The following is a 243793-nucleotide window of genomic DNA, read 5'->3' on the forward strand; positions in this document are numbered from 1 at the left end:
AACGTCAATCCCAGCATCGTTCGCTTCACCAGTGGGGATCGTCAAGGTTATCGAAATCGAAACTGGGCTACGTATATGTTAAAGCGATTTGGAAATGAAGGCTTCTGATGCAAAATGAAGAAAACATTTTTGAAGCAAGCATTGCTGGAGGAATAATTGTTGATGGAAAGTTTTAAACAACAGAAGTAAATGAACGTTTACAAAAACTGTTTGCAGTGTGTAAGAGCTATAGTCTAAGAATTCATCGAAACCCGAAACACTATAACTATAAGATTTATAATATAAGATTTACTATAGAACATCATATACACAAGCTAACAAATGTCGGTCAGACCTTAAAGAACCTGGTGATACCTTCAGGGTGACTTCGGCCAGGACCAGGGATGGAAAATGTCGTGGAATTTCATGAATAAGATGACATTGATTGATTTGTCTTTATTTGAGAGACTTTCAGCCCTTGGCTGGTTCGTCTCTCCAATAAGATGACATGACATTTTTCCATTTACACCACTTTCGATGTAAATTTCTGTTCATACGCATCATCTGTCCATAAACGCTGATTACAGTAGATGTTCGATAAATGCAACGTGTTTACTTTTCAGTTACCGAATGTAATTCGTAAACTGTTACAACTGACAACGTCAAATTGCTGTCACTTGGTGTTGAACGCAGCCAAAATCCCTTCAGAAATACAACAATGCAACTGAAAATGCATGAGAATCCCAATTTGTTTTTTTTTTGACAGCGGTGCGATAACTGCAAAATTGGTGCACTTACTGGACTTGCAGTTGAAAAGAATTGTAGTTAAACCGTTTGCACCGATCGAACGTCTACTGTAGTTATGGATAATCAATGATGTCGTCGATTAACATTTCCGACTAAGTGAAGTGAAATTCGCAAAATAACGCAATGACATTTTTATGACATTTCCCATCCTTGGTCAGGAATTTGGGAGGAAAAAGACTTCAAAAAATCGTCAACAATAGTTTAAGTTGTAGGCAGTACAGAAAAGTCTATCACACAGTTCAGCCCGTACATAACAGTGTTTCTAACTGTCAAATCTTACATGGGATGGGAAATGTCATAAAAATGTAATTTCGTTATTTGCTAATTTCACTGCACTTAGTTGGAAATGTTAGTCGACGACATCATTGATTATCCATAACTAATCAGTGTTATGGACAGTTGATGCGTATGAACAGAAATACACATTTAATGTTGTGTGAATAGAAAAATGTCATGACATTTTTTTCATGAAATTCCGCGACATTTTCCATCCCTGCATGGGTCTGAGATTAAGTATAGAAGGAATAGGTTTATTGAACCGGTATAGATCGATATATACGAAGGTAAGAGGATTTAAAGGATCAAACATACAGTTTTCATACTTCAATTACTTTAGAAAACCTTTAATATCTGCAATACAAAATCCCAATTTTCAATAAGAAATCCTTAGGTTAAACTTTCACTTTTAACCACTTCCACTTGTAGTAATCAAGCGTCTCAGAATACTAACCGATGATAACCACATCGGCACTTTCCGGTAAGCTCGATCCCGACGACAAACTGCGCTTGGCAAGTTCACTACTAATCCTGTCAACCAACGCCCTCTGGCCACCGATCTGTTCTTTAAACTTTGCGACACTTTGCTTCCCTAACCGAAACATTTTCTACCGTTTAGTCGACTATTTTCACTTTTCTTTAGAGGCAGCAACAACCAATCTTCGCGAAACTCAATCTTGAACTGACTGGACGTCGACTCGCGGCCGCAGTTCTTGAAAACCGTTGCCTCTTTTTTGATAAGCCTCTTCTCGTCGTGCGCCATGGCATTCGCGAACGTCTTCTAGCATGCCTATCTCCAGCTGATAGACCAGCAAGACGTGGCCGCAGACCCTAGTATGTACGTACATGATGTTCTTTCTTCTTCGGGTGAGGTAAAGAGGTTATCCGAGTTGATGAACCTTTCTGGAGCGATGCGAGGATGTGAAGCAACGTAACATACGTACGTATATTGGGATGACCTGAATGATTTGAATTGTTCAAACTCAACACTCAACAGTTGATACATTGAACTTTCTTGTTTACGTGAGTCGCACTTTTTGGCAATGCAGTTTTGCAATTTCATCGACAGATGACCTCATTTCTTGCTATATAAGGTACAAAATCTCATGACGCCAAGGACAAAGTACACTGCGTCTTTTATCTGCATGTATACATTGCACATTGTACCAGGTATTACGGCTATACCCTATTGATGAAAAACAACACCAACAAATTCGCAAAATTGTTGGACAAAGAGTAAATCACAGAATAAAATTCACAACACCAAGCAGATAAAAAAGGTGTTATCTTCCTCTATCATACTTGCATTTTTTTTTAAGTTTGTGCTCTTTTATAACTGTTTAAGGCTCAAGTTTTGCGCTGTAATTAACAAACAGCGTTACAGGGGATTCTAAGGGGTTTCATACACTCAGATAAATTAACATATTGAATTTAAGCGCCATGCACTTAGATTGTGACCAATTGCTTTTGCACTTCAAAAATAAGTGCAGGTTTATCGAAACTTCGCCAAGTCAGTCAAGATGAATTTTAAGTGCAAGCCTTTTGCTTTATAAAAGTCAAATGATGGCATTTTAATCGTGAGGCGTATAGTTCCTATTAATGAGAATGATAACATTATTTTCATTACGAATTGGGTTTGAAATGAAAACAAAGTAAAGTTTTGAATATTCTGATTGTTGAAAAATAAGTTTTATTCATTAGTCATTGTGCACAGGAAGTTCCAGCTCGCGTGGGCCAAATCATGATGATGAACGAGCAGAGTGTGTCCAAGTCGCGACTTTTTTCGGGTCCACCGGTCGAGCGCTGTGTTTAGCTGGACAATTCACACCGCTTACGCTACTAGCTAACGAAATGATGGTCCAGATGATCCGCTGATGCCACGACCGACAAAGTTGGTGGTCCAAGGAGCTCCGCTAGGATCGATTCTATTCGCGTATCTCAGCGCTCTTCCGGTACCTCCGCGTCGTCCAGCAGCTCCCACCCAAATTGTTCGTCCTTGGTGACGGTGGAGAAGCGGTCGACGTCCCGTGCAATTCTAGAAAACACAAAAGATATGTACGTAGCTTATGAAGCCTTTAAAAGTTTGAATAATAAGTACTACTTACCTTCAAAAACAGCCAATGCCACTCGATGCCAACCAAGTTGCAAATTTAATGCTTTGAGCATCATGTTCGAAAACGAAATTCCACAATTTTCTGCGACAACATGTGTGTCTCCAGCGCGCCATGTCCGTTTCTCGTTTGTTATGTTTATGCTTGGATTTTATGTTGACAGGGTTAATTTTTATGTTGCAGCACTCTAAATTTATGACAGCAAAAATACAATTTAATAAAGTAACATTTAATTTTTATTAGTTGCACTTAGAATGATTTTTTTCTCTCCTGTTCGCAATCCATGTGCTTTCTGCACTTAGATTCTATCAGTAAATTAATTTGAGTGTAGGGTTTCGTAGGCGTTGCAGGGAATCTTAGAAACCTTTCAGCATGTTTCAGTGGCGTTTCGCTGCGAATTCTCTGAAACCCCCTTCATTCTGAAGGAATGAAGTCTGTATCTGGAGGCATTTCTGGGGCCATTTCTGGCCTCAGAAATGCCTCCAGATACACTTTTTTTTTTTTTTTTTTAAAAAGACACGGACACGTTCAATGCTTCCAGTGAGGTATTTGCTCTTTGAAGGAAGCACGACACTAGACAACGGACTAGCATGCAACGCCCAGTGGCACAGCCGAAAACTTTTCCTGACAGCTGCGGCGGGAATCGAACCCACGCTCCTTAGCACGATGCGACTAAAGGCTTGGTGACCTTAGCCGCACGACCACGAAGCCACATTTTATTCATTCAGATCAAGCTTGATAATTTTTCTCAAAATCAAAAGAGTTTTGCAACATGCTCTAGAGCGGTATTTTGCTTCTGCCTCGTCGCGAGGGAGCGAACGAACCCCAAACACAGAGGCAAAAAAAAAATTGAGCGAGGAAGAGGGGAACGAAAAAAGAGCCGATGGTGATTTCGGATAAAAGAGTGCGTTTTTTCCTCGAGAGTATTTCTTTGTATGGGAGTGGAACTCGCGAGAGCTTTTTGAGTGTGAATGGACGTGCACCCTAAAATCGATCAGCACAAAAGTGCATAATTTTCAGACTACACCAAAAATGTGTAACCCTTACACATTCACAAAATCAGCTCCTGCGTCCACAAAATCGTGAAATTTAAAAAAAATATTGACATTTCGCATCTAGAAGAGTGTACGAGCTGTTTTTGTAAATATGTTACTGTTACACTGCACAGTGGGAAAAATTGAACCCGAAACACGACTAAATTCATTTTCTCAGCTGGGTAACGGGTTCTGCCAACGGCTGAGACCATTTTCGCTTGGAAAAAGTGTGCTGAATCGATTGGTGGGGGTCTCATTGGCCGGCGGCCTCACCCTGGCCAGCTAGAGGGCCGGAATCAACCCGAGTTCCTTACGGAAAGCAAAATCATTGTCATCCAAGAATATTTTCGCACCCGATATTTATTCGGAAGCCGCAAATCAGAAGTCAACCGCACTCCGGATAATATCAGTTGCATATTATGGCTTACTTATTTCGACTAGTAGATCGATTTCCATTTGGGAAATCATATCCCAGAGAGATTTTTAAAAATTAGCCCCACCCTAATGTTCCGGGTTGTCCCGGATTGTTCCGGAACCACAATTGGACCATAATATGCAACTGATATTATCCGGTGTGCGGTTGACTTCTGATTTGCGGCTTCCGAATAAATATCGGGTGCGAAAGTATTCTTGGATGACAATGATTTTGCTTTCCGTAAGGAACTCGGGTTGATTCCGGCCCTCTAGCTGGCCAAGGTGAGGCCGCCGGCCAATGAGACCCCCACCAATCGATTCAGCACACTTTTTCCAAGCGAAAATGGTCTCAGCCGTTGGCAGAACCCGTTACCCAGCTGAGAAAATGAATTTAGTCGTGTTTCGGGTTCAATTTTTCCCACTGTGCACTGTTACGCTGTAACCCCCATGACATCCTGAACCGCTAAAACCCCTTGAAACACTTTTAACGTCCCTGTAACCCACTCTTACCAACAAAAGTGCTTTTGAGAACTCACTGAAACCTCCTGAACCTTCCTTTATCTCCCCTGAAAACCCCTAGAACCCCTTTTGAACCTCCTGTAACGCCCCTGAAACCCCTTTTTCTCTCGCTCGGAAAGTTAGTTGAAAATAAAGACTAGATAAAGACTAGATCTTTTTAAGCAATGTCGGCGGGGTACCCGGCTACCCAACGAAATTGAAATGATATCTCCTTCAATTATTCATCGATTTTAGATGTTTTTCTTTAATGAATACATAGCTGAAAAGTTAAAACAAACTGTGGTCAGCTATAAATCTAGGGAAGCCACTCCTGTTCAAATATCACTAAATTACCTAAACCTAAGCTAACTCCATTCTCAACTAGGTACAATTTTTTTAGGTTTCTTTGAAATTTACAATAGGGGTAAATATTCACTAAACAGATCCAATAACTGCGTAAGCCATGATTATCTGATTATTGAAATGTTTCATGAAATAGCGTATGAAATAATCCAAGATTGCGTGATTGCGATGTTTGCGTGATTGCGATTCCGCGTTTTATTTCTATGTACATGTGATATATTTCAATGGAAATTGCACAACATTCTTTGTTTATGTTGGGGCTGTAAGATATAAATGCCTTATATCATTTTACAACTGTAACATAGATCTCTAGGTTATCCAAAACGTCCAGAAGTTGTGGACTTTGTTTACTGAATAATTATGTTCTAGGCAACTTAAAATAGCTCTGGAGTTCCGACTGTAAGGCCTTTACCTGTAATAGTATATCAAACTAATGCATGCATGCCAGAACTGAATTCATTAGGTCCATACACATAAATCAGAGTATGAAGGACTAACTGCACGTCAAGGGCGATACCTTAGGCCATCCAAATCATTCTGGAGTTAAGGCCTTTATATCTACACGCGTAATAATGCATCGTGTGCATTTCAAACTTGGTATAGTGCGTTTTGGTAGTCATAGAAGGTCAGTTGAATCATATGATACTTTTATACACATCATAGAGGCATCCTGGATCATCTGAACTATTCTGAAGTTGAGAAATATGGGTTGAGTTTGAAATGGTATATGAACAGAAGTGCACAAACATCAGAATTTGCCCATTTGATTCAAACGCATAATGAAAGCCATGGGAGAAAAGTTCCGAGAGCATCAGAGATATCTGAGGTCACCCTTCAGCATTATGTGGTTAAGGCCTTCAGATCTACACTCGTAACAAAGTATCCTGCACGTTCAATACTTGGTGTAGTGTTTTTAGTAGACATAGATGATAAGATTGACAAATTATTGTATATACCTGGAATGAATAAAGAGTGTAGCGGTTGCTGATTGAGGTATCAGTCGGCAGCCGTCTAGTTTGATGGAAGGTGTCTTGCGTTATTTTTTCATTGTAATTTAGAAACATGTTAAAATTGAATAATTAAAGTACTTGCCGCTACTTGGAATTGAACTCCCGATCTCCGTATCCACTGGTCCCGATGATGTCCTCGCTGCCACACTGCTATATATAAATAACATAAAAAATAGCCCGTTTTGTTTTACTCCAGACAAGGCTTCATAATTGTGCCACAAGAAACCTTACCCAACTTCATCTTGCTGTAAAAGCTTGTGAAACGTCAAACGCAATAATGTTTACATTGAACAAGCTGTGTGGTTGCGCCAACAGATTCTTCTTCACAGCTTCTAGCTGAAAGAGTGTTCTTTAAACGGCTACGAAGCGCTGCAGTTTTGTGTTTTGGCAACATTTCAAAACGTACTGTATAAAAGCAGCTGTTGTATTGGCTGGGACTCTTACTAGATTTGCACATCTTCCGGCATTAAATTAAAGTGCAATAAAAGCAACCCAAATAATTTCACAGCACATACCCGGATAGCTGTAAAAAATTTGTGTAGTAGCTATATATCCCGTTTGTTTTGACAATAATGTTTATAACCGACAAGCCGTGTTGGTAAACCAACAGTTTCTTTATTACAGCTTCTAGCCGTAATGAAATCGCATAACGGCCTTTAAAGCGCTGCTGGTTTGGGGATTTGTCAGTATAATGAATTGTACTGTATAGTAGCAGCTATTTTGTTAGTGGGGACTCCTATTCGATGTGTTCAAGTTTTCACATCTTCCTGGAAATCTCCCGGAGTTGGAATAGGGTGGAGTAAAGGCAGCCCCAGTGACAAGTAATGGATTTCTGAAAACCGAGTTTGGTAGCTGTATGGTGCTTGTTTTGCAGTCGTGTATTAGCTTATGATTTATATTTGACTAGCTTTCCTTTTATTCAGCGTTGACTGCTGTTACTCGATGGTTACACAACAGAAAGCAAATGACTGAAGCTTATAGCGCTGAAAATGTTAGTTGGGTAATCTAAACGTCATATATCTCGCGTTCTGGACCACTTAGAAGGATATTGTCTTCGACAAAGTTACTCAGAAGGCTAAGAGCTTTCACATAGAAAACAATTTAGTTCGAGAATTACTCACACCGTCGCGCTAGCGCACTTGAGAGCTTATAGTTTAGTCTAATCGTGGTATATCTCGCGTTCTGGACCACTTAGAAGGATACTGTCGCCGGAAAAAATGCTCAGAAGACTAAGAGATTTCACATAGAAAACAATTTAGTTCGAGTTGAGGTTCCAGTTTAGTTAAAATGTCGTATATCGTTGTGAACCACTTAGAATACTGTCTTTGGTAAAGTTGATCAGAAAACTGAGAGCTTTCACATAGAAAACAATTTAGTTCCAGAATCACGCACTACGTGGTGCTAGCGCTCTCATGAGTTTCCAGTTTATTCTCAACGTCATATATCTCGCGTTCTGGACCACTTAGACGGATACTGTCTTTGGCAAGGTTGCTCAGAAGACCGAGAGCTTTCACATAGTAAACAATTTAGTTAAAAAATCACTCACTACGTGGCGCCAATGCTCATGGCAGCTTCCAGTTTAATCTAAACGTCCTATATCTTGCTTTCTGGATCACTTAGAAGGATACGTTCTTCGGCAATGTTACTCAGAAGACTATAAACTTTCGCATAGAAAACAAGTTAGTTCGAGAATCACTCACTACGTGGCGCTAGTGTTCTTATAAGCTCCAGTTTAGTCTAAACGTCGTATTTTTCGCATTCCGAACCATTTAGAAGGATTGGCTTCGGCAAAGTTGCAGACGACTTTCTTCAAGAAAGCAATTTAGTTCGAGATTTACTCACTATATTGGCTTAGTGTTGTTATGACCTACGAGGTTATACTAAGTATCGTATATCTCACGTTCTGAACCATTTCAAAGAATACTGACTTAAGAAGATATACTCAAAAGAATAAACGCATTTGAATTTTTATAGCCGAATTTCCATTCTCCAGAAATCTCTATGGGAGCTCCTATGGAAAATTCCCAGACACTTGATAGTAAGCTTTCTAGGAGTTCGATTGGATTTTTTCAACAATTCCTTTGAAAACCATTCTGCATTTCATTTGAAAACTCGTTCATATTTTTTATTTTTTCGGAAAGTATTTTGAGAAATTTTCATGGATTTTTTTTTTTTTGATAACACCTGCGGGAATTTCTTCTCAATTTGTTTGGAAATCCTTTAGAAAACTCTTTTAGAATTTTATTTGGATTTTTTTATTGCTTCAGTAATTCCTTCCATATTTCTCTCCGCAAATACTTTGTTTTTATATCTGCTTTTTTATACATACATATTTCATTTGAGAGTTTGTTATGGAAATTCATCACAAAATTTCTTTGAGAATTTATTTGACAAATACTTGAAAATTTCAGCTGACAATTTCTTATTGATTTCTTATTGATTTCTTCAATTCCTTTAGAAATTTCTCAGGAAATTCCTTTTTGAAATTGTGTTTGATGATTTAAGTCGATAAATGAATTATTCTAGGAAATTGACTTTTAATCCACTTTAACGCAAAGGGGTGGGGATTGTGATGACGTAATGTCCTGGCAATCTTTAAGGATCATTCCCAAGGACATTTGCTGCAAATCCTGTGGACTGAACATTGAGCCATTTAATTTTCGGCGATGTGTTTGATGAAATAAGTCGAAAAATAAATTATTCTAGAATATTAGCTTTTAATCCACTTTAAACAAAGGGTGGGGGATTGTGACGACGTAGTGTCCTGACGATCCTTTGGGATCATTCCTAAGGACATTTTCTGCAAATTCTGTGCACGTAAACAGCTTATATTCTAGAATAATTTATTTTTCGACTTATTTCATCAAACTTATCACCGAAAAATAAAATGTCTCAATATTCAGTCCACAGGATTTGCCGCAAATGTCCTTGGGAATGATCCTTAACGATTGCCAGGACACTACGTCGTCACAATCCCCCACCCTTTGCGTTGAAGTGGTTGAAGAACACAAATTTGTTAAATGAGTTATCTCGTTATTAATGTTTCTAAGGAGGGATATGTCCTAATAATAGGGCCATTTACTCTATATAGGGTAGTTTACCCTAATTTCCAACCCATTTGGATTCACTTAGCGTTGGGCAATTTTGAAACGATGTTCGCAACATCAATGTTTTTGTTCCGATTAATCGATTTTTTGAATCGATGTTGAAGCCCCACAAAATCGACCGGATCGATTTTTCACATTCGATTTTTTTTTTCGATTTAAAAATACAAAATTATTTTTTATCAGAATCCACTGTAGAATTTAACCATTATCGAGGTTTCGGAGGCGAATGACTTTTTGTTAAAACCTCTTTAATAAATAAATAATAATAATTATCGAGGTAAAATGCTCATAAAATCGAAGTTCATAAAATCGAGGTTCTATATAATCTAGGGTGAGTGAATCGAGGCATACCTGTATATCTCAGGTTTCTTTGGCAATCCCTCCCAAGAGCCTAAGTTAATCTTTCTCAGGATGCTAAAGGATTTCTCCTTGTGGCCTAGAGTGACCCTTTCATGGTTCTAGCGCATCCTTCTCAGGAACCTACCCGAATAAAAAAATACAGTAGAAAAAACGAACGTTGTATTGTAACAGTACTATTTAGAACCATATTTTTACAATAGACACCACTGTAAAAATAAAAATACAAAAACAATAAGATGCAATATAGACACCATACCGTGAATTTTAAATAAGATTTTTACAATATATTATACAGGTTGTTAAGTATCGTAACAATATAAAAAAATATTTTTCTCTATATATATATATTTTTTTGCAAAACCATACATTTTATTGTTAATGAATTAACCGTACTTAAATATACCGTACATTGTAAGGTACGTGAATGGTTTCAAACAATAAAATAAACCGTAAGTAAATTGTTTTTAATTGTAATTTTACTACTGGTTATACATTTAATCAAATGGTTTTGGAATGGTTCTCTTTTGTTACGATGTATTGTTTTACATTTTATAAAGCACATAATGTTATATTATCTTGCCATTTTCCTCCTGTTAATGGCATCTTAGGCTTACTCGATTTAATAGAAAGCGCTCTGGGAATTCTCCAGAGCGTTTTGGATAACCCTTCATATATAGGATCGCCCACGTCCAAGTCTGAGTAGTCTCTGATTGCATTATTCTCAATTTAGTTGAAAATCGGAGTTTTCGACTAGCGAAGTTGGATTTTTCTTCAAATCCGTGCGTTGGACCTAACTTCGGAAGTGGTGCATTGTATAGTAAACCAGGTCCGCTATACAGCGCACCACTTCCGAAGTAAGGTCCGACGCACGGATTTGGGGCTATATGTTTCAAGATTCTTGGGCACGTTTTTTAGAAATATTAATTATTGAAGAATATCTCACGAGATTCTTGGCAGAATTCTCTAAAAAAAATGATTTTGGAGAATTCCTCGCATAGCAAGGATGGAAGAAAATCACTTCAAGCGATAAATGATACAGGATACGAATAATTCAAGGTAGGGGAGTCCTTTCAAAGATTCTGGGGGAATGTCTTTCAGGAATCTGAGGTAATTTTTCTGTTTTATGTGGGAATACTTCTCAGAATTCCAGAGAATCCTTTTCAAGATGCTGGGGAAGTCCATTTTAGATGTTTTCGTAATCCCTTCCAGGAAGAATCAAGATCAGATTTTTGGAAAAATGCAAGAAAAATGCTTCTTAGATTTCTACATATATTTCTCTTAAGAATCTGGAAGAACCCCTCATTTGATCTGTCTCAGGATTCTTGGGGAATTACTCGTAGAATTCTGGGGAATACCTTTCGAGATTCTGGCAGAATTATTTTCTGCATTCTAAAGGATTCTTCCCAGGATTTTAGGGGAATTCTGGGAGAATACTTAAAAGGTTTCTGGAAGAATTCATCTCAGGTTTCTTTGGCAATCCTGCCCAGTATTTCGAGGGAATCTTTTTCAGGAATCTGGAGTATTCCTTCTTAGGATTCAAAGCTACCCTTCTGGTTCTGGGAAAATTCATCTTAGGATTCTGGGATAATCCATCTTTGGATTCTGGAACATTTTGGGAGAATCTCAAGGGGAAGCTTCTCTTAGGATTCTGACGTTGAGCACATAGTGGCTGAGGTGCGATGCAAAGAGATAAGAGATCGGATAAGCGTCGAAGCACACTCTGTGGAAACTATATGCAGAACGCATGAACCGTACATAGTAGATGAGTTGCGATGAGTGCGGAGATGCGATGGAGCTGCTTCGACGCATGTGATCGCAAGAGAACGCAAGAGAATGCTTGTCGGGTATGGATTTTATGATGGCGCTCGTTGTGTATGTAAAGCAATGCGGATTTCATGTGTTGGGAATGCTAGTAGGTAATATAAAATGCGTTAATATGTTGTTGTTTTTAAACATAACTCATTGCTTTTTGACATGACATGCATTTTGATGGACCGGACGTAATAAAAATTTATCATATTGTCTATCGATCACCATGTAAAATAACATATTTCATTGCATATAAAATAGTATTCCATCAAATCGTTTAAGTTTTTTACAGCATAATTTTGTTATTATATGTGTATAAGAAAACATTTTATTTTCTCTGTTCGGGATTTGAATCAAGTGAACAATGTTTGAAATGGTCGTTTGTTCAGTGCATGTTATTCATGTGCAAGTTAGAAATTTTGAGGTTTTATGGTATTCAACTTAATTGCTAAAAGGATTCTGATTGAAAAGTACTGCTTTTTTCTTTGTCAGGAAAAATTAGAAAATAGTGTGACATCAATTTTGATTGATACTCTTTTACCCAATATAAGGACTGTATCGTTAATTATGAGTACACCTGAAAATTGCTGAATCTGAAAACGTCTTATTTGTTTTGTAAATAAGGCAATCCATGAGACAGATGCGATCAGCTGATTTTCTTTGTTTACCATGTATTTTTGACATTCGTCGATCGGGGTGACAGTTGAACACAAAGAAATTTGTTCAGCACCGAGAACACTCGACGAAAATTTGGTAAGCTATACATACACTGTGTTTATAATTTAAGCTGTCACCCCCATCGCGATATGTCGTCATGGATTGCCTTATTAAATTCAATTACATTGTTTATTGACCATCATAAAAGCCCATGGTATCATCACAGAGAAACAGACGTCACACTCTCATCGCTTCCCATCGATCACCTTTTTAACGGTTGATTCAAATATTCAGTAGTAGGTCGATTGACCACTCGCGGCGTTGGTATTGTTTTTGCTCCTGTTTGACGTTTGCTCATTACCGCCATCTAGTGGCGGCCCAGCCAAACACAGTACGTTTAGCATTGGGCGATTATGTTTTCGTGACGATGTTTTTTAATGAAATTTGTTTCAAGTGTTACGTCTGTTTCTCTGTGGTATCATTTTATATTTAATTTTTCGTGGATCTTGCCAGCTCTCGCACCTTTTTCTTGGTGTTCTTCATAAGGTTTTGAACAACCGTTCCGTTGATGTTTTTGCTTGGGTTGGCCCAGTTTTTATTGAATTTGATGACGTCCTCTGCTCCTCTATCCTTTTGCCGTAGTTTCCTCTTTCATCAAAGCCAAATACCCTAATTTGCGGGCAATTTGAAGGGTTCATTGCCTTTTCCACAAATTGGACATTGTTTTCTACATACCAGTCAAAGGTGTCACGCGCATAGTGGCAGGATGTCATATCCGATCAACATAATGTAGGACCTTTGTGCTTTCAGATGAGTGGCAGAATTGGTTTCTGGAGGCATTCCTTCATGTATATTTCGACATTCATACTTGGGACGGTGAAGAAAGGTGACGATTTCATACCACTTTGACAAATTGCTTGCCAAACTAATACATTTTCCCAACTTTTTTGCAAAAAATCGATTTCTCCAAATTCGGAACATCAGTGCCACGCTTCACAGTGAAATACTGTGCCCCTGGAAGTGCCTTGTTGTCCAATATGACATACGTTTCATCATCCATGATTATGCACATGTAATTTTTGCTCGAAACATCGTCGTACAGTTTCTGAGCCCGAGTTTTCACATAATCCGCCAGAATTTGACTGTTTTTTGGACATTTCTGTTTTGGGTATTAGTCTTCAGGGAATTACGCTCCTTGGCGCGCTGAACCATACCAATAGTCGTTCCACACTTTTTTGCGCAATCTATGATGAATACCAGCGTGTTATGCATACCGTATCGTTTGACAGCATTTTGGACAGAAAAAACGCTAACACCTCCAACTTTTGCTAATTTTCTTAGCGATAATCATTTTTCATAGCAGTACCTGGTCACAATCGATTTTCGCTTCTCATCCGTAAACACTCGCGTTGCTCCACTTGAGGAAAAACTTTAACTTTTAATGAAGGTTATCTTTTGTTTACAACGCTAGCAACACATAAACACACAGCAGTTGTCAAAATAAGACTTAGTCTTTTTAATACAGGGCCTCAAAAATGTACTCATAATTAACGATACAGTCCTTATGATGAATATTGTGTACTTATTTGAGACATCTTTTCTCGTTGATATCGCCGAAAATTTTGTAATAAAAAAACCTATACCCTTAAATAATACATACTTCGAATTTTTGTTTCTTTTTGCCGAGGTCAGCACAATCAGGTAATGCTTTAATGCCGAAAACCAGTATAACAGTCTCATATTGATTCAAATTGAAATCAACACTCAGATAGCCCAGTTCGGAAAGTAAAAATATGTGTATACATAAAGACATCGCTCACGCGGATATGATTACATGTTATACATTCTTTTCTCAAATAATTAATACAATAATCTCAATCTTGTACAGTTACACCAGATTATTTTTTTTGGAACTGGTCGGTTTTTGCTATTGCAACAGGATCAAAACTGACAGGATCAAAACTGAGTTATAGCAAAAAAAAACGACCCGCGCAAAACTAAAAGCGGGTGCATTTTATCTCTCCGCTCTTATAGATGAAACGATCATTTCACTACCCACATCCAAAGAAGCGCTTCAACATATAAGCGACTTCATCGATCAAATCACGCGAGTCGTTGATGCGCACGAAATAGGCGAAAAAGGATGTGAAAACAACATGCGCACCCTCATTGAAAACCTCATGCACTATGGCCTATCAAACATCCCTCTTCTCACCTCATAACTTATCGCATCCGATCGCATCTCACCTTACCCACTATGGTCACAGCCTGAAACATTCTATCACATGATTCTGAGAGAATTCTTCTCGGGACTTTGAGACAATCCGTCTCATAGATATGGAGTAATCTCTTCCAAGATTCTAGGGAAATCCTTAATAGAACTCAGAGAGAATCCCTATCAAGATACCGGAAGAGTCTTGCTTTCTTTTCTAAATAATATCGCTCAGGATTCTGGAGTAATCAATTTCAGCATTCTGAAGGAATCTCTCTCATAATTCTAGAGGAACTCCTTTCAGAATTCTAGAGGAGTCTCTTTACAGATTCTAGGGGAATTTCTATCAGAAATCTGCGGGAATTTATCTCAGCACTATATGGAAATACTTCTCGGAGTTCTGGGGAATATCAGGATCGTTATATCCATTATCCATTCCATTATCCACTGTCTCATCGTTATATCCATTATCGAATCAGAGTCGCTAATTGTTGGATATGCAATTTCAAATTTTGATATTGAACTTTATTTAGACAAATAAAACATACTATGAACTTGAACTACATGCAGCAAACGAATCATTTTAAAGTTCTGTAATATTTTAAAATCGAATCGATGTGAAAACATCGATTCAAAGCATTCGATTAAATCGGTGAATCGTTTCTGCTGATCCGATTCGAATCGATTCACAAAAAACGATGTCTCAGCCAGATTTGCCCAATGCCAGATTCACTACAGCACTAACATAACAATAATTAACCCTTGAAGTTCCAATATATGTTGCTGAGCGGAATACGCCTAAATGTATGTGTTGGGTGTGAATAATGATTAGTGATATTCCCCTTGCGTGTCCTTCCCCTAGTTCTAGTAAGCATCGGTGACAGCATTCATCATGACGAGACAGTGAGTGTGTAGCTGCCTCATTGAGGAGTGGAGCTTTGGCGGAGCCAGTCGCCTGTATTGCGAGGTCCCGTATCATGCCAAGTGATTCTACTGCAGTTTGCTAAGAATGTCGGAAACGGATTGTTATAGTGAGTTGCGTAATATTCACAGTATGTAATTCCGTCATGGGTGGAATAGCCACAGGGAAACAAAACCGATTCGAACGAACTAGAGTGTTTACAGTCGACAGTCGGGATTGAACTTTGTAGGTTGAATTCAAACTGATCATCGCTTTGAAGTTCTCACATTCTAAGTGGTCGCCTTTTATGTGAGTGGGCTGATTACCTCTTCCTTTCACTCCTCTGTTAGCTCTTCAATTTCCCAGATCCTGACTATAGCGCTATCAACCGGTGCTGGCAGATGTGCAACATTTATGAGCCCAACATGATGAGTATATCTTCAGTACCATCCTTACCGGCTGCTGTGTGTGTTTTGAGATGGTGAATGACTTTCTTAACCTCCCTAAGCGTGGGAGTTGGATCATTTTCGTCCTCTGCTGCACTGGAGAAATCGTTCTTCGTTGGCATGGTTTCCCGTGCTTAGGTTCACCACGCCATTCACGTGCTTATCGAAATGCTGCTTCCACCTTTCGATCACCTCACGTCCGTCCGTCTACAGGCCTCCGTCTGAACAGTTGCTCTCAGAGAAACAGACGTAACACTTGAAACAAATTTCATTAAAAAACATCGTCACGAAAACATAATCGCCCAATGCTAAACGTACTGTGTTTGGCCGGGCCGCCACTAGATGGCGGTAATGAGCAAACGTCAAACAGGAGCAAAAACAATACCAACGCCACGAGTGGTCAATCGACCTACTACTGAATATTTGAATCAACCATTAAAAAGGTGATCGATGGGAAGCGATGAGAGTGTGACGTCTGTTTCTCTGTGAGTTGCTGTTGGAACAAAAAGGCGTGGAACGTAGATAACATGGTGACTGTTCCAAGGGAAGTGTCAAGCCAGAAAAAATCAGCACCAAATCAAAAAGGAGAAATAATGAGCAATGAAAGAACTTCACAAAAATAATAAAATAAAAACTTTATTCGCCTGATTTATTTGATCTCCACACCACATCTTCAATCCACGGTAGATGTTGCTCCACGTTGATGGCCTCCGCTGTCTTCGATTGCTGGCTGGAATATTCCAAAGGTTGACAATCCAGCTCAGCATCCAACACGCCCACCACACGGAAAAACTCTTCGCCATCCTCTTGTACAACTAGTGGATCGCCGGTGCTTGTGAAGCGACCTTCACTCAAATAGTTCCTACAATAGTACTGTACCTTCAACGGCTCGTCGATCCGGTATTGAACGTGTATTCTTTCCAGTCCGACGTACCAATCCGTATGCGCTATTCGCGTGACGTATGCAAATGGCTTCGGGGTAACTCGCGAGTAAAGGCGACCTATTATTCCTGAGTTCGCACTGAAATGGAAGTTATTGTGCATTTGCAATGGAATGCATTGATGCAGGTCACTCTTATAAGTTTGATGAAGTTTATGGAGATGTATATTAAACGTAGAAAATATAGATCGATGGAAGTATGAATAGACCGAACTAATCTGGTAACCGAAACGTCCAATGAACGATATGTGCCTATCAATCAAAAGTTTTTTGCAAAGTCGTTACATACCTCACAACGCGATCGAGTGCGATCAACGCCAGCCTTCCAGATGTGGACACGTTTTTCACAGTGAACCAATCGAAGCTTCGCCTGTCATCATACTGTATGAAGATCTTTTCTGAAAAAAAAAATCCGTTGTTTTAGTTGACAATTATGAATCGAATAGTTTGTGATCATCGTGTGAACGTCGTTAAGAACCATACGAAACTTGTAACATAAATAACTTACTTGCTGTCAATGCACATCGCGATGTTGTTAGAATGTATCGAGGGCTGATCACGGTTCCGTGGCACATGGTACGTAAAGAATTTTCCTCGCTATCCACTAGTTTTACCATGGGATAAACCCACTCGAATGGTAGGTTTCCATTACTTACGTATGAACGACAATCTGTAAACGAAATAATCCAGTTGAAAGTTATATATTTTAAAGCACTCAGCTGTGTTACTTATTTCACTCAAGGGCATGCTTTCCGAGTAATGTGCCAGCACCCTCCTTGTCCAAGTCAAATGTCTTTCCAAAAGAACTCCACCAATGTAGGTAATGTGGGCCTCAGATGGACCGGTAGCATACATCGCAATTCCCACCAGGTGCCAGCTGGAATTATGTTCGACGTACAGTCCACTTCCAGCGCTTCGGTGATATTTATGCGTTTCTGGATTAAAAAAAAACAATAATTTTATCGCAAATTCGTTTAAATTTATCACCAACGTACTTTCGAATTGTCCCAGACAGATGGCGTCCGTGTACACCATCCCGAACAAAGTTTTGGCATTGGCGAGACACGTGGCTTCATCATTGGTTGTAAGTATTGCTTCGTTCAATAATGGCGTATGCACATCCTGTGGAAGAACCGTGAACGGATCTGGTATGCTGATGGGCGTCACCAGCTCGTTAAACATAACTTCCCGATCAAGCAGGAGCAGTACGAAGTCGTTGTTCAGCCATTCCACATCAAATGGTTCCGGTTGGAATGTTCGAATGATCGAACGGTGTTGGCCATCGGCCAGAAGGATTATCAGTTGACTCTTATCAAGTCGGTCACCATTCAGATTGTACAGACAGTGCGCTGCCGTAGCCACGAAAAGTTTGTTCAGAAGAGTTCCGCTGCATTGGAAGGTTTGCGCTGGGGCTTGCTGAATATGCACAAGTTGCACGTGCCACTTCCAGTCCGTGCCTAGATCGGCCGATGCTAACAGTACAACATTAAAAACAGCACTAATCCACAGCAAGAACGACTTCATTGCGTTATCAGTGGCAACGCAGAATCTGTACTAACAGCAGCTCGAAGTTTTCGCAAAAGGAAACATTGAATCCTACTGTTGGTCAGCTTGCTGTACCGTTCAATCAAATATTTTTTTTCCTGCTCAAATTATTGAGCTGATAAAGATGTTATTGGTACGCATTGAAAAGCTTTTTTAATTACTTTTGCAGCTTGAGCTTCAGAAACACCTTCAAGGATTCCTTATTCTGAAATTGTTTCATGTATTCTTCCAAGACTTCCTCTACTTACTTACATTTAGTACTGAGCACCCCCGGTGGTGCAGAGGGCCGAATTGAAAGATTTCCATCCTGGGCGATTGCCAGCCATCGCCTTGACCTGTGGCCAGGTCAAATGACTGTCGACTTGCTTGATTTCGTTGTTGAGGCTGCACCACCATGAGCCTCTGGGTTTGCCTCTGCTGCGATGTCCTGCTGGGTTCCGTGTTTACGTCCAATGGTTTGGTCTTGTTGACGTTGATGGTAAGACCTGCTGCTGAGGAGCGATTGACAAGATCATCGAGCTTGCTCTGCATATCAGAGCGCCGTTGAGCTAGGGGAGCAACGTCATCAGCCAGTTCGAAGACATTTAGGTGCTCCATGGTAATGGGCTGCCACATGGTAATGGGCTGCCCTGTACTGTGCTTTAATGAGGCCGATGATTTTCTCAGGGAGACCCTTGCGCCTGAGGGCTTCCCACATGTTTTCGTGATTAAGACGGTCGAAAGCTTTTTCATAATCAATGAACACCAGGTAGAGAGACTCTTGAAATTCATTGGTTTGCTCCAGAATGATACGAAGCGTGACAATATGGTCCACATAGAATTGTCCGGCACGGAATCCCGCTTGCTGCCGCCGGAGAGTTGCGTCAATCTTCTCATGTATCCAGTTTATCACTTTACAGAGGACTTTGAGAACGATACACAGTAACATGATGCCCCGCCAATAATCGCAAGTCAGGTCACCCTTCCTCAGACGCCTTGCATCCAGTCGGCAGGAAATGTCGCGGTTTCCCATATATTCCAGCAGAATAATTTATGCAGTAGTTGTGCGGATAAAGCTTTGAGCATCTCAGCTGATATGCGATCGACTCCTGGGGCCCTGTTCGATTTCGTGCTACGGATGGCTGTTTCTATCTCCTTAACTGATGGAGCTTCGGTGTTGACGCGGGTAATGTGTCGAACCCTTGGCGGATCATGCTGAGGTGTTGATGGCGAGGCCGACACTTGAAAAAGGTTTACAAAGTGTTCGAACCAGCGTTTCAACTGGCCAGCCGGGTCAGTCAGTAACTGTCCAGACGTGTCTTTCACGGGCGGCATCGTAGCATTCATCTTAGTCTCACTAAGGTGGCGTGAAACATCGTAGAGGAGACGGATGTCGCCAGTGTTTGCGGCTTTCTCGCCTTCGTCGGCTAGAGAGTCCGTCCACGCTCTTTTGTCCCGTCTACATGAGCGTTTCACTTCCTTCTCGAGAGCCGAATAGCGCTGACGGGCTACGGCTTTGGCTTCTCGTATTTTCGCTCGCTCTATCGCGGCTTTGACGTTCCTTCGCTCCTCTACCTTCTTCCAGGTATCATCTGTGATCCACTCAGTGAACCGGGGTTTTGGAGAGTCGAATGTGCGTTACATGGGGTCCGAGGGGGTTTAAGGGGGATTTCGGAGGCATTCCAAGAAGCTTCAGAGCAAGCTAGAAGCTTCAGAAACGTTACGGAGACGTTACATGCTATTTTTGGGGGTTTCGGATAGTCTAAAGTGGGGATAGTCGAAAGGGAATTTTGGCGGCATGCCAAGAAGCTTCAGAGCGTTTTGAGCGGGTTTCAGAAACGTTACGGGGGCGTTACATGGCGTTTTCGGGGAACCAAGGAGCGTTACATGGGATTCCAGGGTATTGAAGGAGGATTTCAGAGGCATTCCAAGAAGCTTCAGAGTATTATTGGCGGATTTCAGAAACGTTACAGAGGCGTTACATGGCATTTTTGTGGGTTTCGGAGGGTCTAAGGTGCGTTACATAGGGTTTCTGAGGGCTTAAGGGGGATTTTAGAGACATTCCAAGAAGCTTCAGAGCATTTTCAGCGGATTTGATTTCAGAGTCTTACAGAGGCGTGATTTTGGAAATCCCCTGTAGTGCCTTTATATTGTCCCCGAAACCACATTTAATTCCAAAATGGCATAGGATATCGGGTTTTAACATCAACTCTATTGACCATCAAACGCAAAGCTAAATTGCGCAGGTGGCGCTTTTCTAAATCAGTGAATTACGAACCCTAGACTGAATTACTAATGATACAAATGGAAGAAAAGTGAAATTATTGCAGATTCTCATAACTTTCATTCATTGTATTGACAAGAAATATGTTATTTTTGCTTCCAAAGTTGAAAATTTTGCGTTACCTAACCTCACATTTGATCGCCAATAAGCCAGATCCTAAAATATCCGTATGGCAATGAATCTTTTGAAACGTCTTATGACCCCGGGAGTTCTCGTCGTCCCCGACGGGGACTAACCAAAGCCCCAAGCGGCTGGTCACAGCCACGGCCGCTTCCGAGGTGAGCACTCAAGGCCTCTTTTCTCCCAGGTCCCAGGGCGTATCAGAGGTGGGGAAGTTTCGGATGTGGGAAGCCTAACTATTTAAACTTGACTTACGTTTGTTTATTGCGGTGATCAGGGTTTTGCGGCGGGTACGGGAAACACTGCTAGTCGCGAAGATCTACATCTCGAAATCCGATCGACACGTGGCCGCTCGATCGTAGGGTACTGGTTGGTTGATGGTGGCAGCTTCTTCCATGGCGGTACGTGGCCGGAACGTGGCCAAGGGACCCCTGGCTGGCGCCAGCACCCACCCACGGGCCGCTTGCACGGGTAGTAGGAGGTTGTAGGACTTGCCGGTTTCCGTCGGGCGATGAAGCACGAGAACTTGGCTGACCGGACCCGTAGCAGGATACGAATTGGCCACTTAATTGTCGGTGGCGAAGAAGGGGGGGGGGCAGAACGTTCCCGTTGCCGTCACAGTCCCGATGCGATGGTCGGAAAGTTGCCGGTTTCCGTCCAGCGTTAGATGGCTTCGTCCGACTTTTTCACGTGGCTACACACTGGTCGGTAACCCGTTGATTGGTCACGGGGAGGGGGGGGGCGGGTGTAGCGTTCCTTGTCTGCTAGCTGAATTCTTCACGGGCACCGGTGTTCTCGGCGATGGAACCCACCTGCGGTCAACGACGTTGGTCTGGACTTCGTCTACAATCCGCGGCAGACTCGGACTGGCGAGCGGTCCACCTGCTAGGTCTTTCTCCTTCTGCCTTTGCACACCGACTGCCTAATCGCTCTTCGTGACCCTTCTTCGTACGATCGACACTCATAGCCCGAAGCAACGACACTCAATCCAGTTTCCGCATCATTGCAGCCGACTTCAGTGTGGCTGCACTCATCGACTACACGCATGTCGTTTTGTTTTTCGCCCGCCCCACCACACCATTCAAATGAGTCGTTGAAAAACTGAACATCATGTTGCCCTACCGTCCCACATCAACATTTACAAACAAAATGTTACTGTTCGGTAACACTTTTTGATTTGTTAGACGTGGGCCGTAACTAATCAATTGGGAGCCGCTGACTTTTGTTCCCCTGCTCCATTGGTGGTTAGGACCCTCGGAACGCACAATCCGAAAATCTTTGTCTCCGCTTCTTCACACTTGCGGTTCCTAAGTTCCCGCTCGCAGTTTTCGGAACCACTGGGATGTTATTTGTAACCGTTTGGTTACTTACAGATTGTTGATTTTTGTTTTTTATTATGTGTTGTTTGTCGGACCCTTCACGTTTCTTGTGTAAAAACAGTAGGAAATTACCACAGAAGTGAAAGGGTCAAGTACCGCTGTAACTGTGTTGTCGCTACCAAGTAGGCTTACCAGATTTGTCCCGTTTCAATACGGGACACATTTCGGAAACTCAACAAAAAGCACATCAATGTCCAAAAACAGAACTACATTTTGTTAATCCTTCGGCCCCTTCAATATCTTCAGTATTGCTATGCAGATGTGTATGTTATTTATATTTTTGTTCTTGAATCTAGAGTGGTAATGAAATTCAGTCTTTACTGTTAAGCGGAACTGCATGCAGAGATAGGATGGATATACATACATACATACATACATACATAAATACATACATGAATCCATATGGTGAATAGAGTTAATAAACTATAGAGGACGAATGTCGCTGCTGTTCCCTTTGTTCTCGCTCGCAAACATGTCGGGTATCTATCTGTCAAACTGCATACTTTTTCGCTTTGACACTTATTGCCCGGCCTATCTCCGCCAGCAAGAGATGTTTCGGCAGCGACGCCAGCGACATTCTTCCTCTATAGTTTATTATTATGCGTTGCGCGAAAATTTTTGAGCGCGAGTGCCCGTATACCTCCGCCAGTACGGTAAATCGTGTTGGTGTTTTCGGCGCAGTATTCTTTGGCCCATTCGCGCACTTATTGTAAAAGACACCATAACGATTAAACGTACGAGCGGAGGTCTATTAGTGATTTTGCACCATTTTCGCTCTCTATTTTCTTGCAACGGATAATACCTCTATTATATGGTGGGACCGATGCACGATCTGCAACTTTATGTTACTTTATGAACGCGTCATTACCAACTAATCATAGCGAAGCCTCTACAGAAATATTAAAGGCTGTACGCTCAATATGCAGGCAGCTCAAATATAGGCCAGATGAAGCTCTGTCAGTTCATTAATCAGCGTAGAAACGAAGCAATGTGTGCTTAATTTACGGTATATTGAATGGTTATGTAGTATGAGATAGAGGACCGACCGCAAGATTTAATACTTCAATCCCCCAAAACTACGAGGCGCGACCAGTATGAAATCTGCGTTGCAACTGATAACGCGATGAAGACGTTCTTGCTTTCGATTTATGGTGTGTTTTGTTTTGTACTCTCTACAATTGCAATTCAAAGCGATTCGTGCGGACAAAAGATCTCCGGCGCTGGTTGGAAGTGGCACGTGCAACTCCTGCATATCCGGCAAGCACCGGCGCAAGCCTTCCAGTGCAGTGGAACCCTGCTTAATCAGCTGTTTGTGACTACCGCAGCGCACTGTCTGTACGATCTAAATGGTGACCCACTTGATAAGAGTCAACTGGAAATACTACTAGCGGATGGAGAAAACCGTTCCATTATTCGAACATTCCAACCGGAACCATTCGATGTTGAAAGGTTGAGCAACGATTTCGCCCTGCTGTTGCTTGATCGGGCAGTGGTCTTTAACGAGTTGGTGGCGCCAATCTGCCTACCCGAACCGTACACGGTTCTTCCGCAGATTGTACATACGCCAGCACTGGACGGTAAAACTCTTCCAGTCAACAGCGGAGTCACATGTTTGCACGACGCCCAGACTTTGTTCGGGATGATGTACGCGGACGCCATTTGTCTGGGACAGTTCGAAAGTAGTTTAATGATAATTTTGTAAATTTTTGAAATGGTTGATTAATGTATTGTTTTTCAGAAACACACACATATCATCGGAATGCTGGGGGTGGGCTGTACGTTGATCATAATTCCAGCTGGCACCTGGTGGGAATTGTAATGTATGCTACCGGCCCTTCTAGGGTTCACATCGCTTACATTGGCGGAGTTCTGTTGGAAAGGCATTTGAATTGGACCAGGAGAGTGATGATGCATTATACCGAAAGCATACCTTTGAGTGAAACAAGTATGTATGTGAAGCCATTTTAAATTCTCATAGAATACTGGCCAGATTTCCATTGACCACACTTTTGACGACTATTTCAAATCCTCATAGCAATTTTCACAACTAGAGACGCTCTTATTGTTTCTGGCTTGATGCAATCTATAGATCGGCGAAAACAACCCTCAGCCAGCATACGCGATTTGATCTTCCCGCAAGTAAGACCTTAACAGCTAGCACACAGAAGGACTTGCCGACATGTGGCCAACACCTGCCCGCCACCTTTCCGTGTACCCCGACACCAGGACAGCGACTCTACCGGGATGTTCTCAGTGCGGCCATTTGTTCGATAGCAGGGTCGAGTCCGACCGCAGGGTCTGGTATGATCTGCGTAGCCGACTGCGAACCCTTGGTTGAACCACCTCTTAATTAGCGCACTAGCCATTCCTCGAGTCCACGTGCCACCTCCTCAAGCAGCTCCGAGTTTCGAAGTCCTAGACTATTTGGGCAATGAGCGATGAAACGGAATTCCAGACAAGCTTTTCTGTACACATCCTCTGCCCAAGACTATCCGGAGTTATGTCCCCTCCATACATGTAGCAAGCATGTGGTCACGCATTGTGTGAAACCGAGGGCACACGAGCAAAACGTGTTCCACCGTTCTCTCTAAACCTGCACGTACCTGGCATTTGGGAAAACATGCATGACCGAAACGCAACCATGGCTCGAAAGGACCTGGGTTAAGTGGAACGTTACTTTCCCATGGCATCTGTCTGGCAACTATCTACCCTCGGAATCAACCTATGGGTCCACCTTCCTTTGGTGGAACTGTCCCACACGTGCTGCCATTTGACCCTCAGGCACATCAGCCTATAAGTACTTTCCAGCTTACCATGGTAGCTTTCGGTACTTAGCGCCGTGCCCCACGCCGGTCCGCCATAACTTAGTGTGGACGTAGCGACACTAGCCAGAAGATTGCGCTTACTGACGTACACCACAGAGCTTTTGGACATCATCTGGGACAGTGCCATTATAGCTGTGAAGGCTCTTTTCAGCCGTAATCAACATGATAAATCTGCTCAACAGACACCATAACAGGAAGGTTAGGGTAGTGTGGGGTTAAGGCCGTCTTCTACAACACTAGTAAAAGCCAGGACTACTCTCTCCTCGACCCACTAAAACACATTCCTATGGTCGCCAAACCCTACGTCTCTCCGGAACCACCAAGAAGGTATTGCTTCAGAGAGGGGCTAGTGCACATCGCACCCTCAAGGTTAGCTTCCGTAGCCTAGCAGCAACGAACATCGATGACTCGCTCTGGAGAGTCCATCACGGTAGCATGCTGGCGCTTAGCCAGTTTCCCGAGTGGTCCTCGCCACTCCCTTTGTCCTCGGAAGGCGGGCAGGATCAACCCCGCCCGCGCCCAACTGCTTGGCAGACATCAAGAACTGATGCCCACGTGCAACCCGATCTGACCTGCCCGTAAGGAAGGGTATCACTACCCTTCAGGCCCTATCAGATGCACCCGAAGGATGCAGACAGCAGGGTCTCACCTACCCCGACCCTTGCCGGGGACCCCTTTCCAACCGCGGGCTCGGATCCAACCCAGTAGACCGACGCCACGACAGCACCGCTACCGGGACTTCCTCTCCGCGGCCACTTAATCGCTGTAAGGGTCGATCTCGACCGCAGGGCACCGGTATGACTTACGAAGCCGACTTCAAACCCCTGGACCACCTCTTGCACTGCATCTGGACTAGCCATTCTCCGAGTCCACGCGCCACCTCCTCTGTAGCTCCCAGACGATATGGGTGATAGCCGTTGAAACGGCATTCCAGCTAACCTCATCCCTACACATCCTCTGGACCAAGTTGTCCGGAGTTGTGTCCTCCCCGCATGTGGCAAGCATGCGGTCACGCATTGTGCGAAAACGCGGGCACACGAACAAAACGTGTTCCGCCGTTTCCTCTAAACCATTGCACACTGGGCATTCGGGAGAATCCGCATGCCCGAAACGGTGTAGATACTGTCGGAAGCAACCATGACCTGTAAGGACCTGAGTCAGGTGGAATGTAACTTCCCCATGGCGCCTATTAATCCAACTATCTACCCTCGGTATCAACCTATGGGTCCACCTTCCTTTGGTGGAACTGTCCCACGCGCGCTGCCATTTGACCATAGAGGCCATCCTGACAGTCCTGCGTATGCCTCTTGTGCCGCGCATTTCGAAGCACTCCATGTCCTCACTGATAAGAATGCTGATAGGCAACATACCAGTAATGACGCAGAGAGCGTTGTGTGACACGGTACGGTACGGTACGCGCTCGCAACCCTCGGACACATAAGACTATAAGTACTTTCCAGCTTCCGTCGGTAGCATTCAGTACTTAGCGCGGTACCCTACGCCGGGCCGCCATACCTAAGTATGGACGTAGCAACACTAGCCAGAAGCTTGCGCTTACTGGCGTACACCGCTGAGCTATTGGACATCATCCGGGACAGTGCCGCAATAGCTGTGGAGGCTCTTTTACAGGCATAATCGACGTGGCTACCGAAGGTAAGCTTATCGTCGATCATCACGCCCAAGTGTTTGACAGAGCGCTTTAACAGGATAGTGTACTCTCCTACACTGATCTCCGTCTGCTGCGCCGACTGCATGTTGTTAACAACCGTCACCTCTGTTTTGTGGTGAGCCAGCTCCAGTTTCCTGGACCGCATCCACGCCTCCACAACCTTGATCGAGTGGTTGGTAGTCAACTTTACCTCCTCGATCGTTTCACCGTAGACTTCGAGCGTAATATCGTCGGCAAATCCGACAATCACTACTCCCACTGGGTACTCTAACCTCAACATCTCGTCGTACATGACATTCCATAACACCGGACCCAGGATGGAACCTTGCGGGACTCCTGAGGTTATGTGAAAGCACTTCCGAGCCACCTTCGTGTCGTAAACTAGTACGCGATTCTGAAAGTAGCTTCCGAGAATCTTGTACAAGTACTCCGGTATCCCCAGACGCAAGAGCGCATCCGCAATAGCAGCCCAACTGGCGCTATTAAATGCATTCCTTTCATCCAGAGTCACTACCCCGCAGAAGCGAATTCCCCTCCTCATAGGATCGAGTGCTTTCTCGGCGGTTTTTGTAACCGATAAGACCGGCTTTGGCAATATAACCAGGCTTTGCCGCTTCCAAACTTCTGGGAAGACTCCCTCGTCCAGGCATTTCTGCATAGCTGACCTGAACATCTCGGGAGCCTCTGCAATAGCTACTTTTCAGGCCAGGTTCGGAACTCCGTCCGGACCTGGGGCCTTACCTACGCTAAGGGACTTTTTTTTATCCCCGCAAGTTCCACATCGGTGACCCTCTCCTTATCGCCAACCCCAGTCCCCGACTGTCCTACGAAAGGAGGCCAAGGACTAGGATCATGACGCGGCAATGCCCCTCGATGATCCCCGCCAACATCTCTGGTGATGATTCCTCTGTAGGAGCCATTACACTTCTCGTCTTGACCATCACGATCCTGTAGGCATCACCTCACGGATTCGCATTGGCACTCTGACAGAGAGCCCCGAAACAGGCCTTTTGCTTGCCCTTATCTCGGTCTTCACCGCGGCTTTTGCAGCGGCGAACACCACCCGCTGTTCGTTTCGCTTTTCCTCAGATCGTGCTCGCTGCGTATCCCCCACCTAGCTCGTAGGCAGGAGCGGCGCAGGTCCGCATGCCTTCTTGGTTTGGCGTTCCTGATCTCTTCGATCTGCGGTTTTTTTCTTCTTCCTCTTCCGCACGACTTTCGTCCAAGGGGGTCGTCCCCTTGGTTTACCCTTCTCTGAGGTTGCTGGGGGCCTAACAACGGTCGCAACCCCCTGTTCATCGAATTACGAAGTCGCAGCAGGGCCGTTTTCAGGTCCTTACTTATGCTGAACTTCGTGGACGCATAGTCGATGATCTTGCCAAGCTGCCGCTCATCCACCTCAATCGCGGACAGCCCTTCTCGCTCTCCGTCCAAAATAGCTCCACCGGCAGACTAGCCGGGGAATGGATCGGAGCCTCCACGTTGGAACTGCGTGCGCAGTTTCCCGCTCCTGACTCCTCACTTCTCCTTAACGGAGACCTCGCCAACCCACTTCTTGCGAAGGGGTTAGCTTCGCCATTACTACTAGCTCCTGATTGATTTGTTTTATTTAAATTATTCTTCATACTTAATCGAACGAGTTGCACGGGAAAGGACATCTACCACGCCAGAGCCCTGCATTAACGCGATAAGGGACGAAATACAGTGGGGGATGTCCTCCAGGCTTCGTTAACGATCGAACATATTTTTCACCTCGATCGCTCATTTCTCGGCACGGGTCGCTTGACTCCTTGAATTGGGGTTAGTAGTCCTATTCTTAGCCGGAGACTACGCTGCTGAGGGGGTTCTACAGCCCCGAAACTGTAATCCCTGCTGCCTCTAGAAGTTATGTATGGAGCGTGGTAAATAAGGGTCATTACAAGATGGGCTTTCTGCCATGGAAGTCACTACGCAGCTTGGCTCCATCATTGGTTGACTTTGCTATTTTGAAGTCGAACATCAATCATCAAGGACCTCAGGCAGGTCTCGTTGATACTTCTTAAGTTAAAAATGGCGGTAAAGCAGGATCATGAAAAACTCATGGCAACTGGGGCAACAGCAGACCCCGCGGTACCGAAGTCTAATCAGTCTGGGGCCTTCGCATTCATGGGTAGCCCGAAAGATACACCGGACGCGATTGCTTCCGACTAGCCGTCTAGGCCGTCAGATGGCGAGCTACCAGGCGGCGCTTGTAAGCTAAGGTTGTTAACCCCGAAAGCGAAGTAAGACCACGGCCACGCGTCAGGGAAATCTGAGAAAGGTGGGCCTGAAAAGGCCGGCCCTTCCCGGATCTAAGGCAATATATGTCCTCAGCCACCATAGGTTACGGTAGGCCATGGGGAGGACGCCCCTTGGATCCTAGTGGATTAGCAGGAGAAGAAGAGGAAAAAGAATAAGAAACAGGAGCACAGGGTGCCAAGCCCGGGAAGGGTGATGCCTTCGTCATTAAGATGAACGGTGTACGAGTCTAAGTATACTTAGAGGTCTTGAGGCTATGAGGAACGATGCCAAGCTCGTGAATCTTGGAGGCGACGCACGTAGTATTCATATTCAACGTACTCTTTGAAGCAAAATCATCCCCAAGCTTAAGTTTAAACCTGAAATGGCGCCACCTACAAAAATGATTGGCTGTGAAGTTCCTTGGTATGGGCTCTCACCTCTAAAGTTTAAGCCTGGGCGAAATCACGGACGCGGAACTGCCAAAAGAGTACCGGGACACAAGTCGTGGGACTGTATAGTCCCTAACAGAAGCAAGCTTCGTAGGGGATGTGGAGGCGAAGACTAGAAGGCACAAAGCTGCACAAACCCTGCAAAGTGCTTTATTAGCTCCGGGAAATCCGCGATCAGCAAGCACCCGACGGAAGGTCCAAGAGGCTCAACTGACAAGTCACAGTACAGATAACGCAAGCTAACCTTGAACCACTGTGACTAAGTTGAGCAACTGCTGTGTAAGGCAGTCGCTTAGTGGGAAACGTATATCGTCATTATTAGTGAAACCAAAGAGAGTACTCGGGTAACTGCAACCAGATCGCGGATGGATTCAAAATGGCGGAGATACGGACAACGAGTTGATTGATACTCACTACCCAGTTCAGAAGTTGGTGTCTACATTTAGTGGTACCAGTGAATCAAAATTCAACCATCGCGCAAAAATAATGACAATGTCGCAACCTGTATTTGTTGCGACAATCCACCCAATGCGACATAGGTTTGTCCCAACTTGAGCAGAATAGGATAAACATCGTTCACCATGAGCTTAGAGATTTTTAAGCCTTGCATTTCGATTTTCGAACGGTAACTTCGAATCGGTAAACACTGCAACTCTGTTGAAGATTTATCATCAAACAATACGAGTCGAAAAGTACGCAACAAATACAAATTCCGTTTTGTCTGCAACAAAAAAATTCGAGACCATGTCATTATCTGTCACCGGTTGGGATAAAAAGTAATCGTCGCGCCTTCTTTGTTGCTTGCTTTGTGCCTATTTTGTCTGACAATTCTCTTCACTGAGTGGTACCGTAATCCGGGATCAAATTGATCACTTCAAAACAACTTTTGCGGATAACGTTAGTGGCAATTCAAAAATTAACAAAAGAATTTCTGGAAAATCAACACCCAGTGGATCTCCATGAAACCATGTGACAGAATTTTGTTCAACAAATTTAAACTTTTAGTTAAATTAGGGCGAAATTGATCAATATACAAATTATCATCTGTTAAAAAGAAAAAAAAAATCCTTATCCACTTAATTTTGCTCTTCTAAACCCGAATAACGCGTTAAAACTCTTACAACTAGTGAAATTAACGCCAAAAGGTAGGCAATTTCCTTTGAAGTAAGTGATTTCTGTTACGTAAAAAACTTCATAACTTTCCAACCAAGGTTCCAGAAAAATGTTGAAACAAAAAAATACGGGAAGTCCTAGGGGCAATCGATTGTTTAGAAGTAATGATTTCAGCTAAGTGAGAAATACAATGCAAATTCCTAAATAAAAGAGTAAAACTGACATTTTTTTTCTAAAAAAATGAAAGTCTTAACTTATCCCTAGACATTTATGAACTAGATGAGGTAAGAAGTTTGAGTGAGATCATTGCGACGCTTAGAAGTTCCTGGTATGCAATTACAATGTATTACCCAAATGATCAATTTGACCCCAGCCCAACTAACAATCACTCATTTAACAGGCACCATTATGACGAATTAATTCAGCATAATGTTCAATAACATTTGAATTATTTTCACGTACAACCTTTGTTCGGGTTTTGTTCACACAAATTTGGAGAAATTATAAAGCATCATGTTGTGCACCGACTTAATTTTTTGTTGTTCAAACCGTTTTACAAATGTACAAGAAAGTTGTTATTAAGCTTTGGCAAAAATGACTGAAAATAAATAAAATGCAAAAATGTTGAACTCTCACGAGAGTAATTATTTGGAACACCTATTATGAAATAAGAATTACATATAAAATTACCTAAATCCGGATTAGAACTCGAGACCAGTCGATTGCCAGCCACATGCCTTCCTATCTGCGCCATCCTAAAGATGGTGAAATGCAGCACCCAAAGCAAAACATAATCTTCCCATGACTCAATAATGATCACTCCTGAACTTGTGTTCAGCAGTGGTGAATTAGCACAGCACGTGGTAATCAACTGAACAACGCCTTATACTTCACAGCTGTTCAGCTCAAAACACGTGTCAGTATTTTTGTCGCACGGTGAGAAAACTTGTATCGAATGCGGCCAGAAAGTGTTGGTCCTTATTGAAGATATTGTTTTCAGCCGAACTAGTTGCGATATGAATATGTTTTTATTTTTATTATTAAATATCGGTCTTTAAAAATGTATGGCAATATGTGGTACGGTATGGTCTTGGATATGGTGCATTCACAGCATCTGTTCAGGTAATCTACTCATGCTCAGTCGAAGATCCGTTAAGCATTTTTTTATTTATGCTTTTGTCATGGAATCTCGATATTATGTTCAATAAATAGTGCATAAGAATGTTTCGGGATACTTGAAATGTGTCGATTTACGAATGCTGTTTGGTTAACTAGGTGACTGCGGGAACAATGTTCAGTAAACACGACAGCACTGAAATGTCAAATGCATTAATCCAAGCGTCTCGTACAATCGAACTGCTGCGGAAGATAAAAAATATAATAATCATGGTATAAGATATCTTGTTACAGACTAATAATAATAAATAAATGCCTCATTTTTACGTTGATTACGTCTCTTGGCACTCTATGTTAAACTACATAATTCTATTCTGTTTTATTTTATGTGTTTCGTTTAAAATTTTGGTTCTTTAATAACTTGGTTGTCTAAACAGTTTTAGCCATGATTTATCCCATTATCCGAACAAAGTTCCGAGTCAAACTATGACGGGCAGAAGGCGTTTATTTTACAAGTGAAAGGCACACATTGTTCAGGAGCATATGCTTATCTATTCATCAGCTTAATAAGATGCAGACAAATGTTTTGTTAAACTCTTTTGTTAAGGAATCAATGCTTGTCGAATAAATTTCTTGTTAAACTTTTGAAAAGTGTTTTAATTTATCATTGTTGATATCGATGAGGAAAATCGAACATTGACTATTTTCTCAATTGAAAAATCACTTAAACAGTAATGTGTAGAGCATAATTTTAGTTCAGCTATCATTACCATTATTAAGCAACAATTCAGCAGCTTGCTTGTTTGTGACTTGCAATTATTAGTTGGCAGTTTACGGTAGTCGAAAATATAATTCTAAGGGTAATTATTAATTCTTATTGTTTAGGGAAATGATTATTGTTTTACAACAAAATATTACATCATTTTAAAGTTAATCTATGCATTTTTTTCTGGAAACGCACATACCTAGAAACAGTCGTTAAAGTAAGTCGTGCGAAGGAGAGTGTTAAGGGGCAAGGATTCCTTTCATTCAAAATCGAAGTTAATGAAAAGGCTATCACTGCCCCAGTACGAAAAAAAACTATGAATTTTTAACTTTCCAGATTGTAAAACATACGTAGGTGATGCCAATCTACCGTTCGAAGAGTACCATCCAATAGTGAATATTGTGGACACAGATGAAAACATATCTGCACGTACCATTTGCCACGGAACCTTGGTCAGTCCTCGGTACGTTCTAACAACAGGGCGATGTGCATTGAGAGCTAGTGAGATATTCAACTAAATGGTCTTTGCGCCAAATAAGTAACGATTCATTTTTCAACCTCAGAAAGAATCTTCATACACTACGGAGGTGAGGGCAATTTGGATTGGTTTAGAGTGAAAGATTTCACCTCCTCTGGACGGCTGTCGTTGATTGCGCTAGACCACGATGCTAGGTAAGGCCCGAAGTACACAGGGTCAAATATTTGACAAGGAAATAACTCAAGAAACAACATCAGTTTGACATGAGAATTCGATTGAGTCAAACCGAATGTTTCAGTATTGGCTTCTTTTGGGAAAAAATATTTGACCCTGTATACTAACAGCTTAATTGTCTCAATCTATTTCTAATACACTATCGTATTCAATTAAATTCCCATTTCAGAAAACAATCCGGAGTACTAACTTGCCTGTACTGGCGTACTACACCGACACAATTCAACTATACCACTCGGATAGCGCATACGGATTCGTTTGTCCGTCTAGAAGGAATACAGGTCCAATATCGGGTGGACGAACCTCTGAAGGTGCAGTACTATTGTTCCCGCTATCTCTACCATGGTCACTTCACCAGCCCGGGTGATGCACTGGCCGTCAAAGAAGCTGGTGAATCATTCTACCGAGTGGTGGGCATTCTGGACGATACGCTAGGATGTGAACCGTTCGATTATTTCTACGAGCGACCGAAAACTGTCGAGGCCATCAATGTCGAGCTATATCTACCGTGGATCGAAGATACTGTATGGGGCTGTTCATAAACCAGGTAGACCAGACCCCCCCCTCCTCCCTCGTAGACTTTTGTCCATACCAAAATTTGAAAATTTGTATGGAGCGTAGACTTGAGTCAGACCCCCCCTCCCCCCAAAAAGTCTACGTGGTTTATGAACGGCCCCTATGGGGAGTGAAATAAACCTATTGAAAAAAAAGCCCTAATTAATCCACCTACACTGAAATAAATTTTGTTGTAGTTACTACCGAATCCATGGTTTTTCTGAGACGCCCAACATTCAAGTCGACGTGGTCAAAATAACAATGCCAAAATAGTAGCATCAAGAATGTTTTCAGTCAACGGTACCGCACGCATGGTAATATTGACAATGTTTCAGTATACCCAAGCAACCAAAAGTTCGGATAAAATAGCATGTTTGGGCTTAATCAGCTATTCGAAGGTATATGAATAGCATTCTATTCAGCTCACTTTTTAAGTAATTAACCGAACTTCAGTTCACAAAAAGTACACTTGTGTCGCTGAAAGGAACGCTATTCAGCTTAAAAATAAACTTCGAAAATAATGAAAAAAAAAATGTTTAGTCCTCAAAGTAATTTATTAATAAGAACCATTAGTTCATGTGGAATCCAAATTGACTAATACCTTGAAATAATGTTTGATGTTTTTTACTTACTGAGATTTGAACTCGGGATCTCCTCGTTGAAAGTCGGTGCCTAACCACTACTCCATATATGTGTTGTTATGCACTGTGGGATTTTACTCAATGTGCTGATATCATATAGTAGAGCTCAATCAGGTTCGCGTGTGAACTTTCCCTGAACTTGGAATAGTTTTTGAAGTCGAAAGTTCGAAAGAAGTTCACGTGGAACTTCTTGTGAACTTACGCAGTTTGACATTTTCAGTTTGTTGTGGTTCGCAGTGCAAAGCAATAAATTAAGGCCAGTGTATCGACTTCAAGAAAAAATTATAAGTTTTCAGCTTGGTTTTCAGTGAATACGATTGCGTCGATTACCGGTGCGCTGCAGTGACAAGTGAGACGGGAGTGAAAACATCCAGCAAAGCTGGAAAATTTTTGTGCGCAGCCGAAAAACCCCCGGCGGCATCCTGGGGGGAACAGTTTTCCGCTGCGGGAGCAGCCTTTGATCCACACAATACGGATCCTTTGCGTTGATTACAAGTAAGTACGTTCAAATATTATAGCGGAACAAAGTGTACTTGTGGAATTAACACAAGCTGTGGCTGCTGGGCTCGATTTCCGAGTGATTTAATTGAATGAGAACTTTTCCCCGGCCCCGCTGTCGCCGAAGTTCAAGTGAAGTTCACTTTTGGTACGGTTAATATTTATCCGAACTTTCAGTAGTAAGTTCAAAACAAGTTCGAAACAAGTTCGGAACGGATGATTTCAAGTTGTTGGAATATGTTCAAATGAACTATATTTGAATTTTAAAGGCACGTAAAAGTTCAACATGAGTTCGGTTAATATTTGATTGAACTCTGTTTTAAAGTTCAACATAAGTTCTTTTTGAACCTTTTTTCGACTTAAATGTCGTTTTGAAGAGAAGTCAAAAGCTTGTACATGTACTTCCAAGTTCATAAACAATACAAGAGTAACTTTTTGGAGAATTAAGTTCAACGAAACCTGGAATTGAACCGAACTTGAACTTCTGAGTTCGTTCTTCAAGTGGAATCCGAACTTTTGGTTGCTTGGGTAATTAACAGAATTTTGCATTCGGTTGAAAATCGTTGGTGGAGTTCTTAATTTTACCATGGATTCGGTAGTAACTACAACAAAATTTATCTCAGTGTAGCGGTGATGGTGCCTTTTTTGTGCCTTCTAAACCACATTTCAATCAAACTTAGGTGACATGTTGATGAATATCGCAATATGGGTATACCTAGAGTGACTGGAAGGGAGTGTGGCGTCATGTTCCAATTTTGACAGGTCTCCTGCTCGTTTGGAACGGGAATTTATATGGGTTTGACAGATGATCGCTGTTCCAATTTTGACATTGACGCCACTCTCCCTTCCAGTCACTCTAGGTATACCCATATGATTGTATTCCATACTTTAGTCAAACGGGTGCCTCAAATGTTGCAATAATGGTTAAGCACGCTGTAATGTTACTTATGTACCTCGTCACCCACTTCATGCAACTATTCGCATAGTCGATGTAAGTGCCACTGTACTTTTCAACATGCTTTTGGAATTTTAACAATGAATAAATATAAATATCCAGATATTTACCACGTCGACAACTACGAAGGGTTAGATCTTGTGATCTATTAAATAAATCTGGTCACAAATATGCACATGCGTTAGATATTAGCTTTTGTACGGTGGCATTGCCAGTGGTGGTTACGACTATGCGAATATGGGCAGATTAGTGGTCTAATAACACTTAGCGCGCTCGGCATAAAGCCTGTATCCGCAATAATCGGGACACAGAAATGCAGCTGTAACTCTGCAATAGCTACATTGAAATTGCTAAAATTTGACCTAATAACATCTTAAGATGTGTTCATTTCACCTACAAAATGTCATGTGGATCGGTGCAGTACTTTTTGTTGTAGTAATGAAAAAGTAGAATTTGCGCCATTGAATTTTGTACAGCCGCTGGTTTTGCTTGCCATTGCTGTAACTTTTGAATTTGGCAATGGAAATGGCTGAAATTTTGAACACAAACCTCTCAATCTACATTTGTTGCAGAGGCAAAATTAAAAAAAAAAATCGATGCACTCTCAACAATTTTATAGTCGAAACATGTATTGGGACTGAACGTGATTTTAGCCCCTCAGACAGCAATTAGTTAGCACCCTTTATTGTTTTGATTGTCCTATTCAAAGTACTATACCAATAATAATTAGAAGGAAGTTGATTGTGTATATATTATTCCTGCGAGATTTGATGATTGATTTTTAGAATCTTGTACACTTATTCTAAAAATGGTTTGGGTTATAACTTTATTGTTAGTGTGTCAAAACGTCTGAAAATTTGACTATAAGTTTTCAACATAATAAATATTAAAGGGTGAAATTTTCATCAAAATCGGTTGAGTACTTATTTTTAAATAATTCAAAACTAAAACCACTTCAAAGTGAATTTTAGGCACTTCTTAACAATTTAAAGGTCAGTTTGCACTATTTCGCCTGTAAAACTGTCAATACTGCTGCGATTCTCAATAAAATTGGACAGTGTTCCTAAGCTAACTGGCAACGCTGAAGGTCTCATACTTCGGCCCTGCGAGAACCACTCACACCAACCGACGTGACAATGCGATACCTGCAGTTTCTATAGCATCGCAAGATCAAAACAAAACCGATAACGAAACCTCAGATGAATGCGAGCCCTGAAAGCATGGTGAAGTGAATGTGCATTATAATTACTATTTAGATATCGAAAAACCGTGAATTTCTACATTATATACCCATTAAACTATCCCTTATCTAAGTGAATTTCGAGCGATAGTGAAGTGTAAGCCCGTTTATTGTCTAAGTAATTATAAAATTAATTATCTAATGTTGACCCTCACTAGGTGAATCATCACAATCGATTCATGCGAAAGGAAATTATAAAAGAGTAATTTACCTAAATTAGTTGTCTATAACGAGTGAGTTTGGTCAGATTATTCCGTAAATATGTATAAGATTGCTAAATTGATTTGTAATTCCAGTAACTACTACTTTCCAAGACGGAATTGAGCCTACACTGAACCTAACCTAAATTCTATAAGCCTACACCAAATTGTGAGTAGATACGTTCAGATTTGTTGAATTTTTCTAATATGAAATATATTTTAGCTTGAGCTGATCTGGAACTAAGCGTTTCAACTGCTAAAAGAAGTGTGGCTACTTGTAGTTTTTAACAGACAGTGTTATCCTAATATAATAACATGTTTTCAATCAAATTTTGAGCCATTTTGGCTTGACACTTTCAAAGTTAGAAAGCTTTGAATGTCACGAAACAATAAAACGTTTTTGCTTATTGCAACTTTTGGCTACATATACAACCAAAACTTTTTATCCATTTGACCAAATCGAATGAAATTTTAAAACAATATACCGCATTTAGTTCACTACTGGACTGCGAACTGCGACATTACAAGTGCGAAAACGTAAATAAAAGTGCGCGATTGCATCAAATCAGGTTGATGTCTTCGGCGCACTATTCCTTCAATCTATGGAGAACAAGTGCTCTGAAGACACCGAGTTGATTTGATGCAATCGCGCACTTTTATTAGCGTTTTCGCACTCGTGAAAACTAGTGCGATAGTCCAGTGGTGAACTAAATGCGCTATATTTCTACATATATACTCCACCTACAGAAAAAAAATCATTGTACCGTCAAGGCACCATTCACCGTGGATCTAAGAGGATTCTGGGCAAATAAGGGCTGTCATTTGACACCAGTCTCATAAACATTGTTGGTGCCACTTTTAATTGCCTTCATTATAGGTTAAAATTAAAGCAATATCCACAGAAGTAGACAATTTTTCACAAAATTTGGTGATATTGTACAATTAGTAAAGGGTAGTAGGGTCGCCTAATTCCGTGGTAGGTCACCATTCACCGTGGTAGTAGGGACCCATTCACCGTGTATGAGAAATTTAATTCTACTTTGTTTAAAAATGATCAAAACAACCCAGCCAAGGGAATTTTCTTCGTTTAAATTCATTTCAAGTAATAACTTGCAAGATTTTATTAGAAAAACGAATGTTCAAATTTTCGATTTATTCTAGATATATGGGACAATATGGGGCACGGTGAATGGAGACCATTGATTTTTAGGGTACCCATTTACCGTGCCTTTTTGTTTCAATTAAAAAGTACGAGTAATCGTACTTTCTTGTTAAACTTACTTCGGTAATGCAAAATACATACAGTAGACGTTCGGTCGGTGCAAACGGTTTAACTGCAATGCTTTTTAACTGCATGTCCGGTAAGTGCAACAAATTTGCAGTTATCGCACCGCCAAACGTCAAAATGGTGCGCCATGTTAGCCCTAATGAACAGTCGAATGAATTTTTCGTTCATTTAACGTCAATTGACGGCTTGTTGACACTGTCAGGCGTTGCAGTTATCGAATTTTCGTTCGCTAAGTGAAACGTAAACATGTTGCAGTTATCGAACGTCTACTGTACCTTATATATGAATTTAATTGCTTCTTGGGGGAATAAAAACGTTACTACATTTAGTTTATCGCTTAAATCACCTTATACTTATGACACACATGTGATACAAGAATCACTGTACAATTGCGCTTGAAATGAGTGCCATACTGAAAATTCTCTCAGTTCAAGTCAGTCTTGTTAGAATTTTCTTGACACTGCGTACCGTTGTACAGGAATCACACTCGTATCACATGTCTGTCTGGGGTATTAGCGCAGTTTTCGTTTTTTCACTATGAATGCAGTGAACGAGCAGAAACCCGCTTCATGTAAACACACTTTAGTGTCAAAATGATACTTTTAAATGTTTCTAATGAGCGTTTCGACATGGTAACAATACATTAGTGTTGTATTGGTGAAATTGAAGGGAAAATGTCATATCATTCAATCATAATATGGAAATAATGACAAAATATTCGAAGGCACACGGTGAATGGAGCCCCCACGGTGAATGGCGCCTTGACGGTAATCGGTTAATTATTTCTGACACCAGCGTTACATATACGTAAATTATTTGTTATTTCTATTCTTTGTTTGTACAAGATTACCAAAATCTAAATGTCTCGTGTCGAAGATATCTCTATAAATACTAAACCGATTCTAATGAAATTTTGATGGCATCATCTACACATAATAGACTGTTGCTGGTAAAAAAAATCAGCCATTTTGATGCATCCGTGGTGCAATTTGATTCGGGACACCCTTTAGAAGTTCAAACTGAAAAATGAACCCCGTTGGTTTGCCTGAGGTGTCGCTCAAACCATCGGGGGTAGACGGTATTCGAGAATTTTATTAGGGATTTTCGCACCAGAGATTCTTTCTGGAATTTCTTCAGAAATTTATTCAAGCATTTCTCCATTTATTCCTTCAGGAATTCACCCTCGTATTTATTATGTCTTCAGGAATTCCTCTGGATTTTTTTCAAGGAATTTGTCCAGAATTTTTTCAAAATATTGCTTATGAAATTCCTCCTCCTAGGACTCCTGTGAATATTCTTCAAGAATTCCTTTAGATATCCGGTTGAAAATTCCACTAGGGATTTCTTTTGGAATCCTCCCAGTGATTCGATCGTGAATATCTGTCAAAGTTCTTCCAGGGAGGGAATTGCTTCTGGAATTCCTCCGGGGCGTCCTTCACTTACACCTTCAGACATTTTTTTTTTGAATTTTCTTCAGGGATCTCTTCGGGCATTTCTGTAGGGATTCCTTGAAATATTCTTCCAGGGTTTTTTCAAGAAATAGCTAAAGAATTCATACAGTAATTTTTCCAGAAATTCGGAAATTTCTTCAAAATTCCTTCAAAAAATGTTTGATATTTTGTTAGAGATTGCTTTGCAAATGTCTCCAAAAATTCCTTGGAAGATCCATTCTTCAGCAATTTCTTTGCCAAATTCATTTAGGGATTCTATCGGGAATTCCTCTAGTGATTTTTTGAGAATTCTTTAAGCGGTCCTTTCTGGATTATTCCGAAATATTCTGCAGCCAGATTTTTTTTGTAATATTTTTGCTAAAACTTGTATAAATCATCATTATGAGAATATCTCGGGGTCTCCAGTTAGCCTAGTGGTTAAGGCTATGGGTCGCCAATCCGGAGACGGCGGGTTCGATTCCCGTTGCGGTCGGGCAAATTTTCTCGTTCGTACCTTTATATCTGGCTTCAATCTTGGGATATATATATTATGATATGATAACACCAAAGTCGTATCGGAAGTGACTATGTACGCTAGCGCCACGTGGTGGTGAAATTCGGAACTATGCTCTTCATGATCTGGAAGTGCTCGTAGTCCTGAACAACTTTGCCGAAGATTGTACCTTCCTATCTGGCTTCAATCTCGTGGTATATCTCTCCAAAGTCGTACCGTACCAAAGTCTACATACACTCCATACAAATTTACACATTTTTGTACAGATAAAAGTCTACGAGGTGGTAAGGGGAGGGGTGGAGGGGTGTTTTCTGAGGTGGCCAAAATTTGGTCTACATAGTTTATGAACAGGCCCTATTGTGAAATCTCCTAGAACGCCCCTGCAAGTCCCTGAGACCCCTAGAACATCCCCGGAACAATCATGAAACCTCCCGGAACCCCATGAAAAGCTACTGGAAATTTTCTGAAAGCGCTTGAAAATCTTTGGAACGTTCTTGACCCATCAGAAACTGTTTGAGATGCCCTGAACGCTCTGAAACACCCGTTAAACCCATTGAAAACGCACCCGTGGTACGCTTTTGAAATCCTCAGGAACAACCCTGAAACGACCCTGAAGCTGAAACCCCCTGGAATGCCACTGAATCACATGGAACGCCCCAAAAATGCCCTGGAACATCCTGAAGCCCCCTAAACCTCCTGGAATTTCTGAAGCCAGCGCAACCCTGCAAAGAATGTGTTCGCAAGGAATCCGGATGGAACAAGATTACGTGAAGTCCAGCGAGGCGGACAAGGTGGATTGACCTGGTCAAGAGTGATTTGGCGCACATAGGTCGTTCCAGATGTTGGAGAGAAACAGAAAACCGAAATGTATGACACTATACGTGTATTATACGCTTAGAGCTTGCTAAGTGTAGAATTATTGACTCTGTCTTATCTATGTATACATAAAGATGTAGGAAATTCCTAATAAGTGCAGCAATATTATTCAATTAAATAGTTCAAACTCATCCAGTCTATCAGGTGATGCATACATTCTAACTCCAACTAAGTAAAAAAGAAAACTACGATTACAGTAAATTTCCTCAACCATCTTATCAATGGTATTTATTAGTACAATGATCGATCCGTACCTCATCAGTTGTGATTCAGTTATTGAAGTAGACGCATCCACTCAATCGAGGAAACAGCATAATGAAATTGGTAAGTTCTAGATCGTTATCAGTTGCAATCGAATACATGGGTTATGTACATCTTAAGTCTGAAGATTTTTAAAATCTATTTTTTTTCTGATCAAATTACAGACAATTTTCTTCACCCTGCTCATGCTACTGCTCGGAGCGGTCTTCGCATTTCCATCTGAGGGAACAGACCCTGCTACAGACGTAAAGGTAAAGCTTATGTAATACTTACAACGTAATTCACTCTCTTTTCGGATTCAAGTTTTTACTTAGCTGATAACCGAAAGCATTTACTGTACTATTTATTTTAAATTGAATGTAACTAAAATATGGCGATGAACTTTTCGTACTAATAAGGATCTTTTTCTCCTCAGTTGGCGGAGACGCAGAATGCTGCTGTGGAAACCGTTCAACACAAGTCTTCTGAAGATTCGGACTCGAATGAGGACAGCAAAGAGCACAAATCGTGTCACAAGCCAAATGCTTAAATCAGTTTTTTTCTGTAGGTATAACCCGATGGCATCAGCTCAGGTACAGCTGAAATTTGATCTAAACCAGTTATAAAATTAACGAAAATAAACTTCGTGGGAACCTAAAAACTAGGTTGACAGTTTTTTCTTATGATTGAAAAGTCCCAAAATTGTCATAATCAACCACCATGCGCTATAGTGGCATTAGAGTGGCTTCAACGCTTCAGTTGAGAGGATCAGATTTTTCGTAATTTCAAAACACTAAACTGATCTGAGCGCTGACCGGCTTTGAAATTTGAATATAATTGGCGAAAATTTGGATCCATTTTACCAAATGCCGTAATTTGGTTTGGCACTGTTTGGCCGAAAAAATAATGATGAACTCAAATGATCATGCCACGGTTCTTCACATTATTACATATAACTCTTAAGAAAAAAAAACAAGAAGCGGAAATCTCTGATGAAATATTGACATATTGACACTTTTGTTGGCGCTATCCGCGCTATCCCTGAATAATAAAACTTGAAATCCCACTCCCGAAAAACTCACAAAATGTGGGTTCTTCCTTCGGAAGGGAAGTAAAGCGTGGGTCCCGAAATGAACTAGCCTAGGGCTAAAAATCTCCTTAATACATATAAAAAAAACTAGAAAAAAAATCCATAGCTAAAAGAAGGAAATATTTCTAATGATCATATTGGCACTTTGGCAGCTAAATTGCAAAAAGTTCCAATAATTGATAATAATTCGGCCACCCTTTTTTTTTTTTATAGAATGAGAAAATCTGCAACAGATACCCAAGAGGTGGTTCCTCGGGATATGTGGGGATCGACCCACTAAAAACTCATTCTCTCTCTTCCTTACCTTCGCGGTACGCCCGTTAGGGATGACTTCGAGAAGGGGGGGACCGTACATGAGTACACTCTAATAGTAAGCGTTCCACCAGCTACCGCCTTAAGTTGTTCAGTCTCCCCTGGAGGCTCGGGTCCTGGCTAGTACTTAGACTACCCGTTGAACTCAAGCTCCTGGATGGGGAAGGGGGGGCCAACTCAACTCCCAAGTAACAAAATTAATTTTATAATGCTTTTGAAGTATTCTTCAACACCTGTTCTTTAAAACCATGCATAAACCAAACTGCTCTGCAACACGACATCAACTCAACCATAAACCCGCCATAAGACCAAAGAGGCCCATCCTAAGATGCTCTTGGAGAGTTGTTTTTAAATTTCTCTTAAAACTTGTTGTACTTCCCAAGTTGTCCTCAAGGCGAATTGCTCTCTCCTTGTAGAATTCTTCAAGTGCACGATAAAACGATAATAAATTTGTCAGTGTTGTTGCTGATGCAGCTTTTATGTCAACAGAAAAGTTTGGTGAATAAAATTGAAATTAAAAACACAATGAAAATGACACATTATTGTAATCGGGATTAATTTATTACACAAATTGGAAATATTTCCGTGGTGTAACAAGGATGCCAAATGCCAAGCGAAATTCATCGTATATATGATGCAAGATACTTCCAAAAATTGCAACGCGCTTCCATTATAACGCTCTAATAAAATATTTAAAAATATTATTCCTGGTCATGCAAACATTGCTCATGAGTTTTCTCAACATGGCTTCCATTGAAATCTAGGCCGGTGGTCGGTCCATCATCGATGGTTTTAATCAACATCACCATAAGATCGTCTTAAATTTCTTTCAACTCATGCCAGAGCTAAAAGCATAACTCAAGAATACTAGGATTTATAACGTTCTCAATGCAGCCTAGTTGGCCTCCATCCAGAACGCCTTAAATTTATTTCATCTTATGCAAGGGTAAGAAGTATTACTCAAGAGTACTCTGGTTTATAACGTTCTTGATATAGGTTTATGCAAACTCCGTCAAGAACGTCATAAAACATGTACGCCAAATTGTAAACAAACAATAAATTATCGCACCGCGGTGGATTTTGTGAATCTCGTCCGATGAATTTATTTATCAGTCCGGTACCGTTGCCAACCAGGCAGACCTTTTTCGATAACCGGCCTTGATGCGGTGCAGTGCCTCATTTCTCCGGTCAGCACTTCCAACAGGTAAGTAGTTGTTGATTTTGAAGATCGATGATTGGAACCCCGATTGCACGGGAAACGACGTCCTAGATGACCAATGACCATACCCACCTCATTTCGAATGCTGCAACCGGAGGAACTTGGCACTGCACCGCGTTGCGGTTGGGTTTCCGGGTAGGTGTTCTTGATTGGCAGCAATAATGGAACGATGAGAATCAAAATCTGATGCTTGAGTTTTTTCTTGTATTTTTCATGTACCAAACTGTTCTTATGCGAGAACAGTTACTCTTGATCAAGAACGGATGATTGAAGATAACTACAAGAACCTTATAAAACTGAAAATAAGTTCAACAGTTCTTGTTGTGTTTATGGTTTTATGAACTGAACCTCAAGTATTCTTGGAGGTGTTTTTAAAACCACATATTCACGAAGAATAGTTGTGCTCAGCTGAGACTCCGATAAGATCAACTAGAATATGCAATGTTCCGATAAAACTATCATAAAAACAAATAAAACCAAAAAGAATTAAGATTGTTACTTGGGCTAGCTGTTGTTCGGCTCGCCATTTACTCTGTAGTTCAAGTACGATTCGAGAAACCGTGGAAGTAACGGAGTCCCACTTGTCCGCCCCCATACACATCCTTTCAACAATGTTGTCAGGCGTGATATCTCTACCGCATACCTCCTGCATACTCGACTTTTGTTCCACGAAACGTGGACATTCAAAGAGCTCATGCTCCGCGGTCTCGTCGCAGTCTGCACACTCCGGACATGCGGGGGAGCCTGCGTGTCCGAATTTGTGCAGATACCACCTAAAGCACCCATGGCCTGACAGAAATGGAGGCAAGTGAAAATTCACCTCGCCATGGGGCCTGCTCGTCCACTTGGACACGCTGGGTATGAGCCTGTGTGTCCATCTACCCTTGCTGGAGGAATCCCATTCGCTCTGCCACTTCAGCATAGACGAGGTTCTGGCGATACGCCTCGCACCTCTTATGCCGCGTCGCTCGAAGCATTCTTCATCCTCTGCCACCACTAAAGCTATGGGCATCATGCCCGCTAGCACACATACCGCGTCCTTTGAGACCGTGCGGTATGCGCTCACCACCCTAAGGCACATCAGCCTGTGGGTACTCTCAAGTCGCTTCACGTTTCGGTTAACCACTAGCGCTTTCGACCATGCAGCGGCGCCATACCGTAGTATGGAGACCGCTACTGCCGCGAGCAGCTTACGCTTACTCGAGACTATTGCCGAGCTGTTTGACATTATCTTTGACAATGCCATTATCGCCATACTTGCCCTTTTGCAGGCATATTCTGCGTGGCTTCCGAATTTCAGCTTATCGTCGATCATGACCCCCAATTGCTTCAGTGAGCGCTTAGAGTTGATCGTGCATCCACCTGTGGTGACCACTGCCTGCTGTTCAGACTTGCGGTTGTTTACCACCACCACCTCCGTTTTGTGGTGCGCGAGTACCAAATGTCTCGGCCACCCTGTTGTCTTGCTTATTCATGTAGTTTGATATGTAACAAGTAGGGCCCATATAGCCGAGGCGGTAAACGCACGGGTATTCAGCATGACCATGCTGAGGGTGACGGGTTCGATTCCCGGTCGGTCCAGGATCTTTTCGTGAAGGAAATTTCCTTGACTTCCTTGGGCATAGAGTATCTTCGTGCCTGCCACACGATATACACATGTAAAATGGTCATTGGCAGAGGAAGCTCTCAGTTAATAACTGTGGAAGTGCTCATTGAACACTAAGCTGAGAAGCAGGCTTTGTCCCAGTGAGGACGTTACGCCAAGAAGAGGAGAGAGAGGAGAGAGGAGGATATGTAACAAACCAGGTTCTATAACCGATTCAAAAATGGCCACATCCATGGGGGCATAAGGTTTTCGAAACATCTGGAGAAGTGCATCCGACATCTCTAGGAACGTGTTCCAATACTCTTGTTTTGCAAAATCACGAATTTTGGAATATCCCAAGCTACCCATAAACCAAAAGAAAATTCCCTAAGTTTTCCAGGTTTTTCCAGGAGGGAATTATAAATATTTATACCGTAATCTGGGGGGAAGTTGTTCACTTTTCCTCTATTCTTTTCGATAAAATCAGGTTCCCGCTGATCACCTACCCCCCAGATTCTGGTAATTCAAAAATTATCCCGATAACATGTTTATATTTCAAAAAGCTTTACAAAAATATCCTCAAAACTTAGGTAAAATTTTTAAGGAAAAATGCACAAGATTTATTATTCAAGAGATTCCACCAGATCGCTGAATCCTTTCAAAAACTTTCCAGAAGAAATTGCATACATAAATGTTTGTTTTCTGTGCTGGTGGTGTAGGAATGTTGAGATTTCGAAAATCTATCCATGATTCTGCTTTCAAATCCTTCCGGAATTCCTCCTTTAAGGCGAAACTGGACGGATTTCCTCATATCAGGGCTGGTAGCAGGAACAGAGGGTCAAAATAGTTATTTTAGTGACCAAAATCTCTGAAATAGTGACCAAATAGTGACTTTCAGATAACAAAAAAGTGGCTAAATAGTGACTTTTGGCACAAAAATATGCTTAGTGAGGAAAGATTGTAGAACGAATTTGATTCAGAAAACCCTGGAGTACCGCATAATGAAAATGTTCAAGAAAAGCTTTAATCTTCCATTCCTAAAATTGTACAAAGCTGCATGTATTTACAATTTTATAGAATATATTGTGCAGAACTAGATAAGCATGGCATGAAAATTCTGTCAAGAAATAATAAATAAATTATGAAACTCTTGGAAAACTTGTTAGATGTTTTCTGTCATGAATTTCACCTTGATGGAAACTTAGATAGACAAATGCTTAAAAATGTGCGAATGAATTTGATTAAGAATTTTTTTAAATATGATTTCTTGAATATTTTTGCAAAAATTCTCTCAAAATAAAATAAAATGAATAACAGAAAGTAATTAAGTAATTTTGATGTAATACTTGAAATATTTCTCTACGTATCCCCTTGGAAATTTTTAGAAGAATTACAAGAAGAAAACAACGGTTTTTTTTTGAATAGCCTATGAAAATGTAATAGAACTCTTAATTTTTTCAAAATGTCCCATATTTACTAATTTATTTGAATTGTCTCATAGTTTCTGGTTAAATTTTCATAATATGTAGTTACAAGCATTCTGGGAGAAGTTGTTAATTTTATTTGGGGACTTAAAATAATGACCAAGCCACTAAATAGCGACTTGCTATTAGGCCTGCACTCTCACCGACGCACCATGGGGCGGCCCCATACAAAATATGTTTGCGTTAGTTTATAAAACTCTCCAAACTTTATGGAACTCAGTCTTCCAATATATATAAAAGTTGTTTCGATACACCGTACAGTGATTGGATTCCATTGATGTTGTTTTTTTTAAGGCATATATTTTGAAGATTTATATAACAGTTTTACTACTTTTAGTTCTACATATGATCTAGGTCGTCCCAAAATTCCATGAAATATAGGTGCATGATCTACAAGTAAAACTAGTATTATACGAATGACTATTCTATACGCCTCAGACCAATGACCCTTCTAACAAGTAAATGGAGTATTATATTGAACTGTATACATGGTACAGATCTTACAAGATCTCCATGGAATATAAGCCTTTGTGTCCAGTCCACAAAACAACCAGTGCTTGTGCAGGTCTGTGAAGGTCCGTAATTTAATAATGTCCGCGAAGGAATTTAGAGGTCCACAAAGCGCTGTAATGGTCTTTAAAGATTATTCAAGGCCGTGCATGGTTCACTCTCATTATTTAAGGTGTTGTAAACTTTTGAATAAACAATTTTACCACAACAGTTTCAACACTATGAAATTACAAGGGCATTGCCGACTTTTGGGCGTTTATCTGTGCATGAAGATGGCTGTTCCAGTTTACAAAATAGATTCCAATTCGTAAAAACACGATTCACTAAGAAATCTAATACCAGATTTAGATTCTGCAATGATTGATCTACCGCACGATCTACCGAGAAAAGCGGTCATGATGACCAAATGTTTCCTCAGAGGTATTTAATGGTTAATATGGTAATTTTCTGTTGGAATATTTCAATCATCGCCGACAATTTGATTGAAATTGCAGGATAGGAGTAAGTAGTAGCCAATTTTCTTTCAATGTCTCCCATGGTTCCTAAAGAAAGACATAAAAGTAGTTGCGAAGCGATTTTTTTGTATGGAACGGTTTGTATAGAGAAAATTAGACTTTTTAATGTGGCATCATTTGATGGTTTAACATTTTTGAATATTTTTCAATCCGTATTTTATCAATTTCCCAAAAAAGTTGAAAAAAGTGACTTTTTAGGTGAAAATAGTGACTTTAGTGACCTGACCTTGAAAAAAGAGACTTTTTAGTGACCAACCCAAAAAAAGTGACTAAGTCACTAAAAAGTGACTTGCTACCAGCCCTGTCATATATGTATTGGTTTTTATTTATTTATTTTTTTTAATAAATAACGAAGTAATATTTTCAAAATCGGTTTTCGTAAACATATAGAGTATGGATCAAGGTCTACTGTTTTTTCTGGTGGCAAATGTTTTTCGTTTTTGCAGAAACTATTGTCGAACAAAACTTCACAAATATTTACATTTTCCACCACGAAAAAAAAACCGAAGATACCTTGATCTATACTCTACGTGTACGCAAACCGATTTTGAAAATAATGCATCTGGATTCCTCCCGGATATCTTTCCAAAATTGTTTCAAAGTTCTTCCAGGAATATCTCTTAGTGGTTTCATGATAGTTTTCTGGAGATTTTTCTCGTGAATTCCCTTACGCGATTTCGCACGTAGCTTCTCCCGGTATTTCTCGTAGAGATTTCCAGAGTTCCTCCCTAAATATCTTCGATATTTCTGTTAGGATTACTCCATGGATTACTTCCAGAACTTTTTCTCCGAAATGTCCCTGTTTTTCTACGGATTTCTTTCGAGATTTCTCTCAACATTTCTCCAATAAGTCTTTGGGGATTTTATTTTTGCCAAATTTGACCGGAATTCTTTCAGATATTTCATCAAGAATTTCTTAAAACTTGTAAGTTATTCCAGGAGATGTTTCAAGAAAAAAAACTCTGAAAAATTCCTGCAAGAACTCCGGGGGCAATTATTGAAGAAATTACAAAACATCCAGAATAACTTCTAGTAGAGACTCCAAGAAGAGCTTTTTTATATCTGGAAAACGCTCCATGATACTCCATGATAAATATTAGCAGTAGCTCTGCAGAAATCCCAGAAGACCCTCCAAAAAATCTTAGGAGAAAGTCCAGGATAAATTCTGAAAAACTCTGAGAGACATCCCAGGATCAACCAGGAAGGATTCTTCTGCGAGAAGTTCCGAGAGAAATCTCAGATAAAACTCAAAAGATATCCCGCGAGAACCTTTGGGAAACATACCAGATGGAACTTCTGTAGAAACCCAAGGAAGAAAGATATTGGAAATTTCTTGAAGAAATTACAGGAAAACTTCGGAAGAAAACAAGGAAGGAATTCGTGCATAAAAATAATGAAAAACTCCTTCAAACCTTTGTAGGAGCTTTAGTAGAAATCCCAGGAATAACTCCCGGGAGCAGCGCTGCGAAAAATCCCGGGAAGATCTCCTGGTGTGATCCCAAGAGGAAGGCACATAAATGTTAACTTATAGCCGCCCAGCGTCCTATTTATAGGACAGTACTTTTACATACTGTTTTCGGGATTCCTCCAGGATTTTCCAGGAATTTCTCCCGGGACTCCTTCAGAAGTTTGTTACAGGCTTCCTTCAGGATTTCTCCCCAGATTTTTTTCATTGGTACCTTCCAGGTTTTCGTGATTTATTTTTACCGGGTTTCTGTATTCCTCTCAACACTCATATAGGAATTCTTTCAAAGGATTCTTCCGGAGACTCTTTCAAAGATTTTCCCGGGATTCCTTCCGACTTTCCATCATTGATTTCTCCGTGGCTTCCTTTAGAGATTTCTCTCGGGACTCCTTCCGGCATTCTTTCGGGAATTTCTCTCGATAATCGTTTGGAATTGCTCCTGGATGTTTTCAGGGATTTCGACATTGATTTTTCACATAATTCCTTTGTTAATTTAAAAATAAATTTCTCCTGATTTCCTGATGATTAGAAATTTCTTCTGCATTTTTTCCTGGATTTCGTCTGAAATAACATACTTCATTGATTTCTCCAGACATGTTCCTGGATTTCTTTCATTTTTTTCGGGATTGCTTCAGCGATTCCCTACAAGATTCTTTCCTGGATTCATTCATTGATCCTTCTTGAAATTTCTTTAGGGTTTCTCCTAAAATTCTTTCGGGCATTAGGGGCTGTCCATTTATTACGTAAGGCAATTTTCACGGTTTTTCGACACCCCCAAGTTTTTTTGTATGACAATCCAAATATTTTTGTATGGCGCGTAAGATTTCTCAAGCCCCCCTCCCCCCCCATTAACTCTTACGTAATTAGTGGACGGCCCCTTATTAGAGGATAATTCTGTCAAGATTTCTTCCAAGAATTTCTTCTGGAATTCCGATGGCAATTCCTTTCGGGAACCCTTTACCGATTCCTCCCAAGAGTCCTTAAAGAATTTCTCCCGGGATCCCATCATTGAGTTTTTTTCAGGTTTGTTGGTTCCCTAAATTCACAGGCTTGTTAATACTCCACAAAATCAAATGAGTTTTGCAACAGAGCGGTAGTGGCTTCTGCCTTGTCGGGAGGGAGTGAACGAACCTCGAACAGTGAGGTAATAAAACGAATAACGTTTTCGGAGCTGTTGAGGTTTGCGTTGTGATTTCTGATGACTGATGAATACCAAATCTCTAAAAAATAGGTGCCAAAAACTGTGAAAGATGATCAATTTCACCCGAAATTACGGTACATGATTGTGGATAGAGACAGAGGCATGCTTTGGCGCTGAGGCAGTAATTGTTGGGGATGTGTTCGGGGTTGTTGAAGAATTTATGTATATTGTTATGCTTGTTATGACGTTTCCCGTGGAGTAGAAAGGCGAATTGCAGCTGCGAATAAGACCTTGTCAACAAGTTTCTAAGTTTTCTAACGATCGGTTGCATACCTACCTTGATACCTTGTTGGCTACAAAGTAACTTTACTCCAACGCCGAGCGTATAGTAGAGCACCATCTTCGTCGGTCTTGGGCGATGTTCCTCCAGTTTCCCCAAACGTGTAGGGATCGTAGATCTTCTTCAACCGCGTGCAGCCAGCGAGTTCGCGGCCGCCCACGAAGTCGCCTACCTCTACCGGATTCTCTGCTGAATATTGTTTTCGCTATCCTTTCTTCCGACATTTGCACTACGTGACCAGCCCACTAAAGTCTGCCGTATTTTATACGTTTCACAATATATGGTACAACTCGTGATTCATGCGTCTGCGCCACACTCCATTTTCTTGTTTCCCACCGAGAATTGTCCGCAGCACATTGCGCTCAAAAACTCCAAAAGCTTTGCGGTCTACCTCCTTTACGTCCACGCTTCGTGACCGTAGAGGGCAACCGGAAGAATCAGTGTCTTATACAGAGCGAATTTTGTTTGCGTTTGCAAGTTACGGGACCTAAGCTGGCTACGCAATCCGTAAAAGGCCCTATTCGCAGCTGCAATACGTCTTTTCACTTCACGGGAAACGTCATTGTCACATGTCACAAGTGTTCCAAGATAAACAAATTCTTCAACAACTTCAAACACTTCCCCATCAATCACTACCTCAGCACTAACACCACTAGACCTGCTTCTGTCTCTACCCGCTATCATGTACTTCGTCTTGGTAGAGTTAATCGTCAAGCCTATCCTCGCTGTCTCTCTCTTCAGAGGAGCATAAGCTTCCTCCACTGCCCTACGATCGATGCCGATGAGATCAATATCGTCCGCAAAACCGAGGAGCATGTGCGACCGTGTGATGATTGAGCCATTCCTCTGCACGCCTGATCTCTTAATCGCTTCCTCGAGTGCAATGTTGAACAATAAATTTGAAAGAGCATCCCCCTGCTTCAATCCATCCAAGGTCACAAACGACGTAGACACTTCGTCCGCGATCCGAATACTTGATTTTGATCCATCCAGCGTTGCGCGTATCAGCCTAATTAGTTTCGCCGGAAAACCATGTTCTGACATTATCTGCCAAAGCTCATTTCTTTTCACTGAATCGTACGCTGCTTTAAAATCAATGAACAGATGGTGAGTCTGCAAGTTATATTCCCGAAATTTATCTAGGATCATCCGCAGGGTAAACATTTGATCCGTCGTTGATCGGCCCTCACGAAAACCAGCCTGGTATTCGCCGACGAAGGACTCCTCAAGAGGTCGCAGTCTGTTGAATAGGACACGCGACAGTATCTTATACGCCGAATTTAAAAGGGTAATCCCTCTGTAATTGGCACACTCCAGTCTGTGCCCTTTCTTGTAGATTGGGCATATGAAGCCATCCAACCAACTGGTGGGCAATTCTTCATCCTCCCAAATCTTTGTAATAATCTGGTGGATTGATTGATGTAGCTGCTCGCTTCCGTGTTTAAGAAGTTCGACCGGGATCTCGTCCTTCCCAGCAGCCTTGCTGTTTTTCAGCTCCTTAAGGGTCTTTTTAACCTCATCCAGTGTTGGTGGTTCCACTGCTTGACTGTCATCCATTATGTTAATCCTGTTCCTGGGTGCTCCTTCGCTGCTACCATTCAACAAATCTTCGAAGTGCTGCTTCCACCTGGCTGCCACCATTGTTATGTCTGTCAGCAAATTTCCTTCCTGGTCATTGCACATGGCGGGCACTGACGCAGTCCTGTGCCGCGCGCCATTGACAGTTGCATAAAACCTCCGCATATCGTTCCTGTCCATACTTTCCTGCGCTTCAGTAATAACACTCTTCGTGTTGCCGTTTTTTCCTACGGTGGATTCGTTTCTCTTCTGCTCTTGCAACCCTGTACCGCTCTCTGTTCTGCCGGGTACCGGCCACTAGCATTCGACTGCTGGCGGCATTCTTTTCGTTCGTCACTCGTTGGCAGTCCTCGTCGAACCAACCATTACGTTGGCTTCGCTGAGCGGTACCAATCACCTCTTGCGCTGTTGTTGTCACTGCTTCGTGGATAATTCCCCATAAGCTGTTGACATCTCCAGATCCGTTGGTTTCTCCTATCCTCTCGTCTAGCTTCTGATGGTACTGTGCAGCAACCCCTTCGGCTGACAAGCGCTGGATATTGAAACGCATCGTCCTGTTGTTTCTTGAACTCGTGACGCTGGATAATCGCGCCCGAATTTTTGCGGCTACAAGATAATGATCCGAGTCAATGTTCGGGCCTCTGTAGGACCTCACATCTATGACGTCTGAAAAATGTCGCCCGTCGACCAGCACGTGGTCTATCTGGGAGCAAGTGTCACCACTCGGGTGTCGCCAGGTGTGTTTTCGGATATTCTTACGTGCGAAGTAGGTACTGCTGATTGCCATCCCTCTAGCAGCAGCGAATGTCAAAAGGCGCAGACCATTATCGTTGGTAACAGAATGAATGCTTTCCGTTCCAATGACAGGCCGAAAGAAACTTTCTCTGCTGATCTGCGCATTTGCATCTCCGATGACTATTATGACATCTTGTTTTGGGCACTCTCCGTAGGCCTTATCAAGGCCCTCATAGAACTCATCCTTCATGTCATCGGGTTTGTCGTTCGTTGGCGCATAGATGCTGATCAGGCTGTAGTTGAAGAACTTGCCCTTCATCCTCAACACACAGATTCGGTCGCTTATCGGCTTCCACCGAATAACTCGCTCCATCTGCTTCCCGATCACTATAAAGCCTGAAACTCGCTGGCTCAGCGGGATGGGGATCTTCAGGGTCGTTTATGGAATTTCATTGACCCAATACTCAGGCAGAGGATGATTCATCCGAGCAGGAGCCGAATTTAAGAAGGCTCTTCACAGAAAGGCTGGTATGTACAGAACAGGCAAACATATAATAAGGGGGGGGGGCCGACTAACTACAACTGTGATCCAAGCAAGACGAGGCTTGACGGTTCCGTTGTGAACCCGGAGAAACGCAACAATTGAAGATTGGTGAAAGGCCTTATAAACCCAGGGCTGTTCTTTCTTTCTACTGTTAGGCTACACCTGAGGCAATTTCAATCTAACAATATATTCGTGACGTCACAATTTGGGGTGTCTTACTTGCATGCTTTGTAGGATTTTCTCACGGATCCGGAGTGGGGTTGATGGCGTTCGTAGGGGGGGGCGTTCCTGGTGTTCGGCCGTTCGAAGGTGGCCGGAATCTTGACAGGCGATGGCGATGGAGCTACTCTCCGTGGTCGGAAACAATGGCGGAATGGCACCTGGGCACAAACTATCCACCTGCCATATCGTCAGGATCAGGGTTGCCGGAGTCACGTTCACTCACTCGATCTTCTCCGGGAACCGCCCACGGCACTGCCCTAGCGACGATCTTGATAAAAGATAGGAAAGAAAAAGCTCCCTTGACGTGGACCTTTTTCTTATTGTGGTAGACAGCTCAAACCATACGTACGTTCTACAACTCTGTATGTGCCGCATGTGTATTGGTGATACATTCATGCTGCCGACGGTTCGACTAACCGTATGCATTCAGTTTGATACTTGGACGCATGTGCTTCGGTTCTCGGTACCACAAGTTGGCGACGAGGGTGAAAAAAAAAATTGTTTGGGAGTGAAAAAAAAAGGTTTCGAGTGCAAATAAATCGATGAAAACACGAGAAGAATTTTGTGTGTCTGGGCAATAAATAATAAATGAAAGTGAAAATGAAGAAATAAGCCCAAAACAAGCAAGTGATTCTAGTTGACCACGCTCGCGACCGGCCATATTTGAAAAAGTGAAAAAAATATGAAAGAAAAAAAATATAGGTCTATGTGAAAAAAAAAGTGATGGAAAATGGAAGAAAATGCTCGCTTGTTTGTGATATGAATGAAAGTAATGGCGACTGAAGCTTGTTTTGTGAAGTGGTTAATGGGGTTGGATGCAGAGGGGCGCAGGCGGCTGTTCGGAGTCAGCGCAATTTTTAATTGTTACTTTGTGGTGGATGTTCTGGTAAGCTGGTTCAAGACTATGAGAGTGTTGAGCGATGCTTGGAGATTTTGAGGTATGTACCCTTTTTTACTTCGTATTTGACGGCGGCACATAGCGAAAGTTTTCCTTCGTGGCGTCATTTCTGAGGAATGAGAGAGGAATGGCGTTCCATTCTTTAGCCATAGATCGAGACGATGGACAGTGTGTGAATGGGAATAGATAAGGTATTGGTGACCATTAGCCTCTCTATCGGACTTCAAACGCACCTATTCACTCGCGTATGCGTCTGCATGAGTCCATGCGCGCGCCCAGCCCATGCTGCCTGGCAACGTGTTGGTATGCGGTGCTGCTATCGCTGCTAAGCGTACATCGATAGCCACCTACTGGTATTGCTGCTCGGTGGGTGGGCGAGAAGCCGACAGAGAAACGGTCGAAAGCAGAGACGAGAGTTTCGAATGGGTGCGTGTGATTCCGTCATCGCACTGTACTGGCGAGACCAAGCGCTCGACACTGGGAAAGCAAATCGAATTGGAACGAAAGATGCGGTTTTGAGGAGCATCGTGATTGAATTCACTGTGGTGAGAGAAGGAAAAAGATAGAGTTGCGCAGATGTCATGGTGCGTGTTAGCCTTGAATGTGCAGTACACTGAAGTTTTTTTTTACGACGGTAATGGTCCCGCGTAAAAAAAAACCGCGTAAAAAAAAACCGCGTTATTTCAAGACCCGTCGTAAAAAAAAACCGCGTTATTTCAAGACCCGTCGTAAAAAAAACCGCGTTATTTCAAGACCCGTCGTAAAAAAAGTCAAGTCACGTTAGATGTGGTGCTGTCTATTTTACGCGTGTTTTTGAAAAAACGCGGATTTTTTTTACGACGGTTTTTGAAATAACGCGGTTTTTTTTTACGACGGGTCTTGAAATAACGCGGTTTTTTTTTAGGACGGACCGCGTAAAAAAAACCGCGTAAAAAAAAACCGCGTAAAAAAAACCGCGTAAAAAAAAACTTCAGTGTATTCGCTACACGGAAAAATATTAAAACCCAAAGAATAAGTTTTAAAAACTCAAATTTGACTAAACTGCTTTTAGTTTCAACTCAAAGTTGGGTTGTTTTCTCCCTCGCCCCACCGCAATTGACCAATCCAAATTCCTATGTGGTAGTGGTTTGTGTTCAGATTTCCCGTGTTAATCTATCTGTAAGAACTTTGTAAACATCTTTTGTTCTCACGTATACGGATAGGCTTGCATTAGGTTTCGTGAGACATTTTTTGGACAACTCAATGTTGTCGAAAACAAAGAGAGAAGCACCGACGCATCCGCTGCTCTTCCGTGGAAGAAGCCAAATTTGGGTTTTCTTGAGTTAACCCAAATTTGCGTCATTTGAGGCCTCCGTTGGGTGAAAATAACTTACCAGTGGGTTATTTTTTTTGCTGCTCTCAAACGAGAACTACTCACTCACCACTTTCGCTGTTCGACGCAAATTTGAGTTATTCCACGGAAGACCGGGATTGCGTCAAAACAACTTAAATTTGGGTTGTTTTTTAGTTCCGTGTAGTATGCATGTAAATCCTAATGGCTAGTTTCCACTTCGTACGTAACTGTGCAAAAAGATAGGACAAGTAATGATTCCGCTTCAAAATTACTTGAACAGTTCGCAGATGGCAAAAAAGTATAACACTCGTAAAGTGTCCCACACAATGCATACGTTTGCGTGTGCGTGACAGTAGTTTGACACATTTCCCATGGGGAAACTGTCAAAAAAACGCAAACCTCGACGGAACGGACGCTATGTGTTCCAGGCTTAACGCCTCCCGTGCGAATCAAATGGAGCTGTCACTTTTCCTTGCGGAAAAAATAGCCCGTGTCCTCCCATACTGGATCAGTTGTCAAAATTACTTGCGGAAAAAGGTGGAATTTTACTTGAGCGCTTTACGTGGCAACAGGAAACTTAGCTTAAACATGTAGTGGGAAGACAAACTTCTGCTTTGCTTTTACCATTCTGTGCCCTGTGCGTTCATATTTCTCTGTGGTCATCATAACAGTCGAAGGACTAAGTTGAGTTTTCCTCAATTCTATGCTTCAGTTTATGTTGGAGCGATACGCAAGAATGGGCCTTTTCATTTGACGTCTAAAATCAGCTGATTTTGGGGGTCTTTGATGGTTCTCCTATGAAACTGACAATTCAGCGTTTGCGCCTTTGTTCGACAGTTGTAAACAGTGGCATACACGGACCTGTCACCTGAAAAGGCCTATAAGGTTGACGTTCCAAACATACAACATGTTTATGTTTTGTACTTTTCGAAAAAATAAGAAGTATTAAATGTTAATATTCTTGATTCACCGGTCATTTAGTCGTTTCCACTTTTAATGGCGTTGTTTTGGAACTGTTGGCCGTCTACTGTGTAGTGATTCAATTCACTGACGTATTTGAGGTAACGTGATTTGATTCACTGACATGTATAAGAAAGATAATGTGATTAAATTCACTAAGGTATGTGGCAAAGTGATTGGATTCATTGAACGAGCATGAAAAAAATGAGATACTTAAGCAAGGAAGTGCAAACGTGATTAAATTCACTAGTTCAATAGATGATGTCCTATGTCGGTGTCTTGAGTTGGGGTACGAAATTGGGTTACCTAAGTTTCTTGTGTTCATTCTGATTCTTGTGGTTTTCATTGAATGGATTTGACGTTCTACCGACACCCGTTTTCAGTTCGACATTCTACAATCCACCGCAGGTCATATTCACTCTTTTTTCGCTTTCTGATGTATAAAATATTTTAGTTAATTGGATTCAACGGTTCGAACGCAGGGAATATCAGCTATCGAAAAATCAAAGCTCAAGTGCTGGTATGGGAGGAATGGAGTTAATACAAAGGTTGTTTTTACGGTACTCATGGCAGCCATAATCCGAGTAACATGCGACTTTCTGAACATGTTTTTATTTCTCCAAGAAACATAGGGATTTTGAGCGGTTTTAATCATGATCGATGTCTGCAGCAGATGATGAACCCATGAAAGGCTTCCTGTTAAGAGTGCAGCAGAGGGATGAAATGTTTTTTGCTTGAGGCGAGCAACGATGCTGTAGAGCTGCAGTCGGGGACGAGGTTATTCAGGGTTCTCTGAAACGAGCGCGTCACAACCTTGATGAGGTTATAAGATTATCTACATTATTGCAGAGATAGCAGATTTCTGACTCAGAAGGCGGAATGTTGATTTCATCAGCCAGTGGTAGATGTCCCGCTTAGGATAGAATTTGTCATCGTTGTCACATATTGTGTAGGTCTGGTGCAGAATGGGGAAGTACTTGCCATATGAACGGTAATCCTGCATCAAGAGACCAGGAACGTGGAGATGTATTGAAAAGCCCATAAGGACGACGAGGCTAAATTGGAAGAGGTTCTGGTCCACAACATTGCAGGCGACAGGGAAGTATTCAATTTATTTCCCGTAGCAGGAGCGGATTTGTAGTTAAAGCTACAACTTGATCGACGTTGCAATCTTGGTACCACAGATTGACTTGTACTCCACTTGTACTCTTTTCTGTTAACTTTCCATCGTTCATCTTTTTGGCAGTTAGTTCAAATACTCAGAGGTTTGTAGATCGCTCGCTCACAGCGCTCGCACCGTTTTTGCTTCAACGTTTGCTCACTACCGCATAATTGGTGCTTTGTGAAACATAAGGCACTAATACACACGAAAAAAATACAAACCAATGCACCAGTATTTGGTTTGACTAGATCGAGTTTTCATCAGTGTTAAACTGATGTTTGTGCTTGAGTTCATTCCTTGTCAAATGATTGACCCCATGTACTCCATGCCATAGAATGATTGACATTGGACGGTTATGTTTTCGTGATCATGAATCTTGTGTGTCTGTGTTGGAACTTGTTACCCGGCGGGTCAGATGGACCTGCCCTAGCACGAGAGACTCTTAGGGTCGGCGTGAGCTCGTCAAGGGTTCAAGGAAACGCACTCTTCTTTCTTTAATTAGTTTTATTTGACTTACGAGGTGTGTGAGTGTGGGAGGTGTGGCGTGTAACTCGTCTCGATGAGGCCGGCCGGCGGAAATGCAGCACGTGGAGCGGTTCTTGACGATCTGGCGGGGCTTCGGACTGTCCACGGGTCCAGGACGTCCTCGTAGGATTCCGGAGGTCTTCGGAGGGCTCCAAACGGTCGTCCGGGAGGCGCGTTGACGGACGAGGCCAATGTTTGCGGTGTACCGGGGTCTTCCGGGGTTACACCAGGGTTCCGGACCGTTTCGGACTCTCGAACGGATCGACGTGCGGGACACTGGGTAGACGGAGGCCCTAAAGCGGACCTTCTAGGCTGCTCTCAGTGGTTCGCCACGGAATTTGGCGGCTCGTGGGAGACCTTTAGCAGGCCAACGCTAATGGGTCCTAATAGGGGATAGGATTATATTTGGAATTAGGGGGGCTACTGGGTTTTTGTAGGAACTCCTTAAAATGGTTATCCTTCGGTTACCATACCTGATTCCAATGTAGAACTCCACTCAGGTGGGTTATTAAAACTTTTCAAGCACCAACTAAACTGTAACGGTCACTTTGGATTTTCGGTTAGATTTCCGTGTCTGTTCGCTTTGAGCTCAAGATCTGAATAGGCTTTAGCTTTAGCGCTATTCGACCCAGTAGCCTTCTCCCCCTTTCCCTTCCTTTTCCCTCATTGGACTCTTCTATTTCTCTTTTTGACGTGGCTTATACATATGGCAACTCTCTTATTCCCTTTTTTCGAACCCTCCGTGCTTTTAGGTGTTAGGTGTGTTCAATGTGTTTTCGTGTTTTAACAATTTTTGTCCCTAGCTCTATCGGAGTGATTATACATTACTAACAATATTTAACAATTATTAACAAACAAATAACAATTTTACTAACAATTAACAAGAACAACTAACCAACAGTCATATACTTCATTTTATTTTTAACTATCATTACTAACATTACTAACATCAAATGTAACAATATTCTAAAAAATACAAATAAACAAACGCAGATCATCGCAACGGTAACACCACCTTCTATCTCCCCCCAAAATTAATTGTATAATTTATTATCAATTAATTTTAATAAAGTTTACCTAACGAAATATCATACCAGGGTTGAGATGCACCTTTCATGCATTCGAATTTCTCAAAAACCGACATTGTTGCGTGTAATCACCAAATAGTTCATTCCTTACATGCCCGGAATGCTATTTGCACAGCCTCAAATTCCCGATTCTGATAATTGGCCTTCTCATCTTCCAAAATACTAAAACAGTGATGTTTCGCGAAAGATGAACCAAAACAAAAACAAGTCTTGCGAAATTACTTGATGCAAATCGATCGAATGGATGGATACTTTTTCCTGCATTCTGGTTATTTTAGATGGACTTTTGAGTTATTTGGATGGACGAGTATGATTTGATGTAACGGATGTCATTATTTTGAACCATAGTGCAGATTAAACCGGTTAATAATCTACATTATCACGATGAAGAATTTTGGTCACTACAAGTCGTATTACATTGGTCGGTGGTATTCTTCACTCGCAAGCTACGATTCCTCAAAACAACATTCTATTGAAAATTGGAAGTTCTACTTTTGTTGGACAGAGATAGATTGACTACAGAAAAAAACGTACCTACATTCATTTACATCAACTTCGCTCACTCTAACAAATTTTGCTCTTCACAAACAATACGATCATGATCTTCTACATTACTATCGAGGGACGCGGACACGTTGAGTACGGTAGGGTTGATAAGCTCTCGAAACTAGTGATTTCTGGTTCCCTAATTACCTAAAATAGGACTAAACAGTGGAGATTTCTGTGCTCATTATTCTACAATACCGGGCTTAATGTCGGCAGCTGAGATATGCCTAGATTTTTGCCGGTTGCGTCGGCAAGCTCGTATGAGCTAGCACCTCTCTTTGAGACAATGGTGCATGGCACATACGCTGGACCAAGTTTGGCATTATAATTGTCTACAGCAGACGATTGGGCAAAATTTCTTTTATAAACCTGTTGACCAATTTGGTACACAGGAGCGGGTTTATTGAAACGAAGGTTATACGCTCTAGCACTTCGTTCGTGGGCCTTCTCTAAATTTTTGCGCACTAGATCATAAACAGAACTGTCGACTTTTAACCGTTGTTCATTTCGTTCTTTTTCAGAAATGTCGGTCGTATCTGGATCTCTTCGATGATCGTCGCCAGTGGTGATAATTTCATGGCCGAATAGGACGCGATATGGAGTGAAACTTGTGGAAGAGTGCATAGTGTTGTTGATCGTATGTTCGATCGAAGAAATCTTGGTGTCCCATTGACGCTGATCGGTTTTCACATAAGTGCGTATACACGCATTTATGCTCCGATTCAATCGCTCAACAGGATTCGCCTGTGAGTGATGACGCGAATTAGCCCAATGTTTCACCCCATATTTTGTCAAAAAGTTCTTGAAATGATGACTCAAGAAACTTGTGGCATTACCTGTGATAATGATCTCGGGAACTGAGTAGCGCCTGAATCAATGTTCCTCGAGGATCTTAACAATAAGCTCCGTTGAAATTTTCTTGACAGGGACTAGCACTGTCCATTTAGAAAACAGATCGAGCAGAACGAATAAGTGCATATTACCGGATTTTGATCGCGGTAACGATTGAATGAAGTCTACCGCCAATATTTGAAACGGTTTCGATGCTAGTCGCGGATTCCCCATAGCTGGGTGCTGGGATACCGAACTGGGCTTGCATTCTTTGCACACCTGGCATCTACCTACATACTTTTTTGCACACTCTGCCATTTTGGGCCAGAAGTATCGCGATCGCAGTTTATCGAGCAGCTTGTCGTAGCCGATATGCAACGACTCATCGTGCTCCTGCTGGAGAACATGTTCTCGATCGCTCTCAGGAATACACAACTTCCATTCATGCCGATAATCGAGCACTTCGGTTTTATTCGGAACTAGTTTCAGCAATTGCTGATTCTCGATTTTGTAATCTAAAAAAGCTTCTGGTGTGCTTTCCACCTTTTTGAATAGATCGGCATACCACGCATTCTGATCGGTGAGAACCTCGGCTAATTCTATGGAACGGGACAGAGCATCGGGAATGACATTGTCCTTCCCCCGCCTATGTCGTATTTCCATGTCGTATCCTTGTAATTCGATGCTCCATCTGCTCAATCTGGAGGATGTGCGCCACTTACCCTTCATGATGTGAGTCAGAGCTGAGGCATCTGTGACCACAGTAAAATGTGATCCTTCTATGTATGGCCGGAATTTTTCAATGGCACAGAGGACTGCCAACCCTTCTTTTTCAGAAGCTGCGTAGGCTTTTTGGGCAGGTGAGAGCTTCTGAGAAAAATAAGCAATTATTTTCTCGCCCTCATCGTGCTGTTGGGTCAGTATTGCTGCGATGGCGCTATCGCTTGCATCTGACTGAATTTGAAAGGGAAGGTCAAAATTGGGGTTTGCCAGTACGGGTGAAGCAATCAAACTTTCTTTGAGATTCAAGAAAGCCTGTTCTGCTTTCGGGTTCCAAATCAGGGTTTTGGGCTTTTTCTTCAGGAGATCCGTGAGAGGCACTGAGAGCTCACTGAATCCTGGGATGAATCGCCTATAATAATTGGCCATCCCCAGAAATCGGCGCAGTGATTTGAGAGACGCCGGTCTCTCGTAATTAACGATCGCTTCGATACGATCGGGGTTGGGTTTCAGGCCTTCGGGAGAGAGTATATACCCAAGATAGGGCAATTCTCTCAAACAAAATCGAGATTTGTCGAGGTTGATGGACAGATTAGCTGTCTTCAACCGACGAGCGACTTCTGTTAGGGTTTGAATGTGGGCTTCAAATGTGTCGAATGTCAATTTCTTGATTTTGCTTTGGCTGACCAAGCCATGTGGGAAATTACACTGTTGAAAATGCTTTGACATCCATGTGCACAACAGAACATGTGCTCGATGAACAAATTGAGATTTGAAATTATGAAAAGAAATCCACGTACTCCGGTGAGACTCGAACTCACGACTCCCAATTCGCTAGACGGGCGCTTCTATTCCTTCAAGCTACGGAGTCACTCGACTATCTCCGTCGCCAGCAGGCCTAGAACTGAACTCGATTCCACAATCGCACATGGTTATCTTCTTTTCACAATCCAAACCCCCTTCGGATGGGATTAGATGAACATCTAACACATTGTCTGTTGTGCACATGTATGTCAAAGCGGGAGAGGAAGTTATTTTTAATTGTCGAGAGCTTCGGGCACTGCCTTCCAATCACTTATTGGTATGGCAATTAGTGTGCAGTCGGACTCTCGACGGGTCGGTCCTCGGCCGACCGAATACGGTAAGGGTGACCGTAGCACCTTACAAATGTCAATTTCTTGATTTTGCTTTGGCTGACCAAGCCATGTGGGAAATTACACTGTTGAAAATGCTTTGACATCCATGTGCACAACAGAACATGTGCTCGATGAACAAATTGAGATTTGAAATTATGAAAAGAAATCCACGTACTCCGGTGAGACTCGAACTCACGACTCCCAATTCGCTAGACGGGCGCTTCTATTCCTTCAAGCTACGGAGTCACTCGACTATCTCCGTCGCCAGCAGGCCTAGAACTGAACTCGATTCCACAATCGCACATGGTTATCTTCTTTTCACAATCCAAACCCCCTTCGGATGGGATTAGATGAACATCTAACACATTGTCTGTTGTGCACATGTATGTCAAAGCGGGAGAGGAAGTTATTTTTAATTGTCGAGAGCTTCGGGCACTGCCTTCCAATCACTTATTGGTATGGCAATTAGTGTGCAGTCGGACTCTCGACGGGTCGGTCCTCGGCCGACCGAATACGGTAAGGGTGACCGTAGCACCTTACAAATGTCAATTTCTTGATTTTGCTTTGGCTGACCAAGCCATGTGGGAAATTACACTGTTGAAAATGCTTTGACATCCATGTGCACAACAGAACATGTGCTCGATGAACAAATTGAGATTTGAAATTATGAAAAGAAATCCACGTACTCCGGTGAGACTCGAACTCACGACTCCCAATTCGCTAGACGGGCGCTTCTATTCCTTCAAGCTACGGAGTCACTCGACTATCTCCGTCGCCAGCAGGCCTAGAACTGAACTCGATTCCACAATCGCACATGGTTTCTTTTCATAATTTCAAATCTCAATTTGTTCATCGAGCACATGTTCTGTTGTGCACATGGATGTCAAAGCATTTTCAACAGTGTAATTTCCCACATGGCTTGGTCAGCCAAAGCAAAATCAAGAAATTGACATTTGTAAGGTGCTACGGTCACCCTTACCGTATTCGGTCGGCCGAGGACCGACCCGTCGAGAGTCCGACTGCACACTAATTGCCATACCAATAAGTGATTGGAAGGCAGTGCCCGAAGCTCTCGACAATTAAAAATAACTTCCTCTCCCGCTTTGACATACATGTGCACAACAGACAATGTGTTAGATGTTCATCTAATCCCATCCGAAGGGGGTTTGGATTGTGAAAAGAAGATAACCATGTGCGATTGTGGAATCGAGTTCAGTTCTAGGCCTGCTGGCGACGGAGATAGTCGAGTGACTCCGTAGCTTGAAGGAATAGAAGCGCCCGTCTAGCGAATTGGGAGTCGTGAGTTCGAGTCTCACCGGAGTACGTGGATTTCTTTTCATAATTTCAAATCTCAATTTGTTCATCGAGCACATGTTCTGTTGTGCACATGGATGTCAAAGCATTTTCAACAGTTCAAATGTGTCGTTTACCACGACAATGTCGTCGAGGTACACGAACACATTTGGTTCCAGTTCACCATGACCCAGGACGTCATCCATCAGTCTAGCCAATGTGGCTGGACTATTGACTAGCCCAAATGGAAGCCTGGTGAACTGGAACAATCCTCTCCCTAACACCGAAAAGGCAGTATATTTGCGGGAGTTTTGGTGCAGCGGTATTTGTAAAAAGGCCTTCGTCAAATCAATAGTAGTTAAATACCTGCTGGCACCCAATCGGCTCAATATTCTGTCTTGGTGTGGGAGTGGATAAGCGTCGCGTTTGGTTCTTTCATTGAGCCGTCTTGCATCTAGACACAACCGTACGTCCCCAGTTGGTTTAATGACTGGGACGGTGCTCTGAGACCACTCACTTTTGCTGGGCTCTATGACTTGTTGTTTTAGCATGTTGTCGAGTTCTAAATTGATGCGTTTTTGCATCTCAGGGGATGTCGGATATGGATTTATCCTGATAGGGGGTGCATTTTTAAACTCATCCTTGAGCTCTATTTTATGAGTCGCGAGAGGAGTAACATCTAAAATTTGTCCCTCTATTGCAATTTTAAATTGGAGCTTGACCTCCTCTAACTGGGCTTTTTGCGTCTCGCTTAGATCTCCCTCCTTTTCCCCTCCTTCATTCCACTCCAACTCCTCCACTTTCAAGTTTTCAACCAACTCTTTTTCCCTTCTTCGAGACTCTCGACTTAAGACAACGGGTTGTATTTTAAAAGCTCTCCAGAAATCATTAAATCCTAAAATCAATCTACGTTTGAGTTTGGGCGCCACGAGAGTCTTAATAATGCGGTTTTCATTGTTGAAAGTGATGGGCAAATACACAAAACCTTCAACTTCAATTGAGGAGCCTGATGCAGTCTGTACCTGTACATCAGAAGGAAAAATTTTCAATTTTAGCAAATTGATGAGCTTTTTGCACCCTGCTCCTAAGACTGAGCGGTGAGCTCCACTGTCTAAAAGACCGATGATTTCCCTTCCAAGCACACTCACTTTTACAAACGGCCGAGTGTCTCCATCGACCCGAACGAAAAGCTCTTCCACGCTGGAGACGGGAGAGTAATCGTTCTCAGAGACGGGTTCAAATCCATTGACTGCAAGTTCCTCAGTGACACGATCATATTGTGGAGGGTTTTGGCGACCAACTTCAGCTTGCCTCCTCAAGCTGAATCCGCCTCGTTTTTTTGGCACACTGGACAAGCGGGAGTAATTACATCCGCAAACCCACATATTCTACAAAATTTGCCCTTTGGTTTGGGGCAATCTGCATAATGATGCCCACTCAATCTGCAGTTATAGCACACCCCGAAAGGCGGCCGTCGATAATTTTCAGCCATCGCTATCAGAGTCCCTTTCGACGAACCCTCCATCGGGTCCGCAGGCTTTTCTCCCTTCTTCTCTCCTACATTTTTCGTCTCCGATAATGGTTTGGTTTTCTCTGTGGGTTCATTTCTAGGCTTGCTGCGAGTGAAGACACGTGTCGTAGTGCTCGAATTTTGAGGGAAAGCTTTGGACTTAGCCGGATCCGATGCAGAAACTTCATTGACCTGAGCATTTCTACCCCGGGTCATATTGTCGTGAGATTTATGGAACATCGACCAAAAATTCTCATCAATAATGCGTCCGTACTTTTTCAGCTTGGATAACGATCTAACTCCTGCACCGGTCATGGCGTTTTTATAATCGAAGCGGAGATTACGCCAGATGATGTCGAACTTCCTACGATCTGAGATTGGCCGGGTCATCGAGTGGAAAATTTTCATCATATCATGAAGATAATCAGTAAATTTCTCACCCCTGGCCTGACGTCTTTCTGTGGCTTGTACCTCAAGCTGGAAATCCAAATCGGGAGGCAAAAATTCCCGTTTTAGTTCCCTTTTTAGCTCATGCCAGTTCCGAAAATCTTTATTTTCAACTCCCTCAATGAACCAGTCTTTCGCGCGACCTGAGAAGAGATGAATGGCACTCCTAAATAACTCTTTCTCTGAGATGTCCTCGGAAATACATCTCATTTTAATTTCCTTCAAAAATTCGGACAACTTTCGACCCTGATCCTTCCCATCGTACTTCAATCTCCACTCAGCAACAGGCATTCTCTTCAGCTCTCTGTTTCTCCTACTTTCCCTCCTTCCTCTTCCCTTTCTCCTGTGTTCTGAATCGGTATCCGTACCTGAACCTGAACTACTTCGCGAACTAGAAAACTCGGAGCTTTCTGTTACGGACGTTGTGCTAGAAGTCGACGAATAGCTCGGTTTACGATGTCGCTTCTTCTTTCCTCGTTTCGACGAGCTATTTCCCTTCTTGACTGATTTACGCTCTTTCCTATGTTTCGACTTCTCTCTACTCTCATCGGAACTGTCCTGTCCGCAATCATCTGAATCGTGTTTGAAACTAATCATTTTCTTCCCCTGATTTCTATCCTCTAACTGAACCTTTGCTTCCTCCTGCTCTATACTTTTCACTGGGCTTTTCTCAGCAGAACCATCTGGCTCTTTTTTGAGACGATCATTCAAACTGATCAGCACTTTTTCTAATCTCTTTTTCCGTTCCATGCTATCTTTTGCTTCTTTCATTTTTCTTTCCTCTTCTACGATTTGCTTTTCTCTCATCTGCCTTTGCTGCTCGGTGGTTTGTCGCACAAAAGTTTTGAAAACCGCGATGAGCTCCATCGGATTTTCTTTCTTTCCTTCCTCATACTCTGACAACACTTTCAAAATATCTTCTGCCCGCTTAAGGGAGTCATTCATTTCCTTCTTCTTCAACTCTAATACCTGGCTCGTCGCTGCTACCTGTTCTAACTCTTCCTCTATCTCTTTTCCCGACGCGGTTGTTTCGTTCAGAACTTCTATTTCACTTCTCACTTCTTCTAGCACATTATTCAAGTCTGTTTCTAGCCGTTCGGAATCTTCTGAATGGACGCCAGCTTCATTCACTTCTGGGAAAAATCGCCCGAACAGTTCCGTCGCTTGACGTCCCACTTTAACTATTTCGTTTCTGAATTTGTCTGCGCCTTTAGCTTTGGATAAAATGTAGTTTCGAACACGGTAGTGAACTAAACGCGTTTTTAACTTCTGACGTTGCCTAGCATCGGTTTTAGGATTCTCGAGTAAACCACCAATGACCTTAAGCTTTGAACTTATAGTGACTAACTCTTCATCCAAATTTCGCCACGGTTGTGAAAAAGCAAACGACTTCGTTTCTTTCTCACTTTTCAATTTGTCCTTGAGTTTTCTTCTCTTGATACTTTCATGCTCATCGAAGTGGAACAAAATGTTCCTAATCAATAACTCGTATTCTACCTCATCGACCGAAAGATGGGAGACATCCATGGACGCGTACATTGTTTGCATGTCCATTGTTCTGTTGAATGGCGCTATTCATGTAATGAATGCAGGCTATTGTGACGATGTTCGCTTTATTCATACACAATATCCGATCGAAAAAATACTTTCAATTGAAAAATTCACTATTAAGGATTTTTAGGCGAATCAAGACCCATTAACAAAAAAAAAACTTCAACCAATTCAATTCGTTTCCTAATTTTTCGCTATTTGGTGCATACACAGCAACACTGCGAGCTTTTGTGAGGGTACGCGCACTAGTAGTATGCTATTTAGAAAATTTTCACTTTACGGGCAAGAACTATTTGGTGCTACCGGCTCGATTTCACTGCTTTTGCAAATCTGATTCTATAGAACACTATAATTTGATAACCTAATTTTCTGTTCACTCCGGGAGAGTGGTTGCTTGAATCCTTGATCAGAGCTTTTTCAGTTGGGCGTCAATTGTTACCCGGCGGGTCAGATGGACCTGCCCTAGCACGAGAGACTCTTAGGGTCGGCGTGAGCTCGTCAAGGGTTCAAGGAAACGCACTCTTCTTTCTTTAATTAGTTTTATTTGACTTACGAGGTGTGTGAGTGTGGGAGGTGTGGCGTGTAACTCGTCTCGATGAGGCCGGCCGGCGGAAATGCAGCACGTGGAGCGGTTCTTGACGATCTGGCGGGGCTTCGGACTGTCCACGGGTCCAGGACGTCCTCGTAGGATTCCGGAGGTCTTCGGAGGGCTCCAAACGGTCGTCCGGGAGGCGCGTTGACGGACGAGGCCAATGTTTGCGGTGTACCGGGGTCTTCCGGGGTTACACCAGGGTTCCGGACCGTTTCGGACTCTCGAACGGATCGACGTGCGGGACACTGGGTAGACGGAGGCCCTAAAGCGGACCTTCTAGGCTGCTCTCAGTGGTTCACCACGGAATTTGGCGGCTCGTGGGAGACCTTTAGCAGGCCAACGCTAATGGGTCCTAATAGGGGATAGGATTATATTTGGAATTAGGGGGGCTACTGGGTTTTTGTAGGAACTCCTTAAAATGGTTATCCTTCGGTTACCATACCTGATTCCAATGTAGAACTCCACTCAGGTGGGTTATTAAAACTTTTCAAGCACCAACTAAACTGTAACGGTCACTTTGGATTTTCGGTTAGATTTCCGTGTCTGTTCGCTTTGAGCTCAAGATCTGAATAGGCTTTAGCTTTAGCGCTATTCGACCCAGTAGCCTTCTCCCCCTTTCCCTTCCTTTTCCCTCATTGGACTCTTCTATTTCTCTTTTTGACGTGGCTTATACATATTCCCTTTTTTCGAACCCTCCGTGCTTTTAGGTGTTAGGTGTGTTCAATGTGTTTTCGTGTTTTAACAATTTTTGTCCCTAGCTCTATCGGAGTGATTATACATTACTAACAATATTTAACAATTATTAACAAACAAATAACAATTTTACTAACAATTAACAAAAACAACTAACCAACAGTCATATACTTCATTTTATTTTTAACTATCATTACTAACATTACTAACATCAAATGTAACAATATTCTAAAAAAATACAAATAAACAAACGCAGATCATCGCAACGGTAACAAACTCTTGAAGATGCCTGGTTGCAAACATGAGAAGAGGCATGGCGCAGAGTCTCTACTTTGTGGTTTCCATAGACTAGATTTGAATTTGTGGTGCGACAGAGGAACATGTAAGAGTGATGAAACATACACTGGACGTTGTCGGCCCGTCTTTCTACGTCAGCGTCAGCGGATGCAAAGGTGAGCACTAGGAGGTACAGCACCATGCACATTGTCTAAAAATGGGATTTCTCGTTCAATCAGAGTGCCGATCACCGAGGATTAGGGAAGAACTCTACAGTATTCTCACGCTTATCACGAATGATTCTCGCATCGTTTCAAACTTTTCAACCAAAAGCTGAAAAAAACTACCAACGGCTGCCGCAGCGTGACAGCGGTTTCGAGATCTTGCGAAACACAGACTTGGAATGTCTTTTGCATCTAAGATGTTGTTATCCACAAGATCAAACAATGTTGGTAGCTTGAAACATTAGGGCGATGCTGCTACAGTTGAAGGATAGTCTGCCTCGTATCATCAGCAATGGTTGTAGGCTACTTGATTGCGCTGCAGGTGTTCGGATTCAGTGTTGTTTGTAAAAAGCGGTCATTGGGAAATCCTGATGAAATGTCTCGTATAGCCTCATCAATCGTTTCTAAATGGTGATCGTGAAATATTCATTGGGGTGTAATTCAACGCTGGCCGAAATTCCGGAAATGAAAGCTGAGGCTGTTATGACCAGGACGTCGGATACGCTGTTCGCTCTTGAAAAAATATCTGCTGTAAATTGGCATTTCTGAGGCTGTTGAGGCCACTTAGAGTGAGCTTACTATATTCTGTCTAGGTGGTACTAGACGTCGGTTAAGGTGGAGTCGTGTTCTGCCTACTTCTATAATGGTCTCTCGTATGCACGCCTATATCAATAACATTGAGTGACAGTAGAGACATTTTCGTTAGATCAACACATTTTGGGGCCATTATAACAAAAGAGATGTTGACAACAATGCCTGCCAATGGCAGCTCGTGTGCAACAGCCTTGTCCTCTGAGGTTTATTTTTTTGTTTGGTCGGCCTTTAAATGCATATGGTAGTAGCAGTAGAGTTTAAAAAGAGTTTGCTAGACAGATGTTGGTGCCAAGCATAGATTAGAAGACGGCGTAAGTGTTAAGAGGTATGAAAGATTCGAATGCGCAATAGTAAAGTAAAACTGGAAGCTGCTTTTTCATGTTGGAGTGCTGGTAAAGGCGTTAAACTGCTGAACACGAGAAACGTGGTAACAGAGTAAAGTCATAGTGAAGGCTACGCTGCAGAGTCGGAGATGTCGCTCGTTCGTGATTCATTTGTTGGCCACATGTATGGCGGTGACACCTGAACGTGTCCAATTGAAACTAAAATGTACACTACGGGTGGAAATGCCAGTCAGTAAAGAGAGAAAAGAAGATAACAGCACGAAATTGGTATGGTGGTACGATGGATTCTCCGTTGCAACGAACCCAGAAGAGGAGCATGGGTATTGTAATCTTGTTCGTAGTTTGCAACTTCTCGACCCAGCGTGAATGTCGCTGCGATGCGAAGTGGGTACAAGTCAGCGAGTTGTCCATTCAAGGAGGGTTATTTGCCTTAAACGTGGTGATGCCATATCTCAGATGAATAATCTTTGGATTTCTTGTTATTCTCACTCGATCACCGGTAAAGCAACGAATAAACAGCTTGAAAGTTATAAACCTCGTTTGAAGTTTCTAGAGTTACTTTTACAGGAGTCTCTTCTACGCATTTCGTTAACTGAAAAAAAAGTCCAGAAAAGAGCGTGGAATGCCAGCAACGCAGCGGAGCTGAGTGATATTGTGCTTGTTATCCAGTGGGAACTTTCTAACGCATGACCGTAATGGTTCTAAAATTAGACAAAGATCATTGGATACGGGAGGATTGTACAAAATAAATAAACGTTACTTGAAGAAGATTTAGGAGTCAGTGATGAACATCGAAGAAACCGAGTTTGCCTGTAAACCTTAGATGATGAAGCTTCTAAGCTTTGGAGAGATTGTGAAAGTTGGTTAAAGGAAGGTAAAAGATTTCATGTAATTTAAGTGCGTTATAAAGTTGAACTTACAAGTTTCAAATTCCAATAAGTATTAGATGTTTAGATTGAAATAATAGTCTTTTGTTTATAAAAAGGGGGATGTGGTAGACAGCTCAAACCATACGTACGTTCTACAACTCTGTATGTGCCGCATGTGTATTGGTGATACATTCATGCTGCCGACGGTTCGACTAACCGTATGCATTCAGTTTGATACTTGGACGCATGTGCTTCGGTTCTCGGTACCACACTTATAATCGTTATAATCTCGTTTCACTCGTTTGTTGTAATCGTTTGTTTGTAGCACTTTTTCCTTGCATGTTACGTACTAACAGATTTTTATCGAACAAATTTGCATCTAACGTTTACTAACATTTTTACACTTACCTTTAAACAAATCATTTACTATTTACACGCGCGCGCACTACTACTTCTTACAAGGATCACAATTGGCACAAAAAGAGCGATTTTTGGCATTCAACCAATTCTTTTATATAATGCCATTCAACATAAGAAGGCGGAATGGCCTCTATGCTATCGTTTTATGCTTGCCCATCCTGTTGCAAGCAGCACCCTCTGTGAGCGAGCAAGATAACAACAGGGCTGTGCTAGTTTTTTTTGCCTGAGCTCTAACTGCTCGAACTCTCTCGCATCTTACCCTACGTCTCCACTAGACAGAAATGTCTTGCCATTTTGCTGCCAGAAAGAGAAAACGTAACAGAAATGATCAATACCGCTGCTTTCCACGCAAACAGCGAGAGAACATTTCTGTCATGACACATCTGTCCAGCAAAATGGCAAGACATTTCTGTCTAGTGGAGACGTGGGGTTATCTGGCCTGGCATGGCATCAATGACGAACACGCACTCACTCGCGATTCCTCGACCAGTGAGCGTGACTGTTCTTGATTGCCTTATGAAAAGATCTTATTTCGGGAAAAGTTACTTGAGGTGGAGCCTTCAAGTTCAAATTGGAACCGAACGGTTACAAGCCAACTCCGCGTTCTGCCTTATCGCCGCCGCTGTAATAGATGTGGTACTTGAATGAAGTGTTGGCGATGGAATCCAGCGCTCGGAATTCGCGTTCTCCCGTTTTGGGCCAGCGTATCTCCTGGATAGCGGCCACATTAACGCCGACATTCTGCAGTTCACAAGCCAAGAGCCCAACACGTGCGGGTTCATTCAAAGTTCTCACGTTCCAAGATCCGACTTTCCAATCGTTGTCCTTTATTCGTTGCCGGGTCTGTTGCCGTCGAATCAATCCGTTTACTCTACTATTGCTTTTTTGGGTGTTTGAAGGTTTTCAGCAGGCTACCTTACCGGGGCCGCGCTGCCTACATTGCGTTGAAGGGGCTGCCTTCTTAGGTATAGCTGACGCAATACAGCATTTCATACTCCGCCGCTGGATGCCAGAACAGACGCTGTTTGAGCCGCACCTCCTTGGTGAACAGACGCTCGGGACGTACCTCCTCAATCTAGCTGAAGTCAGAAGGACAACAGTGTCCAGGCTGCATCGATTGCATATTTCCAAGGAAATGTGATATCAATTTCAGCAAGTCTCATCTTTATACAAATATAGAATATTTATTCCCAAGAATAGGCAAAATTTCGTACAGAAGCACAAACATATCTTCAAAATTACCTGATTCGGAAAAATGCTATCGAGTGCAAAAAAAACCTACCAATCGTCAACAAATATTTTCGTTTAATTCTTTTTGAATGCAACAAACGGTGATCGAAACTATTTGATTAGAACAATCTTTCTTCAGTGGTTAAAACAATATATTTTTCTCATTTTTTGGTCTTCCTAGAAAATAGTTCAGCATAAAAAAAACAACAGAAAACATTTACCCTTAGCTATAAGAATTTTGCAGTTCATAAGTTAGGTTTCAAATTCTTCTCAAACTCTGAGCATATGTCGCTTTAGTTACACGGGGAAACAGGTAGAACTGGAATATTATTTACGGTAGTAGCTAGATCCCTTACCCTGGTCTTATAGCGCGTGTAAATTCTTGCTTAAAAAACGTAAACTAGTCAAAATGGATAAAATGTATGAACGTTATCGATGTCGATTTCCTGCCTTTGGCGGTGTTGTCTGGAAAGCATTGGCTCCGGCTTTAGTTGTGTGTGTGTGACGGTGTTCGAATGTGAAAATGTGTGCAGCAAATTAGTATATTGGTGATGCACCTTGACAACACACATTTTTCCCGGTTCAAGCTGTCGTAGATTTTGTTTTTTGTTTGGAATGAAGAAAAAAAACTTTCGGCACGGTTACGTAGAGGATTTCCCTCCGAGGACATGACACCGTTTGGCTGTTCCATACACTACTTACTGGGTGGCAGGTTACTGAGTAAAGTAGAACCGGTAGATGATGGTTGCCAGGAGTCCAAGGATCAGCGGCACGATCCACGATTTCAGGGAGCTGAAATAGGCGCAGAAGAGGGAAAAGCATTGATAGTAAATAGTTGTTGTTGTCAACATACTGCGATTTTAAAGCATAACTTTTTATATCTAGATTAGGTTACTCATTATCAAACCAGTTCCTTGCCTAGGAACTGAAGTTTCTGGACTTATCTATTAAGAATCTTTGACATTCTAGCAGATAATAAGATCAAAATTATTTCCTTCTTTAACCCTTTGGAGCCGGAGGGGTCATATATGATCGAAACATAGAAACAGCTGTAAAAATTCACCCGATGAAACAGAATACTGTCTTCGGCAAAGTTATTGCAAATTGATTCCTCTATTAGGGAAAATGGGGATATTTGTATTTGGGACTTCATTGATAACCTAGAACATCCTGAGCACCATGATATTTGGAAAAACGAAATTGACATACCAGTTGTTCTAAAAGCTGAACTTGGATGTGGGTTATGTTCTTATGTATTCATTTAGCCCTTGTCAAGAATATCAAAAGGTGTTTTATATTCTGGGATATTCTAGGTGTTCCAAACTGTCCTTTAGTGAAGTCCTTCAAATCTACAAGAATAATTTTAGGTATTTTCGCCACAAATAATAGCATTGCATAACCTACTGGGATCCGTGAAGCTCTTGACATCTACAATGTCATTTAGAGACACTATAGGGATATTCCTGGTCAGCCAAACTACCTTGGAGTTCAGAACTTCAGGTCTACACTCGTAACGGTAGCCATATCTGTTATACTGAGTAACGTTGCATAATCAACCGCAGTTACTGTAACAATCTGAAGTCTGCTAGCTTATTATGAACCTTTGGGACATTTAGAGTCATCCAAACTGTTCTATAATGAAGTCCTTCATATCTACAAGAATAACTTAATGTATTTTCACCACAAATAATCGTATTGTATAATCTACTGGGGTTCGTGAAGCTCTTGAAATCTCAAAAGTCATTTAGAGACACTTCAGGGATATTCCCGGCCAGCCAAACTACTTTTGAGTTCAGGACTTCACGTCTTCACTCATAACAGTAGCCATATCTGTTATACTGAGTGACGTTGCATAATCAACCGCAGTTACTGGACAAATCTGAAGTCTTCTTTTTTATTATAAGCCTATAATGATGCCCTTCAAATCTACAAGAATAACTGTATGTGTTTTTACCATGAATAATAGTATTACATAATCTTCTGGAAAGGGCCCATATAGCCGAGGCGGTAAACGCACGGGTATTCAGCATGACCATGCTGAGGGTGACGGGTTCGATTCCCGGTCGGTCCAGGATCTTTTCGTAAAGGAAATTTCCTTGACTTCCTTGGGCATAGAGTATCTTCGTGCCTGCCACACGATATACACATGCAAAATGGTCATTGACAGAGGAAGCTCTCAGTTAAAAACTGTGGAAGTGCTCATTGAACACTAAGCTGAGAAGCAGGCTTTGTCCCAGTGAGGACGTTACGCCAACAAGAGGAGGAATCTTCTGGAATCCACGAAGCTCTTGAAATTTCAAATGTCATTTAGAGACACTACAGGGATATTCCAGGTCAGCCAAACTACCTTGGAGTTCAGGACAACAGGTCTACACTCGTAACAGTAGCCATATCTGTTATACTGAGTAACGTTGCATAATCAACCACAGTTACTGGAGCAAACTGAAGTCTTCTTTTTTTTATTATAAACCTTTGGAACATCTAGGGTCGTCCAAACTGTTCTATAATGATGTGCTTCAAATCTACAAGAATAACTTTATGTGTTTTCACCATGAATAATAGTATTGCATAATCTGCTGGGATTCGCGAAGTTCTTGAAATCTCGAATGTCATTAAGAGACAGTTCAGGGATGTTCCAGGCCAGCCAAACTTCTTTGGAGTTCAGGACTTCAGGTCTACACTTGTAACAACAGCTATATTTGCTACACTGAGTAACGTTGCATATTTATCCGTGGTTACTGGACCAATCTGATCTACTTTTTTATTTAAACATTCATGCTCGTCCAAACTGTTCTATAATGAAGTCCTTCATACATACAAGAATAACTTTATGTGTTTTCACCATGAATAATAATAGTATTGCATAATCTGCTGCGATCTGCGAAGTTCTTGAAATCTCAAATATCATTTAGAGCCACTACAGCACGCACTACAGGGATATTCCAGGTTAGCCAAACTACTTTGAAGTTCAGGACTCCAGGTCTACACTTGTAACAACAGCTATACCTGCTATACTGAGTAACGTTGCATATTTATCCGTGGTTACTGGACCAATCTGAAGTATACTTTTTTATTATAAACCTTTGGGACATTCAGGTTCGTCCAAACTGTTCTATAATAAAGTCCTTCAAATCTACAAGAAAAACTTTGTGTTTTCACCATAAATAATAGCATAGCATAATCTGCTGTGCAGCTTTTGAAATCTCAAATGTCACTAAAAGGGAGTGTTCTAGGTCAGCCAAACTATCTATGGATTCAGAACTTCAGGTCTACACTCGTAACATCAGCTATATCTGACATACTGAGTAACGTTTGATAATCAATCGCGGTGACTGGACCAACTTTGAGTCTACTATATATTATTATGAACCTTTGGGACATTGAGAGACGTCCAAACTATCCTGAAGTTTAGCTCTTGACAGTATCAATAGTTAGTCTCACAATGAACTTTGGACTGAAATCTGTAATCCCCCTTGCATATCATGAGTCATTTCAAGATAGTTTTGAGATAAACCAGATGAACAACGATACTCCGAAGACCATAGCTTCAGGTTTACACTTGTGATAATAGCTTTTGCCACTACGTTAAATAGTGTTATATAATCCAATGCACTTAACAAACTAGTTGGAGGAACAATAAGCGTTGTTATATTTTTTAGGATATCATGGGCTCCCTTACTGTTATGAAGCTTAGTTGATAAAAACAACCACTGTTACTTTCAGAAGACTAACTAGCTTTTAATGGAAGGAGTTACCGTTATACCCGTAGACTTCAGGATCTAAACTCAAGCACACTTTAAATAACCTAGGTCATCCCGACTGATCTGATACTGCCTATTAATCTTTCAGAAGACTTACTGGACATGATAGATTACAAATCGTAGCTTTGTATAATGGAAGAAGTTACAGTTACACCCACAGACTTAAGGATCTAAACTCAAGTATAGTTTGGATGACCTAGGATATCCAGAAAAAAATATTCCGCATAATATTCTACCGTTTGTATACTATTGACTACCAAAACTACAGAAAAATTCCGGCTTCAAAGTGTTAACCCGAAGGGTATTCATTTTAGTTCTACCATTAAGAGATTAGTTGGCATCGAAACTGCCAATATATAATCAGAGATCCTTGTCAGAAATCTTAGAGGGTACTCTGGTGAAATTCCTTGGGAAGGTCCAGTAGAAGTTTTTGGAATTCCTGGAGGGATTCTTGGAAGACTTGTCTTGAAGGAATTGCTGGCTGAATTCTTGGAGAAATTCCTTGAGGAATTTGGGGGAGTTCCTGGAGATATTATAAGAGGAATTCTGGAGGACTACCTGAAGGAATTTCCGGAGAAATTTCTGGGGGTATTTCAGGAGGAAACTCTGGAGGAGTTCCTGGAGATATAAGAGGAATTTTTGGATGACTTCCTAAAAATATTCCGGAGAAATTTGTGGGGGTATTTCAGGAGGAAACTCTGGAGGAATCCCTGGAGGAATTTCTGGAAGGATCCCTGAAGAAACCCCTGAATTAGTTGTTGGAGGAAATCTTGGATGAATGAGGAATCCATGGAGGAATTCTCAAAGGAATCCCTGGAAGTATTCCTGAAGTAATCCCTGAAGGAATCCTTTATGAAATCCCTGGAAGAATTTCTAGATAAATCGCTGGAAATTTTTCCAAAATTCCTGGAAAACTTCCTGGAGGAACTCTTGGTATAATTTCCTTGAGGAGTTTTAAGGGAACGCATGGAGAAATCTTTGGGGGACTCCCGTGGAATCCTCGGGGAATTTCCGGAGGAATTCTTGAGAATCTTTCGGAGGAATTCCCGAGGAAAGGTTTTTAAAATAATTCCTGAGGAACTCCTGAAGGAATCCCAACATAGCTTCTGAATAAATTTTCGAGAAACTGCTGGGAAACTCCTGAAAAATTTCACGGGAAGTCCTCAGGCATTCCCTAGGAACTCGTAGAGGTATTCTCGGAGAACATCACGATGAATTTATGAGGGACTCTTAAGGGCCCATATAGCCGAGGCGGTAAACGCACGGGTATTCAGCATGACCATGCTGAGGGTGACGGGTTCGATTCCCGGTCGGTCCAGGATCTTTTCGTAAAGGAAATTTCCTTGACTTCCTTGGGCATAGAGTATCTTCGTGCCTGCCACACGATATACGCATGCAAAATGGTCATTGGCAGAGGAAGCTCTCAGTTAATAACTGTGGAAGTGCTCATAGAACACTAAGCTGAGAAGCAGGCTTTGTCCCAATGAGGACGTTACGCCAAGAAGAAAAAAATTATGAGGGACTCTTAGAGGAATTTCCGAGGAACGCCTGGAGGAATTCTTGGGTAAATTTTGACACTTCAAAATTCCATAGAGATCATTTGTATGTCAGTGGATGCATATGCACAAGTAACACAAAGAAATTTTCAAAATATTATGAGATACAACAGAGGTAATCGTAATAGAATTACATCGATAAAGTAAAGAGATACAAGAGTAGAGCTTGTAGAGCTTGAAGATCTTAATTCCAGATTAGTTTGGATGACCTAGATCACCAAGTGAATGTTATTAGATTTGCATTCTAGGGTTTCAAGATTAGCGTATATTATATTCCGCGAGTATTCGCTACAATAAAAATATCCTAAGAATTACAAATATTGCAAATAAACAGACACAATCGTGAAAGAATTATGCCGATAGAGTAAAAAAAAAACAAGAGTAGAGCCTGTAGACCTTGGAGTTCTTAATTCCAGAATAGTTTGGAAAGCCTGGAATATCCCATGAATGTACCAAAAGCATTATACATAGAGTAAGGTGGGGCAAAAGTTCAACCTTAGTTGAAAATTCCACTTTTTCAAGAAATCGATGCAGATTAAAACAAATCAATACCGTGGGGTGATTCTACCATCCATGAGCTAACAAAGTTATGCCAAATGTCTTTTCAACCCTAATTTGGGTAAAATCTAGATCGAACTTTAAAGTGTATCTCAGTTCCAACATCAAATATTAATTGGTATTAGGTATTCAGATTACCGAAGCGTCGAAATAGTGTGCTACGGTGAACGAAATTCCACAAACACTAGATTCGAACTTTTGCTCCAGTGGTGGGGCAAGAGTTCGAATTAGACACACACATACAAAAAGTGTTGTAACTCAAAATTGAAAAGACATTTGGCGTAACTTTGTTCAGCAAATTTTTAGCTCATGGATGGTAGAATCACTACTCGGTATTGATTTATTTTTATCTGCTACGATTTCTTGAAAAAAAAGTGGTATTTTTAACTAAGGTCGAACTTTTGCCCCACCTTACTCTATTATATTTTTTTTTTGATCATTTTGTCATAACTTTTTGAAGTATTGACCAATTTTCATAATTTTTGGAGTGAAAGACTCTTTTTCAAAAAGGATTCGAACAACCTTGACACCCGAAAGAAATAATTTGAATTGATCTCAAAAACTTCAAAAGAAACTCTTGTCCCACTCAAACTTTTGCCCCACTTTACTCTAGATGTGCACTGAAGTTCGCTCAGCAGTATAGACTACATTCCACGAAAAATTTTCACAATCAAAGCATGTTACAGTATGTAGATATCGTAACCCAAACTTCAAAGTGTATTGGAGACCATGTGTGTTTCACAGAATGTCCAACTACCATAATATCAAGTTGCTCATAGCATAGCTCGGTCTAATGGACATCAACGTGACTAAATGTCTTGGACAGAGTGAACACAAACGATGGTAGATGTTTTAGTTCTTGAAAAAAAGTAATTCCAAAGTAGTTTGGATGACCAAGATCTCCCAATTCATGGCGGGGGATTAGGGGCATAATGGACACCTGGGGCGAAATGGACACCCCTGTTTTTGCCGAAACCGTTGACTTTTATGTAAAACTTTCAATGCATATGTGTAAAGGGACAAGTCATGGTTCTATTTTTCAAAAGTATCATTTATATTGCGCATTGCGCAGTTAAAAGTGCGACGAGGAAGTGCGGAATCTCAAATAAAAGTGCGATTTGGTGTCAGATCGTTTCAGTGTCTTCACCGCACTTATTCATTAGCTCATGATGAATAAGTGCGGTGAAGACACCGGAACGATTTGATGCAATATCGCACTTTTATTTAAGATTCCGCACTCTGTCGCAGTCCAGTTAGCAATGCAATAAACTATATTGCTTCAAAATAACCAAAATATCATTGAAATTGAAATATGTTTTGCATATGGTGAAATTCTTTTAATTTCGAAGCAGCATCAAATAAGGTATTACGAGTGTTGGAGTGTGTCCACCATAAAAACAAATGAATTGTTACCGTATCTACATGTATGTGAAGGTTTAGCAATGGATGAAGTATTTTATTTTTGATCAGAATTTACTTAAATTAGCAATTTTAATGTTGTAGTCGATTCGGGGCGAAATGAACACTGGCAATTACGGATGGATATACGCGCATTGCATACTGTTAGGCGTTTTAAAGAGTTTGGAAAAAATCAACCCGATTATTTTAGCCTAAAGTTTATTTTATTAACTTTGATGTTATGTAAATTCGTCTAAGACGGAGTATTATATCTTTTGTATTGATCTCCGTAGGCAAATTACTTAACTGGTCAATGTAACCAAAGAATTAGCATAAAATATGCAGGGGTGTTCATTATGCCCCGATGGGTGTCCATTTCGCCCCGTACCTTTCCTTCCAGCCCTGAAAAACACACGGTTTACAATTCATTATTTCTTCACAATAAATACATTCTACTTACTGTGAATGATTGTAAGACCTAGGAAACAAGTTAAAGTTGAAATTCAACTGATAATATGATAACTTTTACTCTGTTTTACAGGCCTAACGTACTCATTTGCTTAGGGTGTCCATTATGCCCCTAATACCCCAACCATGAATTTTCTAGGGGTGTTTTGAGGCGGTGTTTTGAGGCTTTTTGAGTACCATAGACTATGTTCTGTGATCATTAATTGTGTATAAAACTTGGTCGAGAATGTTGGAATTGTGTAACCAATTTTGGAGTACTTTGGAGGCCTTAGAATAGCTCTGGAATCAAAACTTCAACAGACTATGATGGGTAGTAATACATTGCATGTCAAGGATCAGTAAAAACTATTGATGATAAGCAAAACGATGAAATTTGAGCAAAAACATACATGTAGAATTCATAAAAAATACAAAAAGCACGTATTTTCGGCTACTAGCAAAAGGGGGGAGGGTGCAAAGAGGGGAGGTACCATGCATTTCTTAGCACAACTATTTCCCTTGACTATAAAAAAACTCCGGGGTAAAGGCATTTCTGCCAAAAGTAGATCGTCCCGGGTGCTTACGGGTTAAATCATAGGCAGTTCTTTCGAGTTATACACTGCCCTTATTCGCATATCAGTCCCATTTGACTTTTTATCATTTTTGAGTTAACGTAATGAAACGTTGCGGATTTTTATGTCAATGTACGAAAAAAGTACTCATGATTTGGTCTCATCCCAAATTGAAAGTACCCGCATAACAGTCCCATCATGAATTTGTGTACCCTGTAACACAAAACTGAACAATTTTGTAGCAAACGTAATATTTTTCACAGTTATGTATTGAACTGCAAAGCAGATAATCCACATATTTTTCAAAGTTTCTATGGAAACGAGTTGTCAATCTTTTAACGCTGTTATCTCAATTCCTACTTTTTACTAATGGGACTGTTATGCAAGTGGGGGCAGTGTCCATAAACTACGTAGACTCAATTTTAGAAATCTGAGATCCCCCTTGCCCGTCGTAGACTTTTGTTCATACAAAATTTTCAAAATTTGTAAGAACCGTATACTTTGGTCAGAAACCCCCCTCCCCCAGATGTTTGAACATTGATTTGCATTCGGTCAAACATTTGACCCTGTGTACTAAGCATCTGAAGTAGTAGGTACTTACTTCTCATCCTTCTGCTCGGTGCTCCAGTCGGGTTCCTTCTTGACGGGCACTTGCTTCCGCTCGGATTCGATCAGTTCGCCGACCTTGAACTTCTTCATCATCTCGCGGGCGTCTGTGCTGTGGCCAACATCTTCGAACGCCTCCGTGGCTTCCTTTCCGGCTTGCTCCAGCAGCACTTCCTCCCCACCGGGATGCTACGGGATGAGGGAGAGGAAAGGATTGTATCAGATGTGAATAATAATATGATGAATTTGCACATTTTTTTTCTGCGCTTATTACAAGTGCTATCGACGGAGATAAGCATTTATGGGCAAAGGTGTGAAGGTACGTGTTGGTCTTAACAGAAACCAGTAGGTAACAGTGACGAAACATGTTTTTGTCTTATCAGTTCGAATGATATCTGGAACTCTGGAAGCGTCGATAAGCATTTAAGGGGAGATGGCCAAACCTTATACGGTAAATCACAATTATTGTTGGCGCTGGAAGATAATGGAGCGTGTGCTATACACAATCTTGCGTGACTTGCCTGTTCTCTCGTAGCGGGACGTGATCGGGTATTCAGGGCCCATTTTTGCAAGTTGGCATTATAACTAGCCGGTATAATGTGGACAAACTAATACCTCAATGAAACACTAGCTTAGGTGCTATCCATCAATTACATAAGAGTTATGGAGGAATGGTGATTTCACAAATCTCACACGTATTTCAAATATATCTGGATATCAGCACAAAACTTGAAAATTGTCTTCACTCATAAATACACAGCTATGAAAAGTGTTTGCAAAGATTTTTTTTTCAATTTATCGCCGAGGTTGTATGGCACTAATAAATATCATTTGCGGCCACTAAATAATATACAATTCACGGTTGATCATGGGTCTAGCCAGATTCTTTTTTTTTCTCCAAGAAATCCGTCAAGAAGTTATCCATGGATTTCTTCAGGAACTCCTCTAGGGTTTTTTTTTTCATGGAATTTCCCCAGAAATTTCCCCGAGAATGCCTCGAGGGTTTTCTCCAACAATTGTTTTAGGACTTTATTCTTCAGGAATTCATCCCGGGATTTCCTTCCGACATTAGTGTAGGAATTGCTCTAGAAATTTCTCTCGGAATTTTTTCAGGGATTTCTTCGATAATCCCCCAGAAGTTTCTTCAAAATTTTACGCAGGGATTCTAGAAGTTGAAATTAAAAATGAATCCCGATGGTTTGCATGAGGTGTCGTTCAAACCAACGGGGGTAGACGGTATACGTAATGATTGAATTATTGAAACAGTTTGCATCACTCAAAACCAAGTCTAAACAAATGAAATAAAATATGCAAACCTGTTACCGCTCAACAGTTTAATTGTGCTGGTTCGTCACGAAAAAGATATGAGTATCTCTAGAAAATTCTTTGAAAAATTTTTCAGGGATCCTCTTTAGGAAGTTCTACAGAGATACATTCCTTCAAGAAGTCTTCCAAGGATTCTTCCGGGAATACGTCAATTAACATTTCTATACATTTATGCTCTGAGATGAATAGTATATGCAGTATATGAGTATATATTAACTGTATTTAGGAAAAAATCGGCAAGGACGTACTCGGAACAATACAAGTGAAGGTTTATTCTTAAATGAATACAGATTCAGGACATTCCAAGTGTTATGTTCTCATGATATTCGAAGTGAGATAAGAGTCTAGTTTCTTGCTGGATGGATCACGGACCGAAATGCTTCTTTTCTTCGTCAGCCGCTGCGTTGATGGTTGGTCACTATCGTACAATCTCGAAGGCCCAGCAACATCCAAAAACGATTGCAGCCGAACTTAACTGGCTGGGAGAGCGAGTTATCGTTTGCTTCTGGTAAAACCTCCTGTTGACTCTATCGTCTTCTAGAATGGGTTGGAATGGGTTCTGTGACTGAAAACTCGTCCAGCAGTATTTGCAACGGAATCGTATTATCTTCAATCGCAGGGCTGGTAGCAAAAACTGATGGTTAAAATAGTTATTTTAGTGACCAAGTTCACGAAAATAGTGACCAAATAGTGACTTACAAATGGCAAAAAAGTGACTAAATAGTGACTTTTGGCAAAAAAATATAGTTAGCGGCCAAAAATTGTGAGCCGCACTAGATTCAGAAAACCTTGAGGTATAGCATAATAAACACTTTCAGAAAATTCTTCTCCACCAAAAGTTATAAAAAATGCATATGAAAACAATTGTTAGCAGATATTGTACAGAACAAGATGGATATTAAGTCAATGAACAAAAATGGATGTTGGTACCTACAGCTTCTCTTTATTTGGTTCCAGTAGAACCTCAGTGGGGAAACATTGGTGCAAGTTCCTCATATTTTTTAGGTAAAGCTGATGTTATCCTGAAGAATTTTGAACAAATTCCTAAATATATTTATATGAAAATTATAGCAGATATTTCAGGGAAAAATTCTTGATCCTTATTTGAAAGAGCATTCGGCCCAATTCGTGGATTTACTGCGGGAAAAAAATCATGGAATGGTGTTTGCTAAAATTTCTGGAGAAAATTATGTTTTCCTGGTAGGGAATGACGATGCTTCGAAGAATTTGTTTGAGTTTTTTCCTGGAAATTTTTTTTATGAAAATCATCTAGACAGCATAGATAGACAAATGCATATAATACAATACAAATTTATGTAAGAATTTCTTACATTTCTTTGAAGTTATTTGTGAGGATTGAGGGGTTAAGGAGGTGAAAATTAAACAGAAATAATAAACGTTGATAGCTATCGTTTCCAACAAGCTTCATAAATGTCAAAAACAAAGCAAGCAAAAAGAACAGTTGAAAACAAAATAGTCAAAACAGTATTTGGCGATATTTCCAAAAAAAAAACTCTTGTCAAAAGTAGTGCACAATTTTTGAAAATTACTGGAAGATATCATTTCGAAGAGTTCTTTTCCAAACATTTGTCAAAGAATTTTATCAGGAAGCTTTTCCAGGCGTTGAACTAGAATACCACACCTACAGAAATTCAGACAAATACTTTTGCTAAAGACAAAATTTCATAAGTAATATTCAGTGATTTTCGCCACAATCCTGCATGAATTCATGCAGAAATTGTCATAGTGGTCATACAGGAGCATATTCCATCGATAATTGAAACGTTATTTCCACCGAGAATCTCGTCAAGAGATCTGGCAAATATTTCCACAAATTCCTATTTAAAAACCTCTACTTTCTATTTCCGAAAGTGCCATTACAAGTTTATTCAGATTTTTCACCAATATTTGTTTCGATAACATTCATATCTTTACTGTAGAATGAGCAAGAAACTTCAATGAGAATGAATGCTTTTTGGTATAGTCGAATAATTCTTGTCCAAAAAGACAACACTTTCACTAAATAGATGAAACAGTTCCGGACTGGAAATCTCTCTGATAGAGACACCTAACTTAACTTAACAATACTACGAATCAAAATCAGTCACTCTACATAGGCGATTGATATATTTGCTAACACAGCTACTCAACATGTAATTGTCTCCAGTACTTGATTCAATCTTGATTTTCACTTTTTATAACTCCAAATATTTTTTTTTTCGCTGTTTAGATTATCATTTGCCACAAAACATTGAAAATAGTTGAAAATAGTGACATTTCAACAGAAAAAGTGACTTTAGTTGAAACATCTTGGAAATAGTGACTTTTTAGTGACTGACCCGAAAATAGTGACCAAGTCACTAAATAGTGACTCGCTACCAGGCCTGCAATCGCTGCAGTTTCCGATAATGTTCGTCGTCGTAGTGTATTTGAATGGTATCGAACAAACCTCTTCTAAAAGGCGCCGTCCACAAATTACGTAACGCTCTAGGGGGAGGGGGGGGAGTACAGCTGAGCGTTACGGGCCATACAAAAATTTTAGGATTTTCATACAAAAAAGCGTTACGGAGGGGGGAGGGGGGGTCGAAAAATGTCGATTTTAGCGTTACGTAATAAATGGATGCTGCCAAAGAACGTTGTACACCACATCTCATGTTTCCTCGATGATCACTCTTTCGGCCCAGTATTTCTAATTCCGTATGTGGATTACTCGCTCACCGATCACGAGACTACGATGCTTGGCTCCATGTTGAATTAAGCATTTTGTTTCTCAATGCTGTGTATTACATCACCTGCTGTTAAGACTGTCCGAACTTTTCCTCCGAGTAATTCCTAAGCCGGTGATTCACTGTCCGGTAGAGAAGGATTCTACCACATTTTTCCCCCATCTTCGATAGAGCGGGCTTCAAAGTATCCACAAATCTCGCACAGCCTGACCGTTGGATTGTGGATGAAACGGTGGAGTTCGCACATGTTCGATGCCAAAGCTTTTGCAAAATTGCTTGAAAATTTCCGAATCGAATTGAGTGTCGTTGTCGATAACTACTACTAAGTCTTGAGAACAGCCAAAACGTGCGTTGCATTCGTGAAGTTTTCTTGTGGTCGTTGTTGCCGTTGAACTAGTAGTAGCGAATATTTCAGGCCATTTTGAATGAGCATCCAATATCACCAGAAAATACCGTCCTTGAATTGGTCCAGCGTAGTCCAAATGTAGCCTGGTCCACGGTTGAGATGGTATAGGCCTTGCTGATAGAGTAGTCTTTACTGGAGATTTTGAAGCTGCTGCGCAATCACTACACTTGCGTACGTAGTCCTCAATGTGAGCGTCAATGTAGGCCAGTAGATGAAGCTTCTTGCTATGGCTTTCTATCTCTGCATTTCGGGGTGCCCTGCGTGCAATTATTTGAGGACTGCATTTTGCAAAGACAATGGTACTACCATACGATCCAGGAACATGAAGCATCTGTTTGCTTCACACAACGATTCGCGCCGTTTGAAGAAACACTGAAGTTCATTGGCTTCTGGTGGTTGTCCAGTTGTTCCGAAGATGTCGCATTACGGATTGGAGAGTGTTATCCTGCTTCGTTTTTTGCTGAATCATCTGGTAGGTTACTGGAAATACTGCAGCAGGTTCAGCTTGCATACTTTTGATATCTTCTTCTAAATGAACACTAGCGATAATGTAGTTCTCATCTGGCTTGGAATGTTCACCGATCAATCGTCACAGGACATCAGCATACCCAAAACTGTCAGTAGACTTGAATTCCAGCTTGAAATCGTACTGCAAGAGAGTTAACGCCCACCTTTGCTGTCTGTTTGCTGTTTGAACTGGTATTCCTATTCTTGATCCAAATAGTCCCAATACAGTAGACGTTCGCTCGGTGCAAACACTTTAACTGCAAAGTTTTTTGCAGACGACAGCAGCATAGCGATGCACTTTTTGAATGAATTTTAGATCACTTTCGGACAAACTGACAAGACTTTGACATCTGTCAGTCGTGGCAGTTAACGAAAACGAATTTCATTCGGTAGGATAAACGTAAACATGTTGCAGTTATCGAACGTCTACTGTAGTGGCTTATGGTCTATGTGTAGTGTGAAACGCCGTCCAATAATCATGCGATGGAACTTGGTGCAGGCAAATACAAGAGCAAGTCCTTCTTTTTCACCTTGTGCGTAGTTCCTCTCAGCATTGATCAACGTCCGGGAAGCGTGGCAAACAGCCTTAACGGTGCCTTCAGGAAAGCGATGAAGAAGAACAGCACCCAGGCCATTCTGTGACGCGTTTGCTGCTACTATCATCTCCAGTTGCGGATTATAGTGGGTCAGCATCAGGTCCGATTGAAGGGTTTGCTTGAACTTCCTGGCACGCTTGACTCCAGTTCCATTTCACGTCTTTCTTGAGTAGAGCATCAAGTGGTTGACGTAGCTCATTCATGGACCTTACAAACTTGCCGTAGTACCTAGTTTATTGCTCCCATGAACGAACGTAATGTTTGAACATCATGAAGCGCCGGCATCTTAACAATTGCCTTGATCTTTTCTGGATAAGATCGAAGTCTCTCTTCATCAGCGATTAGTCCAGGGTACTTGATTTGCTTCTTAAAAAAGTTACTCATCTCAATTTTTAGATGGATGCCGTATTCTCAATTCGTGCGAACAACCGGTCTAGTTATTCTATGTGCTCTTCAAGGTGTCACTTGCTACCATGATGTCATCGAGATATCCGCTAACGTCCTTCAAATCCGCTATCATATTGTCCACGATATGCTGGAACTCGCCGGGGCCGTCTTGACACCAGAGGAAAACCGGTTGAATTGGAATAAGCCTTTGTGAGTGTTGATTGATAGTATCTTCTTGGACTCTTCTGCGACATCTACTTGTAGATAAGCATCGGATAAATCGAATTGAGTGAAGTACTTCTTGCCCGCCAGCTTCGCAAACAGGTCCTGTGGTAACGGTAACGAATTCTGATTCGGTTCCAAGGCTGCATTTAGTCCGGTGGAAAAGTCCGCGCAAGTTCTCACTTTGCCGTTCAGGTTTCGTACAGCAACGATGGGAGCTGCCTACTCGGAGTATGGAATTGGCGAAATGATTCCCAAACTTTGTAGATGATCCAGCTCGGCTTCAATCTTCTCTGTTGATGCATACGGAACTGGACGCTTCGGACGAAATACGGGCTTGACTGATAACGATTCTTGGTGCACAATCCAAGGTCTTCACTGAACACGTTCTTGAACTTGTATCGTAGACAGTGGACAAGTTCTTCGAATTTTGGATGTGATTTTGAAGAGACATGATTGCAGACTGCGTTGAACGGAATATCCCACAATTCAAACAGCTCGATCCACTCGGTGCCGAACAAGTTGAGATTGTCCACGTGTGTGACGTAACATCTTCCTTGCTGTACGACGTCGTTCAAAGTAACGGTACATTGAAATTCGGCTATGGGACCCATGTCATCACCTGATGCGTTAACAACGTTGATGGATGCTGAACTCACAACGGTGCTGCCTATTTGTTTGTACACGTCCGATGCAATCACAGTGATGTCTGCTGCGCTGTCTAGTTGTAGTCGTACTGGATGTCCGTTGATCTCCAGGTTCACGAACTTGTCTGGCTGTGAACTGACGTGCTTGATGGTACACAGTCCTTGTGCCTTAGCCATAGCGTGGTTCTTGAATCGTCACTTCTTTTTCCTATCCTTTTGCTTGAAACAGGCGCAATACCCTTCCTTATGTCCAGTTTTCTTGCAGGATTTACACTCATGCTGGAGGTAGGGGCGATTCTTCGAATAATGTATGTCACCGCATCTCCAACATGGTGTGTTCGGAATTTCGGTTTGATTTCCTCCGGTCTTCTCGATCATAGCGGTGTCTCGTTTCAGATTCAGCGTAGGTGAAGTAGTCTTCGGTCGGATCCTTCTTGAGCTGGTAACGTTGATTAAAAAGCGATGGTACGGTCACATTTTGGCCATACATTTTTTTTCATAACTTTAGATTACGTACACCAAAATAGTTGATTTTTGGACCAGTAATGGTACATTGTATGTAGCTTATACCCAAGCTTATACCATAAAATTTTCATCAAAATCGGTTTAGTATTTGCGGAGATATTGTTGAATCCTGAGATCTGCAATTTTAAAGTTTTGTACAAAGAGGATTAAAAAATAAGAACACAATTTTACTGTTTTATTTATATAGCCAGAAAAAGTTAACCGATTTTGATGAAAATTTCCCTGTTTGCAAAGTATGCATGTCCAAATGTTGTGTAAAAATTTCATTCAATTTTATCTAGCCATTACAAAGTTATATTTTCTTAAGTGGCACCCGGTCAGTTTTTTTTTCATATTCAAGCTGCTACAACTTTGAAAGTATTCATACAAAATGGCTCAAAATTTAACTAAGAACATATGTTTATAATAGTATTAAACTGTAAAATTTTCATAAGAATCGGAGCAGTATTGGAAGTTCTGTAATCAAAATTGTGCTTTACTGTCCTTAAATTGCCAAAAAATACTATGGAGCGCATTGCACAAAATTTTAAAAAGGCAGGTCGTTGGTTTTATTTATATATCAACCAATACTTGATTTTGATGAAAATTTTATGGTGTGTAGATGCACCATTACTGGTCCAAAAATAAGCTGTTTTGGTGTACGCAGTCTAAAGTTATAAAAAAATTGTGTGACCAAATTTTGGCTGTACCACCCTTTACTAACGGAAATTATATTGTTTTTCAAACCAGGAACGTAAAGCACATCTTTCAGTCTTATCTTGGTTGCCTGCCCATCGTCACCCATGCTAAAAATGATACCGTTACCAATTCCGGATGATTCCAAGGTGTTTCCATCTACAATCTCAATCACATCCCTCTGTCTTTTGATACTGGTGAAAAACTTTCGATCCGATGTCACGAGGCGCCAGAATCTATCCCCTATTGCTGATGCACGTGCTGATCGCATTCAACTACAGAAAAACAAACCGAACGACCAGTCTCATGGGTTGCAACTTTCGCATTAGAAACTCTTCGCTGAATCCGTCCAGCTCCTTCGCATTCATCCTTGTGTTGTTCTTTTTCGAGTCTCGACAGGTATTCGTTGCAGCCTTTCCGTATGTGTCCGGCCTTCCCACACTCGCAGCAAACCCTTTGTTCGTTCGACAATACTAACCTAGGTCCAGACACTCTTCGGTTTTGATGAGCTGCTCTCGGAGCTGCTCTCATCGCTGTCTCCTCCTTGCCCGAAAACTTTTGCTGACGTTTGTAGAACTCGTTCAAAAGCTTCAATTTCAGCGATTTCATTGAGTATCCTCCCAAGTAACCATGAAGCCGTATACAAGTGCACCAATTTTGCCATATATTGATAATTAAAATTGTGAATATAATGCTGCATTACTTTAAACACTTCATTAAAGTAATATTAAAGTCGAAAAGGGCCCCACTAAAATCCAATTAGTGCCACATATTGCAGCACGCTGACAGCCATTGCTAAAGTAACATAAATGCATGTGCTGTACATTTGCATTTGCACATGCTTGATACGTGCAACTAGAAAAACCAAAACAAAAATCTATTTTTAGCACCGGTTTCGTTATCGACGGTACTGATGCCCACGTGAATGTTTTGACCATTACTTTTTTGTCGCCGGGTCGGGAGTCGAACCAGAATTGTTGAAGACCGCTAGATGAGTTCCAAACGCGCTGGTGCTTGGACCGTTTCTGCTGCAGTGATAACAACAGATATTTCATTAACTCAAAGGAAACTGTTCTTCTGTCTCAATCATTGCAGTAGAGGGCAAAACGACTATGTCATATGTAATAGAATACAGTAATTTATCACAATCTGATAAATTACTGATAAATACATAATGCATTTTCGAAGATTAAAACACCCTTCGCTTCGCATACTGCTCATATGCCAATTGTGGTTTCCATCATTATTGGCATGTGATAGCAGCCTACAGAAAAGAGAAAAGGTCATCTTTAAAAAGGTTTTGCTGTCGTCGATCGGTGGCTCAAACGGGGATTAAGTTGGCCGGGAGTCGAACCAGAAACGTTGAAGACCGCTTGAGTTGACCGTTGTTCAATCTTCTTGATTTCATTTGTTTACCATTAGAGTCAAGCTTTTAAAATTGTATTGTTAGAGCAAACTTTGCTAGTTTGTGCATTGCATTTGTTCAGTTTTTGCAGTGTTGAATTATTGAAGTATCTTATATCACCATTTAATGAACCCTAATGTAAAGAAAAATGCAATGCATCATTACATTGATAATGCCAATCTAAAGGATTATTGCATGACAAGTGTGGAATTACTGCATTTCGCATTGCAAAGGTTGATATTCAGTCTAATTCATGCAATGATATAATGCTTGTGGTTACTTGGGCTCCATCCAATCCTGCCACAAAACCATCATACGAATCTGGCAAGCTCGCTAATATGAAGCTTCCTTTCAATTCATCCGCTATTTCACAGCCTATTTCTGCCAACTTGTCGAACATTGCATCCATTGCGATCAAATGCTCTTCGACATTCCCGTCCTCCAGTTCCAAACGACTCATACGTTTCAACAAACCCACTCGACCAGCCGATGATTGCTTTACATGATAGTCACGCAGGATGTTCCATGATTCTTGGGCTGTTGTGGCATTCTTGATGAGTTGCAACTGACTACTTTCGACCAAGTACTCAATAGTGGCAGCAGCACGCTCGTCTTTATCAATTCATGTTTCAGTTCTATCCGGTTTAGCCGGAAGATCATTCACAACTACACGCCACAGTCCCTCTCGGATGAGAATTTGCTTGGTCCTCTCTTTCCACAGGTCATAGTAACCGAAATTCAACCGAACAGCTCCAGTTTTCAGCTCCATGTCCATTTCGCTTTCTTCGACGTCGCAGAATCAAACTAGCTTCGACTCACTGTTCCTATCGGAAATCTCTTGAAGTGCAAGCAGAGTACCGTTCTTACACAGTTTTCACTTTTGGGCCCAAAGCCTGTTGGACAGAACTTGGAAGCACTTCTTTATTTGTGGAAATTGTAAACAGGAATGAAAAAATATGACATGTCAATGGTTACTATGGCTACTTATTACATACTAGACTACTGCGGTATAAGTAAAACTATTCAACTAGGTATAACATCATTGAAATCATCATTAATTCTACACATACTACTTTTGTGGAGCCTCGTATCCCCGTGCGGTTAGGATCACCAAGCTTCTAATCGCACCATGCTATAGGATGAGGGTTCGATTCCCGCTACGAGCGATGAAACTTTTCGTGAGAATTCTCCGTATCCACTAGTGCATGCTGTGTCCTTTGTCTAGCGTTAACCCTCGAGCAGTCGCGTCTTTCACTACCTGCAGCGACGCCGCGCTCGCGCTGTGTACCACATGAGTGCATTTTTCATGGTGCGTGTACTCAGTACACGACGCGACCGCTCCCGGGTTAAGTTTCATTCAGTCTGTACAGCCTCTGGCTGAAGGTGGTGTCCGCATCTTTTTCTTATGCGACCAAGTTGGCAGGACGCTGCCCATATACCCATTTCTTAACTGAAGAACAAGGTCTTAAGTTTCTTAAATGAGTTACAACTCATGTAGGCCAATGAGTCAAAATCGTGCCAGGTGATCGAACACATCTTTGTGAATAGCAGCTGTTAATGATCTCTATTCTCGACAAAATTCGTAATCTACAATGGGTAATTTGAGAACGCTCAGCCTAAGATGTAAATATGTAATTTACATCTGGCAAAAATGATTATCACTCAACGACGACATTGATTATGATCGTCCGTCATGATCAACAATCAAACGCCAAAAGTAGCGAACGAACATGACAAAGAGAAAACTTGGAACAAAATCACCGCTTGCACGCGATCATCATCAACACCGCGCGCCAGCCGCTAATGCAAGTTAATGACGGTAATGACCTTGAACTTTGTACATACACAAAAAAGTACGCGATGCGGGGTGCTATGAATGTGGATGTGTTTCGAGCTAACCACCGCCTTCGGTCCAGAATGTCCAGCCATCATCCAACACCAAGTGAGTGACTGATGATCGAAGCAAATTGATTTTATTTTTAGGTTTGTCAATTGAATGCTTTGCAAAATGACGAATATAACGAAAGAAGAGCAAATATTACATATTTTTTGATCTTTTTCCCTGTGTGTATTGGTGATTAAAACCATTCAGAAAGAAAGCAAGACGACATATTGAACAGCAAAAAAACAAGAAAATTATGTATTCTCCCATTACATAATGTACCCGTTTTGGAAGCCCCCTATCGGGTGCATCGAAAGTACCCCAACTGGAAAAATTAGCTTATCTCCGGATAGCGAGCGATCCACTCATTATCGGGGCGTATAGAAAAAACAGCTCTCAAGACTGTAATCTCATTCATCCACCCCTCCTGCCTAGTCCCCCCACGCCCCGCTAGACAAGACGTGAAAATTCCACGTCAGGTATGGCTCGCAAACGCTCCACTCGCCCTGCCTAGTGTGTAGGGTGAAGTGATTTGCTTCAGCTTCGCTAGTAAGGGTACCAACCTCGTTCAGGAATTCCGTCACGTCGTAGATATTGTTGTGAATCACGATCCAGGTGGACTTATTGGTGTTGTGGGCTTTGATTTCCGCCAGCGAGTAGGTCTTCACTTCCGACATTATGAAGTTGGTTTGGTTATTTGAGCGGGGTTTCTTCTGAAGCACTATCAAGCACAATCGATGGCTGCAAATCTAATCCGTATGGGACGATGACTGGGCACTAATATGGAGTGTTACTTTTGTATGATGTCTCACTGTATTTTAATAATTCGGAAAACACACTGCACTCGCGAAACTTTCCCTTTTCCAGAAGACGTTTCTCCTCGCTGACATCCAGTGCGGAACTGAAGAAAATGACCAGTCGAAAAGGCGTTTTTGGGGAACTGCGCCGATGAGTCCGCTGCGCGGTGACGTTTTCAATGTCGACTGGTTAAACATTGTCGCCGATAATTTATTTTAAGTGGGGGCAAGCAGAACATCACACGCTAAAAGTTTCTCAACAATAAGTGAGATTCACACAAATCTGGGGCTAAAATTTTTGCTTAATGCGAGCACAGAGAAAGACATCCAAGTCCAGTTCCGAAACTGTGTAAGGAATTTAACGGCCATTTGAAATCAGCAACACAAGTGGCAACAGCGTGGCGCTGCAATCGGTTATTTTCCCATACTAATTTAACTCACCACTTGAAATGTTTCAATTCACCACTGACTGTGGCAATATGGTGTTTGGTGGCGTTAGTGTTGTCATCGTGTATTGGTTTGCAACCTTACTCAAGTAAAGATTCAAATCCTTACACAACTTTCCGTATGAAATTTGTTCTAGCCTGGATGTCTGTTCTCTGTGATGCGAGGCATGCACTTCAAACGGAATCGCTCAAGTAAAAAATACTTCGAAGAATACAAAATACACTGAAAATACGAATAGGCCTTTATTTAATACACAATAATACAAAAATACATGTAATACGCTAGCTGTCAAAGCTGCAAAATACACCTTTTCAGTACGTGAAGGTGAATCCAAAATACGCAAGTTCACAGTCCCTTGGGTTCGATATGTACACGGAGAAACTGAAAAACTCAAAATTACGTACTTTTAAACTCAATTTTGAGTTATTTTTCATCTCCCTTTTCATGCGCTCTTTCTATTGTTGTCAGAGAGTGAAGAGAGAAACAACCCAACTTTTGCAGTTCCGTGCGTCAAGCCAACACTGAGTTTCTAGCACAGTACCATAGACTAATTTCAAGACCTCGATGTACCGAAGAAAACCATTAAATTTTCCGTGTCCAGTCCGGTACCCAATAAATCAGGCCAAACATTTCAATAGGTCCTATCTGCATTTGAGAGGCTCTCTTTGTTCACTTTCTCTTTCAATTATTGCAATAAAATGGTACACTTTTCAACTATTTTTGCAGTACAAATCAAAAGACAATTTTTTTGACTATCGTTCAATGCAAGGAGACTATCATAATACAAATAAACAGCAGAGATATTAACAAAAGAGAGGAAAACCAAAGAGAGCCTCTCTTCTGCAGATAGGACCTTTAGACATGTTTGGCCTGAAATATTCATTACCGTGTATTTTTTTCCGTGTAAATTATATTTAGCGTGTTACACCGATCTGACAGCTCTGACAGTAAGGGACTAAACATAAATTACGTAAAGTGGGTACCGAGGATTGTTCACAATCTGCGAACTTGACTGCGGAAAAAATCGCGACCATGACGCCGCTGACAGTACTCAAATTTGAGTGAATATTGCCCGTTCTGAAAATTTATAGATTCCGACGTAAATAAATTATTAGGCTCATTTTCAGCGTATGTGCATTATAAATGTTTGTTTACAATGCAAAACTATCACCAAATGTGTACCTAACAACACAGCGTAAAATATTCGCCAGGACGAGGTCTGGTTTTATATCTGTGGGCCAACGCAAGAAAAATCCACGCAACTAATTTTCGCGCAGCAGTCTAAGCAGGTGAAATCTCCGCAATAGTGGTAATCACGTTCAAATGTATGCGTGTCTCTTTTGTAGGTGTAGTTGTGAAACTTGAGGGAAAATATATGCACTCTTACCCCGGTTGTTAGTTTTATCATAATTTAGCAGTTTTACCCAAATCAATTGGGTAATATTTTCATATGCAATCTGAATGGCCTTTGAATTGGCGTGCATTTTTGTGTATGGAAAAATTCAAGCTAGTGTACGTGTGTTGAAATGTCACTTATCTCTATACAGCCTAGTCAAAATTTCGATTTGGTGGAAAAAACTTAAAATTAGGTATTTTTTTTCACATGGAAGCAAGCGGGAGCAACCCAACAAAAACATCGATTCCATCAACTCAAAATTGGCTTGACGCACGCAACCCCGAAGTTGGGTGGAAAGAACTCACTTTTGGGTAGTTTCGTCTCTCCGTGTAGGGTCTCCAAGTGTAGTGGCTGTCTGCCTGGGACGTCGGAATTTGAGGCTTAGCTCATAAGCTCCTACACACTAAGATTCAGATGTTCCAGCTCAGTAATTTTTTCACTGAGTTCAGTATTTTTTCCATCTTTTTACTGAATTTTCAACAGCAGATTTATTTCGGTACACTCGGTTATCGTATTTACCGTTCACCAGTAACGATATTTACCGTGTATCAGTAACTTTTGACAGTTTGTTATCTGAGCTCGGTAACTCATTTACAGAATATCCGCAAAAGAAACAACCGAGCGTACCGAGTTAAATCTGCTGTTGAGAACTCAGTAAAAAGATGGAAAAAATACCGAGCTGGTCTTAGTGTGTAGGCGGCAGCCAACGTAAAACACAACAACTGGAGCTAAACGGTGCTAGTTGGCCAGAAAAAAAGAAGAAGAATGATGATTTCTCTGGATAAGCCATACTCAAAACAGAAAAAAGCGCAAATTTTTGATATTTAACTGTGTGGTAATCGCGTGCGGCAAGTCCGAATGTGCATCAAAGACTAAATGCTACACTGAGAAAAATATCCATATTAGTAGTATGTGTCAGCTGCTATAGATTTTTGCAATTAGATTTTACAAATGGTGAGCATGTGTTTTACACATACCCTCAGATGAACTATCAACTTATCAACAGTATGTGTAGCCCATATTAAATTCATGTCTATGGTATTTACTTTGTATTGCTCATGACTAATTCATTCTATTTAGGCAATTTAATGAATTTTCTACTGACTGTAGGAGTTTTCGATTTAGTTTTTGATTTTTTCAAAAAGTTTAATGAAACCTCATTGAATTTATTTTATTCACATATCAAAATATACATCAATCAGATCTATGGACATGAACTAGGATAAGATTGTAAAATAACGCAGCTAGTGTTGACGTCGTTTGCCGGATGTACTTGCATCGGAAGAACGGTTGTTTTTGGGCCGCTTGTGGCGTTGAGAATGCTGGTGGTTCCGTCGTATGGGGATTGACAGACGGATACTTGCCAATGGTCTAGTCAACTGCAATATTTATTCTGTTTAGATGAGATTTTTAAGAAGATAATACAACTTACAACTTCTCACGCGACGACGAAGTGCCGCACAGCATTTTCGCTGTGTTATCATGGTCTCTCTGTGTTTTACATTGAGATGCCCACTGTCCATATTTGGATCCTATTCGTCATCCTGAAATAAGACTAAGTAATGTAATGTTACAGTATTAAATACAATTTCAAAGGTTGAATACTTACCCGCACAAGTTTTCAGTCTCCACCTCGTCCATCTTGAAAAAATGAAGTACAACAACAAAGTTCACGTGAGCCGCGGGTTCATTTGTGAAATATTGCAATTATGTGTGATGCTTTATACAATTTCACCATAAGGAATAACTAATAGAAGTCTACTGAACTCACAAACAAAATTTATGTGTGGCGTTTATAAACGTCGGAATGAACTTTATCAGTCGACTATGTGTTACCACACATAAATAAAATCATTGCTTTTTTTGTAGTGTACACTGCCGCGGAGCAGTGTGTATGCCGGCTGTCGCACCATCACTCAGGTGCGTATGCGTAGGAGTGTAGTGAACAATGTTGATTCTACATAAACACATTTATGAGTAAGGCACTCGTCACCACAAACTGAGAAGAAAGCTAGTCAGTTCGTCAAAATAATCTTACTCACTTTTGACAGTTTTTGTCAAAGTATTAAAGTGAGTCGAGAACGACTCTCTTTTGAGTAGATTTCAACGAGAGTGTTTATCGAAGACTTCAATCGACTGATGTCGACCAAGACCTGTCGACATAATCTAGAAAAGAAAGCCTTTTGGTCGCAGAGACCCACCGTGGTCAGCCCTCAACTTGTTTTTGTTTACATGTGCACTTTTTTGAAACCGCAGATCGCAGTTCTAGATCTGTTATCGTGATTTTATTTCTAAAATTCCCGTGAGTGTTCCAATATTTTTACAATCCTGCTAGTGATTTAGTGCTCTGTTGTGTGCCCTCCGAAATGGATCGGATCCAGTTGACGTACAATTTCGACAACAGCTGTTACTATGACGAGGAGAAGAAAATCCGCTTCGAACCACCGGTCTACGAGCAGCGGTACCTGATAGTTCTGCGGCTGCTGGAGCTGGACTTTTGGCAGAGTTCGTTCAAGAAAGTAAGTTTGTTGTTTGTTTTATTTTAATATTAATTACTTTTAATTATTTGATAAATTATTGAATTTAAAATTAATAATTTTAGGTCGTCGAATTTGGCTGTGCCGAAATGAAGTTTTTCACATTGCTAAAAACATTGCCTTCTGTTGAACAGATACTGCAGGTAAGTGCATTCAAAGATTTTTTTCTATCTGTATTAACGAGATTTTTAGCCTCATGGGCTAGTTCATCTCGGGAGCACTCAAAGAAATTGGTCTCAAAGAACGCAAGGATTTGCGGAATACTTGTTACTACATTAAACACTTGGATAAACATGATTGATTGAACTGCCTTTGAAATATATGATTTATATCAGTTTCTAAATAACACTGTCTACATTCATTACCACTGAAAATTGCAGTTTTTTTTTTGTAATTTGTAATTTATTAGTAACATCACGACACCCTGTTGGACAGGCCATATATCAGGTCAAGGAAAATCATACATACCTATAGATATTTAACATTGGAGGCTAGTACTAAACTACAGTTAGGTACAAGGATACTGTAGCTTTCATTTGGTGCTGGTGGTGGTCTCAGGGTAGCCACCGAACCGGGAAAACCGGGAAAAAGGCGGGAATTCGGAACGACCGAAAAAAGCGGGAAACGTTTCTCATTCTGTAGATTACTATAAAAAATTGTCAATTAACCATTTTTCAAACTGTCCGAGATAACAGTAAGCTAACCATACCATGATACCATGTACAGATTTGCCAGTTTGACAAATGGTGTTCGGATGATCAAACCAATTTCTGTAGCAGCTTTACTTCAGTAGCAGCTCAAACTGAAAATTAAGTTTTTATTCATTTTAATTCAGTTTAACTAAATTCACCACAACTTACAATATTTGGTTTACATTCCTCCTAAACTTCTCAATCCGCCAATCTACTGCCGCCGTTATTTATCCATCCAAGAAACTCCTAATTAAATTCAAATAATAATAGATTTATACAACGTTTAACTTAACTTGCGTACCTACTTCCAAATACGTATTCCAAATGTTGAATTCACTTTTAATTTTCAAATAAACGTCCTAAATATTCTGAATTTACTACAAACTCTCGCTATCTTTTCTGCTTGTTTTTGTTTTCGATAATTGCAACTCATCAAAGCATAGTCTACTTTACGAGCCGATTTTATGAATGAATTTTGACAGGAGGTAGTGTCCAATAACCCGTGAAAACCAATATTATCATCAACATTGTTGTCACTTCGTAAAATGGCTTATTCGTTCGGTCGATGAAACACCGACACACTACCATTCGAATGCTGACCGCCAGTTAAGCCGGTCGTGCTGTTCTGCGTTGCCACAACAAATGGTAATCGGCCAAATAACAGTATGTGCAATAGGCGGTTAAGATAGGTTACCATAAAAAATCGCTCGTTTTCCCGAACAAATTTTTCGCAAAACAGTATAGGATATGGTCAATTTATTATCCAGATTTCCAGACAATTCACTGCATGGCAAATGGTTAGAGAACAGTAAAACAATAAATCTGGAAGGAAACCGTGCACTGTATGGGGTATTATTGATTTATGGGTTTTCATAATATTTTATGCTTATGATATATGGTTCTGCTATATTTGAACCGTTTAAAATAAGAAAGCGGTTAGTCTTTGTTGCAAATCATAGCAATCGTGTGCAGAGCCGTAGCGTGGGGTTGGCCAGGTTGGCCCCCGCCAAGGGCGCCAGCCTCAGAGGGGCACCAAATTGGCCAAAGGCTGGAAGGAATGCTAATGCACTGTATCTCAGAAACACACATATTTTCACACCCCACAGTTATCATGTTTTTGCTGTTGTAGCATTTTTCCATATACAGATTTGTTCAGACTTTCTTTTGAATGTTTACAATAGTAGTTTTTCCTGGGAATTCATACCCCTTTTAAGATATTATTCTATATTTTTCCCAATTTAATCTTAAAAAATAAGAAATAAAAATAGGAAGCTTTGTGTAAATTTTCAGAAAATCACAATTTCTGTAGAAGTTTTATTAAATCCATCAGCATTCTCACTATGTCTCAAGTTATCGTCCAAATATATTTTCAACCGCATCAACCATTTCAAAAAATCTTGAGCATTGCATTTTAAAACTTGATCTCTTCAATAAATATGGTTCCTGTGAAAATCTAGCTAGTTGTTTGTCTTAGTTATGTTTTTTAAATAATTTATTGGCTATTCCAAGCGTTCTTTCCATAGTCCGTGCCCCCCGAATGTTGATGAAAGTTAAGGTTGATAAGATAGATTTTGTTATAAGAGCAACTAATTCGAAAAACAGCCCCTACCAATCTCAATTGTTTTTGCAATTAACTACTACAGATCTACTTATGAAATATTTCGATTTAATATCTTGAAAATTTCATAAAGCACCTGTGGTACGCACAAAGCTGAATGAACTTTTCACGGAAATATAAGAATGGATCATGTGAGGCTTCTTCGAGGACTCCAGGATAGTTATAAACTTTAGGAAGTATGCTGTTAAAAAAGCTATTGAAGTTGTGCTGAAAAGTGATATAAAAAACTGAATGAATTCCTAATAAAACATGTGAAACAGTTTGGTAGAAATAGACAGATGAATGTCTAAATATCTCAAAAAATATAACGTTGAAAATACAACAAATTAAATACAATGCTTTCATAACAGTTTTTAATGGAAATTCGAAACAAATATGAAATTCTGGAGAAAAAAATATTTTTTCTCAAAAAATGTCACCATTCATCAAAACAAAACAACTTTTGAAGAAATTTTATAAAAATGAAATCAATAGACATTACTATGGGGCGCAAATCAGGATGCTTGCCAAGGGCGCCGTGGAACCACGCTACGGCTCTGATCGTGTGATGCATTTGAATTCCATCATAGTACATAAGGCTAATGTCGGTTGCTATGTACATAATAAATAACAACTGCATGGCAACCGTTGGGGTATAAATATCGCTCTGGTCCCTGGGAGCAACTCAGTTTCTTTTCCACCTAATAAACCACCAGTTCTAGTGCTCTTGTAAAACGTGTTTCTCTTCAGGTTATTGGCCCAGTCACGCCAACCTAAGAGCAAAAAGTGAAAAATTCTCAAGCCCGTTCCAGAAATCAGGATGTCCAGTGCGAAGAAGGCAGGAATCGTGCAGTTTGCCGGCGAAGGCTACGACACGTGGAAGTTTCGAGTGGAGACTCAGCTTTCGGCGCACGGAGTGAAGGAAGCCATCACGAACGACCCCCCGGAGGAAGGCGCAGCGAAGGTGGCGTTTCTGGAGAAGGACGAGAAGGCGAAAGCGCTGCTGGTGGCGTACATTGCGGACAGCCACCTGGAGTATATTCGCGACAAGCTAACCGCGAAAGCGATGTGGACGTCGTTGGCAAATACTTTCGCGAAAAAAGGTTTTGCTGCCCAGACGTACATCCGGCGGTCAATGGCGTTGTTGCGAATGGAGGAAGGAACACCACTGGCGGACCATTTCCGTTGGTTCGATGAGCTGGGACGACAGCTGAGGGATGCCGGTGCCACGGTGACGGAGCTCGACATGAGCCAGCTCGGTGAGCCAGCTGTTTATTTCGTTGCCACCTAGTTACGATGTGGTTACCACGGCAAAGGAAAATTTGGACGACCAACAGTTAAACCTCGGGACTGTCAAAGCACGCCTTCTAGCGGAGGAGCAAAAGCGTTCTGGACGAGATTCCGGTACGAGTGCAGCGAGTGGTTCGAATGGAGTGGTGTTGGCGGCCAAGTCCGGAAATCGGCGTGGGAAGTCAACGAAATTCCCAGGAAAATGCTACCATTGCGGAGAAGTGGGGCATAAGAAGTTTGCCTGTCCCAAGGTGAAAAATCATCCGGATCGGGCGCAGGTAGCGAGACTCCTGATCGACAAGGAAGTGGCCCTTGTTTCCGGAGCGACGGTGTCCCTCGAGCAGGACGAAATCGAGTGGGTGCTGGACTCGGGTGCAAGTTGCCACATGGTCAGCGACGAAGGATATTTCCAGGAGATCCATGTGCTACGGGAACCACTTCACATCGACAGCGCGAAGGATGGTGAGGTTCTGGTAGCATCCAAGGAAGGAACCGTGAAAGGTAAGTCACTCGTTGGAGAGCACCGATACACGTTGTCATTCAGCCACGTGTTGCTTGTCAAGCAGCTGAAGTATAACCTGCTGTCGTTGGCGCGGCTACTGAAAGCGGGTGTGCACGTCGAATTCAAGCCGGATTGTGCCGTTCTGACGAAGGACGGCGATACTATCGGTGTGGCGAGAGCGAAAGGTAATCTCTTTTACCTGCGGATGAACCGGCTACCCAATGGAACGGCGTTGGCGGCGGATAGCACTCCGGACCTGGGGCTGTGGCACAAGCGGTATGCGCATCTCAGCTTCAAGAATGTGCTCAAATTGAAGAATGCCAAGATGGTGACTGGACTGGATGGTATCCATGGTGACGCAAAGTTTTGTGACACATGCGCGGAAAGCAACATGGTGAGGCTGCCATTCAACGGAACGAGACCGCAGACTCGAAGACCATTGGAGCGTGTGCACACGGACGTGTGTGGATAAATCACACCGACGACGGCGGATGGTTACCACTATTTCATATCGTTTGTGGACGATTACACGCACTTCGGAGTCGTTTACCTGTTGAAAAGAAAGGATCAGGTATTCGATTATTTCAAGGTCTACGAAGCGATGGCGACGGCTAAATTTGGAACAAAAATAGCAAGCTTGCGGTGTGATCTTGGACGTGAGTATTTCTCAAATCAGCAACTGGCCTACTACGAGGAAAAAGGCACAGACAAACAGACGTAACACCTTGAACGATTTTCATGGAAATCCATCGCCCAGTTCACACTACCATCACCTGGTGGAAAAGTTGCACGATTCACTGTGTTGTGCAATATCGTCAACAGAAGGCGCTAGCGTGAAACGTCAAACGCATAGAAAAACGATGCTCGCGCCTCTGGTTGTGAAAGCCACAACTATGAAAATTTAAAATGTTCGTTAAAAGCGTGGTCGATGGAAATTTCGCAAGTGTTACGTCTGTTTGTCTGTGAAAAAGGGATCCAAGTGGAGTCAACGGTCGGGTACACCCCGCAGCATAATGGTGTGGCGGAACGCTTTAACCGCACCATAGTGGAGAAAATGCGAGCAATGCTGACGGAGTCGGGTGCACCGAAATACAGGGGTTACTCAAAATAACTGGGACAGGTAAACTTTTCACTTTTCAAAAAATGTTCAACTCGCTGTAACTTTTCGAAAAGTGCATCAAATATTCTCAATTTTTTACTGTAAGTTCATCAACTAGTTGTGTATCAGTAGTCCAATTTTGGAGAAGATCGGACCATTGTCCACGGAGTTATAAAGATTCTAGAAAAAGGTAAAATTATCCGATACCCAACTTTGAGCTGTTATATCTCCGGATTCAATGAACCGAATGCAATGAAATTTTGACCATTCATGACTTGTATAATGTGCTATGAAAAACCTTTGACTTAACTTAAAATTCTTAACACGGAAGAAAATTATAACGATTAGATTATTTTTCTAATAAAACACCAAATTATTAAAAACTTCAACATCGTTTCAAAATTCAAGATGCAAATTATAGTTCAATTAATTTCCCTCTAAATGACTTATATATAAATGTGTTTTGAAGGAAAGTTACAACATAGCCGCTAATAAATTGAGAAAATAATGGGATGCATATTAGAAATTGATGAATTTACTAAAAAATCGTGAAATGAATGAAATCGTTATAACTTTTTCTCTTGTTAAAAATTTAAAGTTAAGTTAAACGATTTTAAGAGTTCATCATACAAGTCATGAATGGTCAAAATTTCATTGCAATCAGTTCATTGAATCCGGAGATATAAAAGCTCAAAGTTGGCTATCGAATAATTATACCCTTTTCTAGAATCTTTATATCTTCGTGAAGAATAGCCCGATCTTTTCCAAATTTTAACCACTGATACACAACTAGTTGATGAACTTACAGTAAAAATTTGAGAATATTTGATGCCCTTTTCAAAAAGTTACAGCGAGTTGAACATTTTTTGAAAAGTGAAAATTTTACCTGTCCCAGTTATTTTGAATATCCCCTGTACCTTTGGGGAGAAGCGGTCCTGAATGCTGTCTACGTTGCCAACAGAAGTCCGACTGAAGCAATCAAGAGAAACCAAACGCCTGCGGAACGATGGCACGGGGAGAAGCCGGATGTCACCAAGCTGAGAGTGTTCGGATGCCAAGCGTTTTCCTGGATACCGAAACAGAAGAGAGGTAAGCTGGATCCAACCGGACGGAAGTGTGTATTTGTCGGGTACGCACCGGCTGGATATCGCCTCTGGGATCAAGATTCCCGGAAAATGTTCGTGGCCCGTGATGTCCGCTGCAATGAGGCAGCATTTCCATTCAAGTCACCAAGTGAAGACATCGATCGTCGACTGGTTATTCCGGAGGAAGTATCACCGATTCCCGAGCAAGAGGGGGAAAATGAAGATGCTGGACCAGACGACAATGCTCAGGACGATGACTATGTCTCCGGTGGTTATTCCACTGCTGGAGAGGAGGACGACAACGAGGAAGGCGCAGCCGCACTCCCGCCACAATCAGAAAGGAACGCACCACGTGATGATGTTCCGAGGTCCAGTGGTCGGGAGTGCAGGAGACCAGGTTGGTTTTCTGATTTTATTCCGTATAGAGTGCTTTCTGCTGGTGTAAATTCCATACAGGTTCCCGAACGTTATTCCGATGTCGATGGTCATCCGCACGAGCCTGAGTGGAGGCAAGCGATCGATGAAGAGCTGGCAGCGTTGCAGAAAAACCGCACATGGACCGTGGTTCGATGTCCCGCCGAGGTACAGCCTGTACCGTGCAAGTGGGTGTTCAACGTGAAGACCGATGCTGACGGACGTCCTACGCGTTACAAGGCGCGGCTGGTAGCTAAGGGCTACGCACAGAAGAAGCACATCGACTACGAGGAGACGTTTGCGCCGGTGGCGCGGCTAGCTACCATCCGAACTCTCCTGGCAGTAGCAACGACGAACGGACTGAAGATTCACCAGCTTGATGTCAAGACCGCTTTTCTAGATGGGAAGCTCAACGAGAAGGTGTACATGCAGTGTCCAGAGGGGGTGGTCCTACGGCCTGGAGAAGTCTGCCTACTACATCGAGCGCTTTATGGTCTGAAGCAGTCGCCGAGGTGCTGGAACAGCCATCTGAACGAGTTCCTGACAACGTTGGGATTTACGCGATCGAAGTACGACTATTGCCTGTATGTTCGGATTACTGACGACAACACGGTGTTCATCGTAGTATACGTGGATGACCTTCTGATTGCTGCCAGGAACGAAGTCGAAATCAAGCGAGTAAAGAATATGCTGATGCGGAAGTTTGAAATGACGGACATGAAGGAGCTGCACCACTTCTTGGGAATTAAGATCACTCGGGATCTGGATCGAGGAGTGACGAAGCTGTCCCAGTCGGGGCATATCGACAAGATTATTGCTCGTTTTGGCATGGAAAACTGCAATCCCGCCAAGGGTTCATTCAAATATTACGTAACGCAAAATTTGCCAATTTTAGACCCCCTCCCTCCCCCACGTAACAACTTTTGTATGGAAAATTTTGAAATTTTGTATGAAGCGTAACACAGCGCTGGACCCCCTCCCTCCCCCCTTAGCGTTACGTAATATTTGAACGAACCCCAAGACTCCAGCAGAACCCAAACTGCAGCTGAAGCGAGGAGATGGAAGATGTCCGTATCCCTACCGCGAGCTGGTCGGTAGTCTCATGTACATCATGATGGGCTCTCAACCGGACCTTTGTTTCATCGTTGGCTACTTGGCGAGGTTTCAGGATGCTGCTGGTGAAGAACACTGGAAGCATGCCAACGAAAAACATGGAGTTAGTCTACCGAAGAAATCCAAGAGAACCGATGGTCGCTGCCTACGCAGATGCAGACTACGCAAGCGATGAATCCGATCGCAAGTGCGTCTCTGGCTTTCTGCTGAAGGTTCATGGAAACACAGTTGCCTGGTCATCGAAGAAGCAGTCTACTGTGGCAATGTCTTCTACCGAAGCCGAGTACGTTGCCATGAGTTCCTGCGTGAGTGAGACGATGTGGTTGGCCGGTTTGATGGCCGACCTTCAGCCGGATGCCCTGCTGTATCCGGTATCGATATATGAGGACAACCAAGGAGCGATTGCAATGGCTGAACGAGAGGAAACGAAGCGAGTCAAACACATTGACGTGAAGTACCATTTCATCCGAAATGTTGTTGCCGACGGTAAGGTGAAGTTGGTATACGTTCCGACTCGGAAGCAGCAAGCCGACATCCTCACGAAGTCCCTGCCCGCTCCAACGTTCGTAGCTTTTAGGAATAAGTTAGGAATAGAAGGAATCAATTGAGAGGGGGTGTTGCAAATCATAGCAATCGTGTGATGCATTTGAATTCCATCATAGTACATAAGGCTAATGTCGGTTGCTATGTACATAATAAATAACAACTGCATGGCAACCGTTGGGGTACAGTAGACGTTCGATAACTGCAACATGTTTACGTTTCACTTACCGAATGAAATTCGTTAACTGCAACGACTGACAGACGTCAACGACTTGTCAGTTGGTCTGAAAGTGATCTAAAATGCATTCGAAAGTGCATCGCTATGCAGCTGTCATCTGCTCTGATAGAAATTTGACGGATTGCGGTGCGATAACTGCAAAATTGTTGCACTTACCGAACTTTCAGTTAAAAAGCATTGCAGTTAAAGCGTTTGCACCGAGCGAACGTCTACTGTATAAATATCGCTCTGGGCCCTGGGAGCAACTCAGTTTCTTTTCCACCTAATAAACCACCAGTTATAGTGCTCTTGTAAAACGTGTTTCTCTTCAGTCTTTCATCGGATATTTTTATTCACAATTTCAACGGCCTATGCTGGGCTTGGTAGCACCTGTGATAATTAAAACTAATTGTAGACTTTTCTCCGGTGGGGGCTAATGTCTAACCGCAGGGAACACTGAATATCCGTCCACAGTAGGACAAATTCTTCGAATTGCAAACTGCAAAGTTCGATTGCGGTACAGATACCAATGAAAGCTACTGTTTGGCAAACTGTTGAATTTAAGTGGCATACAGTGAAATGCACATGTGTAAGTGTGTTGCGCAAATATAATCACAAACCGTTTGAGAAACGGTCATTCTATATTGCCACCATATCTCCCGAGTTTCCATCCATATACTATTTGACCATTTCTGTACAATGTGATATGTTGTTACAACTTGGAATGGGCTACATAAACCGTTCTTTACAATCGAATGTTTCGAGCTTCATAGTTACAACAGAAAAGCGCCTGTTCGTGGTACAGTAACAGTAACAGATAAAGAAGACATACTGTGTGGGCTGTAATACAAATTGTATTTCACTATGCGGGTTACTACTACCTAGTAAACCATGTAAAAACAATTGAAGTTAAAAGTGATTTTAAGTTTCAGAACTTACTACTACGTAGTAGTAAGTTCTGAAACTCAAAATCACTTTTAACTTCAATTGTTTTTACATGACCCGGTTTGTCGAGGAAACGTATCAGTATTCACTAGCTAATCGCTTACCAGAATGACATTCTTTTTTACATGGTAAATTTTTCAAGTAATACAAGTATTGGGAGTTACATACCCACCCTAAAAATGTGTACTTTGACAGGGTGGCCACTCAACCGGGAATACCGGGAAAAACCGGGAATTTGCTTAGAACAGCAACCTTCCTTGGTATTGAAAGTTCAGCATAATCTCATCTATGAGCACTATTGTATTTTTTCTAAAACATTACCCATATTAGTGTGATAATTATACCAGGTCGTGATTGTTTCTCTATATTTTTTTTTGTAGTAAACGGATTTCAAGACTTATTTCTAAAAAATCCTAATACGACATATCCGTAAGAATTGTTTTGAAATCATTGATTTCTTTTCTAGTTGTATTTTTGAGAGTTACAAGATAATGAAATGCACTCTCTAATATTTTGTGTTGCTTACTGCCAAATTTTTTAAGACTTATTGATGTTTTCGCTCTTTAAACGATAATATTTTTCAATCTGATAATTAAATATTCCAGTTGCGCTAGGATTAGTTAGGACAGGTAGTACATGTACTACGCACAGCCATTTCTTGGTAGGACAGTCAATGTATTATCCTACCTAACCTATGAAAATTTTTCATGATGCTGAAAATCCTTCAGATGATTTGATCGTCTACAAGAATTTCATAACGAATTTGTCCATGCACTACACTTGGACATGTTCTCCAGATAGTATACCATCGATTATGCAAGTTAGCCTAGCATTTCTTTTGGCGTTTATCCAAGACGTTCCCCATAGATTTTCCCAGATTTTTGTTCCAAAAATACCTCGAAAAACTTTACTAGACATTTCTTCAGGGTTTGCTCGAAACATTCTTCAAGTAAGTTTTTCATAAACTACAATAAGACATTTTCGAACAATTCAAAACCTACAGTTTTCAAAAATGTTTTTTACGAAACATTTTGAGTTTTTTACGAAATTTTTCAATGATTTCTAAAAAAAAATATTTGAGATTTCTAACAATATGTTCACCCTTCTAAGAATGGCTTTCTTTAGGAGTCATCTCAGTTATTTTATTAGTATTCTGTCAAAGAAACCAACAGTGAACAGTAGCAAGTATTCCTCCAATAATTTTTCTAAAGATTCCACGAACAACTTTTAAATCTCAGATTACCTTCACAAATTTCTTCAAAAGATTTTTCCAAAAATCCTCCAGAGATTCCCCATGGATTGCTCCAGATTCTCAAGAAATTTATTCAATGATTCCTAAACAGTTTTATCCCACAAATTTATCATTTGGCATTTCCATAAGAAATCCCTACCATAATTTTAGTAAGATATTATACAATATTTCTGTCAGACTTTTCTTCACACGAAAACTCGGTTATAATCTGACTACAAGTAGAACTTTTTATTTTCAGGAACTCAACTACCTAGAATATTTCCCCAGAGTTATACCTGGAATTCCCGCAATAACCTTTTGTACCCTTTAAGGAGAATACCCTCTTTGAATTTTCGAACATTCTAAGCAGAATACTCTATTTCAATAAGTGTTTTGTACCTTTAATTTCCCCTCTAATGCTTATTCTTTGACAGATATGCGTTTTTCGACTACCACTAAGTCTTGTAGTCTTTCTTAGTTTAAGTTATCCACTTTTTCAGAAATTAAATTCAGAAAAGTAAGAAAATTGAAAATAGTATTGTCAGAGTTCCTATTTTACCATATAAATAAGTTTTTATAAAACCGGGAAAAAATTTTGAGGAACCTGAAAAAAAGGAAAATAACCGGGAATTTGTTTTAGGAAGTTGAGTGGCTACCCTGTGGTCTGATTCGTATGCAGAAGGTCATGGGTTCAATCCCTGGCCCGTCCCTTTCATCATACTTTGTATCTTTCTATCCACTTTATCTCTCTCTCTCTCTCGTTTCTCTGCATATACAACTCTTGTATATTCATATGTTCATAGCCATCGCTAGAACCAGAAACGAATTGCAAAAATTCGTTTCCCTTCCTTCCAACTTCCACAGCACAGTGCACATATAACGCCTACAAGTTATGCAACCAAAACGAGCTGTGCCGCTTGTCCTTCATAGTAATCACCACACAATCTATCACCTTACGAACACTATAAATATCCCCTACCCATGGATCGCATCACCGACCCAACGGTGACTCCCAGATTTCCCATCCTTTCCATCTAGCAAATACTCCAGTCCGTGCTAGTTGTCGGGATGCAGAGGTCATCACGGTCTTTAGTAGCAACAACCAGCACACTCTAACATTCCTTTCCCTTCCCAACTGACTATAAGGACGTGGCCGGCGACGTTATTGATCAAAATGTATGAGCTGCTTAAATTGCACTTTGAGAATAAGTGGAGTGTCCCAGCCCTTATTCATTTGGATCTCAGTGCAATTGGTACCAGCTCAGATCAATCACGGAGGAGCAACCATTGACATGTATAGTCAGATTTGATCGTTATCGATGATCGTTATCTGTTGGCAATGGTGACCGAAGGAATAAGATACTGCACCGCATCAAGGCCGGTTCTCGGGAAAGGTGTATCGGGTTGGCACTTGGGTTGGCAACGAAGTTTGCATAAACCTGTATCAAGAACGTTATAAATCTGAGTATTCATGAGTTACACATCTCACCCTTGCTTATGGATGGAGGCTAAGCAGGCTGCATTGAGAACGTTATAAATCTTAGTGCTCTTAGAGCACCTTTAACGGTGCGCTTCTATAGCCCGTTTGGCAGCCCTCCATCATTGCAGCAAACTTTACCGGTCGCTGCTGGATGCGCTCGCAAAATAGTAGCGCTATGGGTGGGTGACCAAATATAGTAGCGGGACAGTTGCGCTGCTAAAAATTCTATGCGAATATGACAGCCCTCCCGATACGAATCAGGGTGATTAATTTGATTGCTACCGATGTGGAAAAGGGTGGTTAAGTCAAAATGGTAGCGCTGCGCGGGTTGCTCGAATAGTAGCCGCCGTTAAGCTTAGTACTCAGATCGCAAGAAATGAGGTCAAGGAAAAAAGTGCATTTTTACCAAAGTAATTTTGACAGTCGATCTTGAGAGAGAAAAAAGAAAAAAAAATCGACGAAACTCTTTGTTTACCAATCTGACTGACTTGGAATGGAACCGGGACAATCGGCAAGAACAAGCGAACTCCCCTCCCAGGAGCAGGCATGAATCTACTGATCTGGACCACAGCAAACTGGAAGATTGACCAGCAATTCGAAACGCTCCAGCTCTATTTGACCGGTGATATTCTGAGCGGGCCAACTGGCTGTTTGCTGCAACCAGACACGATTTGTTTTAGAAAATATCGCGCTGCTGGAAAAATGTGATTTTGAATTCGAAAAGGAATTGCTTCGGGTATTCGGAAAATCCACCGGAGCCTCCTCCAGGGATTCCTCCAGGAATTCCGTAGAGGATTCTTCCCAGAAATTCCTTCGGTGATTCCTCCAGCAATTTGTGCAGATATAACTCCAGGAATTCTTCCGGGGATTTATCCTTAAAATCCTTCTAAACTTCCTCCAGGGGTTCTTCCGGGAATTCCTCCGAGGATTCTTTCAGAAATTTATCTGAAGACTCCTTCAGAAATTCCTCCAGGAATTTCATCGGTGATTCCTCCAGGAATTCCCCGGGGATTCATCCATGAAATCCTTCTAAGATTCCTCCTGGGATTCTTCCGGGGATTCCTTCAGGAATTTCTCCAAGGATTCCTTCGGAGATTCCTCCAGGAATCCCTTCGGAGATTCATCTGTGAATTCCTTCGAAGATTCATCCGTGAATTCCTCCGGAGATTCCTTCAGAAATTCCATCGGAGATTCCTCCGGGGTTTCTTCCAGAGATTCATCCATGGAAGCCTTCTAGGATTCCTCCAAGACTTTTTCCGGGGATTCCTTCAGAAATTGCTCCGGGGATGCCTTCAGAAATTCTTCCCTTCAGAGATTCCTCCGAAAATTGCATCGAAGATTCTTCCGGGAATTCCATCGGAGATTCCTCCGGGGTTTCCTCCAGGAGTTCCTCCGGGGATTCCTCCAGGAATTTCTGCGGAGATTCCTCCAGGAATTCCTGCGGAGATACCTCTAGGAATTCCTCCGGGGATTCCTCCAGGGATTTCTCCAGGAATTCCTCCGGGGATTCCTCTAGGAATTCCTCCGGGAATTCCTCCGGGGATTCCTCCAGGAATTCCTCCGGGGATTCCTCCAGGAATTCCTCCGGGGATTCCTCCAGGAATTCCTCCGGGGATTCCTCCAGGAATTCCTCCGGGGATTCCTCCAGGAATTCCTCCGGGGATTCCTCCAGGAATTCCTCCGGGGATTGCTCCAGGAATTCCTCCGGGGATTCCTCCAGGAATTCCTCCGGGGATTCCTCCAGGAATTCCTCCGGGGATTCCTCCAGGAATTCCTCCGGGGATTCCTCCAGGAATTCCTCCGGGGATTCCTCCAGGAATTCCTCCGGGGATTCCTCCAGGAATTCCTCCGGGGATTCCTCCAGGAATTCCTCCGGGGATTCCTCCAGGAATTCCTCCGGGGATTCCTCCAGGAATTCCTTCGGGGATTCCTCCAGGAATTCCTCCGGGGATTCCTCCAGGAATTCCTCCGGGGATTCCTCCAGGAATTCCTCCGGGGATTCCTCCAGGGATTCCTCCAGGAATTCCTCCAGGGATTCCTCCAGGAATCCCTCCGGGGATTCCTCCAGGAATTCCTCCGGGGATTCCTCCAGGAATTCCTCCGGGGATTCCTCCAGGAATTCCTCCGGGGATTCCTCCAGGAATTCCTCCGGGGATTCCTCCAGGAATTCCTCCGGGGATTCCTCCAGGAATTCCTCCGGGGATTCCTCCAGGAATTCCTCCGGGGATTCCTCCAGGAATTCCTCCGGGGATTCCTGCAGGGATTCCTCCAGGAATTCCTCCAGGGATTCTCCCAGGAATTTCTCCATGGATTCCTCCAGGAATTCTTCCAGGGATTCCTCCAGGAATTCCTCCAGGGATTCCTCCAAGGATTCCTTAGGTAGTTCCTCCATGAATTCCTTTAGGAATTTCACCACGATTTCTTCCGGTAATTTCTCCAGAAATTCCTTCGAGAATTCCTCCAGGGATCCCTCCATGAATTCCTGCAGGGTTTCTCCCAAGAATTTATTCGGGGATTCCTCCAAGTAATTTCTCCATGAATTCATTCGGGAATTTCACCAGGAATTCTTTCGGGAATTTCTCCAGGAATTCCTCCAGGGATTTCCCCCAGGATTCCTCCCGGAATTCCTCCAGAGATTCTTCCAAGAATTCCTCCAAGTATTCCTCCAGGGATTTTTCCAGGATTTCCTTTAGAGATTTCTCTAGGAATTCTACGGATTTCTCCAGGAATTCCTCTAGAGATTTCTCCAGGAATTTCTTTTGGGATTTTTCCAGGAATTTCTCTAGGGATTTCTTCAGGAATTCCTCTAGAGATTTCTCCAGGAATTCCTGAAGAAATCCCTCATGGAATTCCTCGAGGAAGTCTCCCAGAAATTCTTTCCGGAATTTCTCCAGGGAATCCTCCCTTAATTCTTCCAGGGATTTGTCAAAGAATTCCTCTAGGGATTCTTCAAGAGATTCCTCCAGGTATTCCATAAGAAATCCCTCATGGGATTCTTGCAGGAAGTCCTCAAGGGATTCCTCCCGGAATTCCTCCAGGGATTCCTTAGGAATTTCTCCGGGGATTCTCAAGGGAATACCTCCAAGGATTTTTCCAGGATTATTCCTCCAGAGATTCCTTAAAGAATCCTTAATGGGATTCTCTCGGGAAGTTTTCCAGGGAATTCTCCAGAAATTCCTCAAGGGAATCATCTATCAATTCCTTCAGGAATTTATCCTGGTATTTCTCTTGGGATTCCTCAGGGCTGGATCTAAGGGGGCCGGGCCCCACATCCGGGCCTCCACAATCCTTAATCCTGGCCTGAATTCTACCAGGACTTCTGCCTGATATTCCTCCATGATTTCTGCGTGGATTTTTTCCAGTTTGTTATCCTGGCATTCCAAACTATTTGTAAAATTCACCGATGGAAATCCTTGAAGAAATTTCTGAAGAAATCCCGAAAGGAGTACCTAAAGAAATCCAGAAGGAAATTTCTTTGAAAACGCCAGAAGCAATTTCTGGAGAAATCCCAGAAGCGATTTCTGCAGAAATCCCAAAAGGAATTCCAGAAAACATCCTGGAAGAGATTTCTGGAAGAATCCCCGAAAGAATTTCTGGAACAATCCCCGCAGGAATTCCTGGAGGATTCGCAGAAGGAATTTCTGGAGGATTCCCAGAAGGATTTACTTGAGATACTTCCGATGGAATTCCCTGAACAACGGAAGAATTATTTGAGGCGTCTCCAAAGAAATTCGGTGAGAAATCCCGAAAGGAATTCCTGGAGGAATACCCGAAGGAATTCCTGGACGAATCTCCGAAGAAATTGGATTTTGAGAAATTCGTTGAGAAATCCCTATAGGAATTCCTGGGGGAATACTCGAAGCAATTCCTGGAGGAGTCTCCGGAGGAATTCCTGGAGGAAACCCCGGAGGAATCTCCGATGGAATTCCCGGAAGAATCTCCGATGCAATTTTCGGAGGAATCTCCGAAGGGATCCTGGAAGAATTTCTGAAGGCATCCCCGGAAGAATTTCTGAAGGAATCCCCGGAAGAAGTCCTGGAGGAATCCTAGAAGGTTTCTATAGATGAATCTCTGTAAGAAACCCCGCAGGAATCTCCGATGGAATTCCTGAAGGAATCCCCGGAGAAATACCTGGAGGAATCCCCGGAGGAATTCCTGAAAGAATTCCTGGAGGAACTCCTGGAAGAATTCCTGGAAGAATTCCTTGAGGAATTCCTGGAGGAATTGCTGGATAAATTCCTGGAGGAATTGCTGGAAGAATTCCTGGATGAATTCCTGAACGATTTCCCGGAGGAATTCCTGGAGGAATCCCCGAAAGGAATTCCTGAAGGAAACCCCGAAGGAATTCCTGGAAAAATCTCCGAAGGAATTTCTGGAGGAATCCCCGAAGGAATTCCTGGAGGAATTCCTCAAGGAATTCTTCCAGGAGTTCCTCCAGGAATTTTTCCAGGAATTCCTCCAGTAATTCTTCCAGAAATTCCTCCAGGAATTCCTCCAGGAATTCCTTCGGGGATTCCTCCAGAAATTCCTTCGGAGATTTTTCCAGGAATTCCTTCGGGGTTTCCTTCAGGAATTCCTTTCGGGGATTCCTCCAGGTATTCCTCCGGGAAATCGTTCAGGAATTCATCCAGGAATTCTTCCAGCAATTCCTCCAGGAATTTATCCAGCAATTCCTCCAGGAATTCCTCAAGGAATTCTTCCTGGAATTCTTTCTGGAGTTCCTCCAGGAATTCTTTCAGGAATTCGTCCGGGGATTCCTCCAGGTATTTCTCCGGGGATTCCTCCAGGAATTCCATCGGAGATTCCTCCGGGGTTCCTTCCAGAGATTCATCTATAGAAACCTTCTAGGATTCCTCCAGGACTTCTTCCGGGGATTCCTTCAGAAATTCTTCCGGGGATGCCTTCAGAAATTCTTCCAGGATCCCTTCGGAGATTCCTCCGAAAATTGCATCGGAGATTCTTCCGGGAATTCCATCGGAGATTCCTCCGGGGTTTCCTCCAGGAATTCCTCCGGAGACTCCTCCAGGAATTTCTTCGAGTATTCCCCCAGGAATTCCTTTAGGGATTTCTCAACGAATTTCTCAAAATCCAATTTCTTCGGAGATTCGTCCAGGAATTCCTTCGGGTATTCCTCCAGGAATTCCTTTCGGGATTTCTCACCGAATTTCTTTGGAGACGCCTCAAATAATTCTTCCGTTGTTCAGGGAATTCCATCGGAAGTATCTCAAGTAATGTCTTCTGGGAATCCTCCAGAAATTCCTTCTGCGAATCCTCCAGGAATTCCTGCGGGGATTGTTCCAGAAATTCTTTCGGGGATTCTTCCAGAAATCTCTTCCAGGATGTTTTCTGGAATTCTTTTTGGGATTTCTGCAGAAATCGCTTCTTGGATTTCTCCAGAAATTGCTTCTGGCGTTTTTAAAGAAATTTCTTTCTGGATTTCTTTAGGTACTCCTTTCGGGATTTCTTCAGAAATTTCTTCAAGGATTTCCATCGGTGAATTTTACAAATAGTTTGGAATGCCAGGATAACAAACTGGAAAAAATCCACGCAGAAATCATGGATGAATATCAGGCAGAAGTCCTGGTTGAATTCAGGCCAGGATTAAGGATTGTGGAGGCCCGGATGTGGGGCCCGGCCCCCTTAGATCCAGCCCTGAGGAATCCCAAGAGAAATACCAGGATAAATTCCTGAAGGAATTGATAGATGATTCCCTTGAGGAATTTCTGGAGAATTCCCTGGAAAACTTCCCGAGAGAATCCCATTAAGGATTCTTTAAGGAATCTCTGGAGGAATAATCCTGGAAAAATCCTTGGAGGTATTCCCTTGAGAATCCCCGGAGAAATTCCTAAGGAATCCCTGGAGGAATTCCGGGAGGAATCCCTTGAGGACTTCCTGCAAGAATCCCATGAGGGATTTCTTATGGAATACCTGGAGGAATCTCTTGAAGAATCCCTAGAGGAATTCTTTGACAAATCCCTGGAAGAATTAAGGGAGAATTCCCTGGAGAAATTCCGGAAAGAATTTCTGGAAGACTTCCTCGAGGAATTCCATGAGGGATTTCTTCAGGAATTCCTGGAGAAATCTCTAGAGGAATTCCTGAAGAAATCCCTAGAGGAATTCCTGGAAAAATCCCAAAAGAATTTCCTGGAGAAATCCCTAGAGGAATTCCTAGAGAAATCCGTAGAGGAATTCCTGGAGAAATCGCTAGAAGAATTCCTGGAGAAATCCCTGGAGAAATTCCTGGAGAAATCCCTAGAAGAATTCCTAGAGAAATCTCTAAAGGAAATCCTGGAAAAATCCCTGGAGGAATACTTGGAGGAATTCTTGGAAGGATCTCTGGAGGAATTCCGGGAGGAATCCTGGGGGAAATCCCTGGAGGAATTCCTGGAGAAATTTCTGGAGGAACTCCTGGAGGAATCTCTGGAGGAATTCCTGGAGAAATTCCCGAAAGAATTCCTGGTGAAATTCCCGAATGAATTCATGGAGAAATTACTTAGAGGAATCCCCGAATAAATTCTTGGGAGAAACCCTGCAGGAATTCATGGAGGGATCCCTGGAGGAATTCTCGAAGGAATTCCTGGAGAAATTACCGGAAGAAATCGTGGTGAAATTCCTAAAGGAATTCATGGAGGAACTACCTAAGGAATCCTTGGAGGAATCCCTGGAGGAATTCCTGGAGGAATCCCTGGAGGAATCCCTGGAAGAATTCCTGGAGGAATCCCCGGAGGAATTCCTGGAGGAATCCCCGGAGGAATTCCTGGAGGAATCCCCGGAGGAATTCCTGGAGGAATCCCCGGAGGAATTCCTGGAGGAATCCCCGGAGGAATTCCTGGAGGAATCCCCGGAGGAATTCCTGGAGGAATCCCCGGAGGAATTCCTGGAGGAATTCCTGGAGGAATCCCCGGAGGAATTCCTGGAGGAATTCCCGGAGGAATTCCTGGAGGAATTCCCGGAGGAATTCCTGGAGGAATTCCCGGAGGAATTCCTGGAGGAATTCCCGGAGGAATTCCTGGAGGAATTCCCGGAGGAATTCCTGGAGGAATTCCCGGAGGAATTCCTGGAGGAATTCCCGGAGGAATTCCTGGAGGAATTCCCGGAGGAATTCCTGGAGGAATTCCCGGAGGAATTCCTGGAGGAATTCCCGGAGGAATTCCTGGAGGAATTCCCGGAGGAATTCCTGGAGGAATCCCCGGAGGAATTCCTGGAGGAATCCCCGGAGGAATTTCTGGAGGAATCCCCGGAGGAATTCCTGGAGGAATCCCCGGAGGAATTCCTGGAGGAATCCCCGGAGGAATTCCTGGAGGAATCCCCGGAGGAATTCCTGGAGGAATCCCCGGAGGAATTCCTGGAGGAATCCCCGGAGGAATTCCTGGAGGAATCCCCGGAGGAATTCCTGGAGGAATCCCCGGAGGAATTCCTGGAGGAATCCCCGGAGGAATTCCTGGAGGAATCCCCGGAGGAATTCCTGGAGGAATCCCCGGAGGAATTCCTGGAGGAATCCCCGGAGGAATTCCTGGAGGAATCCCCGGAGGAATTCCTGGAGGAATCCCCGGAGGAATTCCTGGAGGAATCCCCGGAGGAATTCCTGGAGGAATCCCCGGAGGAATTCCTGGAGGAATCCCCGGAGGAATTCCTGGAGGAATCCCCGGAGGAATTCCTGGAGGAATCCCCGGAGGAATTCCTGGAGGAATCCCCGGAGGAATTCCTGGAGGAATCCCCGGAGGAATTCCTGGAGGAATCCCCGGAGGAATTCCTGGAGGAATCCCCGGAGGAATTCCTGGAGGAATCCCCGGAGGAATTCCTGGAGGAATCCCCGGAGGAATTCCTGGAGGAATCCCCGGAGGAATTCCTGGAGGAATCCCCGGAGGAATTCCTGGAGGAATCCCCGGAGGAATTCCTGGAGGAATCCCCGAAGAAATTCCTGGAGGAATTCCTGGAAGAATTTCTGGAGGAATTCTTGGAAGAATTCCTGGAAGAATTCCTGAAGGAGCTCCTGGAAGAGTTCCTGAAGGAATTCCTGGAAGAATTCCTGGAGGAATTCCTGGAAGAATTCCTGGAGGAATTCCTGGAAGAATTCCTGGAGGAATTCCTGGAAGAATTCCTGGAGGAATTCCTGGAAGAATTCCTGGAGGAATTCCTGGAAGAATTCCTGGAGGAATTCCTGGAAGAATTCCTGGAGGAATTCCTGGAAGAATTCCTGGAGGAATTCCTGGAAGAATTCCGGGAGGAATTCCTGGAAGAATTCCTGGAGGAATTCCTGGAAGAATTCCTGGAGGAATTCCTGGAAGAATTCCTGGAGGAATTCCTGGAAGAATTCCTGGAGGAATTCCTGGAAGAATTCCTGGAGGAATTCCTGGAAGAATTCCGGGAGGAATTCCTGGAAGAATTCCTGGAGGAATTCCTGGAAGAATTCCTGGAGGAATTCCTGGAAGAATTCCTGGAGGAATTCCTGGAAGAATTCCTGGAGGAATTCCTGGAAGTATTCCTGGAGGAATTCCTGGAAGAATTCCTGAAGGAACCCCCGAAGGAATTCCTGAAGGAACCCCCGAAGGAATTCCTGGAGGAATCTCCGAAGGAATTCCTGGAAGAATCCCCGAAGGAATTCCTGGAGGAATTTATGGAGGAATTCCTGGAAGAATTCCTGGAGAAATTCCTGGAAGAATTCCTGGAGAAATTCCTGGAAGAATTCCTGGATGAATTCCTGGAAGAATTCTTGGAAGAATTCCTGGAGGAACTCCGGGAAGAATTCCTGGAGGAACTCCTGGAAGAATTTCTGGAGAAACTCCTGGAAGAATTCCTGGGGGAACTCCTGAAAGAATTCCTAGAGGAACTCCTGGAAGAATTCCTGGAAGAATTCCTTGAGGAATTCCTGGATGAATTCCTGGAGGAATTGCTGGATGAATTGCTGGAAGAATTCCTGGAGGAATTGCTGGAAGAATTCCTGGATGAATTCCTGAACGAATTCCCGGAGGAATCCCCGAAGGAATTCCTGAAGGAACCCCCGAAGGAATTCCTGGAGGAATCCCCGAAGGAATTCCTGGAGGAATCCCCGAAGGAATTCCTGGAGGAATCCCCGAAGGAATTCCTGGAGGAATCCCCGAAGGAATTCCTGGAGGAATCCCCGAAGGAATTCCTGGAGGAATCCCCGAAGGAATTCCTGGAGGAATTCCCGAAGGAATTCCTGGAGGAATTCCCGAAGGAATTCCTGGAGGAATCCCCGAAGGAATTCCTGGAGGAATCCCCGGAGAAATTCCTGGATGAATCCCCGAAGGAATTCCTGGAGGAATCACCGATGGAACTCCTGGAGAAATCCCCGAAGGAATTCCTGGAGGAATCCCCGAAGGAATTCCTGGAGGAATTCCTGGAGGAATTCCCGAAGGAATTCCTGGAGGAATTCCCGAAGGAATTCCTGGAGGAATCCCCGAAGGAATTCCTGGAGGAATCCCCGGAGGAATTCCTGGATGAATCCCCGAAGGAATTCCTGGAGGAATCACCGATGGAACTCCTGGAGAAATCCCCGAAGGAATTCCTGGAGGAGTCACGAAGGAATTCCTGGAGGAATCCCCGAAGGAATTCCTGGATGAATCTCCGAAGGAATTCCTGGAGGAATCTCCGAAGGAATTCCTGGAGAAACCCACATGGGAACTTCTACAGGAATCCCCGAAAGGAATTCCTGGAGATATCCCTGAAGGAATTTCAGTAGGAATCCCCGAGGAATTCCCCGGAGGAATTCTTGGAAGAATGCCCGGAGGAATCTTAGGAGAAATTATTATAAGAATACCCAGAGGAATTGTTGGAAGAATTTTCAGAGGAATTCCTGTAGGAATCTATGGATGAATTCCTGGAGGAATTCCCGGAGGAACCCCTGGAGGAATCCCTGGAGAAATTCTTGGAAGAATCCCTGGAGGAATTCCTGGTGGAATCCCTGGAGGAATTCCTGAAGCAATCTCTGGAGGAGTTCGTGGAGGAATTCCAGAAAGAATCTTCGGAGGCATTCCTGAAAGAATGCCCGGAGGAATTCTAGGATGATTTTTTTGAGGAATTACTGGAGCAATCCTCGGATGAATTTCTGGAGGAATCCCTGGAGGTATTCCTGGAGGAATCACTGGAGGAATTCCTGAAGGAATTTCTGGAGGAATTCATGGAAGAATCTCTGGAGGAATCCCTGATGGAATCCTCTCAAGAATTCGTGGTGAAATCGAATTTCAGGAGGAATTCCCTGCGGTTTTTTTGGGGAATCACAGATAGAAATCTTGGAAAAATCACAAACTCAAATACTGGTTTTGAAATTCTAGAAGAAAAATTAGGACGAAATCTCAGAAAGAACTTTTAGGCGAATTCCAAAACTGCTGGAAATATTTGAAGGAATTGCTAAGAATTCACAACAGCTTCCGGAAAAAAATCAGGAAGAATCCCAGAAAGAAACTCCGGAGGAACTCTTGGAGGTTTACCAGAAAGAGCTCCCGGAGGAATTCCCGTACTAATCACTAATCAACACCACTTCATTTTGAAAATAAATAGTTGCTCCCCACACTCAATTTGTATGATTTGTAACAAGTTCCGGCGTCGCATCCAGTGGTCCATTCTAGCAACAGCTAACCGCAGTGTTCCGGTGATGGTTCCATAGAAATGTAGGCATTAGAATCCGGCAGAAACATCATCTAAATTCAAACCAGCAGCAGCCGCTCTATGTTGTTTACATCTCGCACCTCGCACAAAATCCGAACAGCGCGAGAAACGTCACTTTTCCTTGCGGAATAATTGGTCAGGCTATTTTTCCCAAAAGAAAAATTGACAGCTGGCTTGATCGACACAATCATCACCACCCTTGTCACCATCATCATTGATCATCAAGTTCGTCGATTTTTCCGTTTCAGCTGAGTACCGCTCAAGAAATTTCGACAGAAAATCGTTTCTTGACCGTTTCTTGGCCTATCTTTTTACACAGTACTTACGAAGTGAGTATCACCCCTTATACGCTAAAATTCCCGTGTGTGAAGGAAGAAAAAGAGTGTCGTCAACTTTTGTGCAGCAAGCAAGGCTGGGAAAGGCCAAAACTTTCACGGCTGTAGGAAAATTCAGGTGATCAGGAAGTGAATTTGTGAAACACAGTGAAGTGTCGAGCGTTTGGAGAGTGATTCGTGGGAAACATGGAGTGGAGGTTTGCAAACGTTTAGGCAGCACTCGAGGCACGACCGACGACAGAAAGCAGAAGAAGCAGCATAACCTTCCGTCTCTGTCAAAAGAGGTGGGGAGGAGGATTTTTTTTTCACGGAAGGCACCGATGCGAAGGAGGAAGGATCGAGGTGTGAAGGATGAGTGCTGAAGAGTTTATTTATAGCGTGATCAACACTGATAACGTCGCCCAGCTGGATCTGAACGTAATCGCCAACACGCTGGCCAGCGCAGACTCGCTGATCCGGCAGATCAAGGCCCAGCAGGTGGAGAACGAGGGCCTGAAGGAGAAGATCAGCTCGCTGCGGAGTTCCGCCCTGCAAATCAAGCAGCTGTACGAAGCGGAAGTGGGCAAGAATCAGGGCATTGCCAATCGGGAGGAGGATTATGTAAGGAAGGTGCAGGAGCTGGAAGGGCGAGTTGCTGCGGCGGAGAATGCCAGGGTCAATGCCGAGCTACAAGAGAAAGAGAAGGTGGCTGAGTTGGAGCGGAAGGCCGAGCACTGGATGGGAAAGTACGATGGCCTGGCAATGGATGTGGTGAAGAATTGCTGTCTGCTGGCGGACAACGGCTTACTTCCGTCGGATCAGCAGACGAAGCTTCGTGATTGGAAGGGTCATGTGCAGAGTTTGGTGCAGGATGGGAAGGAGGTGCCAGAGGATGTGATGAGTTGCTTAGTCAAAAAGAGGTCGTCTTCAAAGAAGAAACGTAAACCCGAGATTGATTGTCGGGATCAATCTACTATGACAACTGGCCCTTCGTACTGTTCCATTGGGGTCAATGTTATGGAAGAGAAGCCATCAGTTGCCAACTCATCGACGGGTACCGAGGATTTGGAACCTCCGGAACCGCCTAAATACTCCATAACGGATGACATCTTTCCCGACGACCCGAAGCCAAAGGAGGAGCCACTGCCGAAGAAAACCTTCGCTGATAAGAGCACGATGTATTCCAGTTCCATGGTAACCCGTTCCACTTGCACTTCCGCCTTCATCAAGCGAGTTGACGTCGGAGTAAACTTCCCGGAAGTGATTCCTAAATCAATAAGCGAAATTCTCCGTGAATGTGTCACCGAGCTTCCTGCGTTATTGTCACCTATTCTGGACGAAATTCCAGTTCGTAAGGATTCGACATCTACTCAAACTGATCCGCTTCCTGTTCAGCCACCAGTCGAACAGAAACCTCTGACCACAATCGGTACCAACACCAATCTGCGGAACATACGACGTAAGATTGACTACGTGCGAAAAGCGGACGGAATGCTGGTAAACAATCTGCTGTCCTTCATCAAAAAGGAGGAAAACATTTCCCCCGTTGGTTCCTTACAAAACCTTCCCGCCGCCGTGTTCCAAAGTGAAACCCCCTCGGACCTGGTTGGGAACGCGGTGGGTGGTGTGAATCCCCAGTTGACACACATCTGGGGCCTGCTTGGCGAAACCATGTTCCGCCTGCTGGGCACCGGACGGATGTTCGACAGTCAGTGCTACAGCATCATCAACGAGCGCATAGCGATGATCAACAATCTGATCGAGTCGGAAAGCCGCCGCGGAACGGCCATGTTAGGGGAGGTATTTGCAGCAGCGGCGGCTGCCGTTTCCGTAACGGGCAAAGTGGGTGAAACCACCGGGAAGAAGAGTGTTATTGTAGGGAGGGAACAAGAGGATACGGTTGGTCGCGAGCCGGTCGAGAGTCGTCGGGGGAAGTGCATGGATGAGTACGAAGAGGAAGCCGTGGGGATGCATGAGGAGGAGATCGAGGAAGGTAAGGATAAGTTTCCTGGCGCTCTTTTGCTTTCGAAATTCATGATTTTATTGTTTGTATTGTAGACCCCAATTGTCCGTGGGAAAGTCAAACGCCACCGTCGGATGAAGAAATGGAACCAAACGAAGCTGGTGAAGCGCGTGATGAGCAGACACAAACGGGAGATTTGCAATCCGATGGTCAGACGAGTGAGCCTGTTAATGAAAGTTCCGCAAACCCAGATGAAAGTTCATCAGCGATTGCTGCAGGTGAGTTTGTCCTTTGTACCTAGTAGATTTTTTATTTTTTTGTATAACGGATTACGGATTGACTAAGAGATAAATTCTCTTCATCTGTTCCAGATGTTATATCCGCTGCAACTTCATCAGTTCAACTCCCAAACCAAACCAAAGAACAACTCGAAAGTCCCTCGTTTCCGGATATCCCCAGTGAACCCCTAGTGCCCGAGAAGATATCTCCGGATGCGCCATCTCTTCATACCGATGAGTCCAACGATTTCCGTTTACTCATTGAACCGGAATCCGGACCCACTGTTGTCGACATCTGCGCAGACAACAATTCCGAAGCGAAAGATGCTGTCGAGCCACAGCAGCAGTCCCAACCGGAGGAAGAACCGGACGCGATTGCCGACGAGCTGCGCCAGATGGAGGAAGGCATAGCGTGTACATCGTTGGACCGGCTTCAACCGTGTCTCATCCGGGTGCGGGACATAAACCAGGTAGAAACGAAACACTACCTGGACGTGGTCTGTGAAGAGGAATCCACACAAACCACCGACGACGAGAGCGACTTCCAGATGGCAATCGTGGAAACGTCCCCCAATCGGCTGTCGGCCACTTCCAGTTGTACTTCGATTGGCAGTAACGGAACGCTGATTTCTCCCATCAAGGTCAAGGAGACCAACGAGCTGGTCAAGGACCAGTTCAAAACGCCCACTAGTCCCGCCATCAGCAAGCGGAAACTTCGGGAACGGCTGGATGGGGGACCGTCCAAGCGGGGACGCCTATCGCCCACTACGGAATCGTTGCTAGAGGACGATTGGGACCACAAGTTTTCCCGAATTAAGCACTATTTCACACTGCCGTCGGGGCTGAATCCCATCAAGGAGGGTGCGAACAAGAAGCGGGTTGTGCAAGAAGAAAACTTCGAGTTGGATGAACTGTGGGACGACGAGGACGATGGAGTCGATGCTCGGGAGGATGGGGATGAGTTTGCGATGCCTAGCGAGCAGCTGCTGCAGCCTCTACGGCTGGAAACGAGTTCTCTAACTAGTGCTCCGGTCAGTGATTCGCCGGAATCTCCCACGGAAGGTATGTCAATTCACTTGAATTTCTTCTTTTTATCAGTGTTTCTCAATCTCGACGCGTAAATGTATAAGGTTTTCATATGACATTTCCGGTGAAATCATTCCTAGGAATTTTATTTTCAATTTTCCATTTTGTATCAACGACAAATCAGTTGGAGTGTCAATGGATGGGAGTATCCATGAAAGTTGGTCGCAACCGTCGCAAACGCAAAATGCGAGGATACACAGAATACACCGTGTAAGTTTCATAATATGAAACCATACAGGTGAAACTGATCAATGATATCTTCATAATCCCGCCCTTATTTGAGACTCAAAAAGGACAGCAGATTGTCTCAGAGAGACGCATGGTCATTGCACCATTGCTTCGGCTAGCGCAGTAAGGGGAAAATAATGTGAAGGGCGCCCTAGTAGGGTCTGGGACCATTTGGGCAGCAGCACCTATTTTGGGCACTTGCTGCTATAACTCAGTCAATTTCGAACCGATTTACTGGATTTTTGAGACATAATCAGATACGCACAGTATCTAGCCATGTTTAAAAATTCAAGTCAATCGGTTTGAAATTGATTGAGTTATAGCAGCAAGTGCCCAAAATAGGTGCTCCTGCCCAAGTGGTTCCAGACCCTACTGCACAGGCTTCGTTTTGGATTAGGTTTTTATTAGACCTCTCTAACCATTAATTCCCAGGCACGGTAAACATATGAACATATTCCACCATAACACTATGAATTGGCCGGCGTTAAGTCAGACCGGATCATCTGTTTTTCAATGATTTCGATGAAATGTCCTGCAAGCAGTTACAATTTCAAATCCATGGCATTTTTTTTCTGAAACACTATTATTCTTTTATGTAATGACACATCTGCATCAAAGTAACGTCGAAAATTTTAGGTTTAACGAATTCCTCAGCTTATCTTTACCTGCCCGAAAAATCGGGTAGTCCACTCTGACTGAACGCCGTCCAATTAGGGGTCACCTGGCAATTATTGTCAATATTGTTGATCAGCTTCATGCGGGCTCAAACATCCGGGAAAAGCTATCACAGTTTTATCTGTCAACAAGTCACTTTCACCCTTTCACGTTCTATCTGCGGAGAAAATTCTGTTCACGCTTTTTCTGAAGCGCTCTTTGTGTTGCCAACCATTCTCCAAGTATTTCCTTCAGAATTCTCCAAGAATTTTCTTTGGAATTCTCCAAGAATTTCCTGCGGAATTCTCCAAGAATTTCCTGCGGAATTCTCCAAGAATTTCCTGCGGAATTCTCCAAGAATTTCCTGCGGAATTCTCCAAAAAATTCTTGCGGAATTCTCCAAGAATTTCCTGCGGAATTCTCCAAGAATTTCCTGCGGAATTCTCCAAGAATTTCCTGCGGATTTCTCCAAGAATTTCCCGCGGAATTCTCCAAGAATTTCCCGCGGAATTCTCTAAGAAATTCTAGCGGAATTCTTCAAAAATTTCCTTTGGAATTCCCCAAGAATTTCTTTCGGAATTCTCCAAGAATTTCCTTCGGAATTTTTCAAGAATTTACTTCAGAGTTCTCCAAGAATCCAAAAATTTTTTTCGGAATTCTCCAAGAATTTCTTTCGGAGCTCCCCAAGATTTTGCTCTGGAATTCTTCTTGAATTGCTTTCGGAATTCTTCTAGAATTTATCCTCGGAGTTTTTAAAGTATTGCCTTTGGAGTTCTCAAAATATTGCTTTCGGCTTTCTACAAGAATTCCCTTTGGAATTTTTCATGAATTTTCCTCGAAATTCATCTACAATATCTTTCGGAAAATTCTCCAGGAATTTTCTTATAAATTTTTCAAGAATTCTCTTCGTTTTTTTTTTAAATTTCCCTTCAGAATTCTCCATGAATTTCCCTCGGAATTCTCCAAGAATTCCCTTCAGAATTCTACGACAATACGTTTCGGAATCCTCCAATAATTTCCTTCAAAATTCCTCAAGAATTTGGAATTCTACACGAATTCGCTCGTGAATTGACTTGCCTTCAAAATTCTCCAAGAATTTCCTTCAGAACTTGTCCAAAAATTCCCTTCGTAATTCTCCTGGAATCACCTTCAGAATTGGTCCAATGATTTTCTCTGGGAATTCTCCAAGAAGTCCATTGAAAATTCTACAAGAATTTCGATGGAAATTCTTTAATAATTCTCCTCGGAATTTCTCAACGATTTCGTTTGCGATTCTCCAAAAACTCCGCTGGTAATCTCCTTTAATTCTGCTGGAAATTCTACAAAAAATCTGCTAGAAATTTCCCGAGAATTTCACGTTTCTCCACAGGCTTGAGTCTTCTTCAGGGAAAAATTCTGTTTATACGTTCTCTATGTGTTAAAATTTGTTGATGTCGATTCTTACTCACATTGTATTTAAAATATCATTCAAAATTACAGTAAATTGCGAAAGCATTTCTTACTTACCGCCTTCCTGCATTGCACACTGGGTCACGAGTGGAATCTAGCAAGTAAAAACCTCTAGCGTTTTGGGAGTACATTTTTTAGAGTTGGTGTCTTCGGAGACATGTATTTATTTTACTTTTATTTTTATGTGGTGATGAAAGTTGGTTGGTAATTTTTCCTTCAGGAATTCTATCTGGGAGTCAAAATATCTCATATCAAATTTCAGGGATTTCTCCAATTCTTGGAGGAATTGCTCCAGAGACTATTTCCTAGAATTCCTTTTATGATGTTTCTACAAAGCCTACTGATATTCTTTCGGTAATTTCTTACAGGATTCCTCTAGGAATGTCTGCTGAAAATGGTCCAGGAATTCTTTGTGGGGTTTATCTAGATATCCTTGCTTTACCCAGTACCATTTGATGAGGCTTCTCTAAGAATTCATCCTCAAATTTATCAAAGAACTCCTATGATTTTTCCAGGAGTTTTTCCAAACATTTCTGAGGAAATCCCCCTGAGATTTTTCTACGGCTTCTTCTAGAATTTTCTCCGGTGATTCCTTCGAAAATATCTACTAGGATTTCCGCAGGATTTTTTATAGCATTCATTCAGAAATCCATGCTTGCATTCTTCCAGATTTTTTTTTTTCAGATTTCTCCAGTAATTCTTGCTGCACATTTTCCAGGGATTTCTTCAAAGATTCTTTTAAAAGCTCCTCCTAATTTTTTCCGTTGATTTCTCCTGTGATCCCTCTTAGAAATTTCGACTGGTATTCCGCCAGTCATCCCTACTATAAATCCTAGAGAAATTTCAGGTGGGACTCCTCCAAAGATTTTTACAGAAATTCCTCATGTTATTGCGTTTTACACTGAAAATTATCATTGCTTCGCTGAACAACATGACGTTTTACACGAAGGCTTACACGATACAACAATTCGCTAAATTTCACACTAGCACAGCAAAAAATCTGTTTTCGTCTTAGAATTCATTTATAGATTTCTTCTGGATTTCTCTAGGAATCGCATAAATTGCTCAGAGGCTGACATCATCTTGAAAAACAAACTAATAATAAAGCATGTTGCTAATTGACAAGTTGAGAGGAGAAATTTGCGAAAAAAAAATGCATTCTGGAGGGATTTGAACCCACGGCTCCGGATTCACTAGACCGGCGCTTTAACCAAGTAAGCCACAGAACAAGTAACGATTCTGCGGAATAGAAAGCCAAGCTGACTTTGAAGCCACATCATGAACACTCCTTTGAACAGTGGCTGACCAATTTTGCTGAATTTCCGTGCGTTTACCGCTCCGTCTATGTGGCACAAATGTCCCAAATGGAGGTTAACGTGCCTCTGGAGCCGGCCTTGTGATACCTGATACCACATACGTATGCACAGTCATGCATTGGAAGGAATTCTGGCAAATAATAGAATCGACTACCTGCTATCATTTGCTTGCAGTATATTGAAGATGCATTGCGAGCATTAAAATGATCAAGTCTAATGGGCTAAAAAAATGACTAATTAATTATATTAACCCATACCCGTCCAGTGTCCTATTTATAGGAAGTGAATACATATCTTGAGAATTACACAATATTTCAACAGAATGTCTCCGGAGAAGTTGTTCAGAAGATTCATTTGAATATAAAGTAGGGTGATGGCCGAATTTGGGACCCCTAGAGGACAATAGATTGAATTTAAGTCAAAATCATACATATTCAGAGGAAGTTACACATTATGATGATGTTAATATGATCAAGCCTCCACTGTTCGTTAAAAACACCCACAAGGTCATTTCTGGCGAAAAATTTAATGAAAATAGCTTATTTTTGAAGCATAAGTTTTCACTGTTTTGGACACCTCAATATCTTTTGGACCCTATTAAGTATGTACATATGTTGGACATCCACTGTTTAAACCCGTTCTATTATTGCGACATTTGCTCCCATTTAGGCCCAAATTCATTACAGTAGACGTTCGATAACTGCAACATGTTTACGTTTCACTTAGCGAGCGAAATTCGATAACTGCAACGACTGACAGATGTCAACAAGTTGTCAAACGACAATAAATAACCGTGAACGTGATCCGATTGTTCGTTTGGGCTAACCTGGCGCACCATTTTGACGTTTGCCGGTGCGATAACTGCAAATTTGTTGCACTTACCGGACTTGCTATTAAAAAGCATTGCAGTTTGCACCGTTTGTACCGACCGAACGTCTACTGTATTATCACAGTCGAATTTTGCACACGACTTTGCATTGGATAGCGTTCACAGGTTCGGTTGAGTTCATAACAGGGTTTGAAATCGATAAATAAAGATGGTTGGTCTGCTGCAAGTTGTCCGCTTGGAATTTACCTAGGATTTGTCATAGAGTAAACATTTGATCCGTCGTGGGTAAACCCTCACTACAACCCAACTAACATTTTCAGCGCTATAAGCTTCAGTCATTTGCTTTCTGTTGTGTAACCATCGAATAAAAGCAGTCAACGCTGAATAAATGGGAAGCTAGTCAAATATAAATCATAAGCTAATACACGACTATAAAACAAGCACCATACAGCTACCAAACTCGGTTTTCAGAAATCCATTGCTTGTCACTGGGCCTGCCTTTACTCCACTCTATTCCAACTCCGGGAGATTTCCCGGAGGATGTGAAAACTTGAACAAACCCACGGGGTTAACCCACTTAGTATTCGCCGACCAAGGACTCCTTCAGCAACCTCGATCTGTTGAATAGAATACGCCGGTTTAGTAATTTTGTACGCCGAATTTAGGAGGGTAATTTCTCGGTAATTAACGCACTTTAGTCTGTGTCTCGTTTTGTAACGACTAATGAACGCCCCCTTCAGTCAGCTAGCAGGGTGCTCTTTTTTCATATCTTCAACATAGTATGGTGTAGTACATTTACTACCATGTTTGGAAAAATCAACCATGAATTCGTTCTTTCCTGCAGACTTGATGTTCTTCAGCTCCTTGATATCCTTTTTATCGCATCATTTGTTTAACCTTTTCTTTCATGGGCTAATTTTCTCAAAATCTGGAAGTGCTCTCTTCACTTGGCAGCTACCATAGTTTTATCTGTCAGCAGTCAGCAAGTTACCACTTTAACGGTCTCTGTGATGCCGGGTACCAGACACTAAAAACATCTGGCTTTTGGCAATGTTCTTCTCACCCGTAACTGCTGGCACGGTGTAAGACGCAGGAAAAACGGGTCACTGTCTTAGTAGCGAAATCCATAATTTATTCAGCAAAACGCTTTAAAGCTAAAATATAAAGTTTCCAATTACATCCCATGATTCATCATTCATATCGTGTTGTACTCACATTTCAGTGACTCTAGTCTCAACGTCCCTGTCCTTGTTACCGCCCAATTATCGTTCTAGTCAGTATACCTAGTAAGTCGATTTTAAGTTCTTAGTCTTAAGTTTAACAATAGGATGTAGTTTTACTTACTGTTGCATGGCAAATATAGTACAAGTTCTAATTTTAGCGCAAATATAAAGCCCTAGCAGGGAATTAGTGCATGGAATCTAACCTGAAATCATGATTTTAAGGAATTCACATATTTTTCGCATAAGAATACATAAATTATTTTCATGTTTGACTCACTAGTAACTATTAACAAGGTTCATTTGGTCAAGTTGCCACTAGTAAATTCACGTAAGATATCGACTATTTCAATATTTAATCATATTCCCGCTCTAGCACAATTTGCATCACTACATTCCATCATCTGTTGTTTTTTTTTCTTCATTTTCCCCACTCATGCCGTGACAATTGTCGGATGACAAACGATGGCGTTCGGTGACGGATCGTTCCGTCAAATATCCGCCATCCCTATTGAATATTTTCTTCATCGCACTAACGGTTGTAACGCCTCCCGCTACACGTAACCTTCTGACACTCCTCATTTCAACCGTTTCTAAAGACCGGTCCAGAAAGTATGGACGCATGAAGAAAATACTGGCATATCGAAACTATTGATGACTAGTTTTTTTTGTAAAGCTACATCATGTTGGCTAATCTATTTTCTCAGCATTTGTATAGTGGTTTTTGAGATTCCAACAGTTTGTTTCAAAATACATGAATTTTCAGCGGAACATCATCGAGAAAATGTGCACAAACGATAAACAGAGCTTGAAATATCACTAAGGAAATGAGCAAAATATAGTGGAAGTAAGTGAGAAAACCGTGCAAACAGCAATCAGCAAACACGGTGGGGATAACACGTTTAGCATAGGCAAAAGTTGGATTAAAAATAAAGATTCCATCAACCCTCGTTTGGAAAACAAATACTGAAGGTATTTGAGCACAAGAATAAAACCTTCTAACTTACACAGAGAAGCCATGACCAAAAAAGTTACCATTTTAAATTGCAATGTTCATCGTGGCAAACAACGTTTGAATTTCCGATCCTATTGTAAGCAGAAACAGCCAAAACGAAGACCGAAACTAGAACCATCGATCAGGCCCAGTCAACTGTAGACTAGGTGCGTCCATACTTTCTGGGGCAGTCTTTATGTCGTCTTTGATTTCACCCAGGATTACTTTAGGGGTTTCTCTAGCAGTCTGTCACAGAAGCCTCCATGAATTATTTCAAGATTTCGGATTTTCTCCCGGGTTTTTTTCATGGATTAAGATTGCGTCAGAGATTTCTCAAGGATTCCTCCTGGGTGTTCTCCCGGGATTCCCTCAAAGAGTTCTTCAGGACTTAATCCCGGGTTTTCTTTAGGAATTCCTCCCTGGATTGCTTTCGGAATTTCTCCAATGATTTCTCACGAATTTTCTAAAGAAATTCATCTAGAGAATCATAATTCAGCGATTCTTTTGAGGACTCTTCCCGGGAATCCTTGAGAGATTCCTCCGGATTTTTTCTGAAGATCTTTCGCGGGCTTTCTTCAGGGACTCCTTTTGACATTCATTTTGGGATTCACGCCGTGATTCCTTCAGAACGTTTCCTGCGCTTTCTTCCGGGATTTTTTCTAGATTTTTTTCAGAGCTTGGTTCGTGGATTTCTTTCAAATCTCTCTCCGAAATTACTCTCAGGATTCTTTCATTGGGTCCTCCCGGGATTCTTTCATTAATTCTTCCCGGGTTTCTTTTACGCATGCTTCCAGAGATCCTTACAGAGCTTTCCCTCGGAACTTTTTTAGGGATTCCTCCATTGATACCCCCCTCTTTTACGAATTTTTCCCCAGGATTACTTCCGGATTCCTTCTCTAAGATATTCTTCCCAGGATTCATTAAATAATTCTTTCCGTGATTTCTTCAGAGATGTCTTTCACAATCCTTGCATTGATTCTTTTCGTATTTTCTGCGACTTCTCCCGAGATTTTTTCAGGAAATTGTTTTTTTTTTAATTATATATTTTTATTAATCTGTATTTTAACTTACTAGCAAATTCTACACTACGAAGATTCTTCTCCACAATTCTTTTGGGATTTATGGATTTCCTCTTACAAAAACATATAAGATCGACCGGAAACCGCACCCAGACACTGTTAGAATACCCAACTAACATTTATTGTGAATGTAAATGTCAACAAAGCGTCCTCAATACGGCTTGATGCTGAGTTACTGTGTTGTACATATGGACGGAAGCTTCTATGCAAGCCCTATACCAATGAATCTGGCGAACTTAATCCACATGTATATGCTGTGCGAGCAGCTACTATGCCACGAAATCAGAGCTCTTTTCTCGGCTAATATATAACCACTAACTGAATAACATCTTGAGAAGGCGCTTTTTCAGCCTTTTCGCAGTTGTTAAATAATTGTTATACGGCATCCCCAAATTAAACGATTGAATATAATTAGGTTATGGATACCGAGACGCAATACATACTTACTTACCGGTCAGGCTAAGGCCGGGGTGGCCTTTGCTGTACATAGTAGCCGCCTCCATTCCACTCGGTCCATGGCTGTTTGTCTCCAGTTCCGCACTCTGCGTAGGGTCCGCAGATCGTCCTCCACTTGGTCGACCAAGACGCAATACATGTGGAACTAGAATTATCACTTTTAAAATTGAATAATTAAAGTAGGTACTTGCCGCTACTTGGAATTGAACGTCCATATCCACTGGTCCCGATGATGTCCTCGCTGCCACACTGCTATATATACAGGTATACCTCGATTTAGTGGACCCTCGATTTTATGTACTTCGATTTTATGTACATTTTACCTCGATTTTATGTACATTTTTTTTAATGATAAAATTTCTAATATTCAATCAGTTTAATACTTGCAGTTTGTATCATGATGACTTATAATGCAGGGATTTTCAGCCCTTTTGACTCGTAAAGCACTTTATATCAATAAATTATTTTGTGGAGCACCCATATTAGACCCATATGACAAAATGTGTCATAAAATATTTCTAGTGCTGTAATGGTAGAATCAGAGCTAGTTAGTCAAGATTCCCTGATTCCAGTGTCCCTACACGTGTACATTTCCAAGGATGAATTCCTGGAGGAATCTCTGAAGGAACCGCTTGAGCAATTCCTGAAGGAACTGCTAGAACAACTTCTGAAAAATCCATGGAACAACTTTTGAAGAAATCCCTGCCGAAATTTCTGAAGTAATTATAGTAATATTCAAAAAGTAAAGTAAAGTATCGCTGAAGAAATTTCAGATGGAATTTAAAAAAAATCTGAAGAAAATTCTAAATAAATTTCTGAATGAATTTCTGAAAAAGGAATATTTTTAAAATCCATAGATGGATTTTTTGAGGAAGTTCCGGAAGGAATAACTGGAAACTCCCGGTGGAATACCTTACAAAACCTCTTGAGATATTGTTGAAAAAAAAAATTCTGGAGAAATCCCCAAACAAAAATCCTAAACATTTTTTAATGAATTCCTTGATAAATCCATAGAGAAATTCTTAGAGGTATGCTTGGAGGAAATTCTGGAAGAGTTTCTGAGAAAATACATAGAGAAATACTCGGCGGAATTTCTGATGAAATCTCTGCAACAATGTCTTTCAGCCTTTTAATAGCAATCCTCTGTAGAAGTCTGCAAAATCTGTAGGGAATTTTCTTTGAGAATTTCCAAAGACTTTCTTAAGAAATCCTTGGAGTAATTTCTGGAAGAGAAATGTTTGAAGGAATATCAAAAGGAATGTGAATAAATTTTGGGAATTTCCTTAATAATCTCTTGTATAGAATTCCTAAAGCAATTCCTAGAGACAGTTCTTTAGAAAGTTTCTAAGGAAATTTGGAAAGAGCTTCTGATTCTCAATGTATTCGTGAATCATATTCTAAAAAAAAAATGAAATATTTTTAAGAAATTTCATGAAAGGTTTTCTAGATGAATGCTTTGAAAAAAATCGGGAAGAATCTCTATTACAGAAATCCGAAAAAAATCGTAGATAAATTTCTGGAACAATCTCTGCAAAATTTTTTGAACCCATTTTTGAAAGCTATCCATGCAAGACTTTCTTAATGTGTTCGTAGTGAAATTTCCAAATGACATTCTAAAGTTTAGGAGAATCTCTAAAAGAAACGAAAACATGAAAAAAAATCTGACTGAACTTCGTAAGGATCCCCTGGATGATTTTTTGAAGTAAATCTACGAGCAGTTTCCAAAGAAGTCCCTGGCAGAATTTCTTTAAAAATCTCTGGAAGATTTTATCAGAAGCTCGTGAAAGATTTTTTAAACAAATCCTAGGATTGATTTAAGCAAGAGTCCATGGAAGATTTATCGGAAAATCTGTAGAAGTTTGTTCAAAGTCATCCTTGGAGAAATTTGTAAAGAAATCCATGGAGGAAAATCTGGGCATATTTTTGAAGAAATTACACTAGTTTACAAAATAAAACGAAAGTCGTGAACTTCTGTCAACGACCAAAATTTTTGAAGCATAATTTAGCGCTGATTTCGAAACCGTGCTTCAAAAAATTTAAAGTAGAACAGTTTATGAGTTTCAGCTCAATATCGAGTTTTACAACTTTTTAAAATATGGAATTTCATAAAATTCAAATATCTTGCATTTTGTTCAACCAATTTTAAATCTTTTTCCATAAATTAAAAGCTAAATATAATACCATTCGATCATCTGAATGCAGGTTTTGTGTCAGATTGATGAAAATCAAGATATTGGCGAGTTTTGGGGACGATCTTCTTAAATTTTAGCAAAATTTCCAAAAATTTATGAAGAAATGTATTTTTTTCAATAAGAAAAGAACAATTTAAAAATTCTTTTTCAACGTTTATTTGACATATCATATGTGGGTGAGTTACAGTAAAAAATTCAGCTCAATCGAAGCATTGATTGCAGAGAATGAGATGTGTGAAGTGAGCGACTTCGCTTAAAAATAGAACAAAAATCGATTTCAAATCATCAACCTTGTATGGAAAGTCGAAAAAATTTCCGCTCTACTGTAATTTTTTTCCTTCGCGTTTTCGAACTCAGGGCATGATTCTACACCAAAAACAATCATCAGCTTACCGAGTTCAAAAATGCTGTAAACTAGTGTTATTGGTCGAATTTATAATAAAAACCATGGGAGATTATCTGAAAGAACCCCTGGAAAAAATGTGATGGAACTTCCAGGGTAGTTTCTATAGGAATGCCTGGAGAAAATTCCCGAATGGTTCTAACATTTTTTTAAGAAACCCTAGAGAAATCCCAGGAAGTTTTTTTTGACAGAAATTTAGTTTAATAAAAAACCTTTGGAGTAATTTCTAAAGCAAACCCCGGAGAAAGTTTTTATAATAAATCTTTGGGGGATCGTTTGAGAGATTGCTTAAAGGAATTTCCGAAAGATTTTTCGGACAAAAAAACTGAAAAAGTCTCAAAAAAAGGTAAAGGAGGAATTTCTACAAAAAATCATACACATCTCTTTTTGAAAATTCTGGAGAAATCCTTAGACCGTTCGCAATGCTGTTTTATTTTGTATGGCGAGTTTTAAAATTTTTAAAACTCGCCATACAAAGTAAAACAGCATTGCGAACGGCCTTAGAAATTGGAAGTTACTGTGGGAATATTTGGTGAAATCCTTGGAAGTATTTCTAAAGTATCCCAGTTCAAATTTTTGAATGAACTTTCGAAACATTTTCTGAAAAATAGTTTCTGAAGGCATCGCTGGAATCTCTGGAGAAATTTCTGAATAAATGTCTAAAGATATTTCTGAAGGAATCTCTGAACGCATTTTGTATAAAGGAATTTCTACTCATAATCATGGATATATTTTTGGAAAAAAGTGGAAGAATTTCAGAAGTAAATCATGAAAGATGCTTTGAAAGAATTCTTTGTGAAATTTATAGAATAGAAGGAATTTCTAAACAAATCTATAAAGAACGTATTCATGAAAGATTTTTTGAAAGAATCCGTGAAGGATTTTTTGGAAGAATACTTGAACAAGTTTCCGCAAATAAAAATAGAATAAAAAAATTTCTGAAATTTTTTTGTAGATTTTCTAATGAAAGCTCCAAAAGATTCTCGTACGAATGCCTAGAGCAATTTTTTGAATTAATAACTAAAGAAATTTCTGAAATAATCCCTGTGTGAATTTCTCAAACAATCTCTGAAATAATTTTGTGAAAAATCATAGAGGAATTGGTGAAGCAAATCTTGCCAAATTTCGTTAAATAATTCTACTCTGACTCTTTGTGACATGGAAGATTTTCTAAAATATTCTGTAGCATGATTTGATGTGGAAAGTTTTATTCGGAGACCGTCGTGATAAAGTTGATAATTCCGCGTTCACCTAATTTAATTTAACACCCCAGAATTGCAACAAAAGGCGACCAAGCAGATAGCGACACAAACCTACACTACTCGTACAGAGAGATTGTTCGGCAAATACAGCACAACAAATAATCACGCTCTATCAGGTGCTTGTCATTGTCACGAGTCTCTAAATTTCCGAAGGAACCCTTTGAGGAAGTTCAGATGGAATCCCTGGAGGAATTTAGAAATGTTTTCAATTTTTTTGGACATTTATGCAAATAACGTTATTGTGTATGTTATTGCTCAAAATATTAGCTTTTGAATCAACCATACATAGTTTTGCAGACAAAAGATTCCGATCGTACCAAAAAAGCGAGATAGTGGTTTATTCGTTATTTAGCGAGAATTACTAATAAATGCCAAAAACTCCGAGCCTTTTATCGAAAATTCCATTTTCATGCAATTTTTATATGTTTTGGTACATTTTGGTATAAAATTTACATAAAAATAAAATAAAAAAAATTGCTTCGATTTTATGTAAAATTCGATTTTATAGACATTTTATAGACATTTCAAATGTCGAGGTATACCTGTAAATAGCATAGAAAATAGCCCGTTTTGTTTTACTCCAGACAAGGCTTCATAATTGTGCCACAAGAAACCTTACCTAACTTTATTTATCTTGCTGCAAAAGCTTGTGAAACGTCAAACGCAATAATGTTTACATTGAACAAGCTGTGTGGTTGCGCCAACAGATTCTTCTTCACAGCTTCTAGCTGAAAGAGTGTTCTTTAAACGGCTACGAAGCGCTGCTGTTTTGTGTTTTGGCAACATTGCAAAACGTACTGTATAAAAGCAGCTGTTGTAGTGGCTGGGACTCTTACTCGATTTGCACATCTTCCGGCAAATCTTCCGGCATTGAATTAAAATGCAATAAAAGCAACCCAAATAATTTCACAGCACAGAGATGGATAGCTGTAAAGAAATTGTGTAGTAGCTATATATCACGCTTGAAGTTTGTTTTGACAATAATGTTTACATCCGACAAGCCGTGTTGGTAAACCAACAGTTTCTTTATTATAGCTTCTAGCTGTAATGAAATCGCATAAAGGCCTTTAAAGCGCTGCTGGTTTGGGGATTTGTCAGTATAACGAATTATTGTACTGTATAGTAGCAGCTGTTTTGTTAGTGGGGACTCCTATTCGATTTGGTCAAGTTTTCACATCTTCCGGGAAATCTCCCGGAGTTGGAATAGAGTGGAGTAATGGCAGCCCCAGTGACAAGCAATGAATTTCTGAAAGCCGAGTTTGGTAGCTGTATGGTGTTTGTTTTACAGTCGTGTATTAGCTTATGATTTATATTTGACTAGCTTCCCTTTTATTCAGCGTTGACTGCTTTTATTCGATGGTTACACAACAGAAAGCAAATGACTGAAGCTTATAGCGCTGAAAATGTTAGTTGAGGAATAAAAAAAATGAATTTGATCAAATAAAAGTGGGAGCGTAAAAAAACAAATAAGATAAATTTTGGAGATAGTTAAGCATTCATGTAAGCATTGCTGTGTTAAGCCGTAATGTAATCTGGCAGTATTTTTTTCTATTCTTTTTCCCGTTTAGAGTTATCTTATGTCCTCTTATATCTAAGTACATTTTTTGAAAGTACACCATAGATTTTTTTTTCGTGAAATCTTGTTTCTTCTTCTCCTTTATGGCTCTACGTCCTCACTGGGAGTTGGTCTGCCTCGCTTCAACTTAGTGTTCTTTGAGCACTTCCACAGTTATTATTTAATTGAAGGGCTTTCTTTGCCTGCCATTGCATGAATTTGTATATTGTGAGCTATGTCCAGGGAGTCTAGAAATTTTTCCCGACTGGAACGGGAATCGAACCCGCCGTCTCCGGATTGGCGATCCATAGCTTTCACCACTAGGCTAACTGGAGAAATATGGTTTATCTATTCAAATTTTATATGAGCTTGACTCTAGAGTCTTGATAACTAATTTATATGAAGAATCAAGTTGTGAGACCCATTTAGTGTTAACGGTTCAAGTTCTTTTTTTTTTTCAAGGAATTTTTCGATGATTGAGAAACACAAAACTTAGGAGATAATTTAGCTTCTACACTATTCAACGTACTAATAATTTCTGTTCCTCTCACAGAGCCACCAAAGCCATCCACCTCAAGTTGGGATGAGTTCAAGAGGCCTCTCAGCATCGACGTTGGAGATCTGCCTAATCCTGCTTCACCCGACCCTCCTGCTTCACCTGACGTTTCAGCATGTTTTGACGATTCCCCCATGTCACCAATAGCTGACGACGAACCAATGGAACCGGTCAGCAGCCAACGGTGCTTCAGTGAATTAGAGTCCCCACTCTCTCCGCCCCTCGAAAGTCGATCGACAATGTACGCGGCAGAGGATCCGGTAGAGTCGCGAATTATTCCACTAGAACATCCGCTGGCGAACCGGGTCCTGACGGAAGCATCTACTCCCATCGGAAAGGCCATAGCGTGCTACAATAGGGGAAGGCGCGCGGAAGTGGTTAACAAGATTACTCCAAACTCGTGCAAAAAGGAACGGAAGCTAGTACAGTTGATGGTCAATGTGCTGAAGGAGTACGTAAAGGATGAGTGGACGGTGAAAAATCTGGACATCCGATGTGAGCAATTACTTAAGGTTTCAAGAGATACAAGGATAATCGCACAGGCGATAGTCGACTACATCATTTCTCAAACCGAGGATTTGGTGATCGATGTCCAATGTTCTCCTCCGGCCCCACCGCTGCCGAAGGTCACTCAAAAAGTGGTTGTCCTAGCTAAAACGCTCAACGAGGTGTTATTCACGTTGGACAGGATACTACTGCAGGAAGTCGATCGCCGGGTGTTCAATCTCAAGTCGGAGAAATGCAACGTAGAAGCGATCACTGCCCTGACTTACCTCTACGTAGGAGTGGCCGATTGCAACCGACTCTACGGTTGCACCGCCAGAATGTACATTTACAAGTGTCTGTATTACTTCAACTTCAAAGGGCTTCCTTTGATCTATTACGTACTGAAAGCCTTCCCGCATGCCCTGCCGAAGAAAACCAGCGCCTTTTACGATAATGCCGATGCGATGGTCAGCACCATCCGGACCATTCTGATGAACATCAACTACATGATGAATTCGACACATCCCGACGCTGCCTTGTACAAAAAGGGAGAACTGTCGAAACTACTCAAGTACTTCTACGGCTACCAACAGGGGTCACCGACGTACACCGAGCTTATCACTAACCTCATCGAAAAGATCAAAGCCAACAAGCTCAAAAATGTCGACTACTCTCTGGTCCTGGTCGCCAAGCGCCAGGGATACGAATGGGCCAAGCGGCACATTGTTCAGAAGCACCTCTACCCGCTACTCAACGACTACCTCAAACGGATCGAGACCGCCGCCCAGGGAACCCACGACGATCAGATCCGGTGTCTGATTTTCTGCATCTCGGCCATCCTCAAAACGCAACCCAACCACGAGGACGTGACCGGGGTGATGCAAATTTTCGGCAGCATCATCCAGCGGACGGATGGCAACCAGCGGGTACAGGAAGCGGCCGTGGCCGGGCTGATGCGATTCACCCGGTTCGACTACGCCGACATCTACGAGTGGTTGTGCAAGTGGCGTCCCTCGTACGAGGTCAGCGGCCGAATCAAGCTGATGCTGGCGACGTTCGTCCACCGGAAGGACCAACGGTTCTGGATGCAGCTCAGCCAACGGAAGTTCGTGTAGTGTTTCTGTGATCCGGGTGGGAATTGTAAAAAAAGCTGGTTATTTATTTTCGAAGGTCGCGACAGCCTTCGCGGTTCGTAGTACTAACTGTTAGTAAGCCTAATTTCCCGTTTTAGGTGTTAAGAAGATAAACCTAGGTATGTTTAGAAAGGTTGCGATATCCTATATTTTTTCAAGAATGTGGAATGTTTGGGAGCAATCGTACGAATGTTCGGATACTTTGTCTTGGACTGTAAATATTGACAAAGTAGTCGAAAGTGCAGCAAATAAACTAAACTAAAAATTTGAACCTGGTGTTTATTATAAATTGTAATAGTATTTATTGTCTAACTTTTAAATTTATGGAGGATTTAAAAAAGCAAGTTCGCTATTGTAGAGTGCAGTGAGCTCGTAATTCATCCTTTGCCGTCACATTCCGTGTATAGTTTTGGTCGATAACTATCGACTGTTTTGCATATCCGAAAATGGATATTGATGTTTTCCGAAATCAAAATGCATATCCGAAAATGGTTTTTGTATGTACATTGCAATCCTGTTGTACACATGATCTTGTCGAAATCCTGATTACTTAGACAGATGCTGTCTTCAACAAAGTTTTATAGTTAGCCATGAGCTTGCAGATTATATAAACGCTGTTGATCCAAGGCATTTCAGGAAGTTCAAGGTTCAGGGTTTCAAGAGGTTTTCAGTGGTCGTTCCAGAGCTTAAGGCTCAAGCATTCGTCATCATTTTTCGGAAAATAAAAAGCAGTTTTCTCGCTGCAAATCAAAACAAGGATCATGAAAATATATTCACTGCATTATATTCCTCATGTGGAGTACAGTGAATATATTTTCATAGCAAGAACTTTTGTTTTGAACGAAAAAACTGCTTTCAAATGTTTGATGATGACGATGATTTCAATGACGAAAAGTTCAACGTTAAGGGATGTTTCATGACATTACAAGGTGGCTTAAAATTCAAATTGAGGAGGTTTTGGGAGTAGGGCTCCAAGAGGATATATGGAGGTTTTAGGGGTCTAATAGATGTCTTAGTTCGTTTCAGTGGGTTTCAATGGCGTTTTATATGGTGTCAAGAAGTTGAAGAGGCATTTTAGGGTCATTCCCAGGTGTTGACGGCGTAGAACTTTATCACACTTATGCGTGCGGGTTAGAAAAGCACCAGGGTGCGATGACGTCACGTTTTCGATTCCCGCATCTTTTACCAATGTTTAGGGAACTCAAATGCTTTGTCAATGGGGGAACTCAATTGATGTTGGCTGCAAACAATCTTATTGGGTGGGAATAGGGATGTCATATACGTGGAGAAAAGGTTTACATTGTGAGTTATGCGTGACCGGTGGTATGTTATGTTGTTCGAGAACGATAAATTCTTCGGTAACTTCTTAAGAAGTTAGTTATTTGTGAGTAGTTTGATAGAATTTTAAGATCGTGAAGCAGTGTGTGATGAATTAGAAAACATACCGTAAGTCGAAAACAAAAAAACGTGAGTTCTAGTGTTAGGTACAGTAATGAAAACCATTCAATCTATATTTCCGTATACGTTTGCCAGAAAGTAAGGTGGACTAGTATAACTAGGGTGATCTAGTATAGCAAACCGTGAATAAAAAGTAGTGGAAGTTGATAAAAATTAATTGAGAAAATCCAAGCATAGCGTCAGAATTAGCGCAGCGTTGGTGAGATAAATATAATCATCGTTAGAGATTCGAGCGGGATGAGAAAAACCATTTCTTGTGAGTAACATGCGCGTAAAATGCCTTCTACAAGTAAATTGTTATTTCTCGACCCAAACACCAGAAGTTTTAGAGCGTTTTAGAAGCGTTTAAGGACAGACTTGTTAGAATCCCAAAATGGCCACCACAATGGGCGGCTTTGGCACCTACTCACGATTTCGAGGGCACAAATCTCTTCGTAAATAATAAAATGCTTTGTTGGTGAAACTTGCTTCTTCAGATTTGTGCGTTTGAAGTTTTGATGCACTGTTAAAGTGGGATGTCAAAACGTTCGTAGGGTAGTGGCTTCAATAAAGTTTCAGGAGTTTCATGGGGAGAGATCCATTTCGGCTGCCATCAAGCTACGGAAGTCGATGTCAACTGAACTACTTCGCACCATAAGGCACACCAACAGAGCTCTATTTATCGCAGATGGGCTGCAGCGACGAATCGATTGCTCAACCAGAGCGATCCATTTGAATTTACGGCCTAGAGCGCTACGGAATAGTATTATGCTGCGACTGCCTCTATTTCGTACCAACTACATGCTTTCAACGGCGCACTCAACGGTATGCAACGAGTGTTTAACAAAGTCGTAGCCTTATTTGACTTCCACTCAACAGTCAACACGAGAGGCGTTTCGCCGGAGGTTTTTCCTCTGAATTGAAGCCGTTTTTATTTTAATTTTCTCATATCATCACACTTATTTCTGAATTGCCTGTTCGGTACTTTTTTGACGAGATTATAACAGCAGTACGATCTCGGTAGTTTCGGTAATCGATTTTACTGAGGCTCAGTAAAACAACTGTCAAAATCGTATGGAAAAGGTAAACAATGCATTTTTGCTGAACGAGTTCGGTGCTCAGCAGTTTTAATCTCGTCAAAAAATTACCGAACTCGGTAATCAAAATTAAGTGTGATTGGTCCGGTACGTTTGGCATAAAGCCGTTTGGCATAATGTCATTTGTCATAAGGACATTTGGTATAAAGGACGTTTGACATAAAATGATTTCAATAAAAAATGAACTACATACTTAACGTCAAAGAAGGAAAAGTATTCTAAAGAATGATAATACATTAGAATGCATAAATATTTCAGGATATAATATGCAGACAAGGATGGTGAAACTTTATTTGACCCCGGGAGTTATTCGCGCCGTCCCTGAAGGGGACGGGCCTAAGCCCCAAGCTGCTGGTCCAGCCAACGGCAGCTTCTGGGGTGGGCACTCAAGGCCTCTTCCGACTCCCGGGTCCCAGGGCGTTTCGGATGGGGGAGCTTTCGGTGGGGTCGGTCCTAAAAAAAATGGATTAGAATTACCTTTTAACAAATTTATTCTTCCTTGAGTGGCGTCGGGCAGCTGGAGGTGGTGCACTGCACAGGCACACGTGTCACGTCGGATTCCGGTCGTGTCGCCGGCGGAAGTAACGGGTGGTAGGAGGGAGGTCGGAGTACGTCCGCGCCACAGTCGGCGTCCAGGTAGCGGCCAATACCGGCGGTCTCGATGGCCTTCAGGCGTTTTGGCAGCAGGTGCACCGCTCAGCGGTATCGCTTAGACGAGAGGGATCCGCAGTCAACAATCGGCGTCCAGGTAGCGGCCGAAACTTGGCTAGTCCTCGAAGGTGGCCGGAAAGCGGAAATCGGCTTCGTTCACGAGGCCAGGGATACACCCGTTGGGGCGGGCCGGCGCACGGTCGTAGGCTTGAGTCACTCCGGCGGATGGGCGAGGAGTTCGAAGAAGGACCGAGGGCTGGCGGGCCACGTGGGTTTCACGATGCTGTCCCACGCGGATGTGGCGGTCACTGACCGGCGGAGAAACACTTGGCCAGAAACCTCGGTCTCCAGCTTCGGGCGGGTTCGCCCTCAAATGCTTGGAAATTCGGACGGGAAGTGTCGATTTCGGCGGGATTCTGTCGCAAGAGACTTGTATGTATTTTCACTTCACCAACTAAAAATGGGTGAAAATAATTATTTCTCGCATTGACCATATATGTATCGTGCAAAACGTATCAGTTTTGCTCTAAATGTAAAACAAATTGAAAAATTTTACTTTTTACTTCCAACCTAAACATGATTTGAAAAAAAAATGCGCACGCCCTTTGTGCTGCTGTCACTTCACCCAACTAACGAATCGAATTCGTTGGTTGAGTGGAGGTTGTGGCTCAACGAGCGGGTTCCGACTGTACATATTTCACAATGATAAATCTATAGGGTAAGAAATCAAACTTTGAACTAGTCAAATTCTAATCTTAATTTGAACCATTTCGTAGTTCATTAAAACGACGTAATTTTTAGGCAAATATTGTCCCGAAAAAAATGTTAAACAGCTTTTTGAAATATAACCCGATAACATGGACTTTAAAAGCATTGAAAAAAGCGTTTTTGTCGTAGAAAACAGGCATTTGAAAAATCACTGTGATTTCACCCATTTTCCCCCAGAGAAAGCACATTTTTGGTGCACTCGTACAGCTCATGCATTGTATCACACGCAATATGCGAAATGAAAGCTTTTTTATCGTAGAATCGACCAATCGAATAATATTCCGCATTATTCGACATAAAATTATCAAATTTAAGTAATTCTTACTTGGAGAATGTTATCTTAAGTTGAACCATTTATAATCTAAATTTGAACTAGTGAACGGGGGCGAGCTTCCAGTGTTGGCCGGCAGACTGCGCTAGGGTTGTTTTGTTTACTCTTGGGGGATGAAAAATTCCTAATTTAGTTTCTAAGTTCCTGAAGAGTTTAGAACATTTTTAGTTGAAATTCCACTGTCTAATGAAAAATAGTTATGGAAATTAGCAGATCCATGTGTTTTTCTATTGTTCAGCACAAAATTGGCTGTTGTGGGAGATGCTCGAGCTGCCGCCGCCAGTAGTTCAAATTAAGATTAAAATTGGTTCAAATTATGATTACGATGGTTCAAATTAAGATTAAAATCATTGTTGACGAATAATCGAATATTTCAATGAAATTCGGTGCAAATACAAACTTTTTACCACTTAACAGAAAGCTTATACCCATGGCTTTCATGTACAAACGATTTTGCGGTAGTAATTTATTTCCATGTGAGAGAAAAAATCACTCAAAATTTGCGCTACTTCGGAAAGCCGCAATTTGGTTCAACTTTTGATTACCTACCCTACTAGAGTGGGTCATCGTTTATATGGAAAAATGATAAATTCAATGGTATCCCATCAGATCAAAGCTTTTTTGATCCCATTTCAGGACCCAAATCAGTGTGCAAAATTTGAGCACGATCGGTTATGTCTACGTTTTGCGCATCGCGTTTGTAGTTTGTATGGGATTTTACATGGGAAAACACACATTTTTGCATTTCTCTCATAACAAGCTTCAATTTTTCCAAAACCATGTAACCGATAAAGTGAAAAAATAGCCTAGGGTGTCCTGAAAAACTTTGTCTAAGACCGCGAAGTGATCTGATGCTTATAAAAAAAGTTAAACCTATTGGTTATAACTATTTTCACAAGTTATTGTTTATAAATATTTTCACAAGCATCGAATCGCTTTGCGGTCTTCAACAAAGTTTTTCAGAACATCCTAGAGGCTATCAATTTATAGTATTGGTAAGAAAGTTTCAGACAAACTTTTTCAACTTATGACAAAAATGCAAAAAAGTATGTTTTCCCATACAGAATCACATATTAATTTCAATAGCAATGCGCAAAGTGTAGACGCAACCGATCGGCGATCGTGCTCAAATTTTGCACAGATACTCAGGACCCGAAACGGAACCAAAAAAAGCTTTGATCTGAGAAAAGAGAGAGCATCTGAGAAATGCTCACTCAAGATAGTGCTGTTGTACAATTCAAAAAAAATCAGGTGACTTTTTAGGAATCCCTTCACCCTTCAGAGATTCTTTCAGGAGCTCCTTTTGGAATCACTTCAGGATTTTTATACACTTATACCTTTCAGAAATTTTGTAAGAACTTCTTTCAAGAGTTGCTCCAGAAATATCTCCAAGGTTTGTTCCAAATCATCCTCCAGGAATCCCTTCAGAAATTCATTAGGAGATTTATCCAAGAATTTTTCCAGTACCTTTGGCTGCAATTTCTGAACGGATTCCCGAAGATTATTTTTCAGGGATTCCTTAAAAAAATTCTCCTAGATTTAATTCAAAAATTCTTCAAGGATGTCCTAGAAATCCTTTAAGACTCAAGCATTCGTCACCATTTTTCGGAAAAAGAAAATCAGTTTTTTCGCTGTAAATCAAAATAATGATCACGAAAATGTATTCACTGTATTCCATTCCTCATATGGAATACAGTGAATCTATTTTTGAAGCAAAAATGTTTGATTGGAACAGGGGTAATGACGCTCCTTTTGCTAACCAGAAAAATTCGCATTTATCCGTTGCTAACCATCGTTAACGGCCTCTAACTGCTACTAACTGCAGCTCAGTTTGCAGCGGTTAGCGACGGTTAGGAAAGGCTAAATGCGGATTTTCCGGTTAGAAAAGATATGTCATTCCCCTTGCATTGGAACGAAAAAACTGACAAATTACACTGACGTAGAAATTTCTTCCGCTGCCTTTATCCTCGCTGCCTGCATTTCATGTTCTATGCCAATTGTTCATCGAAGTACTGCTGCCACCTTTCGATCACCTCATGTTGGTCCGTCAAGAGGCTTCCGTCCCTGTCCCTGTTCCTGCACATTTCGGATCAAGGCATGAGGCATGATGCCTTTTCGGAATAAGTTGAACTTGTACTAGAACTTGTACTAGAACTACCCTTCCGCGTTTCTCGACAACGGCAGAATAGTTTCCATTCCTCATAATTCGCTTCATCCAAATTACCATTTTCTCCCAGATGTTTTAGGACCTCGTTCGCTGTAGTGATGTCCCAGTGCAACGAAAATAAAGGCTGTAGATATTACGAAAGGCCATACTTTTGGATTCGGCTAAGTCAATCGTTATTCCACAGACAAACAGATGTAACACCTTAAACGATTTTCATGGAAATCCATCGCCTAGTTCACACTACCATCACCTGGTGGAAAAGTTGCACGAATCACTGTGTTGTGCAATATCGTCAACAGAAGGCGCTAGTGTGAAACGTCAAACGCATAGAAAAACGATGCGCGCGCCTCTGGTTGTGAAAGCCACAACTATGAAAATTTAAAATGGTCGTTAAAAGCGTGGTCGATGGAAATTTCACAAGTGTTACGTCTGTTTGTCTGTGGTTATTCGCTCTGCTCCAAGCTTATGTGAGCGCTTAGGGTTTAGGGCTCTTTGGTCTCATATGATGATCTTTCCGTCGTGGTTTGGGCAGCGGTCGTACGTGCTACGGTGCCGAACCTAGGATCCTTCAGTATATCTGGATCTGTAGCTCCACGTACCGCGTTTCCATTCGACAGCCATTTCTGGCCGCTGGGGTAACACTTGCGAAGTTTCCATCGACCACGCTTTTAACCATCATTTTAAATTTCATAGTTGTGGCTTTCACAACCAGAGGCGCGCGCATCGTTTTTCTATGCGTTTGACGTTTCAGACTAGCGCTTTCTATTGACGATATTACACAACTGAAATAACTGAACCTTGTCGGTTGGTGGTTGAATAAAGAATGAATTTATTTCTCTGAAGATTGTCAATGTACATTCTGATCAAAGACTACTTAGATGCTACATTCTCTCCCTTTGTCAATTTTACAAATAATATAGTTTATGAACAATAATGATATATTAGTTAACAAATTATGAACGATGACAATTGATTTTGTATGATTTACGTGTCTATCTGTAATTACACCAGAATCAAGATTCTTTAGTTTGAGTCTAGTCCCATTCCGCTGAAGCACAATATGTGGCTGAGACGCAAAATTTGTGGTTAACTTGTTCTTTCTCAACATGTTCTTCACAAGAACATGATCGCCTACATCTATCTTAGAATACTTGGCATGTTTCTTCATGTTAGTGTATAACCTGCCTTTTTCTTTTGAATTTCTATCATTCTCTCGTGCTTCTGTTACATCAACTCTCCTCCTGATAGGTGGTAGTCTATCTCTAATATTCCACCCAAATAATAATTCTGTGGGACTAAAATGTGTTGATGAGTGTGGTGTAGCCCTATAAGAATGCAGAAAATCTTGAAGATCGTTCTTCCAGTTTCTCCCAGTAGCGACGCTTATTCGGATGGTTTTCAAGAGGTTTCGATTCTGCCTTTCTACCAGACCATTTTGAAAAGCAGCATATGGCACAGTATGCTGAATGATGATGCCGTTAACTGAACAAAATCTTGCGAATTCCTCCGATGCGAAAGGCTGTCCGTTATCACATAGAATCACTTCTGGGTAACCGAAACGGGCAAAAGTTTCTCGAAGCTTGGTTATGGTGAGATTTGCGGTCATTGTTGATTGATTTGCTACTTCAATATATCTATGAAAATGAAAATTAAATTTATAAACGTCTAACAGGTATTATATTATGAAATACTGAAACCTTGAAAAATAATCAGTAATCACTAGCAAGTGATTTCCTCCAGGTATTTCCATGAAATCTATAGCCAGCTTCTGCCACGGAAATGCTGGCATTTCTATTCTGGAAACAGGTTGGTGTTTGAAATCGGAAACCAGAAAGCATCCGGAACAGCTTTGGAAAAAATGTTTCACCATTTTGTCCATGTGAGTCCACCAAACCTTTGTGCGCAAGCGTCGTTTCATCGATGATATACCCAGATGAGGATCATGAGCTATCTGTAGAGTTCTTGTTTGTAAGCTTCTTGGTACAACAATTTTGTGATCCTTCATTATCAAGTTTCCATCATACATCAAGGAGCTGGCAATTTTCTTGTATCTGGACAATGTTTTCGGCCATCGGTTTGCCGGGTAAGGTATCCATCGAATAAGTTCTTGCAATTCAATATCATCTTTTGTAGCTGATTCAATTTCTTCCAAAGACACCGATCTTGGGCATGTGTCCACGGCTAAAATTTTCACGATCCTTTCAGATTCTTCATCAAACGTTGGATCGGAATCGGAAACACGTTGGCAAAGGCGAGAGAGTACGTCTGCGATGTTACTGTTTCCAGGACGATACATGACTTTGTAATCGTAAGACATCAATCTCAACTTCCATCTCTCAATTCGAGGCGAGGGCTTCAAGCGATCTCCAAATATCGATACCAGCGGCTTGTGGTCTGTGATCAACCAAAAGGTTAAACCGTAGACATATTCATGGAATCTTTCGCAGGCCCAAACTAAGGCAAGAGCTTCACGTTCCGTTTGAGCATATTTCCTTTCGACAGGAGAAAGAGTTTTGGATGCATAGCAAATAATACGACCATGATCTCCTTTGTGCCTTTGTACTAGTACTGCACCTAATCCAACAGGGCTGGCATCGGCAATTATGAATGTTTCATCACTAGGGTCATAAAATCCTAGAGTCTCATGTTTCAGTAATATGGTTTTGATTTTATCAAACGCTTCCTGATGCTCAGCTTCCCAAATAAATTTGGATTCTTTCCGTGTCAAACTGTTTAGCGGAAATGTGAGTGTAGCCATGTTAGGAACGTAACGGTGAACGAAATTTACAAGTCCGAGAAAGCTCCGAGTTTCGGCACACGATCGTGGCGGTTCCATTTTCTGTATTGCTTCTAACTTCTTTGGTGAAACAGAAACACCGCTACCGGAGATCAAATAGCCCAGAAAATCTATTTCTTCCACATTTGAAACAATTTTCTCGTTATTTAATAAAACATTGTGTTGATGGAGACGTTCAAGCACAACCTTTGTTCGTTGATGAAGTTCATCTCTGCTTTTAGCCGGTATCAGTATGTCATCAATGAAAATAATGAGCCACGGCATATCGGCGAATAAGGTTTCCATCACCTTTTGGAAAATTTCAGGTGCAGCCGATAGACCAAACATTAATCGTTTGTATCGCATCAAACCAAGAGGCGATATAAAAGTGGTTATATAACGGCAATTTTCATGTAATAATACTTGATGGAATGCCTGTTTCACATCAAGCTTCGTGAAAACTTTGTTCCCGCCAATTTTACATGCCATTTGTTCCATGGTAGGTAATGGATGTACTTCTCGAACGATAGCTTTGTTAGCCTCACGCAAATCTATTATGATCCTGACTTCTGACGAGCTCTACCGTTTAACCAACATGGGTGAAACCCATTCAGAAGCTTCGCTCACCTTTTCAATTATGTCCTGAGCAAGCAGTTCCTTAAGTTTCTTTAAGGTTAATGCTTCTAATGGAAAAGGAATACGTCTAATTGATTGTCGAACTGGAGAGACTGTTTTATCAATTTTTATATTCGCCACAATCCCTAATAGAAATGTTGTTCCATTCAGTAAATTTATTGTTATATCTATGTATAATGAATTACAAGTTAGTTAAACATTACCTTGCATGTGGGGAAAGGCCACATTATCCACAGCTTGTACGAACTTCAGTAATCCCAATTTCTCGGCTGTATCTCCGGACATGAGTGAACATTTTCCTCCCTCGATAACGTATAGTGTAGTTTCAACGGTGTTCCCTTTCCATGTGATTTCCGAATCAACTTCTCCAAGGACCTTGAGATTGTTGCTGGTTCCATAGGCCTGGAACGATTTCTTGCTCCCCTTTCTCACGCTAAACGCCATAAATCCGGTTTCCTTTAAGGTTTTCCAATCGCGATCACACAGCACGTCAACATCTGCTCCAGTGTCAATGATTTGCTTCATGGCAGCTCCACCGATGCAAACAGTTGCTGTTCGTTTCTTCGAGTCCAGATGGAAAAGATCGAATGTTTCCGCTTCTGTATCCATTGTATGGGCTCCATCATCCGTGCGTTCAATTTCTCGAATATACTGCTTCTTCCTGATGCTTGGTCTGTTAGAATTGGTGGTTTCGGTAGAGTTGCGATGCTTCCTTATCTGACGGCAGCAACGGGCAAAATGTCCAACTAGTCCACAAATACGACATTTCTGGTCTTTAGCAGGACAGTTGTCGCTTCTGAATGCATGACGTCCGTTACAACGGGGGCACCTCTCCTGCTTGTAGTTCCTCAATGTTTCATTCGATTGTCGGTTCATTTTGTTGATTTTCAGCACGCTTTCCGCCGGACAAGGAGTTGCGCTTGTTTCGCTGAGACTGCAACGACTCATGAGCACGAGCTGCAGCAATATCTTGATTCAAGGGTTTTATATCCTTCAAAAGAAGAATAATAAAGATGTTGACAAGTCCAAGGCTTGTGCAGTCTCTGTTGTGTGGTCCAATGACCACCCGTATTTATACCACCGACGAACCGACATGCCAGCTAGTGCAAAGGTTCATGAAATTCTCGTCCAAAATTTTAAAATAAAAACCGTTGAAAACTAGCGCCATCTGTTGGTTTTGGTTCAGAACTATTTTGGCCGAAATATTTCGAACACTCTTAAATAATGCCACCCATAGGTGTGCTGGAATGAACAGATTTTTCAAACATTGGATAATGCTGTTTATTTCATAATAATTACCAAAATTTCTCATGATAAACTCAGAAAAGATAGATTCACGAACTATGTTCAAAACAAAGCTTTTTAGGAGCGTAAAAGACTCAATAATCTTACAGAATTTCATACTTTGATTGGTTTAAACGTAGAGTGTTTGTTTGTATTCCGCGGCGTCGCCGTCGTCGGTGGTCATGCCTTCGTCATATTGCAGCCACTCTGCTGATTTTATCAGAACACAATTTTATATCTTAATTTTCCGAAAGCACCATTTATTATTAGGCTTAATTCATATAAGCATTGAATTCTGGGAGATTATCTTTTTTTTTAAATAAAAGTTGAAATAGTAGTCAGCCCAGTCAGCGTCACTAAAACGGCAGCACGAGCAGCATCATCGTCACGACGCTTGCATAATGGGGATGGGAATGTAGTATGCAGATGGTAACAGCCACCAATGTTTGGGTTTGTTTTCAGGCTGGGACATTTAATATAACATCCTTAATTGACTTCCTAAAACTCTTAAGTATCCCGTGATTGCCGTAATGCTCCATTCTGAGGCAACACGAAGCTACACATTGACAATACTGGCCATCACGTGTTTTTGTTTACACAGCGTTTGATCAAGACGCCGCGACGCCGGCTGTATAAATGTCATGACGGGCTAAACGTCACTTTCAATTTGACACTAGCGATCACTGCAATTTGAATTTACCGTGTAATCTTTTCGGTCAAGTCTCGGAATCGAGTGGCACGTCGGTTTAGTCGGTGTTTATACTACCTTATACCCCAGACAGACATGTGATACGAGTGTGATTCCTGTACAACGGTACGCAGTGTCAAGAAAATTCTAACAAGACTGACTTGAACTGAGAGAATTTTCAGTATGGCACTCATTTCAAGCGCAATTGTACAGTGATTCTTGTATCACATGTGTGTCATAAGTATTAGGTAGACATAATGAATCATACCCAAATCATACCTAGACATTTAGGTACTGTCATGAATAGTATTTCATACAGGCTTATTCTGCGCGGCGTGTGAGGTGAGACGAGTCGAATGAGGTGACAAAAGTCGAATCGCCCCATTTGATTTACATTAGTCGTCTCACGTCACGTGAGACGAAACCGTCCGTCTCACCTCACACGCCGCGCAGAATAAGCCTGATAGATATCCTATGCACACAACCATTAGGTAGACACTACAGTCCTTTCCCCTTTAGAAAACTTCAAAAAATAACATTCAATACCCAAATTAATGATAGCACAAATAAACTGACGAGTCCGTCACTTTCAAAGAACATATCTATTCGCTACAAAAACAAAAAGACGATTTCGCTATCCCAAAATCGGCAACTTTACTAAAAAAAGTACAAATAACACAAATCCATTCCCCAAAACATAAAATATGACAATTCCGCCACAAAAGAACAATTTCTTTCACCACAAAAAATAACATTTCGTTATCACCAAAACAAAAAGACAATTTCGTCAAAGCAACATCGGCCAAAAAAGAACATTCAGTTCACAACATAATGGCATGTCTACCATAAAAGAACAATTCCGTTCTCCACAAAAATAACAATTTGTTATTACAACAACCTGAAAACCAAAAAGGGAATAATTTCAGAATAACTCAAAAGAAACTACACGTTCCTTGATCCTCGTCGCCACTTTTATATCCTTCAAAAGAAGAATAATAAAGATGTTGACAAGTCCAAGTCTTGTGCAGTCTCTGCTGTGTGGTCCAATGACCACCTGTATTTATACTACCTTAGAGCAAGTTTACCGGGGGCTACTATCTGGGCGAGTAAAATGATTGCCCACAGAGTTGTCATTTTAGTTTAGTTACTCATTTCCACACCGGTCGCTACTATATTTAGCTACCGGATTGCGTACCGGTCGTTGCCAAATACTGTTGCGGTATAAACAAAATATTTTGGAAACATAATATGGAAGAATTTCTTCTGGGATTCCCCAGGAATTCCCTATGAAATTCTAGCATGAATTTTTACTGAGTATCCTCGAGCAATACGTATTCCCCAGGAATCCCTTCCGGGATTTTACCTAAAATTTCTACTGGGATTTCTTTTCGGGTTTCCTCCGGAAATTCCTCCGGGGATTCCTCCAAGAGATCCTCCGGAGATTCATTTAGAAATTCCTTCGGGGATTCCTCACAAAATTCTTCCGGAATTCTCAGATGATTCCTCAAGGAATTCCTCCGGGGATCATTCCAGGAATTCCTCCGGGGATCATTCCAAGAATTCTTCCGGAAATTCCTCCGGAAATTCCTCCGAATAATTCCTCCGGGAATTCCTCCAAGAATTCCTCCAAGGATTCCTCCGGGAATTTCTCCGAGTAATGAATGAATGAATTAATCCCCGGAGGAATTCCTGAATGAATCCCCGAAGGAATTCCTGAATTAATCCCCGGAGGAATTTCTGAATGAATCCCCGGAGGAATTCCTGAATGAATCCTCGGAGGAATTCCCGTACGAGTTCCCGGAGGAATTCCCGGAGGAATTCCCGAAGGAATTCTTGGAGAAATTACCAAAAGAATTCTTGGAGGAATTCTTGGAGAAATTCCCGAAGGAATTCTTGGAGGAATTCCCGAAGGAATTCTTGGAGGAATTCCCGGAGGAGTTTCTGGAGGAATTCCCGGAAGAATTCGTGGTGGAATTTCTGGAGGAATTTGTGGTGGAATTTGTGGAGGAATTACTGGATAAATTCCAGGAGGATTCCCTGAAGGAATCCTCGGAGGAATTTCTGGAGGAATCCCCGGAGGAATTCCCGTAGGTATTTTTGGAGGAACCAGTGATCTACACAGTTCCCGAACCATTATTCACTGAAATCCCCTCGACGTGCAGAGCGAAATTTTTCGTTTCTCGCTCACGCCCCGGGAGACATTCCACAGCAGTGACACTCATTTCTTCCGGCTTGTCCTCCGGTGACTCTTTCGGTGGTCGTACTCTGCCCTGCTTTGGTGGAGAGGCTTCCACTCCTCCTCCTCTATTGTGGTGTCGTGCTTCCTTCGTGGAGGCTGTCCCTTCCGTTTGGGAGTGATATTTTCTTTTGATTCTTCGAGCACTTCACTCACCCGAACGCTGCGACGGGTACTCCTGGACATTTTCGCTTGTGATATTCGCAGCAGATTTTCTCTAATTGCAAGTGTTTACAAAATTTGTTGCTTACCACTGGTGCGTTTTGTTCGAAACAAACAAATAAAAACAACACAACACTTTTGACATATATGAAATAGCAATCGTTTCCTGCGCAACTATCGGGCGCCTAAATTTGTGCGCTCGATGTTTCCCGAAAGCCTCGCTGCTATTTTACTAGCCCGGTTAGTAGCCCCCGATAAAGTATAGCGCTATGATACTGCGCTATGTAATTTAGTTTAGTCGCGCACCGGTAAAGGTGCTCTTAGGTAGACATAATGAGTCATACCTAGACATTTAGGTACTGTCATGAATAGTATTTCATAGATATCCTATGCACACAACCATTAGGTAGACACTACAAAGGGTAAATCACTCCTCAGAATTTTTGCCTTTAATTTCAGATCCTTCGTGGTCGACATTATCTGGTTAACGATCAACTTTTCAGATTGTTCGCCAAGTTCACAGTTTTCAGCAAGTCGAAAAGCAAATTTTTCAATATTTTCTCCTGGTAACGGAGACGCTTGCCGGAACTTCTGCAACTCGAACGCGATGGAGATTCGGGGAATGAAATATCCATCCAGTGTTTCAATAGCCAGATGGTATCGGTTTTCGATCAGATGATTTTCGTCCACATCGATCTGGTCAATAATTCTCCGTATATCCGGTCCACCGAATAACGCCAGGGTTTTGAATTTGGCTTCGTGGTCTTCAATACCTCTCCAATCTACATACGCGTTAAATTGCTTCTTCCATTAATCCCAGCGAATGGCTACGCTCCCTTCTGCGTCTTCAACGAATGGTGGGATGAGAGGATTGACCATCGGCCACGCCATTTTCAAATGTTCGTGTTTTACCAGGGGGCCAGCAAAAGGCAAAATCCCCGTAGCTCACAACAAAAACACGTTCAAAATTGTTTGTGCTGAAAACTGATGCGTTACACAATTTCTTACTGATTTATTTGCTATCTTCGCGTTGTCGTGTAATTTCGAACGATTGCACGCCAAAATTTTCGTAACCTTTTGCTAGTTTTACACGTTTTACTTAAGTAATAACTTATGATAATGACTAATTCGCAGATGTCGTGCACTTCCCAGATCTGTCAGAGTGCCCAAAAGTGTCAATTTCCCAAACATGTCAAATTCATGTGGGCTACGGCACATCTATTCGTGGTTGACGTCCGCGCTACCCCGCTGTGTTTTACGATACCGCCTGGTACTCGAATCTGCTTCCCGAATCTTGACCGCTACACTTCCGTTTCCTGAATCTTGACCGCTGTCCGGATCTTGACCGCTCGATTTCCGCTACTGTTATTTTCTGCTCGACTTCCGCTTCCTGATCTGTTCTGCTTCAATCTTGTTTTCTCCTTCAAAATCAGATGGTGACACACCGGGACTTGTTCCAGTAGTTAACCTCCGCCGTCGATGGGTCGAATAATCCGCACCCGCAGTCGCCAAATGAAATAACTGAACCTTGTCGGTTGGTGGTTGAATAAAGAATGAATTTATTTCTCTGAAGATTGTCAATGTACATTCTGATCAAAGTCTACTTAGATGCTACAACAACACAGTGATTCGTGCAACTTTTCCACCAGATGATGGTAGTGTGAACTGGACGATTATTTCCATAAAAATCGTTCAAGGTGTTACGACGTCTGTTTCTTGTTTTCTGAACAGACGCTGAGGTTTGCAGAAACGAATACCCTATCCCGGTCAGCGTCGACCACAGTTTCCACCACGGTTAGTCACGCGATCTTCGCTAAGGTTGCTCGTACTTCAGCTTGTTCTACTATGAGGTAGGGATACGAAGTTATACCTTCCTTTTTGATTGGCTAACAATCAGGGTATAGTAGAATAGGCGTGTTAAGGGTTGTTGGGCGATTTAGGTTGTTGGGTAAAAGGTTAAGGACCTCAATGTGATCCATTTTACTTATGAGAGCGATGCAAAGCCAGCTAGCTAGTGGAAACCTAGTACAATACAATCACTGGTCAATGGTACTCAGCGGCCCGCACCATCAACTGGTAGCCATTATCCACTCAGAATTTCCAGACTAAATTTGGCATACTAAGAAACGTGGAAAGAATATACCTCTACATACCCCAATTTTATTGTAAAATTCATTAAAAGTACATAAGTCTCAAGTATATCAATTATCTTTCCTTTTTCCGCAGGTAGACATCGATGAGGAGTTGCTCAACAAATGGCAACACAGCGTAAGGCCGTTGTTCGTAGATTTTATCCAAAGACGACAGAATCCGCTATCCGTCGAAGTATGGCGTGGAAGCATATCCAGCGCTCACGAATGCCTGAAAGACACAGATGTAGTGGTAGGAATCGAAATGTAAGTATCCTTTCTGACAATATCGCCCACATTGAAGTAGCTAACTTGAACATCCAACTCCAGCATAGAACATCTGCACGCGGACGTCCTGGAGGGCGTTCCGGAGAACGTGTTCGGTTTCATGCGGCCCAAGGTGGCCATGTTCAGCACACCAAACGCCGAGTACAACGTTATGTTCGACGGTCTGCTGGAGAACGGATTCCGGCACGATGACCACAAGTTCGAGTGGACGCGGGCCCAGTTCGCCGAATGGTGTGACGACATCCTCCGGCGGTATCCCGACTACTTGGTGAAGTACTTCGGTATAGGTCCTCCGCCGAAGGATCACCCGGACGATATAGGGTTTGTTAGTCAGCTGGCTGTGTTCGTGAGGAAAGACTTCCTCGATGAGCTGGAAGTGCTGAGCATTGGGCAGGACAGTGAGCCGGTAGCCGGCGGAAGTAGTGCCGAGGGCGGCACAAACCCTCCGGATCCGCCTCCATCGGAACCGGCACAACCTGAGTCCAAAATCTATTTCGACGAGGAAGCTAGAGAGATTGTCGTAGCCAGAGATGAAGACGAAGCTGAACAGGCGGAAGTGCAAAATGTGTTACCTGAGGTAGGGGTCTTCCGTGATGACCTGGAAGATCTAGAATCTCCAGAAGCATTTGAAGATTTCGAAGGAAGTGACCACGATGAGCCCAATGCAAGGATGATAGACTATTACATTCCGGTTGAGCGATCGCGTAACGATAGCGGTAATTACGACGATGAACCATTGGATCCCAGCAGTCATGATTATAAACTGCTTTACAACGTGGACTATCCGGTTCAGGATCCGGATAATAGAAGTCGTTCGGAAAAGTTGTTGGATGAAGCAGAGTACCAAATTCGGCGGTTGAAATTCCTCGAGGAAGAATACTACAACTACGAGCAGAATCAATATCAAATACCGTTACAATTGGTAGCCGATTGCATGGTGCAGTTGACTCCGACTCTGGAAGAGTTGAGGCCGATTCTGACGAATGCATCTTACCGTATATCGGACCAGAATATGGTGCTCGTAACGGGCGAGGACGAATCGGTGGGGAGTGACGATGACTTCGAGTATGATTTGCGGGACGATGATGATAATGGTCCGGCGTTTGGTGATGGCGAGGATCGATGGCCAAATGAAGAAGAACAGGCAGCGGCTGCCAAGAGCGAAGACTCAGCGCAAGGTACTTCGTTTCAGGAAGACGAAGAACTATGGGATTGATGAATGAATGAGGTTGCTGTTCATTGTGTAACTGCGTCAATAAAAATCATGCTAATGCATGCAAATATGCAGTTACTGCTTCCGAACAAGTCCCTGGTGTCTGATGGAATATCGGAAAAAAAATGTTCCAGTATCTTGACCTGACCTGAAGTCCGGTAAGTTTTACGATTTATATTATGTATACTTTGTTATTCCATCCTTCATACTGTTATTTCAATAAGTTCACAATAGTTCAACGGTTTTCAGAACTATGTATCTCTTCAAAAAATATTTTTGTGATTCCTCCAAACTTTTCCAGGATTTCCTCCCGACATTTTACTTCCTCCTAGGATGGCTTCCGGGATTCCTCCTGGCGTTTCTTCAGGAATTCCTCCAAGATATCTTCCAGGAATTCTTCTAGGAGTTTCTTTAGATATTTCTCTATGGATTTACTCGGGAATTCCTTCTAGGATTCTCCAACAGCTCCAGGATTTTTTTTTTAATTTCTTCAAATATTCCTCCAGAAACTTTTCTGGGGCTTCCTTCAAGTATTCCTCCTGGAATTCTTTCAGGAACTCCTCCAAGATTCTACCTCGGAATCCCTGCAGGAACTGTTCAGGGATTGTCTTTGGAATTCTTCTTGAGATTGCTATCGAAATTTTTTTTTTTTTTACTTATTCGTTTATTTGGAAGGCTCGGGCGCCACTTGGGCATAACAGAGCCGAAATCATCTTTACATTTTTTTTATGTTAATTTTACATGTTGTTTTTTAAATTTATACTGACTTAATACTAGGTTAGTTTTGGGAGCCGAAGTACTCGCGGCTGTTTCGAGGTTAGGGATAACAAATATATAAAGTTGGAAAGGAGGGAATTAAAAGACTTTGCTATCGAAATTTATCCTGGGATTTCTTCAGGAACTGCTAAAGGGATTCCTCCAGAAACACCTTGGGATTTTTTTTCAAGAATTGTTTCTGTGATTTCTTGAATACCATCCTCCTGGGATTTTTTCAGGAAATATTCCTGGGATTCCTTCAGGAATTCCTCCAGGGATATCTCCAAGAATTTCATCAGAGATTGTTCTGGGCATCATTCCAGAGATTGCTTCAGAAATTCCTCTTGTAATTCCTTCACAAATTCCTCTGGGAATCTCTTCAAGAATACCTACCATCCTTTTTTTTTGAATAACTTAAAAGATTTCAAGAGGAGTTCCTCCAGCAATTGCGAATGGGAATTCTTTAAGACAATTTAACAGACATGCATACAAGAGCCAGGAAGTTCTCCAAGAAATCATCCAAGAGTTTTTCTACAGTTTTTTTTTCCAAGAAATTCTTTAGGAGTTCATCCCCAGATTTGTTTAGGAATCCATCCCTGATTTTTTTCCAGAATACCTCTACAGCTCCTGCAAAGGAATACCTTCAGAAATTCGTCCTGCGATTCTTTCGGGAACATATCCTGAGATTCTTCTCTACCTCTAAGAAATCCTTAAAAAGGAAAAAAAGGATTTTTTTTTATTTTCAAAACAGGGTTTCCCTTACCAATTGTTTTAGAGTTCAGCTATATATTTTTACGAAAGTTTTTTTTTATATATTTTAAGAAAACAAATATTATGAGCTCCAGAAAAAAAAGGCCTATGCAAATATTATTTTTCTTTTATGTTTGAGACGAGGTACGAGGGGGGAGACAAAAATAATTAAGCAACAAAACAAAAATAAAAAAAAATATATAGAAAAATTAATAAGTATATTCACTATTAAAAAAATATATTTCAACCTAGTTTTCAACTATTGAAAAATGTAGCTTGAAAACATTTTTTTTTCTATTGAAAATGGAGTCAAGGCACGAGTAAAGAAAAATTCTATTTCTCTCGGAAATTGGCCACCGCTACCAGCACCACGCTGATTTGTGAAGAACAGGCGAGCTAATAGAATACAATATAATTAGAATACTATATACTGTATGATAATGTATATTATATTCCCAACTAACATTTTCAGCGCTAAGCTTCAGTCATTTGCTTTCTGTTGTGTAACCATCGAGTAAAAGCAGTCAACGCTGAATAAAAGGAAAGCTAGTCAAATATAAATCATAAGCTAATACACGACTGCAAAACAAGCACCATACAGCTACCAAACTCGGTTTTCAGAAATCCATTACTTGTCACTGGGGCTGCCTTTACTCCACCCTATTCCAACTCCGGGAGATTTCCAGGAAAATGTGAAAACTTAAACACATCGATGCCAGAGATTTGATTGAAAATGTGCTTCCAGGACATTTTCTCGAAATCATTGAAAAACAGATGGTCCAGTCTCACTTAACGCCGACCATATATAAGGCAGCATCCATTTATTACGTAACGCTAAAATCGGCATTTTTCGACCAACCCCCCCTCCCCCCTCCGTAACGATTTTTTGTATGAAACTCCGAAATATTTTGTATGGACCGTAACGCTGGACGATACTCCCCCCCTCCCCCTAGAGCGTTACGTAATTTGTGGATGGCGCCTAATGTTAACATTTCGTAATTCGAATGTTAGTTGGGTTATAATGTATATATAAAATGTTAACATTTCGTAATTCGAATGTTTCAGCAAGATGGCGGACGCAAGCAAATTTGCATTCCCGAATTTGAATAAAAGTAACTGACAGTAAATACTGTGAGCTGCAGGACGCGGCAGGTAAAGTGCTGGTTGATTTCGAGAATTAAAATTAAAACCTGGGTGTGGAACTATGAGCGAGTGAGGTATTCGTCAGAAATGTGAGCGATAACTCAGCACGAGCTCGCTGCACTTTACGGCGAACCCAGCATCCAGAAAGTGGCCAAAGCCGGAAGGATACGGTGGGCAGGGCATGTTGCAAGAATGCCGGACAACAACCCTGCCAAGTTGGTGTTTGCTAACCATCCGGTTGGTACAAGAAGGCGTGGAGCACAGAGAGCACGATGGGCGGACCAGGTGGAGCGTGATCTGGCGAGTGTTGGGCGTGACCGAGGTTGGAGAGCTGCAGCTGCAAATCGAGTATTATGGCGGCAAATTGTTGATTCACAGGGTGTCTACTACCTGGAAAAACCTTAAAACCTGGAATTCTCAGGGAAAAACCTGAAATACTCAGGGAATATCTTGAGTACTCAGGGAAATTTTACTCCGATAAAAAAAAACATTGGGTCGTATGAATAAAAACCTGGTAGTAGAAATTCATATAGAAATTTCGCTATAAGGATTTTTTCCAGAAATTCTGTCAGGGCTTCTTTCTGAAACTGCTTTAGAAATACCTCCTGGAATGTCTACCAGGATTTCTTATAAAATTCCTTCCGCATGTTTGACGCTATTTTTTCTTTGTATTCCTTTTTATTTTTTTTTTCCGGAAAGGTATACTTCCGGATTCCTTCCAGGATTCCTGAATTCCAACCGATTTCTCCTAGAGTTTATCACGGGGATACTATTTCTTCCCGGAGTTCCTCCCGTGTTTTGTTCAAAGAAATCTTCCTAGAATTTCTATCAGAATTTATCCCGAATAGTCTATAAGAATTTCTGTCGGGATAAATCGTAGAATTTCTTTCGGCATTCCTCATGGAAATTTTACTCGATTCCTTCCCGTGTTCCTCTTGGGACTTCACCAGAATTTCTTTCGGAGTTGCTAAAGGAGTTATTCCTGGAGTTTCTACTAAAGTTCCTCCAAGGCAGGGTTTCCGAAGGAGTTTTCACGAATTTACTGCAAGTGTTCCTCAAAAGATTTCTTTCATTTTTTTCCTGTAATATCTTCAAACAATTGCTTTGGGCTTTCTTCAAGATGTTTTTCTCTGGTCTCCTACAGGAATTTCTTGAAAGTTTTAGCGAGGTTTATTTTGAATTATTACCTGAGATTTCTCTCGGAGTATCTCCTGGAACTTCTTTCAGAAAATTCCTTCCGATATTGGTCATGAGATGTCTCTCAGGGTTTTTTTCTTATTTAAGCGTAGTTTCTTGTTGCCAAGTAGAGCGCTCAAGTAAAATTCCACCTTTTCCGCAATTTTGACAACTGATCCAGTATGGGGAGAAACGTCACTTTTCCTTACGGAATAATAGCGTGGACTATTTTTCCGCAAGGAAAAGTGACAGCTCCATTTGATTCGCACGGGAGGCGTTACGAGTGTTACACTTTTTTCCTTACTTTCCATCTGCGAACTGAACAAGTAATTTTGAAGCGGCATCATTACTTGACCATTACTTGTCCTATCTTTTTGCACAGTACGTACGAAGTAGAAACTAGCCATTACCCTGGACTTTCTCCTAAGATTTTTTTTTCCCGAGTGCCTTCTGGGATTTCCACAGGAATTATTGCTGATATTTCTCATTGAATTATTTTCTTGCATTCTGGCTTTGAAGGCTGTTCCCTGTAGTTGTACCGGATGTCTTGCAGTGATCCACCTGAGTTTTTTTTACAGATATTCTTTGCAATATTCCCAAAATTCTTCTCGGAATCTTTACCAGAAATTGTCCCAAGATGCTGGATACTCCTTTAGAGATTTCTCCCAAAGTTATTGTAGGGATTCTTCTACGGATATTCCTCAGAATGTCTCCTGCGATAACTTACGAAATACCTTATAGGAAATTCTTGGAGAAATATTCGAGGGAATTCAAATAAAATTATAAAATTTTGCGAGAAAATCCGCAAAGTGTTATTGAAGAAATCTCGACAGGAACTTCAGGAAAAACCTGAGAAAAAAATGAGTCATCTCGAAAAACGTTCTAGGTAATAGTAATCACGAGAAGAAACATTAAAAACATCCAAATAGGAATTCTGAAAACCTCATGGAATCCTGAAAGCAGCTACGGACGAAGTTCCGTGAGGAAAACATGAGAAATATCGGAAAACTATCGGTAAAAATCCCGACATAAACTATTGGATAGCTATCCCGGGAAACCACTAAAAAGACACGGACACTGGCTTCAGCCGGTGGCTATACCGATTGAACGAAACTTAACACGGATAAAAAGCTATTCTCGTGAAAAATTTCATCACTCGGAGCGTGAATCGAATCCTCATCCATCCGGATTCTAACCGCATGGCTACGAGGCTGAATCAATGAAATTCTTGAAGAAACTTTGAATAGTTTTGGATCCTCTCAATTCATTTATTATAGCGCATTTGCCTACTCGGGCATCACAGAGCTGATTGCTGGATGACAGCTGTCCTAACACAAGCACAGAGTCTAAATTCTATACATTATTGTTCAGCTATTTTTGAATCTGGCGCGACGTTGCCTCTTTACAATCTACATTCACCAGTAGGTTGAAGAGCTCGTGATGGTGCTTTCTCCAGTCCAGTAGGAAGGTCCATTGTTTGTTGCCATAGGTCGATCATCATTGTTATCCGGTTTAGCATTTGAGCGTGTGCTCAGAAGAGGGTCAGTAGTCAGTCCGCTTTCAGACGGCCATCGAGTTGGACGGGTGGGCTCCTGATGTCCTCTTGTTGGCGGCTTGACGAAAAGTTAGCTGGGGGAGCTGGGTATCAAACCCATGACCATTCGCTTATGAAGCGAACGTGTAGCCAACTACGCCACATCTGCTCCCCTATTGGATGGATCTTCAGGAGGAATCCAACGAGAATCTCTGGAAGTATATCGGAAAACCTTTGCAAGAAATATCGGGACGTACTCAAACAGATATCTCGTGAAAGAATCCTGCGGAAAGCCAGGAAGAAACTTTGGAAGAAATTCCAGGAATTACGCTCAGAAATCTTGAAAGAAGTTTTGAAGAGCAGGGGAACTTATGTATTTTCGGCAGTTTTGTTCTCTTCGTCGTTCCCAACCGATGATACCCTATGTCACCCTTTATAATTTTTAGAAAATTTGGGTTATTTTTTTATTATAAACTTTCAAACGTTCTTCTGGAAAAACCTGGAAAACTCAGGGAATTTTATTTTGAATTATGAGTAGACACCCTGATTCAGTATTATCATGAATCTGATGTTAACTGAATAAATTAATGTGAGCGATAGCTGGTGGGAAAACGTCAACAGAAGTCGATTAGACAGCTGCCAAAAAAGTTGTGCAGTACTTGAATCTGGTACATGGAAATTGAAGCTAGGAGGAGGTAGTAACGACCAGTTAGTTGCTTTCTCTGCACGCTCAGAAATCCGTTCTGATAAACGTGAACAAACAAACGCAAATATGAGAACAGCAAATATACACCGTGAACTGGAACTAGTTCCAGCTGTCAATATGGGCGTTCTAGAAAACGTGAACTCTAGTTCACGGTGTACATTTCTTATTGTTGTTATCGTTGCTATGCATAGTTCCCGTTGCCGTGACTGGGAGTTCACGTATATCGGAACGGATTTTTTTGCGTGTGATTCGGATTGGGCAGGTGACAAAAGTACACGTAAGTCAACGACCGAAAATATAGTGTACTATGGAGGAGTAGTGACCTGGTCAAGTCGTCGGCAGGAGTTAAACATCTACAAAACGCTGATTAGACCGGTAGTCCTCTATGGACATGAAACTGAAACATGGACTTTACATGGAGAGGACCGGCGGAGTTTCTGAACGCAAGGTGTGGCGTACCATCTACGGTGGAGTGCAAATGGAAGGCGGAACTTAGAGAAGGCGAATGGACCACGAGCTGCATCAAATGCTGCAAGAAGCAACCAACGTTCATACTGCGAGAACCGGTAGGCTACGGTGGGTGCGTCACATCATCAGAATGTCGGATAGCAACCCGATAAAAAAATGTTCTCGAGAGCAATGCGACCAGCACCACGATGTACAACATTTAATAGGTGATACATTCCGGAAATCTGACAGTTTTTCGATGACATATTTCAAATCTGAGGCGTGAACAAAATGATCTAGCACTCCACATCAATTTGATCAACGTACAAGGTCGATAAGAACGACGTCACATGCTTACGTCCATAATTGATGTTTACATAGGTAGCTAGCCTGCCTTGTGAAATTGTATGCCGTGGACCGGCACAAGAAGACGTGGTACGCAGCGAACTAGGTGCCTAGGTCGATCAAGTGCAGGACGCTTTGCAGACCTCTCGCAGTCTGCGTGACTGTGGACACGCACAGCCATGGACCGATTCGAACGGAAACGACTCCTGCATACAGCAAAGGACACTCAGGCCTTAGTCTGACCGGTAGGGCAAGTATGTTCTCACTGTTAACCGAGTCAAGATGCCTGCCGATATTGCAGTCTGCTGCCGTTGCTTTCGCCCATATTCTCGAATCGTACAACCGGGAATCCTATCACACGATTGTACTCACTTTTACGTCCACAGCAATTTCTTGGCAGTTTCTGGTTGTTAAGGAATGCAATAAGCGAATTGTCTACAGCTCCATTCCAAATCAGCTGAATTGGCCAAAAAACATTAAAACCAGATAAAATACGGTGAGCGTAGAGCGAGTGACACCGTGTTATGGGAATCTCGACTGCATACACAGTTACTTATTGTGTGGTGTGGTGATAGTCCACCACAACCGCAAAGGCAGGTGTAAATGGTAAAAACCACAAAACAGAAGCAAAAGTTAACCAACTGGAACCGCATTACTCGATGCTCGCTCATCGAACCACTCACTCTCGTGACAAACGTGGTGTCAATTGCGAAAGACTGTGGTAACACGATATCCATTAGTGGCAATAGTTAGTGGTGCTTGGCATTTTGTTTTCGGAAGAGGAATCGTCATTATTGTTCTTTCAAGGTTTATTAAAATTGCTTAATTAATTCCAACGCCTGTCGAGTTTGTGCACTGAATGCATATTGATAGGTGATACCTATTAAAGAACGTAACTGACTTTGACATAATAGTTATGCCATGTGACCCGACATATAATACTTTATTGTTCAATACATATGTACAACAGTTGTTCTTAAGATTTTAAAAGCGATATCTGCTGTTTTGGTATTCGATGCATCACATAAATATATTCAAACAAACTTTTTTTTTCGTTTGCTGATATTGTGTTCTGCGGATTCTGAAGCAAAAAATCTGGCTGTTAATTTTTCACTCCATTTATTTGTGCACTTAGTTTGAACAAACTTATATTTTAAAATCACTTTTATTTGTAGCAACATGGATAAGTATACTTTAAGTACGATTGCACCTCACATAGTCAGACTTTAACACATAACATATAAGTTAACACTGTATAGTGATATTCTTTAAGATAGGTAGGACCATGTCATCAAGATTCTCTTGTAGACATCTTGGATAGGATTGAAGAAAGCACTTTTGCTGCTTATTGCGATGACGGACTGTGAGTCAGCAGCATTGCATCTTCCGGCAGTGCTTTGCGTTTGTACATTGGATCAGTCACCAGAAATACTACCAATCCACCGTATACGACCAGCAGCAATCCGATCATATTCACCAGGACTCCCTGAGGTGGTAGGTACCGATAGTCGGGCCTGTAATGATAAGAAGAACATTTAGTTTATTAATAAATAAATAAATAAATAAATAAATTAGGGTATGACCATAGACTAATTTCAAGACCTCGATGTACCAAAGAAAACGATCAAATTTTGGGTGACCAGTCCGGTACCCAATAAATATTCATAACCGTGTATTTTTTTTCCGTGTAAATTGCCTTTTGTGTAAATTTTATTTAGCGTGTTACACTGATCTGACAGCTCTGACAGTAAGGGACTAAACATAAATTACGTAAAGTGAGTACCGAGTATTGTTCACAATCTGCGAACTTGACTGCGGAAAAAATTGCGACCATGACGCCGCTGGTATGACTGATGAACACTTTTCGATACACTAACCCCAGATAAATGGGTACCGTAATTCGGGGTAACATTGATCAGAATTCTCGATCTTTCTTGAATAATTCTCTTATTAAAGCATACGTTACATGTTTTATTTAACAAGTACTGACTCTCTGCGTATGTGTTAAGCTACTCGAAAAAGTATTGTTATTATTATTATTATTTATTTCGTAGATTTATCTTAACACATTTTTATACATAAATTTCTTCATCGTGATATGGCATTCCTTTCATCGATAACTTTAGACAAGAGTACATTTAGTAATTATAACACACCGACTACAAATCAACATTGAAGGAAAATACAGACAAAATCCTTCGAAATAGCTATTGGAAACAGGGGGTAGAAAAGGAAAGCTTAAAAACTAATATCACAGTACAACAAAACTATACGGCCAACTCTTGTAAAAGAGGGTTTGTGGAGGTAGAGCAGCTTAGCAGAAATTTAGGAACAAGCCTCTGGAACCAGTCGTCAATCCGTTCAACACCAGCAAGTATTGTGAAACTTTTAAATCATATTCAAATAAGCTTTCTAACCTAATTTTTGATTTTGTAGATTTGGGGTAACATTGATCATGTATTCATGTCAGTGATCAATGTTCGTTTTTGTTGAAAATACCCATACTTACTAAATTTAGGGTCTCTGATTTTAAATCCAAAATCTTACAAGATATGTACTTTTTGAATTATTTAAGGATTAAAATTCTCTAAACCGCGAATAACGCCTAAATGTAGGCAATCGCTTAAGAATTGATAGCCTACTTTGAATAAATCGTATATTTTACAGTAGACGTTTGATAACTGCAACATGTTTACGTTTCACCTACCGAATGAAATTCGTTAACTGCAACGACTGACACACGTCGAAGACTTGTCAGTTTGTCTGAAAGTGATCTAAAATGCATTCAAAAGTGCATCGCTATGCAACTGTCGTCTGCTTTGACAGAAATTTGACGGATAGCGGTGCGATAACTGCAAAACTGTTGCACTTACTGGACTTGCAGTTAAAAAGCATTGCAGTTAAAGCGTTTGCACCGAGCAAACGTCTACTGTACTAAAAAAACCTAACCTTTGAATATTTTATTATTATTATCTTTATTAACGAGATTTTCAGCCCAGGGCTGGTTCATCTCGGTTCCTTTGAATATGGTTTCGTTTATTAAATCCAACTCAAGGATATGATATTGAAGTTATACAGTGATTTCTAAAGTTATATTGTATCTAGTATTCATACCAAGCATGAATGTTTAACAATGCATCTCATTGCACAATGGGTCCAGAGCCGTATTTATGAAGACAAAAATGTTTGTGCCTAAACCATTAGTTTTAGATACATGGTGTCTTTGGGAAACTTTCTTCTTATTTTTCGACCTTTTTTCCCATTATTGTAAAATTAGGGTGGTCCCTCTAGTTTCGCTGATCCAAACATCTGCTTTTTAATAGTTTATGTACGTTCACAAAATGTTCTACAACGTTGTTAAAGAACTTATTTGGAGCAAGTTTGCCGAAGAAACCATTATTCTATCTCTTATGGTTCCTAACTTATAATTTTTTTAAAGATTCATGTTAGGGTGATCCATGAATTTCAGTTTTCCTAAAATAACTTTTAATTCGTTCGTTTCTCGTAAATACTTTGTTCCGAGCACTTTTAGAACTATCAACGACACATTTTTTTTCCATCAGGCTCAAAGTTCTAACTCGCGTAGTTAAAAAGATTTGGCATTTTTCTTCGAAAAATCACTTTTTTCAAAAAGTCATATCTCAAAAAGGAGCAAATGGATTTTCAATCTCCCGATTGCATTGGAAAGATCGTACTCTTTTCTATTTATGGTGAAAAAACTGTAGGTACCTTTTTTGTTTAAAGCTTTTTATTGAATTTTGAAAATACGATTTTTTTCATGGAAAAGTAGTTGTAACTTTGAAAATTGATGAGATATAAACTTGGCGTCTTAGACAAAATTGTGAGTTTTTGGCTGCTTTAAAAGTACCCAGAACAAAGTATTGCGAAAAAATCAACACATAAAATTATATTGAGTAAAAACCTATTTTCATATGAAAAATTACAAATTTCAAGCAAATTCAACTCGTCTTTGTTAGATAGATCAAAGTAGCTTGGTAAATGGTCATCCATTTCATTCTAGAACCAATATTTATTTATACTGTCATCACCGTTTAGGCACAATGTTGATAAGATATTGTAAATCATGTAACTTTGATAGGCTTTTACGTTAACATAAACATATACTAGTGATTAACATTTTCACTATCCATACATTGAAGTGATGAAATTGAAATTAAATTGATGGAAATCAGCTCAAAATCACATTTTAAGTTGAGTTCATTGACGAATTATGGATTATAGGCAAATTTAAACATTTTCGACAAGGTTACTTCGATCTACCTAACAAAGACTAGTCGAGTTTGCTGAAATTGTTCCGCTTTCCATATGAAAAACGGTTTTTATTCAATATAATTTTATGTGTTAATTTTTTTGCAACACTTTGTTCTGGGCACTTTTAAAGCAGCCAAAAACTCACACTGCTTTTCCGTGGAAAAAATAGTATTTCTAAAATTCAATAAAAAGCTTTAAACAAAAAAGGTACCTACAATTTTTTCACCATAAATAGAAAAGAGTACGTCTTTCCAATGCAACCTCTCTCTCTCTCTCTCTCTCTTCTTGGCGTAACGTCCTCATTGGGACAAAGCCTGCTTCTCAGCTTAGTGTTCTATGAGCACTTCCACAGTTATTAACTGAGAGCTTCCTCTGCCAATGACCATTTTGCATGCGTATATCGTGTGGCAGGCACGAAGATACTCTATGCCCAAGGAAGTCAAGGAAATTTCCTTTACGAAAAGATCCTGGACCGACCGGGAATCGAACCCGTCACCCTCAGCATGGTCATGCTGAATACCCGTGCGTTTACCGCCTCGGCTATATGGGCCCGCAACCGAGAGATTGAAAATCCATTTGCTCCTTTTTGAGATGACTTTAAAAAAAATGTTTTTTTGAAGAAAAATGCCAATATCTTTTTAACTACGCGAGTTAGAACTTTGAGCTCTATGGAAAAAATATGCGTCGTTGATAGTTCTAAAAGTGCTCGGAACAAAGTATTTACGAGAAACGAACGAATTAAAAGTTATTTCAGGAAAACTGAAATTTATGGATCACCCTAATATGAATCTTTTAAAAAATTATAAGTTAGGAACCATAAGAGATAGAATAATGGTTTCTTCGGCAAACTTGCTCCAAATAAGATCTTTTACAACTTTGTAGAACATTTTGTGAACGTACATAAAACTATTAAAAAGCAGATGTTTGGATCAGCGAAACTAGAGGGACCACCCTAATTTTACAATAATGAGAAAAAAGGTCAAAAAATAAGAAGAAACTTTCCCAAAAACACCATGTATCTAAAGCTTAAGGTTTAGGCACAAACATTTTTGTCTTCGTAAACACGGCTCTGGACCCATTGTGCATTGCGTTTACGAAACACAGTTAAGGAAAATCGATTAATTTCAATGTTTATGAAATTTAATTTTCATGAATTGTATGTCATATAGGTAATAGAGTGACTGGAAGGGAGAGTGGCGTCAATGTCAAAATTGGAACAGCGGTCATCTGTCAAATCCATACAAATTCCCGTTCCAAACGAGCAGGAGACCTGTCAAAATTGGAACATGACGCCACTCTCCCTTCCAGTCACTCTAATAGGTAATAGCGAAATAACAGCAGATTACAAAATACCGTTCATGAACAAAAACTTTTTCAATTAAAAATGTTTGGACATTTCATGAGGTAGGTCATGCCGATCAATGTTACCCCGCTGACCAATAATACACCGTTTTACGGTATGAATTGTATAAGAACATGTCTCAAGAAATCTGGAATTACCGGTCAAAACGGAGGAATGTTCATCTTGCTCCGGAAATTCAGTCATGGTATTGCTCAAGAAATAAAGTATGCGTCGCTCTTTTCTTAATGGCTAATGAATGTTCCTCGGCGACGAGAATTTAAAAATAACGAGTTTTAGAGACACTTACATCGAAAAAATCGCCTTCTCCAAAAGCCCCAGCAACGAAGCCGCAATAGCCAGCACAAATCCCAGCACTCCGAAGAACACGTGAACGGGCATGTAGGTGGCCCGCAGCGATTCGCGCACTCCCGGGAACAGATAGGACACGAACCCGAACAGATACTGCAGTCCGAAGAGGACCACCGCGGCCATTCCGACCCACGAGTGCAGTGTGTACATGTTCGGTATCGGAACCTTGGCCAGGTTGTGTGAATCGAATGCCGCCACCAAAGCGATGACCGTGAAGACGAACGCCAGTCCGTGAATGGCAGCGTGGGTGACTTTGAGCGGCTTCTTGCGAGCGTAACGGAATCCACGATAGACTAGAATGGCTGAAAAAAAAATGCAGCGAAAGGTTTGGTCATGGTCATGGTTGCAACAATGATCAAAATATTTTTATTGCATCACTTACAATTTCCGTATAGGAAAATCATTCCGATGGACATCAGCAGCGGGTGCCAGTTGAACTGGACGGCTGGATTCGATGTCCACGAGAGGCCCCCGAGGTGAACTCCGACCCAGGAGCCCGTTAGAATGACGATCGAAGCGCCCACCATTTGCGTTATCAAGTACACCACGCGGAAGTTGTTCAACGCTGTCGGGGAGGGGCCGCTGCTCTCCATGGTAACTGTAGGGCGTAAGCTAGACGAGAAAAAATTGAATCATTGAATTTGCTGAATAGCTGGTGAATCACGTTGTGTGATAAGAAAGTAAAGCCAGTGCAATATACATAATGATATTTGTCTATCTTTAGTTACGTTTTTATAGTTCAAGTCGATATTGTAGTTCCAATTCAGGATGTTTTAAGGGGGCGGTAGACTTGGCGACAGTGCATGTCTAGAGTTTATCAGACCTGAACTGCCTATAATCGCATAAAGTTGACTTCAAAACTCGCATTGTCAAACTAAAATATAGTGAATGAGAAAAAAGAAAAAGCTGCTCCCACTAGAATTCCGGAATAGTATTAGAAGTTATTTTTTAATTACTCCGGAAACCTCATTGAAATTGTTCTGGAAATCTACTTGAACCTTGGAATTTTGATTGTGATTCCAGAACAACTCCAGATTGTTTCAGCGGCTTATTCAGGATTCCTTCAGATGTTCAAAGATAAGTTCTCTGTAGGATTTTTCCGGGAATTTATTTTAAGATTCCTCAAGAAGTTTCATGCGGGATTCCTTCAGCAGTTCTTTCTGGGATTTTTTCGGAAACTTTTCACAAGATTCATTTAGAATTTTCTTCCGGGATTACGCTGGGAATTACTTCCTGGATTCCTCCAGAGGTTCCGGGAATCGTCCGGTAATCATTTCCGAGATTTCTCCAGGAGTTCTTTCTAAGATTCCTCTTAGAATTTCCATCAATGATTCCTTGATTCTGAGATTCCTCTGTCTCCTTTTGGAATGTCTTCTTTTTTTCTGGGATTTTTATAAGGGCCTGTCCACCCGAATAAAAAATACAGTAGAAAAACCGAACGTTGTATTGTAACAGTACTATTTAGAACCATATTTTTACAATAGACACCACTGTAAAAATAAAAATACAAAAACAATAAGATGTAATGTAGACACCCATACAGTGAATTGTAAATAAGATTTTTACAATAACGGGTTGTTAAGTATCGTAACAATATAAAAAAATATTTTTCTCCATATATTTTTTTTTACAAAACCTTACATTATATTGTTAATGAATTGTTCAAAATACTGATACGTGGGTTTAAATATACCGTACATTGTATGGTACATGAATGGTTTCAAACAATAAAATGTACCATAAATAAATTGTTTTTAATTGTGATTTCACTACTGGTTATACCTTTAATCAAATGGTTTTGCAATGGTTCTCTTTTGTTATGTTGTATTGTTTTACATTACATAAACCATATAATGTTATATTATCTTGTCATTTTCCTCCTGGTCATGGTATCTTAGGCTTACTACCATTATGCGCTTTAGGAATTCTCCAGAGCGTTTTGGATAACCCTTCATATATAGGATCGCCCACGTCTACACGGTGTTCAATAAGTTCTCATACAAAATACAAATTTAGAAAATATCATTTTATTTCACATATGTGATTCATATTTCCAAAATGAATACATGTATTGAAAGGTCACATAATACTGATTAAATAAAGCATACGGTTTAGAATAACTTTATTTTCTATTTGTTTTTATAAGCCTAGCAGTACACTTCCGTTTCCTGAAATTTGTTTTCTCCGGCACGCAAGAAAAATATCCGAAAAAAAATCATTCTACGGTAGCGAAACAGAGTCCATAAGGATAAATTTTGAGTTTGTATCCCAAGCTATGTATCAATTGGATATACTAAGGCTAAAACAATACAGTTTTAGTGATGATATGGTAAGAAATTTGCAAGTAAGCTCAACTTGGGCTGATTTTCATGAAAATAATCGTTATATCAAAGACAACCATCATAAAACGTAAATTTTGGACAAAATTTACCACAATAGGAATACAAGCATGTTTTATAAGTGAGAATTGTGTGAATCAACCAGATAAGATGCACCCATGCTTCTTTAATACAACAAATCTCATTAAAACAGGTAAATGCACATTTTTGTTCAATTTACGTTTTATTTTGTACAAAATAAAGTGGCTCCGTACTCTACCAATACAGGATCTCATATTTTTTCTCTTCTGGTCATAGATGCTACTAGCAGTGGGGAGGACAGGAACCTAATTTGTTTCAACTCAAACCAAACCCATCACTCGTTAAAATACGACGAAATACCAATGAAATGGCGTGCGTGCCAGTTGCAATGGACTTACGACACATAAGCGATCAGCAGAGAAGGATATGGGACAGTTAGTTCCGAAACATATGCTGTATTTGGTGTATGTTAGTTGGCCTTTCAATAAATACATTTACTTTGAAAATCCTAATTATAGATGTGAAATGAATTAAATTTGATTTTGTATGAGAACTTATTGGACACGGTGTAAGTCTGAGTAGTCTCTGATTGCATTAACAGTTGAAGCTTAGGCTCCCATGACCCACCAGCCAGATAACCGGGTTTTGCAAACTAAGCATTATTTGTGGCAACACTTTGAGCGGCATGATGGAACTATGCCGAGCGCGCTAAGTGTTATTAGACCACTAATGTAGTTGCATGAAGTGGGTGACGAGGTACATAAGTATCATTACAGCGTGCTTAACTGTTATTGCAATATTGAGGCTGAGGCTCCAGTTTGACTAAAGTTTGCAATACATAACAACTCATGAGGAAACTGTCAAGTTCGATTCATGTATAAGTTAGGTTAAAAAGCGAACCCGCAGACGAACCTATATTAGAAGTTCTTTCAGTGTTCAGTCCAGTCCATATGTTGAAGATGGCTCTACGTCAAAGATAAAGTTCGTCAATCGTATTCCCCTCATCGCACTCTACATATTGTCGTCGCGGTTGAAATCCGCAGTTTCCCCACAACAGACAATCGAATTTTCTCAAAATCCGTACGTGAAACCTTACGTCGGACGTAGTGCGCTGGACAGCGGACCTGGCCCTCTATCCAGCGCACTGTGCCCGACGTACGTCCGACACATGGTTTAGGAGATACATCGATTTTCGCGTGTCAAAAATGCCGATTTTCAACTGCACGAACAATACCTAGCTCTTGGATCTGCACTTCTTAAGACATCTGGTTTACTACTTATTTAAATATTTTATTGACTTTAAATTGATGATGTTTCAACTTATTCACTTTTTTTCTTTCCTTTCCTTTGCATCAAAAAAGTCACAAACATCAACAAAACAAAACACGGAAAAAAATCTAAAACTGAATAAATAATTAAAAATGCACGGAAAAATAATGTTTCGGAAAAGTGAATGGTTCAAACCGAGGTTCAAACGTAAGAAAAACAGTATAATATATTGTTACATAAAAATCGAATGTAAATGTATAGTAGCTACAATGTGCAAAGCTTTTGGCGAACCATTTCATTACAATTCACATTATTGTAGCTGGTACACTGTATAGTGTACAGTCACGATTCGTTCGTTGGCGGCTCGTTAGATGGGTTGTCTCGATAGTTGAATGTTCACTGGTTGGGGCAAAACCCAACTAAAAAGCACTGTCAATGTCAAAATCGATGTCAAAAAGAGTTTGACGTCTGACCGCCGTCGCATCTCAGCTCCTATATACAGAACGTTTGTGCAAGTAAGTGAGTGTTTCGTGACGTATTTCTCGTCACTTACGTGTGTCTACAGCATTTTGATCAGTTGTCAGTTGCCCCAACGAACGAACACGATTCGCTAATCGGGGCGCAGTCGTGACCCAACCAGCGAATCCGGACTGTATACCATTATCCGGGCATAAACTACGTAGACTCTGAGGAAGGAGGAGGACGTCTGGTCAAAGTCTACGCTCCATACAATTTTTTTTTTAATTTTTGTATGAACAGAAGTCTACGGAGGGGGAGGCGGGTCTGAGATGGCCAAAAATAAGTCTACGTAGTTTATGGACAGCCCCTAATCGAATAATAATTATTATCAATTATTATTCTATTAGGAGCAAAACCAGAAGGAATTCTTGTAGAAGTTCCCCCAATAACAATGTTTAAGGAATTCCTCAAGTCCTGTAATTTGACCCAGAAAGAAAGAAACTTACAAAGAAATTCCATTCGGAACTGGAAAATTTTCATAAAGTATTCATTCCATGAAGATCTGAAGAAATTCCGTATTAAACAGGTCGAAGATCTTGACTAGCCACAACTGAGAGTATTCCAAAGGTATTGCAGGATTCCTACGAAATCTTGAAGAAGTTCCTAGAGAAATCCCGGAAGTAGTTCCCGATGAAAATCAATCATAGAACCCCGGAAGTTTCTCGTGAAAACATTTTTTAAAGGTTCTGCTGTAGAAATTTCGGATGAAAATCCTGGAAGATTCCTCTATTAACTTTTTATAGGATTCCTCCAAGAGTACCTTCGAAGGTTTCTCCCACAATTTCTTTGCGATTCCTCCACGACTATGGTCTGCATAAGATCACTAAAATAACTAAAACAGCAGTAATTAAATGAAAAGATAGTACCACCGTAGCCTCGTGTGTTTGACAAAACTCGACTGCTGCCAGGAGATCTCTTTAGGATTTCTTAAGGAAATTCACCATGAATTACTTCCGGGTCTCTTGAAGAAATTCTTTCGCATATTGCTTGAGGAGTTCATTCCAGAGTTCTTCCAGGAATTTCTACCGGGTTTTCTTAAGGATCCCTTGTATAATTTTGTGAATATTGGTATGATGCTTGCTGCACTGATGCCTGCTAGGGGAAGGGCAGGCAAGGGGAATGACACTATCGTTGTTCACACCCCACAGATTCCTTCAGGATTCCTTCACGCAGAAAAAAGCATGGTAAAATCAAAAATATTTCAGGTAAACTCAAATAAATTGTCAATTTATTCTGGCAACAAAAATAAAACTGTTTGGAGCAAATCGAACGTCACATTTGAAGCAAATTCAATCCATTTTTGAAACAAACATGTATCTTCTGACTGGTTATGTTAGAAACAAATGTAAATTTTTTTGTTTTTTTGTGGCAGGTCGGCCCTACGGAAATATTTGTTTTCCAATTAAATTTACAAAATTATTTCCTTCTCTAGGAAAATCCACTTCCCACGTGGCACTTTCAATGCCAACATCATGTAGATAACATACGCTCCCGAAGTCAATGGGATTTCGTGGAAACTTTTGGTGAAACTTGCCTTTTTTGCAAGAGGAAATATTGTTTGGTGATGCAGCTGGAACTTGGGAGTTTTGTTTATGTTCTCGACGGCGGAACGGGGGGCTCTTCAATGGGTATTGTAGAAATCAATATGTAATTGAGTTTGTTTTAAAAATTAATATTTTAGTTTTAAATATTTTATCAGTTTACCGAATAAACATGAATATTTTTGTTTCAAACGAACAAAATTTGTCTCCGTGATCCTATCATATTTACAACCAAATTCTCAACGAAGTTTTCCTTCATAATTAATTCTAACTGGGGTTTTAAATTTTCAAAAAATTATTGATTTTTTAATTTTACACGAAAGAGCACCTTTTTCTGAGTCACTGTGATTTTTGTCAGATTTTTAGAATTTCATTTTTATACCCAAGATCAATTTTAAAGAGATTTTTTGAAATCACCTTTTGACAGCTGAGTAACGCTTGACAGCTCCGCCCAGTACAAAATCCGTCGAGAGGTGATTCAAACAAACGGCTTCCATACAAACTTCAAATGATTTTTAAATAGGTTCCCGGGCAATAAAAATCATGAAAATTTGGATTTCGGCCAAGTTTTACGTGTAGATTTAGAACACAGAAAACAAACATCCAGGCTAGAACAAATTTCATTCAGAAAGTTGTGTAAGGATTTGAATCTACACTTGAGTAAGGTTGCAAACCAATACACGATGACAACACTAACCGCGCCAAACACCATATTGCCACAGTCAGTGGTGAATTAAATTTGTATGGGAAATTAATCGATTGCAGCGCCACGCTATTGCCACTTGTGTTGTCGATGAAATATTCCTTACACAAAATTCAGATACCTTGCGACAGAAGCGCCATCACGAAGTTGCCACTTTTGTTGCCATTTCAAATGACCGTGAAATTCCTAACACAGTTTTGGAACTGGACTTGGATGTCTGTTCTCTGTGATGTGAGGACGCCACTTCTTGTTAAATTTTCATTCATAAAAGCGGCTCATAAAATGTACTATTCTGTATGAAAGTGCAGTGCTGGTGCAAGCAAATATGAAGCTTTGCTCACAGTGAATTCGTGAGGTGCTCTGTTAGCAGTGTCTTTTTAGTAGTGATTCTAGTCTTTGTTGTTTATGTTGCCTTCGCTGTGAGTTAAAGTGATTAAGGCTTGTTTAAAAAAAATCACATGTCCGAAAGTTTGATGATGGGCCCACTTTTGTATTCAATATTATGACCACTATACCATAGACTAATTTCAAGACCTCGATGTACCAAAGAAAACGATCAAATTTTCGGTGACCAGTCCGGTACCCAATAAATATTCATAACCGTGTATTTTTTTCCGTGTAAATTGCCTTTTGTGTAAATTTTATTTAGCGTGTTACACTGATCTGACAGCTCTGACAGTAAGGGACTAAACATAAATTACGTAAAGTGAGTACCGAGGATTGTTCACAATCTGCGAACTTGACTGCGAAAAAAATTGCGACCATGACGCCGCTGACTATACTCTGGTACAATATTCAGCTAAATCCGTTAGCTATACTCGATTGAAGTTTGTGTGGGAGGTTATACGGGAAAACATTGGTTTTGTTTTTTTCCTCGTGAAAGGCTTTAATTACCCAACCACACAACCACTCATACACGCAGAATTAAATCCTAGAATTTGTCGAAAACCGCAAAGTGATCTGACGCATGTGGAAAAAGTTATGCTCTACTCTTGGCTCTACTATTATTCACTAACATGTTCAATGTTAAGCATCATCATACGGTATGTGAGTATTACCACAAAAGTTTTATCCACGGTTTTATCACTTTGAAGTTTTGAACAAAGTTTTTCGGCAGATTGAAAGCTATATGGTCGGCGTTAAGTCAGACCGGACCATCTGTTTTTCAATGATTTAGGAAAAATATCAAAGCAATCAAAGCATCTGCATAAAAAAAAAACGTCGAAAAGTTCAGAGTTGTCGAATTTCTTCGTTTCTTCACCTGCTCAAAAAAATCACGTAGTCCACTCTGACTTAACGCCGACCATATGCATATACAGTAGTATGGGACACGCTTATATGGAAAAAATAAAATCTCGCTCCAATCGACTTTTCTGATTCCACTTAGGTCCCATATGAACTGTACAAAATTTCAGCGCAATTGGTGAAACTATAATTTAGCGCAAGCGGTTCAAAGTTTGCATAGGATTTACTATGGGAAAAGTTACACTTTCAAACAAAAAATCCCAGAGGTCGCCCTTTATCTCCTTAATTCAAATCGATCAATGTTTCTTGTAGAAAAAACATTTATGAAACTTTCCTTCGAAGACTGCAAAACGATTGGATACTTGTGGAAAAAGTTATTGATTTATTACCGATTAGTGATCCAGCGAACGGCTTTTTGTTTTGTCTTATCAGCAGCACTGCTGCTGCCGTTGTTGCATGGGGTGGCGGGAGGCATCACCACCCCCCGAAACAGCAGCAGCCAACACTGAAATAATTCTTAGAGCCTATTTTATCAGACACCACATATACATTGTACCCCTAGTCTGACACGTTCACTTTAAATGAATCGTTATACGTATCATTCAATAAACAGTTCCGATTGAAAAGTCTTCTAATGAAACTAAATGACACTTGCGCATATCGGAGTTATATGCACATAACACGATCGATACATTAGCTGTGCATATAACTTTGACCAGGTGGAAAAGCAACATTGGCAGATAAAGTTGAACACGTTTTGCAGAATTCCGCAATTCCAGTAAGTGAGCTTCGTGGTCGTGCGGCTAGCGGCGTCGGTTATTTGGGCGTTGTGAGTTCGATTCCCGCTCCAGCCTAAGGAAACTTTTTTTCAATATATTAAGGATATTATTGGAGTTGCGTATACATTGGCATACCCAGCCCACATGATAGAAGTAAAATGCATGGCATATAACAGTATCATGGCCATCTGAGAGTCATACCACATGCGTCGCATATAACTCTCACTTCCTATTTTCAACCTCAGATTAGATTCATATGATATTCCAATAGTGCAGTAATATATGACTGGCATATAACTGCGATCGAGAGAGTTGGCTCAGTGAAGGCAGCAGCTACAGTGCTGCTAATAAAACAAAACAAAAAGCCGTTCGTTGGATCATTAATCAGTAATAAATCAATAACTTTTTCCACATGCATCTGATTGTTTTGCGGTCTTCGAAGGAAAGTTTCATAAATGATTTCCCTACAAGAAACGTTGATCGATTTGAATTAAGGACACAAGGGAGGACTTCTGGGATTTTTTATCTGAAAGTGTAAGTTTTCCCATAGTAAATCCTATGAAAACTTTGAACCGCTTGCGCTAAATTATAGTTTCACCAATTGCGCTGAAATTTTGTACAGTTCATATGGGACCTAAGTGGAATCAGAAAAGTCGACTGGAGCGAGGATTTGAGATTTGTCCCACACTAATATACAGCCATTCCATAGAAAAACGATATAGTGCATCTCCGATTGTCGTGAAACTTGGTGGGCTTGTAGTTCTTCGGAAATAATTAGACCCGTATTTTTTTATTTGGTCATTAGGGTGACCAATTTTCATACAGGGTGGTCCAAAAAATTAAGGTATTTCAAAACTAGAAAATTTTCAAAAAAATTTTTGAACCAGTTGACCGATTTTAAACTTCTTTTTTTTTTGTTTGAAAGCTATTTAATTGTAGTTTTCAGGAAAAATACGTTAAAAATGTAAAGAGTACTATAAAATATGCAAATATATTAGTTTTTTCACGTTTTCATGGTCTCGGGACCAAAGTGGTACCCTGGTTTTATATTTTTATCAGAAAATTCAGGAAATTTGGCGTAACATATCAAAAAATCAGAGATGTATGTTTTTTAGTTTTTGAGATATGATTTTTTTTTTTTTGGTATTTAGTCTAAATTCCCTTGAGTTGAATGTAAATATGTGTTGAGGGAAAGTATCTAAATAACGAGCAATAAATTGAAAAAAAAAGTTCAAAATAGACCAATTTAATAAAAAAAAAATCATAAAATATCACAACATTGTAAAGTTAAGTCAAATGTTTTTCAAAACTCATTATATAAGTTATACACTACCCGCCATAAATATGTAATCGCATCGTCTAGTATTGCAAACCCCAATTGAATATTGCAGCACCCCTAAAAGTTTGGCATCACCTGAAAACCTTATGATCTACTAAACTATATCTCAAAAACCGTATCCTCTGCTAAGTTTAAACTTTCGGCAGAGTTGTTCAGCAGGTTTATGACCCTCAAATGGTGGAATGTTTTATAAGAAATTCCGCCGCTATGTGACGCTATTGTGCCATTAAAACGAATTAGTTTGACATGGTTTATCTCATGATTCTGACCATCTAGAAAGTTTGTGTCTTCAGCAAAGTTGATCAAAAGGTCTGTGGCTATCAAATAGTGGTAAGTTTAATGCGTAATTCCACCGCTATGTGGCACCAGTGTACATTTACAATGAAGTACTTTGACATGGTTTATCTCATGTTTAAACTTTCATTGCATTCGGTTAACTGAAACCGGAGATATAAAAGCCCAAAGTTGGCTACAGAGCAAAAATTTCTGAAAATTACACCCGATGTAATAAACATTGCATATGAATTTATATTTTATTCCACTGAATTTTACATCAAATAATTACTTGTATGGAATGTTGAACACAAGCTTCATACTGAGAGCAAGTTGTAAATCTATAAACAGATGGAAAAATGTGTGCGATATGACGGGGTCCTTTTGTTAAAGAACTGTAACATTTTTTAACTGTGTATAGGATAATTGGGTACACCATTTTTTCTAGAATCTTCCTAACTTCGTGTAGAATAGCTCGATCGGTTCCAAATTTGGACCACTGGTACACAACTAGTTGATCAACTTACAGTGATAATTTGAGAATATTTGATGCACTATTCAAAAAGTTGAACATTTTTTGAAAAGTAAAAATTTTGTCTGTCCCTATCATTTTGTCTATCTTCTGTAGTTCATGGTTATGTGATTTAATGAAAAAAAAATTCCCATTACACACCCATACAAAATTCAAATGAGTTAAGCATCGCTCAAATGTCAACAGATTTAGCTGATAATTTGTAGAGCATCGTGGCATAATATAGGATGAAATAAAAAGTGGGGTCATCGAACGTTTAGACACAAACAGACGTAACACTTGCGAAATTTCCGTCGACCATACTTTTAACGATCATTTTAAATTTTCATAGTTGTGGCTTTCACAACCAGAGGCGCGCGCATCGTTTTTCTATGCGTTTGACGTTTCACACTAGCGCCTTCTGTTGACGATATTGCACAACACAGTGATTCGTGCAACTTTTCTACCAGGTGCTGGTAGTGTGAACTGGGCGATGGATTTCCATGAAAATCGTTCAAGGTGTTACGTCTGTTTGTCTGTGGTTTATATATGTGGTATTTTGAGCCGCATTACTCTGTGCATGTAAAGAGTGGCTGTTTGCAGAGCATATAGATATTACTTACAATATACCAAACCACTGTCCCAACGACTCGCGGGGAGGAACGGTGGATATCCAAACATTTTTGGACGGAACATTATCGTGGGTCTCCATAGCGCTTTCAATAGAATAGAATTTTATACAACGTGTATTTTAGGTTGCAATTCGAAATAATAAATTGATGAAATAAAATACAAATACTGACAATTCCCCGTCCCATATCGTCGTATCAAATATTAATATAAATATTAATATTAATATTAATTAATGCTCAAAATTTCATAGCATTCGATTCACTGGTTCGGAGATATGACAATTTCAAAATTAGTTGCCTAAAACAGTGTTTTACGAGAACGGTTCTAGCATCGCGAAAGATTAACCTATCGAGCAAAATGTTTTACCAATGATGCACATATAATAATGACGAACAGTCAAAATTTAAGAATTTTTGTTGCACTTTAAAAGTTACAGCTTGTTGAACATTTTTGTGAGAAAAAAAAAGATTGCCTATCCCAAACAATTTGGCCACACTCTGTATTATGCAAACAGATTGTTACTTTCGGTTTCGGTCAAGATTTCGGTAAAGAAATCTTAAGTACGTTAACATACTTACCTTACCGGTCAGGCTAAGGCCGGGGTGGCCTCTGCTGTACATAGTAGCCGCCTCCATTCCACTCGGTCCATGGCTGTTTGTCTCCAGTTCCGCACTCTGCGTAGGGTCCGCAGATCGTCCTCCACTTGGTCGACCCACCTAGCTCGCTGCGCTCCACGTCTTCGTGTACCGGTCGGATGACTCTCGAGAACCATTTTAGTCGGGTTGCTATCCGACATCCTGATGACGTGACCCGCCCACCGTAGCCTCCCGATTTTCGCGGTATGGACGATGGTTGGTTCTCTCAGCAGCTGATGCAGCTCGTGGTTCATTCGCCTTCTCCAAGTCCCGTCTTCCATCTGCACTCCGCCGTAGATGGTACGCAACACCTTCCGTTCGAAAACTCCAAGGGCGCGTTGGTCCTCTGCACGTAGGGTCCATGTTTCGTGCCCATAGAGGACGACCGGTCTAATCAACGTTTTGTAGATGGTTAACTTCGTGTTACGGCGAACTTTATTCGATCGTAGAGTTCTGCGGAGTCCAAAGTAGGCACGATTTCCTGCCACAATGCGCCTCTGAATTTCTCTGCTGGTGTCGTTGTCGTCGGTCACCAGTGAGCCCAAGTACACGAATTCTTCAACCGCCTCGATTTCATCACCGTCGATATGAATTCGGGGTGGCGGGCGCGGTGATTCCTCCCTGGAGCCCTTTGCCATCATGTACTTTGTCTTCGACACATTAATGACTAATCCGATTCGCCTGGCTTCACTCTTTAGTCGGATGTACGTTTCCGCCATCGTCTCAAATTTACGAGCAATAATATCAATATCATCGGCGAAACCAAGCAGCTGAACGGACTTCGTGAAAATCGTCCCACTCGTGTTTATCCCCGCTCTTCTTATTACACCCTCCAAAGCAATGTTGAACAGCAAGCACGAAAGACCATCACCTTGCCGTAACCCTCTGCGAGATTCGAAGGGACTCGAGAGTGTCCCTGATACTCGAACTACGCACATCACTCGATCCATCGTCGCCTTGATCAACCGTATCAGTTTATCCGGGAATCCGTATTCGTGCATAATCTGCCATAGCTGTTCTCGATCGATTGTATCATACGCCGCTTTGAAATCGATGAACAAGTGATGTGTGGGCACGTTGTATTCGCGGCATTTCTGCAACACCTGGCGGATGGCGAACATCTGGTCCGTTGTAGCGCGTTCACCCATAAATCCAGCCTGATATTGCCCCACGAACTCTCTTGCAATCGGTGATAGACGGCGGCATAAAATTTGAGAGAGTATCTTGTAGGCAGCGCTCAGTAGTGTGATCGCGCGGTAGTTCCCGCAATCCAACTTGTCGCCCTTTTTGTAGATGGGACACACGATACCTTCCATCCATTCCTCCGGTAATACTTCCTCCTCCCAAATCTTGGTAATGACCCAGTGTAGTGCTCTCACCAGTGCTTCTCCACCGTATTTTAGAAGCTCGCTTGGTAGTTGATCTGCTCCAGCGGCTTTGTTGTTTTTCAACCGGCCAACCTCCTCCTCAATCTCTTGAAGGTCAGGGGCCGGAAGTCTTTCGTCCTGTGCACATACTCCTAGATCTGTTACCACGCCACCTCCGGTACTTGCAATGTCGCCATTGAGGTGCTCATCGTAATGCTGCCGCCACCTCTCGACCACCTCACGCTCGCTCGTGAGAATATTCCCGTGATTATCTCGGCACATGTCGGCTTGTGGCACAAAGCCTCTGCGCGAGCGGTTCAGCTTCTCGTAGAACTTTCGTGTGTCCTTAGCGCGGTACAGCTCTTCCATCGCTTCGCGATCTCGTTCTTCCTGCTGGCGCTTCTTCATCCGGAAGACTGAGTTCTGCCTGTTCCGCGCCTGTTTGTAACGTGCCTCATTCGCTCTCGTACGGTGTTGCAGCATTCTCGCCCATGCTGCATTCTTCTCGTTTTTCAACTGTTCACATTCGCCGTCGTACCAGTCGTTTCTGTGATTCGGAGTCGCGAAGCCTAGTGCTGTAGCCGAGGTACTACCTATGGCGGATCGGATGTCCCTCCAGCCATCTTCAAGTGTAGCTACGCCAAGCTGCTCTTCCGTTGGTAGGGCCACTGCTAACTGCTGCGCGTAGTCTTGAGCCACTTCTACGTTACGAAGTTGCTCGATGTTAAGCCGCGGCGTTCGACTTCGACGCGTGGTGATAACTGTCGAAAGTTTTGAGCGCATGCATACAGCGACTAAGTAGTGATCCGAATCTATATTCGCACTGCGGTAAGTGCGGACGTTGGTTATATCCGAGAAGAATTTACCGTCGATTAGAACGTGGTCGATTTGGTTAGTAAGTACGTTAACATACGTGTGAGAAATCGGTTAGAGAGTTATTTGTTTAACCCTTATGTGGCCGGCTGGTGTAGAAAAAAGCAAAAAGTGTGCCGGCCACATAACGGTTAAATATTTTGTCTTAATTGGCCATATTAAATAATATCTGTATCTCATTTGAATTTATATCTATTACCTACCTAATTAACTCAATCAATAGGTACGTTCATCACAACTGTAATAGTTAGAAAGTGGGATTGTTTCATTATTGAATAATTTTCAATTTCACGCTAGTGATTTCTTGATAAATGTCTTCAACAAGTATAATCTTCAAAAATTATCCAAACAAGCTGCAAAGAGTTTCTGTTTTCGTTTTCTCCACTTTGATAAGATACCAACAACATCAGTGTCGGAAGCAAACATATGTTCAGGGTAAAAACGTCGTTCTGCACATTCCCGTACCCGTGACCCCTACATACGCGAATTTAAGCACATATTTGCCACGATACCAGCAGACATCAACTTGAGGAGCCCTCAACGTATGGTATACACAATTTAGCAGCAAGACAAAAGCTGCATGCACATCTCACAGAATTTATGGCACCATTCTCACGCAAACCCCGGCTATTCACAATAGATGCCGTTCCAGCACGTCACAATTTATCATCATTAATGCATTCCCTTGAATAGTGATGATTCAATTAATACACAAAGGGAAAAAAGCCTTCTGCACGAAAAGTACCACAATAAACTAAGATTTTATCAAAGGTTTGTCATCCTATCTCCTACCTACTTGTTGCTGAATTTTCTCTATATGGATGGATTTGTGCTTAATAGATAGATACAATATGTCGTGCTCTATACGGTGTAAAGTCATTCATTTATGCCGTGAAAACTCGCTTTTTCAAAGACAAACCGAAAAATCCACCGAGCGTTACCGATTTCTCTTGGGTTATTTCCCCTATTATTACAGACGATGCGGTGTGCCACGGCAACTGTGTGTGCTGACGGTGAACTGGTGACGAACATATTGAAGCACAAATTTTATTGCCCAGGTCAACTATGCCAACTATGCACATACCTTTGGCTATTAGCTCAGTAGCGAATATCCGATAAAACGTTCTTGACACTAGTACCCTGTACAACAAGTCCCAGAACGAATCACAGCAGGCCACAAGATGCTTACCGATAGCTATGCGTATGGTTAAGATATCAAGCACCCAAGTGCGGTTTGTTTTGGCAAAAATGGCTGCTGAGCTGCCTCTCACTCGCGATTCACACAAATAGCTCTTTACGGCGCACGACTTGTTGCTACGACTATCGCGAATACCGCTATAGAGATAAGTGACATTTCAACACACGAACACTAGCGCAAATTTTTCCTCACACAAAAGTGCACGCCGATTCAAAGGCTATTCAGATTGCATATGCAAATATTACCCAATCGAATTGGGTAAAACGGATAAATAATGATAAAACTAACGTCCGGGGTAAGAGTGCAAATATTTTCCTCGCAGTTTCACAACTACATCTACTAAAAAGGCACACATACATTTGAACGTGATTACCTCTATACAACTGACTGACTGAGGTTGGTTGGTTTGGTAGTGCACTGACTGATACTGGATGTTTGGTCTCGCACTTTTGCAAAAATATCATACATTGAGCAAATGGATATAAAGGAGCAGGCTGAGCGCGAGCACGAATGGCAACGGATTCGCGAGAAAAGAGCATCGCCACGCGCTCTCTTCCGCGTGCTCGTCTTTTATGAATGAATTTCTTTCACTGGTCGACTGCGGCGAGGTCCGCACAAAGGCAGTAGGCGTTGGTTACGGAGGATATGCTCATTGCGCCTCAACCAAATGCGTGCGTATCAATCAACAATCGATTCGTGAACTGAAGACTCATTTCCTTTCTCAGTGATAGCTATCTTGTTATTACAATTTTTGTTCTCTCTCCTGCACTACCTTTTGGCATTCTGATAAGGGAATCAAAACCGGTGAGAATTCATCTGGCTGATAAGCAGAAGTTAGTGGGCGCGGAGTTGAGAAGATTCTCTACATACGTTTTTCCCATGCAATGCAATCTCTTGCTCGTTTTACTCAATGAGTCTCTCGGTTTTTCGAAAAGGATTGTATGGCTTAGAATCGTACCTAAGACAAACACAGACTTTGAACATGCTATCGCCGGATGTATCGGTTATCAGTCTGAATATTGCCCATAGTTCTCCGGGCTAACAATACTCAATGGGTATTTCCCAGTTCCAGCAATATGATTGCCTCTATCGAAATTGTAAGCAAATAATTCGTTTGGACTGTTCGCGAAAATATCAGGACATTGAAACATGTAAGTAAGTTTTTAATGTGTTTGCGAAAATCTGTATGATAATGAAATTTTCATTTACAAAGAAGACAGACAAAGAAGATTTAATTAAATGTGTAAATTTGTAATTGTTCGCCTACCTAAACACATAATTTTTACTCATTTCAATTCACATGGTCGGCGTTAAGTCAGAGTGGACTATGCGATATTTTGGGCAGGTAAAGATAAGGCGCTGTCCATAAACTACGTAGACTTTTTTTCGGCCATTTCAGACCCCCCCCCCCCCCCTTGTAGACTTTTGTTTATACAAAATTTTCGAAATTTGTATGGAGCGTAGACTTTGGCCAGACCCCCCCGTCCCCCCTAAGAGTCTACGTAGTTTATGGACAGGCCCTAAGCGCAAGAATTCGGACACCCTGAACTTTTCGACGTTTCTTTGATGCAGATCGGTCATTAAAGGGTGAGTCGTTAATTATTGTGCCACCCTACCTTCAAGTGATTCGCAAATTGTCTACAGTTAACGAAATGAAACCAAATTTTTACTGTAGTTTCGTATATGTATGTATTTCAACTTTTTGGTATAGGTTTAAATTTTGGATGCGTTTTAGTGAAATTCACGACATTTTCAATTAACGCCCTCCATGTGGACATGTTCAGGCTCAACTTGCAACAAATAATTAAAGCTCTCTGGTTTGTTTATGCGCATCGTGCCTGGTTTTCACCCAGCTCCAAGCTTATGTTTCACTGACAACCGTTCCTGAAACCTATTGACGAACATTAAGATGATCCGATAATGTATAATCATCAATTGTTCCAAGGCGCTATATCATGATTTTAGATTTTAGCATGTGATTGTACAACAGCTTTTTAAGAACTGTGAACTAAATTTATTCTATATCGAGCGGAATCTCACTGATAACTGCTCAATTAATTTTATGTAAACAATAGACTCTACGGAGAAACTGTACAAAATTTGGTTGATTTTGGTGAAGTAGGAAAAAAGTTACGTTAGTTTGAAAATGGCACAATAATTATCGACTCACCCTTTACATAAAAGAACTACTGATTTTCGGAAAATAATGCGCTTGATTTGATATCCCATGTGCATGCAGGACATTTCCCCAAAATCATTGAAAAATATATGGTCCAGTCTGACTGAACGCCGACCATATCTTCTTATATGCTTTCTTACTTACTCATTTGGGTTTTTAAATTTTGAAAAATTATTGATTTTTTTTAATTTTATACGAAAGAGCACCTTTTTCTGAGTCAGTATGATTTTTTTTTCAGATTTTTAGAACTTTGTTTTGATACCTAAAATCAATTTCAAAGAGAATTTTTGAAATCACCTTTTGACAGGTGGGCAAATGTTTGACAGCTCCGCCCAGTACAAACTGCGAAGAGGGGTGATTCGACAAATCGCTCCCATACAAACTTCAAATTGATTTTTAAATAGGTTCCCGGGCTCCAAAATTCATGAAAATTTGGATTTCGGCTCAGTTTGACATGCAGATTCAGAATATCGAATTATCTCAACACCGTTAAAGAAGCCAATTACTAACACGTTCCTTTATTCACTTGCTCTGTGCTGCTATGTAGTTATTGACCACTCCCAGCCAATTATTCAGTTGATTCATTGTGCAACTGTCATTGATTCGGGTCAATCACGGAATAGCAACCATAGATGTGTGCAGTCAGTCTAAGCTAAGCTAAGCTAATTTGCCTGCGTAATCGGGTATTGGTTGCATATACTTTGGATGTGGTTTGGCACATGGATATTTGCCATTAAGTATGAGGTAATTTTCCTGAGTGTAGGAGATTAACAAAAACACGTGTGTTCGGTCAGATGTTCATTGCGTAGAAAGTCAGGGGAAATAGGTTTCTTTATTGTCAGTTGTTATATAAGCCTCGCTTGAAGCACTTCCCGTAAGAACCCTGTCATCTGTACACCAACTATAATCCGTATCTTCGTACACAGCTAAGTACTGTACTGTCGACCGGTGAAAAGCCTACGGGTGAATATTAAAAAATGAATAATAATTTGTTTCCTATTGGCCACTATTTTAGTCTAGTCCCAACTGCAAGCTTATTTCCAATCTTAGCGTCAATTATCTTCTAGATACTTCTAGATAGATTCATCGAATCAATCGAACCCTACACTGAAAAAAGGGACATAGTAATTTTGACCGTAACGAGGGTTAAGCTAAAACACTTTTACCACTTGATTTTGGTAGACCATAATTTCTGCTTGAAACTACCATGAACGGGGTAAAATTCACCATGTCACTTATTACTTACATATTTTGGTGTTTCGAACCATGTTTTGTGTTAATTTTACTATGTGCCGTGGTAGACAACATGGTACGCAGCATAGTACGTGTAAACATCCAAATAGTGTTTTTTACTATTCACGTGGTTAGATGCTGGTAGCGGTAGTTTCGGTTTCAAAATGCAATTCAAAAATCAAAATACCACATAAATTTTATGCCATACCTATTTTATTTTATCCATTTACAATTTATTGAACATGTTAAACACTACTTTCAAACAGCAGCTCCTGCTCCCTGCGTGAATCGTCATTACTGCATAAATTTGATCCATCACAGAAATGTTATGGTTGCTCTCTTTTTCCGCCGGTCGAAATCACGAAATGATCAACTCGGATGGACATCCGTGCAGCGTCTGTGGAACCGGATTCCTCCAACGATTGAACGCCGTCGTTTGTGTTAGCGCTGCGTCCCGCAGTGTTGAAATTGCAGCAAAGGAAACCTGAAAGGATGGTTCAGGTGGTTCAAACTTTGGCTGTGCGGTGTGATCAATAAATCATCCAACTTACCTCTTGTTAAAAGCGGATTCCATAGTAAAGACCTGGGTAAAGACCAACAGACCGGTACATCCTTGTCCAACCCATGATCGAGCGAGCCGATTCAATATATTCCTCGCACAACTGGCCTCTGAAGTTTTTTGGCACTTCCACCAGGCCAGGCCGGCTTTTGAGTCTTCTGGATTCATTTGCCGACTATTATCCCCTGAATCAACATTTGCGCAACTTACCCAAAATCTAAATTATCCGCTGTTTTTCAAGCTTCTACTACAAATGATTCCGAACTCGATTTATTAAGATGGCGAACAACGACGCAACTGACGCAGCAAGCTAAATAAAATGAAAATAATATCTAAATATTTACAACAACTATGATGCATAGTTAGCTTGAAAAGGTTCGAAGTTTTGGCAAACACGTTTGGAGTCAATATTACTATGTTTGCTCGACGAACGGTGAACATCGAATGGTAATGCTGAATGTGTATATTATTAATCTCACCATGTAACAATTACCATGTTACATGGTATTTTCCATTGATTTGTGATTGATGTGAAACAATTTTTGGTTGAATTCACAATATTTGGGAATGGTAGAATTAAGCACAATGCCGTGGTTTACAGTACTATACTTTTTTTCTCAGTGTATGTTAAAGTATAGTCGATTATGTGTCGAAATTGTTTTCTTGATTTCGCTAATCGTTTTCTACTTTTCTGCGTTCATCTCTTGTGTTGTCATCTGTCCAAAACCCACAAAAACATGTAACTGAACTTCTAATATTTTTCGGCTGGTGTCATAACACCATCTAAGAGATAATCAAAAATGCGCCAAGTTGGTCAGTTGATTGTAATAAAACAAAAACTGCTTGTCAACTATTTTGTATTCATCCCCCTACAAATACTATGAAAAAATATTCAAATTCGTTCAATTGTCCTATCGGTCCTTCCTAGATAAACCATGTCATTTTCTCAAGCGTAGCCTAGAATTGTCAACCTAGTCATACACAAGTAACGTTGTTCAGTCAATAAAAAGCAATCAGTATTTGTCAAAAATGTCACGTCGAACGCATTGACGTCAACAATGCGTTTAAGTGTTCGCACGTTAGCTTCGAATCTATCAGCAAAATTAAGTGCTGCAAATCTCCTTCCCACTATTAATTCTTCGGTAGATTTTAATTGCTTTATTTAAAGAAAAATTGCAAATGCAAAAATTCGAAAAAGAGACTGACATTAATAAATTACTAATCAAAATCAACCGAGAAACGTGGGAAATAGAGCCCAAACAACATTTTGAAGTCAGCTGGCTGTAAAAGGATTCAAAACCTGTCACAAATCCTATAATATCTTTTTTGCAATTTCTCATCGTAATAGGCTGTTTTACCTCACGCAAATCTGACAGGAAAAGGCCTACTTTCCCACACCAAACTAACAGTGCTGTAATGGTTCATTACAGCACTGATTTGCGTTGCGTAATGAACCATTACAGCACTGTTTTCAGTTTTGATCAACTTCTTGATGTTTTCTGGACGCAGTTTTGAAAAATTGTGACAACTGCACAGTATAACCTGCTATGATCAGATTTTCTTAAACATAACTATGATCATCAGTGTGCAGTTTGATGCAAAAGTTTTGTTAAAAGCTATCCTCAAGTGGTGTTTTATGAACTTGCAAAAAACGTTGTACGCAACTCGGTGCAGAACTCGATTTTTACAGCACTCGTCGTAAATATCCAACTCGGCAAGCCTCGTTGGATAAATGTACGGCTCGTGCTGTAAAAATCGTCATTCTGCACCTTGTTGCGTAAACTACTATTATGCAATTCACTGTCATAATTTCTATTTTAGGGGTAAGCGGGGCATAATGAGCAGGTGGGGCATAATGAGCACCATGTATTTTCACTGTAAATCTTCAAATTAACAAAACAAATTGCTTGATTGTCGCCTAATTATCTAAAATCCAATGAGTTGATGACAAAACATTAGTCAAAAAATCGGTTTACCTTGAAAAATTAATCAAAATGCGTAAAGTGGTCATGTACTGAGAAAATATTATAAGAATCAGGTGACTTAAAATAAGGTTTTGGGAATCGAAATCACAACTTACTGGGCATCTATCGATTTTCTTGATATTTCATACGCCAATGAAATGTATTTGTAACACTTTTCAACTATTTGTATAATTATTTTGTTGAAAAAATATGCTTCAAAGAGTGGATAGTAGGGTGGGGCAAAATGAGCAACTGGTGAAAAAATAATGAAAATGGTAAACATCTTCAACAAACGAATTTTAATTATGTTTTTCTCTGTTTTGATGCATATAGTAAGGTTTTGTCTATAACTTTCAATTTATTAGCTTGAAATTTTCAGTATCTGTATATTATCACCGTTTAAAAAATCCTCAATATTAGACTCCTTGAAACCCCACAGTTCCCTACAAATTAAACCCCGTAATCCCTTCAAATTCTCATTGATTGTTGACGGTATGCTTTATCATTAGCAAGAATAGTCAATTAGCATTTGATTGTATGCAAAACTGGTATTGATCATCCTGCCCCACCTAGGGTGCTCATTATGCCCCACCCTCAAAACGCAACCCACGATTTTATACGTTTTTAAAAACATAAAATTTTGCAACATTTATAACTTTATTCGGAATTTCAACGATTAGCTTTTGTCAGTTAAGGTTCAAATGAGGATTAAACGTTAAAATTACACATTGGTTGCACTTAATTTACTGGATTTAGTGGCAAAATGCTTAAGCTGCTCATTATGCCCCGCCTACCCCTATACTACAGTAGACGTTCGATAACTGCAACATGTTTACGTTTCACCTACCGAATGAAATTCGTTAACTGCAACGACTGACAGACGTCAATGACTTGTCAGTTGATCCGAAAGTGATCTAAAATGCATTCGAAAGTGCATCGCTATGCAGCTGTCGTCTGCTCTGACAGAAATTTGACGGATAGCGGTGCGATAACTGCAAAATTGTTGCACTTACCGGACTTGCAGTTAAAAAGCATTGCAGTTAAAGCGTTTGCACCGAGCGAACGTCTACTGTACTCATTTCAGTATCATAATGACCAACTTTTCCGTACCGGTTCATAATGTAACTGACATGAGTTGCATAATGGAAAATAATTGCATAATGTTCATAATGCAACTCATTTGAGTTGCATTATGAACATTATGCAACTCAAATGAGTTGCATTATGAAAAAATCATTGAATAAAATTTTGTATGGAACTCGTTGCGAAACTCGATTTTTCCAGCACTCTTCGTATTTCAGGCCAAACATTTCAATAGGTCCTATCTGCATTTGAGAGGCTCTCTTTGTTTACTTTCTCTTTCAATTATTGCAATGTGAGGTAGTTTACGTTTTCCACGGGAGTTCTCTTGAAGAATCGGACTTCACTCTACGTTGGTTCTGACCATAATGGCTTGTGCTTTATTCATGATATTTCTTAGACCTACTTAATTACTAACACATACAAAGTTGGATTGGGGAGGGGCTTGGACGATCATACGATCGATGTGTCTTAGAACTGCGGTCAGTCCAGACCGTGGGACCGCACCGCACATGCAATGCTGACACGACGAAACTCGATCAGTTCATAAACATTCAACTCCATCGAATGCTTATCGCAGCAGCATGGCATGGCAAGTGTTGTCAGGAATACTGGATATACCACAAATGTAATGGTACACTTTTCAACTATTTTTATGCAATTCAGTATTATAATTTCTATTTTATACTACTCATTTCAATATCATAATGACTTACTTTTCCGTACCGGTTCATTATGCAACTGAAATGAGTTGCATAATGGAAAATAGTTGCATAATGTTCATTATGCAACTCATTTGAGTTGCATTATGAACATTATGCAACTCAAATGAGTTGTATAATGAAAAAATCATTGCATAAAATTTTGTATGGAACTCGTTGCAAAACTCGATTTTTCAGCACTCTTCGTATTTATCCAACTCGGCAAGCCTCGTTGGATAAATGTACGACTCGTGCTGAAAAAATCAACTTTTTGCAACTCGTTACATAAATAACTATATTAGAATTTGCAACGATCATCAAAACTTTCTCAAATCCAACCGACTTGGATTGATTGCTTGGGAATAGACTCTAGTGAGCCCCGGCGGTTCCTCCGTGTTTATCGAGCATGTCTGATGCATATGATCAGCCATACTCTTGGCCATACTCCATCTGCAGCAGACGGTTCGTGGTGAACCGTTGGAGGCGCATTAAAATGTTAAAAAGGTGATATGTTTCACTAAAGAACACTACATTACAAAAATCAAAATGAAACTTCTTCACTTTAATACCGTCAACCCCTGCGAAGTTGGCCAGGGTACTTACTTATTGAATTACATATTTATTTTCATATTTACTCACTTACGTATTTTCTTACTTACTTGCCTCATTACTTACGTACATACTTGATTAGTTAATCACTTAGTTTTTTTTACTTACTTACTTTCGAGCATACTTCCTGAAATACTTTTTATTTACTTCTTAGTCTTAGACTGACTACTATCAACCAGTCAGTCAGTCAGTCAGTAAGTCATTCAGTCAGTCTGTTAGGCAGTCTGTTACATATTTAGTTGTTCAGTCAGTCAGTCTGTTTTTTAGTCAGTCAGCCAGTAAGCTAATCAATCAGTCTGCCAGTCAGTCATTCAACCAATCAGACAGTCAGTCGTTCAGTCAGCTAGTTAGCTGGTTAGCCAGTTAATCAGTCATTGAGTCAGCCAGTCTATCAGTGAATCAGTTGGTCTGTATGTCAACCAGTCGAAGTCGTTCAATCAGTCAGTCAGCCAGCCAGTCGGTCAATCAGTCAGTAAGATACACGAAAAAAATACACGGTTATGAATATTATTGGGTACCGGACTGAATGATTTTCTTTGGTACATCTAGGTCTTGAAATTATGGTAACACGCTATGTCCAAAGGGAAGTATTATGAAAAATGAATGTACCTCAAATGTTATTCTCTAGGATCGTAGGTTTGGACCTCTAGTTTCAGAATCTGTGCGGCTTAAAATATTCTCAATTTAGTTGAAAATCGGAGATATCGACCAGCGAAGTTGGATTTTACTAACTCCGGACTTCGGAAGTGGTGCGCTGTATAGTAAACTTAGTCCGTTATGCAGCGCACCACTTCCGAAGTTAGGTCCGACGCACAGATTTGGAGTTTTGAAAAACCCACTTCGCTAGTCGAAAATTCCGGGTTTCAACTGCACGGAGAATAGGGTCTGGGGCCATTTGGGCAGGAGCATCTATTTTGGGCACTTGCTGCTATAACTCAGTCAGTTTCAAACCGATTAACTTGAAATTTTGAACATGGCTATATACTGTGCGTATCTGATCGTGTCTCAAAAATCAAGTCAATCGGATCAAAATTGACTGAGTTATAGCAGGAAGTGCCCAAAATAGGTGCTCCTGCCCAAATGGTCCCAGATTCTATTTCATCTTGGGTTTTTTTTATCTTTCATTTTTTTCCCCTATTTTCCCATACAAATATCGAAAAAAGTCATTTTAAGGTCAATTTCATCCCATATAAAAATGTATTTAAAAAAAACTAGATGATTTTAAATCGCACATATTTTGAATCTGGAGGTACATACATTCACTTTTCATAATAAGTACTTCCCTTTGAACATAGCGTGCGTAATGAGCAGTATAAAGCCAAGACGATTTTTGAAGCATACCTGTCCAAAGATTCCAGCGAAATAACAACGCATTTTTTTTTGCTGCTAAAGTTTAAATTTATTCGTCATAATGCTTTTCGGCACCACCCATAATATCACGCAACAAGATGCGACAAAGTTTGGCTTCGGAAAGTGTCATCGGCGGCAAATCCCCAATCTGAACGTATTCCTTCACCTTCGAAGCCTCCCGAATGTTGATCTCGAGTTCGGTGCGCGTTAGCGAGTCTTTGCTATCCACCAAAGGAAGTCGAGGCGATTTTCCGAAAGCTTCACTATCCACTGTGAATAGGTGGATTTTGTGCCATGGTAGTAATCCTATTTCGGTGAGGTATTCGAATAGTATCGTGGAGAGCCTATCCAGTGAGCTGAATGCAAACAAGAAACTGGCCTTATCGTCCAATTCTTCCGGGTCCAATTTTAAAGCATCGTAACGGAATGGAGAAAACCAGTACAAAATGCTATTGCTACTCCAGATGGCAAAGTAGTATTCCTCTATCCGCAAGATAATGGCAACACGGATGGCCAAGAATCTATTAATCAGCAACTCGAAAGGCTCGCGTTCCATGTAACTGAAGGCAACATCCAATCGAATCAGTCTCACTTCATCCAAGAGAAAATCCTCTTCTTGACCCTCCTCCAAAAGAAATACGCCCAGTTTGTTGATCTGCTTATCGTTCATTTGACCGTCGAACAGTCCATTCAGTACGCTAGCATCCCATGATCTGGCCTCGATTTTCGCACTCATATATATCGCATTCAGGGACACTCGCAGTGATTCCAGCTTGTATCCTGCCTTCTTGAAGAATCGATCACCCATTAGTAAGGCTTCATTGGGATTGAGGATTTTGAATTTCTTCGCAACTCGAGACATCCGCTTCAGCGTCGTAATCATTCCGTCCTCAACAGAATGCCACGAAATTTTAGACATGTAGAACTTGGACCGATCGTTCAACTGTTTCGTGTCCAGTATGAACTGTATCAACAGTTCGAGACTGTTGATGAACATCAGTTGAGAAACTTCGTTCAAACACGGATCGTACAGATAGTAACCGTCAGCAACTCTCCAAAGCATCATGAAGGACGCCTCACATTTCAGAACCAATCCGGTGTACCTCGACACGTGATCGATCAGCGCATTTTTGAAGTTGGGTGGAGCGGCATCTTTGGAGTTGATTCGCCCTTTAGCCACGGTACTAGTCAGCCTTAAATGATAGCCCCGATCTTGGTATTGAACGAAGAGCTTTGTAGTGACCATAGAGGTATCTATCGAGTTTGCAAGCGTTTGAATCTCTTTGAATGTGGTTGTGTCCCATTTAATTGGATTCTTCAACCGATAAAACAGAAAAATCAATGAAAAGTGCTTCAGGAGTTCCGGTTGCTGTACTTCGGGGCTGTAATCAAACAGAAGCAAAAGTCGGAGAATGAAAGATTGGTGTTAAAAAAAAATATCGAATTAAAAAGATTGATGGTTAACTTGTGGTGATCGTACATTTTAATGAAGCCTCGTTCACTCAGCCAAATAACCTTAAGATTTCCATAAGGCCCAACTTATGAAACGGCCTTTAAATAATTCATAATGATTCGGATGAATTTCATAAGGTCACTTTATGACGTAAAATCATCTCACAGCTTGGCTTTTATTCATGTTTAGCATCAAGGTTTTCTCAAGCGTCGGTAGCCGTGTGGATAAAACACGGGCTCGGTGATCCCGACGTTCAGGGATCGAATCCAGTCTGCATCATTTTTTTGTTCTTTTCTTAAGTCTATCTTATGAAATTTGTCATAGCAAGCACGATAAATTTTCATTAGAAATTCTTATGTCATCCAAATTTTCATAAGGTACTACAGTAGACGTTCGCTCGGTGCAAACGCTTTAACTGCAATGCTTTTTAACTGCAAGTCCGGTAAGTGCAACAATTTTGCAGTTATCGCACCGCCATCCGTCAAATTTCTGTCAGTGTAGACGACAGCTGCATAGCGATGCACTTTTGAATGCATTTTAGATCACTTTCGGACAAACTGACAAGACTTTGACGTCTGTCAGTCGTTGCAGTTAACGAATTTCATTCGGTAGGTGAAACGTAAACATGGTGCAGTTATCGAACGTCTACTGTATTTCGATGAATTTCGCTAGGTTTTTTCGCCGAGTGTTGGATAAATGTACGACTCGTGCTGTAAAAATCATCATTTTGCAACTCGTTGCATAAACAACTATTATAACAACCTCATTTGGATAAATACGTTTGATAGTACATACATATTTTATTTGAGATATATGCTGTGGAATTTTGACACGATTTGGTATATTTCTCAAAGTTATTGAGATTTTTCGGAATCGCCTGAAAGATTTCTGAAGGTTCGAAAAACTATCAGTCGTTAAAAATTAACCCGATGCACAATCAAAACCACTTGTAGATAAAACATACTGTATTTAGACCGTTCGCAATGCTGTTTTATTTTGTATGGCGAGTTTTAAAATATCGCGTGATTCGTCATGCACTCTAAAAAAACACGAAACCAAAAATGTTCAAAGTGCCATAACTTTTTTGTACATTTTTTTACCATTATAAAAATTTTACAGATGATAGCTAACAGAATAAACTTTATTCTCACAAAAAAAAAACGAAGGTAAAAAAATAGATTTTTGAGATATTTAATTTTTAATAACAAAATTCGTTTTTTTCAGAAGAAAAACTAAATAAATTTTGCAATGTTTATTTTTCTGAAAGCCGCCATCTTTTTATCTACAGTAGACGTTCGATAACTGCAACATGTTTACGTTTCACCTACCGAATGAAATTGGTTAACTGCAACGATTGACAGACGTCAAAGACTTGTCAGTTGGTCTGAAAGTGATCTAAAATGCATTCAAAAGTGCATCGCTATGCAACTGTCGTCTGCTTTGACATAAATTTGACGAATAGCGGTGCGATAACTGCAAAACTGTTGCACTTATCGGACTTGCAGTTAAAAAGCATTGCAATTAAAGCGTTTGCACCGAGCAAACGTCTACTGTAGATCCATCTCGCCGGCCGTTCGCAATGCTGTTTTATTTTGTATGGCGAGTTTTAAAATTTTTAAAACGCCATACAAAATAAAACAGCATTGCGAACGGCCCAGTGTTGCTCAACAATGGCCCTCTGTTAATTTAAATTTCTGTTCAATTTCTCTTATCGCTCGCTTGCGTATCTATCCACCGTATTTTTCATTAATTTTCTTAGTCCCTCTTCGAGTAGTATTGTATTAATATCACCGAAAAAAAAAAACAATTAAGTCATGCGGTGATTAAATCTAGTAAAAATAAAAAAAAAACTGTAAGAACTTTGTAAACATCTTTTGATCTCCCGTATATGGATAGGCTTGCAATAGGTTTCGTGAGATAAAATTTGGAGAACTCAATATGTCTTACGATCGATCTTATCGACCACCTGCCGAACGACACAAGCCAAACTTCAGATTTGCGTATCCCTCCAGAAAGCGAGCTTGATTGTGGCAGCCTTGGTGGCAGCTAACGAGCCTGCATAAAACAAAGAGGAAAATTGTCAAAATTGGAACAGCCGATTTTCTGTCATCCTCATAGTTCCAATCGATCAGCAGACCTGTCAAAACGACAAGGATTCGCCACTTTGGTATACTCGAGGCCAAGCTCGAGGCACTTTAGTGGCAGCCATTGACCAACCTAAATGCCTGTGTGGTAGTGATTTGTGTTCAAAATCCCCGTGTTGAGAATTTGTAAGAACTTTAACCTTTTGTTCTCCCGTATATGGATAGGCTTGCAATAGGGTTCGTGAAATAAAATTTGGAGAACTCAATTAGCCCTCGCAGTCGTAGCCCTATAGCACTCTATAGTCTATTTAACGAGCCAATTTTATGAATAAAAATTTGACAGGAGGTGGCGTCCTAACCCGCGCATATCAATATCATCATCAACAATGTTGTCACTTCGTAAAATGGCTCATTGTCAAACTGTTTTGACAAGATACTTAAGCTGTTAGTACACAGGGTCAAATATTTGTCCAAAAGAAAAACCAATGCTCGAACATCTTGTTTGATTCGATCGAAGTTTCATTAGTGTCAAACTGATGTTGTTTCTCGAGTTCTTTCCTTGTCAAATACTTGACCCTGTGTACTACATAATATGAGTTTCGTTTCAATTCAACAGAATTATGTTTTCAATTTTACCATAGTGGGCAAATGCCAAACTCGAACAAAACAACCCTAACTTTACCAAACACCGTATCTAACAAAATCCACGAACGGCGAAACTCGAAGGCGAAATTCGCTGTTCCCATAGTAACTCATACATTGTGCATTTCAGAAACGTGAAAACCCCAGGTGTTTTTAACAAATCATCCCCAAAGATGAGTGATGCAAGTACATAGTCCTTAACGAAACTCTGCGCCTAATGTGAAAATCTCTTTTTTGCTTACATATGTTACATACGGTGTTTGGTAAAGTTATGCTTGAAAAACGATGCGAGCGCCATCAGATGGCCAGTTAGCCAAATTTTCAAATTTTGACATTGACCGTGAAATTGGTGTACGATGGGAATTATTAGAGTGTTACGTCTGTTTGTCTGTGATATTAGGGTAGGTCAATCAGATCAAAGTATTTTTGGTGTCATTTGAGGTCCCAAACACCTGTCCAACATTTAGTCTTGATTGGTTCAGCTTACATTTAGCGCATCGCGATTGAAGAATGAAGTTTGTGCAGTAGACGTTCGATAACTGCAACATGTTTACGTTCACCTACCGAATGAAATTCGTTAACTGCAACGACTGACAGACGTCAAAGCCTTTGTCAGTTTGTCCGAAAGTGATCTAAAATGCATTCAAAAGTGCATCGCTATGCAGCTGTCGTCTACACTGACAGAAATTTGACGGATGGCGGTGCGATAACTGCAAAATTGTTGCACTTACCGGACTTGCAGTTAAAAAGCATTGCAGGTAAAGCGTTTGCACCGAGCGAACGTCTACAGGATACATACTTTTCTGTATTTTTCTTGAAAGTTGCTCAAAATTGTCCTATGCCATATAATCGATTGTGTGAAAGTATAGCCCAGGATGTGTCGAAAAACTTTGTCGAAAACCACAAAGTGATCTAATGTATGTATGTGTAAAAAGTTAGACCCACGCCGTGCTACATTTCCGGCTTACCTATTGCTTATGGATGATTTACGTCGGCATGGAACTCCCACCAAGACTCCAATCTTTTGTGGCGCAGGATCGCGCAGCTTTTTCCTGGGCCTCTTTTTCGGTGATGGCTCAATACTCGTTATGCCTTTGGTGATATCTGAAAACATTTGAATTAGGTATATATGTCCAAAGGCCTTAAATAATGTTCCTCCTCAAACTCACCAGACGACGGGACTTGTACGCGTCTGTTCTTCTTGAATGGTGGCTCCGAGTCTACGAATGGAACCGAATCGGGCTCCTCGCTCTTCACCACAACTCCATGTTCACACTCGAGCTTAGTTGACCGTTGTTCCAGGTCAGCATCCTCCGAACTGAGAATCATCAGAACCGATTCCTCCAAATGGGAAGAGGAGTCCATCGATGTGCTCAGTTTGGAAAATTTTACGGACATCGACTGGGACTCGGATCCTCGAGATTTAGGGTCAATCTCTTGCTTCTTCACGGGGGATCCTTCCGCCGCTAGGGAGGGTTCAACGAGTTCCGCCGACATTTCAGAATTTTATTTATTTTATTTTTTTTATTTTAACTTTTTTTTTGAGCTTGAATTTTGCCCCGCTTCTGACAAGAGCTTCAGAAAGGATAATCGAGAATAATTTAAACCTATGCTTACTATGTTCAAGGACGTTTCATTCTCGGTTTGCGCATCGCGCGTACGCATCCTTTTTCACGAGTTTCACGCGCAACGAGCGCGCAGCAGTTTCCGCCTGTTTAGATCACATTCGAATCGCATGCAAGCAGCTTGCGTTCCACAAACTTATGTTCCACAGCTGCGGAGGAGCGGGAAAAAACGAGCGTTTATCTCTGTTGTTGTCGTCGTCTTTGACAGCTGCGGCGCTTCACTACTGGAATTCGCTGCGATTTTGTGCTTGTTGCTGCAAAAATCTACGAAAAATTGAGAATTTGGTAAAAAATACGTAGAATTTTGGTGTGATTTTGTTAAAACGTGTTGGAGAGTAAGGCTGTGCATCGTGTCCCGTTGGATTTCGGTGGAAAAGATTGGAATCATCGGCTTAATCGCTTCCGAAGCCGTGCTCCTGATTGGCAGGTTTGTGAACTTTTGAAACCGGGATTAGATCATTAAAACTGCGTAAAAATTAGCACATAACAGTTGTCGTCCTGTTTGTTCGTCATTGTTATGTGGGCTAGAAACACGAATTAACATGTTTCTATAAGTTGAATATGTGATTTTTTGCTTTGGACAAAATTGAACGCTGTTTGGCTCCGGTGTACAGGGGACAGCAGGGTTAGATGCACCATTCTTTTGTAATTGAAACACGAAAAACAAATAAACCTCAAAATAAAAGTTTAAATCTGCACACTACTGGGTGGCAACAGTACACTGAAAAAAGTTTTCACATTCCATCCATTCTATTCACATAATTTTGCGAAATTATGTTATATCCCAGCCCACATAGTCATAACTGTAATGTCGTGGGTATTTAACATGTCTAATGCTGAGGATGTCGGGTTTGATTCCCAGTCGTTCCTGAAAATTTTCGTAAAGGATATTTCCTTGACTTCCTTGAGGAAGGAGTATCATCGTGCCTGGTACACGATATACACATGCAAAATGGTCAGTAGCAGTGGAAGCTCTCAGTTAATAACTGTGGAAATGCTCAGAAAACGCTTAGCTAAGAAGACCCCTTCGGCCCAAAGCTCTTATATGAAGTCGAGTGCAACCTAAACCAACCTCTCAAATCTCCTGTATAACTCATTGCCTCCTTGTTCTATATGTAGACAAAATCTACCGACCGCAACGCAACTCAACACTAGACAGCAATGGCCAAGGTGCACATTACCAACGTCGTGGTGCTGGACAATCCGAGCAGCTTCCTGAATCCATTCCAGTTCGAGCTGACGTTCGAGTGCATCGAGGAGCTCAAAGAGGACCTCGAGTGGAAGATGATCTACGTCGGTTCGGCCGAATCGGAAGAGTTCGATCAGGTTCTGGACACAATCTATGTCGGGCCTGTGCCCGAGGGCCGACACATCTTCGTATTCCAAGCCGATCCTCCGAACGTAGCCCGAATCCCCGAGCAGGATGCCGTCGGGGTGACGGTAGTTTTACTCACCTGCTCCTACCGGGGTCAGGAGTTCGTGCGGGTAGGATACTTCATCAATAACGAATACTCCGATCAGGAACTTCGGGAAAACCCTCCGGCAAAGCCCCTGTTCCATCAGATGACCCGAAACATCCTCGCTTCCAAGCCCCGCGTCACTAGGTTCAAAATCAACTGGGACGACACGCCGGCCAACGGCAGCGGAACGGCCAGTGGCATGGAAGACGAAGGCGGAATGGCCTTGGACAATGGGACCGAGGAAGCCGTGACCACTGCCACCACCGTTGCCGAGATGATGTCCGAGGTGACGCAAAACGAGAGCAGCAGTATGACCCTGCCGCGAGAGTTCAACGAAAACTCCAACTCGCTGGCGATGGAATGTTGAGGCCACGCCGACACCGGATAAGAAAAAAAAATAGTTTCCTTTGTCACACCTCTGTATCCGTAAGTTTCTTTTGTTTCTCTTCTAATCATAGTTAGGCTGCTTTTGTTCTGTAGTTAGGTGTTTTACTAAGACCCCTTTAAGAAGCATCAGTGTTAACAACTAACTACCAACAGTCATGAGATCATTTCCGTACAATATTTTGATTATTTTCCTGTGCCGTTCTCTTCGTATTAAATAAAAAGTTTTGTCGTTCTGAAAAAAAGTTGAGTTGGTATAGCTATAGCTTGAAGCGCTATTTCACATATCGAAACATAAGTTTTTTTTTACCGAACTATTAAATTATACACATATAGACACTCGCGCGTACGTACATCGTAAGGATAGCCAATAAGAATCTGTACATAATAATAACAAGAGCGCAGTTTGGGAGCAGTTAGAGTAATAAAATATTAAATTTTCAAATTGCGGAGCAACACGATTTTCGATGACAGGTCCCCTTCTGCAAGTGGATTCCACCCATCAGTAAGGATTCAAAATGAACGAATAGGAAGCAATCAGTGAAGTACTAGATTGAAAGTAGTGAGCTGGATTTTTGTATGGTGAGATGATCAATTCTCCGTTTCTGCAATGAAATGGTGCAAACAGCTTGGGTTATATGATTTCTTGCCTAATTTGATGCAGTTTGAGCAAAAGTTTGAGTAACTGTGTTGTTGAAGTTGTAAGAATAAATAATACAACAACACAATTAACCAAACTTTTGCTCAAACAGCATCAAATTAGGCAAGAAATCATATAACCCACGCTGTTTGCACCATTTCATTGCAGAAACGGAGAATTGATCATCTCACCATACAAAAATCCTGCTCACTACTTTCAATCTAGTACTTCACTGATTGCTTCCTATAGGAGGCAATCAGTGAAGTACTAGATTGAAAGTAGTGAGCTGGATTTTTGTATGGTGAGATGATCAATTCTCCATTTCTGCAATGAATTGGTGCAAACAGCGTGGGTTATATGATTTCTTGGCTAATTTTATGCTGTTTGAGCAAAAGTTTGGGTTACTTTGTAATTGTATTATTTATTTCATGCAACTTCAACATCATAGTTATCCAAACTTTTGCTCAAACAGCATCAAATTAGCCAATAAATCATAATACCCACGCTGTTTGCACCAATTCATTGCAGAAATGGAGAATTGAACATCTCACCATACAAAAATCCAGCTCACTACTTTCAATCTAGTACTTCACTGATTGCCTCCTATTCCTCCACTACCTCAAAGGTATCCCCTTTTATTATAACACTACTTCCTAGACGAGCCCTGTTGTGGACGGGCTTGGTGGTCTAGTGGCTACCGTTTCTGATTCGTATGCAGAAGGTCCTGGGTTCAATCCCTAGCCCGTCCCTTTTCTCCTACTTTGTATCTTTCTATATGCTTTCTCCCGCTTCTCTACATATACATGTATACTCATGTATATTCACATGTTCATAGCCATCGCTAGAACAGAAACGGGCTGAAAAATCGTTTTCCCTTCCTTCCAACTATATAACGCCTACGAGTTAATCAAGCGAACTGTGCCGCAATATCTTCAGAGTAATAAATACACTAATCTATCACCTTACGCCTGGCATCCACGCACCAATGTGTGAACCCATTGCCAACCAACCAAATCCAACCAATACTCCGACATCCGCATGAATTTATGCAGACGCAGAGGTATATTCGGTCTGATGTGGATACAAACGATTGTAATCATTACTTTCCTTCCATCACACGTGATCTCGGCCACAGTGCGTGGCAGCTTGGCTGCATCAAAGCCACTGAGATAGAAGGGACGAGAAAGCACACAAGGAGCCGCCAAGTACTTCACTCTCGTCGTCGACCTACACTGCCGTGAATCGCAAGTCAGTCCCATCTGCATTTTGAGAAAAATTGAGTTAATATACGTTTTCGACCTTTCTTCCGATGATCTTTCAGCTACGTAAATAAAAATATATAATTTGTTCAGTAAAATCGAAAAACAACACCAAGTCAGATTGTCCCATAATGAAAAGTAATCGCAAGTCAGTCCCATCACGAACTTTTGTACTTTCCAATACAAAATTAATCAATGTTTTAATTACTTTTAAATTTTCTACAGTTACTTCCTTATGTTTGAAACAATTTGTGAAAATTTCACGATGATCGCAGAAGTTTACAAGTCACGGTATTTTTTTGAAGTTTGTCATATTAATCGAATTTGAAAACTTCAGGGTCCATTTTCTCAATGCCTACTTTTTACATATGGGACTGACTTGCGATTCACGGCAGTACAGCGTTTGCAACTTGACTTCAACGGCATAGAACGTTTGCAGAGTGTTTTGCATAATCGGAAACACTCGGTTCCGTGTTACCCGAAGTGCAAAACACCGTGCCCGTTCCTGAGCACCACCACCGACACCGGTGTTGAGCCAGGCACGCTGCATGTTCGTTCTGATGAGAGCTACACGGAACTACAAATGAACCCAAATTTAAGTTGTTTTGACGCAATCCCGGTCTTCCGTGGAATTACTCAAATTTGCGTCAAACAGCGATAGTGGCGAGTGAGTAGTTCTCGTTTGAGAGCGGCAAAAAAATTAACCCAGTGGTAAGTTATTTTCACCCAACGGAGGCCTCAATTGACGCAAATTTGGGTTAACTCAAGAAAACCCAAATTTGGCTTCTTCCACGGAAGAGCAGCGGATGAGTCGGTGCTTCTCTCTTTGTTTTCGAAAACATTGCGGTGGGGCGAGGGAGAAAACAACCCAACTTTGAGTTAAAACTTTAAGCAGTTTAGTCAAATTTGAGTTTTTAAAACATATTCTTTGGGTTATAATATTTTTCCGTGTAGGTGGTGTTTTGGCACCCGCGGTGGTGTGTTTGACTGGTGGTGTGAGCATCAACTCCTTGTGCAGTGTTTGGACATGTCTGCCTGCAAAATAGAAGATCACCAACAATCACACACTGAAGATGCCTGCTTTGTCCCCGGCAGATATCTCATTGGTTCATAGCTGATCTGGCAATACTGGAGTCGCATCTGTGAGATATAAGATGTACTGAATAAAGCTGTGATAAAGAGAATGATCACAGCAGGCGATATAGCGCATTTGAATGTGATGCGAACTGTCAAGCAGACAATGTTAGCATCCCTGCTTGCGTAGCATCAACTCCAAGCGTCACCCAACCGCGTTCACCTTTGCCACTTGCGAACCAACGTCAGCCTGGGTAAGTTGTGTGTGCTGCACGTGAGGGGTGATTCCTTCCCAGAGAAATCCTAAACTCCACAGCATCCACGGGCATCAAGCTCAAGCTATACTTCCTAGACGTGCCCTGTTGTGTTAGGTCCCGTTCATCACCATGTATGAGCTTTGGTTTTGACGCATTCACCATCAGTCTGACCTTTGCTGCTTCGGGTACAGCTCTACCACTTTTGCAAATGTTTCGCCGATAGTATCCATGTCGTTCGCAATGCCAAATTGACCGGATTTCGTGAAAATTGTACCCTAACTGTTGGGCCCGACTATTATGTAGCACAGCGATGTTGAAGCCTAAGATGTGAATTCGTCACATTGTCGAATTCCCCAGCGAGATCCGAATGAACTGTACAATTCACATGGAACCCCTACGCCGTTTTGCACACCATCCATCGTTGCTTTGATCAATCTGGTCAGCTTCCCAGTAAAGCCGTTCAAGACTTTCCATAGCTTTGTGCGGTCGTGGGCTGCAAAACGATGAGTAGATAAGGAGAGCATCCAACATAGCTCTGGTCCTCACAAGTTCCTACCACTCATGCTTTCACGGGTCAAGCGATGATAAAGACCGCCATCACGCTATCAGGGTGTCCATCCATCCGGGAAATACGAGAAAACCCCGGGAATTCGAAACCACCGGGAAAAACACGGGAAATTGTAAAAGGCACCGGGAAAAATCTTTATGGTGTCTATCTGTACTTCATAAGTGTCAAGCAAGTCTTGAATAGAATGATAGCAACATTAACAGAGTTCCCAACAATCATTTTTGCTGTACAAGAATGGAACAAACCACTCTTAAGCAAACTTTAGTTTAAGAAACTGTTATACAGCTAGTTCTGTTTCATGGGTTGCCGGTTGAATATGTTTTTTTAGAAAGGCAGCCTCTGAGGAATTTTAGTAGTTTCTGTTGGATCTTGATAAATTCATGTAAAAGAAATCAGAATATACACCTTAGGCGAAATTTTCAGATTTCTGCAAGATTTCACGATGAACTTTTTGAGTCATGTTAGGAAAATCGGAATTCCTGGCGAACACAGTAAACCTGCAGAAGTTAAATACTTACGGCGAAGAGATTTTCACGTTTGAAAAAAATGTGTCAGTTTCTGGAGGGATTTTGGTGACATTCTTAGTGGAACTCTATATATTTCTGCCAGATCCCTTAAATTTGATCCCTTTGGCAGAAGTCAAGAAGAAAATTATTTAAAAACAGTGATTTGTGCCTATCCGCTTCTGTACAGAATTTTGGAGGAGCTTTAGGTAAAATTCAAATAGAATTCTGAAGAGTAAGTACAACACTGTAAATTACAGCGAATTTTCAAAAAAAAAACTGCCCATGAAAGACTCTCTGATAGGATCCCATAAGAAATTTCGTACAGATTTCCTTAGTATAGTAGTAGAATCCACAGAAGAATCTTCTGTGGAATCTGTGAAGAAATGTTTCAAAATTCCTGGAAGCATCACTCGGATCCCCGGAAGAGTATAAAATAGAATCCCTGATATGTTTACGGCAATATTAGCCAAACGAAGCATTTTAAAAGAAGTTGTAGGTATGTACAACTTTCATGTTTTTTTTTCTTTTTGGCAGAACCCATGGAGTACTTCCTAAAGGAAGAAATTTTGAATGTCCTCAAGATATCATTTAATATTGGAGAAGAACTCAAACGTTTTACTTCTAAATTCGGAGAAAATCGGTGTCAAAAGATTTTGGATTCAGCAAGTAAATTGTTTAAAATGACGATGGAAGCAAAACAAAAAGTTAGATGGAGATTTTCACAAAATGTAGCAAATAATTGATACATTAGTTTCTATAGACCAGGTTTACCAAAAATGTTTCGATACTTTTCTACCGATTTTTTTTAAGATATTCAACAAAAATTTCGTGAAAAAATCAAACACAGTGACATCAGTTTCAATAATATTTTCATATAGATTCTATTTCCTTGTTATAGAAAGGACCTTTTCAACTAACTCTAATCCTAAATTTCGTGTAAGAAGGGGAAATAAACACCAGTGATTGTAGAGTTAGTAAGATTTTTTTTTAAATCATAATTTATGAAATCAGGAAATCTATCAGATTCGTATCAAGTTATAGACCAAATTAAAACTGCATATAAAAATACACTGAGGAGAGTCCTACTACAACAATAGTTTGCGTTCGTGCATACTCGGGAAGTTAGTCCATACCCGGGAAAAATCCGGGAATCGGAAAACTGAATTTGAATGGACACCCTGCGCTATGTCCAAAGGGAAGTATTATGAAAATCGAATGTACCTCATATGTTATTCACTAGGATCATAGGTTTGGACCTCTAGTTTCAGAATCTGTGCGGCTTAAAATATTTCATCTTGGGTTTTTTGATATTTTTGATTTTTTTCCTATTTTCCCATACAAATGTCGAAAAAAGTCGTTTTTAGGTCAATTTCATCCCATAAAAAAATGTATGGGAAAAAAACCCAAGATGGATGATTTTAAATCGCACATATTCTGAATCTAGAGGTCCAAAAATGTGGCTCAAGCGAAAAAAAATTGAGGTACATTCACTTTTCATAATACTTCCCTTTGGACATAGCGTGCACCAGCTAAGAGTTGTGTGCTTAACTGGTAGTGCAGCCTGGACACTGTTGTCCTTCTGACTTCAGCTTGATTGAGGAGGTACGTCCCGAGCGTCTGTTCACCAAAGCGGTGCGGCACAAAAAGCGTCTGTTCTGGAATCTAGCGGCTGAATATGAAATGCTCCTCTTCCGGAAGCTCTACCTAAGTGTAGATAATAAGAAACAATCAATCCGTTTTAAAAGAAGGTATGAAAATTGTCAAAGAATATAATCCTTCAAAATATGTATCAGTGGAGAGCACTCATCGACTGCAGCAGGTCTTCATCAATAGATGTCTGCGGTGTATAATTCGTGCATGGTGGCCTCACAATTGGATCTCCATCGTCAATGTCGTCAAAAGCCTATAGCGACAGAAATTCGGGAGCGAAAGTGGAGGTGGGTCGGGCACACTCTACGCAGGGGCGTAAACGAAATCTTAAACAACGGAAATTTGACCTGGCCACAGGTCAAAGTGATGGCGTGCAATCGCCCAGGATGGCGATCTTTTAATCCGGCCCTCTGCACCACCATGCTGCCCATAATCGCATAGTTGACGTATTTAAGCGCCACTGTAATTTTCAGCACACTTTTGAAATTTTAACAATGTTAAATGAAAAGTTTATGTTTTTTTTTCACGTTGATATCTAGCTAGTGATTAGATCCTGTGCTCTATTGAATAAAACTGGTCACATTATGCATATGGAACGACTTTTCGATTGTGTAAAGTGAAACAGCGTGTTTCTAATACTACACTAAACTAAAAACTACTTTATTACAAAATCCAATTTCGCTTATATATCCTCATTACACAATGCATGCCATAAGCTCAATAGTTTGAATAGTTGAAAAGGTTTTGAATTCAATTCGTATTCAACTGAATACTTTTCGTGTTCGGGTCGTTGCAAGTGTCGTGTGAGCATATCGTATTGTTGCATCAAAGATGTAGCAAGGGAGATGCGACAAGAGTTGTAGTGGCGATGCAATGCTGCTACAGTACCCCCCTTCTTGATAAGACGACGATCATTGGAAGCGACTAGGTATCCTCACTTGTCTCCCTGAACGAGTTGTTGTAGTGGGGTGCTCATTTGAAGTACTTGGTACCGAACCATCACAGGTAGGCCGTTTCTGTTCGTCGATCGTATATGCAGGCTTTAACCTATCGACCGAAATATTCACGGATCTCCCATTAACGTTGATCTTGAAGTACTTCTCGGCTCGCTGAAGCACTGGATACGGTCCATCATACGGCGGTGACAGTGACGGACGTATCGAATCGTTTCGAACGAACACATTTCTGCATGAGCTGAGAGCGGGGTGAACAAATCTGGAGCTCGATTTGAAAAGGTCGTATGTGCTTTTGTCGATTAAAAATTAGATCAGTTGGATTCGCTTATTATATCAAAACCCGTTGAAATTGAACAAAGTTGATACATACATCAGAATCATCACAAAACAGGCTTTCCGTGCCATCATTTAAAGTCTCCAAAATATCTTCTACATTGCTACAATATCTAAAAAAAATTGATCGAATTTTATATCGACAAATGTACATACGACCTATTCAAATCGAGCTCCAGAAATACTCTTCCTTTATCGTGCCAAGCTGTTTGTGGTGGATGCAATCTTCGCATTGTCTCTCGAAGATTGGTCGCAAACTCAGTTGTTGTGGTATTACGAGAGTTGTCTCCGAAGAACTCACAGGGTATCCGAAGTGTCGTTCCATAAACCATTTCGGCTGGCGAAGCTCTGATGTCCTCTTTATGGATGGTTCTCAATCCGAGCAGTATCATCGGGAGGTGCTCGGTCCAGCGATCAGGGTTGTGGCAGAGAATAGCCGCTTTCAGCGTTCTGTGCCATCTTTCGATGATGCCATTTGCCTGAGGGTGGTATGGTGTTGTTCGGAGATGGGTGATCCCAAACGTACGAACCAATTCTGCGAAGAGGGTCGATTCAAATTGGCGTCCTTGGTCCGACGTGATTTGATGAGGCACACCAAAACGAGAAATCCATCCAGTTACCAACGCTTGTGCGATAGTGGAAGCAGTCATATCGGGAACAGGAATCGCTTCTGGCCAACGGGAAAATCTATCGATAATGGTGAGGCAATATCGGTTCCCATTGCTCGGTGGAAAAGGTCCGACAATGTCTATGTTGATGTGCCTAAATCTTCCTTCGGGAGTAGGATATTGTCCCAGAGGCGACTGTGTGTGACGAGTCACCTTAGAACGCTGACATTTTTCGCATTGCTTTGCAAATGCGACGCTGTCCTTCCTTATGTTTGGCCAAACGAATCGCTGGGTCATCAGCTTAGCCATTGCACGAGTCCCTGGATGTGAAAGATTGTGGGTTGCTTGAAGAAATATGTGGCGAAACCTTTTCGTAATGAAAGGTCTAATGCGACTTCCAGAGCAGTCGCAATACAATTGCTGCGCAGTTCCTGGTACAGTAAATTGTTTAAGGTTTAATGAAGTTTTCAATTTACCTTCTCGTATCGCTAACAGTTCATCATCGGTCTCCTGATCGGTGGCGAGAGCATCAAAATCAACCATTGGCATAGCATGTATCGCAAGAATGCGAGATAGCAAATCTGCGGCGCAATTCTCCTTCCCAGCTACATGACGAATGTCGGTAGTGATTTGGCCGATGAAATCCAACTGCCGTGCTTGACGATCCGATGCCTTCTCAAGATTTTGCTGGAATGCGAATACGATCGGCTTGTGATCGGTGTATATGTGACAATTACGTCCCTCTAGCATGTATTTGAAGTGACGCACTGCCAGATAAATCGCTGTTAGTTCTCGGTCATACGTGCTGTATCTCAGTTGAGCTTTATCGAATCTCTTGGAAAAGAAACCGAGTGGTTGTACATGATCGTTGACCACTTGATGTAGGACGGCTCCAGCTGCAGTATTCGACGCATCTACCCACAAAGACATCTCAGCATTTCTCGCAGGGTGGGCCAGTAGAGCGGCATTTGCGAGCTGTTGTTTGCACTGCTCAAAAGCCGACACGGATGGTTCTGTCCACTCTAGAAGAGATTTATCGTTGCGTTTGTTCCCAGAGCCAGAAGTCATGTCGAGTAGAGGTATTTGTGCTACAACCGCGTTCGGAATGAACCTTCTGTAGAAATTAATAACAGCAAGAAAGCTTTTGAGTTCTTTCACTGTTGTCGGACGTTGGTAGTTTCGTATTGCTTCAACTCGTTCGGGCAGTGGACGTATTCCTTCTGGAGAAACTGAGTGACCAACGAAGGTTATCTCACTCTTTCCGAACTCACATTTGGCTACGTTGATCGCTAGGTGGTGCTCTTCGAGTCGTTTGAACAATTGTCGAAGGTGATCTCGATGCTCTTCAGGCGAAGACGAAGCGATGAAAATATCATCAATGTATGGGTAGACGAAGTCAAGTTCTCGTACCACTTCGTGGATAAGCCGTTGGAAGGTTTGAGAAGCGTTGCGCAGGCCGAACGTCATGTGGGTGAACTCGAAAAGTCCAAACGGAGTGGTGATTGCAGTCTTCGGGATGTCGTCCGGGTGAATAGGCACTTGATGAAATGCCTTCTGGAGATCGATTTTGGAGAAAATGTTCTTCCCATGCAGAATGGTGGTGAAATCCTGCAGGTAAGGAAGCGGATAACGATCAGGAACTGTTTGAGCATTTAGTGCACGGTAATCTCCACAGGGCCTCCATGTTCCGTCGGCTTTTTTTACCATATGAAGTGGGCTAGCCCAGCTACTTGATGATGGCCGGCAAATTCCCAGTTTCATTAGGTTTTCGAACTCCGTTCGTGCGGCCAAAAGTTTGTCTGGAGCAAGCCGTCTTGGCCGAGCGAAAGTCGGCTGACCAGTCGTTTCGATACGGTGAACTACAGATGATTTACTTACGATGCCAGGAGGCGCCAGCTGCATGATCGATGGAAATTCGTCGAGCAGTTCAGCATATGGTGATGTTTTGCAAAACGTCTTTATGGAGCAGCTGGTGGTTTGAGCTAGCGCCGCCATTGTTTCTAGCTTTGTTGTGTTGTCGATTAGTCGATGGCGTTTGAGATCAATCAACAGATCATAATGGCTCAGAAAATCTGCACCAATGATTCCCGTATTCACATCGGCTATTAGAAAATTCCACAGAAATTCTCGACGAAGCCCAAGGCTAACCTTTAGCAGAGCTTCTCCGTAGACCTCGATGGGAGTTCCGTTGGCGGCGAAAAGTCTAATTGACGTCGGTTTTATGCGAGACAGATTCGAATTCTTTGGTATCACAGACACGTCGGCTCCAGTGTCGATGAGAAAACTTCTATTTGTAATGTTGTCTGCTATTTTCAGTCGAAACGTGGTTACTGCATCGGAAAGTTTGCCGGTCTCCAATGCAGAATCTGTCGAATGGCGTCATTGTTGATTGAATCTCGAATGCTGGTCGAAGGAACATGGCTTTCGGCATCGACGTGCATCTCCTCCGAATGTATGATGGTACCAGCACACGTCAGTCGCCGTATCAGAGCCATTCCGTTGATCATTCCTACTTCTACTTCGTGAACGTGATCGGTCTCGTAGGCTTCTGTGAGGTCGCAGCATTTGGTCAAACTTTCTGGACAGTTGTGCTATTTCCCGTTGAAGGTCTTCAATGCTGCTGATTGCTGGCGTTTCCGGCACGATTGCGGGCGCTGTCGTAGCAGAGCCTATGGCGTGAATGTTACGAAACCCCATCGCGTCGATAATTGCGTCCGCGATGGTGCCTTTTTCCGAAGCATCGCCTTTCGAGGCAATTACTGCTGCTTGGACATGCGGTGGAAGTCGCGACGCCCAAAGATCGAGAAGCACAGGTTCGCCCAATGAATTCCCAGCTACTCGCCGCATCTCGTTGTAGAGCTGGCTGGGTTTCATATCACCAAGCGGCATATCTGATAGCACACGTTGCAGTCGTTTCTGTTGACTATCGGTGAAATGGTCAATAAGCTTTTTCTTGATGTACGAGTATTTATCAGCTGCAGGCGTAGCATCAATAATGGATCGCAGTTCAGTCAACTTTTCCGGTGGTACCTGTGCCATAACGATGTTGTACTTCTTGGTATCGTGCTGATTGCCGAGTCCAGAGGCAGCAAACCAGAACTCCAGAGACAAGAAGTAGGACTCAATATTCGATGCAGTCATCACTGGTGGGTTTAACCGTGGCATGTTGATCGTGTCAATGTTGGCCGATTCATGCTGCTGCAGACCGCTGGTCCCAGGATCAACAGGTGAGATCTTATTGTTATCCATTACGATTTCGCGCACACGGGGTCACCAACTATGGAACGACTTTTCGATTGTGTAAAGTGAAACAGCGTGTTTCTAATACTACACTAAACTAAAAACTACTTTATTACAAAATCCAATTTCGCTTATATATCCTCATTACACAATGCATGCCATAAGCTCAATAGTTTGAATAGTTGAAAAGGTTTTGAATTCAATTCGTATTCAACTGAATACTTTTCGTGTTCGGGTCGTTGCAAGTGTCGTGTGAGCATATCGTATTGTTGCATCAAAGATGTAGCAAGGGAGATGCGACAAGAGTTGTAGTGGCGATGCAATGCTGCTACATGCACATTTGATAGATACATGTATTAGCTTGTGAGTGCTGACATTGTCAATGGTGGTTACGTCAACTATGCGATTATGGGCAGCATGGGTGCCCATGACTTAAAAGTAAGTATAAGGGTGGCCCATACTTATATGAAAAACAAAAATTTCGAAAAATGCCTTACCTCTTTACCTTACCTCCTAAATCAGTTGTTTCGGACTCCCAGAAGCTACGTTTAAAATTTCAGCAAAATCGGTTGAGCCTAAGGGGGCGCTCAAAACGCTTGAAGTTGGTATGGGAAAACTTGGTCAAATGTATGCAGAAATTTTATGTTTTCGAATTTTGCCGCTAGGTGGCGCTGTAAGCGTTCAATAATCAAACCCTTTGGTATTATTGTAGATAACTATATGCCAAAGAACTTTGTCGAAAACCGCGAAGTGATCCAACGGCTGTGAAAAAACTTATACCCTAGGGCCTAGGCAAAGTGAGGCAAAGTATTGAGATTTCATTATTGATATTATTCCTCTACATGTATTGGAGAAACAACAATAAAGTTTATCCTCACTTTACCTAGGGTATACGTTTTTTCACAGGCGTTGGATCACTTTGCGGTCTTCGACAAAGTTGTTTGGCATATAGTCACCTACAATAATACTAAAGGGTTTGATTATTGAACGCTTACAGCGCCACCTAGCGGCAAAATTCGAAAGCTTAAAATTTCTGCATACATTTGGCCAAGTTCTCCCATACAAACTTCAAGCGTTTTGAGCGTCCCCTTAGGCTCAACCGATTTTGAACGTAGCTTCTGGGAGTTCAAAACAACTGATTTAGGAGGTAAGACTTGGCATTTTTCGAAATTTTTGTTTTTCATATAAGTGTGGGCCACCTTAGTATTGCTGTGTGCATTCGAAATGCAAATATCAAATGCGGGAGCACCAAATGCGGTAAGATTTTCTAACAAGTAACCCGATGTCAGTGGGAGCTTTTGAATTGTACTAGGTTGGCGGTGGTTTTGACTATGGTTTCTAAGTTGCCTTTGGTAACACTGTGTTACCGCGTTTGAAGCGCATTTGGGCACCGTTTGCATCTCGAACGCACACAGCAATGAGTATCCAAGGCCTAGTTTAGAAGCTTCAGTGTTATTCAGCGATCGGCTAGTAACCTTTCAAAAAAAAAAAATGCAGTACGAGTTGCTTGAAGTAGAAGCTGCTAGGAATCGATGTACGGTTTTAGTTCTGCGACAAATCGTCCTAATCGTCATTTCATACCATTTCAGAACTTTAACGATATCGCGGATAACAAAAACGGCATGGCACTTATTCTAATAACAGGAATGCCAGGTAAGTCATTCATCAGCTCAACATGTAAATCACAGCTACAAATATCACCGGAAGTTCTCACTTTGATATATAGATGAATTATTCGTCTAAAAGCTGCAACATGCTGCGGTTTTTGCTCTCTTTTTGATTCTTGTGCGAGAATAACATTGCGGTAACGCGAAGGGTTTCGTATTCTAAGAATCTGGCGATACGTGTCGAGCTGGGTCACGTCACTCCGGTCGTTAGAATGAGCCCAAATAACTCAACCCACATCCCATACAGGTGTCGGCAAAACCACCATCGTACGCAACCTGGGACTAGAACTTCGGAAACGTGCGATTGCCTTTGACGGTTTCTACACAGAAGAACTCAGAAGCGGTAGCGGAGAACGCATCGGTTTCGACATCATCACGTTCGACGGCCAGAAGGCGCCGCTGGCTCGCGTCAGGTAAATGCTTGAAACTTAGCCGGTATAATTCAATTTAGTTGGGAAAAGTTTTGAGCTCAACAGGTTTTAAAGTATAACCCCTTAAACCCTAGTATGATATTGGGGTCAATACGCCCCACACGGGCTCGATGATCATGCACTACGCCGTTGTTGTGTGTCTAGCGTAACATCTTAGGAGGGTTTAACGGAGAGCTGCCAAAAATAGCATTTCGATATAACCTACGACAAGACCTACGAGCTTCTGTCAACTCGCGTTCTAGTCAAGTTCTCTTCCCGTTGAGTTTATTGGGTTTAGTTTATTATAAGAAAATGTCTCACCACATTCCAATTGTAGAATAAGACCAAATCTTGAGAATTATAATGCTTTTGCCCTCACAGTGACTCAACAAAAAGCGCTCCGGCTAGGAATCGAGTCGGCAAATACACCGTTTGCGTTCCGGAGTTTGAATCCGTGGCCCTGCCTGCTCTAAGTACCCGTACTGCCAACCTACTGATCCTAGATGAGATCGGCAAAATGGAAATGAAATCGAAATCCTTCGAAAACCGCCTACAGGAGATCACCGACAGCGTTGGACGAGGCGAACTGTTCTTCGTGGCAACGATTCCGCTGAAAGCCACACTAGACATAGTGGAACGACTCAAGCGAAGCAAAAATGCACAGCTGTTCCACGTGACCCAAACGAACCGAAACCAGATCCATGGTGACATTCTGGAGGCAACCGTTCGGATGATTGGCAAGAAGTCTTGAACGTACAGAATTTCTTAAATATACTGTAATTTCGATAATTATAAATAGTCTTGCATACCTATTCGCATTCGTAACGTATAGATTGGTTCATAACACAACTCACCTCTCACAGTCCACCGCTCACCCATTGCTCATCTTCACGTCGTACTTGCTTTCCGATAACCGGGAGGACTTTTTCCGCACCCGTTTGGTTGATTTCTCCATTTCGTTGAACTTGTCTGCCCGGGCGGTCCAGAAAGCATTTTGTCTATCACTGATTTCCTGCTCGTTGGCCGAGAAATCTTCATTTGGTGGCAACAGTAAACTCCACGTCCGATCGCTAGTGTTCAGCTTCGCTACCGAGCACAGTATCTCGCGGATCTCCTCCGACGGCAGCTGGGTTATGAAGGCCAACTGGTGCCGTTCCAGTTTGTCGCACTGCGTGAACCGGAACAGGATGTAATCCCGAGCTTTGCACATCTGCTCGGCCGGGACCCCGTTGGTGCTGGACACACTTCCCTCCGGGTAGATGATCTCCGATTGGACCACCCAGTTGCCGCGGATCAACACGCCGGCCAACGGAAGCGATCGAAGGACCTTGTCCGCCGGAAGTGTCCTGTCCGGGAGGAGTTCCATGATCTGCTGGAAGGTGAGAACTTTTGCTGGAAGAGAAAGAAAAGTACATTTGATTAAACAATACGGGACAAATTTTGCAACACTTACCATCCTTAAGAATAACCTTAATCTGATCGACGAGGTTCATCTGCTTCAGCTTGTGCATACAGACGACCCGACTTGGCAGCATAGAATCGATATTCCTATCCGTTTTCTCCTTACTAATCAACATGTCCAAGTACTCGGTGGTCCCCACATTGAGAGCGCTTTCCGCTCCGTCAACCCTGGACGCCGAACTGCAAAACAGCTTATGCCGCTCCAGTTCCGCCGTGGTGGACTTCTTGGTGTGCCAGAACGATTCGCACCACGGTTCCTCCGATTCCATCTTCGAGATGTAGTTGAACGATTTCTCCCGCGCTTTGCGGACCTTCTCGTTCTCGGTCCGGGCAAACTTGACGGTAACCTGTTTCAGTTCTTCCTCGTCGGCATCGGCGTCCTGTTCGGCTTTCTGCTCCGCCTTTGTTCGCTTGTCCTGCTTGTCGAAGTAGGAAAACACCTGCCGCATCGAGACAATGCCCCGGACCGGAGTGGCGTGAATCTCCCGGTCCTGCAGAACACACACCATGTACCGGTTCACGTCCTCGATGGGTTTCGAGCTCAGGAAGGATTGCTTATCCATTGTCCCACTGCGAAAGCTGGGCTTCTGCTGGCGGTCCTTTTCCTTTCCGTCGGCAGCGATCGCAAACTGCTCACCCTTGAAGGCATCGTAATTCTTAGACGCCGTATTCAAAGCATAATCCACTTTCACCTAAAATTCAAAATACGCAAAAAAAATCAAGTAAACAAACTGCACATGTTCCTTGCTAAATTTCGAACAACCTACTTGTTGGTTAACTGGTTTCACGCAACAGTTGACCACTTGGCCGTCGTCAAAAGTGGATGCCGATGATTTCACCGGGTACTGCAACACGTACAGATTCTCCGCCAGGGTTTTGGACAGGTAAACCGGAATCTGCCGGGAGGGGATACAAAAGAAAAAACTCATCTCACGACTAGCCACAATAATTTATGATCGTATTTACCTCTTCAATGACCGGGTCATCCTCTTCGTCCATGCTTCCGGTTCCCGGGTGACCAACGGCCTGGTAGGTTCTAATTAACGACAATCGGAATCACTGCGACCAAAACGACTAAACATTTACCTACGTGAAAATATAATTTTCCAAAAACGTGAGCGACTGATGCACGCAGGCAATTTCGAAGGGATCCTGATTGATGAATGCACCGCGGCGGAGAAGGCAAGCGACGTTTTGGGCTTTTCAACTGTCAAAAGTTTGACAAATGTGAAACTGATCTAAAACTACACCGTAAAAAATAACATGATCCACATTGAATTGATGCATTTTTAAACTCTCACGCTGTGCGTGTGACATAAACGCACAAGTGGGCACTCCCTGGTTGTCGTCACTTCCACCCGCCCACCACCCCTAGCTACGTAAAATAATCAACAAAACATTGCTCTAAACGTTCCTACAAAATTTGTTTGAAAATTACAAACAAATTCATCTGAAATAATGTAGTAAAAATATTGTTACACAATCTAGGTGAGAAAAAAACTAACAATCTTTTGAATTTACGTGTAGGTGTAACATTATAGAATGTATCTTTATCTTTCAGTGTCCCAAACATGAGTCCAAAGTCGCGCAAACCATGGCGCAAGAATCTGTACGAAAACGCCGACTACGAGGACAACTACACTGACCCCAGTTTCCTGCAGGAGTTGAGAACCAATTCGAACCTCCAGACTTACACCTTCTATGAATCATTCCTTGGAGCGTCCCGCCTAAGCCAGCAAATATCAATCGTGACCACATTCCTCATCGTGTTCCATTATCTCTACACGGACGCTGTTAGTCCACAGAACATCCTGCTGAAGGCCCTGGCGGGAACAATCGTGGGATATCTCATCTATGCCGGCCGCCATTTACGACTGAGCCATGTCGTGGAGGATTCCAAGACGGCCCTGGCCGTGCTGGTGTTCGGGTACATATTTTCTCCACTGTTGCACACCCTGTCGGACAGCATCAGTACCGATACCATCTTCTCGATGACCTTCTTCGTGCTGGTGCTGCATTTGATTTTCTTCGACTACGGTGTCTCGGCGGCCATCGTGTCCAAGGCAATCTCGCTGAATGCGGCTATTTTCGGTGCCATCTGCTTAGCGTCCCGCCTGTCGTCGTCGTTCCATGCGTTCGTCTTGCTGGAAGTGGCCGCGGCCTACTTCGCCCTGGGACCGATCCTGCTGGCCAAGATTTTTAGCTTGCCTCTGCTGGCTGGCACGATTGCGGTATGTCTGTACTTCCTGCTCTCCATGTCGATGGCCATCTTCTGGACCTACGCCTGCATACTGCTGTTCGTGAATCTGTTCTGCCCGTGGCTGTTCGTGCGACTGCAGCGACACAAAAACAACATTCACGGCCCCTGGGACGAAGCCATTGTGGGTGATTTCAAGGAGGACAGCAGTGTGAGTAGTTTTTAAGGGACCAGGTATTGGGCGCTGTAGAAATTGTATTCTCTAGTCATTTTACAGCAAGATAAGAATGCAGCGAAGCGCTTTGTATTCGTTTATTAAATTAGTTTTGTATTCATATATTCATTATTTAAGAGCAGTTTTTCATTAATCCGAACAGAACAGAATCCGGCCGGATACAAGCCTCAATAGGCTGCTTCATTTGTATATCTTACCTGAGAATTCAACTGTCGAACTTTCATTTAACTACAGCAGACGTTCGCTCGCAACCAGGCTCATTTAGAGGACTCTTGCACACAGGAAGCTGAAAAGTGTAGCTACTGTGGCGGAGATCCACATGACTTGCAAGATTGCCCGGCTTATAAGAGACGCATTCAAAATGAGAGTCGCTCTATCATAAGGCGCTCCAAACAGACATATGCGGAGATGGTGAAATCTTTTAAAACACCAGAATCCGTGTCTGAATCAGCTGTCCCAGTTGAAAATCCCTTTCACGAGTTGTCTTCTGATGATCAGGACGATGACGAAACTGATGAGGGTGGATCTTCTTCGGAGGTACACGTACCTGGAAAAAGGAAGTCATCATCTTCCCCGGGATTGCGCCGAAAGGTTTTTTTGAAATCTTCCCTCAAAAGTCCTAGTGAATCCGCCTCCAACAGTTAAGTATACTTCAAAAAGAAGCATTCGACAAAGTAGCAAAAAAAAAAGGCTACAAAAGCTCCTCGAACTTCAACTCAACCCCCCAAGCCCAAACGAGGACTGCTTACTTTCAGGGTTCTTGTGGATCGCTTATATCATGCCCTTGGTCTTCCGGACACTCTTCGAGGCATTCTTGATATTTTTATCCCAACAGTAGAAGAATATTTTCGGAATTTGACACAATCATGGCCCCTCCTTGCTTCGATCATATCTTTCGATGGATAATTCATCAAAAGAGGTGCAAGATATGATCACTGTGCTACAGTGGAACTGTCATAGTTTAAAACCTAAATTAGACCTGTTTAAATTTTTGATTCACAACTCAGATTGTGATATATTTGCCCTTTGTGAAACATGGCTTTCTTCTGAAGATGAACTCAACTTCCATGATTTTAACATTATACGCCAGGATCGAGATGACCATTATGGGGGAGTTCTTTTGGGGATCAAAAAGACTTACTCCTTTTACAGAATACCAATTCCGACTCATCCTGGAGTAGAAATTGTCGCTTGCCAAATAAACGTAAAGGGTAAAGATCTTTGCGTAGCTTCTGTTTACATTCCTCCAGGTATTTCAATTAACCGCCGTCATCTTTGGAATGCAGTTTCTGCACTATCACATCCAGTTTTAATTCTGGGTGATATGAACTCACGTGGTACTGGGTGGGGCGAACCATATGACGATCGTAGAGCGGCTATTTTTTATGATTTGTGCGACGATTTCAATTTGAACATTTTAAATACAGGTGAAGTGATACGCATTGCATCCGACGGTAAAGAAAGTCGGCTTGACCTTTCTCTGGGATCAAGTTCACTATCATTCGATTGCTTGTGGAAGGTGATCGAAGATCCTCATGGTAGTGATCACTTGCCCATTATAACCACCATAAAACATAATTGCGAAAGGTCATACCAGCCAATTCAGGTCCCTTTTGACCTCACTAGGAGCATCGATTGGCAAAAGTATGCAGAAGCGGTATCTTTTGGAGTTGAATCATCCAATCCTCTCCCACCTTTGGATGAGTATCGATTCCTGTCTGAACTGATTTACAGGAGTGCATTAGAATCACAAAAACGACGTGTTCCAAGTGCAACCTTCAAAAGAAGACCAGCCACACTTGGCTGGGATGATGATTGCACCCAATTGTATCTTAAAAAATCTGATGCCTTCAAAGCTTTTCGTAGGCAAGGCACCTCGGATCTTTATCAAGAGTACGCTAAACTCGAAAGACAACTGAAGAACTTGCTAAAAGCGAAAAAGCGTAGTTATTGGCGACATTTCATTGAGGGTCTCTCAAGAGAAACTTCGATGACAACGCTTTGGAGAGTGGCTTGCAACATGCGAAACCGCTCTTCTTCTAATGAGAGTGACGAATACTCCAATCGCTGGATATTCAACTTCGCGAAAAAGGTCTGCCCAGACTCGGTCCCAGCTGAACCGCTCTCTTGGGAAACTTCCTCAGGAGACGGCTCTTTGGACAGACCATTCTCCATGCTGGAGTTCTCTATAGCTCTTCTTTCTTCAAACAATTCTGCTCCGGGACGCGATATGATAAAGTTCAATCTTCTAAAGAATCTCCCAGATATCGCGAAAAGACGATTACTGGACCTGTTCAACTCATTCATGGAGAACAACATCGTTCCGCATGAATGGAGACAGGTCAAAGTAATAGCTATTCAGAAGCCTGGTAAACCAGCGTCTGATCATAATTCATACCGCCCAATTGCTATGTTATCATGTTTAAGGAAATTGTTGGAAAAAATGATCCTATCACGACTCGATCATTGGGTCGAATCGAATAACTTGCTATCAAATACACAATTCGGGTTTCGCAAGGGTAAAGGAACAAACGATTGCTTTCAACAGATATTCAAATGGCCTTTGCGGAAAAGGAGCAACTGGCTTCAGTTTTCTTGGATATTAAGGGCGCCTTTGATTTAGTTTCCATAGGCATATTGTCAGAAAAACTGCACAATAGTGGACTTCCAGGAATTTTAACTAATTTCTTGTATAATTTGTTGTCAGAAAAACATATGAGCTTCAATCTCGGACAACTGTCAACTTCCAGAATTAGCTACATGGGTCTACCCCAAAGCTCTTGTTTAAGTCCCTTGCTTTATAATTTCTACGTGAAAGACATTGATAGTTGCTTGGAAGGCCAATGTACGCTAAGACAACTTGCAGATGATGCGGTGGTTTCTCTAAAAGGCCCACATGCAGAAATGTTGCAAAGACCATTGCAAAATTCTCTAAATAATCTGTCAATCTGGGCAAGAGATTTAGGGATCGAGTTTGCTCCGCAAAAAACTCAATTGGTCGTGTTTTCTAGAAAGCGGAACCCAGCCCAACTGAAACTCAATCTTTTGGGAATAGAAATCGACCAATCTTTGACTTCGAAATACCTTGGGGTCTGGTTTGATTCAAAAGGCACTTGGGGTACCCAAACTAAGTATTTGGTGCAAAAATGTCAGCAAAGGATCAATTTTCTACGCACAATTACCGGAACATGGTGGGGTGCTCACCCGGAAGACCTCATAAAACTTTACAAAACGACTATTCTCTCTGTTCTCGAGTATGGCTCTTTCTGTTCCCACTCAGCAGCAAACTGCCACCTAATAAAATTGGAACGAATTCAATATCGTTGTCTGCGTATTGCCCTCGGCTGCATGCATTCAACGCATAATGCGAGCCTAGAGGTCCTGGCAGGGGTGAAACCTCTCCAGAACCGCTTCTGGGAGCTCTCGCTAAGGTTACTTATCAAGTGTGGAGTGAGCAACACACTTGTTATTGAAAACTTCGAAGAAATGCTTACTCTGAATACTCAGTCAAAATTTATGAGAATCTATCTTTTCTACATGTCATCTGACATAAGCCTCCCAGGTCATAATCCACCTCGTGTACACTTCACCAATGACAGTTCCTCTGTTAAATACGATCTGTCAATGAAACAAGCTATTCATGGAATTCCAGATCAACTTCGATGTATATCTATTCCCCGCATTTTTAACAAAAAGTACCAACATGTCAATTCCTGTAAGAGATTCTTCACTGATGGGTCTCGCATAAATGGATCCACTGGTTTCGGTGTCTTCAATGAAAATTCCACCGCCTTCCGCAAACTTCAGGAACCTTGCTCGGTTTATGTTGCTGAGCTGGCAGCAATCAACTTCGCTTTGGGGATGATTTCCAACATGCCCGTAGACCATTTCTTCATCTTCTCGGATAGCCTTAGTTCTATTGAGGCACTCCGGTCGATGAAACCTGTAAAACATCCATCTTACTTTCTTACAGAAATAAGCGAGCAGATGGGTGCACTGGTCGAAAGATCATACAAGATTACCTTTGTATGGGCCCCCTCACATTGCTCAATTTATGGCAATGAGAAGGCGGACTCTCTCGCAAAGGTGGGCGCACAGGAAGGTGAGATCTATAATAGAAGAATTTCACAAGATGAATTTTTCCATTTTGTTCGCCAGAGTTCTCTTCAAAGTTGGCAAAATGATTGGCGAGATGGCCAGCTGGGACGGTGGTTACATTCCATTATTCCTAATGTTTCCTTGCGAGCGTGGTGGCATGGTTTGGATGTGAGTCGAAATTTCATTCGCGTAATGTCAAGGCTTATGTCCAACCATTACTCGCTAGATGCGCATTTACACAGGATTAACCTCGCGTTGAGCAATGTTTGTACTAAGTGCGGTTCCGGTTATGATGACATCGACCACGTAGTTTGGCAATGCCCGGATAATGACGCCTCCAGAGCGCTACTATTGGATACCCTTGAGGCCCGAGGTAGACAACCCTTTGTTCTTGTGAGAGATGTGTTGGGGACCCGCGATGTCACGTACATGGGATGTATTTTCGACTTTCTTCGCTCTGCTGATATAAAAGTTTAATTCGCTTGTGTTCTCTTCTCCAGTTTTTTTTTCTCTGTTTTGTCCTCTTTGTGTTACCAAGCTGCTCATGGCCATCCGGAAGACCAAGTCCCACAACAAGTTGGTACCAACACCACAAGGCACCGAATACGCTAGCAAGATGCGATTCACCCCCGGATGAGCTGCAGTGAAACCTTTGGTCCAATCCTTACCCTGTCCATCCCTCAGAATGTGACCTTCTAACCTCGAGCTGCCACGAGTACCCTGGCTTCCACCCATTACTAACAGATATCATTATAAAGCTATTACTCTGTAAAATGTATACTATTAAGTACAAAGAAAGATCCTCGGCTCCGTAAAGCGTTACACGCGATTGAGCCCCAAATAAATGAAATAGATAAAAAAAAGACGTTCGCTCGGTGCAAACGCTTTAAGGCCCCTTAGCGTGTCATCGCAAAATGGCTTCTTCAAAATCATTGAGTTCTCCAAATTTTATCTCACGAAACCTATTGCAAGCCTATCCATATACGTGAGAACAAAAGATGTTTACAAAGTTCTTACAGATAGATTAACACGGGAAATCTGAACACAAACCACTACCACACAGGCATTTGGATTGGTCAATTGACCGAAATCAACTTTACACAACATCGCACCAATACAGTAAAATGTAAAATATTTTACTGAAGTTCGTTTGCGGTTTAAAATCCGTGCCTAGATGAAAAAAATACCGAACTCCTAAATCTAAAATAAGTGTGTATGTCATATGTTGTGATTCTTTTGAGTAAGAATTATTTGTCCATCTACAGTAGACGTTCGATAAGTGCAACGTGTTTACGTTTCAGTTATCGAATGAAATTCGCTAACTGCAACAACTGACAACGTCAAATTGCTGTCATTTGGCGTCGAACGCAGCCAAAATCCCTTCAGCAACGCCACAATGCAACTAAAAGTGCATCAGGGCCCTGCTGTCATTTTGTTTTTGACGGATGGCGGTGCGATAACTGCAAAATTGTTGCACTTACCGGACTTGCAGTTAAAAAGCATTGCAGTTAAACCGTTTGCACCGAGCGAACGTCTACTGTATTTATGAAATTTTAAATTTTGCCTCCAAAATTTATTAAAATTTAATTTTTGTTGTGCATTTGCTTAACTCTTCAGTAATCGCGCAGTTGTATTTTGTACAACAAGTTGAAAGAAGCTCACTTGTTGTACTCAGCATCATCGTAGTGCTGACGGTAAAGTGGCCGACCACGCGATTTATGGAAGGTTAAGAAAAGTCACCGGATATTCTGAAAAAAAAATATTAGGCTAAATTCTAGAGGAACTCCAAACCTCTATAAATTACAGAGTAATAAAGTTCCTGCTAAAAATGCTTGTTTTTCTTTCTGTCTACAGTTTTGAAAACAATTTGAAGAATTTTCTATAAAATTGTTGAAAGAATCAAAGTATTTTTTACCGAAATTTAGAAGTATTTTTGGAACTCCTGAGTTTGATTTTACTTAGATAGCATACGACTTACTGAAATCGGAGAACAACAAATCTGTTGAATCATTTTTTAGAGGAAATCTAGCATGAATTTAAGGCAGACTGTTGTGAAGAGTTTCAGTCCGTATTTTTTGAGTAGAGATATTTGCTCACTTAAATGAGGATGAATCCATGGCGAACTTCTGGCGAAAAGGATTGTCAAAAATTCAGTAGAAATTTGTAAAGAAATTGGCTGTAAACTTTTCCGCTAAATAGGGTAAGAAATCAAGCTTTGAACTAGTCAAATTCTAATCTTAATTTGAACCATTTCAAAATTCATTAAAACGAAGTACTTTTCAGGCAAATATTGTCCCGAAAAAGATGTTAAACAGCATTCCGTAATATAACCTGATAACATGGACTTTAAAAGCATTGAAAAAAGCGTTTTTGTCATGGAAAACAGGCAATCGAAAAATCACTGTGATTGCACCTATTTGCCCCCAGAGAAAGCACATTTTCGGTGCACTCGTACAGCTCATGCATTGTATCACACGTAATATGTGAACACGTCAAATGAAAGCTTATTTATCGTAGAATCGACCAACCGAATAATATTCCGCATTATTTGTCATAAAATTATCAAATTTAAGTGATTCTTACTTGGAGAATGTTATCTTAAGTTGAACCATTTGTAATCTAAATAATTTACTTTTCAAAATTATTTGAACTAGTAAACGGGGGTGAGCTTCTAGTGTTGGCCTGTAGATTGCGCTAGTGGTTGCTTTGTTTACTCTTGGGGGATGAAAAATTCCAAATTTAGTTTCCAAATTCCTAAAGAATTTCGAACATTCTGAGTTGGGATTCCACTGCTTAATGAAAAATAGGTATGAGAATTAGCAGATTCATGTGATTTTTCATTGTTTAGCATGGAATTGGCTGTTTTGTGAGTTGCTCGAGCTGCTGCCGCGCCAGTAGTTCGAATTAAGATTAAAATTGGTTCAAATTATGATTACGATGGTTCAAATTAAGATTAAAACCATTGTTGATGAAACATAAAATATTTCAATGAAATTCGGTGCAAATACAAAATTTTTACCATTTAACAGAAAGCTTATACCTGTGGCTTTCATGTACATACTATTTTGCCGTAGTAAATTATTTCTATGTGGGAGAAAAAATCACTTAAAATTTGCACTGCTTCAGAAAGGCGCAATTTGGTTCAAATTTTGATTACCTACCCTATTTTTAAGAAAGTGAACAGAAAATTCTTTTGAAAATTGAGTCAAAATTCGATTAGGAACTTATCATAAATTTACTCTAAAATTTCTTTAGAATGTTTATTAGAAAATTTTCTTTGATACCGGAGCAATTCTTTTGGAAGGTCGCCGAAACCTACCCTAACAGTAGTGGTAGAACAAGTTTTTGTTAAGTGTTCATTCCCAACTAACATTTATTGTGAATGTAAACGTCAACAAATCGTCCTCAATACGGCTTGATGCTGAGTAACTGTGTTGTACATATGGACGGAAGCTTCTATGCAAGCCCTATACCAATGAATCTGGCGAACTTAATCAGCATGTATATGCTGTGCGAGAAGCTTCTATGCCACCAAGTCATAGCTCTTTTCACGGCTCCTATGTAACCACTAACTGAATAACATCTTGAGAAGGCGCTTTCTCAGCCTTTTCGCAGTTGTTAAATAATAGTTATACGGCATCCCCAAATTAAACGATTAAATATAATTAGGTTATGGATACCGTGACGCGATACATGTGGAACTGGAATTATCACTTTTAAAATTGAATAATTAAAGTACTTGCCGCTATTTGGAATCGAACTCCCGATCTCCGTATCCACTGGTCCCGATGATGTCCTCGCTGCCACACTGCTATATATTATGTTTCCAGTTCAAAACCGAATTAGCGACATTTTTTCTTTGACTTCCGCTGCTTTTGCCTTGCGTTAAACACAATGTCGGAAGTGGGGCGCTGTATTGTACACCTGGTGCGCTATCCAGCGCCCCACTTCCGACATTGTGTTTAACGCAAGGCAAACGCAGCGGAAGTCAAAGAAAAAATGTCGCTAATTCGGTTTTGAACTGGAAACATAATATAAATAACATAGAAAATAACCCGTTTTGTTTTACTCCAGACAAGGCTTCATAATTGTGCCACAAGAAACCTTACCCAACTTCATCTTGCTGCAAAAGCTTGTGAAACGTCAAACGCAATAATGTTTACATTGAACAAGCTGTGTGATTGCGCCAACAGATTCTTCTTCACAGCTTCTAGCTGAAAGAGTGTTCTTTAAACGGCTACGAAGCGCTGCTGTTTTGTGTTTTGGCAACATTACAAAACGTACTGTATAAAAGCAGCTGTTGTAGTGGCTGGGACTCTTACTCGATTTGCACATCTTCCGGAAAATCTTCCGGCATTGAATTAAAGTGCAATAAAAGCAACCCAAAAAATATCACAGCACAGAGATGGATAGCTGTAAAGAATTTGTGTAGTAGCTATATATCCCGCTTAAAGTTTGTTTTGACAATAATGTTTACATCCGACAAGTCGTGTTGGTAAACAAACAGTTTCTTTATTACAGCTTCTAGCCGTAATGAAATCGCATAACGGCCTTTAAAGCGCTGCTGGTTTGGGGATTTGTCAGTATAACGAATTGTACTGTATAGTAGCAGCTGTTTTGTTAGTGGGGACTCCTATTCGATGTGTTCAAGTTTTCACATCTTCCGGGAAATCTCCCGGAGTTGGAATAGAGTGGAGTAAAGGCAGCCCCAGTGACAAGCAATAAATTTCTGAAAACCGAGTTTGGTAGCTGGATGGTGCTTGTTTTGCAGTCGTGTATTAGCTTATGCTTTATATTTGACTAGCTTTCCTTTTATTCAGCGTTGACTGCTTTTACTCGATGGTTACACAACAGAAAGCAAATGACTTAAGCTTATAGCGCTGAAAATGTTAGTTGGGTTCTTCACCAGCAACTTTTCCTGGCTCTGATGCAATATATGAATTCTCTTTGGATTTCGCAGAAACGACACAACCGATTGCGCTACAAATTTTAATTGAAATTACTTAATTTCAGCTATGAATTCTTCTTGAAGTTTCTCTGGTAGTTTGGATTTGCCCTTCAGAATCGTGAAACGGCTGGTGGGGCTACGCCATCCGGCGAGGTTTACGAGTCGTGTTTGCGTGGATACTGTGATTTCAGTTCCGGTGCCACAAGTGAAAAATTCGAAAGGTTCGCGTTTTTCTGCGTGGGGTAAGGGGACTGGTAGAGCTACGCCATCCGGAAGCGTCGTTTGGAAAGTGCGCATTTTTTCGTGCCAAAATCCTTCAAATCTTTTTCATTTTCCGTATTTATTGTGAGTGTTCGGGCGGTGCCGAGTTCAATTGTCCGGGAGAGCTGTGATTAAAGTGAAACTACTTCAATATTGGGATATTTATCATCGTGTGAGAATTTGTGTTTGGACGGGCGCGGTGCTGGAACACAAAAATGCTGACTGACTGCGTGCGCGACGGTGGTGAGACGAGGAGCAAGCCTGACTGTGCTGTAATGACGTTCCCCTTACATACAACACCGAGGAACAGAAATTTCCAGATAAATCGGTGAGCCCGTTTCAAACTACATTTTCCCTTTTTTTCCTTAAGGGGGCATTTCCTCCTCCTCTCTCCTCTTCTTGGCGTAACGTCCTCACTGGGACAAAGCCTGCTTCTCAGCTTAGTGTTCTATGAGCACTTCCACAGTTATTAACTGAGAGCTTCCTCTGCCAATGACCATTTTGCATGTGTATATCGTGTGGCAGGCACGAAGATACTCTATGCCCAAGGAAGTCAAGGAAATTTCCTTTACGAAAATATCCTGGACCGACCGGGAATCGAACCCGTCACCCTCAGCATGGTCATGCTGAATACCCGTGCGTTTACCGCCTCGGCTATATGGGCCCTTATAAACTTCGCAAACTCGGCTATATGGGCATTTATAAACTTCGAAAACCAATTTTTAGTTACGCAACGTTTCCCTTGCACCCAGTTTGTTTCATTTCAGAGAGCGAGTAAAGGCGCTTAAGCCTAGGCATTAGGGCCATGACACGGACCAAATACCAGTGTTCCATCCCAGAAAGCAAAGGACCAAGGGGTGACATTAACCTTCTTAGCATCGTCACCCCCATCGATTTTCACTTATTTTGCTTTCTCAAAAGCTGAGTGGTTGGTACGAGATGTCCCCACTTAATGGCTTTATTATAAAAACAATAATGCTGCACAGTAGGCCTGGCCGCTTTAATGCTTGTAATGCATTTCCAATGTACTGCAAACATTAATAATGACAAGAAAAATGGTAGAATTAGTCGATTCTATCATTTTCCAGGATTCTTTCAATGAATGGCTGTATATGTGTAGACTAGACTAGACTAGACTAAATTCTTCTTGAAGTTTCTCTATGAACTCTGGCTTGAATTTCGACTAAATCTGGGATCCAATGTGGCGAATACACTCTTGAAAACAATTATTTACTTTATATCATTTTTTATCACTGCTTTCACGCTTGAATTTCAAGTCTGTTATAAATAATTTAGTGGATATTGACATTTTTCATAGTTCTGCTTATTGTTCTAGATTCATGATTCTTCCACAACTTCATTAATACCTTCATCACCATATTTGTAAGAAAGAGATTTTTTTTTATTTTCTTCATGCTATCTGGGCAAAATTTATCTTCTTTACAAAGGGCCCCCACAAAGCAGCGGCCCCGGGCCCCCAAATTTCTAAATCCGGCCCTGGATACATTCCATATAATCTCCATATAAACGGCCGCGGGGCAAGATATGTCATCTTCAATTTTGAACGTATTTTTGAAGCATTCAAAAGTTATTTATTTTTTATTACAAGACTATCTCATAAATGACTTTAATCAAGCGGAATGAACGCTCAAAATTATAACACAAAATTATGATAATTTTTTAGTGGAAACATCGATTTTCAAGTCGCCTTAGGACCACTCAAATCGTAAAGTTTGTTATATTCCAAATAATTTTATAAAATGTTCACTAGTAGCTCTTGTTTACTCAGTATGGATATGGAGCATATATGAATGTGGAACAAATCTTATATTTTGACGTTTTTCGTTGAGAAAAAGTGAATTACTTAAAAGGTGACCCATCTTGCCCCGCACTTTTTTCACGGCGCAAAATCGATCACTTTTTAAAACTGCTTGTTCAACATCATATTTTGTATTTAATGAACTTTTTATCGGCTTTTAGCATAGCTAACTAGTGTACTAGAGTAGCGGACGAATACAAACCAGTACGATTTGTATTCACAAAGTTATGGTGATCCATCCTTAGGTGACCCATCTTGCCCCGCCCCACCCTACATTATTCTTTCATCATTTTTACCACCACCAATTAGTCCGGTATGTACCTAGGGCTGCAAAACGGTGAGTCAATAAAGAGAGCGGCCAACATAGCTATGGTCCTCACAATTTCCTACCTCATGCTTCAACGAGTCAACCGATGATAAAGACCGCCAGCTAAGAGTTGTGTGCATAGCTGGTAGTGCATACTGGGCACTGTTGTCCTTCTGACTTTAGCTAGATTGAGGAGGTACGTCCCGAGCGTCTGTTCACCAAGGAAGTGCAGCTCAAACAGCGTCTGTTCTGGCATCCAGCGGATGAGTAAGAAATGCTACATCACGCCCAACTAGATCCAAGGTGGTTGCCCCATCAACGTGGTCTTCCCACTGTTGGTTGGGACGTTAAACAGAACTGGCACGATGGCCCTCCGGCGAGACGAGTGTTGGCGTAGGCCCAATAAGCCATCCGTAAAAATCCCCATTACGAATAACATAGAAGAAAATACGACACGAGACCTACAATCGAAAGCAAATGTGCGCATTGCGGTTCGGTTTTGCTGTGCCTCTAGCCTCTGCTGCTTAGGCAAACGTAGTTATTGTTACGCGCGCTTTGTTCCCCGGTCAATAACTTTGGCTTCACTGGGTTTCGATGCTTTGAGTGTCGGCGAGATGAGCAAAGATGTGAATACCGCACAATTTCGGTTTCCCCCCGGCAGCCCCCGACCGTCTTGGGAGGAAATTGCCACGTTTATCAAACAGTTGGATACCGATCCCATGTTAATGGAAACCGTTTACAAAACGGCAAGTGACCGTTCCCTGTTCGTGAAATTCACGAGCCTGGAAGGATTGAGGGAATCTCTGAAAAAGAATTTGGAGCCGCGGAGATTTGCCTATGCAAATGGAGAATCGGTGGTGGTGCGCATGTGCATCGCAGGTACCAATGTGCACTACGTCCGAGTTTTCGACCTGCCACCAGAACTGCGAGACGATAATTTGGTGCAAGTTCTCGCAGCGTATGGAAAAGTGGAACGTGTGGTCAGGGAAAAATTCCCCGCTGACTTAGGATTAGATCGTACACGGGAGTACGCGGCGTATATATCGATGTGAAGAAGGAGATTCCACCGGCGATCACTTTCCTGAATATGAAAGCAAGGATCTTCTACAGCGGACTAAAGGATACATGCTTTTTATGCCAAGCAGTGGGACACCGGCGAGATACTTGTCCTCAACGAGTGAACCGGAACAAGCAGGAAAAACGACAGCAGCAGGTCCCAAGTCTCAGCTCGTACGCTGAGGTAGTATCAGGAAAGGAAGTTGAAAAAGAAACAGTGGATGATATTATTGAAATTGTGGAAGAAGAATATGTAGAAGAAGAAGATGAATATTGTTGAGAACGTTCGGTTTTGGAGGTCTTTTGAAGCAAACTCGTCCTTGTTCCCGATCAAAGTAAGCTCAAAGCTGTAAATTTATTAGTATTAACAAATTTTCATTTCATTTCAGTTTTTCACTTACATATAGTCTCCTTTCACCTCACAAACGGTTCTACAATAATCTTCAATTCAAACAATAATATAGTTATCCTGAAACAAATTCTACATCTAGTAATCATTTAGGAAATATATAATTCTTATATTTACCAAATAAACTCTACGTTATTTCAGCAAATCACTTGATGACACTGCAATTTTGGTGATATGACTTATACCAATTATTTTATAACACTGACAGAAAGAATGACATTTCGCTGACAGTTTTCATTTCTCGCACACACTGATTGTTTGAGCCGGAGGACTACCCGGTGGCAGGGTTGCCGGTAACAGCGGTAGTAGCTGAGAAGACTATGGACTCAGGAGGAGAGGAACTGGCGGAAGGAGCTGTTAGTAAATCCGCAGCCGAATTAGACAAGGAGATTCGACGGAAGAAAGGTATGGAAGAGCTGGAAAAAGTTGCCAAGGTGATCCAGGAGGCAATTGCGAACCCGCAGGCATTTCAGCGTCGTGCCCAATATGCGGCATCCCGGTCAAGTTCTGGTTCCGGCTCGGCCCCCAAGAAGAAATGTGCTCGCAAGACGAATTACTACTTTTTTTTTCAATTGTATTTAGAATAACAAATTGTTACTTTTGATTCTCGGCTCGGTAGAGTTTTTCATTAAACAAGTGAGCCTTTAAATAAACGAAATAGAAAAAAAAAAGAGACCTACAATCGAAATTTACGCGACGAAAAAAAAGACAACGATTGGAATCATGGAACATGGAATTGCAAGTCACTTGGTTTCGCAGAATGTGACAGCATAATCTACGACGAATTACATCCCCGCAACTTCGACATTGTAGCGTTGCAGGAACTTTGTTGGACTGAACAGAAAGTGTGGAAAAGTGGGCATGACGCGGCTACCTTCCAGCAAAGTTGTGGCACCATCAATGAACTGCGGGAACAGGATTTTGTAGTGTTGGGCAAGATGCGACAACGTGTGATCGGCTGGCAGCCGATCAACGCAACAATATCAGGCTGGATTTATGGGCGAACGCGCTACAACGGACCAGATGTTCGCCATCCGCCAGGTGTTGCAGAAATGCCGCGAATACAACGTGCCCACACATCACTTGTTCATCGATTTCAAATCGGCGTATGATACAATCGATCGAGAACAGCTATGGCAGATTATGCACGAATACATATTCCCGGATAAACTAATTCGATTGATCAAGGCTGTACAGTAGACGTTCGCTCGGTGCAAACGCTTTAACTGCAATGCTTTTTAACTGCAAGTCCGGTAAGTGCAACAGTTTTGCAGTTATCGCACCGCTATCCGTCAAGTTTCTGTCAAAGCAGACGACAGTTGCATAGCGATGCACTTTTGAATGCATTTTAGATCACTTTCAGACCAACTGACAAGTCTTTGACGTCTGTCAGTCGTTGCACTTAACGAATTTCATTCGGTAGGTGAAACGTAAACATGTTGCAGTTATCGAACGTCTACTGTAGTATATATACACTGAAAAAAATATTATAGTAATTTGAACCACTAGGATGTGTTTATTTTTACTATGCCGAAATACAGTTGACATGAACACGATTTGAGTTACCGTAACCATGTCTCAATAAATTTTACCATGCGCTGGAAAAAAATGTATAGTATATGCAACGATGTACACGTGCTTATTTTTACCATGTCCATTATAGTAAAAACTATCCTCAAGTTGTGTAAAGTATACCAAATTAGAGTAGAGATTACTACACTGATAAACATTTGGTTACTATTACCATGGTTTAATGACATGGCGCATGGTATTTTCAACTACATAATTTAATAGAAATCATTATAAAGCATTCTCAAAACATCATAGTGCTCAGCACGATTTGACTTGTTTTTGTCTAGAATTTTTATCAAGTCTCATTATTTTTTTTGGAATAGACAATGTTTCTGGAGTGAATAATGGAAATACAACGCTTGGTAAGTTTATCATCAAATCAAAATGTTATACTTGTATTGTACCTTATACAGTGCAGCAAACCCGAGAGCAAACTCACATGAGAATCATCCGGGTGTTCCGCCTTCTCTTAGATCATACTTCTTATTACACAGATGGAATTGATCCGTGCCTTACTGTGGCCTCTGTCCTCGGTCGAATTCCACATCTCCGGCGACAACCTCTCCCTTCTGACCCGGACCTCCGGGCTGCTCAGTGCGACGTGCGACGGTAGCCAGTCGGTCTTTGCCTCCCTATACGGTCCATCGGCGGAACGGGTTCCGGCGGTAGCGCGGACGCGCTGTGGCTCTAAACGGGCGACACTATTCAGCGTCGATGGAACAATCTCCGGAGGCAGATGCAGGTACGACTGCAAGTATCCAATACCCTCATGTAACCGACTTCAACAACAACAAACAACTTTTGGATCCGGGTTACCCATATAATACGAAATTCTTTAAACCGCTTTCAGATTTCAACCACCATAACCGAATGAACCGGAGCACCAAAACGTCCACCCCCAGTTGTTAACGGATTTGGCATTTAGAATGGCACCCGATCCGAAGATAGAGCCAAAAATAGAACTACAAGATATCGTTCGCTGGTCAATTTTAGGTCACATCTCCGAAACCACAAAACCAGATGCACGAAGCTGATCCAGAAGCAAGTCACCTGCGGCAGTTTCAGAGAGGACTTTAGAACCGAACATGAGCTCACGCTGGCGGGGAATGCCTGATGCCGGCACTTTGCCAATCGTCTCTTTAGAGAGCTAACAAGCTTCTTCCGCCGGCACCTAGGCCGGCACTACATCTGTCACAAGAGCTAAAAATCCCGAACCTCATGGTCCAATCCCATGTATATTTCCTGCAGAACTGCCATATCCATCCGACCACTACTCTACTGCCGAGTTCTTCCGCACAATCTTATCAAAAAATTTGCAAATTGCCCATTTTCATAATTGCGATCAATATTCTGCTTCGACCGCCTGCGGAGAATATTGATTAACCTAAAGTGTTTAGATTTGTTAGTTCTTAATAAAAGCACAACATTCAAATAAATTTATTTTCTTGTGTTTTTTTTTCAACGTAAACAAAATAGATGACATCACCGTTGAACCATGCGCATAGTATTTGATACTATATTACAATGGTCAAACCTACCATGCTGTTTATCATGCACATAGTAAAATTAACAATGTAATGAGGTTCAAAAGCACCATGAAATGTAAATATGAAGCGACATAGTAAATTGAACCCTGCACATGGTAGTTTCAAGCAAAAATTATGGTCTACCAAAATCAAGTAGTAAAGTTGTTTTAATTTAACCCTCGATGTGGTCAAAATTACCATGTCCATTTTTTCAGTGTAGCGTAGCACAAAGAAATATTACGCTATATATACTACAAAGGCGACGATGGATCGAGTTATGTGCGTAGTTCGAGTATCAGGGACATTCTTCAGTCCCTTCGAATCTCGCAGAGGGTTATGGCAAGGTGCCTTGCTGTTAAACATTGCTTCAGAGGGTGTAATTAGGAGAGCGGGAAGTCCGTTCAGCTGCGTGGTTTCGCTGATGATATTATTGATATTATAGCTCGTAAATTTGAGACGATGGCGGAAACGTATATCCGACTAAAGAGTGAAGCCAGGTAAATCGGATTAGTCACTAATGTGTCGAAGACAATGTATCGACGATGATGAAATCGAGGCCGTTGAAGAATTCGTGTACCGACAACGACACCAGCAGAGAAATTCAGAGGTGCATTGTGGCAGGAAATCCTGCTTACTTTGGACTCCGCAGAACTCTACGATCGAATAAAGTTCGCCGTAACACGAAGTTAACTATCTACAAAACGCTGATTAGACCGGTAGTCCTCTATGGACACGAAACATGGACCCTACGTGCAGAGGACCAACGCGCCCTTGGAGTTTTCGAACGGAAGGTGTTGCGTACCATCTACGGCGGAGTGCAGATGGCAGACTTGGGGAAGGCGAATGAACCACGAGCTGCATCAGCTACTGAGAGAACCAACCATCGTCCACACCGCGAAAATCGGGAGGCTACGGTGGGCGGGTCACGTCATCAGGATGTCAGATAGCAAAACCCGACTAAAATAATTCTCGAGAGTCATCCGACCGGTACAAGAAGACGTGGAGCGCAGCGAGCTAGGTGGGTCGACCAAATGGAGGACGATCTGCGGACCCTCCGCAGAGTGCGGAACTGGACAAACAGCCATGGACCGAGTCGAATGGAGACGGCTACTATGTACAGCAGATGCCATCCCGGCCTTAGCCTGATCGGTAAGGTAAGTACAAATCATCGAAGACTACTTCGATTCAAATGCTTTTGAAATGCATTCTATGTGATTCCTTTGACACAACCCCCTCCCGCTTAAAATCCGGCCCAGATTGTGACGAATGATTCACAGTCATTGGCATTCATGGCAATGTTCTCAACTACTCACTGGAATTCGCTGACAAAATTGTAGAATTCATATAATCTTTATTTTTGATACGTGATGTATGTCAGGTAGATAGGTACCTATAAACTATTTTAAAGTCATAAAATTGGAATGTCAACACTTACCGTCCGCTTTTCCGTGTTGTTTCTTCATATGACGCGCGAGGCTAGTCCTGATCTCGAACTGTTTCCCACAGCTTCGGCAAGCGAACGCCTTGGGTGGGGGGTTGATCCTCTTTTCGTGCCACCGGCGATGCTTTTCCTGGTCTTCCTCGGTCACCATGGTAAACTGGCAGCCTTCGACTGGGCAGCGCAGCGGCTCAACTCCTTCATGTCCCGCGAGGTGTTGCGCCAAACTGTTGGCATCGGGAAAGGTGGCATCGCAACGGGGACATCCGTATCGTTCGGGTTTCGGGTGTTCCGTTTTGAGATGTTCGCGAACCATGGGAAGCTGGTTGAACGCTGACGAGCAGATGACACACTTGAGCGTTCTTTTGCCACTGATAGCGATGTTTGATTGTTCGAACCGTGTCAACGAAGTCTCTGTATTCAAGCCGAACTCAGCATGTTGTTTTGTACAATCAATGATATGCTCTTGAAGCTCAGTGAACAATTTGGAGGCATACTTGCACAGCGTATTGCTGCACTTAAACAGTTTTGAGTTTGCATGATCGTTTACATGCTTTTTTAGAGCACTTCGTGATTTTTTCGTGAATCCGCAGTAGATACAACTCAGGCTCTTTTCTACTCTGTGTTCCTTGACAACATGATTTCTGGCCAATTTAAGCGTTTTTAGCTTTTTGTTACATAAAGCACAAGTGTAGGTTTGACGAATAACGTTTGGTTCTTTGAAGATCTTAATTTTAGCAGACTCGTATGGTGTTAACTTGACTTTCTCTGTGGTTACGGCCAACGGGTCAGAATCAACCGTATGAATCCACACGTGCTTTTCAAGATCCCGAAAACTGCGAAAAGCCACTTCACAAATCACGCAGTTGAACACCTTCGACGTCGAATAGTCATGAGTGTGATTAAATCTTTTCGCGTGCCTTCGGAGGTCACTAACCGTTACGAAATCCATCTTACATGACCCACACTTGAAGGGTCGCTCACCGGTGTGGCTTCTTACGTGAGCAGGAAGATTCGAAACATTGGATACCGCCATGCCACAGACATTACAGGTACGTTTCTTCACGTCTAGATGCTCCCTGTTGAGGTGTCGTCTGATGTTCGAGAGCTGTTCGAAATCCTTAGTACATATGTTACATGTATATTGGGATCCAGTACCGTCTTTTATGTTTACCTCTTCGAAAAGAGACATTTTCTCGCTAAGTTCTTCCTCTTCCATACTTATGATGGATTCCATTCCGATAAGCTGGGGGTTCAGTTCAATAGTTATCCCATTTGTGCTTGGTTCATCTGTAAATAAGGAAGGAAAGAGGCCCGGCTTATCTTTGGCGAAGGAAAAGTGTCCGGAAATCAATAGTAATTCATTCGACGGAGAAAAATTATATTATAACGAAAGCAGAACACGTGGAGTAACAGTTATTTTGGCATAAAAAAAATACACATTTATTTTTATGCCAACTGTCCTTATGCAAAATGGCCTTACGCAAAATGACCTACCTCGACCGCCATCACTTAGCTCCACCGGTTCAACCAACCCGTCAGCTTTCGCTTCATCATTGGTTAGTTGTTCCACCGGCTCGGAACGCACTCTGCTCACGGTCTTCGGCGTTAGCTCTCCTTGGTAGTCCTTATGGTGCCTCCGGACGTGCCTGTACACGGTAGTGCACCACGACGAAGCGTATCCGCAACCATCGACCGGACACACAAAAGGACGCTCTCCGGTGTGCACTCGAGCGTGTTCGTCCAAATCCCGTGACCGCTGGAAGCCCCAACCGCACACACTGCAGGTGTATCTTTTCACGTCCAAATGGACGTTGCTAATGTGGGCCTCGGCGGCACTCCGCTTAAGGAAAACCATTTTGCATCTGCTGCACTTGTACAGCGACCTTCCGCTGGCTCGCGCAGTCAACTCGATTCGTATTTCGACACCGGAAATATCTACCGCTTCTTTCATCATCTTTTGAGCATGTTTAGCCGGCTTCCGGGACTTGACTGAATGTTTGCGAGCTATATGCAAGCTAAGGGTTTTGTCCGATGCGCAAGAATATTCACAGCCAATTTCGGGGCAATTGAAAGAGTTTTTCGTATTGGGTTCCGTTGATATTATCCTAGGTCTGCCTCTCTTCTTGGGTGCTGAAAAACTATCCTCCACTTTCACTGTTTGTCGTTTTTCTGTGCAATTTGAGATTTTCGTATTTGATTCCGTTGATTTTTTCCTAGGTCTACCTCTCTTCTTAGGAACTGAAAAGCTATCGTCTACTTTCACTGATTGTCGTTTGGAGCTTAATGGTCCTGAAATATTAAATATGAAGTTGAAGGGATCAAGATTCAATTCTAATTACATACTCGAGTTAAGTGTCGCTCCAAAAGATGCATTGTGTTTATCTTCGGGTTCAGGGAAACCTTCTGTGTCCTCTATTTCAATTGGCTCACGCTTAATGGAAAACTCTGCTTCTTCAGGAGTACCTGAGATCAGCGGAACCCCCTGAGGTGGTGGTACTTCAATGTCACTCATTCTGACTAGCGGAAAAGAAAAACATTTTTTTTACAGAAATGGACCACCTAGTATTGGTAAATCTAATATCCGAATCTGTGCAGACCATGACCTGACAGGCTTCTGTATTTGCCAGCGGGGTAGCGCGGACGTCAACCACGAATAGATGTGCCGTAGCCCACATGAATTTGACATGTTTGGGAAATTGACACTTTTGGGCACTCTGACAGATCTGGGAAGTGCACGACATCTGCGAATTAGTCATTATCATAAGTTATTACTTAAGTAAAACGTGTAAAACTAGCAAAAGGTTACGAAAATTTTGGCGTGCAATCGTTCGAAATTACACGACAACGCGAAGATAGCAAATAAATCAGTAAGAAATTGTGTAACGCATCAGTTTTCAGCACAAACAATTTTGAACGTGTTTTTGTTGTGAGCTACGGGGATTTTGCCTTTTGCTGGCCCCCTGGTATTTGCAATTAAAAATATGTACTCACCTGTTCTCAATAATGTAAACAATACTTCATTCAAACATCATTAAACACTAACTTCTTATTATGAAGAAAGCTGAAGTGAAAGAATCTGATAAATTCGCATTCATATTTTTCTGGAACACAGGATTAATGTAGGAGCGTGACTATCGTAACCCACCGGAATCGCGTCGAATGATGGTGATGCACTGATGGATGCACTGCAGCAAACAAAAATTTTAATGTCATTTTACCCGCAAACAAAACACGCAAAACAAAAACATAAACATGCGGTACCTGAATTAAGCAGGGGAGGATCCGGAGGATCTTCTACCCTTTAGGCCTACCCAAACATGCCCACCTGCGCGCCATCTACACGGAGAGACGAAACTACCCAAAAGTGAGTTCTTTCCACCCAACTTCGGGGTTGCGTGCGTCAAGCCAATTTTGAGTTGATGGAATCGATGTTTTTGTTGGGTTGTTCCCGCTTGCTTCCATGTGAAAAAAATACCTAATTTTAAGTTTTTTCCACCCAACCGAAATTTTGACTAGGTTGTATTCACTCAAATTTGAGTACTGTGCTAGAAACTCAGTGTTGGCTTGACGCACGGAACTGCAAAAGTTGGGTTGTTTCTCTCTTCACTCTCTGACAACAATAGAAAGAGCGCATGAAAAGGGAGATGAAAAAGAACTCAAAATTTATTTTAAAAGTACCTAATTTTGAGTTTTTCAGTTTCTCCGTGTACTGTTGGTTCTAATTTGTAAACATCTTTTGTTTAATGGTTTTATAAATATCAACAGTAGCATAAACATCAGTGCTTTTCTCTCGATTTTGATGCTTATGATAGCTTATGATCAGTGTTTTCGGTAATTACCGACATTTCTTGAGTCATAGTGTTAAATTATCCTCACATTGGAGAAAAATAATCGTTCAGGGAGTTTTCAATTTTCAGTCGATTTTCGCACTTCAAACAAAACAACAACAAAAACAAACGAGAGTAGAGGCTAATATTTCATAATGGTGAAAACAAAATACTGATTTTTTCGGAATGAAATTGTTCAATCTAATATGCTGAATATAACATTCTTTATGTTTGAATCACATACTGACTTGCTTTTAGCATGATAAAACGGTATTAAAATCAGTTTTGCAATCGAAAATTGAACTTTTCTTGTTTGGCAGTTACGTCTTTTTACTGGTTCTAAAACATGATAGAGGGTAGGCGCAATTTGTTCCCAGTTGACAGTCAGCTTCTACCCCTGGAATAATGCCATGCTGATGGGGATGCTCTTAATTCGATCAACACAGGACTCGCAGTAAAAGTCAAAGAACAAAATAATTTTGACAGCATATGCTGTGTGTGCACCAACCGGCTGCGATGCGGCCATGTTTTTGAAGTCATCATCTGTTTCAGGTCAAACATTTGGTTTAGCTCGCCATAAATGGTGAAAAAATTGTTCTACGCATATGGTCAAATCTCAACCGTTACGTAGTTATTGAACTCCCCATGTTTTTGACTCCTATTGCCTTAACTGGCTATAACATTGAAATGGTCAAATTTATCGCAGTTTTTACCCTTCTTGCACCCATAATAAGGGTATAAATATCGCTCGAAAAACCGACTTTCGATCCGAGGCCCGGAGGGCCGAGTCTCATATACCAATGAACTCAGCTCGACGAACTGAGCAAATGTCTGTATGTGTGTGTGTATGTGTGTATGTGTGTGTATGTATGTGCGTTACAAAAAAAAGTCACGCACGTTTCTCAGCCGTCTGTCAACCGATTTGAGTTCTCTTGGAAGCAAATTAAAGCTACTACATCCTAGTAGAAC

General features: G+C 41.4%; 13 protein-coding genes and 3 long non-coding RNA genes across 20 annotated transcripts in view; 8 read left to right on the plus strand and 8 right to left on the minus strand.

Moving 5' to 3' along the window:
- The window catches only part of LOC109403674 (sarcosine dehydrogenase, mitochondrial), a 22217-nt gene extending 20512 nt beyond the window's left edge, over positions 1-1705 (minus strand). Inside the window, exon 1 of the mRNA XM_029879281.2 lies at positions 1517-1705. Coding sequence (XP_029735141.2) covers positions 1517-1667 — 151 coding nt within the window. The 5' untranslated portion in view covers positions 1668-1705. The remainder of the gene's footprint in view (positions 1-1516) is intronic.
- Positions 1706-16549: 14844 nt separating this feature from the next.
- Positions 16550-18594, minus strand: LOC115270146 (uncharacterized). Its single transcript, XM_062848949.1, has 5 exons — positions 17920-18594; positions 17653-17859; positions 17433-17594; positions 17214-17322; positions 16550-17005 (listed from the first exon to the last, which is right to left on the minus strand). The coding sequence occupies exons 1-5, from the start codon at positions 18446-18448 to the stop codon at positions 16621-16623; spliced, it is 1392 nt and encodes a 463-aa protein (XP_062704933.1). The 5' UTR covers positions 18449-18594; the 3' UTR covers positions 16550-16620.
- A 4526-nt stretch (positions 18595-23120) lies between these two features.
- LOC109407987 (uncharacterized) lies at positions 23121-33704 on the plus strand. Its single transcript, XM_062853308.1, has 5 exons — positions 23121-23910; positions 23970-24176; positions 32765-32929; positions 32992-33100; positions 33310-33704. Exons 1-5 carry the CDS (start codon positions 23355-23357, stop codon positions 33680-33682), a joined length of 1410 nt encoding a protein of 469 aa, XP_062709292.1. The 5' UTR covers positions 23121-23354; the 3' UTR covers positions 33683-33704.
- A 3137-nt stretch (positions 33705-36841) lies between these two features.
- On the plus strand, positions 36842-37522 carry LOC109405449 (uncharacterized). Its single transcript, XR_009997198.1, has 4 exons — positions 36842-37126; positions 37188-37262; positions 37326-37398; positions 37453-37522. It is a non-coding gene; the product is annotated as an uncharacterized LOC109405449 (long non-coding RNA).
- A 4014-nt stretch (positions 37523-41536) lies between these two features.
- On the plus strand, positions 41537-42145 carry LOC115258367 (uncharacterized). The gene is made up of 3 exons (XR_009997955.1): positions 41537-41661; positions 41763-41849; positions 42014-42145. It is a non-coding gene; the product is annotated as an uncharacterized LOC115258367 (long non-coding RNA).
- Positions 42146-73493: 31348 nt separating this feature from the next.
- LOC109407986 (cytochrome b5) lies at positions 73494-94707 on the minus strand. The gene is made up of 3 exons (XM_029879257.2): positions 94325-94707; positions 82453-82646; positions 73494-74351 (listed from the first exon to the last, which is right to left on the minus strand). Exons 1-3 carry the CDS (start codon positions 94436-94438, stop codon positions 74273-74275), a joined length of 387 nt encoding a protein of 128 aa, XP_029735117.1. The 5' UTR covers positions 94439-94707; the 3' UTR covers positions 73494-74272.
- A 3915-nt stretch (positions 94708-98622) lies between these two features.
- Positions 98623-159153, plus strand: LOC115254252 (uncharacterized). Its single transcript, XM_029879290.2, has 4 exons — positions 98623-98920; positions 99004-99081; positions 157688-157857; positions 157921-159153. The coding sequence occupies exons 1-4, from the start codon at positions 98768-98770 to the stop codon at positions 159092-159094; spliced, it is 1575 nt and encodes a 524-aa protein (XP_029735150.2). The 5' UTR covers positions 98623-98767; the 3' UTR covers positions 159095-159153.
- On the plus strand, positions 122122-141499 carry LOC109407984 (uncharacterized). The gene is made up of 4 exons (XM_019681192.3): positions 122122-124082; positions 124148-124330; positions 124424-125392; positions 139607-141499. The coding sequence occupies exons 1-4, from the start codon at positions 122462-122464 to the stop codon at positions 141208-141210; spliced, it is 4377 nt and encodes a 1458-aa protein (XP_019536737.3). The 5' UTR covers positions 122122-122461; the 3' UTR covers positions 141211-141499.
- A 7703-nt stretch (positions 159154-166856) lies between the features above and the next one.
- LOC109403669 (transmembrane ascorbate-dependent reductase CYB561) lies at positions 166857-187312 on the minus strand. 3 transcript variants are annotated; one of them, XM_062853297.1, is made up of 4 exons: positions 187168-187312; positions 172314-172543; positions 171870-172233; positions 166857-167462 (listed from the first exon to the last, which is right to left on the minus strand). In XM_062853297.1, the coding sequence occupies exons 2-4, from the start codon at positions 172522-172524 to the stop codon at positions 167294-167296; spliced, it is 744 nt and encodes a 247-aa protein (XP_062709281.1). In that variant the 5' UTR covers positions 172525-172543; positions 187168-187312; the 3' UTR covers positions 166857-167293. The 3 variants fall into 3 exon arrangements, with proteins under 3 accessions (XP_062709281.1, XP_062709282.1, XP_029735116.2); XM_062853298.1 differs by having other exon boundaries at positions 187063-187312; XM_029879256.2 differs by lacking the exon at positions 187168-187312 and adding an exon at positions 183094-183198.
- Positions 187313-196882: 9570 nt separating this feature from the next.
- LOC109408055 (uncharacterized) lies at positions 196883-202594 on the minus strand. Its single transcript, XM_029878530.2, has 3 exons — positions 202200-202594; positions 201999-202134; positions 196883-198233 (listed from the first exon to the last, which is right to left on the minus strand). The coding sequence occupies exons 1-3, from the start codon at positions 202525-202527 to the stop codon at positions 196901-196903; spliced, it is 1797 nt and encodes a 598-aa protein (XP_029734390.2). The 5' UTR covers positions 202528-202594; the 3' UTR covers positions 196883-196900.
- Positions 202595-202942: 348 nt separating this feature from the next.
- LOC109403654 (histone chaperone asf1) lies at positions 202943-204944 on the plus strand. Its single transcript, XM_019676469.3, has 2 exons — positions 202943-203082; positions 203775-204944. Exon 2 carries the CDS (start codon positions 203817-203819, stop codon positions 204480-204482), a length of 666 nt encoding a protein of 221 aa, XP_019532014.2. The 5' UTR covers positions 202943-203082; positions 203775-203816; the 3' UTR covers positions 204483-204944.
- LOC109407980 (cancer-related nucleoside-triphosphatase) lies at positions 202943-218479 on the plus strand. Its single transcript, XM_029879294.2, has 4 exons — positions 202943-203082; positions 217180-217243; positions 217505-217670; positions 218049-218479. Exons 2-4 carry the CDS (start codon positions 217213-217215, stop codon positions 218416-218418), a joined length of 567 nt encoding a protein of 188 aa, XP_029735154.2. The 5' UTR covers positions 202943-203082; positions 217180-217212; the 3' UTR covers positions 218419-218479.
- On the minus strand, positions 218422-220311 carry LOC109407978 (DNA-directed RNA polymerase III subunit RPC5). Its single transcript, XM_029879292.2, has 4 exons — positions 220095-220311; positions 219896-220024; positions 219121-219820; positions 218422-219059 (listed from the first exon to the last, which is right to left on the minus strand). The coding sequence occupies exons 1-4, from the start codon at positions 220125-220127 to the stop codon at positions 218539-218541; spliced, it is 1383 nt and encodes a 460-aa protein (XP_029735152.2). The 5' UTR covers positions 220128-220311; the 3' UTR covers positions 218422-218538.
- A 153-nt stretch (positions 220312-220464) lies between these two features.
- LOC109407979 (phosphatidylinositol N-acetylglucosaminyltransferase subunit C) lies at positions 220465-221676 on the plus strand. 2 transcript variants are annotated; one of them, XM_019681186.3, is made up of 2 exons: positions 220465-220616; positions 220690-221676. In XM_019681186.3, the coding sequence occupies exon 2, from the start codon at positions 220700-220702 to the stop codon at positions 221549-221551; it is 852 nt and encodes a 283-aa protein (XP_019536731.2). In that variant the 5' UTR covers positions 220465-220616; positions 220690-220699; the 3' UTR covers positions 221552-221676. The 2 variants fall into 2 exon arrangements, with proteins under 2 accessions (XP_019536731.2, XP_029735153.1); XM_029879293.2 differs by having other exon boundaries at positions 220488-220616; positions 220670-221676.
- An 8031-nt stretch (positions 221677-229707) lies between these two features.
- On the minus strand, positions 229708-235924 carry LOC134288431 (uncharacterized). Its single transcript, XR_009997952.1, has 3 exons — positions 234576-235924; positions 234451-234518; positions 229708-234396 (listed from the first exon to the last, which is right to left on the minus strand). It is a non-coding gene; the product is annotated as an uncharacterized LOC134288431 (long non-coding RNA).
- A 2963-nt stretch (positions 235925-238887) lies between these two features.
- Positions 238888-242259, minus strand: LOC109403675 (zinc finger protein 135). 2 transcript variants are annotated; one of them, XM_019676505.3, is made up of 4 exons: positions 241989-242259; positions 241341-241510; positions 240492-241286; positions 238888-240284 (listed from the first exon to the last, which is right to left on the minus strand). In XM_019676505.3, exons 2-4 carry the CDS (start codon positions 241507-241509, stop codon positions 238981-238983), a joined length of 2268 nt encoding a protein of 755 aa, XP_019532050.2. In that variant the 5' UTR covers position 241510; positions 241989-242259; the 3' UTR covers positions 238888-238980. The 2 variants fall into 2 exon arrangements, with proteins under 2 accessions (XP_019532050.2, XP_019532048.2); XM_019676503.3 differs by having other exon boundaries at positions 241341-241514; positions 241989-242257.
- Between the last annotated feature and the right edge of the window lie 1534 nt (positions 242260-243793).

This window comes from Aedes albopictus, chromosome 2 (assembly GCF_035046485.1).
Source record: "Aedes albopictus strain Foshan chromosome 2, AalbF5, whole genome shotgun sequence".
Taxonomy (NCBI): domain Eukaryota; kingdom Metazoa; phylum Arthropoda; class Insecta; order Diptera; family Culicidae; genus Aedes; species Aedes albopictus.

Excerpts from the sequence above, each read along its gene's own strand:
- LOC109407980 (XM_029879294.2), top strand. The coding sequence starts at position 217,213 with ATGGCACTTATTCTAATAACAGGAATGCCAG. Across the intron at positions 217,244-217,504 it reads TCTAATAACAGGAATGCCAG|GTGTCGGCAAAACCACCATC; the intron begins GTAAGTCATTCA and ends CATCCCATACAG. Across the intron at positions 217,671-218,048 it reads GCGCCGCTGGCTCGCGTCAG|TGACTCAACAAAAAGCGCTC; the intron begins GTAAATGCTTGA and ends TTGCCCTCACAG.
- LOC109407978 (XM_029879292.2), bottom strand. The coding sequence starts at position 220,127 with ATGGACGAAGAGGATGACCCGGTCATTGAAGAG. Across the intron at positions 220,025-220,094 it reads ATGACCCGGTCATTGAAGAG|ATTCCGGTTTACCTGTCCAA; the intron begins GTAAATACGATC and ends CCCTCCCGGCAG. Across the intron at positions 219,821-219,895 it reads TGAAACCAGTTAACCAACAA|GTGAAAGTGGATTATGCTTT; the intron begins GTAGGTTGTTCG and ends TTTGAATTTTAG.
- LOC115270146 (XM_062848949.1), bottom strand. The coding sequence starts at position 18,448 with ATGAAGTCGTTCTTGCTGTGGATTAGTGCTGTTTTTAATGTTGTACTG. Across the intron at positions 17,860-17,919 it reads CTGTCTGGGACAATTCGAAA|AAACGCATAAATATCACCGA; the intron begins GTACGTTGGTGA and ends TTTTTAATCCAG. Across the intron at positions 17,006-17,213 it reads GCACTCGATCGCGTTGTGAG|TGCGAACTCAGGAATAATAG; the intron begins GTATGTAACGAC and ends CTTCCATTTCAG.
- LOC115254252 (XM_029879290.2), top strand. The coding sequence starts at position 98,768 with ATGGATCGGATCCAGTTGACGTACAATTTCGACAACAGCTGTTACTAT. Across the intron at positions 98,921-99,003 it reads GGCAGAGTTCGTTCAAGAAA|GTCGTCGAATTTGGCTGTGC; the intron begins GTAAGTTTGTTG and ends TAATAATTTTAG. Across the intron at positions 99,082-157,687 it reads CTGTTGAACAGATACTGCAG|GTAGACATCGATGAGGAGTT; the intron begins GTAAGTGCATTC and ends CTTTTTCCGCAG.
- LOC109403669 (XM_029879256.2), bottom strand. The coding sequence starts at position 183,182 with ATGGAGACCCACGATAATGTTCCGTCCAAAAATGTTTGGATATCCACC. Across the intron at positions 172,544-183,093 it reads GGACAGTGGTTTGGTATATT|CTTACGCCCTACAGTTACCA; the intron begins GTAAGTAATATC and ends TTTCTCGTCTAG. Across the intron at positions 167,463-171,869 it reads GAGAAGGCGATTTTTTCGAT|GCCCGACTATCGGTACCTAC; the intron begins GTAAGTGTCTCT and ends TTATCATTACAG.
- LOC109407987 (XM_062853308.1), top strand. The coding sequence starts at position 23,355 with ATGAAGACGTTCTTGCTTTCGATTTATGGTGTGTTTTGTTTTGTACTC. Across the intron at positions 24,177-32,764 it reads CATACCTTTGAGTGAAACAA|ATTGTAAAACATACGTAGGT; the intron begins GTATGTATGTGA and ends TTAACTTTCCAG. Across the intron at positions 32,930-32,991 it reads GCGATGTGCATTGAGAGCTA|AAAGAATCTTCATACACTAC; the intron begins GTGAGATATTCA and ends TTTCAACCTCAG.
- LOC109407979 (XM_019681186.3), top strand. The coding sequence starts at position 220,700 with ATGAGTCCAAAGTCGCGCAAACCATGGCGCAAGAATCTGTACGAAAAC.
- LOC109403654 (XM_019676469.3), top strand. The coding sequence starts at position 203,817 with ATGGCCAAGGTGCACATTACCAACGTCGTGGTGCTGGACAATCCGAGC.
- LOC109403675 (XM_019676505.3), bottom strand. The coding sequence starts at position 241,509 with ATGAGTGACATTGAAGTACCACCACCTCAGGGGGTTCCGCTGATCTCA. Across the intron at positions 241,287-241,340 it reads TGGAGCGACACTTAACTCGA|GACCATTAAGCTCCAAACGA; the intron begins GTATGTAATTAG and ends TTAATATTTCAG. Across the intron at positions 240,285-240,491 it reads GCTAAGTGATGGCGGTCGAG|ATGAACCAAGCACAAATGGG; the intron begins GTAGGTCATTTT and ends CCTTATTTACAG.
- LOC109408055 (XM_029878530.2), bottom strand. The coding sequence starts at position 202,527 with ATGTCGGCGGAACTCGTTGAACCCTCCCTAGCGGCGGAAGGATCCCCC. Across the intron at positions 202,135-202,199 it reads CGTACAAGTCCCGTCGTCTG|ATATCACCAAAGGCATAACG; the intron begins GTGAGTTTGAGG and ends AAATGTTTTCAG. Across the intron at positions 198,234-201,998 it reads AAATCATCCATAAGCAATAG|CCCCGAAGTACAGCAACCGG; the intron begins GTAAGCCGGAAA and ends GTTTGATTACAG.
- LOC109407984 (XM_019681192.3), top strand. The coding sequence starts at position 122,462 with ATGAGTGCTGAAGAGTTTATTTATAGCGTGATCAACACTGATAACGTC. Across the intron at positions 124,083-124,147 it reads TGAGGAGGAGATCGAGGAAG|ACCCCAATTGTCCGTGGGAA; the intron begins GTAAGGATAAGT and ends TTTGTATTGTAG. Across the intron at positions 124,331-124,423 it reads TTCATCAGCGATTGCTGCAG|ATGTTATATCCGCTGCAACT; the intron begins GTGAGTTTGTCC and ends CATCTGTTCCAG.
- LOC109407986 (XM_029879257.2), bottom strand. The coding sequence starts at position 94,438 with ATGTCGGAAGTGAAGACCTACTCGCTGGCGGAAATCAAAGCCCACAAC. Across the intron at positions 82,647-94,324 it reads TGACGGAATTCCTGAACGAG|CATCCCGGTGGGGAGGAAGT; the intron begins GTTGGTACCCTT and ends CTCATCCCGTAG. Across the intron at positions 74,352-82,452 it reads ACCGAGCAGAAGGATGAGAA|CTCCCTGAAATCGTGGATCG; the intron begins GTAAGTACCTAC and ends CGCCTATTTCAG.